Raw genomic sequence first — 272657 nt, forward strand, 5'->3', positions numbered from 1 at the left:
ATTTAAATTTAGTAAGCCACCGCAAAGAAGTACATAGTTTATAAAAATAACTGCTTGTTGTTGTAATACCAAAAAATATTTAGGTGGAACGCTGCTGAATGAATGCTGAAACGTGAAAAGAAAGACAACAGACGGGTAATGACACGGAAAACGTGGAGCTATTTTAATATAATAAGTTGACAGGAGCTGCACATAGTTAAAACAAATCTTATCTTGGTTTCTATTTTTTTGCATGTATTTATTTTTCATATTTTTCAAAGATCAAATACATTCAAAATAGTAAATTTGCATGTAAGACACAACAGTTCCAAATGACATTCAAAATGGGCGCATTAATACAAATTTGGAGGATTCCTTAAATAAACACTTGGTGATTTTCAACAATTAAATGCATGTTGGCATTGTCACGAGTAGGTATACGAGACGTGAGAATAATTTAAAAAATTTACTGAGATTTCCAGCAATTTTCCATTTACATATTTAATACATATAAGAAAAATATATCTTAGATATGCGCATATATGCGCACATATACATACATATATACTTATTATTTTTTGTTTTTTTTTTTCATGTTTGCTTATGCAGTGTACATTGTCGATTTTTTGGAATATGAAAGCACACTTATAAAACTGTGCGTAAGCGAAAATAGGATAATAGTCATATTGAAGAGTTTACTGCTTTGAACTATGCATATTCGAAATAGCTTTACACATATACATGTGTATATATATATTCCAATAGGCAGATACCTAGTTAACATCAAGCACAAAATTTTCCTCAATCTTCAGATATAAAAAAAATTAATTGTAGTTGTTACTCTTATACACATTTGTGAAATATATGCAAGCATGTGTTTGTATTGAATGAAGCGCTGATTTTGACATTTAGGAGGAGCGTTGTTCTCCAACGAGGGCGTATAATGCGTGCTTGTAGTGTCCCGATGTGTCACCCTATAAGGAGAGCAAATAAATTAATATTTACTTTGGTAAAAAAGAAAATTAAGCCAAATGGCTTCACACTACCTTGATCCAGCTTTTCAGACTCTTGCCATACATGCGCTCAAATTGTGCCTTAATATCAGCCATGTCAATCTGCCAATATGATGATATGTACATATATGTAAATATATTTGTGTGTAAATAAAGGGTGATTTTTTAGCTATTATCTTTTTAAATAGTTGTTTTAAACAGCTGACGCACGTTTCGTGATTTGTTTCACTGTCAAACATCTTCAGTTTGGTCTATAATTTAACCATGAATCGTCTTACAAACGAACAACGCTTGCAAATCATTAAATTTTATTATAAAAATGCTTGTTCTGTTAAGAAAGTTTAAGATCCACTTTTTTATCGAAAAATTGTGTTCAGCGACGAAGCTCATTTTTGGATCAACGGGTACGTAAATAAGCAGAATTGTCGATTTTGGAGTGAATGTCAGCCAGAAGAATAGCAAGAGCTACCAATGTATCCAGAAAAGGTTACAGTTTGGTGCGGTCTATGGGCTGGAAGTATCATTGGAATCGTAACGTAACTGTGAATGGTGAGCGCTACCGTGAAATGATATCCAACTTTTTTTTTGCCCAAAATGCTAGAGCTTGACTTGCATGGCATGTGGTTTCAGCAAGACGGTGCCACATGCTACACAGCACGCGTAACAATGGACTTGTTGAGAGGCGAGTTCGGTGAACATTTTATTTCATATTTGGGACCTGTTAATTGGCCTAGCTCCATTGTGGAGCTATGTTAAAGCTCATGTCTATTCAGACAAGCCTGCTTCAATTAACGCATTGGAAGACAACATTAAAGCATTCATATGTGAGATACCGGCCGATACATTGGAAAGAGTACGCCAAAATTGGACTAAGCGGATGGACCATTTGAAGCGCAGTCACAGTCAACATTTGCATGAAATAATCTTCAAGCATTAAATTATATGAACTGTACTATCGATTTAAATAAAAAATGCATGCATTTTTTTTGAATTTTACGTGTGTTTTTCTGAAAAAACTTTTCTATAGCTCTTAAAAAATCACCCGTTACATTGCGTTTTCTCAACTCACCTCCGAACGTGTGATTATGACACGTATCAACTGTTTATCATTCGTACCAATACCAGCCATACTCTTGTGCAGGCGCGATGCAAAGTATTCGGTCTTATTGGTGACGCACTTAAATATAGCAACCAGACCCTCCATTATGTCACCTGAAAATTCTTTGCGTATGGCTTTTTCCAATGTGTGACCAGTCATTTTTTCATACTCTTGGAAAATCTAAACAAAAGTAAAAGACATGAAATTAAAAATGCATAACAGCAACTAAAAACAAGTATTTTATATATTTTTATATTTCCACCCACCATTCGCAATTGTTGATAATTACGTTGGCACAAAATCATATTGAACATGCTCTCATCGGTGCCTACACGCAATTCGCCTGCCTTGAGCAGTTCACGAGCATCTGCTTGCGCTGCCGCTGGATCCACTTGACCACTCTCATCACGTGCTGCTGTACAGAGTGAGACTAACAGGCGCTTAAAGTTGCCGGAAGTCTCCGATTTCAATTCGGACTCCAAGTGGGCACCATACACTAAAAAAACAAAAAAAATTAATATAAAGTAATTATCTGGACAAATTAAACAAAAAATTTAGAAATAGCTAAAAAAATGGCACTTACAGCGCAAGTACTGATTCTTGATAGTGTGTATTTCCACGTTCGACAATGTGCATAGTATTTCGATCAGCACATCTTCATCCGTGCCGATTCCCGCCATAGCATCGTTCATCTCGGCGCAATAAAAGTCCACAATTGGACGCAAAAGACCGACAAGCAATTTTTCGAAATTGCCACTAGTCTCTGATTTAACATCCTCGATGAGGTCTTTGCCAAAATGTGTTTTGTATTGGCGTTGAATCTCCTACAAAGAGCAACAAAGGCAAAGAGAAAAGAGAGAATTTATTACACCAGTTATAATGTATGTATGTAAGTAAATATGTCGAAGTTTGCGAAATTTTAAAGCTAATTGGGTTGAAAAATTTGCACTGCATATGGACCCTAATATGGCGAGAAATTTTTTTTTAATTAAGATAAAAAATAGTTTTGAATTTGAGTGCATACAAATTATCTTAGTAACAAACTTTTTAATTTAGCCGAGTTCCAAACCTTCGTAATCACATTTCTTTAGCTTTACTAGCCAAGACAAGAGCCATGAATAATAGAACACAAAAAGTGTACACCGTAGACAAAAGCCATAACGGTATAAAAGCTTTCCTGCTGTTATTTTATTTGCTTGCTGCCACCTGTTTGAAATAATTCCCAAAAGATTTACAAAATGTAAGCTTTTCCCGTGGTTGATGTGGAATGCTTTTTCTGGCCTCTCAAAACACACCGCTGGAGTGAGTGATAATTTTAGTTTAATAGATATTTACAAGGTTTCTGAGATAAATTCTTTTTTCTAATATTGTTCTTTCTTTAATCAAAACTAAATTAATCACACTTTCAAACTTCACACAAGGTGGCGCAAAATCAATCAATCTCTCAGAAGAATTAAAACTTTTACATATTTAAGGAGGGAAACCGGTTTAGATCGATCAAAAAATCGATTTTTTTTATTGCATAAATCGTTAGTATAACTACTCAAGAATATGTGGTAAAATTTTTAAAGCGAAATTCGCATTATTCCCGATTCTATGAGCACTTAAGTGACTGCCCGTCGGTTCCGCACCGTAGCGCGCGTTAGTTTGCTAGCTTAAAAAGTTATTGACCAATCGTTCTAAAATTTTTCGGAATTTTTTCTTTAGTCAATTCTAATTTATATGAACCTTATTCTGGGATTATATTATTATTTAAAATAGGGTCTTTTAAGCAAAATAGATGAAAAAATATGGTATAACAAAACCACTTTGTGTTTAAGCGCCTCGAAAGCATGCAATTTTGAATATTTTTTTACCACAATTAGGTTCATATTCTTGCGAAATATGTTGCTAATAAAAAAAAATTGCCCTTGATTTCAGAGAAAATTCGCAACCCCAGGAATTCCCACCAACAAGACACTCCGATGGCGATCGTCCATCGACAGCACGCTCTCTCCCGCAGAAAAAGCTTCAAAAAAATTTAAAAGTGTACCTAAAAATATAAATAAAATATCCTCTAAACTTAAACAATTTCTGATCTTTTTTTCTTTGTTCAAAAAATTCTCAAAAAACACCAAAATTTTGGCCTCCTAAACCGGTTTCCCCCCTTAATACTTGTAAACTGTGATGAACTGATCGCGTATAAGTCAAAATAAAGATTTCCATCACTCAAAACTATTTTTGTTTTTTATTTAGTAAAAAAGTTATTTACAAACAAAACTGTAATGAGTAATGAGTAATTTTGTACCACCAAAATTCAGAGAAATGAAGCAGATTTTCATCTAAATTTTGAACTTTTTAATCTAAGTTTTAGGAAAATTTCGGGAATGCCTTCGAAAATGCCAGTTTAAACCGGCTAAGGAATTGAGATGATTTTAATAGAATTTCGTAACGGCCAATGTGATTTTTTTCATATAAAAAGCGCATTTTTTATAAAAACTGCATTTGATTCTTTTTCGTTTTTCGTTTTTGCAAACGATCTTGCGCATTCTTTTCCATAAGAAATACATTTTTATACGGAATAAAATGCAAAACTGCGCTCAAAAAAATTATTAAAAATACAAACGACTTTTTAGCCGCTTAAAACTTCCACTTTACTTAAATGTCATGAGCCATGTTAGGGCGTACCCAAAATTCGTTTTAAAAATTCGAATTAAAAGGTTCAAAATGTCAATGAAAACTTGTTAATGTTTTATATATTTTGTGTAACGTTTTAAAGTTTGATTAACATGGTTTCGATTAAAAATTCTAACTGGACAAACTTTAAAAGTATTAGAAATATCATCATACTCTTAGTTATGCTCTCCACTGTACATACCCTATGATCAGAAAGTACCGGGAATGTTTAATTTAAACGAACCGCGCACGTGGGAACCGGTCCATATTTATTCCTTATATTGGTAGAACTGTAAGACACACATCTGTCCCTTTTTAGGATCCCGCCATCGGATCATTAGTAACTGCCTGGCCGGCCGGAAATGTGGCAAACAATTCTTGGATTTTGAATGATGATAACGCACCATCACACCGAGCCCAAATTGTGCTGGATTATTTGACCAAACACCATCGTGCCAGTAAATACCATCGTGCAAGCACCGTATTCACCTGATATAGCTCCGTGCGACTTCTTTTTGGTTCCCAAGTTGAACTTACCACTTCGTGGAAGGAGATTTCAGTCGATAGAGGGGATCAAAGAGAATGCGACGAAAGAACTGAAGGTCATCCCTTCGCCGGCCTGCCAGGGGTATGTTGCTTCAGGCAGGTTATATTTTGAAGGAGATAAAATAAATTTGCCTGAAATTTTACTCTTTTTTGTTTTATTACAACATTCCCGGTACTTTCAGATCATAGGATATGTATTCAAGTCAGTATATGTCTTTTTTTATTGAATTCCTTTGTAAGGAGAATATTTTTGATTACTCATTACCTTTCTACAACTGAAAATACTCAGATTGATTACTAAAATTATAAATAGGTAATAGAATTATAATAGGAATAGAATTCGGCCACCGTAGCCAAATGGTTAGTGCGTGACTACCATTCGGAATGCAGAGAAAAAGTAGGTTTGAATCTCGGTGAAACTCCAAAATGAAGAAAACTTTTTTCTAATAGTGGTCGCCCCTCGGCAGGCAATGGCAACCCTCCGAGTGTATTTCTGCCATGAAAAAACTACTCATAAAAAATATCTGCCGTTCGGAGTCGGCTTGAAACTGTAGGTCCCTCCATCTGTGGAACAACATCAAGACGCACGCCACAAATAGGAAGAGGAGCTCGGCCAAACACCCAAAAAGGGTGTACGTGCCAATTATATATATATATATATATATATATATAATAGAATTAAAATATCGAAACTAAATATAATGAACCAATTAAAATACTCTTTTGTTCGGTAAAATAGAACAAATTTGGAAAGGACTTATAAAAAAATAGTTAATTACATTTTGGGTGAAATACTGCTATTATTAGTAACAATAAATTTCTCTTTCAAATAATTATGTGGCATATATAAAAATTTATATTTTACAAAATCATATTTGACGTAGAGTGCAAACAGTTGGAGAGGCAATGGCAAATTGAAGCAATTGTCGTCGTTGAGAAAACACTGGGTGATTCTCGCTTGGCTAAAAGTATTGCTTGTCAAAGCTGTTAAAATTCAAGAAAAATTGCTATCGTTTTGAAATAATTTTAGACGAATTGGGTCTGTTCAAAAAAAGGGAAAGATTAAGACTTAAGCGAAGCAGTTTACACTGCATTTGACATTTGAGGCCAAAAGCTCATTTACAGCGATTAAGATTCACAAATAGGATCTTGATGTTCTCAATTTTTAGTACAATTTGAGCTACTTTTATAGAATTAAGTAGCTAAGATACATTTGCAAGCAAAACAAAAACCTTTTGCTACCACAGCTATTTTATTTGATTCTATGTATTAAAATACCAATAAACTAATTAGCTGCTGTTTAAATAATTTTTTTTTCTAGTTACCTGACGCTGTTCATTGGAACGGCGACAAATGATGTTAATCAAAGCATCCTCATCAGTGCCAAAACCTTTCATTGCCTTGCGTAAGTCATGCGCATCCTTCACCGGGTCAAAATTTTGTGCGGGTAATACAGTTGGAGTACCCTGAAATAAATATCGAATTCATCGTTTAATTAATGGAAAATATATGGATGGAAAAAATAAATAATAATAGTTGAAGTTACTTGTTAAAGCAAACTTAAAGATTAACATGAAAAAAATATTGAAAAGTGCATATAAATGAGCCACAATGCAAACGAAAACAATTACAGGACAGTTTTGCAAATTATACTTAGGCTATTTTTTCTGGTGAATTTAATTACAAAATATTACTACTATCTCTGCGTTATTGTGGCGCTCTGGCAATACCAATATCATAAAATTCACCATACGGTGTGATAAAATTATTTACTCATACCTACAACAATAGCAGCCTCAGCTGCTGAGCTGTTCATAGATAATTTGATATGAAACACACTACTCACCAACGTAAACGTACGCCCGTATCAGCTGGTGCGATGAAACTAATAGAGCCCATGTAAATGAACTCTCAACACCGTTCCGTTCCGTTCCGCAGTATCGTAGTTGGTTCTTTCATCGTGACAGCTGTTACGGGCGTACTTTTTTACGTTGGCTAGTGTGAGCATCATTAGTGACGATCGCAGATATTTATAGACCTGTCACAATAGCTCCGTTACGTCCGTTACTGCAACGCATTTGATGGGCGTGGTATGTCAAATATACATTGGTGCCCCAAGGAGAGTATTGCCGTGTATAAACAAAAACAAAAAACAGAAGTTCTTGCCTTGAAAGCAAATATTAGATTTCGTTGTGTATAACGAAGTTTCTATTGGGCGTGAAATATATTACAAAATTAATGCTTATTGAAGAGAAACAAGTTTTAATAGAATTTATGGTAGTCGTAGAAGGTGGGTGCCGCCATAACTTCATGATTCGAGAATTTATACACAACGAAGTATAATATTTGTTTTCACGACAAGAATATCTGTTTTTTTTTTATATGCGGCAATATTTTCATTGTGGCGCAGCGCACTATTGTGACAGCCCTATAACCGCGATATACATAATTGCGGCATGGCTTCATAAGAGCATGACTCTGATTTTTTTGTGATTTTTCTAATTTAATGAAACGCGTAATCCGTATTTAAAATCTTTTTACGTGCTTTCGAATACGAACATTCCAAAACAGTTGCAAATTTTAAATACCTCATTTGATTATAATTTGTTTATACAAGGTGGCGCAAAAATAATCATCCAATTTTTTTTTTATCAATTTTTTTACTTAATAAAAAATAATATTTTGTCCTTTTCGCGCTCTATTTGCTTGCCTGTTTGTACCCTACGATCTGAAAGTACCGGGGATGTTTAAATAAAACAAAAGAGTTAAATTTTATCTCTTTCAAAGTATGACCCGTCTGAAGCAACACTCATGTGCCAACATTTAATCCAGTCCTCCATGCACCCCTGGTAAGCCGACGAAGGGATGGCCTTCAGCTCCTTCGTCGCATTCTCTTTGATCTCCTCCATCGACTGAAATCTCCTTCCGCGAAGTGGTAACTTCAACTTGAGAAACAAAAAGAAGTCGCACGGAGCTATATCAGGTGAATACGGTGCTTGCACGATGGTATTTACTGGCACGATGGTGTTTGGTCAAATAATCCAGCACAATTAGGGCTTGGTGCGATGGCGCGTTATCATCATAAAGAACTCAAGAATTGTTTGCCCACATTTCCTGCTGCTTGCGACGTACAACATCTCTCAAACGCTTCAAAACAGATAAATAATATTCTTTATTGACTGTCTAGCCCGATGGCAGGTACTCATTGTGCAATCGAAGAAAACAGTCAACATCACCTTGTCGGTACTTTTCGATCATAGGGTATACTATGAATCTTGCGATAGGGTGATCAGTTTTGCCTTGTATATGTAAGTGCACCGTTTTTGTGGCATGCGAAACGGTGCTATACAATTTAGCATGTGACTACTGGTAGCTTACATTTTACGCTCCAGCTGATTTACAAAAAAAGGAGATTATCTATGATAAGGATGTTGTATATTTCTTTGGATCACTATCTCGTTTTATTTCATGTCAAATATATAATTGTGAAATATTAAATATAAAATTTTATATTTAATGCTTGCTATTGACGATATAAAAATCCTTTTTATTCACGTAAATGCTAAATAAAATACATTTTCTAAAATAAAATAATTACAATTTTTTTCTATTCTGATTTCTATTATATTCTTCCTTATTTTGACACTCCACTTCTAAGTGGAAGAAGAACACTTCATCTGGAATTACATCACAAATTTACACTTATTTATTTACACTTATTACGCACTTACATTTATTACGCACTTACACTTATTACGCACTTCCTATCCTATCTTGGCAGCCGCCGTAGCCGAATGGGAATTCACAGAGAGATCGTTGGTTCGAATCTCAGTGAAACACCAAAATTAAGAAAAACATTTTTCTAATAGCGGTCGCCCCTCGGCAGGCAATGGCAAACCTACGAGTGTATTTCTGCCATGAAAAAGCTCCTCAAAAAAATATCTGTCGTTCGGAGTCGGCTTGAAACTGTAGGTCCCTCCAGTTGTGGAACAACATCAAGACGCACACCACAAATAGGAGGAGGAGCTCGGCCAAACACCCAAAAAGGGTGTACGCGCCAATTATATATAATATATATATAGTATATATCTGAGAGATTACACTTAAAAGTGGCATGTAAACCACTAACAGTTGAACCAACCTAGAACCGTATATGATTTTGACAATTTGAAAATTTCAATCGTGTTTCAATTAAATGATAATTTCCAGGCACTTTCGGAACAAATAACTACCCGAAAATTGTCATAGAAAAGATTAGTAAAGTAATTATCAGGTCTGTTCTGCATTAGGACTCAATTTGAAATGTAAAACGGCACACATTCCGACTTGCTTTCCCGAGTGAGATTGTAAAGTTTGCAATGGTTTTTTTTTCTAAATTCATAATCAGCTGGTTTCAATAATACATATTATAAACAGAATGAAATCGCTGAACAAACTTCGACGAACTGATATTTAAAACGCTGATAATTAGAATTAATAGAAAAATCTGGGGATTCAATTTTTTTTTTCTGATGCGGAGCGGTATGTTGCGACGAATATCACCCCGACGAAGTTTGTTGAGCGACTTGATTCTGTTTATAATAAGTTTCATACTATCGTGAGGGGTTGGCAATAGTATCAGATTATTTATACTAATTGAAAAAAAAAGTAAACATTTAGAAAAAAAAACTTAAATGAACAATAGCAAAGTATTTTTTTCTATACATTTTTGCAACTATTTTTATGGCTGAGTCTCAAATAAAACTACGACTAAAAGTTACGAGTCTAAAAATGTATGTTGGAATATTATTTGTAATGCCTACCAATATGAAACTTTTCGATAATTACTGCGCATGAGGCGGAATCAAGAACGTGTGGTTTCATTTCTATAAATTTAGCTTTACTTATGAGCGACTCCTTATCAGTGAGCCAAGAATTTTTAACGTGGTCTTACATTTTAGTGAAAATTTATTTATTTGTATGGTTGGATATAATAAGAACTTAAAAAGCACCAAACGCCTAACAGAAGTGTACGCGCCAATTATGTAAATATAAATTTTTTTTTTAACTTAAACAATAGCAATGTATTTTTTTCTATACATTTTTGCAACTATTTTTATGGCTGAGTCTCAAATAAAACTACGACTAAAAGTTACGAGTCTAAAAATGTATGTTGGAATATTATTTGTAATGCCTACCAATATGAAACTTTTCGATAATTACTGCGCATGAGGCGGAATCAAGAACGTGTGGTTTCATTTTGATAAATTTAGCTTTACTTATGAGCGACTCCTTATCAGTGAGCCAAGAATTTTTAACGTGGTCTTACATTTTTGTGAAAATTTGTTTATTTGTATGGTTGGATATAATAAGAAGTAAACTTAAAAAGCACCAAACGCCTAACAGAAGTGTACGCGCCAATTATGTAAATATAAATTTTTTTTTAACTTAAATTTCTTTTTAAAACATTAATAATTTTGAGTTTATTCCATGTTGAAAATATTGGTATAGTTTTTAAAGTGAAAAATATTCGAATGTTTTAACAGTCACATACACTTTTTCAACTTTTTATGATAAATCAAACCTTATAAACTAATTTATTTTTGTTTCTTTTTTTTTGTTTTTTATATATAAGATTTTTGAGTTGGAAAAAATTAAAAAAAACTAAGGTTAATAATTCCGATATTTTTACCATTCGAATAATTTGTTTTTTTTTTTTAATTTTTCAGCATAGAATAAACTTTTTAAACTTTTTTTTTAATGTATTATATCATTATATTTGGAATAAATCACCACGTAGTCTAAAAAATGAGTTTTTCAAAAAGAAAATTCTTTGGAGTTGTTTACCGTTATGTACATTTTTTTTAAATAATTTTTTAGGATGAAATAAACTTATTAAATAAATTTTGTTTCTCAAAATGTTTGCGAAATTTCTTTTATTTTTGTAATATTTGAAAAACACCTTCAACAGATTATATTTTTATTAATAGCTTAGACTATGCCCCAGTAATCAGTAATTCCGACAAGTTACACAATGCGATTCGCCTAACTTCTCCTCCATTAATATTCACATTCGTCCAGCGTAGAAGTGAAAAATCAGTGCAAAATATTGCTTTAGCGAACCGCTAATATTACTTTTCGGTTTACAAATCCATCAAAGAGTCGCTATCTACAGAGTAAGCAGATACAGTATTACAGTACAGCAAATTTGTACTTATTTGAATATAACTCGAAAAATTATAAAAAGCCACAATGAAACTTTCAGGTACTACTGAGCACTAAGGAAAGAGTACATCGTCTTCTTCATAGCGTCACAGTCCTTGGTGGGCCATTGCTTCCTTCACAGCTTTTCGATTTACAGCCACTTCCCTCAAACATTGCAAGCGCATTTTCCTAAAATCAGCTTCTACATCTTCTAACCACCTTTTCCTCGGGCGTCCCCTTTTTCTATCTCCAATTGGGCGAAGATCTAACGCCTTTCTCGTTGATCGCTCCCTTGCCGTTCTAGCCACATGTTCTAGCCATCTAAGTCGTTGAGACTTAATAAATCTTCTTATAGTTTCTTTCTTAACTATGCCTTCCAGTTCGGCATTGAGCCTCATGCGATAAGTGCCATCTGCCAGCATAAGCGGACCATAGATTTTTCGGAGCACTTTACTTTCAAAGGACATTAACTGTTTTGTCGCGTTAGCTTTCAGCGTCCATACTTCACAGCCATATGTAAGCACAGGTTGTATCAGTGCTTTATACATTCTTAATTTTTGATTTTTTTAAGAGTACATATTAAGGAAAATAGTATAAAAAAAAACTGAGAGGTGTTTTTCAAAAATAAAAAAATTAAAATTTTTTCATACTCTTTTAACAAAAAATTTAAGGTTTTCCCAACAAAATTTTTTCAAAAGCTTATTTTGTACTAAAAACTAAAAAAAAAACAACAAATTCCAAAACCATTGAAATTAACTACGGATATTTCACTTTAACAAACTCTATGCTAAAAATTTTCAAAATGGAAAAAACCTTAAAATTATTAAAAAATTAATCATTATTAAAATTATACTCGAGCCTACAAATAAAAAAATTTTCAGAAAAATCGCGGGCAATATTTAAAATACTTGGATCACTTCACATGGAATCTCTTCTTCGCTCTTATTCAAAGAAATTTTGAATAAAATTTGTAAGGAAAAGATTTATTAAACTACTTAAATACAGACTAGACGAATAATAGCTGAAATGTTTTCTCAACATTATGCAGATTAAAACGGAAAGTGTTGGCATACACACAACTTACATGCTAAGGTGTAATTTGCCTTTTACTACATTTCATTTCAAATATTAAGCAACACTTTTTAAATCGAACATTTTTTATCAAAATCGAAATGCAGAACAGGGCTGTAGTGTATCTTATTTCAACTATGTATATATGTATGTATTATGTATGTGTGTACTGTATAATTTGTATATTTCTAAGTAGATACACATGTATGCACGTATCCATGCATGAGCTTTATTTTACACAAACCTCTCTAGGGGCAAACGGTTGATGATGGTGCAGCACATGGCCCTGACGGTGGGCCAACTCTTGGAAACAGTGCGCTATATTGCCGGCTGGTGATTCATAGCCGACCGAAGTCGGTACAGGCGTATATCCATGCGTTGGAGCATAAGAAGGATGCGAAGCCGGATGCGTGTAATGAGCTGTGTGCGCTGGATAGGGCGTAGGCACTCCTACGCCGCCGCTACCCGTGCCATGGGTGGGCGTCCCCGATGCTGATGGGTAAGGTGCTTGCGCATGTTGGGGATTGTGTGGGTACGAGGAGCCTGGATAAGGTGCACTATGCGGTGAACCCATGGGGGGATAAGGCGCTTGATGTTGAAGATGATGCGACATATTGTTAGTAGAAGGATATGGTGTCTGATGGTGTGAGGGCAATGGTTGATAATGTAAACTATTTTGATGTGGCATATGTTGCGGAGAGGAATTGGTGTGATGTTGCGCAGGCGCTATCCAACCAGCGCCAAAGGGCACACCAACTGGTGCGCCCGGATTGGGATTGTTCTGATTGTTATATGGCGAATTGGATTGTGGCTGTGGCATGCCGGAACCCTACAAAAGATGCATGAATTATTTGAGAAGAAACAAACTGATGATGAAACAAAGTGATGGCTGCATAGAAAGCATTGAATAGCTCAATTTGGGTATGTTTTTTTGTTTTTTCGTCTTAGCTAAATTTTGATTACATTTGCGTTGTTCGCAATTTTACAGTGAATAGACAAGTGAACAATGGACAAGTTGAAAAATGTAATATATATTTGTAAGTATTTACATTTAATTTTAACAGCATTAAAAAAGTGTAGCAGGAAAGTGGCAAAGGAAATGGCCCATAAACCGGAAAGGTGTGATGATTGAGTGGGTGCGAAACTGACAATGGGAGCGAAACAAAATTGGGTGATCTCGTTTGTTGAACTTACAATCACATGTGAACAAATGAATCATTGAGGCAGATCTTTTGTTGATTGTTTAAGTTAAAAATAAAATTTTCTTCGTCATCATGTGAAACGTTTCTTTTTATTTTTGCTTTAACACAAAACGCACAATGTTTACTGGGAGGGCAAATATAAGTAACTTTTTCGAAATAAAATACTAGATGAAGTAAAAAGTTTCGAGCGCTTTAGTGAGTCATATCTCACGATGCATATATGTTGTTGTTGCATTAACATAAATATTATTTAATATTCCTTATAAGTATTTTTCAAATGTTTCTGTACTTGGCCGAATATAAATGCTAGTCATTCCGGTAACGTGGAAACACTTTGCATCGAGTCCTACTTTAGGGCGGTTTAAAGGTAGCATTAAAGCTCAAAAGAAAGTTATTTATGAGTTTTGTGCTTACTGAATTCAGCTGTGTATTATAGCGTTCCAAAATGGCGGTAAAACACGAAAAAATTCGACGCCTTCTTCAGTCGCACTTTGACGAAATGAAAGCGCAGAACAGGTGACCAAAGGAGCTGGTGTTTTTTGTGGGCTCAATGCAACATTAACGAGGTGGTTTCAACGATTTAGTCTGCTAATATGAACGCCGAAGATGAGGCACGCTTTAAAAGAGCCGATTTTTTGGGACCTTTTTGAAGGTTTCTCGCTCTACCTTGCGAATGTCTCTGACCATATTTGACTTAAGAATCATCATACTTTTTAGATTGTTCGTATAATATTGACCTTTAACAGCATTACTCAAAACAAGAATTAAATTGAAGTTGCGAGGCGAAAAATTGGCATCGCCAAAACCAAATCGACATGTTTAATGAACTTAGTGTGCAAAATATGGATTCAAAGATCAAACAAAAAAAAATTATAAGATTCTCTAGAGCTCACAGCCTTAATTTGAATCCACACAAAGTTGGTTGTGATCATTCTGCAACGGTGAGCGAACGGTCCGAAATCACAGTTCTAGCAGCACCTCAAAACAATTAGCCAATAATGTCACTACTCCGAAGTCCACATCGAACTACCAATCTCTGCGGATGCATTGGCTTTTCGTCAATCTCGTGCGGTTTTTCCGATACCAGTTACGAGTCAATATTCCTTAATTCAGTTGCACATACTCGGCCGCAGCAGGCACAATATTTCGTAGAACAACGGAAACGGTGTGTATTATTCACTGTCAAGTGAGTATATTAATTTTTTGTTTAGACTCGCATACAGCTCGTGCAGTGGTTGCTTCATTTCGATCAAATCTGCTGAACGCAGCTCTAGAGAAGAAGCGTTTGGTGTGGCCTATAGGCTGGAGGAATCATCGGCCCATATTTCTTCAAAGACGAGACTGGCGCCAATGTAACAGTGAATGGCGCACGCTATCGCGCCATGATAAACGAATTTTTTGATGACGGAAATTGAATCCCGTTATCTCCACAACATTTTGTTTCAACAAGACGGCGCTACTTGCCATACAGCCCTTAAAACAATGGATTTACAGCGTCGTCGGTTCGGTGAGCAATTTATCTCTCGCCTCGGACCAGTTGATTGGCCATTAAGATCGTTTGATATCACATCTTTGGACTTTTATTTATGGCGGAATGTAAAGTCTAAATGCTTTATGGATCAACCAGTTTCGATTGAGGAATTGGAAGCCAACATTTGTAAAGTTTTTCACGAGATACCGACCGAAATCCTCCAGCGAGTAATTTAAAATTGGTTTTTAAGGATGGCCGAATGCGGCGCATTTGTGGGATTATCTTTAAAAAATAAATATCATGAATGGTTGTAAACAAAAATAACAAAGATTGCCCAATTAATTTGAATTTTTGTCGTTTTATTTCAATTTAAAATCCGATAGCTCTAAATTGTACACGTTTTATAATAATTTCTTACATCGAGTTAAGAAGCTAACTCAAATTGAATGTACACATTTTTTCTGCACCGATAAAAATCTTAACTCGGGTCAAATTCGGGCATATACGATTTTCGAGTTACATTAGTAAATTGAAATAGCAAAAGTTTTTTTGTTGAAAATGAATAAAAAATAAACAAATATGCTTAACTCCATTTAGTTTTTAACTCGAGTTAAAAATTAACCGTTTATTCTTATTAGGTCTACAACTCGTGTTGAATGTCAGTGAGTAGATATGAAACCTAAAGAAAGTAAATGGTTCTATATATAAATATTTTGCACAGGAAGAGGCTGTTGATGTCAAAATGACCTGTAAACAAAAAACTTTCTTGTATTTGCACCACCGGGTATGTTAACATGAACCAAAGCAAGACCCACAATGCGCTTTCGAAAGTGCGTATTTTGTGGAAATGCGCTACTAAGTATTCAAATAAATACAATTCAGAATAATTTTTTGAAAATAGTTGAGCTGGATTTTTTATTACAATTGATTTTAGGTGTCATTAGGCAATACAGCTCCTTATGTAATATAATACATGGGTTAGGGGAGAAGGGAGGGGGTACCAAATGCCACTTACCAATCCACACCATTTTAACAAAAAATAAAATCAAGGTATTAAAAACACATTATCCAACTGTTCCAGCTATGCTTTTCACTGCATTCAGAGGAAATGTTTGCACCAAAGTGAGGATTTGTGTGTATCATTAGCTCGCCAAAATCGAATATTTTGTGGAAAATTATTTACAAAAGTATTTCTGCCAATTTAGAGTGTTAGTTTTTTCGTTTTTCGTTAAATTTAAAATATTTTTTTTTATAAAATATGCATTATGCAAAACATTCGATGCAAACATTCTTGTTAGTAAATATGTACATATGTATGTATAAATTAAATTTTGATTAAATATTACACACTTAAGATATTAATTTAGTAAGCGCATAATAATGTGAATTCAGGAAATAATAACTCACAATAAATTAGAAATTAAGCAACTTACAAATGGATACATTTTGATGTTTTTAGTTGTTTTGCTTCTCACGATTCAATCAAGTGGATAGCTGGAAAGAAATAAAAATAAATAATTATTTGCAACTCAACATATTAGTGTACACAAGTATGGTAAGTAAAGAGTTTTTAGATTTAATAGAGTTTAGATTAATAATATTTTTGGAAAACTACAAAAATATTCAAAATAATCGCCTTTTGTTTTAGTACAGACTCTTAAACAGGCCGGCCATTGCACTCAGGGCCAGTGGACTCAAGTGAGTGGCCAAAATGAGTAACTTTATAACCAATTTCAGCAGAAAATATATAACATTCTCTTATTTTGAATATTTTTCTGATTTATTTATTAATTAATTAGCAAATCCGGTCGCGCTTCATTGCGGCTCAATCGGATATGAAATAAGGGAAGAGTAAATAAAAACATTCTAGTACTTCGTTAAGAAAATGATCATTTTGACTGCCTGGAAACAAAATTTAATACTCCAATGGGTTATAGCAGCTGTGAGTGTCAGCATTTCTTTAAAGTTGGTCATTTCTGCGGAGCAAAACGATAATATCGCGAGGATGAAATCTTGTTCAACCATGACAATTGCTGTGCAAGATGAAGTCCAAAATAAACACGACTGAGGTAAAATAGAAACGACAGGAGCTTTATCCTGAAGTTTATTTCTTCAAAATAGTTCCCTCTGGTCTCGATACACTGTTTTGCGCGATCTAAAAGCTTTTAAGGTCATTGACCGGAATGTCCTTCAGGATGTTGGTACAAGCCTTTTGGATGGCCTCTACGGACGCAAAACACGTTCTTTTCATGGCCAAATGCAGTTTTCCAAATAGGTAGAAATCACAGAGAGCCAAGTCAGGCAAATGCGGTGATGGATTGATGGTTAAAATGCGAGTTATGGTTAAAAAATCAGTCACAAGAGTGGATCAATGCAATTAACGCCAGCTTCCTCCTTCGCGGTATTCAGGGCGAATTCGACGAATGCGATGCAATAAACGCTTTAAAACGCCAAGATAGAAAATTGCATTGACGGTTTGGCCCGTTGGCACGAAGTCTTTGAATCGTAAAAACAAATGAGCATCACCTTGATTTTTGACTTCCCCAAACGTAATATTTTGGATGGTGGCTTATCTGGGGCCTTCCATTCGACACTTTGACGCTTAGTTTCAGGTTTATGTTGCAAACACCACGTTTTATCACCAGTTGTTAAGGAAGTTCTCGTCTTTTCTCGCCTCTTTAATGAGGTCTGGTCTTTCGAAAGTTGAATTCTGAGCAATTTTTGGTCCTCAGTTAATTTGTGTGGAATGAAACGTGCACAGACCTTTTCGCATGCCCAAATGATCAGTTAAAATGCGATAAATCTATGTTTTGGAGATACTCAACTCTGATTCCACGAATTTCAACGATTATTTCGGTTCATTTTTGATAAATCTACGAACAATTTTCATGGAGTTTTCGGTGATGAATGTTTTTTGGCGGCCCGTATCTTCATTGTAATTTATGTCCTCACAATCATCTTTGAAACGTGTAAACCACTCATGAATTCTGGCATGAACTTTTTTCATTAATTCAAATGCTTCGGTAAAGGTTTTACCGATTTTAAAACAAAATTTTATATTAGTTCTTTGTTCGAAACTAATTTTTGTACCGATGACACAAACATACTGACACTTTAGACGGAATAACTTCGCTTCCACAGAACTGAATGTCACCAAGCTTTCACTGGAAGTCAGCTAGAAATGTAACTTCCAACGCACTAACTCATTAAAAAGATGGCGCCATCAAAAACATTTTTATGACACTAGTTTTGTTTATTTTGGACTTCAGCTTGTATATTCAAGTGCTGGAGTGTTATACGTATATTCTGCCCAGGGATTTAAATTGCTCTGCTATTTCCTAGTTCTCATTTTCACTCTCACTTCTACCCTTCATATCCACCCTATTGCCTAGACTTGACTCCCTCGGATCCTTTGGACTTTGGACTACTACAGAAGCGAGGGCAATAGCAGTAGCTGGAGCACACATGAATAATTTCGCTAATAGTACTCCGGCCGACTCCAAGTTTTTTGCCACTACTCCGACCACAGAGAGAACTTAACATTTTTCTTTAACTATTGCAAAAAAATAATTAATGCAAACTCTGGTTCTAGCATTTTCACCGGCTGGAGTTTTATCAGCGCAAATAACAATTTAATTTTTTTATTTCTGATAATGAGGTCAATGGAATTTTTGCAAATTCGAATTAAACGATTGTTGCCATGTAACATTTTTTGCAATAACTCAACAACATGCAGGCAATGGCAAACCTCCGAGTGTATTTCTGCCATGAAAAAGCTCCTCATAAAAATATCTACTGTTCGGAGTCGGCTTGAAACTGTGGGTCACTCCATTTGTGGAACAACATCAAGACGCACACCACAAATAGGAGGAGGAGCTCGGCCAAACACCCATAGAGGGTGTACGCGCCAATTATTCAATTGCTTAATTTCATCTCCGATGAAGTAGCTTTGGAAGAACTCTTGGTAACTGCTAGGAACAGAATGCAAAGAGCCCTGCGGCAAACTTGTACCTGAACTTTATGAGTTGGTATCAGGGTTGGTCACAGTGCACTAAATAATTATTGCAATAAGCGTATAGTTAAAGCAGATTTAGTGATAATGGAACCCTTATTTTAAATACCATTAAAATATTTATGCAATTTAGTGCTAGTGCAAAAGTTCCAACCCTGGGCATGGCTCACGGATTGACGTCATCTAGAAACAGGAATTGTAATTTGTGATATTCTTGAGCAAATGTTTTGAATCAATAGTAATTATTTCTAACAACAAGGGTACAAAGTTTGCCAGTGCACATGCGAAAATTTTGGAGATTATCATGGATTAATAGAGACATAAATCTGGAATACGTGCCCAGCACTCTCCCTTAAGGAAATACATGAAATTAAATCAAGTTGAGCTTATTTTGAAATAAGCATTTCTGGTGAAAAAAGTAAAAAAAAATAGTTAAAAAAAAACTAAAAAACACACTTTTAATGCTAATCGAACTAAAAAGTAGAAAATCAAATATAGCTTAAAAAACTAAAAAACACGCTTTTATTGCTAATCGAACTAAAAAGTAGAAAATAAATTTTAATGACAAAGGGACCTACAATGAAGTAATACCAAATCGAAGGATCAGTCATAGTCAACTACCTCAGAACAGAATTATAACAAAAATTAAGATACAAATAGAGTAATTCAAATTGGAGTTAAAAGCGTGGGATGCTTGATATAGTAAATATTACAATCATTCTATTGGCAACTACCTATGTACAGAAGGTTATGAAAGTGAAGCAAAATGCATGACCGTGTGACTTCTGGCTATTCCCAAAACTCAAGAGACCACTACCGGAAATGGACTATTTGGCATGTTTCGGGGATTGGAAAACTCGTGTATTTCATCGAGGGGGCATTATTTTGAAGGGGATGAAATTGATTTACAAGAATAAATGACGATTTTTCATTTTACAACCAAATTCACCTTACTTTTTGCCCACAGGTAAAAAAACAATGGAACATTTTTATCAAATTATTGCATTGTCATCGGTCCTTGATAGGTGTGCAAAATTTCAAGTCGATCAGATGTTTAGAAGCCAGTGAAAATTAAGCTCAAAGATTCCGTTACATACACACATACATACATACATACATACATATATACATACATACATACATACATACATACAACCCGTCCTAATAAAAGTGTGTTAAAAACAGCTGCTTTCGAATCACTAACCGCCCAGCGAGTATTGAAATAAAAAAATGTTTTGCGTCCAACGTTGCACATGATTTGGCAGCACTGCGTTATTTTTGTTTGAATATAAAACGACTCGCCTAAAAAATATAAAATATGCAAAACATAATCAAAAAATATCCTAAACTATACTTGGAAGCACTGATCAAAGGAAATCGCTTGTGAATTTAGCGGATATAAATAAAGTCGCTGCGGAATTTGAAAAGAGCAGAGAAGTTGCGAATCGAAAGCGACAAATGTTAGCATTTAATTTAAATTTTAATTGCTTTGAAAATCTTTGTAACTGAACTCATGACAGTACTGAGAGTATATGTTTGTATTGTATGTATGTAAGCTGAAGGCCTCAGTAATTAGTCATAATTCTGAATAAATGCGGGGTATAATTATGATATTTGTATTTATGATTATTACTATTGTAAATAAATAAATAAATAAGTAAACAAAATTTTAATATATGATAGTAGCTCTTAGTAGCTAAATTGCCACTATCACTGCTAATACAATAATGGGTTTTTAATGGTTTATTTGTCCACTTAAATTTATAGTCATCTCAGTTTGTAGTTGTGCAATTAGCGATGCGCCGATACAAGTAGGTAGTCGATACATTCATCTTGAAATGAAGTATGTACCTGTGGCAGCGACACTTTAGCCGCATATATAAAATAAGTATCGATGAATATTGCTTGGAAATATTTATGTTGAAATATCTTACATAGACACAGTCCAATAAATTACAAACGATAAGAAAATATCTCAAGGCCTAACTTCATCTAACTTCATAAAAACGAAAGTATTAGTTGTATGCTGGACATTTGTTTTTTTTTTTGGAATTTTTATCATCGATAGCACTTTTTTCAACTTTTTATCTTTTCTATAGGGTCCGGCACTCGAATTGTAGCCAATTAAAAGTTCATAAATTTTGTTTGGATAATTATTTTTTTGCAATTCAAAGTAGAAAATGTGTGAAAATGATACAGGGTGGGCCATATAGAGTTTGCTTTTTGAACCACCTCTTTTTTTGAGAATGGTAACACAAATGACATGTCAAATGTGTTCATAATTTACGAAATGGGACGCTATACGCTTGAACACAATTGGGAAATATTGAAAACCTATTTCCAAAGTGGTGAGTCTTCTTCTTCTTTTCTGATTTTCACATCGGTGGCTACGTCAATAAGCAAAATTGTCGGATTTGGGATCAGAAAATCCACACGTTACTGTAGAGAAACAAATGCATCCACAACGAGTCACTGTTTGGTGCGGTTTTTGGTCTGGCTGCATCATCAGGCCAAATAAACCCTATCGTTTTGGGAGTTTACGAATTTTCTGAAGTTGGTTACACTTCGAATGTCGGACACTGTAGTATAATACCCCTCCAGATATTATTGTATTAAATATTATAAACATCATTAACACACTTTCACAAATTTCAAAAATTATATAATTTTTTAGTTTTTCTATGGTCCACTGTTTTAAGGTATGCCTAACAATTTTCGATCTGGCTTAGATATTGGCAATGTCCCGATATACCTCAGCATATCTAAATTTACTTCGCTTAGGTTATTAATTGTTGCTTTGATTAAATTGCAAGGAGCCCCGTCTGCCATGTATTCGCTTCACGTTTATACCAACGCATTGTTCAACATCGAAATGGACTGTTCCGAATGCTTTGCTCATTGAACGAATTGTGCTCGCCCAGATCCTTAACTGAAATTAAAACTTAATCCAAATAATCAGTGAAGATGGATCTTGTTGCTGCTGTAGCAGTTCATCAAGTCCACCTTCGATAAATTCCACTGCGGGACCTAAATATATTACATCAGCTGGGGCAAACAGCCGCAACTGGTGAGGTAATAATCCGTGTCGCCGTGTCTTTTATTCACCCACTTCTCCAAGTTCGGGATAAACCTGTATGTCCCACGGTCTTGGGTTGGTGGTGGTTGGACTCTTCAGCGAAGGTGGACGTTTCACTTTTGCAAATACACAAGCAATAACCTTACCTAGTCTTCGTCGTACGAAATATGTCAGTGTCATTAAGTATGAACAATTTTTTAAGAAACTCTTATCACATGCGACAGATATAAAAATAGAAAGCAAAGGTTGCTTGAATTTGATTATTTTTAACACACTGCTCTTGAAACATAAAAGTTTGCTTTCTTTGCTGGCTATACATTTTCTGAGGTCATTGAAATAAAATTACGGGCATTAGAGTTCGACGCCATATTCAATGGCAAGGCATATTATACAGAGTTGGCCATTAAATTGGCAATAACGGGCGACCCTATAACATTTGGCAGCCATGTCAGAACAGTTAATGTCGCAGTGCGTTAGAAGCGTCAATCGAGCATTATAGACCTATGATAACACACTTTCTGATGTCCACTATAAAAAATAAAAATTTAAGAAATTAAGTGAGTATCGATCGAGCATAATTTTTTCCCCCAAGAAAAACACAACGCATCTGAGTAAAATTATCGATACTAGAAATATATCGGCACATCCCCAACAACCATCAGTGTAAATATATCGTGAAAATGCGGTTAAGTGATTAAACGACTGTGGAAATGGGCATTAAACCACACGAGCGATAGTCTTGCAAGCTTGAACAAGAATGTAACGCTTTTTGTTGTTATTTTTTTTTTTTTTTGTTAACCGTTAGCAACAACTCATAAAAGCGTCGTATTAGATTGTCGCTAAAGTCAATGCACCTTCAGTGGCTCTTTGTTAGTTGTCGGTCACTTCCACCAATCGGCTGCCTGTTGGTTTTTATCTTCTTTTGTTATGCATTTCATTCGTTTGTTTTGTTTAAAATATTCCACTGTATCTACATTATGACTAAGTGTGACGCCATAAAGTCCATCCCATACTTCAATACTATACTTATTATTATTTTCGATTGCTATTTGTTGAAGTGTGTAGAAGTGTGAAGTGAAGTGTGTATGTAGTTGTGAAGAAAATCAAAAGATTCATTACACTTGTCACTGTGGATGTTTATCTTGGAGGATAGATAAATGTTAATTGACTTTCATTTTTGTTTCATCCAAAGTGTACAATAAAAGTGAACGGTGAAACATATGGCAGCCTATAAACACTCGATGAAAGCCATTCACTCACAGTCAAAAATGTAAACAAACGGTTTATTTTCGTGGCATTCTCTAGCACCGCTAGTCAAATCTTTGCAAACTAAGTACTATTGTGAGAAAATTCCTGTGTTTTTGGTTTGCTTCAAGTTGCTTTCGTGGAAGTTGTATTAGGCAATGTCATTCAACTGGCAATTCAATGCCTGCGGGAGGATATAAGTACATATGTAGATATGTATGCTGAAAGCAAAAGTTGCCAGTGACAACTCTCACCCAGAATAAAGAGATAAAGATAAAGATAGGGAGTTGTTCTTTCATTCCTACTCCAACGATATATAAGTACATATGTATGTAGATGTGTATGCTGAAAGCAAAAGTTGCCAGTGACAACTCTCACCCAGAATAAAGAGATAAAACCACACAATTTCATAAAAAATTGTAAACAAACTTGGGCATTCTGGATGGCTTCAGTCTGAGTGATTCACTTTCCCTATCACTAAAAGTGCTACAGTGTAAAAGGTCGTTTATTATTAAAAAGTGGGTGTAGAAAATATCACTTTCGGAATGCTTATTCTCCATGTCGCATAAATGAGAAAGAAGTTAGGAAATATGTATTTATTGAAGCAAGCTATCCGCTGTTATTTATTATTAATCCACTCGTTGCTACCGTAATTTTAAACAGCAATAGTAATCATTGTAATTTTTGTCAAGAAATTTCATACTTAATCATTATTTTAAAATTTCCGATAATTATTTTAAAATTTCCGATCATGAATAAATTCGATAACACAAAAACATGTAGTAGTTATTCCTCATTTGTGCAAGTAGGCGTTCGTTAATGCCAAAAACTTATCCATCACTCAAAACTTGTGAGTGACAGTTCAATGCAGGTAGTTTTGTAGGTTAGATGGCAAGAGTACCACAGGTGCACCACAAGTAGCACTAGATTGGCATTTTGATACCATAATATGGACAACTACCTGCGAAAAATTGCAAAACATAAAGGCAGAAAACCCATATACAGCCATCCAGTGCTGTTGATGTAGTGGAGGAGAGAAAAGGGATCTAGACTGGAGAACTGCATTAGGCTATACACAAAAGCCACACTAAGGAATCTCAAGCGCCAAGCCGCCAGACCCAGACATTTGCAAAGAAAGTGTTAAACAGTCTCTTTTTCTGCAAGGGTTGCAGATAATTCCAAGCTTCTTCGCATGATCCCCATTGAATGGTGGGGATCCCCAGCACTTTAATCGTGAGTTCAATTCAAGAGAGTCGCTCACTTTCTGCAAGAAAAATTTGAACCATCTCAAAAACAGTGTATCATTGAACCTTTTTTTAAAATTCGAAATTTAGTATTTTGTGGACTTTTGCCCTTGCGCAGATTTGAAACTTGCAGTTCATAACCAGAATCCATAAAATGGAAAAATCACCAACAGAAAACGTGTTTATGGTAATTTTTTTGAACAGCACAAACATTTTTAAACAATCTCAGCTGATATCTCTCTTCCGCCGGTGTTTACTAGTAATGGCAAATTTTACGTTCGTTAACTTTTTATGCTCTTTGGGAGAGAATTTTAGCTTATACATTGTTTCTTTTTTTAAGTTTGCCAGCATTATAAGGCCTTTCACCAGAGAGCCCTCAAATGTCCTGTAAAAACAAAGTATCTAAATATAAATATTAAAAGAATAAATTTCAAATTACACATATTTACTTGAGAATGATATTAAATCTATGTACGTATGGATGCTCTCTCGAATAGAATAAAAAATTAGACGACTTGTAGTTATTAAGTATCCCCAAATACCAAATTCAATAAAAAATTAAGGAAACTATCACATAAAATATACAAGCCATTTGTTTTATTTCCCAAAGGGAACTTAGCAGTCTTTATGTGCATACATAAATAGATTTTAAAATACCATAAGTGCAGAATAGATTAGTTGTGACCAAAGAAATTAGCGGTACTTGAATATAATATAAACGCACAAAAACACTATAAAAATAATCTATTAGTTTTATTCCAAATTGGTCAAAATAAGCTCCATTCGAAGCAATACACATATGCCAACGATTAGTTCAGTCATCATAGCACCTTTTAAACGCGTTTGAAGAGATCTTCTTCAGCTCCTTCAGCGAATTCTCCTTTATGGCCTCTATCGAAAGCTTCTTGGCCTCTTATGAAAGAAATACTACTTAAGCCTACTCGTCATGAGGTGGTGAGAGTTAACACATAATGATTGAATAGAATAATTTTCAGAGTATTTGATTTTTTTTTTTGCAATTTTGAAATGGAGACATACTCGCAAAAATCAACAAAAGTCTACCGAAAATACTTCTACTGAAGGTCCTTTACTGAGGATCCCAATTCATTTCGCAAATAAAAAAAAACATTGCAGAAAAAAATTAAATGAAGTGAAATCAATTATCTGACGATCATCTGATAGACTCAGTGAGATCTAGAGGAATTGTAAACCGTAAGGCATATTGTGTTTACCCTTAGAACAAAATGAGAGTCAAAAACTTTACTCTGCTTGATCTATGCATTTGGCAAGTCACTGAAACTGGTAGTCATTTTGGACCTCGCTCTTCTTAAGCATGCCCTCTATGTAGGCAGTAAAGCTGTGATTATTGCCCTTAGGTCGATAACAACTAACTTGAAATGTGTTTAAAAATGTCGGAGATCTCAGATCGTGAAAGTTGCTAGCAAAAGAGGAAGTCGAGAGTTTCAGGACTCCAGGCGTTCAAGTGTGGAAATAGACTGAGACAGGACTCGGGAATAGAATCCAAACTTAAAATCACCTATTTCCTATTTTCCCACGTTGAGTATGAAGAGTAGCCCGTCCTCTTTCACAGCACTGGATGGAAAAATAACTGAGAACTTGCTGAGGAGCTCTCGGCCGAACTCTCGCTAAAACACCAAATGTTGTAGATTTTGAGAAAAAGGGAATAGAAATTCATTCAGCAATTCCTGAGCGAATGGTTTGCCCTTCGAAGAGTGCACCTCAGATTTATTGGAGAATCACTCCATTAAGAATCCAACAAGAATAACTTAGGTACAATCTCGCTAAAAGGACTTATTATATTCGACAAAAGATAGGAATAGATTAAGGAAATGTTAGCATAGAACTGGAGAAATTATATCGGAACTCTTTTACAAAGAAGCAGTCTAATCTAACCTTATCTGTTGTTGCCATTGGAACGGGATAGTTATAGTTAAAAATAAAACAATTGCCCTGCTGATTATAATAGATTTTATTTTTGTGCAACATAATTTTCCTATAAACTAAATTTTTATATAATTTTCCACATATATTTTTTTCTTCAAAAATCATAAAAAATAACGCCAATATTCAGGCAAAGTTGAACATCTTTTTAAGGGGATTAAAAAGGGGACATTTTCTAATTTTTTCGATATGAGTCAGCACCGCAGAGAGATGATTGCCGCAACCTAAAATATCACCACGTGAAGTCCACCAAAGGGTCACAATAGGAACCAATGGATACATATCCCTACAGGATACATACATACATAATTAATTAGATACGTATGTACATATGTATCTAATAAGGCACACTAAAAAATACTAATTTCATGCACACCCCACAGTGTAATGTCAGCGTGCAACAGGTTGTGAAAGCCACCGGCTAAGATTGCAGCCGATAGCCGTTTAAATGCTTAATTAAAAAGTTTCCGTAGGTAATTTCGAAATTGACATGCAAACTTCTAGAAGGAAAAAAATATATACCTATTATATGTAAATGCAATTGGTAAAGTGTGTTCGTATATTGCTTGTGTATAGTATGTGTGTATGTATGAAAATTGCTGCTGTTCGTCTGATAGTTTAAGCAAATCAGCCGCAGGGCGAAGCGAAAGCGAAATTATTGGCATATCGCCAGTTTGTATTCGCCGGTTGTCTGCCGCCATATCGTTGTGGGCCAATCGTAAATCGGAAATTTGCGTAGTGAGGGTTATTCAAAAATACGTACGTATATCGCACAATTGACTTGCAAAATTTTTTATTTATGTTAATTTTTTTTTAATTATAAACATTCTGATATTGGTTGATCACTGGGAGTCTAACTTTTACAGTTTAGTTAAAATTTGACTCTTATTTTTCGGTGGAAAATAGAAGCTAAATTTTATTGTTTCGATCGAAAATAAAAGTTAAAACTTCAATTGCAGTTTTCCTGTCAAAAATAAAAGTTAAAGGAATAATGCGTGAAATCCGTCAAAACTGGCCCAAAAGGGGATAATAACGCCAGAGAATGTTTTTTTTTGTTTATTAAAAAAATGAGCATTTTATTTGCTATTTTTGGTCGGAAAAATAAAATTAAAATTTTAACTGCTATTTTTGATCGAAAATGTAAAATTAAAAGTTTAATTGGTATTTTTAAGCAAAAAATAAATTTAAAATCTAAACTTCTATATTTAAAAAATTTTACGACTTAAAATAATACCACACACCTTGTGAAACACCTGAAACACCTACAAATTAAAAACAGTAAACAATTTAATGGAGTAAGTGTAAAGAAACTGATTCGTTTTTAACGAAAAGAAAAATTAATCAATAGCCTAAGATCTCATTTCCATTCACTTCTTAGCCGAAAAAAAACGTCACAATTTGAATTTCCCATATCCTTTACAGCGAAATGCACCCGAGCGGCCGTTTCTTGGTAAAAATGAATTACAGATTCCTTGCACACGGAAACCTCTAGAGAGTCTGTTTGATGTTCCAAAAATTTGCATTTAAATTAATTTTTATTAATTTACTTATATTTCATAAAAGATGACTTTCGACAGTGAAAAACCAAGATCGTCAAAAGTAGAGAATAAGTTGAATTCAGTAATAACTCTAGAAAGAGGAGAAATTCGAGTGTAATTTGTTTTATCATTGTCGCTATAAAATGTATAGGAAATTAAGAGTGCTCTTTGAGAAATGCAAGAAAATAATGCGTTCCTAAAGGTTAAAACAAACGGAGCGCAGAGCATATTTAAGGAAAGCCTTTCGAATGCGCCCAATCCTAGTTATCTTGAAATGATGCAACGGTCGCCAAATAACGGCAGCAAACTCCAAATAGGAGTGCACAAAAGAGGTCTGTAGCAATTTTAAGTTATAAGGATTAGAATACTCAGCAGTATTTCTCCTGACATAAAATCAATGTGGCTAAGCTATTAGTATACCACTTGTTTTGACCGGCTAACGAATGGTCAACATATTCGAAATTTTTATGATATACAATATTTTTTTTTCTTTAATCCAAAGCCGTTATTTGGCTATATTCCGAAAACTACATGTATACCAGAAACTGGACGGTCTTGTTATTGGAATCATTAACTATTTGTAAACCTATGTTATTAGATATATTTCTATCGGAAAGATCTTAAGATATGTACATATTTCTAAGAATATGTACTTTAAGGGGTTAGGGGTGGTCAGAGGCCCAAACAAATGATGATTTTTTTTGCTAGTCAATTGCTTTATTTTACAAAAATAAAATCATAACATTAATACATCATGTTTCGACTTGACTTTAACAAATTTTCAAAAAAAAAAATTAGTAATTGCAAAAGTTATCGCTGTTTGTGTGAAGCCCGTTTCTTCAGAAGCCCCTTGCGGTGATCATTACAAGTCCTTGGAGATTCATCTAAAATCAATCGGACAAGAAACATTAGTTTTATTAATAGATTATCTTGTGCCTGATCGAAGCATTTTTTTCCAAAATTAACAATATGCGGCCTCAGGAAATATATTTCAGATTTTCGAGAATAAAACCGACAATTAATTGTTTAAAGAAATTAAAATTTTTGAAAAACAGCAAAATCCTACGATCTAGCATGAGTTGTTTATGCTTTTTAAAAGCAGTATAAATTTTATTGAAATCTACCAAGCGGTTTTTAAGTTACAGTGATCACCTGTTCAAAAAACATAGTTTTGAGAAAAATGCATTTAAAGTTTAGCTGCTCCTGGCTACTTGCTCTTGAACGCTCCGGGACGCCCGAGCGTCCTTTGTTAATTGTTGAATAACTCGAAAAGTAGTTGTCGGATTCACTTAACATTTTCACAAAATATTTTTAAGATATTATACTTTAGGAAAATGCAAAAAAATTTTTTTTTTTTGAAAATTCTGACTACCCCTAACCCCTTAAAATTAGGCAAAATAATAAATAATAAATAATAATAATAATAAATTTTTTAAAAGTTTCAGGTTGGTCTTACTCCTTCAGTTCAACTTCCGTATTGTGTGTGAAACCTAACTTACAAGTTTTTTTTTGAACAACCCGCAAGCATGTGTGTATGCATAAATTGTTTATTTGCTATACATTTCAAGTATATAATTTCACATGTGTTTCCATTGTGTCTACATTTTGTAGCTTTTTTGCCGCATATATACATATGAACGCACACTTATACACACATACATATATTATATAGGTGTTTCACTCGCATGCAAAAAATTATAATGCTTGAACGAAGTCTTATACAGTAAAATCGTTTTTGCACTATGCGTATAAATTTCATGTTGATGAATCTGTTAAATTTAGCGCCATTACGAATTGCAAGCTACAAATGCATGTATGTATATACATATGTATGTACATATGTATGTATATTTGTTCATTAATAAGCTATGTATTTTGCAATGCGTAGCTGCGACAGAAGACACATTGCAAAAAAACAAAAAACTTTACAGCGCATGTGTCTGCTCGTGGCAGACACCTTCTCGCCACACCAAATTGACGTGGTTACGACCAACAACGGGCCAATTTATATTCTCTTTTAACGAGTATTTTTGCTAATAATATTTATGTATGTATTTTAGCCGGCAAGGCGTCTAAAGATGACGTGTCCGTACAACACATCGAAAACAAAAAAAATAAGAGCTTACAAAATGAATAGCTTATCATCCGAAAGTGAATGTAGTATCGCGTCAACGAATTAAAATTCAATGAATTGTCGTAATAATTTTTGAAATCCAAACAATTCACCAACGGTCATTTATAGTTGTTGTACTTTTGTTATTTTATTGTATATATATCAGTTCCAGTTGTTTCATATACACGTTTAGTGACGTCAGTCTCTTTTGTGACGATTAGCGGCCTCAAATGGGCGACGGATACGCGCATTGTTCATCTGGTCATTTATGTATGTATGTATGAACATTAGGGTGTCTCACCAAAAAAATGTTAGTTTTTCCACCGGAATTATACGATTTATTACATACATCTTAAGACTTGTGCCAAAATATTTTGGAAATATATTGTAATAGGATTAGCGAGAGTGAAACAATTTGAAAATATCTCAAAAAATCAAGCTTTTTATAAATAAAATTCAAAAATCACCTCAGAAGAAAATATAGTTAAAGTCTAAAGGGTATGAGTAAAGGTGTTTCCAAATTTTATCAACGAAATCAAAACAATAGAAGTTTAGAAATACTTTCAAATCGGTCCAGCTCAGTTAAATCGTAACATATTTTTCCGAAATATTTTGTCGCAAGTCTTAAACTAAAAGAAATTTTATAATGGATGGAAAAATAGTACCGTTTTGTTTTTATATGCAAAGTGACGCACCCTAGTGTGCATTAATAGATATTAAAATTTGTTAGTGTAATTACGAGCCTACGACAATAGAGATGAATCTGCATCTGAGTAATTCCCAGGTACTTATTTAGTGATTCAGTAACGAACATAATAATTTTCACTACTTGTGAAATTCTCGATCAGTATCTGTGTTGTAGGTGTAATTAACCGCAACGCCTCTGAGCAATTTTCACTTCCTCTAAAATGGCACATTAGCAAGGTTGGGTATAGAATTTTGCATATTCTATTTTTAATATGAATTGAAAATATTCAACTCAATCAGAGTTATTAGGAATTACAAGTATATACAATGTGCAATCGCAATGTAATTATGGAGTCTAAAAAATATATGTTCATACCTATACATACTTATATACGCACTATCGACACATTCACGTAAATAACTGGATACGTACGTATGTATATGGATATGAGCAAACCCAGTAGGAAAAGTGGATATGGAAGAAAATCCTCAAAAAAATAAATAATCATAGAAAACAAGAGTATAATGCAATACATGCACAGAGTGGCCCAAATACAAGATGGCTTTTAAAAATAAATACCCTGAACAAAATCTATTTGAATTCGGTATATTGTCTAATGTTTTTTGTTTTTTTTTTTTTGAGAAAAATTCCCATTAATTGTATAAAACTATTCCGTTCATGTGTCTGTTAGCGGCATCTCAGCAGTACAGCCTGTCAACACAAATCCGAGGCATTTGTGATGATTTCAACCTCTTTTTCTCAAGAATGCTTCTGACGCTATTTCTCTTAAGAGACCTTAACCATACCACATCGATATTTAATAAAACTCAAACAAAAATTGCAATGGGATCAAATCAAAATTACGATGATGCCGATTGGAATCGATAATACGGCAATAAGCTGCTACAACAACAACGCCTGATGGACTGGATTCTGCTGGGAACAAAAAGCTGAAAAGTTCATATCTTTAATCACAGTACGCAGACAGTCAATTATCGAGGCTCTAAGGCATCAAAAGACATTTCAACAGCAATCTAAGCCAAACTATTAACCTCCGCGGTTGATTTGACTTTTCGCCAAACCTATCTACTATAGGCTTTCGGAACCTCATATTTGGCAGTTTTCTTTGATAACAAAGCCGTAGAAATGAAAATGTGTCTCGCCCAAACCACAGTTTGGGCAACACAATACTCAGTTTGCGACTTATTTTGTTTCGCCGGGACTGACTTAAGTCATAGAATACATTCTGTCAAAAAAGTATTGTTCAGTAAAACGCCAAATAATTATTTAATCATCAACATTTATTTTGTAAATAGGCTCCATTCGAAGCAATACACATATGCCAACGATTAGTCCAGTCATCAAAGCACCTCTTAAACGCGTTTGAAGAGATCTTCTTCAGCTCCGCAGCGAATTCTCCTTAATGGCTTCTATGGACTCAAAGTGGCGACCGCGGAGTGGCAATTTCAGTTTTGGGAAAAGGAAAAAGTCACAGGGGGCTAAGAATGTATTAGGTTACTCAGATTTAAGTGGAAATACGAGCGTAATTTCACCGTACCGGAATTGCAGATGAGCTGTTTGAGGCGAGCAAGAAGATAATGACAAAATAATGAGTTTTTGTAAATAAAAACGAAAAGTAAGGTTAGGGTAATGTAAACAAGAAATAATATGAATAAATATATTGTTTATAAACAAAAAAAATTAAATGAAACTTAACAATTACGTCAACTGATTCTTATATTGAAAGATGAATAGTTTGGGTCTACCTCAGCACTGATAGTGACTCAAAGTAAAGCAATTATAAAAACAAGAACATGTTCCTTTCCATGACATCCGGTTCTACGTTATCGGAACGCACCTTATTTACATCCGGCCAAGGATTGTTACTCCAGTAGTAATGCTCTTATATAGGCAGGGATATGCAATCCCGCTCTCTTCGTCTAAAAAGGAAATTGACTTCTTGTCTTTTAAAATTCTTTGGTAAAGGTTTTCATGAGAAAAAGCTGTAAAATATAAGTATAGTATGTACATGCTACCGTTTTGCTACCGGAAAATCGTTCCAGATGCTTAAGGTCAAAGGTTAACCTTTTTCGAGATATTCAAATTTAAAGATTAGTTTAAAAATATTATATTGCTTTTTTTTTTGTTTGATTCTACATTCACTTTTTTAAATTATAGTCCAAGTGTGCGAACACTGGTAAATAGTTTCCTACTTTTCTTTTATTTTAAACAAACAATGCAACGCTTTTGAACTTGTCTGGATGACGTTGACCGTTGGAAAATTGGCTTAGTGCCAAAAACAGGGACTTTGTAACTTTTCAAGTTGTTGATGTATTTGGGGTTCTTGTAATAATGCGAAAATTTCTTCAGCAAGTTTTGTCTGTTTTGTTTGTTTTTGTTTCAGACTGTCTTTATAAAAACTAAAATTAATAAAAAATACACTCGGAGGTTTGCCATTGTTTGCCGAGGGGTCTCCTATTAAAAAACCCTTTTTCTTCAAAATTCGAACCTACGTTGAAAAAGACAGTCGTTAAAATTTCATGATATTCTGTTCATTAGTTCGTGAGTTATTTGTACTAAGAGTGGCGCTACTTTTGTTATTTTCAAAACAGTGGATCAGAAAGAATTTCATGTTTTAATTTTAATCTGCTTCTCGATGGGAAAAAATACCATTCAAGCGAAGAAGCAGGAACAACAATAAATCGATCGACTAGCAATGTGAGCTTCCGATCCAAAATCCTTGGTTCGAATCACAAGAAAAAAAATTTTTTTATACAGTTATTTTATTTTATTTTATGATATGTTTATGAAGAGCTTTTTTTCATGGCAGAAATACACTCGGTGTTTTGTCATTGCCTGCTGAGGGGTGAGCGCTATTAGAAAAATAGTTTTCCTTAATTTTGGTGTTTTCACCGAGATTCGAACTGACGTTCTCTCTGTGAATTCTGAATAGTAGTCACGCACCAACCCATTCGGCTACGGCGTTTGTTTAATTTTACTGATGCAAAAATGAGGGAAAATATTTGAATAAAGTTTGCTTACTGTTTACACATTTTCCAAAGGTGACGGAGAACCAAAAAAAAAAAGTCGATTTTCAAACAAATACGAGTGCATATGTGTAATTGTGTTAGAGTTTCGGTCACGCCCTAGCAAAACCTGCGTGCATATGTGTTTGTAACATTCAAAAAAATGTAATTGTGTTAGAGTTTCGGTCACGCAGGTTTTGCTGGGCACGCTCATAATAGCAACCGCGTGTGTATTTTTATATTCGTAAATATTTTCATTTTTAAATATTTACCGCAATTAAGCCGAAAAATAATGCAGAAAAGTGTTGTGAATATCGACAGAAAAAAAAAAATCAATAAATAGCATCACGGAATTCATTCACGAAAATTTAATAAAGTATACACCAGAAGTATCGCGGATATTTAGAAAAGATTACGATAAAGTTCCAATGATTTTAAGTGGCGATTTTAACGTAAATTTTGCATTGGACACAGCGGTTCCTTCAATTGACTTTCTCAATACAACATTCAATTTAAAAATGTGTAACAATCGCACTGAATCGACAACACGATCAAAAACAACAATTGACGCGGTATTTCAAAGATATGTTGACAACATCGAAACCAAAGCATTTGTATCATATTTTGGCTATCATAAGCCACTCGTATCATTTGTTGAAATTGAAAACATTGAGGATGAATAATAATAAAATGAAGAAAATAAAATATGAACTTTATAGCAATATTATAATGAACCTATAATTATCCCGCCCCTAATGCTGCTTTCGTCTCATTCTCTCTCAGTTTGTTTTACGGAAGGTTTCACTTCTATCGCGTCTAACCGTTAGACTGGTATTTTTTTCATGAGTTGGCAGCACTGTTAATAACATCTGGGCCAACTTTCATGTGAATGTCATTATCAATAATATATGTATTTACGCTTGTGTTTACCAAACGACCAAGAGTGCATTTTTCGATTTTTACAATGTCTGATTTGATTGAGCAGAGAAGTGCCATAAAAATTTTGTTTGCGGAATGAAATTTCGGCTGCGGAAACGTTTAGCATGTTGCAGAAGGCATTTGGTGATTCAACCATGTCGCAGAAAAATGTTTATAAGTGGTACAAAGACTTCAAAAAGGGTCGAGAACGTGTTGATGACTTGGAGCGCTCCGGACGGCCATCGACGTCAACAGATGACCCACACGTCAATAAAGTGAAGAAGTTAGTGCTCAAAAATCGTCGGTTGTCTGTTAAAGACCTTACTGATATGATAGGAATATCAGAAGGATCTGTGAAAACCATTTTGAAAGACCATTTGGGCCTACGAAAAGTCAAATCTCGTTTGGTACCGAAAACTCTCAATTTCTTGGAAAAAAGTCGTCGCGTTGATGTGTGTGAAACAATGCTTTCAGACTATCAGGACAAACTCAAATGCATCATTACGGGAGATGAGACTTGGATTTATGCTTACGACCCTGAAACAATCGACCAATCAAGCGAATATCGTGCTAAAGGCGAGGCCAGACCGAAAAGAGCACGTCAAAGTCGTTTAAAAATAAAGGTCATGATGACAGTTTTTTTCGATTTTCGTGGTGTGGTGCACTATGAATTCCTTCCACCTGGCCAAACTGTTAATAAGGAATATTATTTGAGCGTTATGCGTCGTTTACGTGAAGCAATTCGTCTAAAAAGACCAGAATTATGGGCCAGCAACTCTTGGTTTTTGCATCACGATAATGCACCGTCTCACACTGCACTCGTTCTTCGTGACCATTTCGCCAAAAATTCCACGCATATCGTTCCGCAACCACCGTATTCGCCTGATTTGGCTCCGTGTGACTTCTAGCTATTCCCAAAACTCAAGAGACCACTCCGGGGAACGCGTTTCGAGTCGATTGAGGAGATAAAACCTGAATCGAAGAAGGTGTTGATGGCTATACCGGAAATGAACTATTTGGCATGCTTCGGGGATTGGAAAAATCGTTGGCATAAGTATATTTCATCGAGAGGGCATTATTTTGAAGGGGATGAAATTGATTTACAAGAATAAATAAAGATTTTTCATTTTACAACCAAATTCACCTTACTTTTTGCCCACAGTAGTATATATTGCATGAATCTTTGACTATAAGAAAGCTGTGTTCAAAGTGGGTGCCACGTTTGCTCACTTGCCAGATTTGGCTCCCGGCGACTAATGGTTGTTCACGGACCTAAAAAATGCTCGCCGATTAGAAATTTTGCTGGAATGAAGAGGCTTTGGCTGAAAGTGAGGCCTATTTTGAGGCAAAAGAAGATAAACCTTTCTACACAAGTGGTATTGAAATGTTAGAGCGGCGCTGGAATGATTTCGTTGTTCTTGATGGAAACTACATTGATGAATAAAGCTAATTTTGAACAAAGAAACGTGTTTTCTTTGTTAGGCCCGGTGTTTTCAGCGCATATGTTAATACTACAGTAGGCTTTATAATATTCTCATTCGTTTTGTAATTTATTTTTCCAGTACTACGTAGTCCCGTACATATGTATACGCTCCTGTGATAGGAAAGTTGAGCGTTCATAAGTGTATATGATAATTATGCAAATGGATTAAGCAGTACGTTACTAAATAAATATCAATAAAATTCGAACCAAGCCCTGAACTGGCTGCTTAATAAAGTTTTGAATTTATGATTTTTCTTAAGTGCTTCCTAGTTCACATCATTAAAAAACATTGTTTTTATGTAAATTATTTAAACAAATAGTCGGTATTTTTAGCTTTATAAAAGGTATAATATTATACTTAAATTAACAAAAAAATGTAAAAGCTCTGATAGTTCTGATACAAATTCTCATTTCCTGTTCTTAAAAAGAGGACTAATTTTCCAATAACCCTGAAAACTGAGTTTCCCAAGTGTGTCCAATCATTAAATTTATGTAAAAAAAATTATTAATTATGTCAGTTACGTATTTATTAGTGATGTTTTAGGTATTATTTCTATCATGGAGTTAAAAGTGGTATGCCTTCCTCTGATTACATTCTACGACTCCGCTTCAGAAACTATGATACATCGGAAGGGTATATTCCACCATTTGCCGTTTATTTCGTTAAAACCGCGAATGATACGCTTCGATGGGAATGATTTGTCGGCATAGAAAATAACTTCGGTGTCTTGTCATCAAAATGTTTATATAAATCTGAGAACTGGTCTCTGATTTTCTTAATAACTTTTTATGATTTGTAATCATGTTTCTCAGTGTAACCGTCGCCTATGTTTTGCAAACTTCAGAAAAGTCACCAATATGAAAATTTAAATGTATTGAAAACCGGTTTATAAAGCGAATGCGTACCGCTTTCACGGAACGTGCATTGAATAATGAATGTATCGGTGCATTCCAATAGTGTTGTTACGTTACCTTTTGTAAGTACATACTGAAGCAATTATTTATTTATTAACGTATCGCTTATCCCTACATAGTTTTAAATAGTTACATATGCATATTTTCATTTTTAATTACTTTAGCTAAGTACACAGATGAATACCCACATATGTATGAAAAATAGTAAATGGAATTTTTGCGCACAAATGTGAGGATCTAAATGCAAAAGTGAACGGTGGGTGAGTGATACAAATATTTCACGCAATATTCCGTGTTTTTAAAAAAGATGTTTTGTGTCGTTCTGATAACAAATGACATGTTTACATAACGATACAGTGTTATTAAATTTTGCAACTAACGGGAGAGTCAATGTTGGGAGATCGCTAACTAAACAATTTTTTTGAAAATTTTCTGTTTAAGATTGTGCAGGGAGGTTTTCTAATGGTTGAAGTTTTTATCAAAAGATTATAGAGTATTCTCATAAATTTTTAGCTAATCCAATTTTTCAAATAATTTTTCTGAGATTTAGAGCAAAATTATTCGCCAGATCCAGACAATGTGGATACATATCCGCCTCCCAGCTAAGACCCGGGGACCTCTAGCGAATCACTAACAATACGTGTGACCTGATCTTGCAATGATAGAACACAATTCATCGCTTGAATGTTCCAGAAAAATTTGGCCCTTAACCTTAAAAAATTCAATTGGTGCAATAATTTAAATCATGCGACTTACGGTAACGTTGAAAATTCGTTAATTTCACCTAAGAAAATTTATATGGTTTTAGTGAAAAAGCCACATGCCACATACAGCCAGCGAAACAATCTCATGAAGAATAATTTCATAATATTCAACATGAATGCGATTTTTGTTGTTATTGTAGCAGTTCATTTGCAACAATGCGATCACCCAAATCACTCGATTTAATGCTTTCAAAAAATTTTCTGTCGAGCCACCTTGAAGTTAGTGCATATAAATAAACTATAAATATTTGAAGCTTTCAAAGAAATCATTCGGCATGAAATATCCAAGTTTTAAGAAGACTCCGAGCGGCAGATATTTTTTATGCAAAATATAACATGCACTGTATGCTTCAGTGTCCCATAAATTTGCAAATATGTTTTCTCTTAGAAGCACAGAGCTTGCCCACAAGGCCCAAATAAATAAAAGTTTATAATCTATACCTTTGGCCTTGAATAGATGGATTATCGACAGATTGTAAAAATAATAGTTGTGTTCAATAACACAAAAATGTGTAATCCTTTTTTATAATTTTTTTAATAATATTTTTGTGACACTCATTTTTTCACGTAGGCGTTCGATAACCCCAACGGATTATGCATCCCATAAAACTTGAAAAAGCAAAGTGACAGTTGAATGCTGGAAAGACGTGCATTTTGTGCTGGACAAATTTTAGGCAGCAAATATTATCCATCGCGCTAATATATGATCTTAAAGCATATGACCATTCTACAAAAATACAAGCAAAAACACTATTTTTCTTCATATTTTTTGACAGGCACCCTTGGCGTGAGTTTGACAGGCAGTCAAGTGTGCGATGGTGTGAGTGATTGGCTTTTTGCTTGAGGAGTTGCTATGACAAATTAGAATTTTTATGGTCACATTAGAAACAATAGAATATCAAATACAAAATAATATCAAAAAATACATAATAATATCGTTGACTTGGAAAATTTACAATAAAAAGATTTTGAATATATTTCTTAACTGTAATAAAGTTTTTTATTGAGAAATATCTAAATTTTTGGTAGGGTTTTATATGAAATTTAATCATTTTTTATGTAACATACAAAGAAGAGCGTTTTAGCTGATCTCAGTTATAGGCATTTTTTGACAACCAGCTGAGAGTGTTTCTACTTATGGCTCTGTACAATGCATATGACTGAACTTTTTGTAAACACACCAAGTTCATTTTTTGTAGAATTTGGTATTTTGTGCACCGGTTTGAGTATAAACTGACTCAAGTATATTAACGATACACATTTTGGACAAAATACAAATTTGTAAACAAACTCTGGAGATATGTCTTATTCTATCGGTTTTTGCAAGTAATGGCACATTTGGCTTTTTCTGCTTCTTAGGAGAATTTTCGCTTAGGCTTTTGATTTAGACGATGCCTGATGATGGCTAATTTTGTTATCGAACAAAACTAATACTTCGAAGAAAATTTTCGGTACTAGGGAGTTATCGCTACATGCTATCCACTACTTCAAACATTTGGAAGAATACTCGTATAGCTCTTAATGCATAATTTTGTTTGGTTTGAAAGTGGTGCGTACTTTTAAAAGGTGAGGTTCAGCACACTAGATCGGGTTAGTTTATTGAGGCGGTAGCTATAATATAAAACTGCATACAAACATTTTTTCTAGAAATTTTGCAAAATTTGTCTAATTTTTTTATAAAGTTTGAAACTGGGATTTATACGGTTTCCCTGCAAACCCGGGGCTTATACGGTTTTTATACAAAAAAAAAAAAATGACCATTCAAAAACAAAGAAGAAAAATAGTCAGTCAATAGTGCTCCAAACCATTTGCGGGATGTAAGTACGTAAATACGCGTTTATTTGATCAATATTTTTAAGGGCTAACATAACAGCCCTAGTAAACAAAAAAACTAAGAGAGTTAAGTTCAAAGAAAAAATTATGAGAAACACTGAAGCGCTTTGTACCAATTTTTAATTTCTTACTCCAACTGAATGACGAACGCGTATTTTTTTAATACAAAATACAATTTTTTGTGTAAAATCTTAACTTTGAATGCTTTTATTTCTTTACTAAAGCTGCCGTGAAAACTTTTTTAACAAAAAATATGCCTATTAAACCATAGGAAGGAGAAGTAGTTAGATTTTTCGTAAATCTTTGCTTTTGCTATTAAATGTTGATGTCATAATTCGAGTTATATTTATTCAAGTGTTCGCGCCGGCAAACAAGAGACAGCAGCTTCGGGGTTTTTTTCTCTGCTATGGCCATTTCAGCCGCGACGTTCTGTCGCCGTATTCTCTGCGAGTGTTGCGCAAACTGATTGTAAAATTATCCCGAAAGCAACATTTTTTTAATTTTAATCAGTAGTGAATCTTGTACACCCTTCTTTTCCTATACCTCTTTGTTTTGTTTGTATTAAAAAGGCTGTTGAAGTAAACTAGAAATTTTCAGAATTTTTATATAATTTTTTTATTATTTATTTTCCGAGTACAGTAATTGGAATTAATTTAGATTCGTTTATTTAAATATTTAACTATTGTATTATAATACGTAAACGTCTATTTAATTAAGAGAAGGAAAATGGTTCAATTCTACTAACACCTCTGCACAAATATACGTTAAAAAATGTCACCTCATTAGTTAAAGGTTAAGTTTTTTTATAGGGAAAAATTTATGTAGAAGCCAAATGAAATTGCAAAAATGATATCGAATGAATGCAGTCGCCCACATTTTCAGATTCAATTTAAACATAGTAGACGCTAGAATTTATTATTTCGTGTAAACTTGTAATTAAAAAATGTATCTTAATATCTCAGTCAAGAAATTAGACGAGATAGCGCAGTGAGCATGAGTATAAATGTACATACATATCTACATATGTAACGAGCACAAGCCAGACACTATTTTTGCATTTTCCAAGATACTCGTGTATGATCGCATATTTTTCTCCTCGGAATTTTTCAGTTTAATTGACTAAATATGATTAATTACATAAAGTTCAAATTTTATTTAAACAAATTTACAAGGTTGGCCATGTAGCGCTTAGAATTTAATTTAATTCGGTTACAAATAAAAAACGCATAAATATTTCTCGAGGATATTAGTTTTAATGGAAAGCGTAAACCTTCTGATTAAGCGTGGAACACACTTTACAACTTCCCCAGCTGGTTTCACAGTAGCTAATTTTTCAGCATATTTCGCGAGCTTCGGCACTTATCTCACCAAACAGTTTTGATTTCAGCTTTCCACTCTAAAATCCTACCTCAATGACCGCCGTAAATTTACTTTGAACGGCGTGTAACAAAAAATTAATTAAATTGCGGTGGCCAATTGAAATCACTAATTTCGGCGGATTGTTCAATTTTGTATTTCCCAACTTTGTTCGAGCGAAAAGCTACCCATTTTGTGAATTTTCGACCATAAACTAAATTTGATGTATCAGAATGTTATTTTAGCTGTCAACGTTAGACAATATTTGTAGTTCAAATACCAAACTCTATATGATGGAACACCCTGTATATGTATTTTCGTTCATTTGTGTTAATTATATGAAATTCTTCGTATTTGATACATAAATTGAACTGTACATTTTCTGCAGAAAACTAGTAATAGAAAAACCTCATTATTTATGCATAAAACTATTAACTCATAAAGCTTGTCTTTTAAGGGAGAACACCACTGTGACAACTTCAAAAAATCGATTTTTTGAAAACCATCTAGAAAAATCTAGAATACATTTAAGAATAGAATGCCGTTTGTCCCAGGTCGAAAAAATAATTATTTTCGGAGATATTAAATATTTTGTGGAGCGGTGCAGCGCAATTTATCGCATAACTTCAAACTTTGAACACGTTTTTCTCAAAACCACTTTTTTGAGTGCGGCACGCAGTAGAACTCGAGCAATTCTTATCCGATCGACTTCAAATTTGGACTGCATCGATAAAACTAGATTATCTAAAGAAGTACATAGGGTTTTTTCGATATCTAAAAAAAAAAAAAATTATAGCCTTTTTTCGAAGAGAAATTTTGCTCGAAAATCGACCTTAAATTTGAAAAGCGTTCCAATTTTTTAAAAATCCATATTTTTTCAAATCCCTATGTACTTCTCTTCAAAATATCATATTATTAACGAAAACACTCGGTATTTTTTTTCAGATCGACTTTGAAGACAGTTCTGCTGCGTGCCGCGGATCACTGCAGAAGCCACAGCACCTGACGCGGGAGCTTCCCCAGCGCCACCATCGGGGTTGAAAATTTTGAAAAAGTTTGTTATGTATCTTTAATAAACAACAAACAAAACAAAACAAAAAAATTTGAAATATTTTTTTTTTTTCCCACAAAAAAAATTCTTGAAAAACGGCATAAAAAACAGGGGGTCACAGTGGTGTTCTCCCTTAAGCGGTAAGATCACTTTGAAGATAAGAAAATTAAAATGGTTACAAGTAATTTTTTGTTGACGAAAATTTTATACGTTTAGTTCAGGAAATGAACTTCAAAGCATAAAAATAACATTTTTTTAAATTGCGGAATACACCTGTGTTCACAGTAATAACAGTGCAAAATAATGCAGATGCTTTCCATTTCAATTCGACCGGGCTATTCGGGTCATGTTCTTCGATTTCGATGGAACTTAAATATGTTGCTCTCTGGTCAAAATAATAAGACACGTATTTTTTTGTTCACCCGAAAAAAAATTTTTTCAAGAGTTATCGGCAATTTTGTTTTTCGGCTCAAATTCGATTTTTTTTAATTATATAAGAACATTTTTTTTTAAATGCCCATAACTTAGTCAAAAATGAACCGATTTTAATAATTCTGGGTTCAAAATGATCGTAATTACTTACACGAGCGACTTCATGTAGAAACAATAGCAAAAAAGTAGTAAAAAAAATTTATTTAGCAAAAAAGAAAAAAAAATTGAAATTTTTTCGAAATTCAATATTTCAAAAAGTGTATCTTTTTTTTTATAACTTTTTCCAAATCAAGAGGACACCTCAAACTTCAATTAAGCTGAATGCCCAGTAGCTAAAATGAGTTGTTTTTGAGTAATGAATTTTTGAGTAGAAAACCGTGTTTCGCACTTTTTGTTTTTTGCAAAATAAAAAAATTTCAACTACTTTTTTGCAACTGTTTCTATATGAAATCGCCAGTGTAAGTAATGACGATCATTTTCAACCCAAAATTATTAAAAGCGGTTCATTTTTGACTAAGTTATGGGCATTTAAAAAAAAAAATTTCTTATATAATTAAAAAAAAATCGATTTTGAGCCGAAAAACAAAATTGCCGATAAAGCTTGAAAAACAATTTTTTCGGGTGAACAAAAAAATACGTGTCTGATTATTTTGACCAGAGAGCAACATATTTCAGTTACATCGAAATCGAAGAACATGACCCGAATAAACCGGTTGAATTGAAATGGAAAGCATCTGCAAAGTTTTGACCCCTTATTATTTACTTAAAATTTTTTTATAAAAATACAGTTGATATCACAAAAACAGCCAAGTTTGAAACATTGTAAAAAATGTTTAAAAATTTAATAAATTTTCATCAAAATTTCCAACTTCTTAATTAACATTTTTCGAAAAATTTTTCGTACGCAGTTTTATAGCCTATTGAATTTTAGTACGAAATTGGGAAGGCCCTGTCGTCGCCGTATCGCAGCTCTCTTCTGGTGAACTCCTGTAAGGAGGAACTCAAACGTCTCGAACGTGCAGGAAACATTTCTGTTATCTGGGTTCCTGGGCATAGGAATATAGAGGGAAATGAAATTGCCGCAGAGCTTACCAGGAAGGGGTCCACAGAACAGGTTTCAGCTGTCCCCTTCTCAGACATCGGTGTCCCCTTGACCGTTGTTAAAGAGAAACTGCACAATTTCTTTCTAAAAAAGGAGCAGGATAGATGGAGGTCTGTCTCATCATGTGCTATTTCGAATACACTATGGCCTCAATACGATAGAAGCAGAACCCTTAAGGTGATGAGAATCCCCTGCCATTCAATTTTCAAACTCATTGCGGTGGTCAGTGGTCACTGTGTGATCGATACTCAGGCGGAGAAGCTTGGAATTCCGTACAACTCCTATTGCAGAAGCTGTGGGGATTCTGCAGAGAAAGAGACTGTTGAACACTTTCTCTTCAAATGTCCGGCTCTGGCGGCTAGGCGCTTGAGATTCTTTAGCGTACCCTTGGGGATGGCTTGAAGAAATTCTCCAGTCCAGATCCCTTTTCTCGAGCATTTGTTATACGAAAGAAAATCCATAACAACATCAGCAAAAACATTATCAAAATTAAACGAAAATTTCGAGCTTATTTATATAGGCACAATAATCGAATGAGCTACAAAACGAAATTTTTCTAAAAATTCTGACTAAAAAGTTTGAGATTTTATCGAATTTTTCCAAACTTTACTAGTTTCATGCAGATTTTTCCTGGGCACTCCTGGTGGCACAAGTTTTAGCAGATTGACCTAAAAATTTGTACACACTTCTTAAATACGCTTGATTGGTTTTGTAATTGTAAAATTCGTTCGCTAAAAAAAAAACCAAAACAAGAAATATTGAAAGTGCGCCTTAAAAATCGGTTTCTCATAACTGTCTACATCATTCTGTAAATTATTGATGAAACTTAAAGAAAAGTATTCATTTACCGGGTTCAGATAAAATTGCAATGCAAGTAAGGACTATTAATGTAATAGCACTCCACTAGAAAAGTAGAAAAACATGAGTTGCCTTAGAAATCTGAGCTGACTCAAGAATTATAGCATGCAAGATGTACTCATGAGAGAGACGTGACGTCACACTGGAGCAGTTGCGTCAGAGAAATGTGAAAATGTGAGCATGAATGCAAGAAGATGAAATTACACAAACAACACACAAATAAATTGCAACAAATGTCACGTCATACACACAGCGATTCTGTCAAATTAACTAAGAGCGGAGTAGAGGTACGGCATGGTTCCCAACTTTGTATTCCATACATCATGGAGCTGATCTATGTATGTACATATATATTTCTTTTCGAAAGTTTTCTCCCGTAATAAGATGCCTATGAAATTGCCAACAAATTTTAACCTAACAACGTATATTTTCATTATTAAAAAATAATTTAAATTTCCTTTTGTAATTAGCTGTCGTAATGCCAAAATTTCTTGTTATTCTTAAATCATTAAAAATATACACGTATTTTTGCAAGTCTATTTAGCTTAGTATATATGGATATAACTTTTATTTCTGCCGATTTTTGAATTCATGTTACTAACAATGCCATTTACCGGTTTTAAGTCATAGTCAGCATCATAAATAAACAAAAGGTGCTCTTAAGGCCGGCGGGCCAATTAGATGTCCTAAATTCAGTAGTTTTCGCGAAGCGTTGTAGGATGAGAAAAAAAACAATTAGCCAAATGAAGTTTTGGGGATAGTTTAATATATATTTGAACTAAAAAAAAAAAATTTGTACAACTCCAACAATATATTGTAAGCCGAGTTATCAATAGATTCCCAGAGCGCCTTGCCACTGAAGTATCCAACTTGTGTACAAGATACAACTTGCAATTTTCATCTTAAAACAAAAAAAAAAAAGATTATTAATTTTGATGTAATTATCTTCGATGTGAACTAAGAAAATTGGGAGAAACACGTAAAATTCGAATTTTTGGGGAAGGTAGAAAAAAAAGTGGTTTTTCAAGGAAAAAAAAAACTCTTCAACTGGGTAAAAGAGTCGCTTAAAAAAAGTTTTTGGATGTTTTTTTTTAGTTCACATAGAAGAGAAAACTATACTGAAGATAACGCATTTTGAATGAAATGGATAGCTCGTTTAGTTTTTTTGCAATCGTGTACATAAATTAGGTAAAATCGTGAAAATGAAAAGCCGAGAAAACGCGCTTCAAAGTTCAACAATAAGTGCACGGTTGCTCGACGCCGCATTACGCTCGACTCTGTAGCTCTGCAAATACTTGGAATTTAACTCTGAAAATTTGTGTCTCATGTTCTTGAATATCTAAGCTATTGATTTCAGGAAAAAAAAAAATCGATTTTTTTTGACCTTTTAATTGGCCCGCCGGCCTTAATAAATTTTGAATTTTATAAATTCGATAAACCAACGCCGACCAATACATTGCGGCGCAATTACTTTAAAGCTGATGTTATAAAGATAAACAAATATATTTATTTTGGGCTCTGTCGGAGATCCTACAACATCTTATGGTATTTTATGTCACAAATTGCTATCCACAATTTCTCGCTTGTCCCTCTACGAAATTTGAAATCTCATAACAAACCACTCTGATTTAAGTCAGGGCTTTGACATCTGAAAAATTTTAAAAATAAAGCATACAAGAAATTAAAAGGAACTAACAGCACAATCGACCAAGACAACTTACTTCGCTTGAAAAGATAATTCAATTTTTGTTGTTGTTATTTTGTAGCAGCAGAAACATTCCCCTTAAATATACGTACATAGAATGCTGCTTAAGGGGTTAGGCCACTCTAGGATTTTCAAAATATCGAAATTTTTTTTTTTGCTTAAAAGATGCTTTAAACTCTTTAGAATATAAAACAAAAAGTCCTATGCGTGCAAAAAATGTTTATCTCTAATATTTCGCACTTTTGCGCGAGCGCCTCTGACGTCTCTGACACGACTATTCAAATTTAAACCGTGTTTATCTCAAAACGTGATTTTTCAAAACTGCACGCAGCATAACACAAACAATTTTTAATATTTTCACTTGTAATTGTACAAGGATCTTTAGAACATTATTCCGCACTGAAATACGTACGGATTTTTCTATTAATTAATTAGAAAAATTTTTATAAACAATTAACGGTTCCATTTTAGATGAAAAATTCTACTTTTGACTTCAAACATCTGCAAAATACACAAATTTCAATATTTCTAAAATCCCGTACGTATTTCTACAGCTAATTATATTCACGTCGATTGAGAAGAATTTTTTTAATTTGGTTTAGGTGGACATTTACGTCAGTTGTACTGCGTGCCGTGAAGTGCCTTTTTCGCAGGGCGCGTTCAGAGATTCACTCCAAAGGCGCCATTTTGTAATATTTTTCAATAAAAATATTTGTAATTACACTTAAATACATGCTTAATAATATACTTAAAAAGTTTTTTCCTAGCACCTTTCTTTCAATGCAAAAAAAATCCTTAAAAAACTGCTTTTTTTACAGTAGCTAGAGTGGCGTAACCCCTTAAGTGACAGTCCTTGGCCGGATATAAATCCGGGTCGTTCCAGTTACGTAGAACCGACTGTCGTGGGAATTCAATTGTATTCACTTCTTGTTTGGACATTATTTGTTTACAACTGAATCAAATTTAAAATTAAGTCCCTCTAGCTTTTGGCGTTATCAGTATTAACAATAAACGGCATACCAAAACGAATACCCCACTTGTTTAAACTATGACGGCAATGTTTCGGACTCTTGAGACCTTTTTGCAAAAGTTTTCCAAAAGGTTTATGAAAAGTATGACATTTACATTAATGTTTGCTCTTCACTATCAAATGATGCTTTTACTCTTTCAATCAATAATGTTGTGCAAACAATTTCAGAACTGAAAAATAGCCCATTCGCCGATCATGAAGATTTCTGCCCCATATTTTTTAAACACATCTCCACTTCAATAGCGAAATCTATTGCAATTCTCTTCAAAAATGTCTATACAAATGGGTTTTTCTCGATGCTTGGAAAATATGCCCAACCACACCAACCTATAAATCAGGAAGCCGAAATAATCGGCAAGCAATAATCGCACTATTTCGAAATGATTTGATTCTATCCTTAAAGAAAAATGTTAAGTCGTATTACTGATCATATTTGCGAGTACCAACATGACTTTGTCCCATTTCAATCTACTCCTGCTAATTTAGCACTACACACAAACTGCTACGCTTATTACGCTTTTGCAAATCGTGCACAACAAGCAAGATGTAGTTTACACAGATTTCTCAAAGTTATTCAAAAATAAATGGTCGACATTTCATTCTCATCAAGAAGCTGAGTGCATGCGGTATTGAAGGAACACTTAAAATTATTTTTTTAACTACCTAACGGGAAGGAAGTTGTTTATAAAAATAGAATCCTCTAAATCTGCATTAGCACGTTGAGCCCGACCCCAGTCCCGACCGTCTTTCTGCTTTTCGCGGGACTGACTGTATTAAAGTTAAATCTTACCTGTATGGATGTAGTCAAATATACTTTTAATGAGCTTTATTGAAGCAAAAGCGGGGGCTGGGATTTAAACATGTAACAAAATGTTGAAACTTTTTTTGTTAAATTCTTGGATTTTTCAGATCCAAAAAATCTTTTCATCATAATAACCCGGACAGTATTTCCGAACTTTATGGATGTCTCCTTCTGTATTTGAAGAACAATTTTTCCTTCCTGAAGTGGAATTTTTTCATCTTATCGTTGTGTCAGTTCATTTACCAATTGTCTCACTCAAAGAGAAGGAACGAAACCTTTCCTCATCTCGAATATGACTGCAAAAGTGCGACGCCCTACTTGTTGAGAAGTCGCTGATAATATTACATTATCACATACTTAGAGAGCGACCGATTTCTGCCAGCCGTGGGAAAAGGTCAGAACAGCCCAAGCGGCTGACTGTGGGTCCCTTTTTTTTCATAAACGACTTCCCACAAATATTTAAAATTGTAAAATGTTTAATGTTTGCAGATAACGTTAAATTATTTTTACAAATAAACTGCACTGTAGATTTACCAATCTTTAAAAGGATTTTAAACATTTTCGAGAATGATGTACCTTGAGATCGGCACTTGAATTCCGACAAATATTGCGTGGTTTCATACAGGAAACAAGTGAATCCATTTATCTATGAATATATTTTGATCAATATTTCAACTTAGTCGCAAAGAGGAAATTAAAGACGTGGGCATAATCTTCGATTCAAGACTAACGTTCTCGAAAAATATTGACTACCTACAAAGCTTTTTCAATGATTGGATTTTTACCCCCCAATACGCCGTAATACGGAAGACTTTTCTAATAATTTGGCTTTGAAAGCACTCAACGTCTTCTTTGTGTAATCATTTTTGTCATTAATATGGAACACATTCCACCATTGCCATATAAATAAGATTGAAAGAGTTCAAAAAGTCTAACTCTAACATAAATAAATGTTGTATAAGCTGCGCTGACCCAAAGGTGCCCCTATTTATATAGGCAAACGCAAATTGATTGGACTGCAAAGCCTTGAAGATAGAAGAATCTACTTTTCGATTCTCCTCCTGAATAACCTTTCAAATTCCAATATAATCGCAGTGAGCTTTTGAATTTAATTAAACTTGAAATACAATAACAACAATCCTAACTTCAACTTTAGTCTAAGTTGTTATAATTTAAAGCAACAATTATATGTAAGATTTAACTGAATACTCAGAAACATTTTTAATATAGTCTGTAAGATTTATCTGTAGACTGAAAATAAATATAAAATAAAGTATTTTTTGAAATAATTTAATATTTTAAAGTTGTGGCAAATATTTATCAATAAATATGTGCATATATTTGTTTGTTTGTTTGTTAGTTTGCATATATAGAAATCATGCATACCCAACCAAATTTAAGCGGGGAGCCTGCTTTACAGGCTTAAAAAAATCGATTTTTTCGTGGATTTTTCTGGGAAGGAAAGAAATACTCGATTGAAACGAAACTTTCAGGTTTTATTTTTATATATTTCAACAGTCTTCTCAAATTTTTTCATTAAAATATATGTCATAGTAGGCCTGGTACAAGCATTTTGCCGAGGCGCCTCGAGTGTGCATGTGTCGTGCGGCGGGAAAGATGCAGGTTACAATTTTCATCAGAAACCAAAAACCCAAAAAAAAATTATTTTAGCATAGTATAGCTTCTAGTTAAACCAAGAAAATTAAGCAAAAAGTGAGAAATTCAACAATTTTTCGCTAAAAAAAAAAAATCATTTTTTTGGAAAAACAAATTCACTTTAGATTATTTAAAAAGTGGGTTAATCATAACTTTCTTAAGGTTTTTTAGGTTCAACTAGAAGAAAATTTAATTCCGAGTACAATCAATGTTATCTCGTTTCGATAGGACGTTTGACTTTTTCTCTATCTTTCCCGCCAATTAGGAAAAATCGTAAAAATAAAAAACCGAGAAATCGCACCTGCTCGACGCTTGCTCACAATTTCTTCTGTAACTCCGAAAATATTTTGAATTTGCTTCTGAAATTTTGAGGACACATTCTTGGATATTTTGGGAAGACATTTATGCAAAAAAAAAACAAACTCGATTTTTGAAGCTTCTCAAGCAGGCTCCACCCTAAAGAAAAATTTTATACGACTATATCTAGCAAACAAAAAATCCCGAGATGGATCCCGAAATATAAGAGTTAGCATTGACGGCTACTATTGGCATCAGCATTTAGTGGATTCATTGGCACATGTATATGAGAATTTTGTAAGCATGTTTTAGAGCAAAGCTAAGTAAACAAATGAAATTCAACAAAAGACCAGAAGAAATTTGTATGCAGGAATAATACTAACAAGCGAAAATGGAATGGAAAAGGTAAGGCAAAAGTAAACGCATCAAACTGAGGCGCAGACAAGAGTAAAAACCAGAAATTTGAGAAAAAATATATACATGAGTATACATATACATATGTACATACATACGAATAATCCAACTATAAGAAGTCAATTGATGCAAATGAGTCACGAGATGAATAGCTAAACTCAAGCTGATAAAAGTTTTGTTATATATAAATATGTATGTACATACACACATATATAAATAGCATATACGAAAAGATCCATTGAGTAGACTCGAGTAACTTCTAAATTCAGGGAGTTTAGGCCACTGAAGGTTGTATGGTCACCGTGTAGATACATACATGTATAAAAATAATTTGAAACTCAAATTTCAGGTTTCAAGCTCTTTTAACTTTGTATGTACTCGAGTATTTGCATACCACAACCACAGATAAGTCGCCCACCCGCACAACTCATAAGCGCACGATCAAGCACAATGGCTTTCAAACTCTGCGCAGTTTCACAGATGGAGCATTTCGCACGCGTCTCCTGCTGCACTTTCTGGCTTTCGCCTGACCTTGATACAATAAACGAGTTGTACTATTTATGGAGAAAATATTCACATAAATACTTGTCTGTTGGTATGCTAGTGAACAACTTACATTTCTAATTAGGCTTAGCAAAAAATGTTGCGTCGAAGTGAAAGTTTGAAAACTGCAGAAAGTGTTTGCTTGGTCCAATTTGTTTGTTGTTGGATATTCCAATTATGGACGTTCAGCTGTATTAATTGAATTCGTATTTGTGTTGCATTAAGATAAAAAAAGTGAATGGCAGTAATTCAGCAAAACACACTAGGCGTTGATATATATTTCAAAGAATTCACTCGACTCAAGTATAGTCGAATAATCGCTTTGCTTTATCTCTTCCACACTTTTCTTCACTTTTTCGTTTATCTCTTTAGCACTTTACAAGTGATCTGCGTTCTTTTACTTATATCGTATTCCACACACTCACACACAAATGCATAAATTATTTACTTCAGATGAAGAGACTTGCAGCCGGCCGAAATCGCAGTCTTACTACCCACAAGAAATTACTTTCAATTAAACAACAAAGCGGCAAAAAATAGTTTTTTTTTCTTACTTTTTTTAGCTACAAATTACGTAGCCCGACAACTCACTGGTTAAAATTGTGGAACTTACCGCGCAAGATTTGCTACAAAACTGAATGCAATCGGATTTTCTATTCGATTTTAGCTGAATATCCAACAAGTTTTTGTTGCTGTTCGAACAGAAGAGGGTTGCTAAAGCGACACATTGTAAAAGGTACTAGAATAAGCTTTATTGTGAAAAGCTTCGAGTTTCGAGCTTTAATGAGTGGATGTTGTGGTGTTGCCAGATAATATATTTCTGGTATAACAATATATTCCGCAATATTTGGAAAACAATGGTAGAGTGCTAGACTGCACCTTCTCAACTTGCGGTGACGTTAGTACTGCGATGAGACAAGCAACAAGAAGAGCAGTTTCTTGTTTGTCAAGAGGAAGAGTAAGCGATAGCAAACGGAAACTGCCAAATACAAGAAATTAAGCACACACATAAGTATACACTTTCTTTGCACGGCACTTTGGCAAAAACAGCAAACAAATTTTATTTGGAACTATTGGTACGTGTTTTACAACTGAACACGCAGCCCTTCATTGTTATTATACTATTTTGTTTAATCTAAAAATCACAACTCTTGAAACCACTATATTCACCAAGCCAGTCATTTTTTTGTGGTGTGGCCACTAAAACGATCCCTCCTCTCCTTCTGAGGATACACCCTTCCCGGAACTGCTTTCTATATTAGTTCGGGAGGGCCCAGAACGGCATCCATAAAGGACCAATTCTAGTCACCCACGTCTGGGTCCACCATATTTGTAGCCAGCTTTCATGCTATAGGCTCGTCTTCTTATGTCTCTATCTGTGCGGCTTCGCTTTGTTGCACTGTGTCGAGGTCAATCTTCCGTAGTACGTTCTCGATGTATTTCTTTACCGCGTTCCAGTTGTCCCTGCGTTCAAGCATTTTGCTGATTATGTTGCTCGGTGCGATGTCGCCGATCTGCTCCCTCCGAGCATTTCTTTCTGCGACCCATCTGTCACAACTAAAAAACGTGTGTTCAGCGTCATCCTCGGTGCTTCGCAGTATATGCACTTGGAATGGGATACCTTGCCCATTCGGTGTAGGTAACTCCAGAAGTATCCGTGGCCCGAGATGAACTGAGTTAAGAAGTAGTTCACTTCTCCGAAGTTCTTTTGGACCCATTTTTCAATTGATGGAATAAGTTTCGCCGTCCATTTGCCACTCGGTTCAGTGTCCCATCGGCTTTGCCACCGCAGCATGGTTCGGCGTCTCCGTTCTGGGAAGCTAGTGATGACGTGTTTCTTCTTGGAGCCCCACGCATCCATTCGTTCCCGGACCATGAGGTCGATGGGTATCTGACCGCTGATCACGAAAATTGCAGCGCCTGAGGCAGTGCGATAGGCTGAGGTAACTCTAAGTGCCGCTGTTCGTTGCACAGCCTCCAGTGCTTTACGCTTCGCTTTGCAATTTAGCAGAATTCCCCATACTTCGCTGCCATACAGGAGAATTGAGCTTGTGGCCGCCATAATTAGCTTTCTTTTACTCTGTGTTGGTCCACCGATGTTTGCCATTAATCTGATAAGTATTCCCGTGACCTTTGCTGCTTTGGTAGCCGCATGCCGTATCTGGGCCCAGAAAGTAAGCCTACAGTCAAGTTGAATACCTAAGTATTCACAAACAAGTAACAAAAGGAAGATGTTAGTTTATTCGCGGCGGTGGCGTCCGATTGTATTATTAGATAAATTTCTCAAGAATATAACTTTAAAATTTTAAATACATATCTCAATTTGTTCTTATTTCATTTATTGTTAGATTACGTAAGGTTAGCTTTAACGGGCTGCTTTTAAAAAGTTCAATCATTGGTTCCATAGTCCTATTGTGGTACCAAGGAACGACTACCCCGTTCCTATTATATTTCTACATGTCCTTAAACCAACTCGATCGTTTGGTAAATTTCATATGGGCTTCCAGCGTAACTGTGCCTAAATTGTTCGCTCTCCCAAAACACTTATCACCCAGAAATCTGAAGTGCAGTCTTCGTAGTGTGTGTAATTTGGCCAGAAAGTGTTAAATTGAATCTACGTGTCTTTTCATGTCTACAGCCCATATAAGTAAATATCGTTATGCGACCTCCGAACCTGTCGACCAAACGGACAATAGCACTACGCTCTGCTAGTTTTTTTTCTTAAGAAGCCGTACTTTTGTTTTTGAAAACCTCAGTAAGTTCTCTGTTCTTTATGCATCGATTACTACACGCGTGTTTATATTAGCCCATCTGATTGGGCTCACGTTTAAGAATATTTGCGAACACGTCTAGATTTCATATATTACAGGGTTTGATTGAAAAGTAATGAGCCTTATTTTTTAAGCAGTTGAAGGAGAAGGTCCAACGATCATTCTCCCTCACCAGCGCGGGAAGGTTCATTACTTTTCAATCAAACCCTGTGCCAACAACATCCAATTTCAGAAATGTTCTTTTCCCATGTAGGTAATATTTATATTGGCTAGTGAAATCTTGATTCCACTGCAACGTAGGGGAGTCATTTGAAAAATTTTGCTTTTCATATTTTTCATAATTTCATTTTCTTTTTTATTTGCAGCGGCATCGGCAAAATGTAAGAATATAGAATTGGTCGACAAACAAGTCACACTTTTTTCAATCTATAAAATCTTCTACAATTTACATGAAGGGCTTAGTGGCTAAAATTCGGGAACACATGGAAAAAACTGCTGCTCTCATTAGTACACATTGACAAAGGGCTTGCATGGCCTAAGGCAAATCCAGAACGGGATTGGACAAACGTAATATTCACGGATGAATCTTCCTTCTGGGCGAATAGTTGCATACGTCGGTCCTAGTGTTAACCTGATAATTTGTGTGGGGCTGCTTTTCTGAAAAGGGATTTGGTCGTTTATTTGTGTTCACCGCCAATTTGAATGCAGTTTGGTTGATTAAAATTTCATCAGCTGCGATGATATTTGGAAGAACTAACCAATCTTGAGTTTTACCAGAAGAAAGCGATCCCAAGTAACGAAGCCGAAGATATAAAGAGTGAAAAAAGCAAAATGGGATCGATATATTGGATTGGCATTCACAGGTGCCTGATGCTAACCCTACTAAAAATGTTTAGGCAAGAGTTAAGCAAACACTCAAAAGAAAGCAAATATGGACGCTCAAACAACTATCAAGACAAATTCGATTAATTTGGAGTCGATTACTTCCCCAACGCGCAAAGAAATTAACACAAAGTATGACTAAAAGATGTGCAGGCATTATAATTAATGGTGATGAATGTACATTTTATTGAATATATTGCGTACTATAAATGTAATATTATAAGTCCAAGAATGCAGTTGTTAGAATCGAATTGGACAAATAGTCTCCATGTTACGGCGGTCACGCTTCCATTATGCAGCCTGTGAGTATAATATGTAGGACTTACCAGACACCATCACGCCTTACTGAGAAGTCGAACGGTCAAGGTGTTTGCATTCAAAGATGGAATATTGTATGTCAGCTATTGCCAGTTGGGGTGTATTGGTGCAGAATCCTGTTGTAAAGCCTACTATATCTCTTGCCGAATTGCTTAGTTGTCCATAGCTTCAATGCAGACAAAAAAACCTTAACAGAATTGAGCGATCAACTGTTATCGTTGCATTACTTCCTGTGGCCAATCCAGTATCCTAACATTCATTTGACCTCGTTATTTATATGTTAAGCAATTTCACATATTTTTGGAATTTTGTAAATGAAAGTTTAACTTTTTTTTGCAAAATATTATATGTAACACATCACATAAGAAATTACATTTTTTCTTTTCAGCTTACTCCGTATATGGAAATAAACCTTTTTCCTTTAACTCGGTATTTAAATCCTGATTATTTTCAATGTATAATTTATTTATTAAACCATTATACAAATTTGGACTGCTAGATTTATTGAAATATCTTAGGGGTTTACGACCTGTAGCCAACGGTATCCGGGCACGAAAACCTTGCTGAAGAAGTTAAAGACAATTTAAAAAGACTTTGTACAATATTTTACAAAGAATTTTTATATTACCTGTCTACCCAACAACAGTGCAGTTCCACTCACAACTCGTCGTACTCGTCTAATACCAGGCAGACGTTTCAATACCAAATCGAATATCGGTCGAATCAGAAAAAAATAGCAAAACTCAGCAACCGACATTACTCCGAAGCCCACCATCAGGCTCATAATGCCACCAGTTTGTGCTGTTCGAAAATAAAGACATTTATATAATCAATAAATACTCATCACATACTCGTATTTATAGAGTTTGTAGTATACGCTCAGAAACTCACAGAGATAGTCCGTAAAGCTGGTATATGGCGATCTAACCATAGCCTTAAAGAAATCATCTTTGAAATATACTTGTACCAAGGCGAGATTGTCATGTATCTGTTGCAGTGTGAAATTCGTAAAGAACCCATTTTTATACACATCGCTATTATTCACCAGCGGTGCTCGATAAACTGTTGGGAAATATGTCAAATGGAAGCAGCCCGGTAGGCATTCACGTTTACAAGCCAAATGTTCGGTATTGTTGGTCTCTGCTTCGACCATAATTTCACAGTTGAAGTCCTTCACATGACACACACTCGCATTCGGATAGATGAGCGGCATGTTATATGGAATGCATTGACAGCGGCGTAGAAAGTACTTGGCATCACATTCCCTCTCACAATTCCGTCGAGTGTAATAGCGAAAATAATGCAATTTTAGTTCGTTGTTAAACAGGCACTGTCGGCGTTTAGGCGAAATACTGCGTGTCGAAGGTAAAGCCTTCGCACTGTCAACGTTAAAGCGAAGACGATATTGGTGACCCAGTTGGATAGCCAAGCCGGTTTCTTTAACATGAGGCGCATCAATGGGATTGTGCGTGACTATCTGATGGTGAAACGAGCTTTTATTAATGAGCTTGAACAAATCAGAAGATTAAGAAAATATAAAAAAACTATATAAACTGAAAATCTTGAGAGTAGCGCAAAGTGGTTACACTTTCATATTGGAAAAGCAAACCATTTCCTCAGATCGTTTACAATAAAGTTGTTTCATTTCTATGTGCAGCGAAATCGTGTAACTTGTCTTGGCGGATTGGCACCAGTAAGCGAATAATAAACAACGGATTTGATAGACGTCTGCCATCATCGACACGTCTTTACTAACCAAACTTATCCTTAGACATCCAAGCTACTTACAAGCAACTCTGTTGCGATTATTTTTTTACCGCAGATTCTTAGACGGAATAACAAATCAGATAGCTTTTCATCGGAAGTGTACTGTAATAAACCCAAAAATTCCAGGAAAGGGTACATCCGTATCGCTTTTGCCTGGAAGAGGTTATGCCCGTCACTCACCTTCTCCTTTTCTCATCTTTTGAGAATTTCTTCCTAAACAAAGAGGATACGAGGTAGAAACACGCCAGTAATTGTAATACAACCTAATTCATTCCCATAGTGGAACATGAAAAAATATCAAAAATATCTCATATTACATAGAAGATAACTCATTAGAAGGCACTCAGTAAGATTAGGCGTCCGGCACACGAAATTATTTTGAAGTTGCCAAGACGGAGAAGCAACAGAATTCATCATTTACAAACGTTGTATTTGCCTTGCACAAGATTTGCTCCGTGCCGTGCAGACCCTCAACCATTTCTATCACTTAAAACCGCATTGTGCAAATCTCGATTTTTTGAAGCTCTAATATTAAAGACCTGTTAGACTAAGAAATTATAATGCCTTCATTAGGTCGTCGGCTTTTCCAGCTCGACGATTTGTTTGTTAGACCAGCTTCATAATCATTTTTTTCTGCAAATTCAGAGCAAATTTGAGTTTATTATTTGTTGAGAGCATGCTGAGCTGGTTAATTCTCGTCAGGGCTGTTGAGACTGTTATTCATCTCGAGTGACAGTAATTTAGCGATATCATTCCCTTTATTTTCTGTATATATAGTTTTGCAACTAATGGAAATATATTTTGGTCGTAGTATCATTTTAAAAGAGATAGAAAAAGTACACACCACGCAGGCATAAGCGACTCAACGTCCAACTGCTGCGCGATCCCGCGACCAAAAAAGAAAAAACTAGTGCCTTTCTCGAGAAACTGCTCACCAACAACAACAACACCTACAAACGCCACGCTCAGGCAGATCGCTCAAGAAAAACCTGGCACAATAAATACCACAAACAGCAAACCATGGATCTCTGACACCACTTGGAGCATCAATAAGCGCAGAAATGAACTTAAAAGGCAACTTATCAGCGAAAGGTGGTCGACCAGAAATGATAGGAGAAAGTTCGTTGAAGACCTTGCTAGCGATGCTGAAGCGGCAGCAGGAGTAAACAACACGAGACAGCTGTACCGCATAGTGCGGTGCAAAAACAACAGCACAGAACCGTGTTCGATGGAAGATTCTTGTCGAGGCTCTATGCTCCCGAGAGGAGTGAACAAGGAAAAAAACTACATCATTTCAAAAATACTCTTAAAGGTTCTCCAAAACCTACCGCACAGTAACCTTATTAAAAAAACTGTTTGGTGTTATATGTACATCTTGCGCTACTGGCAACAGAGCCATAAAGAAGCAATTGAGAGGTATCGGAAGAGTTTTATTTTTTGTTTTACATGCGATAGCACTCTTACATATTGACCTGTTTTGATAATTTTTTTTTTAGAATTTTAAATATTTTTTTTTAAAGCTGTCATTCCTCATTGTCTAACAAAAACCATATGAATCCGTGCGACAAATTTTATACAAAAATAAGAAACATTCCACAAACTTTCTCTTCCAACTCCACGGTTTTTAATTATAATTTGTGGAAAGATTTTTGCTACACAGTTTATAGCTTACTAAGTTTTAATATTACAAAATGCAAGGTCAAAATGTCTCTAATTCTCACTAATTAAAAAAAAAAACAAAATCGCTGAGGTGCAGCGCATTTCCTTCCATTCAAAAAAGAAACAAAAATCGTGCAATTGTTATATGGGAAAAATGCGCTACACCATCAAGGAAAAAAATTATCCAAAATCAACGAGATTTTTGAGGAACCTCGAACGTAAATGAACTAAAATTACATAGGCTATAAAACTGCATACCAATAATTTTCATGGAAATTCTAAATAAAACCGTGGAATTGGACTGAATAGTTTGCAGTTCGGTAATTTTTGTATTGTATAAAGTTTGAAATTTGGAGTTATATGGCTTTTGTTAGGTACTGAACTATACTTTTATAAAAAAAAATATCTAACATTAAGAGGAAAAAAAATTCTTTAAACTGGTCGAAATGTTGACGTGCTATCGCTTTGTCGAGGATGCGGATCGTAACCAGTATCTGCTACTAGTATATTAAAAAATAAATGACCTATGCGACAATGACAAATGACCTATGGAATATAGATAATACTTTAATAAACAAAGTGTATTCTACTTTAGAGCAAACATATTTACCTTCAGGCCAGTACTAAAAGTTGAAGAGCAAGTGTATTCACTTATATTAGCATTAAGCACTAAAGTGAAGCCCAAGGAAACACCAGCGCCTTAAAAGGATATAATTTTTTTTTAATTTTGACAAATTCTAAAAATTCACTAACAGTCAATGATCTATGTTACCTATGGTTTTACGAGGATAGTAGTACAACGGCAAATTATCAGCATAACCATTTTCCACATTCCAGTCAACTGGTATGGTGCCAATGGATGATGTGAAATCACGTACAAATTGGTATCTAAAAGATCAGAAAATTTATTGGAATTAATATTACGAGTAATTACATACAATGCGTTAATAGATTTTCGCCACTTGCATAACTCACTTTCCTTTGTACAAATACGCTGGATGTAAAATATTGAAGGAGCAACAAATGCCCTCATTCGAAAGCACTTCTCTGAAGTAGTCACTACAACGAACCCGGTTTCTGCCATAGCGACAATAAACAACCATATTGTCACAAGTCTGCCCATTCTGCAGAAAAATGAAAATATTTTAAGATGTTAAATTCAAAGTGTAAAAAATGTATCTTCATTACGCGCGCAATGAAATTAGAGATGGTGTCATCCTTTGAGGCTGGCTTCAGGTCATCGAATTGACTAAAGTTAACTTTTTGATAGCACATTTTTTGAGTCATGGCATATTCGAGTGAATGGCTTTCATGTAAAATATAAAAAAAAATGGCGCTTTGCAATTATGCATGACCTCTCCGTGTACTCATACTTGTACTCACGTTGGAAAGTGTTCGGTTTTGCTGCGCAATGCCTGGTTCATATTACAGACTGTGATGGCTGGGAAAGGAGTGTTGTACACCGAGGTATAAGTAGCCTCTTGAGCGATTATGACGGGCATGCTTTCCCAATTTATATAAACATTTGTTGCAAAATTTACAGCCACACTTATAACAATACCAAAACAAATGAGAAAATAAGCTCTGTGTGAAACATAAATTCAAATTAGTGTTGACTGATTAACAATATTCGGATTTCAAATTTACCTCTCCCATAAAGACAGATGTGCGTGGCTAACATAGATTAGGCCTTGTAAGGTTGTATGTCTTAAAAATTGTGTTATGTAATCACCGATGATTTTAAGAAGCCTTTTGCATTTAGATGTTGGCTGCAACTTTTTTGCGCTTCCAATTGAGCCGCTATTCATATTTTGATATTCTTCTTTTCCGTTAGGTTGTTGTTACACAAATGTCCACTACATTTATGATGAAGTGTGAAATTCGAAAAACTTATGAAGTCTTTGCAATTTGAAGTTAATTGCTATTAACGCACTAGGGCGTGTCCGTAAGGCTTAATTACGGTAAAAGCTTTCCAAACAAGGCGAACTACAAAATAGTATAAAAATTCAAGTAGGCTCGTGCGTTGCAGAGAAAAGAAATGTTGAATTCAAATTGTGGGTAAACGGTTGTATTTCGTAGCTTCTTAATCATTAAGATAGAAGTATAGCATTTGAATGATTATTTTATGTGTAGCAGTAATCGATATCTAATTAATGATTTAGTGGAAGAGAAATCAAGAGTTCAAGAATTTGATTGCCAATTGGAATATATTAAGGCTCCAAATTCACATGCGAAGCATCCTTCTAGTATGAGTTAGTAGGGAGGGCGGAGCTAACTATTTCAACAGACACTGGGTAACGACACTTACTTACTCTGCAACTTAAAAGTACCTTATTAGTTAGGTCCATGGCTACAGGTTATCGGCACCACATCGTTTACCAATATACAAACAACGTATTCGTTATTTACTAGTAGAAGGCATATTTGCTATTTAGCCGGGCATAAACAATAGGTAGCACATTCGCACCCATTTGAAATGGAAAGACATATGATGCTTTCCATTTCAATTCAACCGGGCTATTCGGGACATGTTCTTCGATTTCGACGTAATTCAAATATGTTGCTCTCTGGTCAAGATAATGAGACACGTACTTTTTTGTTCGCCCGAAAAAAAATTTTTTTTCAAGATTTATCGGCAATTTTGTTCTTCGCCTCAAAATCGATTTTTTTTTCATTATATAAGAATTTTTTTTTGCTAAATAAAAAATTTTCAACTACTTTTTTGCAATTGTTTCTACATTAAGTCGCTCGTGTAAGTAATGATGATCATTTTAAGCCAAGAATTATTAAAATCGGTTCATTTTTGAGTAAGTTATGGGCATTTAAAAAAATATTTTTCTTTTATAATTAAAAAAAATCGATTTTGAGCCGAAAAACAAAATTGCCGATAACTCTTGAAAAAGATTTTTTTCGGGCTTACAAAAAAATACGTGTCCCATTATTTTGACCAGAGAGCAACATATTTGAGTTACATCCAAGGCGAATTTATTATAGGTGACAGCAACCACATATAAGTAAAACCCTACACGTATTTGTTGTTGCCTTTGGTCCAAGCATCAAGTCAAAATCAGCTGTTCATTTGCAGTGTGATTTGCTTGTGAAACGTACGCTGGAAATAGTCACAAAATAAAAAGTCGCCACATTTCTCACAATTCATTGAAGATTTCGTATGTAGCTTATGTGCAAGGTGGATTTATTATGTGTGAATTGTAAGTTCTTGTGGATATAAAAGAAATCATTTGAATTTGCGGTATTTTAATTATTAATACATACATATTTCAGAATTTGCCACGGGCATGCATAAGGTGAAATTGAATGTTGAGATTGAAGTTTGGACGCGGAAAAGTTTAAAATAGAGAAACATAACGCAAAAAAACTTCGAAACAATGGCAAAATTAAAGTCTCACTGCGTACAGAACGTAATGTATGTAATATTGAGCTCAATTGTATTTGTATCACATTTTTAATTTGCAATTTTTACATTTGTAATTCTATATCCTCATAGGATATTGATGGCTATCAGAAATCCACCTTGGCTGCTAATGACTATGATGACTTCATACTAAATACTGTTGAGATGCGCATACCATATTGCATACAAATATTTGCTTCATGTTTTTTGTGGAAAATCGATCGCTATGATTGACATCTAAAACTGAACACTTAAAAATTCTGGATAACAAAATTGTAACACGCTTGTGAATTCATTTTATATAATTCAACATAAGTTCATGATCATTGAAAAATTGATTAAAAATAAAGTATTTAATTTAATTAAATTTATATATAATAGTTTTATTTCATCTATTTGGATATTTTATTTGCTGTGCGCTGTGTGGTATCGTCCTCTAAATTTGTGAGCTCCTGTGATATAAAAAACAAGTTATTATTTATGCCTATTATTCAAATTATTATTATGCATACCTGCTTATACTCGATATCTGAAACTGAGTATTCGCTTCTAGCTTCCAACAGTGCATGTGGTAATTCGGCAGCTTCAATTAAGGGATTATGTCCCGAATAGCCCGGTTGAATTGAAATGGAAAGCATCATATGTCTTTCCATTTCAAATGGGTGCGAATGTGCTACCTATTGTTTATGCCCGGCTAAATAGCGAATATGCCTTCTACTAGTAAATAACGAATACGTTGTTTGTATATTGGTAAACGATGTGGTGCCGATAACCTGTAGCCATGGACCTAACTAATAAGGTACTTTTAAGTTGCAGAGTAAGTAAGTGTCGTTACCCAGTGTCTGCTGAAATAGTTAGCTCCGCCCTCCCTACTAACTCATACTAGAAGGATGCTTCGCATGTGAATTTGGAGCCTTAATATAATCCAATTGGCAATCAAATTCTTGAACTCTTGATTTCTCTTCCACTAAATCATTAATTAGATATCGATTACTGCTACACATAAAATAATCATTCAAATGCTATACTTCTATCTTAATGATTAAGAAGCTACGAAATACAACCGTTTACCCACAATTTGAATTCAACATTTCTTTTCTCTGCAACGCACGAGCCTACTTGAATTTTTATACTATTTTGTAGTTCGCCTTGTTTGGAAAGCTTTTACCGTAATTAAGCCTTACGGACACGCCCTAGTGCGTTAATAGCAATTAACTTCAAATTGCAAAGACTTCATAAGTTTTTCGAATTTCACACTTCATCATAAATGTAGTGGACATTTGTGTAACAACAACCTAACGGAAAAGAAGAATATCAAAATATGAATAGCGGCTCAATTGGAAGCGCAAAAAAGTTGCAGCCAACATCTAAATGCAAAAGGCTTCTTAAAATCATCGGTGATTACATAACACAATTTTTAAGACATACAACCTTACAAGGCCTAATCTATGTTAGCCACGCACATCTGTCTTTATGGGAGAGGTAAATTTGAAATCCGAATATTGTTAATCAGTCAACACTAATTTGAATTTATGTTTCACACAGAGCTTATTTTCTCATTTGTTTTGGTATTGTTATAAGTGTGGCTGTAAATTTTGCAACAAATGTTTATATAAAGTGGGATAGAATGCCCGTCATAATCGCTCAAGAGGCTACTTTTACCTCGGTGTACAACACTCCTTTCCCAGCCATCACAGTCTGTAATATGAACCAGGTATTGCGCAGCAAAACCGAACACTTTCCAACGTGAGTACAAGTATGAGTACACGGAGAGGTCATGCATAATTGCAAAGCGCCATTTTTTTTTATATTTTACATGAAAGCCATTCACTCGAATATGCCATGACTCAAAAAATGTGCTATCAAAAAGTTAACTTTAGTCAATTCGATGACCTGAAGCCAGCCTCAAAGGATGACACCATCTCTAATTTCATTGCGCGCGTAATGAAGATACATTTTTTACACTTTGAATTTAACATCTTAAAATATTTTCATTTCTCTGCAGAATGGGCAGACTTGTGACAATATGGTTGTTTATTGTCGCTATGGCAGAAACCGGGTTCGTTGTAGTGACTACTTCAGAGAAGTGCTTTCGAATGAGGGCATTTGTTGCGCCTTCAATATTTTACATCCAGCGTATTTGTACAAAGGAAAGTGAGTTATGCAAGTGGCGAAAATCTATTAACGCATTGTATGTAATTACTCGTAATATTAATTCCAATAAATTTTCTGATCTTTTAGATACCAATTTGTACGTGATTTCACATCATCCATTGGCACCATACCTGTTGACTGGAATTTGGAAAATGGTTATGCTGATAATTTGCCGTTGTACTACTATCCTCGTAAAACCATAGGTAACATAGATCATTGACTGTTAGTGAATTTTTATAATTTGTCAAAATTAAAAAGAAATTATATCCTTTTAAGGCGCTGGTGTTTCCTTGGGCTTCACTTTAGTGCTTAATGCTAATATAAGTGAATATATTTGCTCATCAACTTTTAGTACTGGCCTGAAGGTAAATATGTTTGCTCTAAAGTAGAATACACTTGTTTATTAAAGTATTATCTATATTCCATAGGTCATTTGTCATTGTCGCATAGGTCATTTATTTTTTTAATATACTAGTAGCAGATACTGGTTACGATCCGCATCCTCGACAAAGCGATAGCACGCCAACATTTCGACCAGTTTAAAGAATTTTTTTTCCCTCTTAATGTTAGATACGTTTTTTATAAAAGTATAGTTCAATACCTTACAAAAACTCCAAGTTTCAAACTTTATACAATACAAAAATTACCGAACTGCAAACTATTCAGTCCAATTCCACGGTTTCAATTAGTATTTCCATTAACAATTATTGGTATGCAGTTTTATAGCCTATGTAATTTTAGTACATTTACGTTCGAGGTTCCTCAAAAATCTCGTTGATTTTGGATAATTGTTTCCCTTGATAGTCTAGTGCATTTTTCCCATATAACAATTGCACGATTTTTGTTTCTTTTTTGAATGGAAGGAAATGCGCTGCACCTCAGCGATTTTTTTTTTTTAATTAGTGAGAATTAGAGACATTTTGACCTTGCACTTTGTAATATTAAAACTTAATAAGCTATAAACTGCGTACCAAAAATCTTTCTACAAATTATAATTAAAAACCGTGGAGTTGGAATATAAAGTTTGCGGAATGTTTCTTATTTTTGTATAAAATTTGTCCCACGGATTCATATGGTTTTTGTTAGACAATGAGGAATGACAGCTTTAAAAAAATATTTAAAATTCTAAAAAAAAAAATTATCAAAACAGGTCAATATGTAAGAGTGCTATCGCATGTAAAACAAAAAATAAAACTCTTCTGATACCTCTCAATTGCTTCATTATGGCTCTGTTGCCAGTAGCGCAAGATGTGCATATAACACCAAACAGTTTTTTTAATAAGGTTACTGTGCGGTAGGTTTTGGAGAACCTTTAAGAGTATTTCTGAAATGATGTAGTTTTTTTCCTTGTTCACTCCTCTCGGGAGCATAGAGCCTCGACAAGAATCTTCCATCGAACACAGTTATGTGCTATTGTTTTTGCAGCGTCTCATGAGATGTCGGCATCTGCTAGTTCGCGCAGCATCGACCTTATCCAAGTGTTTTTGGTCGACCGCGACCTCTGCTCCCTTGCGGGTTCCAACCCAGTGTTATTCTCGTGATGCTATATGGTGGTTTTCTCAATGTGTGACCTATACATCGCCGCTTTCTGCATTTGATTTGCCTAAGGATGGGTTCCTCGCCGCAGTGCGTCGTTACTGACGGTATTTGGCTAGAATATTCTTCAGATGATGCGGAGGTATTTGTTCATGGAGGGTTTTTAGCCTCTGTCTGATGGTGTTAGAGGAGCGAAGTCCAGGTCCTCAAGATGTTTGGTAAAACTCCATACATACAGGGGGCAGCCTTGCCTTACGCCTGCATTGGTGGTAAATGGATCGCTGATATCGCGTTTGTGAAGCACTGCCAGTTCAGAGTTCACGTAGAGGGCTTGCTCGTCTCGTAAGGAGCGTTCGATATCTTTGAGTCTGCTTTGTATGATTACGGCTACAAGTTTGTAGATGGTGTTAAGTAGGTTTATTCCTCGCCAGTTGTCGCAGTCACGCAAGTCGCTTTTCTTGGGTACCTTCACTATGATACCTTTTGTCCAGGATGGAGGCAGCTTTTCATTGCTCCAGACGGCGGTGATGACGAATTTCCGCTGATATTTGCGGCTTGGCTGTCATTAGTTCAAGCTGTATGCCATCTTCGCCCACCGCTTTGTTGAGCTTCATCTTCCTAATTGCCTAATTGCGTACTTTTTCTATCTCTTTTGAAATGATACTACGACCAAAATATATTTCCATTAGTTCCAAAACTATATATACAGAAAATAAAGGGAATGATATCGCTAATTTACTGTCACTCGAGATGAATAACAGCCTCAACAGCCCTGACGAGAATTAACCAGCTCAGCATGCTCCCAACAAATAATAAACTCAAATTTGCTCTGAATTTGCAGAAAAAAATGATTATGAAGCTGGTCTAACAAACAAATCATCGAGCTGGAAAAGCCGATGACCTAATGAAGGCATTATAATTTCTTACTTTAACAGGTCTTTAATATTAGAGCTTCAAAAAATCGAGATTTGCACAATGTGGTTTTAAGTGATAGAAGTGGTTGAGGGTCTGCACGGCACGGAGCAAATTTTGGAACCAAAGTAGTTTGCCTTTTCTTCATTGTGCAAGGCAAATACAAAGTTTGTAAATGATGAATTCTGTTGCTTCTCCGTCTTGGCAACTTCAAAATAATTTCGTGTGCCGGACGCCTAATCTTACTGAGTGCCTTCTAATGAGTTATCTTCTATGTAATATGAGATATTCTTGAGATTTCTTCATGTTCCACTATGGGAATGAATTAGGTTGTATTACAATTACTGGCGTGTTTCTACCTCGTATCCTCTTTGTTTAGGAAGAAATTCTCAAAAGATGAGAAAAGGAGAAGGTGAGTGACGTGCATAACCTCTTCCAGGTTGGCAAAAGCGATACGGATGTACCCTTTCCTGGAATTTTTGGGTTTATTACAGTACACTTCCGATGAAAAGCTATCTGATTTGTTATTCCGTCTAAGAATCTGCGGTAAAAAAATAATCGCAACAGAGTTGCTTGTAAGTAGCTTGGATGTCTAAGGATAAGTTTGGTTAGTAAAGACGTGTCGATGATGGCAGACGTCTATCAAATCCGTTGTTTATTATTCGCTTACTGATGCCAACCTGCCAAGACAAGTTACACGACTTCGCTGCACGTACAAATGAGACAACTTTATTATAAACGATTCGAAGAAATGGTTTGCTTTTCCAATATGAAAGTGTAAACACTTTGCGCTACTCTGAGGATTTTTAGTTTATGTAGTTTTTATGTATTTTCTTAATCTTCTGATTTCTCTAAGCTCATTAACAAAAGCTTGTCTCACCATCAGATAGTCACGCACAATCCCATTGATGCGCCTCATGTTAAAGAAACCGGCTTGGCTATCCAACTGGGCCACCAATATCGTCTTCGCTTTAACGTTGACAGTTCAAAGGCTTTACCTTCGACACGCAGTATTTCGGCTAAACGCCGACAGTGCCTGTTTAACAACGAACTAAAATTGCATTATTTTCGCTATTACACTCGACGGAATTGTGAGAGGGAATGTGATGCCAAGTACTTTCTACGCCGCTGTCAATGCATTCCATATAACATGCCGCTCATCTATCCGAATGCGAGTGTGTGTCATGTGAAGGACTTCAACTGTGAAATTATGGCCGAAGCAGAAACCAACAATACTGAACATTTGGCTTGTAAACGTGAATGCCTACCGGGCTGCTTCGATTTGACATATTTCCCAACAGTTTATCGAGCACCGCTGGTGAATAATAGCGATGTGTATAAAAATGGGTTCTTTACGAATTTCACACTGCAACAGATACATGACAATCTCGCCTTGGTACAAGTATATTTCAAAGATGATTTCTTTAAGGCTATTGTTAGATCGCCATATACCAGCTTTACGGACTATCTCTGTGAGTTTCTGAGCGTATACCACAAACTCTATAAATACGAGTATGTGATGAGTATTTATTGATTATATAAATGTCTTTATTTTCGAACAGCACAAACTGGTGGCATTATGAGCCTGATGGTGGGCTTCGGAGTAATGTCGGTTGCTGAGTTTTGCTATTTTTTTCTGATTCGACCGATATTCGATTTGGTATTGAAACGTCTGCCTGGTACTAGACGAGTACGACGAGTTGTGAGTGGAACTGCACTGTTGTTGGGTAGACAGGTAATATAAAAATGCTTTGTAAAATATTATACAAAGTCTTTTTAAATTGTCTTTAACTTCTTCAGCAAGGTTTTCGTGCCCGGATACCGTTGGCTTCAGGTCGTAAACCCCTAAGATATTTCAATAAATCTAGCAGTCCAAATTTGTATAATGGTTTAATAAATAAATTATACATTGAAAATAATCAGGATTTAAATACCGAGTTAAAGGAAAAAGGTTTATTTCCATATACGGAGTAAGCTGAAAAGAAAAAATGTAATTTCTTATGTGATGTGTTACATATAATATTTTGCAAAAAAAATAAACTTTCATTTACAGAATTCCAAAAATATGTGGAATTGCTTAACATATAAATACCGAGGTCAAATGAATGTTAGGATACTGGATTGGCCACAGGAAGTAATGCAACGATAACAGTTGATCGCCCAATTCTGTTAATGTTTTTTGTCTTCATTGAAGCTACGGACACCTTAAGAGATATTGGAGGCTTTGCAACAGGATTCTGCACCAATACACCCCAACTGGCAATAGCTGACATACAATATTCCATCTTTGAATGCAAACACCTTGACCGTTCGACTTCTCAGTAAGGCGTGATGGTGTCTGGTCCTACATATTATACTTACAGGCTGCCTAATGGAAGCGTGACCGCCGTAACATGGAGACTATTTGTCCAATTCGGTTCTAACAACTGCATTCTTGGACTTATAATATTACATTTATAGTACGCAATATATTCAATAAAATGTACATTCATCACCATTAACTATAATGCCCGCACATCTTTTAGTCATACTTTGTGTTAATTTCTTTGCGCGTTGGGGAAGTAATCGGCTCCAAATTAATCGAATTTGTCTTGATAGTTGTTTGAGCGTCCATATTTGCTTTCTTTTGAGTGTTTGCTTAACTCTTGCCTAAACATTTTTAGTAGGGTTAGCATCAGGCACCTGTGGATGCCAATCCAATATATCGATCCCATTTTGCTTTTTTCACTCTTTACATCTTCGGCTTCGTTATTTGGGATCGTTTTCTTCTGGTAAAACTCAAGATTGGTTAGTTCTTCCAAATATCATCGCAGCTGATGAAATTTTAATCAACCAAACTGCATTCAAATTGGTGGTGAACACAAATAAACGACCAAATCCCTTTTCAGAAAAGCAGCCCCACACAAATTATCAGGTTAACACTAGAACCGACGTATGCAACTATTCGCCCAGAAGGAAGATTCATCCGTGAATATTACGTTTGTCCAATCCCGTTCTGGATTTGCCTTAGGCCATGCAAGCCCTTTGTCAATGTGTACTAATGAGAGCAGCAGTTTTTTCCATGTGTTCCCGAATTTTAGCCACTAAGCCCTTCATGTGAATTGTAGAAGATTTTATAGATTGAAAAAAGTGTGACTTGTTTGTCGACCAATTCTATATTCTTACATTTTGCCGATGCCGCTGCAAATAAAAAAGAAAATGAAATTATGAAAAATATGAAAAGCTAAATTTTTCAAATGACTCCCCTACGTTGCAGTGGAATCAAGATTTCACTAGCCAATATAAATATTACCTACATGGGAAAAGAACATTTCTGAAATTCATCCGAGAAGGACCGAGGGCCACGTTGAAGCTCGTTGTGCTAAGTGTGGTGCCTTAACGTCAAAAGTCGAATATAATCTACGTCGAAAATCGTAATAAATCAACGCATGAAAATGTTCACGAATTAATACGATCTTTGAGGTGAGATGAATTTATCAACTCCCTGAAAAAATTTCAAATATTGGGTATGGGAATAAGTTTCCGTCCTTCTTAGCCAAAGGTACGAATTATTGAAACAATTAAATAATACATGATATTATGTGAAGTATGTGCCATTGGAAGCTACAGCTTTACTCCCCTTTTCGGGCAGCATACGGATTCCTCTGGTGAAAAATTCGAGTTCTTTTGACTTGATCCATTCATTGAACCAGTTTGCGATGCTCTCGTAAGAAGTGAACCGCCCCCCAATAAGGGCTGAATTGATCGGAATAGATGGTAATTCGAAGGTTCCTGGGGAATACGGCGGGTGGGGCAAGATTTCCCAATTCAGCCTCTATAAATATTTCTAGACCGAATTAGCAACGGTGGCCTAAGTTGTCACGCAGCATAATCAGTTTGTCATGTCTACCGTCCCATTCTGGCCGCTTTTCTATGAGAGCTCGATTCAAACGCATTAGCTGCAATCGGTAACTATCGCCAGTGATGGTTTCAGATGGTTTAAGCTGTCCATAATAGATGAAGGGTCCCTTTAGATGCACAACATAACCTTTTAAGCATGAAAACTTGTTTTCGCTGTCGATGGACCTAGTTCAGCTGGTAGGCTCAAACTTTTTCGATGCTTAAATTATGTATCATAATAGATACATTTTTCATCGCCAGTGGCGATGCGATGCAGAAATCCTTTGCCAAAACGTCCCTCTCCTTCAACTTATGTGGCACCCAGTTACTTGCTTTCTGGACCATTCCCATCGCGTGCAAACGTTTACCGACGGTTGATCTGTGACATCCAATTCTTTCAACATGCGTTTTCATCCAATAATTGTTGTAATTGAGTATATTCGAATTTTTTCGGTGTCCCTACGCGATCTTTATCACTCACGTCGAAGTTGCCACTTCGGAAGTGTCGAAACCGCTCTTTGCAAGTTGCATCATCTCACCTCAAAGATCGTATTAATTTGTGAAAATTTTCATGCGTTGATTTATTACGATTTTCGACGTAGATTATCGATACAGTAAAACATTGATTTACTTACTTCGAGGCACTACTAAGGCACCACACTTAGCACAACGAGCTTCAACGTGGCCATCGATCCTTCTCGGATGAATTTCGTGAATGCCGTCCAAAACAATTACTGTGCCAGAGACAATTGATGCTCGAAGATTGACATGTGACATATCGCCTATTCTTGGGCATTAGTTGGACCAGCATACATTCAATATTGGATGAGCATTTGGTCGTCAAGAGGATTTGTTCACGTTGTATTCCGCATAACTTGACAGTTGCTCAGAAATGGATTGGTAACGATTGGTGTAGAGAAATGTTGAAGAAAATCAGCCGCGGTGTTTCAAAGCACGCCTATGACATCATACTCGTCACAGGTAGCGAATCTTGGGCATGTGCATATTAGCCCGAAATAAAACAGCAATTGACTGTATGGATGCTCCAAAACGAGCCTAATCCAACAGAAATTATTCGCGGAGGAAGCATCTCAAAACAAATAAATAATGTTCGGCTGTTATTTCGATAAATATACTATTGTCGATACTGCCCCGCTAGAAAAGCTTAAAACAGTCAATTCTGACCGGTATACAACCATTGTTTTGCTAGAAGTTTTCGCAGAATTAAGTAACTCAAACCGACGAAAAGGCATCATTCTACAGCAAGACAATGCGAGTTCTTACGCAAGTGCTCACACAACAGAGTTGGGGGCACTCGCCTTATAGCAAAAAACCTTCTCTTCTATCAGAATATCGACTATAACGAAGCATAAATCGGCGATTTTATAGAATTACCTCATTTGGAATTGCTCACATATTGTTATTGAGAACCTGTGGTCGGTTATAGATTAAGAAATTCGAAAACATGAAGGTCGGAACCAATTCGATTTAGGTAATCGGTGCAAAGAGGTTCCAAACTGTATTAACAGAAGGGGATTCCTTACAAAATATTAATTTATATTACTATTTCCTTAAAATATTTATTACGTAATGTTATGGATATACAGTTTGTCAACAAAAAGTTTACATATTGAAAATAAATACAAACAACTAAAGGCTGGCCCCTGTCCGACGTTGGACAACAGAGTAGTTATGGACTTCGATCCAACGATCCTCGCCATGCCCCTTGACTCCATGCCATCCAGAGTCCTGCTTCACAAGAGATACAGTGTGGAGCCAAAGGCTCAACTGTGGTCAAACTCAGAAAATGAGTTCGGCAAACACTGTTTTCGCAATTTCACGAATGGCTCCATGTACGGCTTCGGCTCTGGGGTCTACTTGGAATCCAGCGGGACAAAACTGCACTTTGCTCTTGGAATGCATACATCTGTGTTTCAAGCGGAGATGTATGCTGTTCAAGAAGCGATGAGCTTTGTTGTGGAAAACAGATGGAGAGGCAGATCTATTTGTGTCTGCAGCGACAGCCAAGCTGCGCTCATGGCCTTAGACAGCTCCCCAACCACTTCAAGGGTGGTCGAGTCGCGTAAATGCAGGCTGAATTATGTCGGTAGACATAATAGTCTGATGCTAACATGGGTCCCGGGACACGTGGGTATCGCGGGTAGCGAGATCTCTGACTCTTTAGATAGAATGGGCTCTGAAGCCAACTTCCTTGGCCCGGAGCCCGTTTTGCCACTCCTTTCTGTAGCCATCAAAACCACGGGTTACTAACCCACAATCGAGCTTGGCAGGCTGAGAGTGGCTGCAGATGGACACAACTGATGTTACCTGTCATTTCCGACCGACTGTCGCAGTTCCTCCTGTCACTAAGCAGAGGGGACTGTAGGAGGCTGGTTGGACTGATGACGGGCCACTTTCGATGGGCAAATCACATGGAAAAGATGGGCATCTCAGACAATGCACTCTGCCCAACATGTGGAGAGGAGGAAGAGACGGCGGACCACTTTCTGTGCGAATTGTTTTCACAATTCCTCTTTTTTATTATTGCAGTAAATATTTAGGGAAGATCGGTATACCTTTTCTCCGTCAGAAAATTTATTTATTAGGTTAGGTTAGGTTGGTTAGGTTAGGTTGAAGCGGTTGTCCATTAGGATGTCCCGAAATATTTTTTTTAGTTTTTCTAAACGCAAGACCTCTTAAAATTTGTGTAATTAATTGCAGATTCCAAAAATAATTTTTAAATAAAAATGAAATTATATCTTCAGGTCTCTACCGATCTTCAAACTTTAGAATATTTTACCTTTTTTTGTAATTTTTCGCATTTTTTAATTTCGCTGAACTAAATTGAACAAGTTCCCAATCACTAAATCTTTGCTAGGTTTCAACCTGCAAATACCCTCAATTTTCAACATAATTCGAAGTGTTTCTTACCTTAACTAGGGAGTGTTTTCTTCAAAGCCACTCAGTTTCTTGTGTCGTTAAAGTGCAGTTGCGATTGTTTTATTTTTAAAAGTGGATTAAATAATGAGTTTGAGGCGTAGTGAAACTACTTGTGCTATATTGGGACCTTACGAAGAACTTGGCGATCGACAGCTACCAACCATAAAGGACGTCATTAAATATATTTTATTCGTAAAACACGATCTAAAATTGAAGTACAATGGAAAAGATCCATCAAATTCAGATACATTTGCGATTGTTTCTGAAAAAATATGCGATATTTGGACCAAAGCTTCGATTCCAATCGTAACAAAAGAACGAATTATTCAATTACAAAAACAACATTTCGAAAAATATCTCCATTTAAAAAGATACCCCAAAAACAAAAGAAGTGATAGCTATGAAAATAAACTGAAATGTTTCCCAGTGTTATCAGAAACACTCTTCGACGTTGCTGCTTGTAAATGCACTTCTTTCAAATTTTGTTCATGTTTAAAACCTAAAAAAGTTCCCATCAATGAAAGAAATTTTATGATGGATCAGAGAAATGACAGGAAAATGGCTATTGGCGGAATTGATAAGAAGGAAACGACAGCAGAGACAAATAGAAGAATCAACGAGGGCAACAAAAAAGTTCTGTTCTACTCAAGAAACCTATTCGGACTCAGCCTGTTATGAAGATGCGATGAGTGAATCTTGTCTGGAAATAAATCCGATATTAGAGGGATCATCGACCAGCATGCCCTCAGTAGAGGCGCCATCAACTTCAACGGCAAATCGTTGACAACTTCAACGTTGCCTACCGTGGCTAAGGTCTGTGACAGATACGGCTTATCGTTGCGATCTGCTGCGGCTGTAACTTCGGCGGTTTTGGCAGACGTTGGCTTGGTTTCTACCAAAAAGTTAACTCTGGTTATTGATAAAAACAAGATCCACAGAGCGGTATCTAAAGCCCGGACCGAAGCCTCAAAAGATATTGGAAGCACCGTTATAAAAAGCATTTACTTTGATGGACGTAAGGACAAGACTCTGATAAATGAGAAAATAGGGAATCGCTACCGTCGCAAAGAAGTTTTAGAAGAACACGTCTCAGTTTTGGCTGAACCTGGATCAATTTATTTAGGTCACACAACGCCGAATCGTGGGGCTGGGAAGGAAATGCAGATTTCGATCACAACTTTATTAGAAGGACAACGTTGGAAGTTAGATGACCTGATTTGCGTGGGATGTGACGGAACTGCAACTAATACCGTTTGGAAGGGTGGCGTGATTCAAAATTTAGAGCAATATTTAAAACGGCCACTCCAATGGTGTGTTTGTTTACTTCATGCTAAAATTACCGCTTCGTCATCTATTTTCTACTTTAGATGGTCCCACTTCTGGGCCTAAAGAATATTCTGGACCTATCGGAAAACAATTAGTTGGCTGTGAAACTAAAACCCCCGTGTCTTTCTGTGCGGTGGCTGGTAATTTGCCTGACTTGCCGAGAAATGTGATCGATGATCTTAGTACAGATCAAAAATACCTTTATCAGATGAGTAATGCTGTATCAACTGGTTTCTGTGCTCCTGAGCTGGCAAACCGTCAACCTGAAAAAATGGCGCACTCGAGATGGCTTACTACTGCTAATCGTATACTCAGACTTTATATAAGTACTCTTCATCCAACAGAAAATTTGAAACTGCTTGTCAATTATGTTGTTAAAGCATACGCCCCGATGTGGTTCCTTATCAAGCAACAAAGTTCTTTTAAGGATGGCGCGAAGCATACTTACCAATTGACTCAGTACTCTCGATTTCTGCCAGAAAATTTGAAATCTGTTGTGGATCCTGTTATCGAAAGAAACGCCTTTTATGCGCACCCAGAAAACCTACTTGTCAGTATGTTATTTGATGAGAGGGATCACATTCGGGAGCTGGCATTACAGAAAATAATAACAGCTAGAGAAAATGAATCTTCAACAAAACTTAGAATATTCAGGCCACCAAAACTTAACTTCTCGGCCCGAGATTACACTGAAATGATTCTATGGGACGAATGCCTAACTACAACACCCCCTGTTCTTCGTCACATTTCAGACGAGGAGCTAAAAAACATGGCAAAAGATAAGATCTTGGAAATCGATGACTTTCCTTGTCATACACAATCAGTGGAAAGGTGTGTAAAACTGGTAACAGAGGCCTCACAACGTGTAACTGCCGCAAGCTCTAGAGATGGTTTCATTAGAACCAGGCTACAATCTCGAGCAGAAATGCCAAATTTTGGGCACAAAAATCTTTTTAAATATTAAGATTCTTTTATTAATTGACCGCTTTACTTCGTTTATTTTATTTTATTGTTCTGTAGTTCACTAATTTGCATAATAAACCAGCTTATGAATTTAACTTTTGTTTTATTTTCGGCATATGGTTCATTCTTGTAAAAATGTAAGATTTAATAAACTTTAACGTTCTGTAGAGCCCTCAAGATAATATGTAATTCAAATTTTCTTATGATATTCGTAATCTGTGTAAAATTACGCAAATTTTGACAACTCTTGCGTTTGGATATCTTGAAAAATAAAAAATTTCATACATTGACGGGACACCCTATTGTCCATTGTAGGGCACACTCAGGCTCATGGCCCATTGTGATGCCGCGTGGGGAACTAGCCCCTATCCCTCCTGAAACCAATGTGTGCTATTCAAAAATTTCGCAAGATTCTTAATTTTGACATAGCCGAGGTCTTCTAATTCGTTGAAAAAATGTCCGCTCAAAATGGCAAGTCTATGTCTGGATAGAGCAGGACAGTGACACAGAAGGTGCGGGATCGTCTCTTCCTCGTCTAGACAACTTCTGCAGAAGTCATGTGTTTGCATACCCATTCTCTGGGCGTGCCTACCGATCAGGCAGTGCCCCGTAATAACTGAAATCAGTGTGTTAAGACTATGCTTATCTCTTCTTAGTAGATGTTCTGTGCGTTTAGCATTAAGAGTCGGCCACATTTGTCTGGCTATTTTGCAAGTGGCTTCATTATGCCATCTTTCATTCGCTACTCTTACAATTTCCTCACGGATACGTAGTCGACATGTTTGCAAGGGTATACCTATCATATATCATTGCCTATGTACTCATCAGTCAATTTGGTACCGATTTTCGACAGTTCATCGGCTCTGCAGTTCCCCTCAATGTCGCAATGCCCATTTTATTTGTTAATTAATGATTAATTTTTGCTTTATATGTAACAAATATTAAAATATACAGTGTTTTTAAAATGCCTGGGAAGAGATTACCATTTGAAGTGGGCGCTAGTTGAGAGTTTGAGGTGCGCTGTTATTGAGTTTAACACATTCTTCTTTTGATATTCAATAAATTTACTTTAATTATTAAACCATTGAAGTCTCGCATTTCATTATTTCGGCTATTCTGATAGTTTGCCACCTGAAAGGCAGGTCAGCAATTCAACTTATCTGAGCTTCCGCTGCATCGTTGAAGATGTATGCGGTTCTGTGTTGTTTAGATAGAAGGCAACCTTTTCTCTGCTCACCAATTCGGCCTGTTGTTCAAACCAAATGCAGTCCCGCTTCTAAGATTACTTTTCGCATTGCGTATTTATGTACATCGTTGGCTATTCCAAAATCCTTTAGAAGCTAATACAGAAGTGAGAATATCAACATCAAATGAGGAAACTTGTATTGTTTTTCGAAAAGCTTAAAATAGCTGTGAAGTGTGGTTTATTAGATCATTAAGAAATTTGAGCCCTCTGTGAAATTACAATCATAATACAGTCTGCTTTCTTTTTAATATTATATTATTGTTCTAGTAATTTAATAAAGAGTAATAAATTTTCGGCACAATTTTATTTTGATGTTTTTAACTTTAACTTTTTGTTGTTTTTTTGCTTAAATATGTACTTAGATAATTTTTTAATTAAATATTTATCACATAAAAATTTTAAATTTGCTATTTTTTTGGTTTATGATAACTTTGCATAAAGAAAGATACAATCTTTTTATTATTATACTTAAGTATAGGTTTCTTCTTCTGCTCTGTGCGCTTTTGGTAAGCAGTTATCCTTGATTCGATTGCTTCTAAGCCTTTTTTTACTCTCCTCTTTTTTTTAAATAAAAAGAATTATCGAATTCTCAACCCAAAATTTTTTTTTCACTTCGGCACTTTGCGAAACCACCTAGAAACCCATCACATCTCCTTCTTTCCGATAGTCAGCATTTCCATAAACTTTGCCTCGTACCCGTTCAATACCACAAACAGCAGATCCGCGCTCTCTGTAACGCTTCGTCTTATGCCCCTTAGTTTCCAAGGCATTTACAACTTCTTGCAATATACCAAACTCATATTCAAGTATATTTGGTTCCAATTGATGATGGAAACGTGGTGCATCAATAGCTTCTTTGATATTCTGCTCCAAATAAAGAATGCGCACCAGAATATGCACCAGCACAGAGATGATTTTAGTGCCACCAGCAGCGCCAGTCACCAAACGCACCTCACCATTCCGATCGGTAACTATAATAGGACTCATGGAAGACATGGGGGAGGCTCCGGGCTTAACACGATTCTTATAGGGCATATTAGGTAGATCGAAGTAATTTTGCAGGCCATCGATGGCGAAATCTGACAAGGCATTGTTGAAAAGAATGCCGGAGCGCGTGCCAATCTTGCCGCTGCCGAAGCTATAAGCACAAAAATATGTATCATAAATATTTAATAAAATTCAACGACAACCAAATGTTAACGCACTAAAAGTTGATGGAGCTTGTTGCGGCCACAGCATCACCGTTTGGCGCCAGCACCGATATATGCGCTGTACCATGGTCCGTGCGTGAGACTAAATGCTCACTTGCGCCATAGCTTGTCGCATCTTTGAAAGTGCGCACCTCGTCAATCAGATAGGCTAGATGACGCGTATAGGTCGCATTTGTTAGATTGGATAGTTCCTTGAAAATTCGAAAGAGATAGCGCACAATTAAAAAAATTAAAGAAAATATTCCACCGCAGAACAACGCACCTCTTCTGTCACCTCCACATCCAGTTTCCAACGTTCGACGAAACCAAATTTTAGCGCTTCGACTATGCGATGCAGTCCGTTGGCGTCAATGTCGTTTGCCGTAGCAAACTTTTTACTAAACTTTTGCAAAATGCTCATTACAAATGCAACAATATAACCACTACCGGGTGGCGGTGTGACGTGTAACGTGTATGGGCCCAAAGTCACATTGGGTGAAAATGCTAACTCAGCCGTCATATTCCGCATATCCAACTCATCAATGGGACTACCAAATTCACGCAAATCCTTTAAAACTCTTTCCATCAAATCACCATGATAAAAGTCTGCTGGTCCATCTCGTGCCAGCGCTTCGTATGTGCGACAAAGCACCTCTGGTGGCCGTACATGCGCTCCTGTTCTAAATACCTGACCGGTTTTCGGATCTATAAACATTTTGCGTAGGACGGCATTCTCTTTGAGCAACTTGCCATTAATATACACCGAATCACGTTGGTGTTTGGTAAGATAGTAACCTTGGCGACACAATTTCGTGGTGGGTTCCACCAGTTGGCGCCAGGGCAACTTGCCAAAATGTTGATACGCCAACGAGTAGCCAGCGATCTCTGCTGGCACTGCAATACCCAAAGCCGACTGAAAGATGGTGCTAATATTCCCTTCAGGCAGCTGGAATTGGAGTGGCGCTCGCTCTCTGCTCAATATGCTATAGGCTCGTTGCTCACTACTCGAGTAGATATTCATGATTACACCGCCGCCGAGTCCCATACTCTGCATAGCCAGCAGACCGTTGCAGAAGAGCGTGGCGATGGCAGCATCAACTGCACTGCCCGCTGATTTCTCCATTATATCCCTGAAGAAAGGAAAGGCACATACACGCAGGTATGTACATATGTATGTCAATCGAGTCTTGATCGATATGTATGCGTGTGCATTTACCTGCCAATCCTACTGCAGACATCGCTGTCAGAACACACCGCCCCGTTTTCATATTCGAGCAGTGGTGAAAATGAAGGCGGCTGCGGCGTTTCCGGATTGGGCGGACGTAATGCTTGAATATTTTGTAGCGCAGAATTTCGTTGTTTGGAGAGTTTGTAGAATAGAAATATTACAGCGCTGAGAATAATTACAATTCCGTGCATTAAATTCATCACTACAACGTGATTTCTAATTGTTGTGCAATAACTGGAAAATGACTCGCTCACATTGCTTATGTTGACATGGTTCAATAAGTGCCAAACGTCAAACTAGATAGAATATCCTTGCTTTTGTGACATGCGCAATGTAAAAGGATATTTTTCCGCAAAGGCAAACTGCTGGCTATGCTGATGGTCTACAATGGGCAAAGGAAAAATTTCTGTAAAGTCGCTTTATACACAATAAATATTGCAGCAGATATTATGCTACATTTTTTTACTATTCATATACAAAGAATGTGTCTGCAAATTTTGAACATTAGATTTTTTAAATTATCAGCTATTTTTGAATTTAGTTTACTTATGACAGATAGAAAAGTTAGGTGTGTTTTGGTGTAATCGACGGTTTTTGTTACGAAATTGCTAAATTTTTACCCCAAGGACCCTCACATGGCACCTCTCAAGAGATTGATGGCAAACTAGATTTACTCGAAAGGATAATAACTAGTGACAAAATATGTGAGTGTATGATTATTTCGTCAAAATAAAAGTCAAAACATGCCAACGGAAGCGGCCAGAAGAGAAAGCGATACCAATTACCAAAAAACGAGCGAAGTTCGGTCGAATGTAAACATTTTTCTTGCCATTTTCTTCTATTATAATGGCATAATGAGCTCTTGGAAGAGCGTCGTACGGTCTTTAAGAAAAATTACCTTAAAAGCTGGTTACGTGAAGCTATCGTGGAATAACAAGTAATGAATACTGCTCAACGGCAATGCGTGAACTTTCACGTCACTGCTTTTTCGTGATTTTTTCGGCTAGAAACAACAGCGAATTATGCTTCCGCAAACATATTCACTGGATTTGGTCCAGTACCACTTTTCGCTATCACCACAACTGAAATGTGCATGAAATGAGGCTCGAAGTCATACCAAAAAGCGCATATCAGAAGTAATAAATAAATACATTTTTTTTTTCAAGAAAAATAGTAGTTAATGTTGTTGTAGCAGTTCATCAAGATCTGTCAGTAAGGCGTAGTTATCGGCCGTCATCGTCTATCTCAGCTAAAGGTTAGCCCATGAAACATGCTGTTTCGACGGGTTGGGCCCAGAGAGAGAGGGGTTTTAGCTACGTGTGCATAAGAGAACACGTGAATAAGTGGTTAGCATCATGCGGAATACCAACATATTGGGTATGTTGCGGTCGATTGCGCTTAGTCTGCAAAGGGTGAGGGTTGACTCAGATGGCGGCATGCGATGGTCGGGAGTTTGGGAAGGCGGTAAGAAACCCTCAATTATTGTCGTTTAATGCCTGTCTGTAGACAGGTAGTTGTAGTTGTATTGAATCCTGGATCTTGTCAGCATAGTTGAAGAGATGGAGTAGTCTAATATATTCCTCCCTAAGGTTTTCCAATAATTTTGGAGCGAATATAAATATTATCTAAAATAACCAAATGATGCGTACGACTGTATTTTTGAAAGGTATTTTGGCAAAGCTTTTCCTTCAATTTATAATCTGGGTATTGATATTGTTTTGCGCCGATTGGCAAAAAATCCACCACAGGCCGCAAGAAATGCCTGCCAATGGAAAAGAAAACCCGAATACAACGACCATCTCGCCTACTTGTTGATATATTCTATAAGGCTATGGCTGAGCCACATCATAGCAATTATACTCATCAGCAACATATAGCAGCTGTGGAGGCTAAACATCATTTTTGTTTGGCTAAGAAGTCATTCAACTCATGGCGGAGAGTAAAATTCAAAAAAAATAAATAATTGGGGCGTACACTTCTGTTAGATGTTTGGCCGAGCTACTACCCTTTTGTGGTGCGCGCCCAGGTGTTGTGCCACAAATGAAGGAACCTACAGATTTAAGCCGAACTAAGCCCGGTTTTTTTTTCTGAGTAAAGCATCGGAGAAGATTTGACATTGCCTGCCGAGGGGTGACTGCTATCAGAAAAATCCTTTGAGAGTATATAAGAGTTTTAGATTTTCGTTCGCAAAAATTTTATTTTTCTTTATCTTTTTTGATTACATAAGCCTAACCAATCTTTCTATTTTCATTTCTATTTTCATTTACAAATCTTCGCTATTTTGACATTCTTCTTAGTTCCATCAGACGTCTTATCTGAAATTACGTCTACGCAAAGCTAGGCTTACTTCCTCAGTTCAATCTGCTTAATTTTGTTTTCTATCACTCTTATAATTTAATTCCATTTTCATTTATTAAGTCTTAGAATGCAAAAAATTACAGGCTAGAAGTACAAAATGATAAAAAATATAATAAAGGGTGTTTCCGTTAATAGTGGAAAATAACATCAGGCAAATTACCACCACGTCCACGCTTACAAAACAATATCCTTTTCATAAAATTTTCCATAACCGAATTGCAAAGTGGCTGCCCTATGTCCTCGATGGCCTCACGAATTCCATCTTTGAGAACTTGAATCGACCCTGGGCTGTTGGCGTAGACCTTTTCTTTCACGTGGCTCCAAAGACAAAAGTCACAAGGTGTTAAATCACAAGATCTCGGTGGCCAATTGTGATCACCTCTTCGAGAGATAACACGGTCCGGAAACTTTTCCCGTAAACGATCAATAGTTCCGTTGTTTGTGTAGCACGTAGCGCCGCCTTGTTGAAAATAAACGTTCTCCAGATCAATACCATCCAATTCCGGTCATAAAAAATCGTTAAAAATCTCTCGATAGTCCAATCCAATTCCAAATAACTCCTGTTATTGGAAAATCCTTTACTTAAAGATAAAACTTAAAAGTAATTTGATTTCAGCTCATAATGGGTGCGTAATTTAAAAAATCTGATTTTGATATTTTAACATGCAACGGGAAGTGAACTCGCAAAACTCTTTGAGGAATGTTGAAGCTAATACGCTCTAGTAGATCTGGAGAATCAATGATACTAGAGGCAAAATCCCATAAGATGGACGCGGCTTGTTAAAATAAAGAGATTACAGAACAAGCGGAACAAAGCTGCGGCGAACTCTTTCGATTCTTTAGGAGGAAATACTATTAATTGGATTACAAATTATTGAGGCGTTCCTCGCGTGGTAGATTCCGAGAATAGGGATGCCAAAGTCTCGTACATAACGTCACAGAATGCACAACCTAGAATAGGCCTTAGGAATAATGAAACTAATGTTATCAGCACAGAATAATCTTGAGTTATAAATAAATACCTAGATCCAAAAATTCAGTTACTGCGGAAAGACAAACATTAGAAATGACATACGTAAGTAAAGAAGGGTTTTATTTGCTGGAGGTAATATAGCTTATAAGATTTGACTTTTTCAATTTTTATTTAGCATTTGGGTTAAATGAAAGAAAGGAAAAACGTATGGTCATGCAAGCCTATTGTTGCGACGAACTCCGTTAACCTCGGGGAGGACTGACTACATCGTCCCGACGGCAACATTCAATAGGAATTTTGCCATTCTCTTTCCATCTGGGTTAGAATAGAATAAGGAATTCGCTCTAAACAACTTTAACAGATAATACAGATGGCAGTAAAATGAATTGGGGTGTTCGAGCGGGTATACATATATTCTCATAGACTTAAAATTGAAAAATCTGTACGTCTTCCTAATGCCCTCAGTGTCTTTCAGGCGGAAGTACTGTCCATTGGGGAGGCTTGTAGGTTACTAATCGCAGATTTCTCTTTTAAGGGCAATATCGCTATTCTTTCGGATAGCCAAGCTGCATTACAGGCACTGGATTCAGCTACAACAACCTCTAAAGTGGTGGAATACAGTAGGAATAGCTTTACTATCTTGAGTGAGAACCACAAAGTTACCTTAATCTGGGTTCCGGGACATCGGAACATTGAAGGTAACGAAAAAGCATATGAACTAGCAAGAGGGGGATCTGCCATGAATAACGCTCTTGCAGAATCGGTATTCACACCTTTAGGTGTAGTCAAGATTATAATTCACTTAAAATAAAGGGTTTTCCAATAACAGGTGTTATTGGATGGATTGAATGGATTGCACTATCGATAGATGATTAACGGTTTTTTATGGCCGGAATTGGATGGTATTGATCTGGACAACGTTTATATTCAACAAGACGGCTCTACGTACCACACAAACAACGAAACTATTGATCTTTTACGGGAAAAGTTTCCGTACCGTGTTATCTCTCGAAGAGGTGATCACAATTGCCCACCGAGATGTTGTGATTTAACACCTTGTGACTTTTTTCTTTGGGACCACGTGAAAGGGAAGGTCTACGCCAACAGCCCAGGGTCGATTCAAGACCTCAAATATGGAATTCGTGAGGCTATCGAGGACATAGGACAGCCACTTTACAATTTGTTTATCGAGAATTTCATGAAAAGGATATTGTCCTGTAAGCGTGGTCGTGGTGGTCATTTACCTGATGTTATTTTCCACTATTACGGCATACCTTCCTCTTTATAATGAAATAAACATCCCATCATTTATATTAAAAAATAGCGCTTTTCTTTGAATATCACCTCTGTTTGGAAAACCTATATCTAAGAATCGCGGATTGTAGATGGAAAAAACAGACGAAATGCAAAATTAGCAGAACATTATGGCCTACAACCTCAAGCAAGCGGAAGCGCTAGTTGGATTCTGAAAGGATCATCACTTTAACCATGCAATGTAATAACGGTTATTCCCGTAAATTAAATTTTATGAAATTACTAACATTTTCATTTTTTAGCGCCTTTGGATAGCTCTAAACATTGCATTTGTTGGAACAGAATCATTTCTTTCAAGAGCTTCTTGTAGTTCTGCAGTTTTCTCATACATATATAGTAATTCTTCCTCGATAGGAGCTCACAATATCCTGAAGCTAATAAAGTTAACCGTTTAATTATCCGGGAAACTGTAGCTATTTTCACATCAAATCAGTCAACAACTTCGCGAAAATACATGCTTCGTGACATTTATTATATATCAGTGACAAGTAGGCACAACCGCTACCAAGCAGTTTTTGACAAAATTTCCGATTATGCTATTTCTTTTAAGAGAATTACCTATTGATTTAAAATTGTATGTCAGTAATGGCAGAATACAAAATTGTGAAAGTGTGAAGAAATTACATCAATGTGATGACACACACACACAGCAACTCTGTCAAATTCACCGAGAGCGATATAGCGGTACGAGGTTAGCGCCACATTTGTATTCTGTACATCTTGACATCGTCCTCACCAGAATCACTATCAGTCTACTCACGAAGGGTAAATGCGGCTATGAGTAAGGGTGTGTGTTCGAGCTGTAATAATTGCAGCGATGTTTTTTTTTATGAGATAGCAACTCTTTCTTCTTTCACGTAATCTCTGCAACAATGCAAACGTCACACGTTGTGTTAGTGAAATGTTGACGAGAGGAAAAATAAGATTTTATTTAATAAGTATTACTCGGAAGTATAATATTGTTTGTTTATTGTTTTTAATGCAAAATTGAGTTCAAATTAAACAGACTTATTGCTCCATATTTTCAAACAAGTTCGGCGCGAAATAACTTTTGCAATATTGCGGCAGCTAATCTGCTGAGCATCAACAACATGCCATCAGAAAAGTAAAAAATCGCTAGATATTTAGACACTTATTTTTTGAGTTATTAAAAACAAGTTACACACACCATAATTGGCAATTCAATTCCATTTAGAAGTCATTTAATTTTCATTTTCATTTAGAAGTCAACTAAAGTGGTGTGTGTGTTTCTTCGCAAAAGGGGTTTGCTTTAAATAGAAACACTAATGTAACCACAGTATATAAATACACACATATTTCAAATGTACCCAGAATCACTACATTCAGCAATATTTGAACGCCTTTAAATATTAAAACAGAAATTAAAATTAACCTGCCAAATTTTTCCTTTTGCGTTTTGAGCAATTGCTACTTAAACATATGACTGCGAATTACTGCTGTCAGAAATATCGCCAACAGAAATTGCAACTCTCTCTCTTTTATGCTTTTTTTTGGCTCTCTTCTGAAAAATTTTTGTGTGAAGAAGCGCTTGGTTGCAGAATCCCGTAAAAAATTAAAATTATTCGATGTGAAACACAGCTGTGCTCTTTGCTTATTAAATGTACCATATATTTTCGCCTTATATTGGTAAGAAATCACTCTCAGCAACAGTTGATTGTGGTTCATTTACTTGTTATGTTAATAACATTGCCTCATAAACTTCTGGGTACAGTGCTTTCAAAATTTGGCAAAAATTCAGTGTCTCTTAAAAATAACCTTCAGAGATTCTCAACCAATGTAAGAAAAGGTGTTTTATTTTCTCATTATATGGCAAGATTACGAAAATATAGCCACACATTCTGCGAAAATCGTGTACATTTTATATGAGGAAAGAACCACAAAAATTCAACACTACCACACAAATTAGTTCTCTGCAAATTATATATTAAATATGATAACATCGAACGATTTCCTGGTTTGAATGCAACAATTTGAGAAAAGAACAGGAAAATTGTACAGCCCTGGCGCAAAGCAGAAAAAATGCGACCTTTTCATGAGTGGATAGCTGTATGCCTTTGCCCAGCATAATCAGGTACTAATTCTGTGGGTTCCAGGACACATAGGAAACACTGGGAACGAAATGGCAGATAAATGAGAAAGGAAAGGGGCGGACTCTTTATTTAAAGGCCTAGAGGCATTTCGTGACCTAGAAAGGGTATCTTCTTCTCTCTCGTTTACGAAGTAGAAGAAAGACAAAGGAGGTCATACTGAGACAATTCACCGGGCATAACGAAATCAAAATCAATGATTCCTAAAGAATTTGCAGAAACATGTGATGAGATCGTGCACAGTACTGATGCATAAGAGGGACAAGTACGTGGATAAACATATTTTAAAAGATAAAGAAAAAAACCTCAATAAAATAGCACAAATATTAAAATTAATGGAAGAAGTTGGGCTAAGAAAAATACTCTAATTCTATGAAGGGCATAAAATAAATTTTTCATGTGGCAATAATAACAATACAAAACAAAGTGAGTGTAGCATAACAGAAGTGAAAATTTCAAGGCGGACAAAGAAAGAGGGAGAGACCCGAGAGAGAATGAAAGAGAGAGAGATAGAAAGAATATATATCTAAATAAATTTACACATTTGCAGAGAATACAAATAGACAAAATTTACAAAACACGGAGAAGGATCGACCGGTGAAGGTAAACGCCGGAAACAAACCGTGGCAACAACGCGCACTACTCCGAGCGTTTATCACCCGCACAAACGCAGCGATTCCAGCACCGTAGCAATGGCACAAATTACTGCAAGGCATGACCAATAAAACCGATGCCGGAATGGATAGCACTTTATAGTACGCACAAGCACTAGCCAGGAAACGGAAATAAGCGCCAAAAAGCAGGCACAAAAAAAAAACGCCAAAAAAATTGGGACCGAAAATCGCCCCAATTAGTAGGCACCAAGGAAATATAACGCCAAAAAGTAGGCACCAAAAATATATATCCTACAAGTTTGCACCAACAAACAAGAGCCAAAAAGTAGGCAGTGTTATTTCTCACAAAGTGTATCTAAGATATACATACCTACAAATGACAAGTAGCGATTGGCATTCATTCATGTGTCGTATACCTACGAATAATACGAATAACACACAAACATGTAGAAATCTGCGTAGCATTCGATTGGTGCATTAGTGTATGTCCACTGCACGCGAGCGCTGTTCGTTCAAAATCATTAAGTGAGATTTTTTGGAGAGACTTTGTGCAAAATTCCAAAAACAAAACTTTTACTTACGCAAACGAGTTCCTGGGCGCGCTCCCACATAAGATAAGAGAGGTTCCCCTCTTCTCATCTATTGCAAGAGATTGCGCGCTACACAGGGGTTTAATAAATAGAATTGCAAATGCGCTCACCTGAAGCTCAGATTAGCGCACCGCACATCTCATTAGCAACTGCCCAGCAAATGAAAAACTGCACAACAAATGCAATAAATATTCTCTAAAGTGTGTTTGATTTTGGTTTAAAGCTTTCGTCAGTTTCCTTTATTAAAATTTTTGAAAAAAAAAACGCATTTAATCAGGTGGTTTACAGCTACACTTTTTCAGTACCTATTTGGACTTCAATACTGATTGTTGCGTTAAACAATTGTTTGTATGTGATTGGAATTCAGCAATATTTCGGTGTTCGTGTATACATATATTTATTATGCAATAGATTGGTATGTATTTGGGTATGTATGCTCATGATATGAAATAACTCTAAGAATACATAATACTTAAAAAATTACAAATTACAAATTACAAATACAAATAGAATACTACAATTTACAAGTTGTCAAAAAATGTACAAAAGTCAGTTTGAGTTCTACATTTGGAGTTTCTGCTTGCTGCTGAGAATTGCTGTATTCATGCATACAATACATACACACGTAAATACTATAATTTACAGCTTAAAAAATTGTTTCCTTCGTTTCGAATTTTCCACGGTTCTTTTATCGTACAATTTACTTTTTTTATTATATTATATTTAAATACATAGCATAAAAGCATTATAATTCTTTCCATTGACTTTGTTGCATGTAGATCTTAAATAATCTCGCATTTTGTTTGTATATTGGACTTAGCGCACACTTATGTATACATATGTACTATAAAAAGTTTGAGAATGAACTTTTGTGCTTTTAAAAACCAGCTACGCCGCCACGTTTTCTATAGTCTGCATTCGCATATATCGCTGTGTCGTTTCGCGCGATGGCGCACACCACCGAACCAATATCCCTAAACGGTTGCAACTTGTGACCTTTCGCCTGCAGCAGTTTCAAGACCTCCTACGAATTTGTGACAGTTAATTTTTGATAATTTTAAATTTGGTTTTTTTTTGGATTTTTTTTTTTATGGATATCTCACTTACCTCACTAAATTTGCCAAATTCGTATTGTAATACATTTGGCACAAGCTGATGATGTATGCGGGGTGCATCAATCGCTGACTTGATATCTTGACCGAACCACAAATAGCGCGCCGCTACTTCTACAATGCCTGATATGATTTTCGAGCCACCTGCAGCGCCCATTGCCAAGCGCACGTTACCTTTCTGATCGGCCAAAATCATTGGCGACATCGACGACATGGGACGCTTGCGGGCATCAATGAAATTGGTGGGTGCCGGCGGTAGACCGAAGGCATTTGAACTGCCAGCTACAGAGAAATCATTCATGCCACTGTTAAACACGATGCCTGTACGGCGACCTGCCTGGCTGGCACCAAAGCTGTGGAAGAAATTATTGATTGATTGCTTGATTGATTGATTGAAATTGTGTTTTTAAATATCCGGTATGTGGTGGTAATATACTTGTCCTAACCAGGACTAATTCGTACCCCGACGATTTTTCTCGAACGTCAATCATATTTGGCTTGTGAACTAGACAGCTGCAGTATACATTGGAGCGCGTAAAGGTCAAAATAAAAATTTTTCTTTCTTCTTTTTTTTTGTTTTATTTATTAAAAAAATCATTCAAAAACCAAATTGGATGATTAATTTTGCGCCGCTTTATACCACATATACCTTATTGCGAAATTATAAATACTAGTTTGGTCAATAGGTTTTGCGGTTCGATAAGAAGACGATCCCCGTCAGGGCGTCCAAAAACAGCAACAACACCAGAAATGTAAGAAAAATACAGGATATCGTATTGAAAAATCGTCGAGTGACTGAAACGGATTTATTAAAAGCCCTAGGCATCTCATTGGGCAGTATAAGCAATATTTTGACTGAAGTATTGGATTACAGAAAGCTGTAGGCACAATAGGTGCCGCCTTCGCTAACAATGGAAAGAAAACACATTCGAATGCGACTTTTTCAATAAAATTTAAAACGTTTTCGAAAGGGTAAAGTGGATTTTGTGCGTCGTTTCATGACTATGAATGAGACTTGGGTCTATCACCATGATTATAAATCAAAATAAAATACTAAATATTGGTGTGAACCTGATTCTTGGGCTCCGAAACGAGTTCGTGTCCAGAAATCGGTCAAGTTAGCATCTGGTTTTTGGGATACAAAGGAATTTTGTTTGTGGATTTAAACAATTCCTGAAATTCCTAAATTCTGATTATTATTGTAAAGGGTTTTCCAATAAGAGGTGTTATTTTCATATTCAAAGAAAACTGATATTTTTTAATATAAAATATCGGATGTTTATTTCATTATAAAGAGGAAGGAAGTGGAAAATAACATAAGACAAATTACCACCACGACCATGCTTACAGGACAATATCCTTTTCATAAAATTTTCCATAACCGAATTGTAAAGTGGCGCCCTATGTCCTCGATAGCCTACGAATTCCATTTTTGAGGTCTTGAGTCGACCTGGGCTGTTGGCGTAAACCTTCTCTTTCACGTGGCCTCAAGGAAAAAAGTCACAAGGTGTTAAATCACAAGATTTCGGTGGGCAATTGTGATCACCTCTTCGAGAGATAACACGGTCCGGAAACTTTTCCCGTAAAAGATCAATAGTTTCGATGATTGTGTGGCACATAGCGCCGCCTTGTTGAAAATAAACGTTGTCTAGATCAATACCCTCCAATTCCGGCCAAAAAAATCGTTAATCATTTTTCGATAGCGATAGATAACGCCTGTTATTGGAAAACCCTTTATAATTTCAGATCAAGTGAAGGAATAAACTCGTGAAAAAAGGTTCAGTTTGCAAAATAAACAAACAATTTTTCATCAGAACAATGCACCGTGTCACAAGATCATTTTGACAATGGCTAAAATCCATGAATTAAAGTTTGAATTATTGGAACATCAACCATATTCACCAGATTTGATCCCTAGCGACTACCATCGGTTTTATAGACCTGATGCGTGGAAAGCGTTTTCCATCCAAATGAGGTGAAAACAGCTGTGAAAGCGTATTTTGCAGCCCTTCTAGATTCTCACTTGAGAGAGAGAATTCTCATATTGGAATTTCGTTGGAACAAGTGTATTGATGTTCAGGGAGACTATACTGAATAATAAAGTGTATTTCAAACCATAAAATTGTGTTTTTCTTATCGAACCGCAAATGTTATTGAACAACTTAGTACGAGTATATCACTTTTTCTTTTCTTAAATATATTATAGTTCATACTACAACAAAATCTATATAACGCAAAGTTTCAAACTTTGTACAAAATTTCATTAAAACTTTGAACATTTTAACCAGAATTTATAAAATTTTTCTCGGTATGTAATTTTATGTTCCATTGAGTTATGGTATAGGCTGATGTGTCTTGCCTTTTCTTCCATAAAAAGTACATAGTCGATTTTTTTATGTGGAAGAAAAAGCCTAGCACCATCAACAAAAAAATGTCCTTCCAAAATTGGTGGTCACTTGAAACTAGCACTTTGTTATACCCAAATTCAATGGACTATAAAACAGCATACCAGAAATTTTACTGGATATTCTGGTTAAAAAGTTGAAAGTTATATGGTTTTTGCTGTAGTGTGAATTATATTTTTATAAAAAAATAGTGACGTGTTTACAATTTTTCAATGCGATGTATGTATGTGAGAAGAAATCGTAGGTGTACGAACTGATAGTGGTATACTTGCCCATTATACCCCATTTTATACTCACTATTCGTTGACGGAACTCGTCACGGAAACCGCATCCCCGTTGGGTGCCAAAACGACTATTTGTGAGGTGCCCGCATCATCTTCACCCATAAATTGTGCGCCATAATCGAAGATTTCCTTGTGAACTTTGTCAACGTTGATCTTTTCACGTATACTTATGCTATACTCGGGATTTGTCAACCTGCTGACGAGCTGTTTATGGTTGTGAGATAGGAGTTAGTTTATCGTATAAATATTGAATAATCTGCCAGCAACTTACTTCACGAACATCATTGAACCGCAAATCACCCAACTCCCAGCGCTTTGCAAAGCCGAACTTTAGTGCCTCCGCAATGCGGTGGAGCGTGTCCGCTTCGTTTTGTGCGCCATACAAATCGGCTTTGGTAAAATTGAAACCTTCCAAAATGCTGAGTATATTAGCCACAACAGTACCGCTACTCACTGGCGGCACAGCATAGAGTATATCATCGCCCAATTGCATGGTTATAGAACTGACCATGTCGGCGGAGTAAGACTCCAAGTCGTAAGCAGTCACTGTGCTACCGAGATCCTTAAGATCCTCTACAACCATGTGCGCCAATGTGCCATTGTAGAAGTCAAGCGGTCCATTTTCAGCCAAAAGTTCATAAGTTTCACAAAGCACTTTTTGTGGTTTGATTTTGGTGCCGACCGGATACAGCTGACCAGTGGTGGCATTGACGAAAACATCGCTGCCGAATTTGCAAATCGTAAGTGAAATGTTTTATATATTAGTAGGCTTCTTACTTACGTCAACACAGTGTTGTTCTTCATGTGATGCCAACGATAGTTCAAAGCATTCCATTGATGATGTGTCAGATAGAAACCTTCATGGCACAATTCAATCGAAGGTTCGACGAGCGTCTTCCATTGCAACTTGCCGAAACGTTCGTGCGCGCGATGATAGCCCATCAGTTCACCCGGCACCGCAATCGAAAGTCCACCATTCAACGACAATTCCAGTTTGCCATCGAACATCTCTTGGAATGCGGCGAACGGTGCAACTTCACGTGCGTCGATCGAGTAGGCGTGCTTATTTTCCTTCAAGTAGATATTCATTAGCATGCCTCCACCAATACCCATGCTATGCATGGTGAGGATACCATTGCACAGGAGTGTGGCAATAGCGGCGTCAACGGCACTGCCCTTCAGATCCAGCATGTGACTGTGGGAATGAGAAGATATCGAAGAGTTAAAGGACCAAAAAATTTGATGACAAAATATAATATATAAATGCAAGATATACTATATAGCAGTGGAAAACTTGTGGGCGCGCAAACTTTATAACCATGACTGGAGTACTGTTGAAAAACGTGTCTTAAAAACCCTTTCGTAGGAAGCTGGTGTAAGATTATAAGGTAGTCCAGTAAATACGATTTTGTTATAGGTTTATTATTATTAGAATATATATTAAAGAACCGGCCTTCGTCGGTTAGGGCGCCCCGACGCAAGCCTAGTTAATAAAGTTGCAAAACTGCTACCACCAGTTCCGCGAGATATGTACCACGTTCACCCAAGATTTAGGGATATTCCACAAAATATGGCAAAAGCAGCACCTTGCAATTAGCAAAGAGAGCTGAACCTATTGTATCATCAGCATATCGATCATCGTGCTTGCTTGATATAACAGATAAGCACCTGGAAACATTACTCAAAACTTAACTGGTCGCCATGATAAATCATGCAAGATATTAAGGCAACACAGCTCTAAAATAAAAGCAATCGAAAATATTACAACCAGCGCAGTAAGGCGGTACACAACACAGGTGAGTAGTTCTTTTTTTTCCTCCTAAGATGGTAGAAATTCAGTCCACAGTTCAAGATGAGAGGACCTATTAAAAACCTTAGACTAAACTTTTCAAATTCCAATAAATTTACAGTCTGTCATGGCAAGCCACAGTGAGATCGCAACTTTATGTATCAAATTTAGAGCATCCGCAATATATAAACGCCATGTCTGGAGCAGCTCGAGGCTGAATTCTTGGTTCTGACTTGCAAGGCATTATACGGAGATCATCATCATCATTCGGCACTACAGCTTTGTGTAAGATTTGGCCTGCTGAACAAAATGTCTCCATTTTATCCAATCCTGGCTGATTCCTTAAAGTTGTTGACTTTGAGTTTCCTCATGCGGCTTTTTTCCTTGCAAATGTTTTAGGGTCGTTGAGCTCTATGGGGTCCATCCTCATAGTATGGACTGGCCACCTTAGTCTTTGAGCTATGATTTCTTCGACCCATCTAATACACCATTGGCCGTTGTCTTTGCCTGCACCGAAGATTTACCTCAAAATTTTACGGAGATACTCAATATAAAAATGTTCGGCAGCACTTACTTTTCCAGACGTTTCTGCAGAAAATTTTGCATCAGTCAATGCATCACGAAATTCAGAAAAATCTGGCCATGACAACGTGGGTAGACTCACGTGGTCTCAAATTGGACACGTAGAAAGTAGAGTTAATACCCTTAAATAAGAAGCACATCCCATCAAAAATCAGAACGAAAACTTTTCTAAAAAAAAAGAAAGCTTAAAAAAATAAATTATTGATGATCAACAGGTTCTCCGTTCGTCGAGTCAAATCTCATCTAATCTTACGTTGGAGAGAGGGGGGGTCTCGGCAAATATCACGCAATTTTTTTTCTGACTGAAACAAAAAAAATTATACTATTTTGGTCCATTATCCAGATTGAACATGCTTAAGATTTAATCTTAAGCGTAATCGTAGTATGATTAAGATCATTCACTAATTCGTTCGAAAGAAAATAATTTCATTCATACTTCGACGTTATATGTACATTACTACTGTCACACCACCATATTTGTTTTATACCAAATAGCTCAATTTAATCTGAATTTACAGTACAGTGTAGCCCGTCGTTTGTTTTCGTGGCACTATCAGCCGAACGCGCGACTCAATGAACAAGAGCGTACGAGCTGAGTGGCAGCGACACACGGACAGGTTCCAACCTTCTTTGTTTATTCTTGTAAATGTTTTACTCGACTCAGTTCATGCTCTTACTAATTTAAAATGAGTTATCCAGATTTTTATAACGCATACGTCAAAAGATACGTCTATAAGGCGAAGAAGTCCTGCCACGACGATGTGATAAAATTATGAAATACCTCGAAGCAAAAATTCCCGAAGAAAGAAGAGTTAATACATCACATTAAACATGAGATTGAACGGCTTCTCAGGGGATCCACTGAGAGAAGAGTTCGGTCTACTTTAGCATTCCTTCAAAAGATAGGTTAAATATATATGTTTTTAAGAAAACGCTTTTTTCATATAAAGTTTATTGTTACAATTAATAGCAAAAAAAAAAACTGAAACAGTGAAATTCTTGATAAAATATGCTAAAATCATAACTACAAAATATTAGCGCGGTCATTTCCTTCACTGTTTTCACATAATTCAAAATCAGCTTCTTGTGATCAGCGATGATGTGCTATGTTGAACACTACATCATCTAACGTACGTCCCACTCCAGCACAAGATACTATGAAGAAACAGATTGCTAAGCTGCATATGGAGCTTGACCTAAGTGCTGCAGCGCACGCCGGAGTGATCTGCATATGATTCTTCACGACCGTTTTCTGCCACCTCAATACCCTATCACTCAGGTTGATGGACGTTTGACAATTTCGGACTTTAAAGAACATGACGGAAAGTCATTCGCTCCATTTCGAATACGCTTACCGATTCAACCGCTGAATGCCTTCATCAGCACGCCTATGATCTCTATTGCCCAAATATACGAGATAATTTAGAGAAAAGATGCTGCAGTACATGCGGTATTTACTTCGCATCTATCACAAGAGCTGCAGAGCACAGGCGAGCAGCTCACATTGCACCAGCTAAGCAAGCGCGTATGTTCCGCAAAGTGCGACGCTCACGTATTGTCACAAGACGAGCTAATGAGTTACTGTGCGCAAACGTCGACGGCTTAGAGTGGCTAGATCAGAACGAAGTTGAAGGAGCAGATGATTTTACTGAAAATCATATGGACATGTTGGTCCCAATAGTCTCTCTTGAAACCGCGCATGATTCTCCCTGGACTGAATTAGAGTAGATATTCTTTTTTTAATCGCAGTAGTTACGATTTAAGTCTTCTATTGTTAAATTTTTATTGCACTTATAACTCTCAGCAATATTGATTACTAGTCTTAAATAGTCGTAAATAAAAGCACGGAGCAAATTTTTTTTTCTTTTTACAATAACAATCCAACGCGTTTACACAAGAAACCCACATTTTGAAAAATCTCACGTGAGATTGGGGGATGGGGGAGGGGGTTGAATAAAATCTCACGACATCTCACCAGGGCGGGGAGGGAGGTACAGAAAATAAAAAAAAACACCTCACGTAATTTATGGACGCCCCCTTGGCGAAATTAGCCGCCATCTTAAACTTCCATGGACCAGAGCTCTTTAGTGGTCTTACGAAAGCTCAAGTAAAGCAATGTATCAAAGACTGGAGAACAGGGAATTTACACGACACTGGATGTATATACATTGCAGGACAGACACAGGCTGAACTATTTATACTTCCTTCCAGTGGAACATCAAAAAGGCTTCCAAATCTTGAGAGAGCTTGCTTACGAACTCTCACTGGATAATACACGGGACATTATAGTCCTCACTATCAATTCAGGAAACTAGAATTAGTAAAAACAAGGATCTGCCGTTTTCATAAACTATATGATGAAACTTTAGAGCACATTTTCAGTAAATGTGCAGCTTTGCCAAGCCCCTTACGCGTACGTGATGCGACTCTAAATGCGTTATACATTAGTGATATGGAACAAAAAGCCTGAGGAAGTACTCAACTTTATCAGAAGTCTCAAATTGTAGGCTTGCTGTAAGGCACAAAAAACTACATCAGGGATTGAAGTCCATTATATATATGTATATACATATATGGATGTTTGGCCGAGCTCCTCCTCGTATTTTTGGCGTGCGTCTTGATGTTGTTCCACAAATGGAGTGACCTACAGTTTCAAGCCGACTCCGAACGGTAGATATTTCTATGAAAAGCTGTTTTTTCATGGCAGAAATACACTCGGAGGTTTGCCATTGCCTGCGGAGGGGTGACAGCTATTAGAAAAACTTTTTCTTCATTTGGGTGTTTCACCGAGATTCGGACCTACATTCTCGCTGAATTTCGAATGGTAGTCACGCACCAACCTATTCGGCTACGGCGACCGCCCATTCGGTCCATTATAGTCTAATAGTAATAATAAGACTGTGGTAAGACTATTGGAAAAGCAACACAATTGGCAGATGGCCAGCTAGGCTTATAAAAGATGTTGATGTATGGTACAACAGGAATTTCGGCGAATTAAATTATTACATAACCTAAATGCTTACTGTACGTGACTATTTCTAGAAGCAGTTGGTCATAATTGGGGAAACCGAACACTCAAAATTCAAGTGAGCTGAAACGAACGAAGGTGACGCTGAAAGCACATTTTTTAAATGCTCACAAATGACAAGCTCATGAGCAGAAAAAACAAATTCGGAGAACAACAGTAGATATGCGAAATGTGTTCTTTGAACGAAAAAACGAATTCAGATGTACAGATAGGAATCAAGGCGAATTCACACGGGGTTACTTCGCTATGGCATTGGTGTTTTGGATATGATACTACATAGTTTCTTGTGCGCTAACCACAATTCTACGGCCCAAAAGTACTCATAATTCCGCTCATATTCCGAACATCTGGGGATCTCTTTTATCTTTCGACTTCCCGGCTATTAGGGTACACTTTAGCATGGTAATGTTTGATGCGAAAATGAAGATGAGATTTACATTTTCATTGACAGCCAGGTGCCGATAAAATCCCTCACAAAGCAATCAACAACCTCCATGGTAATTTTGAATGTCTCTTAACGATATGACTGAGCAATTTCGCCGAAGTGTAACATGGGTTCTTGGCTTTGCGATATCAAGGGGAGTTGTAAGGCAAACAAATATGTAATCTACTTATTTGTGAGAAATTTGTAAGAATACCGACACAATGAAGACGTAACGAATTCACTTGCAGAATCACTCGATCATTGCGGCCGGCCCTCAATGCAAAACGCACAGAACCTCCGCTGAGCCAAAATATCAAAATATGTGAGCATAATCTTAGCACACTAAATTCCGTTATAATGGGCTATAATGGCTAATAGTCAGCCACGCCTAGAAAATAGGCGCACCCAAACATAACTTCTGCAGACGCTGTCTATATAAAGAAGAGGAAGAGTCGATTTTCTTTGCCATTGTCCAGTTTTATCCAGATGTAGATTTACCATTTCAGGTAGACAATTCTTCAATGAATTAGAAGACCTCATCACGGGAGAAATCAGGGATCTTCTAAAGTTCCTAAGCAGTTCATATTGATTTTAGGAGAGATAATGGCAAGTACTCCATGCAGTATCACAATGGGCTACGAGGCTGAGTATATCCCAAAGTGAACAACCGCTTCATCCTAACCTAATTTGTTATTACCACAATTTTCACTACTAAGATAATAATCATTATTTCTTTTTAATTTATCGCACTCACAAAGCGATTAAAAAATAGTTGCTCTCATACCTAAACAACTTTTGCTTTATCAACAATTTAAAAAAAAAATACATTTTTAGTGAACCTTACGCCCTACCTCAATTAAAATCGAGTTACGCCTTTTCTAATCAAATATACCGCTTTCGGTAGCTCATTAAATGTTCCAACGAGATTTGATACACAAGAATATAATTCAATCCCTCAGCCACTCCTTTCTTTTTTCAGTGTCAAATTTTAGAACAAATTAACAAGCCTCTTTCGATTGTTGATTTGTGGTGGACTATCGCATTGCATGTCCGCAGCTCGTAAACTTTACTAGAATTTAGAAATTTCAATCCAAAATACCTCTACGCAATTCGCTATCATAATTCTCCATCACTGGATTGAGCATTCAATTAAATTACTCGAAATCAAATAAATTGCAAATAAATTGCGCACCAATGTATGCCTTTTAATTCATTTCCTTTCTTCTCTTTCCATTACCATACCTCTAACTAACCTTATTCCCCTTTACCCACACTCACCTGCCAATTTCGCTGCAAACTTCGCGATCTGAACACACAGCCGCCTGTTCATAAACGCCCAATTTCGATTCGAATTTCTCTTTTATCAATGGTGGCGTGTCCTTAAGCACCAGCGCTTTCCTCGTTGGTTTTGCTAGGCTGGGGGCGATTGTTGCCAATGTGGTGGGCACATTGCTGGTGGTTGTAATTATTGGCGCCGTGGCTGGCACAGCAGTGGTGGTTACGGTGAATGGGCTGGTGGGCTGTGTCGCTGATTCACTGAAGCCGGCTGTTGCGATGCTGGCGGCCACAGTAGTGGCGAGAGTGGCTAGTGGACTGCCATCACTGTCACTTGTTGAATTTGACGCTAGAGCGCCGCTTTTGCTATCATCATCTGGCGAGAGAGAAGAATTAGAGGTGGAAGGAAGAGTGAAGGATGTATCATTGTTGATGATTGTGTTGTTGCTTTGTGCATTTGACGTCTTAGACCAATCTGTAGAGTGGTTGTGGAGGTGGTGGTGGGGGTGATGGTGGTGTTCGTGACGTTGATATTTTTTGTTGGTTTTGTGCATTTTCGTTGTTTTGAAAGTGAAAGAGTTGGGGGGAATGAAAGAGAAAAAATATGGAATGCAAATTATCAGTAAACAGGGTAGGTGTTAATTTGTACAGTGCAAATGGGCGTAGATATAATTTTTCTTTCATTCAAATATCTGCCGCTCATGCAATTTTGCATATAAATAGTAGTAGCTTAATATATGTATATGTATATGTACATACATAAAGCAAAGTGAGTTGAAAGAGAAGCGAATAGAATTCAAAATTTTCAAAGTGCATTTACTTACCGCTAAAGCAGAGACTGATAATGACGTAGGTGATGAGTGCCACGCCGATAAAGCAGATTAGTACTATCGTTAATTTTTTCATCCATTTGAGGATGTTGGCGCGCCTGAAAGTACATACAAAATGCAAGTGAAATTTACTAGAAAAAATGATAAGTATAAAAAAGAAATTATTAATTATAAAAAACCTTGGATGTGTGTGTGTATGTCCTATAAAATCCGAAATTACTGAGCCGATTTGGACTAAATTTGGATGAGTTGTGACGAGTTTGAACGTAAAGGTTTTTATGTTGGGTTATTGCTTAAATATATAATAAAGGGGTTTCCAAAAAGAGGTGTTATTTTGATATTCAAAGGAAAATGCTATTTTTTTAATATAAATGATCGGATGTGTATTTCACTATAAAGAGGAAGGTATACCGTTAATAGTGGAAAATAACATCAGGAAAATTACCACCATGTCCACGCTTACAGGACAATATCATTTTCATGAAATTTTCCATAACCGAATTGCAAAGTGGCTGCCCTATGTCCTCGATGGCCTCACGAATTCCATTTTTGAGGTCTTGAGTCGACCCTGGGCTGTTGGCATAGACCTTCTCTTTCATGTGGCCTCAAAGAAAAAAGTCACAAGATCTCTTAGGTTGGGGAATAAGTTCGTACAGTTTTTATATTTTCTTTTATTTAATTTTTTATTAGTTTTGAGGCTTAGAAATGGAATACCAAGGAGGCAAAAATCAATATTTTCGACACCTGATCTTCTTTGCTTTTTATCGAGATCAAAAAGCTTCCGAGACATTTGCGATGTGTATGTAGAAGGTGCCATAGGCAAGTTTACAGCACGGAAATGGTTTGCAGAGTTCAAATATGGCGACTTCGATGTCGATGACACGACCCGCAGCGGAAGGCCTTCTGAATTCGAATTCTTCATACAAAGAAGAGTGTTTGGTGGGACTGGGAGAGCATGGCGCACTGGGAAATGCTTGAAAAGAGTGCCGCGGTCAACAAAGAGCTCTACATTACCCAGCTACACCGCGTGAATGAGGCTTTTCGTATACCATGAGAAAAGCAGAACTTCGATGGCGGCATAAAACTGCAGATCCTCCATTTGTCGAAAATCATCAAGAAGCACACCACAAATAAAAGGAAGAAATCGGCCAAACAACCAACAAAGGATGTAAGCACCAATTTTATATACCTATGTATTTATAAGTAGACATCTTCTCATCTCTTAAAGGTGGCCGCCGTAGCCGAATGGGTTGGAGCGCGTCTGATCTGAGTTTTATTTCTTAGAGTACATAGAAACTCAAAGCGAGTGTGAGTTTCCGTCTTCAGTAAGGTAGTAAAATTTGCTTAAGTTAAGCTAGCATAATCTTCATCATCTCAATACAGGCGGTGAAAACATTCATCCCTCTTTTTATTTTTTATTTTTTCTTGGATGTGGATGAGGACGAACATTAACTGAATTACGGTTGTGTCAACCGCTTCATGCTGCTGATGAAATTTATTAGGTGGCTAATATCAAGGTCAGCCATAGCAGGCGTAGTAAGGAAGTAACTGCCAAGACGCCTCAATCTTAACCTCGCTAGAGCAGAATAGCTAAGGAGAATGATTTCTACTCAACGACTATACAGCTGCACCAAAAAGGACCCGAAGTACTGCTGAGTTTTACCTAATGCATAACTTGCGGACAAAGCCCTGTAAGAATATCCATAAAATTCGTAAGCTGAGACTCTGTTAATCTTCGACGCTCTTTCGAGCACCTCCCATCCAACTGTGGCCAGAAAATTCTCCCCTATTTACAAGTTTGTGTACTTGCTCGCGAAACCTACTTTTCCGGGGGCAGGCCACAGGAAGTCAAGGTTACAATCCTTTCATTTCGCAAGGAAACTACTCCATGGGTTCCCTGTCTACCTAGTTCATCGGGTTAGCAGTTTTCTGTAATGCCCCTGTAACGAGGAACCCAAATGAGCCTAAAAAGAAATCAGACATTTGTCGATTAGTTTCGAATTCACCATCATCGAGCCCGCGTCATTGAGTGCAGCGGCAGTTATGCTTACGATGTCCATAGGTACCACATTTGATATTGCTAGAGTAGAAGCGGATCGATGCGTTCGAATGATTCCAATGAGGGTAGGTAATATTACTACAAAACCAAAATACAACTCTAGGCAAGAGATCTGTCAAGGATTCAACCTTAGTACCTTATCAGAAAACACCAACATAATGCCCCTCATTGCGAGGATTTGAGCTATGGATATTATATCTTTCCTCGTGAATAGGGTAAGGCTCCGACAACTGCGTTTAGGTAACCTTGAATTCACTCATAAATATTATCCAAAATCCCTATAACAATTAATGTCATGGCATCTGCGTAAGAAATCACCCTGCAGCCCCGTTTCACCTGCTCCTCAAACAAGTTATTGACAATGATAACCCAGATAGTCTTACGCTGGACTGTCATCGTTCTCTACAGTAAAAGTTACATTATATCGTATCTCGAAAAAAAAACATGCCTGAGATGGAATTGGAGCCAACGTGAAATGCTTGTTGTCCGAGAAGAGGTTTTTAGAGGGGAAAGATAGGCTTGCCTTTTCGAGGTAGGAATAATTTCTCATTTTCTCCGCACATCGTATAGAATTATGTTTTGTTATATGGGTATCCCTGTCTGCGATACCCTACATATATCAGGTGACATAGATTGAGGCAATTATTCTGTTTCGTTCAGCAAGGGAACTAGCTAGGGTGGCATAGGTGTGACTCTGACATCGGTGGCAGCCTCTTCTGCCTAATCTAAACCTCTGAGCCACATTTGTTTTACTACCCATTTTCTATCCTAGGCAACGCAAAGTGTAGAACGAATGATTTTATATCGGGTGTTTTAAATAAAGAATATAAAATATTTTGTCAGCAGAGTTTTGGCGCTCAGAGGCGTACAATGCATAAGAAAGTACAATTACCGTTGTAGGAAGTGAAACGATTGGTTCTAGTGAGGAAACACTAGTATAAAATATCCGACTCGGGGCTCCTACGTCCCTTTTGGAAAAATCATAAATGTCGCTGTTAAAATCAGCGTTGAAGTCCATTAAGCTGCAATTGGCGGTGCCGTAGCCGCAACATTACAGCATGTATCGATTAGTCATGCCATAACCATAAACAGCTGATATTGAAGCAAAATTAATGACAAAACTTGTATTATGTCATAAAAACACGAATAATTTCCCACTAAGTAAATTAATTTTTCGTCGTTTATTTCTAATATTAAAATTTGTATCGCAAATATTAAAACCAATGTCATGTATTTCACAGCTGCTTACGGTTACGGGGAAAACCCAAAACTCAATAGATACACACGGCTCCGGTTAAGGCTATGGTGTTATGGTGCGGCACCTATTATCGTGCACAGTGATGCTGAATAGCTGATTGATACATATGTTTACGGGTATGGCAAAGGTACGGCACCACTATTTGTAAAGTCTCCCTTCTAAACTTAATAGGCTTTTGGTAAGTAAAGTCCTCTTTGAGAAACAAGAGAATATATGGATAAGCAACCTAGCCCCTTTCTAGTACTCGAAGTGTCACTTGTGCATGTATCGACCCATTTAATTGTTTTTCATTATTGATTATGAGTTCGTATACGTACCGCCTTGTTTGCTTTTAGCTAATGGTTTATTTTACCACATCTCTAATTAAAAATTATGAGTTTTCTTTAAGTTTTATAAGTATCTTATAAGACAAGGAATCCAGCAATGTTATAAATGTATAAGTATAATAAAAGTCAATAAAGAAGCAGTTTTTTCTAATAGCGGTCGCCCCTCGGCAGGCTATGGCAAATCTCTGAGTGTATTTCTGCCATGAAAAAAAGCTTCTCATAAAAACATCTGCCGTTCGTAGTCGGGGTAAAACTGTAGGTCTCTTCATTTGAGGAACAACATCAAGACGTACACCACAAATAGGAGAAGGAGCTCTGTCAAATACCCAACAAAAGTGTACACGCCAATTATTTATTTATATCATTTATTTTTTTATAGTAAAAGTCAATAATGATCCTAAAATTTATTTAATGCACAAACAGTGCGTTTATTGAAAAAAAGTCAAACGCTTTTTCCTGGCGAAGAGCATTTTCATCTAGACGCCTATGTTAACAAGAAAAAGTCCTACACCTGGGCATCGAAAAACCCGATCGTAATCGTCTACAAACCAGTACAACATCAGAGTGTGACAGTTTGGTGCAAATTGTGGAACATTTTTCTTTGAAAATGCTTCTAGAAACCTCATTCTGGTCAACGGTGAGGGTTACTGAGGCATAATAAATGATTTTTGATGACCGATTATTGAATACATGGACTTGATCGATCTTTGGTTTCAATAAGATGCTGGGCCATGCCACACAACCCATGCCAGTTTCGAACTTTCACGAGCCCAGCTGGGTAAGCGTGTTATCTGCTGACTCGCCGATGTCAATGGGCACCTTGGTGCTGGGATTTTTTGTTTTTGTGGGGTATCCAGAGTGACGGATATACTGGGAATAATCCATTAACGATTAATTTCTTAAGGTGAATATCAAGCAAGCTATTCATGAGATAGCACCAAAAAGCGTCGCAAATGTCTTGAAAAATTAAGTTAACAGAATGCGTTACTGCGAAGCCAACCGCTATGAATGAAGTCATGTTCCATAAGTAATGGGAATGTGTGTTTTTTCGAATAAACAAATAATATAATAAAAAAAATCCTTGTTAATTCTGTAAAATCTGTAAAAATAAACCACTATATGGGCCACCATTTAGTAAGTAGCATATATGACAAGGAAAATGCTCAGCAAGCAGTTCCTGCTTAGGTATTACCACAGAAATACCACTGCAGCCTACTTCGCAGGGGATTCTGGAGGATCTGTTCGACAACGCCAATGAGATTCAAAACCAAACACCACCGCAACTACTGGCTCGGACCTTATATAGACAGACATTAAACGATATTTATCAGGAGACTTTCACCATCTTGCTAAACTCACGACGCCCAAATGCCGTTATCGGAGTCCAACCATCACCCATTACAGACAAAGATCTTCAGCAGCCTCGTCAGCGATGACGATCGGTGACTACACCGCTGTGGTAGGGCCTAGTGAACTGCTACATCAACAGCAAAAAGGAAATCCGGTAATTTAACAAATTTATGGGAAAAGAAAGTAATGAGTTACGAAATTGTTTAAGTGCCGCTGATGGCTAACAGTCTATAAATTACTGAGTATTAGCACCTTTAGTGTTGGCTGCATTTCACTTCACGCACTTTCAACATGGAAACTCACCGGCCGTATATATTTAATTCCATTAAATTTACGCGCGTATTAAAGGTGTAGGTGTGGATGCTTGTACATTACTTAAATGTAATCATAGTTGTGTTTATTTTACAAATATGAAATATTTGTAAAATTAGTTCAGATATTTTGTACTTACATTTGTTCGCGCCTCGCCTCCTCCGCTGCTGCTGTATCACTTGTGAATTCTCCACCATTTTTCTCTTCATCATCCAAACCGCTAGCCGATTTCAGTGGAATTTTATTGAGGGCATCTTCATTGGAGTGTACCATTTTTAATCCATCAGTTCTGGGAAAATGATTTTTAATTAAACCTTACAGTTTATTTATAAAGATGCACTGGATAATCATATGTATGTATGCACTCGATTCACACGCAAACACAACACGTTCTCTACACGTCGCGAGTCTAAATCCAACTGATTGCCATGCTGACCATAATAAAGTGTTAAGCTTTCGCAAACATACACGTATTCACACACACACACAATCACTGTCCTCTCTCTTTCTTTCGTGCTCTCCATCTGTCTGTCTGTGCCTTTGAAATATTTCAAAAACACTACAATTTTTGTTACAGTCATATGTTGTTATCCTTGTTGGCGCGTCGTTTTAGTGACGACAAGTAGAGCACATCCAGCCGCTTACCATCGTTGTGGCTCTAAGTAAGGGAAAGCAGATACAGAAATGCCCAGAGTAGAGCGCGAAATGCGAACGAGTGCGCATGAGAGTGGGCAGGATGTGAAAATAAGTCAACAGGCAAGAGCGACGCTAAGTAAGTTAACTCCACCTTCACGTACCTATGCATGTATCCTCGTGTACTTCGCTTCCTCAATTATACATACGCAGATATTTGCAGATACACTCACATAAGTTCGCATGTCTACTAAAGGGAACACATGTATGTACTTATGTCTATATTTTAATAATTTCTGACGAACATCCGCGTGCACATCCGTTATTGCAATTATGTGCGACCGGCAATCATGTTGCCCGAGTGGTGCATGCCATTTAGTTTAGTTTCTGTGCCACAGTACGCCACAGTGGATCCATTCAAACTGCGTGAGTGGTCAGCAGCAGGTCAATAGACCCAACCCACAGAAACTCTTCGAAAAACAACATGAAATTTATTGAAGTGGGTCACGTCGTGTATTTGGGTCACGTGTTTTTAAGCGCGTTCCAATTGCACACGCCGCCTTTCCCTTACTAGGACAATTTGTTTTACCAACAGCAACGATAACAACAAAACCGGTAGCACTTAGTTACTCCTACTTTCTGCTACACTACGAAGTGCTTTGTTGTGTTTTGTGCCATTGGTAAAGTGCAAGGACCTGCAGTGTACATACATATGTATGCGCGTGTATACACAGTACAGTTGCAATGCAGTGTATCGTACTTCCATTACAAATGGTAGCAATTAAGTTGGGAAATCGTAATTGACACAGTATTCGTTGCGATTTGTAGGTGCGAATAGTTAGCTGGAAATGGCGAGTTACAGATTTCATTTAATAGATTGCGAATGAGGTTGCCGCCTGCTTGGCAAGTGGGTCAAATTTCAAAGAAAGTGCTTCTGAATATTTATGCACACATGTACATACATTTGTGTGTAGAGATTTGCGAAGAGTTGCTTGCATGTCGATGAACGGAAGCAATTTATTGATTGGTTTAAAGATATACAAAAAAACTAAAATTAGACTCACATAGGGCTGAAGTTGCAATGCAGAAACGGAAAAGGAATAACTTGATAGTGTTAGTGCCTGCTTGAAAGTGAAATGGCATATTTGCATTGCTGGAGTGATGGTCCTTTAAAGAGCACCATGAATTGAATGTGAAAATGTGAAGAATATAACACGCAATTAAAAAAAAAAATGAATTGTAACTAAACTAAATGAATAAAAGCCCTGAGAAATGTGAAATAAACCAAAAATGGGTATTCTTTCAAACCTTTATTGAATTTGTGACTTGCAAAATGAATGGAAATTCAGAAAGTTTAGATAAGCATAAATAAATAGAGACATTTGAACAATAAGACTATTTTCAAAATTACTTTAAAAGCTCAATTAGCCTAAAATTTATTTAAGTAAATTAACTTACGAAATCGGCAATAATTACGTGACAAGTGAATGTTTTGTGTTTGTATGTTCTACTACGTCTGCCTAGCAGTTCGCTAAAGAATCAAAAATCTACCGCTAACACAGGTTTCTATAGTAGATTTCAGGGTAAGAAAAATGTTGAGTTTAATTAAGTTAAGTTACGTAAATTGCGAGGCTTTTTGTTGCGTTAGTTACATTAATCTATTTGGTTTCTGACAGGGAATAGGAATAACGCTTTCTTACTGCTTGGAGCGTCATCTGTGTCTGAAATTTTTCTGCCAGGAGGATCGCACAGATGACTGAGGACTTCGATAAGGATTTTGAGTTTCCCCAGACATCTTGAGGATCTGGACTTCCCCGATGACGTCTACCTCCTTTCTCACAAACTCTCTGACATGCAAGCGAAGGCGGACAAACTAGTTGCGCTGGCACGCACTGTCGGACTGGAGGTCAACATCGCCAAGACCAAGGCCATGGGAGTTAACCACAAAAAACGCAAAGCTTCTGCTACCTCGGCTGCATCATCACGACAGATGGTGGAGCAGATTTCAACTGCAGGTTAAACAAAGCAAGGGCGGCATTCGGGTGAATGCATACAATATAGGAGAGTCCGCAAATCTTCAGGCGCACTAAACTAAAAATATTCGGCTCCTGCGTGAAGTCCGTATTGTTGTACGGAAGAGAAACATGGCTGGGCTCTAACACCATCACACAGAGGCTACAATCCTTCACCAATAAATTCCATCCATTATTCCATCCACCATTAGTAACAACGCACTGTGGAGATTAACGAACGAGGAACCCATCCTCAGGCAAATCAAAGGCAGAAAGTGGCGATGGATAGGCCATACATTGAGAAAAACACCAGATTGCATCACGAGGGACTGGAACCCGCAAGGGAGCAGATGTTGCGATCGACCAAAAAATACTTGGAGAAGGTCTATGCTGCGCGAATTAGCTGATGCCGACATCTTATGGGACGGTGCAAAAATAACAGCACAGAACCGTGTACGATCGGAGAGTCTTGTCGAGGCCCTATGGTCCCGAGAGGAGTGAACAAGGAAAACAAAATTTTAGTAATACAGTGCAAATATCTACATACGAGTATAACAAGTCTTGACTAAGTGAGCTCAAATTTATGCCTTAAAGCGTATAAGTTGAGTTGAGTTAGTCTAGACTAACTGAGCTCTAATTTATGCCTTCGAGCTATTACCAACATATGGGCAAAATATTTAAGATAAGCTAGGTTTATACTTACTGAGTTTAAGTTAATGCCACACAGCGCTTATATACCTATATACAGCAAAAATATTGGTTTAAGTTATGTTAAGTCTAGAATTAAAAAAAATCGATTTGTTGTTTTTTCGATATTTCGAAAGTATAGTACCTTAAGAATATAAGCCCATTAACTAGGTAGAGAGCGGTCCGCGCGTTCCTTTATCTTAAACTTTAAATTCAAAAACATTTTTTTCAGCCTAGTGTTGTCAAAAAAAAGAAAACTATTCAACCGAAACGCCTGAAATTTTAATATATTGGCTATCCAACATCAATGGCTATCCACCGTGCTAGAATCATATTAATATTTCGTTTTTCTTTTATTAAAAAACTGAAAAAACTCTATTTTTAGAATATCAAATTCAAAACCGCTCCAGTTTGTAAATTTTTTATTCAAGTACGTGACATATCTACACTTGTACTAATTAACATTTTTTTTGGTTTTTGTGTTTCAGATAAATAGAAGAGCCAAAAGGACAACACCGTCCAGGTCCAATTAGTCGAGAGTATCAACTTCAGCGCTCAGCGGTTTTCAAATTATTACAATTTGTATGTAAAAAAAGTTAAATAAAAATCCAAAAAAAAATTTAAATATCGTTTTTCATTTTTGTATTGTAAAAAAAATTCCTAAGAATTCTCTTTATTTTCGAGCTCTAGACAACCGGGAGGGGGAGTTATTTAAATTAAGTCTGGACTAAATGAGCACTAATTTATGCCATACAGCGCTTATACCTACATATACCTGTACATGTATTAATTCCATATCGATACACCATACACTCTTAAATATTTACTAATACCGTTTTAAAAACTCATAAAACAGCTACAGCCGACTCTAAATACAAGACAAATTTTAATTGAATCCTACACAATTTTTTCGATCCGTCACTGACGTGTCAGTGTATTTTTTTTTACAATAAAAAGAAGGGAATATCGTGCAGGGACTCATTTTTTTGGTTTTGGATAGTTTATCACCAAAAGGAATTATGAAAAGGTAAAGAAATCTTGACTTTAATTTAATAATTTAAACCTGTTGGAACAACTATTCAAGACTAATCCCAAATCTTTCAGCAGGTGTATGATATTGCTTGCATCTTAGATCAACGGGTACTTCATAGTTTACATGAAAAATTATAAATTGAAAAGCTGTTCGAGAAGTTAACTAGCGCTTCATTCGTTAAACATTCGAGAAAAAGTGTGAGCAGTATTATAATCTAAATAATATTAAAATATTAGAATTTCCTCATATCACAAAAAGTGTGAATACTTACTCTGTAACACTGAAGTGGGAGCTATTCCTCTCTATACTCTGTCTTTGAGTATTATTTCATTCAATCTATGGCACATGCTCTGGCTAATCAGAGTGAACTCAAGAAATGGATCGACGAAGAGTTCTTCCGTTGCGGTATTCGAAAAATTGGGAAAAGTAGTGGCACTCGAGGGACAGTCAACATAATAAGTAAATATTTGATAACTTTTTGAAAATAGCGCCTTAAATTTGTAGGAAAAATTGTTTGAAAAAAGGTTGTTGGCCTAATACAAAAAAACACATATAAATAAAGGATAGCTAGCTTTGCTCATCGGCATTACCAGATGGTTGAACAAAATAGGAAACTTTTACTGCCTTGACGAAATTTCGGAGCGCGTAACGCTTTCTTTGTTAGGCAGTTGAGAAAACAGAAAGAGTTAAAGGGCCCTTTAAAGTTACAAATAGTTTATCAGCTCACTTAGTTAAGCTCATTTTATGAGTCATATTAGAAAATTGGACAAAAGATTTCATTTGGAAAATATTAAATGGAGTTTAATGATACCCTGCTACCCTCAAACTTCACATATTGAAATTCTGATAAACAATAGAGGTTTTCCGGTTCAGGCAAGTGCGTACGTAAATCGTCACAGTTTGTGTTTTCTAGGCAGAAATGTTCATATAAGTGATATTATGTGGATAATAAATAAGAATACAGACGAAGAAGAAGTACCCTTGAGCCAGTGGCCATGAGCTGTTAGCACGAAAACTTCTATCGCTTCTGTATACATTCATTCGTGGCTACTGGCTGCATATTTTTGATTTTAATAAAACTTGTGGAATTGCCCCTGGTGCTTTCCATTTCAATTCAAGCGGGCTATTCGGGTCATGTTCTTCGATTTCGATGTAACTCAAATATGTTGCTCTCTGGTCAAAGTAATGAGACACGTATTTTTTTGTTCGCCCGAAAAAATTTTTTTTCAAGATTTATCGGCAATTTTGTTTTTCGGCTCAAAATCGATTTTTTTTAATTATATAAGAAAAGTTTTTTTTTTTAAATGCTCATAACTTAGTCAAAAATGCACCGATTTTAATGATTTTGGGCTCAAAATGATCGTCATTACTTGCACGAGTGACTTCATGTAGAAACAATTGGAAAACAGTAGTTGAAAATTTAATTGCTCATAACTTAGTCAAAAATAAGCCGATTTGAATGATTCTGGGTTCAAAATAATCGTAATTACTTACGCAAGCGACTTCATGCAGAAAGAATTGCAAAAAAGTAGTTGAATATTTTTTATTTTGCAAAAAACAAAAAGTGCGAAACAGGTTTTTACTCAAAAATTCATTACTCAAAAATAACTCATTTTAGCTACTGGGCATTCAGCTCAATTAAAGTTTGAGATGTCCGTTTGGTATGGAAAAAGTTTAAAAAAAAATACACATTTTGAAATATTGAATTTCGAAAAGATTTCAATTTTGTTTTTTTTTTGCAAAATAAAAAATTTTCAACTACTGTTTTGCAATTGTTTCTACATGAAGTCACTCGTGCAAGTAATGACGATCATTTTGAGCCCAAAATCATTAAAATCGGTTATGAGCATTTAAAAAAAAAAATTTCTTATATAATTAAAAAAAATCGTTTTTGAGCCGAAAAACAAAATTGCCGATAAATCTTGAAAAAAAATCTTTTCGGGCGAAAAAAAAATACGTGTCTCATTATTTTGACCAGAGAGCAACATATAATATTTGAGTTATATCGAAATCGAAGAACATGACCCGAATAGCCCGGTTGAATTGAAATGGAAAGCATCCCCTGTATTCAAAATATACGCACACATTACATTTATTCGACAAGCATAGCTGCGCAAATACTTAGTTTTCCATGCATGAGTAAGAAAAACTACAGTAGGTAAAAATTCTGTGCAGTGCAAATATTTAGCGATCTTAAAATTTAATAGATTTATGCGAATTTGCTTGCGGAATTTATTACATCATTTAATTTTAAGTATCTGTCGAGACGCCACAATGCAATTTGTTTATGGTATGTTACATACACTATTTTTCATTTCAAATTTCTCATAGGTGGGCTTGATTTACTTATGAATAATGATAATGATGAATAAAGAGAACTGACGCTCATCACCTCCTCTAACGCTACAATATTCTCAGGTAGTTACAAATAATGGAAACATTCAGAAACCTTCTACTGTATTCTATTTGAAGACCGATACCACTTTCTCAATAACAGACCCAACATACTCAAATCTTGCCCCTTTAAATGCATATATCATCGCAGGACACAAATACAAGTTACACGACTAGACCTGGGATGCTGTGTGAATAGTGCTTGAGTAAAAATCAAAAATCTGAGTGTCAGTATTACCAGGTTCAATAACGAACTTTTAGTGTATTGTACGTAAGAAAACCGTAAAGAATTGATACAATCAATAGTTTTACGGTATTAAGCGGGGGTTAAACTATAAATCAAAATTATATATCATAAGCAGTGTTTACTTTCAATTTGTCATTTGCCATAAGCTCTTCGAGAGAAGCAGTGGTCTGCTCGGAACATGGAATGATAATAAAAAGTTTAACTGCTGCGTACAGGCAATAAGAAAATATAGCGCATCTGTTTCAGAGGAAATGCTGCGTTTGGTTTGAAACTTCTTCACTTGCAATGCAGATTGAGTTGTGCTCCCACACTTCGTGTCGTTCTTTCCTAATTCTCTAACGGAGTTCATTAAAAATGCGAATGATTATTGATTTGAACTTTAAGAACATAGGGAAGTTGCCAAATCCATAATAACTTTTTCGATATTATTATATTCGATATTGTCGCATATTTTTCTGAAAATTGGTTTATTTGTATGGTTGAGTATAGACTTAATCTTAAATAATACATATAAAAATGAATTGCAATCGTAACAATTTTCTTTTTTTAAAATGATCCTGGAAATCCAAGGATGGTTTGTGCGGCTATAAAAATTTGAATAATTTCGGGAAAACCCTAAAATAGCTCTTTTCTTTTTCCCATACAAATATTGCGCGTTCGTGTGTGTGCGTGTTCATGTTGGAGGATCTAATGCGTTCACACAAAAGTGATAATATTCTTTCTTTTGTTCTAATTTCAGAAGGAGTTAAGGAATGATTTCGTTCACATATAATAAATAAAAATAATTAAGTAAATTCTAAGAATAATCATGCAGTGCTGAACAAATCCAAACATATTTTGAGAATAACAACAGATAAACATATTTTAAGAAGAACAAAAGACAAACATATGTCAGGAACAACAAAAGGCAAACATATTTTAAGAAGAACGGAAGACAAACATATGCTAAGAATAACAAAAGACAAACATTATTAACTAATCTAGAAAACCCATGTTTCTCACATGGTCAATTGTATGTTGCCTGTTCCCGCTTTGGAAAACCATCAGGTTTCTTTGTATATTCACCAGGTAATCAAACAAAAAACATTGTATGTATATCACAAAGCACTACAATAAAAATAAAACAAATTTTTGTTAATAATTATGATTCACTTGATTTACATTAACTGAAAATACTTAGACACGTTTTATTTCATTATTCTTTATTATATCGGTTATTAACCCTATGTTAATATTAATAATAATAAATAATTAATTTTCTCTTTGTTTTGTCATTGAAGCACCCACTTTATAAATATTTGTCACCTTTAGGTGCCCACTTTCCCTTTACATTATTTTTCAATCAGGTTTGAACCTTTAGTTCCCCTCTTAGTTTGAAGCCCAAAGTTCGTGGAAGCGAAGATACTTAGGTCACCCCAGCTGACCCTTTTCTTTAATTCTCCTGAACAGAACGGTCACCATGATGATAGGGCGGTGTGTGAGGGTCAGTAGAGTAAAAACATCTTAAGGTCGAAGTATAAACTGCCACATTCAAAATCTATTTGACAGAACGAAGTCTGTCGGGTCCGCTAGCAAGAAATAAAAGTCTTAAGGTTTGAAAAAAAAAAAACAATCTGAGATTTATTCGATGTGGACAATTTTGATATAAAGTTTTTGAAGTAAAATATCTTCAGTTCTTTTTAACTTTTAAACATTTTTGTTTTTAAATTTTTTATATAAAATATACTTTCTGAAAAATATAAACAAAAAAATGGTATTTTGTTCATAGTTTTTGGAGAAATATATTTGTTTGTTATTTTTGAAAAACTCCTCCCTCAGACTTTTACCTTATTTTTTCCATACCTAGTTAAGACCGCTTTTCCATAACTAGCGGCCGCCATAGCCGAATGGGTTGGGGCGTGACTACCATTCGAAATTCACAGAGAGAACGTTGGTTCGAATCTCGGCGAAACACCAAAATTAAAAAAAATATTTTTCTAATAACGGTCACGCCTCGGCAGTCAATGGCAAGCCCCGAGTCTACTTCTGCCATGAAAAAGCTCCTCATAAAAATATATGCCGTTCGGAGTCGGCTTAAAACTGAAGGTCCCTCCATTTGTGGAACAACATCAAGACGCACACCACAAATAGGAAGAGGAGCTCAGCCAAACACCCAAAACGGGCTAAGACTGTGCTCAGTAATCCCTGAAAGTTTCATAGTGGCGTTTCCACAACTTTTTTAATTATATTTAAATCCCTACTGCGGTGCAATGAAAGATATCGGGTATCTGCTTCTCTCATTTTTTTTTTCACTTTATACTAAAATTTCCAGCAATTAATAAATCTCAAAATTATTAATTTTCTTCAGTTTACTCCTTTTTATACTCAAGCCTGCAAATAAACCTATTTTTAGAAAAACTTACGGAAACTCTTGGCACGGAATTGCCCAGTTTGCCGGTCGCATAAGGTTTGCGCATACGCGTACGTACTCTTCATTTAGCTGTATTTGTATTGATGTTTAATAGCCACAACTCGTATTTAGATGGTTAATATTTACTTTTTGTACACCATCAAATTTGATTTGCCTTTTCATAAAATAGTTTGAATAAATGGAAAAAATGTAAAGAAAATTTAGCGGCCTGTTGAAAAAAATTTATAAAGAATCCCATGATTTATAGAAACTGATATCGATATTTTCGGCAATAAGATCAAAAAATCGCGGAAACCTCGGAATTTCGGGGTTGGCACTACATATGTTTACATATGTACATGTTTATTGTTAAGAGCGCAGGTAATTAAAGTGGTCGATCACTATGCTAATTTGGCTTATAAAAGGAAGAATATCAAACTGTATGTTTTCTTAAATCAGTGACATTTTGACACTCACAATTCAAAAAAGGGATACAAACTCGATGTTTTCGCAATACAAAATGGTTTATGGTTGAACAACATTAGACTTTCTTTAGGTGCATTGTCGTTGACGCCAATAAGAAAATTCGAAAATTTTAATTTTTTTCTTGCTTAAAAGTGTGCTTATGTTTAATCATAAGCGATCTTATAAACAAAACCATCTATTTGTTAAAAATGTGTATCTTAATAAAATTTTAATTACGTGGAAAAATGTTTATTTTATTTCATTTTTTTTTAATTTGCAAAAATATTAAATAATAATTAATTTATTAAAAACTTTTTAATTTAATAACAACTTGTTAATTTATTACAAAACTTTTGCAACCGCGCTTCTATTTTTTTAAGTTTTCTTAAATTTCTTAGACATTAAAATTAACTTTTTTTATAGTTTTTATAACAAAATGTTTCATTTCTTCCAAAAAGTGGAGAGGATAGCAAAAGTCATTAAAATAAATAAAGGGTTTAATTAAAAATTTTTTCTTTCGTATATTTTAAAGAATATTTTGATTTTTTCAATTTTTTTAACCACGTAATCTATAGAATTTACTCAAAATTTTTTGATGAGTATATTGGCACTACCTCATCTGAGTTTTAACTCTCTTTGCGAGTTTTAACTCCTTCTTTTGGTTTTAAAAATTGTTTTCGCTTACTCTTATTACAGTCCTGAATATCAGCAAAAGAGTCAAAATTAAAAATAATTCGTGAAAATTTTAGCAAACTATCTAGTAGTAATTAAAAAAAAAAATTTCAAAGAAGTTGAAACAAATATGTTAATAGTAAATTCTCAGTTGATTTTTTAAAAGCCATTTCTTCCCAATAACAACGTTTTATCTCTCTAAAATATTTTATACGTTCGAAAACAGTTTTTCGCGTTTTAACATTTCCAAAATAAATTTTTATGCATCTGTAACTACTGGAATTTTCAACTTAGCATGTCCTTCTTCATTTCTCTATACGAATACAATTAAAAAAAAAAAAACATTTCTCAAAAGATCAAATTTCTATTTGTCCAAACTGACGTCTTCTACTTTCTTTTATATGACTTGTAATATTAATTATATATTGAAAACTGATTTCTATTTGATACTAATTAGGATTTTTTAATATTGTAATAGGACTATGTTTAAGTTCGTGCGGTTTTTTTTCGAAATTTGAAACTTTATTGACGTAAAATGGTTACAAATTTAATATTCAAAGTATTGTCCATCGCTTACTACTACTTTTTCCCATCTTTCTGGCAATTCACGGATTCCCTTTGTGAAAAATTCGGTCAGTTTTGCCGCAATCCACGAATCGATCCATTTTTTGACTTCATCGTAATTACGGAAGTGCTGGTCAGCCAGGCCATGTTGCATCGATCGGAAGAGATAGTAATCGGATGGCGCAAGGTCTGGACTATACGGCGGGTGGGGTAGGACATCCCATTTGAGCGTTTCTAAGTATGTTTTGACCACTTGTGCAACATGTGGCCGAGCATTGTCATGTTGCAAAATAACTTTGTCGTGTCTATCGGCGTATTGCGGCCGTTTTTCTAGCAGTGCTCGGCTCAAACGCATCAATTGTCGTCGGTAGACATCCCCCGTAATCGTTTCATTCGGTTTCAGTAGCTCATAATACACAACACCCAGCTGGTCCCACCAGATACACAGCATAACCTTCAGGCCATGAATATTCTGCGCCGACGTCGATGTTGAAGCATGGCCAGGGTATCCATACGTTGCCCGACGTTTTGGATTGTCGTAATGGACCCACTTTTCATCGCCAGTCACAATTCGATGCAAAAAACCCTTTCTTTTGAGCCGTTGAAGCAGTTGTTCGCATGCCATAAAACGGCGTTCAACGTCTCTTGGCTTCAATTCATACGGCACCCAATGGCCTACCTTTCGGATCATTCCCATGGCTTTTAAACGTTTGGAAATGGTTGAGTGATCAACTCCCAAAGTTTTTGCAACCTCTTCTTGCGTTTGAGCCGGATCTTGATCGAGCAATTCCTCCAATTCGGTATCCATGAACTTTGGCGGCGCACCCTCGCGTTCTTCGTCTTCCAAGCCAAAATCACCACTTTTAAAGCGTGCAAACCACTTCTGGCACGTTCGCTCAGCTAGAGCATGCTCACCATAAACTTCCACCAAGATACGATGACTTTCGGCTGCTTTTTTCTTCATATTAAAATAATGAAGAAGAATTCCCCGCAAAAACACATTATTTGGCACGAAATTCGACATTTTCAAGTGTGGTAAAAATATTGTTGTTTACGCTTCAAATAAAAAACTTCTACTGACGTTTGTGCCTTACGACAGTAGCTCTCCAATGAATGTTTGGAAATGTGGATCGATGGAATAATAATCAAGTTACGCCATCTGTTATAAAACCGCACGAACTTAAACATAGTCCTATTATAGTAAAATTGTTACTAAAAACTTTCCGTCGATATTTCTCGTTTTTTTAATTTTGTTTTTTTTTTTTCATTCTAAAATGCGCCACTTTTGAAAACATCTCTTTAAAAAACCATATTCTAAATTGAAAAGAAAAATGTTTGGTTTATTATTTTATTTTTGAAAATGTTGGGATTACAGATTCGGTCAGGTAGTTATAGGATAAAAGACGACGCTGAAAAAATTCTAGGATTTTGTTTCCTTTGCAATTAAAAACAATTTTTCATTCACTCGAAGAAGATGTCTTAGCCATCAAAGATGTTGCGTCTTCATTATTATTTATTGAGTATGAGGAATGAGTACAAAACGGGACTACTCTGAACGAGTTACCCACACTTGTGGCAATCCTCCCGCTGGTTCTCCAGCGGCTTGGGCATCGGAAGTGCAGGCCCAAAACTCATTCACCACTAATACGACCAGGGCTGGAAATCAGGGCCGTGGAGGAAGCAAGCTTCTGGTTGAGGATGGGCACCTATTGGACGGTGCATGCTCGTCAAGCTCTCTACGTAGCTCTATAGAGAGCCTGTTACTGGCGAAAATGAGTTTGGCTTAGTAGAACCAGCGAAAGCAAAGGAGATACAGGCGACCTCTGCAAACCCTTTAGCTGATCCTGGGGAGGCTACGCTAACTCATTTACGCCTCAGTGCTCTGACGCTTTCCTCTGCGGACGGAAGTAATGTGGTTAATTTTAATGCAAATCCGAAAAGTACCACTGCTCTAAGGGCTATAAATAAAGCGCCTGACGTTCTTTGTATAAGGGTCCCTAAAACCTTTTTGATATATACGCAGAAAGGCTAAATTACTAGCATAGCCCTTCGGAAGCAAATAACAAAGATGTTTCACAAAAGTAAAACAATGATCAATGGCAACTTCCAGTAAGTTAATAAAATCTTTAACTGTGTTGAGCTGGTTATACCTATATACAAAATCTTGTAGAACTAAGGAGTACTTAAATTTGTTCATATGGCTGCATTTTTTTTTTAATTTAAAGCTAATTTGTTACTATGACTCTACCTAACGAGATAGTTTAAGTCATACTGCAAGTAGACGATTTCCTACGCTCACATTATCCTGCGAATAATTTTAATGACTTGCAATAAGAAATTGGAAAAATCGAAGCAAGTATATACCAACATAATTTTTAAATAGAACAAACTGAAAGGGGCAAAGGATGTGTCTCTATGGAATCAAATAGTGTAGGCTTATAGTATTTAATTCCAACAAATAAAATTGTATAAGAGCGATTAAATTTTAACCAAGATAGAAAAACTGACTGAAAACCAATATTCTTTCAATATTTATTGAGGAAATACCTGAATCTCATTTATGATCTCAAGCGCATAATGACGTGCTGACATCACTTCTTAGTTTCATACATTCAGCAGACGTATACACATGTGCAAATACAGACCTGGGTTAAGCCCATAATTATTGCCTTCATGTGAACATATGCATGTATTAATGATGTTAATCCCGAGCAAATACGTAATAAGTTGTTGACAAATACTTTCGAGAATTTCGGGACTTATAATTTCTTACGAAGCTTATGATATGGATACAGAAAAATAACCTTTTATAGCAAAAAAGGAATATTGACTTTAATTTTTTAGCAAATTGTGATATGCTAGAACATTTGTTTTGTTTTGGTTTATTTTTTACTATAAAACCCAGTAAATTTACATTGGTCTACTTGATTGATTAACTTGTAAAAAGTTATATTAACATTCTTGATTTTTTAGTTTTGTTTTCAGAATTTTATTTATCAGTATATATTTAAAAACAATTTTTGGCCATACGAGGTTCGTTCGAAAAGTTGTCGGCCTTCAAAAAAAGGTCTTCCAAACAAAGGTATATCACTGGCGACACGGATTCCGGGTCACACAGGTGTCTGAAATCAAAAAGACAAAATGGTTCTTATTCAGTATAAATGTCGTTATCGTGTGAACAAAATGGCGAACGTTCAAAGATGAAAAACCATTTTTTGACACTTTTTTGTATTTCAAAGGTCCGAAAAAAATATATTACTAAAAAACTTTTTTTTCCAAATGATTATAGTTCACACGATAAATTCTACGCCAACTAAATTTTATTTCATCAGTTCAGTAGAACCGGCTATAACTGTGTCCTTTGTCCATAAGAAAACCATTTTTTGAAGGCCGACAACGTTTTGAACGAACCTCATATGGCCAAAAACATTTTCAATTTCAAATTTCGAAAAATAAAATACTCAAAACAAAAATAAAAAATCTTTTTCGTTTCCATTTTACACGCTTTTATAAAAACATCCAAAAAACAGCATTTCAAATGAGGCGAGAGCCTTAATAAAGCGTTGAAAAAGGAAAAGCGTTTCATAGTGGAAATAGCTTTATTTAATTATCAATAAGACTTGTTAAAAGAAAAATAATCAAATAGTTTTATATTTCGGTTTTTCCTCCCGAAACAATATATAGAAACCGGTTGTTAAGTATAGAAAACATTTGAAAAGCGGAAAAGTTATTATTCGAGTAGGAAGATGAGTATATTGACTCCATGTGAATATTTTTTTTTTTCAAAACGGCCTTACGTTTTACGCTGTTACCGTTCCTTGAAAATGAATCCCTCGCAATTCAATTCTGCCTTTTCACCCATTTACATAAAAGTGAGGTTATTTCGAAAGGTCATAAAATCATGGACAAGTTTTTTGTGTTTTATTATTGCTATATAAATGTATATTTGAGGGATTAAAATAGTTTGAATTATTTTTTAATATTTAATTTGGAAATCAAAACTGTAATTCCATATATAAGTTCATCGCATATAAACGGCTAAACGCATTTATTTTTTATTAAACAAAACCCATTTATATTTTATTATATTTATTGTACTGTGGGAGGCTTCTCAATCAATATTGATAAACATTTTTTCGAGTTAAGTTGTAGCAAAATAATGAGTATCTGAGTCCCGAAATTAATCCCGGTTTTTCCGGGATAGTAAAATCGAAATATTTACACCCTTAGTAAGTATGCATCGATACAACAAATTCCATTTGTAATTTCTTAAAGCAAATTGATTCATCTGCTTATTTAATTGCAGTAGACGATTTTTTCCAATATTTATTTTTGAACTAAGCAGCTATGATGGAACTTTTGTGTTAGTTCTCACGTAATGTGTGCACTTTTCCAATCACATTCATGGTACGTTAAGTAAAATAAGTGGCACATATGGGATGTTGACGTCATAGCGAAAACATCAGTGTATTCATGGACAGCTATGTACATAGTTTTAGTGCCTATGCGTAGATATATGTTTATATTTATGTATATGTATTGGTGCACATAGTTACAAAAATATGGTTTTGGTAAATCACGCACATAGAATAATTGCACATCGATTTTGATTTCATTTAAAGGAGTGGCGATGGAAAGTAGGTTAATAAAACAGCAGCAATTTAAAGTATATCAGTATATCAGTATAAGCAACCATTACGGGCATAACTTAACAACCTTTTGCTTGTTGCCATTTCGCCTTACTGGAAACGATTGAAATTAAAATGCTTTTCTTTTTTCAGATCCAATCACACACACGTTCGCCGAACGGGTCTAATACGCCACTTCCCTTTTCTACTGTTTTGTTTTTCTGCTTTTCAGCTTTTCTCCTTCTAATGCCGTCCTTTTGCTTAATAGTCGATCGCATGTCAACCGCTACCTAAGCCAGTTGGCGCCCATCAACGGGTTAAAAAACAATTGCAGTAGTCAACACAGCACTCTGGCGCACGACTTGACTGTCAAGTGCGCATACATATATACACTTTATGTTCTTATGCTTTTACAAAATAAAGCATAAAAAAAAAAATTGAAAAACTCAAATAAAGCAGTAACAACATGCAGAGCCATAATGCCCTTGCCACAATTATGGCAGCTATTTGAAATTTTAAATTGGCAAAGTCCATAACCGCCCACAGTAGCAACTGTGAAGTGTGTTTTAATTGTGCTATACTCGTTCGGCGTAGCAGTGGCGTCTTGCATGTCAATAATGAGCGCATTCAATACACTTTAAGCGCTTAAAAGTGCGCTATATGGCAGCTTACAATTCACCACTTACTCTTGCTGGCGTCGTCAGTTGATGTGTTGCAAGCACTGTACTACACGGCCCTAACAGTTGTTTTCGATTGGCTCATTCAACAAGCATTTTTCCAGCTCGTACAAATAAGGTTGCGTATGCATTTATTATTTTAGCAAAGTTTCACCTGCTCCTTCTTTCCGTTTTTTTTGGAATTTTTTTCGCGCTCCCTATACGGTGGAAATGCAATAAAAATTCAAATTTCTAAACAAATTGTTCGCGCACCATTTGTGTCGCATAATATGCAAATAAAGTGCCAACAATTGAGCTGATATTACTTGCGACATTTTATTATTTTCTTTCAAATTATAATATTATATTTATTTATGTGCTGTGCCTAGTAAACGTGATAAGTGGCTCGCCGCCGTTGGCCAGCTAATGTTGGTAAATAATTTACATTGTAAAAACAGTTGAGGCATTATACTGATATGTAACTTTAGTGATTTATTTCCTTTGTGCAAGCCCATAAATTATTTTAGTTTTTTGTTTTTAATTCAAATCATTGAAAGATGCCAATAAACTTTTAATCGTTAGACGGTGCGTATTTGGTCAGCTAACTTCGAACTTAGTTTTCACTCAAGAAATAAAGTCACTTATACGCCCAAGTGGCAGTCAATACTTTCGGTGACATCCTGACAATGCTCTATGCACAAGCACGTAAGTGCCAAAATTTGATTGGTCGTTAAAGTTGTTTTTAATAGTGATGATGTCATGTGAAATGTGCGTAGATATGGATGTGGCTATTGAAATAGGTGAACTTATTTACAAATGAATTTTTCGCGCGATTTGTCAAAGATTTATTCGAGCATGAAAAATCGATTTATTTGCAGCTCCAATAATAATTTAGGGCCTTCAAAATAATATGAACTTGGTGTGTATTATAGTGGAAATAATGAAAAATTCAATTTCCGATTTAGTCACGACGCACAGGGTGAATATACATCAACATTTGGTTCAAAACTCCCAAGCTTACTCAAGTTTAGAGTTAAATAGCTCTGGTAATGTTTATGGTTGTACGGGTTAGGCTAAGACCTTTATGCACTGCGACCAGATTGATCTATTGTGAGCCCCTAATTACTTAATTATAAATATTTAGTACACCGAGGAATCGAACCAGCTCCTTAGGAGGGAGCAATTGTAGGTCTTCCTCCTCTAGTAGGTACGCACCAAAGATTCTGTGTCTTCTGTGGCCCAATGCCTCACAGTTGGTGATTAAGTGTTCAATATACTCCTCTTCACCACAGCAGCACCTGCATAATCTTGTACTAGATAATCCTATTGTGTTAAAGTGTTTATTATAGGCAAAGTTACCTGTAAGTGCTCCACAGAGTAATCTTTATCGCGCAGATTTTGCTTCGTTAGCATTGAAGTTCAAAAACTTTTTGGAGTTATTAAAGTCGCTTGTGCCGTTCCAGTGTTCACTTATTTTAGTTTCGTTTCTTGTTTTCTATAATTTTTGTTAAAGCCGAAAAATAGGATTAGCCCAATAAATAGCCCTTCCGTCCCTTTTTGGGCATAAAAGTCTGCCTCCTCATTTCTTTGGTGTCCCTCTTGTCCTGTTACCCAAATCAGTCAGATCTGATTATGAGTGGCCAGTTTTTTGAGTGCACTGTTACACTCTATTAGGCCATTTGACTTGAATGTGAAGCTATTCAAGGCTTTGAGAACCGATTGCCTGTCCGAAAGTATTTTAATTTTTACTTTCTCGAACCCTCTTTTGGATACGATTTTCAAAGAAGAGCTCCGCATGCAAAATTGTGGTATCTGTACTTAATGTTAGGGATTTATGTGCTCTAGGCCCACCTGTTCCTCCTCCTACTCCTTGGAGCGTTTTGGAACCATCGGTGTACCATTTTTGATAGCTATAGCACTAATACTTTTTGACACATTTTTATAATTCCTTTGATTTCTATTACATTTTAATAATTTTTTTTATAAAAATATGGTTTGTTCTCCTATAAAAACTTTATCAATCCAGGTTTCAAATTTTGTTCAAACCAAAGAAAACTTCAACAAAATTTGCATTGAAATCTTTTCAAAGCACTGGCCGTCTTCAGCTTATCAACAACACAACTGCTTGCAATTCAATTTTTTCCTGTTGTCCGTATTAGTTCGTTAAGGAAGTATGTAGGTGTAAGTGATGTCAAGCTAACACTTATGAGCAGTTCATCGACTGATTTTTTTATTATAGATAGATCTGAAAAAAATACACTTTAGAAGTATTGAAGCCTTAATTTTAAGCTAATTCAGGATTGCTGGCATAATTAGCCTCCATCAAATCTTACACAAAACAACGACGTATCCGTGAATTGTGGAATTAAAGGGTCTTGTTCACCGCGCCAATCATGCTTTGAATGAATGAGCACGAAGAAGGATCCAGTTGGGACTCAGGTAGGAATGAATTCAAACTTGGCACAACTGCTTTTATTAATCTACCCGAATTAGGTTGAACAGACCAATTTTGGGACACAAGCCATAGGAAAAGGTAAATGACAATTTTTTTTCAAATAATATAACAGAGTTTGTTTTTTTTATTCAGCAGTTCTTTGTTTATGAGCCACTTTGTTCATTGCTATTGTTAAACAGCAAACAAATGTGCAGCATAAGGAAAAGTCCGTAGTAAGAATACAATTTATAATAAAAAGCAATTTGAGTAAAATAAGAGATTTTGGGTGCAAATTAATATTTTTAAAGCCTGTAATATCCTTAAAACTCCCGGAAAAGTTTGAAGGGCGCTTTAAAATTTTGAAAGATCACCAAAAGTTTGCAAACGTACAGATAAAATCAAAATAAAATTTAGAAACTAAATTTTTTTGATACAATTTTTTTTCAATTCAATTCATGAAATAATATATAATTATTTTTATAATAAGTACAAGATATGTTTCAAATAAATTAGTTTGCTAAATAATGGCTGCAACGCTCTATTAACCAACCCTTTGTTCTTCGATGAGTGAACGAAAAGAGCAGCATAGACAAAAATAACTAAAAGAACGAAACTGAAAGAACGAAGCAACCCACATCCTTACGCCTGGAACTCAACTGCAGTTAAGAGCATTATTAAGTCATCAATCGAGTTAACAAAAATAGCTGATTTTTCTATACATTTCACATTTGGTCACAATACAGTTTCCTGCATTTTTATTATAAAATAAAGTTTCAAATATTTGTGCGCATGTGCGCTAATAACTATTCACAGAATGCTGCGTTTAGTGCAGAGGTTTTTTGTATTTGTAAATTAATCTTTCCTGAAATGTCTCTCTGGACAAAAGTGGCATAATCTTGCAAAAGAGACGTGTCTGTGAGCCAACATTTATTCAAAAATCATAAAATTATAATAATTTTCGAACTTTGAAATGTTTATTACAACTCTGCATTCAAGAAATTTATCAATTATGTCTTATCACTATTGAAATTTCGATAAGAGAAGGATCTGTTTTTTTTTAAATTGCACTGTTGGGTATTTTGGCTGTATGCCCAGAGCATTTTCTGCGGGCAAAGTTAAATTGAGAAATGTTTACTCTCTGATTTCTTATTGCCTTGCTCACTAGTCTTTCGTAAATATATACTTTATACTCGTACACTTTGCTTTAATGGCAGAGCAGCCTATGCTGGGTTTTTGGTAGTTTTTATATTTATAAAGAAGTCCGATTGCGATTTTAATTTTTTTGGTTTGCTTGACAAGATCTGGCATGTTATCTTACATCTCCACAGTCAAAATAATGAGAATGAGGAATTCTTTTAAACAAATTTTAAGAAAAACAGCTTCTGAAAAATCGCACAATTCTCATTTGACTAGAACTCGATAGAGAATGGAAAAAAATTTCGAAAGATAAAATTATAAAAAATAAAAAGAGCTCTTTTAAAACATTAAAAAAGTATGACAAAACTCCACAAAGCTGAAAGAAATCACTAACCAAGGGCTATTTTACTAAGGACTAAGAAATTTATTACGGCGGCCGCTGTAGCCGAATAAGTTAGTGCGTGACTACCATTCAGAAGTGGAGTCGTTCGAAACCCCGGGCACGAAGCACTAATTATAGATTGTTTTAATAGCGGCCGCCCCTCGCAAGACAATGGAAAACCTCCAAGTGTATTTTTGCTTGAAAAAACTTCTCATTAAAAAACTATCTGCCATTTGGAGTTGGCTTGAAATAACTGTAGGCCACTCCATTTGTTGAAAAAATGAAGACACCCACTACAAATGTGAGGAGGAGCTCGGCCAAGCGGCCACAAAACCCCTGACTACACATATACGAGTATATATTGAATGAATTAATATATTTCTAAGCTTAAGATTAAATTGTTGTTATTTAATAAAAAATTATCATCATGTATAAAAGCTCAATAAAAGCCTGAATTTATCGTTAAAACGCATTAACACTGATTTTTTGAGCTTCAATGAATGTAATAGCTTGGCTAGCTTCAGTAAATCCGATTTTAGCTACGTTTAAAGCCCTAAAGTAAAGGGTGATCAGTTTGCAGATACATTTTCCAATAGGGGTTTTTTAACACATCACGCATGACTACTGTCAACCTAAATACATAATTTCTGTTAGTCCAGCAAAGTGAATTAAAGCGCTGTAATACAACATTTCCACAGTAAGTTTCTAATATAGGGAAATGCGAGGTTCAAATGTATTTAAGCGCCAGATGTGGGTCAGGATCGGTGAAAATGCATATTAACTATTACAATTTAACTTCTATAGTTTAAGTACACATATGGATTCAATTATCTATTTCTATGAAGTAGAAACATTTCTATGAAGTAGAAACTAAAAAGAGAAGTGCTCCAGAAATATGGCCTACCCTAATATGGCATATATAATGTTTTTTATTATTGCAGTTTTTCCCCCCAAAACAGATGTAATTTCATTTCCCACCAGTAATTTTCCGCATAAATCATCAGCCCGCTTGCACTTGATTTCGAGCAATTAAAACAATTAATCCATCAGTACAACTGCTCAACTGTCCTACCTCAATTCACAATTTGTAACTCGATAATAAAACGCCGCACAGCTCAACAAGTTCAATGACGAGAGCGGCACATTTCAGCGGTAAAAGATATGTAGATGCATATGGGGATATGCATTCACTTGATCGCTGACATGCAATCACAATTTAACAACTCTTAGCAATATTTACACTATGCAATTGGCAGTTGCGTTTTCCTAGAAATTTTAAAATTTATACTTTTAATAAATATAATATTATTGGTATTATCAAATGTGATTTGCGAATTATATGATGACATGCAACATTTACGATTTTCAAGTGGCAGTTCTTTCTTGTTTTGTTTTTTGTTCTCTGCATTAAACAAGCGACAATTAAATGCAATTTTTATTATTAAACTCAATTTTAGCACACACAAAAACATAAAATATACATGAGTATATCACAAGCACACGTATATATTCATATATACAAATACACTCTTAAAAATGAGAATTTTTGTATAAATTTGTTGTGAAAGAATTCCAATGGTTTGCGCTTATACTGCCATCGTTTTTATGGCTAGCCGCTCTGGCTTTTGTCTAAACTTTTGCGATGTGAACTTTTAAGACACTCCATTAATTGGGTTGCACTTCTAAGCGCTTAACCGTTACATATTGTATATGCCTGTGTGTATTCATATGTGTGTATTAAATATGCGCCTTACTTACACTAATGCATTTGCATTGCAAATGCACGTCAAAGAACGAATTGCAGTTTGCTGTGAAAATGTATGTGCGAATATCACAAAACCCCACGCCCGTCACACAATGAGGTCAAAGTTTTTAGAAACGTCCAACTTAAATATCTTTGAAAAGATAAACAATTCTGCGTTCAGATTAAATTACAATAAAACGGAAATTATTTGGGTTAAAATTTATAAATTACTTTTTGCCAAATTGAGATATAATATTTTGTGCAAAATCTATGATTTGCATTAATCTTTGGTTTTTATCAGCACTAATTTTTACTTTTTCTTTTGAAAGCTCAAATCATTTGACACATCTGAAGGTCAAAAAATTAACATTTTTCCTGTGCTTTTGTGTATGTATACGAGTATATATACGAATAGATATATACAGTAAGCATACGTACATACATATATTCGCGCATTTGAGTATGAAGACTGGAATAATGAGCTGTGAGTAGCCACTGCCAATTCTAAAATTACAGAGCGAGTGCCGACAGCAGTTTACACCCAAAGAAATGGCTTGATAAAAAAGATACGAGTATTTTGAATGCGCGCTGATTGGGTTATAGCAAGCCAGTTGTATAATGAATTCGAATGGATTCGAGCACCTACCTGTAATAATATTAGTTCAGATTTATTTTTGTATATTCTTTGCCTTCATTTATTGAATACAGGCTGACGAATTGGTTTAACAAGCCTTCGATTACCCTTTTTAGACTTACATATAACTTCAAAGTGGCCATCTCCATCACGCCTTACAGTCCTACTGAGCTCACTATTTTTATTAATTTTCATCATTTTCAAAGTTCGATTCAGCCATTTAAACAAAATCAATTCAAGTTTCTCTTTATATCCTCCTCATGTTCGACATCGTTTACTAAACAAGGCTCCGGGAGAGCTGAGGGCGGTGATGTAATTTGTGAGCTTCTTAATCGGAAAAAGAGGCCAGGCTACTTCATATTTAATGATAATGACTGTAGTATGACAATTAACCTTTTCGATTCTCTTTACGATACACCTTCTCACTTTCGCCTACATAGTAAAGTGGTTTTAGTAGGGAGATAACAGAACCCAATCGGAGAAGCTCAAACGCTTCATATTAAAATGGCGTTTTTTTTTAGGTTTATTTAGTATGGGGAGGATGTTGATGTGAAATTTTCTCATTCCTGTGAACAGCGTGGAAATGAAAACTCATATCGTCCATTGTTAACTGAAAAAGCGATATTTTCCGTATTTCAACCTGTATTTTATGATAACACAACATTTTCCTATGTCACACGCATAGCCTTCTTTAATTGTTGTCAAAAAACAAGATCATAAAAACTTAAGTTTTTGTATTTAAATAAAAAATAGTTATGACTCTACAAAAAGAAATAATAATGGAATAAGTTGTAACAGCCTAAAATATTCAACATGCATTTTTTTGGAAATGTTGCTGAAGTGACAGTCCTTAACCAGACATGCATACATCTGAGTCATTCTGGAAACATTTGACCGACTGTCATGAGAGTGTGAGAGAGTTGCCTTTAGCTTCATCCTAAAGAAGCACATTTTTGCTAAAAACCCTACCCTACTACACTTGGAAACAGCGATTGAGAGTCGCTTTGAAACTTTCTCCTTATAGAAAATCTCATCGGCAGCTGTAAGGTGCATAAAGTTCGTAGTTGAAAGTGACGCAAAATTAATCACCTAATTTTGTTTAACTTTTTTACTAAAACACAAAATGTTTTTGAGTGATGGAAATCTTTATTTTGATCTTTACGCTTTCTATTGCTGGTCGTTTGTATACTTCAGCTGTATATTTCACAAGTGTCAAATATGAGTGACGTACGACGTCATTTGCAGAAATTAGAAATCTTCCGATGGGTTGATTAATTTTGCGCCACCTTGCATAATGGAGCCAGCCGTATTCCAATAGTTGCTGCGTGACTACCGTTTGGTTCAAAACTCACTGTGGGCACGTATCACTGAAGTGGTAGAAACATGTTTTTCTAATAACGGCCGCCTCTTAGCAGGTAATGACAAACTTCCCAGCGTATGTCTGCCATGAAAAAGTTCCGTAGAAAACCATCTGCTGTTTGGAGGCGGTATAAAACCACTGGTCCCACCAATTGTGGAACACATTAAGAGCCACACCACAAGTATGTGAAAGTGCTGAATAAAGCAAAATTTCTGATTCTAGTAGACATTTTTTTTTGGATGAGTACTCGGTTTTCGAACATTCGAATATTTGGCAATCTCGCCCAATTGGAGGGATGAAAGAAAGGCGTCTAAATTTCGGGAACATGTTGATGTGTATGACAGATGTTATAATATTTTAGCAATCAAAAAATCAATTTTTTGAATTCCATTTACTTTGCAGATGACCAATCACAACATTGTCAATGGTTCTCATGTCGTGTGTTTTCAAATTTAAAAATTACTATTTTGAAAATTTCTCCTTTTTACTCGAAACAATGTAACAGAAAAATTATCTATCAAACGTCAAGACGAAGGTTAGAGTTACTGGTAAGTGGGGGAAAACAAAATACCAGAAATTTTAAAATAATAATTTTTTTCACGGGGAAATGAGTCAGTTGAAAAGCAGTAGAAAAGTCGGTAAAAGAAAAGTGAAAGAAAAAGTGATTTTAAAAGTTGCATAGTTGGATAGGTCGATATACTTGTACTACGGCAAAGTTGAATAACTTGGGCTATAGATTGTCACATAGATTTCAGGTAGACCACAGCTGATCATTGTGTTTTTAAACGGTTATATGGAGGCATAGGCTTCAGCACCTACTCTTGATGCTATGCTTCACGAGTTTTAGTAAACTGACGACAGTCTGACCTGTAATATATTTCAATCAGTGGATGCACTATGTGCCAAAGCAGCTTAGTTGCAATCAGCAGAATGCTGGATAAGAGCACAAAAGGTGCTCCTATGTACATTTAGTATAACATTTCCTGACGTGGTATGCACTTTACATTAGTGCCAAGGCAGAGCCTCGTAAATATTGCAACTACATGCACCAAAAACAAAAAAATACGCACCTCTTGCGATTATAAATTTTGGTATTTAATTTTTTTAAATTTAATTTTATATAAAAATTTAGTTCATTCTTTAACATAGCCTGTATATATCAAGGTTCCAGATTTTGTACAAAATTTAAAATTTCTTCAGAGTTTTAATAAAGTTTTTAGCTTTTAATCCGATTTTTGTATTAAAAATTTTGAGTACACTAAATATTTTATAGCTTATTCAATTCTAGTGGAATAGAGTGTAGGTGTGAAGTTTTTAAAATTTGTCTTGATTTTTAACATTTCATATTTTGTGAAGGTACTATGATTTTTTTCCATACAAGAAAATAAGATTTTTTTGTTGACGGTATTAAGATTTTTTTCCATGGCTTTTGTTAAGGAATGAACTAAAATAGTAATAAATAAAACTATTTAAAATTTAATAAAAAAATTGTATGTCAAAATGTATAGCCGCGAGTACTGGGGAGTTTTTTCGACGGGTTTAAATAGTTGTTGAACTTTGTTTCGTATGAGTGAATCTTGATTTATGCCCACTGGATGCATCAGTAAAGGAATTCACCTGCGCTATCATTACTAAGAATATGTTTAGCTCAGTTCTAAAGTGGCTAAGGGCAGAGGAAATGTTTAACTAACTATTTAAATATAATTTATAGTAATAAATTCATGCATTAAGCGATTTTCAATTTCAGTAAAGTTTTTTTGTAAATTATTGAATTCTTTTTGCCTATTTTAATCTAATGATTGGTACATTTCTCAAACTTCAAATCACTACTTAATAGAATTAACTTCATAAGCCGTACCTGAAAATTGAAGTGCACTGGCACTTATATGTACACAATATGAATATTGCGAAATCTTCAAAAAATTTTAAATGTCATTAAACGATATTTGCTTTTCCGAACCAATTTCTTTGAGCGTAAAAAAATCATAGCCAATTGCTGATTTAATTCAGCAGATTATTTCAGTTTATTATGGGTATCATAAAAACGCCATTTCGTCCGTATCCAATCAAGTCTAGGGGGAATGAAAAAGGGGTACAAGTGACGGACGCTATCTGCAGTACTGCGGTAAATTTTTACACAGGAATAAAAATAAAGATGTGAGAGATAAAAGGTAAATACATTTTTTGTTATTCTCATGAGTTTGCATGTTTGCTTTCAAGAAACCCTCTTGTCATTCCTTGCTCTTTATGATAGTATTGTATAATTCTTCAAAAATGTGTTATTCTTCACAAGAAATCTTGTGTTTTATATGTGGTAAATGGACTGTGTTTAAGAATTAAATATTTACATAAACATCAATATTTTTTTAATTTTTGTATTTAAGTATCTGCTCACTTTATTTCTTTAATATTTAATTGACTGATACCCAGATTAGCATGAGTAAGAAATAACTCTATTGACCTCCATAAACCACCTTGGATAAACCAACCTTGAATCGCAAATATAATAAATGTTAAAAAAAAATTTTTTGCTTGTTTTTGTTTTCAATACTGATAGATGCTATCATTCTGGCTCGTCATAAATTGAGCACAGGTATTATAGGGTTAAGGGCTTTTGGGTTTCAAATTTTGGGATTTTGCGGTTTAAGGTTATGGGGTTATGCCCTTGATGAGTTACACGATAATGTCGTTTCGTTCGAGTTTTTATTATTTTATAATTTTTAGCCTATTTTTAGTTAAATTTTCAGCATTTTTCTAATGTGGAGAAAAGTCGCAAAATTATAAGTTGCGCTTCAAACGTGCACTCCATGAATTTAATAAACTATAGAAATTAAATTTTTTCTAGAATTTCTAATCAAAAACCGTGAAATTATGAAGAGTTGGGTTTTTTCAAATTTTGGGATTTTTTCAAATTTTTAATATAGCTTAAAACATGGATTTACATATATGGTTTTTGTTATACAATGGGCTATATTTTTATGCAAACATCATGAACATTACAAAGCAAATTCTCAAACCTGATCAAATACATATGAATCATTTGTCGCGGCTATGTAAATTAGGTCCAAATGCTAAATGTCATGAACGATGGAAATGAAATAGCTTTAGGGCAAGAAGAAGTAAAAACTACTTGGGAAAATATGTGAAGGGTTTATTTAATGATGAATCCAGGCAAGACTTCGGTTTGAAGATTCAAAATGATATATTGTCGGGGCAATAAGGTGTTAACAAAAGAAGAGGTGTTAAAAGCAATAAATTCTGCAAAAAATAAAAAATCCCTAGGACCGGTTTAAAATCCAGCTGAATTATATCAACTCGTAGATGAAGAAAATAGAGGAAGTATGGTTCATTTTAATAAAATCTACGATTATGGTGTATATCCAAAGGAGTGGCTGCAGCCGCCCTTCGTGTCGTTGCCTAAAAAATCCAGAGTTAACAATATGTCAGTCATGGCTTGAAAATATTCCTTAAAATCCTTCACAACCGTTTATTTACAAAATGCGAACAATCAATGGGTCGTACACAATTTGGATTCAAAGAAGCTATGGGAACGCGTTAAGCATTGTTCAACCTTCAAGTCCTAGTACAAAACTGTAAAGGCGTCCAGAAAGATATTTTTATATGTTTCATCGACTATGAAAAGGCTTTTGATAAGGTACTACACACAAAACTATTTCACATTTTAAGGCAAATGGACATTAATGAAAAAGAAATAAGTTGTAATAAGGGCCAAACTGCGAACGTGAGACTACAAAATAATGTAACGAGTGATTTTTCAATCAAAAGAGGAGTTCACCAAGGATGTGTTTCATCACCAATGCTCTTCAATTTATCCTCGGAATATATATTTCAAGAAGCTTTGGCATCAGCCAACTTAAGAATAAAAACCAACGGTGAAGTAATAAATAACATACGATTTGCCGATGACACCACAATATTGGCTGACAAAATTAATGAGCTGCAATATTTCCTTAAAGAAGTCAGCGAAAAAATTCTGCAATACTGCCTAATTATTAACACCCAAAATACAAAATTCATAGTAGTTTCAAAAAGCTCTCAACAAATCATCAATTCAAACATGTATGTATATTACAATCAGATACAAAGAGAATCCCGATTTAAGTACCTAGGATGTTGGCTCAGCGAAACATGGACAAAGAGGGACATGGACATGGAGGGAAGCTTTTGAACATGGTCAGTTTTGTTGTAAGGTGTGGAGGCATGGACACTAAAGGTTACGAGTATGAATAAATTAGAGCCATTTGAGATGTGGTGCTATCGGCGAATGATGAATATTTTCAGACAGACAAAGTTAATAACAAAGAAGTCTTAACGAAACTTGGAAAGGGATTGAGAGCTGTTATTAAAGATAAAGTGCCGTAGAACCGCATATTTTGGTCATATTATGCGTGGTCCTAAATATGAATTGTTGCAACTGATTGTTGGAAGGAAGCAAATGTCTTGGCTACGAAACATAAGAGAGTGGACGGGATAAAGGACTATTGGGCAGTTGGTTGAAGCAGCCCGAAGCAGAGACAATTACCATAATATTATATCTAATATTTTATAGTTTTTTTGAATGTAAAAAAGAAGAAAGAATTATTTATCTGTATTTATTTATTTGTGATAAAGATAATGACCAATTTATTACTGGGATCGCTTACCTTTTGTATTAAGAATTTGAAAATAAAATAGAAGTTAAAATTAATTTATTTACTTTACTTCACTTTACTTAAAATTAATTATATTACTTGGATTTGCATATCAATAAAATTTCCTACTTTATGAAATAACAGAAAAGGTCTATAGACAAAAAGAAAGAAAGAACAACATTTCATAAAGTACAAGAAGAAGGAATAACATTCAGAGTTTTTAATAAGTAAAATTCCTTGAAGCATTTTTTTTTTTCGTGTAACTGTATAATATTAATAACAAAAAATATGATATTTTTTGAATGGAACTCGGCTCGACGTCAATCCAGAATAAAAACATTGGACGACAAAACCAGATTTTGAGTCATAAGTAAAAAAAAAAAAAAATTTTCCGTTTTCTGAAGTTAGCCTCTTAAAATGAAATATTCGAGTTCACCTTCGGAATCAAAAATTTTAATCTTTGGAAAAAACTAATTTTTAAATCTATAAAAATATTTGTGTTTCAGCAAGACTCGAACCTACGTTATCTCTGAACTCCGAATGGTAGTCACGCACCAATCCATTCGGCTACGGCGGCCACCCATGATCCGCCTTTTCCTCTTATTTACGGTATTATTAATGGTATATAATATATTTTTTTTTTGCGTTAACTTATATTACAGATGTTATAAGGGGTCAAAGGACCTAAATACAAATTTGATAAATATATATAAAGTTTCCAACTTTTTGAAAATTTTACTTTTTGCTCAGGACGCAATCTCTTTAAAAATATTGTTTCGGGCCAATACCTAGCTGGGTGCTGTGCAATGTAGTAAATGTGAAGAGTAAATATATCAATTTTACAGGTAGATGTCTACAATTCAATAAGTCAGGATAGACTGAAACCGACTAATGGTTTTTTTAATAAACTATCTCAAATAAATCGAAATGCAGACTATAGCAAATGATACAAAAGTGTACCTGTATTTCTAAGTGCCTGACTGTCATGAAAACGCTCATCATGAAAAATTATCGGTCGCTCGAAGTCGGCTTAAAACTTTAGATCCCACCACTTGTGGAACAACATCATAACCTACGCCATAAATAGGATGAGGAACTCTGAAAAATACTCGGAAAAATACCCAATTAAGGGTGAAAGTGCCAATTATGAAATAAAAAAATACATTTTATATTAAGTCCGCATCTATAGCAAAAATAACCCTGTTCAGTTTCCTTTTTGTGATGCCAACTGTGATGCTTGATTTTCAATGTGAGATGGAGTAGGATTGTGAAAGTCTCTGTCACTTTGTGTTGTTTCTGTCTGACACCACTAAATACTTATAAAATGCCAACATGTTGACATTTCATGTGAAATGTTGTCGTAAAAAAAAATTATATAATTAAAACCAGGCAAGTATTGCTTAATAGTGGGCATTGCATTTGTCACTGTAATGCTGGCAGTAACCTTGCATATACTTGTATACACTCAAATCAAAAATATAAAATTGTACGATTTTTGGTTTCAGCAGTATGTCACACCCAGTCACACTCTTTCATCCAATCCATAAAACAATGAGAATTGTATGTACTAAATTTGTTAATTGTTCCAGCAATTATCGTCGTCATTTCCATGGGTTGCTCCGGAGCTGTGATTTGCGTTCTAATGGGGAAGATCGATGTTATGCGGATAATATAAAAACTATCCAGAATATTTAGACGTATTCGTTATTCGTCAGTTCAAGCATGATATGCTCAACAAGATTGTGAAAAATTGGGTTGACCGGATGTGGTACTGCGATGCCAGGAGAGGCTGCTACATGCATGAAATGGTACTCCGTAAATAACGACAATGTTTGTTCTCTCTAATGAAGTCAAAATATACCAGAAATGGTTGAGTTTTTGTTTCCTTTCTTTTCCCACATTCACATGCATTTCGCCCAATTACTTCAATAGCGCCAAGAAAAAAAAAATTATAGATAAGTATTCAGAAATTACCACAAGCTTTTCTTTTATGCTTTGTAAACAATTCATGGCGATATCTATTATTTAACAGTATCTCATTAGATGAATACTTAATTGAAAATTTTGTCGTCTTTTTTCAACACTTTAGTTTCTTGGATTATCACAAGCTTGCAGTAAATGAGCGATATATTATCCACTCTTCATATTTCAACATATCCTTTCGTCAGCATAAACACTATTGAGTGTCATTCATGCATTTACTTGATCCAGGCGAATTAGGACACATCTTAGTGGCTTTACAATTCTCGCGCCGCAAAAATAATCATAAATGCAGCTATCAGTCAGTAATTGCACATACATATGTATGTATAATTATGCTTTTATGCATACTACATGCATTAAGTAATGGTACATACATATGTAGATATGTTTGTTTTGTGAATACTGCATAAGATTATTTTTATGGTGGGCGAACATGTCCCAACCGAGATAGTGTCGATTCCATAGACATTGTCTACATGCATACACATATATATGTATGTTTTGTATAGGTAGGTAGTTCTCGGGCACCACAGCTATGCTCGTTCAAAAGAATATTGTTTTATGTCTATAATCTGATGATGTTACACGGCCAAGTACCTTTCAAGTATTTGCACTAACATTACCACAAACAGAAAGAAAACACATTTTCCTAAATAATCACACCAGCACATACATATAATATAATATTATATATATAATGGTTTAGATGAAAACACGCACAAACACTATGTAAATAAATGTAGAAGCATCCGCTGGAACTGCAAATCCGCACCTGTATATGTGTATGTGTGACCGCGTATAAATTTGCAGAGGTGTATGACGCCTGCGTTATGTCTACGTACGTGCGTGCGCGCGACTAGCTAACCGGCTTATTGACTTGCCAGACGCCGAATTGAACGACTGTTAAGCAGACAGAAGTTTTCGACCGAATTGGTTTAATTTATATTGAATGAATTTGTTTGATTTCGTTCGCTTGGTTAGTTGGAATCGCTCGCGTCTGTCACCAGTGCTGGTTGATGGTCAACTAAATTAAGTATGGGACGACACAGTGCTGCAGACTCGACGGTTGTCAGCGCCATACCCACTCCCACACAAATACACATAAATAATAATATAGATATATGTTTATGCAAAGTATGAGTAGTGCTGATCTGCAGCCCCAGTGTGCACGCGTGCCACTTGTTTGCATGGGCTTACATTGTGTGTGTTGCGTGTGCGGAAATCGCAAAATAGGCGCAACTCAGCTGACACTGGCGCGTCGCTAGGTTGCGGTCGTGGGGCAATCAAATGGCGCGCTAACAGACCAAATGGACGATAGACAGCAGGGCAGGCCAACAGTTTTTATCACTTATAGATACTTTTTTTCGGCCGTTGTTCCTGCTGTCGCTGTCCGTAGTCTCACATAAAATATGTACTTACGCCATATGCATACAGACATGTATGCATGTAGCTGTGCTGGATTTGTGGGTGGGGGTGCATTAAAGTGATACGACTTGCCGATGACAGTGACACAATTATCAAAATTGCCCACAAAACACCACTAACTTACATACGCGCACATACTAATATATATAAAATAAACTAAAAATACATACCCAGTACATACACACAAGTACAGTGCGCCCTCGATTTTTGCAACCAATTAAAAAATAAAATAATACTAGCGGAGAACAATTTTTTTCAATCGATCTAATGAAAATACAATAAACAAGTCACAGAAAACTTATTATTTTGTATATATTTATCTAAATAGTACAATAGTTAAAAATTTGTAAAAATACTAATTAATTTGAAGAAAAAAAAATAAATTTTAAATTAAGCAACTTTTAGGCAAATTGTTTCCAAGATTTATGTACATATAGTATAGTATACATGTTACAGTGAAACACCGAAATCTGAAGAATGTCGACTTTCACCGGTGAATGTCAAAATTCACATAGTCGCTTGGTCTATGTTCGAAATATTTGCTAAATACTCTTATTTCTGACACCGGTAAATGTTGACATTCACCATACACTAATGGTGAATGTTGAACATGTTGGAGATTTATATTTTCTTCTCCGTAGTTGAGTCGCTATAAAACGCCACAAGGATAACGTAACTTTTTCGCCTCTCTTTCTGAAAGGAATGACCAAGAATTTAAAATACACGGTACATTCTATATGAGAAAAGAAAATAAAAGTAATAAAAAAAATACTTACTTAAGTGATTGAAATCTTTTTTATTGCAACAACTTAAACTATTATGACACTTTTAATTGCACAAGAGTCCCTTGCATTTACAACTGCATTTATTTGTACAGGGTGGGCCATATAGAGTTTGTTTTTTGAACCACCTATTTTTTTGAGAATGGTAACACAAATGACATGTCAAATGTGTTCGTAATTTACTTAAAGGTTTGACACTTACGAAATGGGACGCTATACGCTTGAACAAAATTGGGAAATATTGAAAACCTATTTCCAGAGTGGTGAGTCTTCTTCTTCTTTTCTGGTTTTCACATCGGTGGCTACGTCAATAAGCAAAATTGTCGGATTTGGGGCTCAGAAAATCCACACGTTACTGTAGAGGAGCAAATGCATCCACAACGAGTCACTGCTTGGTGCGGTTTTTGGTCTGCCGGCATCATCGGGCAATTTTTTTTCGAAAATGAGCGAGGAGCCGCGCTTACAGTAAATGGCGAGCGTTACCGTGACATGCTCAACGAGTTGTTTCCAAAAATTGAAGAGAATGACATGGACGACATTTGTTTCAACAGGATGGTGCAACTTGTCACACTGCCAAGGTTACACTCGGACTTTTGGCCACCGTTTTTAAAAACCGAATAATCGGCCGAAATTCCGATATCAATTGGCCGCCTCGGAGCTGTGATTTAAGCTCGTTGGACTATTTTTTGTGGGGAGCCGTTAAGGACAAATGCTATGCCAACCATCCAGAGACGACTGATGCTTTAAAACATGAAATCGAAGTTTCCATTCATGAAATTGGAGTCCAAACAATCGAAAATGTGCTTAAAAATTGGGTTGATCGAATGGCCTACTGTAAAGCCAGTCGTGGCAGTCATTTGAACGATATTATTTTTTATTCATAAATGACAATGTTTAATCTTCAAAATAAAAGCAAAAGTTTAAAAAAATATTGATTAGTTTTTTTCTATAGCCGATTCAAAAAGCAAATTTTACATGGCCCACCCTATATTATTGAAAGGAATAAGAAAAAAGACCTGACGAGGAGTGTTTCTAAGAAACCTCAAAAATGCATTTTTTTCAAAAATTTTGACCAAAGAAGTAAACATTTTTTCCACCAAATTTTGCAAAACTTCTTTCCAATAAATTTCTTTAAAATATATTTTTTCCTAAAAGCAAAAATGTATAAAATATTAGAAAAAAACGCATTTTAAAAACTATATTTTTATTATTTTAAAATTAGTTTGCAGAAAAGTTAACGACAAAATCCGAAATACTTGGACCACTTGACGCTTGCATATAAAGTACACAAATAAAAGTACACATACAAATTAATCTGCACGCCTCGCCAAAGGACGGTTAGATTGTTGCTATGAGCTTCAAAAGGTTTCAACAATTAAGAGTGGCCCGAAAAAGAAAATCTCAATGAATGTGCATCTACGGCCAAGGGGTCCAACGGTGTTTTAGTGCTTGTAAGGGAAGAAGAAGCAGAAAAACGTCGGATATTTTTGAAAGTGAGATGAATTTTATTGTGAGTTTTAGTATTGTATAAAATGAATACTTTACTATTTTTAATAAGTATTTTTCACTATTCGATTTCTCTTTGAATAAATTCATTACATTTTGTTTCATAAGTGTGGCATTTCACTTTAAAATGCATAATTGGGGTAAAATGAGAATATTTTTGGCCTTAAATTTTAACATCAAAAGTGAACCCGCTTGATTTTAATCAGTTCATATATTCGTGCGCATACTGTACATGTGTACAAGTTTGTATGTGATGGATATTCCTCATACAAAAATTCTAGGATTTTCAAATGCGTAATTTAAATAAAAAATAATCCACTGGCACTCATCATTCGCATATCAAAGAAATTTCTTAGTAACTGCTGCTCAACTGTATGCATGCGATAGTATACTTGTATATGTGCATATATAATATATGTACATATACAGTATTCTGTTTTTATGCGTTTTTTTATGCGGTTTTGAAATAGTGCGGTTTTTAAAAAATATAAAAAATGCATGTCGACCTATCGGGAATTGTACATATAAACAAGATTCTAAACCAGCTAAGCAAAAACTCATCACAGATTACATCAAAAATGCTAACCCTTCAAGTATGGAACCGCCTGCATCACCATCCAGATAAGACGTGTACATTTCCTTAAGTGACGGAAGTGATTTTACGCCAAATCCTAAACGAATGCGCAACATGCGGGTATTGTCTGATTCTATTTCTGACGATGCAAATTTATTTTTCGATTCTAACGTTTCTTAAATAAAGATATAATTTCCAAAAATATAATTTTTTGTTTATGCGATTTAATTATTTCAGATTCATGCGGTCTATGGAACGTATCTATAGTTATAATATGGGACTAGTACCCTTTTTTTTGTGCGATTTTATTACATTATTTTAGATTTATACGGTTCTTAGCACTTTTGAAACGTACCTATAGTTTTACTATAGAACTGGTAGCTTTTTTATGCTGTTTCTTGTGGAACGTATATACTGCATAAAAACAGAATCTACTGTATACATACATATATGCACTAGGGCGGTCGACTTAAAAATCGCTCATTGCTCTGTGGGCGTATTCTAGGGCGATTTTTTTGCCTCCCCATTTTTTTGCCGACCCGGCTTAATATGCATGTATATTGAGAATGCGTGTATGAATGTTGACTCTAGCTGTAATCAATTCCAAGGAAAAAGCTAAAAAAATCAATAAAAATATTTTTAAAAAGTGTTAAAAGTACCAACGTCTACAGTGCATTTATGAATAATTTTTCTGTAGATGTAGATGAGTATACTCATACAATTCATGTACATACAATCAAAATTAAGAAATTAATCAACGTAATATGAATTTTAAAGTAAAGAAAAACGTTACGCTTTGACTGATTAATTCTACTCACAAGCTATGAGAACTGATTACTCGTATTTACTCTGATTGTCAATCTGCAATCAAATCAACAGACCGTTGTAAAATATTTTTAACTGACGCTGCTATAAAAGAAATATATATAGTATGTACCAAACGCCAGCGATTTAGCGCCATCTATTTAGTGAAAGACGTTTTTTATCGATTGCAGTACTTCCTGCTTCGGTAAGGAACGGCCAAGTGATCTATAGCAGTTTATGGCATTAGTAAGATCGATGCTGTTGTAACAGTATAAACATTCCCCACGTACAAGGTGGCGCAAAATTAATCACTCTATCACGCAAACAAATAATGGAGTGTGTAAAGGTCAAAATAAAGATTTCCCTCACCCAAATTAATTTTTTTTAGTAAAAACGATATTCAAAAACATATTTGGAGGATTAATTTTAATGTATGATGGTGATGCCTTTGATAATATGTTAGTCATTGGCGATAGCAATGTAATGCTATTTGTAAAAATTTCAGTGTACTTGTCCCAAACCGTGCGGGACGAGTTAAGCTTCAGCCCCAAAATTATGAATAGTTGCGGAAACCACCAAAGAAGTGAGAGTTTAGACAGTAACGTAGCGGCAGTGGCAGAGCAAGGTGCAATACACTCCAGTTCCTACATTTTTCTTAACTATTTCGATGTTCTCATCACTCGCATAGTTCAGTTGGTCGAAAAAATTAGGTAAATCATCCGCCAAGGCGCTGCCCGCTTTAAACTCTTATACCACTTGCATGTTTATCTTTTCTACAATATAATATACCAATATTGTATAAATGAGAAATTAGAATTATATGAGTCGAAAGCTCTGACACCTAGCACTCCATTAGTTATTAAGTATTGGGTATGGGAATAAGTTTCCGCCCTTTTTTAGCCAAAGTTACAAATTATTGAAACAATTAAATAATACATGATTTTATGTGAAGTATGTGCAATTCGAAGCTACAATTTTACTCCATCTCTCAGGATGTATACGGACTCCTCTGATGAAAACTTCGAGTTCTTTTGACTTGATCCATTCATTGAGCCAGTTTACGATGCTTTCGTAAGAAGTGAACCGCTCTCCCATAAGGGTTGACCGCATTGATCGGAACAGATGGTAATCCGAAGGTGCATTGTCTGGGGAATACGGCGGGTGGGGCAAGATTTCCCAATTCAATCCCTCTAAATATTTCTAGACCGATTTAGCAACGTGTGGCCTGGAGTTCATGCAGCTAAATCAGTTTGTCATGTCCACCGTCCCATTCCGGCCGCTTTTCTTTGATGGCCGCCAGTGATGGTTTCAGATGGTTTAAGGAGTTCATAGAAGATGACAACCTTCTGATCCCACCAGACAGCACAACATAACCTTTGGAGCACTAATATTTTTTTTTCGCTGTCGATGGATCTGGCAGCGATTCACCGCTTAGAGTTATCTTTTTTCATCACCAGTGACGATGCAATGCAGAAAACCTTTTCTTTTCTGCCGTTCAGGAAGCATCTCACACGTCACCAAACTTCTATCGACATCCCTCTCCTTCAATTGAAGTGGCACTCAGTTACCTGCTCTATGGACCACTCCCATCGTGTGCAAACGTTTACCGACGGTAGATCTATCAACATACAAGGCTTTAGACATATCACCAAGGGTTCGACATGCATCTTCATTCAATAATTGTTGTAGTTGAGTATCTTCGAATTTTTCCGGTGCGCCTTCGCGATCTTTATCACTCACGTAGAAATTGCCACTTTGGAAGCGTCGAAACCACTCCTCCACAAATTGTACTTGATGGTAAATATTGATCAATATTCGACACGTTTCAGCTGCACTTTTCTTTAAAAGGTAATGATGAAGCATGACTTGCCGAAAATGTTGTTTTTTCGGGACAAACGAAGACATCTTTGATGTCAGATCAAAACGGATCTTTACGCTTCAAACGAGTGTCAACCACTGCGATCGAGACCTTACATATGCACCTTCAAATCACCAGTATATTACTAGAGCGAACACAACAATAGCACTCTTTTACGAGGACGGAAACTTATTCCCATTCCCAAAAAAAAAAAAATAATTTTTCAAAATGACACAAAATTAATTATCCAATTTTGTTTTTGACTAATTTGTTTACTGAATAAACAAAAATTTATTTTAAGTGATAAAAGTATTTATTTTGACCTTTACGCAGTCCATTATATCTGCTTGTATACTGCAGGCGTCTAGTTCACAAGTGTCAAATATGATTGACGTACGACGCCATTTCCAAAAATTATAAATCTTCTGATGGAGTGATTAATGTTGTGTCTCCTTGTATTACTTATTATATCTAAATATAATAAATAAAAGAAATGAACAACAACAGCTGTTGATCAAATCCCGAAATAAATATCTCAACCACAAATACATATTTGTGAAAATATTTGCCAAATATTTTTTCCTATGACATTAAAAATTACTTTCTAACTCAAGTGTTTGCGTGTACCTTAACCTTTTACCTGCTATTTTTAATAATTTTTTTACACATAGTTTACTACTAGTACTAGAACTAGCTAACCTCTAATAGTATCTAGTGGCTTTTGTCTGAATACCAGCATAAATCTAAATTTAACTACATGTGAGTTTCATATTTTATTTTTCCTAAGCTTATTTGTTGTTGGCTGAGTAAATCAGCAGACGCAGTGACATATGGAAATACAAAGTGATCGCAATTCGCGCGACACTCTCAGTGGACGCTGACCGCGATGGAATTTTTCGTTAATCTCCTGCTGTGTAGGCTGTCTACAATATGCGCTATATAAATATGTTAATTATATTATATTATAAATAATAAAAATATGTATGTGTATGTGTGATACACATACAGATGCATTCATAGGTGCAAAGTAAAAACAAAAACAAAAATAAAATTTTAAAGAGTAGAGATTTTTGTTAATAGATTTTGGCAAGAATGTGTTGTATGTTATTGGCATAAATAAACCAAATATATTATGTGGAATTATTAGGTCCACTTAATTTCTTTAAAAAAATCAAAAATTTGCAAATATATTATAATTTTGTACATAGACAAAAATTGGAAGATAATTGAGCATAAAAAATGCAATTACAAAGAAAAATAAACAACAATTTCCGTTGATGTGCAAAAATACATAGACAGTCGGTTTTTTGTAACGACGGACACTGTAGCCTCAGTAGCGATCGCCCCTCGGCAAGCAATGGCAAACCTCCGGGTGTATTTTTGCCATGAAAAAGCTCCTCATAAAAAAATATCTGCCGTTCGGAGGCGGCATACAACGTTAAGAGGAAAAACATCGAGAAGCGATTTTCCCAGGACCTCCTTTTTCTTTTGTAAGGCTGCAAAAATGACGCCTTGCCCAAGCCGCAAAAAAGATCTGAACCTATGTATAAATGTAGTCGATGCTTCCTGCTTCCCTGTTTGCGAATTTTTCAGCAATCCCATTTCCTTTAATACTAATCTTACCTACTATCAGATATTTTTTAAGAGCTTGAAATGAGAATACCAAACAGAACTTTTTTTATTATAATCTGGTTAGATATCTCTTTATCTCTTTAGTTAAAGATATCTCTTTATGACATTTGTTTTTTGGATATGATATACGGCATATGTCCGCTGCGGCCACGAGATACATGGTCCATTCGATCAGTCCATTTGTTTATTACCTTTGGCAATAAGTCTGGCTATAACTATCGAAATCGATAGTTCTCATGCATCTAAAAGATAGTGCGTTTTTAAGGATCCAAATTTGATCGGTCATGGCAAGTGTGTCAGGCCTTCTGAGACCCTCCATCACCAGCTTAGATTCTTACCTCTAGCACTTAAAGTTTGTAAATACCATAATTTGCAATCGAATTATAATATTCAATTTGAGTAAATTATATATATGACTTGGCGATTTTCTAAATATTTTATTGTTCGGTTTATATGTAGTATTCCCATATAAAATACAACTTTTTTTAATTACTACGTCAGTAGTAGTCCTTTCTCAAACTTCTTTAATTTTATATCACTATGCTAATATTTTCTTCAATTAGTTTTCTAAGCAAATGCGTTTCGCAATATGCATTGCTTTTACAAAATGAGTTCCGCGCGTAAAAAACGTAGTGTTCCTATGTACACACTCTTCGGTACATATGTACATTTGCAGCAAAATATTTGAAGAAGTCGAAGACGTTGATAATTGGGTGCAATGATATACGGAAGTTAAAAACGTTGGAGACATCTCCGGACGAGGCAAAAAAAAAACAAATATCTCTGCGAAGCAATATCAGAAGATCATTGATTTGTTTTTGACAAAGTCGAGTTTATTGTTGCGTGCAACAAAAGCAGTTTTAGGGAAAGTGGTGCCAGTGTATCTAAAGACACGTTTCGAGAACGTTTACTTTCAGAAGACTTTCATGGGCTAAAGCAAATTCAGAACTAAATTGGGCAACCGAAGTATGCGAGACGCTCTGCAATACCACTAAACCGGGAGTGAAAAGTTTGAGCAAGTGACCGAACGAATCTGTGTTGTTTGTGGATCTAATAACACACAGTAACTCCAACGATTCCTTTCTGGTAATTCGGACGTTGAATATATGGGACGCTCTGGTAGGGCAAAAATCCGAAATATGGAAGTCATCGAGTTGAACCGGAATTTGAGCAGGAACTGAAAAACAGGAATCGTTTGCATATTGCTGATCTCATGAATAAGCTCTATGTATGGTGTTGGATTAATGCCTGCGATTGACACCCTTTTTCAGCGAATGGTAACGGGCGATAAAATTTTTCCCACAGACGAGAACAACAGCCAAAATAGATTGTAATCAAAGCATTGTAGCTCGGAAGTTTAGGAAGCGGAGTTCTAACGCATCTATCGTACAGTCTACCCCCGTACCCATCCCGTGGTGCTCACTTTGTAAACATTTGCAACATATTCTTGATGATATAAAATTAGTTCAAAAGGTTTGAAAACAGGAAATAGTGAAATATGCAAGATGTTCTGGATGATGGGATCGATGGAGAATTGCTCTTGCATAACAAATCTACATAATAGGCACCGCTGATTCTTTTCCCCTTTTCGAAGTAAATTGGTGCGAATGACAATGCGCTCATTTAAAAAAACTGTTGACATGAGCGTGTTGGCCGACAGGGCCACCTAGAAATACTTCCGATTCATGAGAAGAAGTTGAGTGTATCGTCCGTTTACTCACAATAATAGCAAACCGACATATTGCAAAGTTTTGACTATTCTTGTATTTTTTACTTAATTTTTATTTAAAAATGTAGTTCAAACTACAACGGAAATCATATAACTTATAGTTTGAGGCTTTGCATAAAATATAAAAACATCCAAAAATTTTAGTACAACTTTCAAATCTGATAAAATTTTGTAGCCCGTTCAATTTTGGTATAATATTGTGCCAGTTTGAGGTGGAAAAAATTTGCACTGATATTTGATATTATATATTTTTATTTGTGCTTAAACTCACATATGTATGTATGCACATCAATTTCGCAGTTTGAATTCGATAATGTTCCAATTATTAAGTTCTTATTTGAACTTCAATAGTTTTTTTGTTTGTATTCCATAATCAAAAGTTTATGCCAAGAATATTAAAATTCAATTTATGGCACACGTAGGCATGTGCGTGACCTCAAACAACTATAAATACAGCAAGGCAGCAAGAATTGGTAACCAAACACCCACAGCGCCGAAAAGTATTTATGAAAGCATGCCAGTACATATATGAACACATACATATGCATACATGGCAACATAGAAATAAAAAAATATATTTGAATCATAAGAAACTGGAAATTAGTAATGCGCTGCGTCCATATGTTTCTTCTTGCCAATACTCGTATTTGTTTAATTGTTTGTACTGACAGGCACTTATGGCAATTCGCTATATTTCTTTCTAATATACTTATTTACATATGAACATATGAACATATGTACATATGTAAGAGGTTGCATATAAATTTAGTTTTCCGAATTCAATTAATTATATAAAGGGTGTTTTTGGTGGTATTTTTTCAAATATTTTATTATTGCTCATTGAATAAAAACTGCTTTGGGTTTTGAAAATCTACTAGTGAACATAAGCTTAAATTCGCATAACTTTTTGTGCTCTTCAATAAAAACAATAACGATAATAACGATAGAGCGGAAAAGTTTTGACGCTTCATCTTAGCAAGATGCTTAATTTCTCTGGATTATTTAGTTCAAGGCTATGAGGTTATAGGCTAAGATCTTTGCGCAAAATTCAACAATGTGATTTGAGGGATTTTCAGTTCCTGTGATTGCTTGATATTTGACTATTTTGAATACTTACGGCGGCGATATTTCGGTACTTTGATCAATGCATATCTCATTACTGAATAGTTTTGACTGGATATCATTCATTATAGCACGCACAGCCACGCTTATTATCCGAATTGCACAAATGCTCTTCAAGTTTTGACCACCGGGAATTTGGGAATTCTAGAGAAGGCAATTGTTTACCGATTTTAATAATTTTTTTCTTAAAATGGTCGTAAATGATTTTGTAAGAAAATTTCAATTTTTTTTTATTATATCAAAACATACCCTTGCTCCTATTTATTTTCATGTAAAATTCCGAGAAACTTCAAAAAATATGTATTCAAATGCAGGTTGGCATTTTTTTAATTGTAAATAGTTCTAATCAATGGTAATACATCACGGCAATTACGCAAATTTCCAATCCTCCTTAAGGTTCACCCCTTGCCCTAAATAGAAAAATTTATTAAAATTGGTAAAAATTTGATCCTGTAGCCATTTTTGAACAAGATCCTCATTGCGCTGTGGTCAAAGCGCTTTTTCGATACTTTGCGCAAAAAAACACGTATAAGATTGTTCCGGTCTTGTCTTCAATACGGGCAGCAAATTTTGTTTTACACATTCAATAGACTTCAAACGAGTACCCCAGAGAAGTAATTCCGGTTTTCATTCATAGAACGCAATTCCGATAAATTTGGTATTATTTACCCTAAATTTATTGAAAAACTAACTGAGTGCCCTGAAGACTTATACTCTGTAGAACTACTACGATCCGGTGTATCCATATTTGAATATAGTTAGAAAAATTATAGGAGTCTCACTATGGAAAATTTAGGGATTACTAAACATAGTCTCAACGATTAAGAAAACAAAAAAGTCTGAGGGATATTTTCCAAAATTACAACAAAAAAAATGTTCCGAGAAATTTTGACCCATAAATATATTTTTTTCTTAAAAAAAAATTACAAAAACAAAATTTTTGTATTATAGTTTTACTCTTTAAATTGTCAAAAAAAAATAATATGAAACAAAGTGGCAACCCTACTCAAAATGTATGCTAATCTAAGTTATTCCTGAATATGTTTTGTTTTAGAAATCTTTAAGATAATGCCCAAAATACTTGGATCACTTTTCATGACATATAGTTTCTAACTATATATCGAATTCCGTGTAGAAGTTTAACTTGGCCATGGTCGTGAATTCTTATATTCCATTTCAATTCAAAGTTCATTTTATTATGTATGTATGTATTGTATGTATGTCAACACACATAATTTTGCACACATACTCATGTGATAATATAATAGACGTATTTAATGACGTGAAAAACTGTTGTCAGCCAACTAGAAAGTGGCAAGAAGGTTATTAACCCTTTTGAGTGAGTGAACGCCTTCGTTTATTTGCCTCAAATCGCCACGATTAGTGGGCACTTCAGTTGACGCTGTGTTGGACGGGATGCAAAGATTGAATTATTGTATTAAAAAGTAACAACAAATTTACCTGCCACGCGCCAAAAAACGAAAAAAAAACAACAAAAACAAATTTATAGCCAACATTTTGTCTACCAACTATTAAATTCAATATTATGCATAAACTGCTTATATGGATATGTATGTACATATATAAATGCGTATGTATATATGTAAATAGTGTATGTGCAAACACGTTCGATTGGGCAGTCAGCCAGTACAGTCATTCATGAATTTATTTCTTCGATAACTAACCACAGTCGAGACAGAAGACCAACAAAATGTAATTTTTGCAATTTTCATTCACAAATCGACAGAGTGGAAAATAGCGAGTGGAACGTTGCTTACTTGTTTGCTTATTCAAATATGTATGCACATATGTATGTATGTGTGTACATATGTATATAAATTTATATATGGATATATCTACATTGCGTGCAGTAAAATTCCTCATTACGAACAGTCCTTGTACGAGTGATCGTACAGCTTCAATGGCTAGACAAATTTCGCGCATACTGATTTTTCATTAATTCTTCCAAATATTATGCCAATAATCGCACGTGGACACTATGCTTCAAAGCATTTTGAACAAAAAGTCTGGCGAAATTTAAAAATAATCGTAAGCAAGAAAAATTAAAGCCCAGTAACGAAAACTAGCATCTCAGCTAAGGGAATTAAAGTTAACTAAATTAAATATAATTTTTTGCCTCCAAACGGCCGTATGTCAACACTTTGATCTAGTTCTAATGCAATATTTAGAACTTTTTTTATAGAAGCTACTTTTAAAACACTTTGCGCCCTAAAATTGTCACTGCAAGCTAAGCCTCAGAACTGTTCAAAGCTATTACTTGCAGCTGTGCATTTCATCAAAATAGAATCAACAACAATCCAAATCTGCTTCCGTAACATAGGATTTTCAGAAACAGAGAGAGTTTTCCCTCGAAGGTAACTTTGTACTGCCAATCTATGCAAATGTCAAAAGGATGGTTTTCTGTAAATCGATAGAAATATCTGCATTGAAGACAGCAATTTAAAAAATAAAGCGATATTATGGACAAAAGTGATTCAGAAGAAAAATCTAATGAAGAAATAAGAGAGCCTGTAACAACATACGCTGTGTCGTTAAAACTTGCTGCGCGTTTGAAACAATTTACCAAAAAGGGCTCTGTAGCTTTTGAGCACATCAAAAATATCTAGAATCATATTGAAAATAAAAACTTCAAATTAAAACAATTGAAGTTGAACAGTTGAAGCAACTTTTCTAAAATTTTTCAACTTTTACTAAATGTGTTAAAAGTGGTATTTTACAATGTCTATAAACACTGCCTCAAATAACTATAGCACAGGGTCTTGCTGAAAATTTGTAACGATTTCTTTGTTTCTCATTTTATCCTAAATTTTTTTAATCACACTAATTTAATCACACTTTTTATTCAAAGTTTCAAAAACTTTCGAGTATGCAGATTTGTAACTCAATCTATTTTGGTATAAAAAATGGAAGGTGGGTAGTCTCTCAAAAATCGTGTTAATTTAATTATTTTTGTGTTTGCAGATGAGTGATTTCTTCGATTATAAAAAATGTGGAGCACTCGTTGTATGCAGAAATGCACGAGGGCGTCATCCAAAAAAAAAAAGTAAAAACATGTAAAAAATCAAAGCATGTCACTCGAAACTTACACTTTATTGCACCAATCGAAATTTTCTAAAAATTTGGATAAAACAGTTTGAAATTTTCATGAATTTGTTTTCTAATTTTTCTAAATTTGCAGATTGAAGCTTGAATTTACTTATATGGGTTTTCTAGGATTGGGTATTCCATTTCTAAGTCTCAAAACCAATAAAAAATTAAATAACTCAAAAATACAATTAACATAGTTTTGTAGAGCAGAAAGAGTTCTATCGAATGAATACTAACCCTTGGCAAACAGCAAACAAATCGTTGTAAGAGAAAAGAAAATATTCAAACTTATGAACTTATTCACCAACCCCATAATATTAATATGTATGTATCTGTGCATATGTGGTATGCATTATTAACTATATATAAATTTATAAATAAATAAACGGCAATTTTCAATCAATTTGAATGTAATTTTATGAGCATCCAGTTATGAGAAATTTCACTGTACTCAGAGATATGTACGAGTAGGTTACATATTGATGTGTAGAATTAGAATTAAATACTAGTTGCCAACACAACTCAATCGCACAAGCAACAAACAACTCTGTAGCACTGAATTTCTGGCTGAAAGATTTTTCGATTTAATTATTGGTGTTTCATTTATAATATATCTGCTCTTTTATGTTTTTTTTGGGTATGTAAACGAAGTGTGAATTTTCATTCGTTCGCATTGCAACTTTACTAGCACCGTGTAACGATTTCTGCTAATTCTAGTTTGATCCCAACAAGCAAAAACATATTTCTATTTTCTTTAAAGAAGAAATTTACAATTCTTATGTTGATAAAGATAATTTTTATTCCAACTGATGGATTTGCACGTTGAGAAGTAGTTGAGAATAATTATTTTTTCCAATGTTCCTGCATGCTTGTACTTATATTTTTTGTACAATTTGTCATACTTTCAACCAATCATTAAGTTATTTCTTGAGAAATATTCCCATATTCTGCCAATAACATCCAGATCAAATACATAGTATTGTGTGCAAGGTCAAGAACCAGACTACATTTTTTCGAAGATTTTTGAAGTAAACCCCCGATTTGTGGCTGAAATTTTAAAAGGAGGTCATAAGAGGTCAAATGTCTGTCAATACTATACAACTCTTCTTCATCCAAATCTATTTTGAAACGTAAAAAAATCTTTATTCACCCCTGAAGTGTCTTTCATGGAATTTACAGCATTTTACGAATTCGTCTATATGCGAAAACTAAGTATATAAGTAAGTAGAACCAGATAAAGTTTCGTGAATAGAGAAGAGTGTAATTACAAATATCTCTATTTTGAGTATTGATTTTTCGGTGTTGCTGATAAGAAATTTGAGATTCAAAAATTCAAAATAGCGGATGCAATATGGTATACTTCACTAACATCGCTTGAGTATTTTTGCTTGTGTTTTTTGTGGGTTACTTTATACGATGCCAGAACCACCTGTATATAAACTTTTTTAAAGTTACTCAAACAGAGGTTTTTGAGCCAAGTGCTCCAAGCATATAATTTATCTACGTTTCAACGTACTCAGGCGAATTCAGAGTGACAAGATGAGTACTTGGCTTTCCTAACTTCATTATTCTAAACAACTCAAACAAATTAACTGAAGTTCTAAAAAAGCCATCCACCAATATTAGATCCATTGTTTGGAATCTTTCGACTAATTAGGCAAATTAAATGAAATACTCAACATGTAGGTATGTATATTTTTTATATTATTCTCTTTACTCTTCTCCGTACTCAGAACAATTCTTTCGAATCTTACAATAGTTCACCAGATGATTTATTTATTGGTATTAAAAAAAAATTGGGCGGGGTCTTATATCCACTAAGTTTGATTTAAAATATTCATAAATGTTTGATAATTTGTTTGTCCGTCGGTGTTGAGCACATTTGATTATCTTTAACTGCTTCAAACTTGCTTTCTATTATACTGAATTTTACTAAGCTATAAAACTGCGAACACTAGATTTTTTTTATTGTAATTAAACAATATGAAATTTGTTAATTTTTTTAAATCTTGTACAATGTTTGAAAGATTCATATAAATGATATTTGTTGCGGCATAAACTATATTTTTGTAAAAAAATAATTAAAATTAAATAAACAAGCGAAAAGTAAACCAAACTAGTCAAAATACACCAAGCTGTAGGTCTAGTTTAGTGAGAAAAAAACTGCGTATTCGGAATTTTGAATTGAAAAAACTGAATTGAAACGGACTTGATTTGTGAAGGTTGGCTAGTTTATATGTCATTCAAGAGAGAAAATATCGCTGCTTGCAATGATATATAGGAGTAAGTAAAAAATGTTAAAAAAAAAAATTTTCTCATAGAATATTAATATAATCCTTTAAGAATATGCAAAAAAAAATTTAGAACGTAAATTTAAGTATTTCTTATATTATAGATCGTCAATCGTGACGTCTCTATTCTTTGCGTTCGAACGCTGGGAGAGGTATAGTTACGTTGTATTCAAACTTTAGACGCGTTTTTCTCAAAACTATATTTTTCAAATTGGCGTACACGACAACTCAAAAAGTTATTGACCGATCTCTCTGAAATTTTGCACACACCTTTTTTATGATATTACTTTCTATGTGAACTTAAAGTTTTCGAAAATTTTTCGAAAAAATAATTTTTTCGAAGAAAAAATTGTAGGAAAAATCGACCCACAATTCATTTTTTTAAGCATTTTATTCCGCGATATGTTGACTTCTTTATTTTAAATAATTTTAATGAAAATCAGGGAAAATATGGCCGTTTACAGGTATCTGTCCCCTTAATATAACCTAAGGAAAGCTGGAAAGCGAGAAAGTAAAATAAACGGCTGATTTTAGATTTTTGTACATTTTTCTCATTTTGGGCTATGTTTTAAACGACTATTGGTAAACAATGTTTATATGCGATTTTCAGGGTATCCGAATAAACTACCTTCAAAGCCTTTGGAAACGGAGACTGCCTTCGACTTGAGACTTTCAACTTTAAAAGCTGCAGCTTTGGTAAGAAAAACGGCAGCCACATATTCAAAAAGATAAAATTCTTATGACAAGCAGGCATCTGAGAACAAGCGGTTGAAACCATCTTCAAGCTTACACTCACCGCTAGAGCTACAAGTAGCCATTATCTCCGTGGTTAGGCGGGCGGTAAAATCAGAAACATGAAGTGGCTATATGTAGAAGAGAAAATATTGAGATTTATTCTTACAGAGATCAAACACGGCTCCAATAAAAACGGAGTCCTATTTGATGGTGTCAAATGACACAAGGGAGTCACATGAGAGGATGTAACTTTTCCAATGACTACGGGGGTGGAGATGAAGAGAAGGACGAAACCACCCTCTCTCTGATGAAATATCAAAACGAAGAGGTGCATCCCGACGATTGAACCGCAGTGAGAGGCCGTGCAAGAGATAAAGGAAACGACAGAGATGTTTGAATGAGCATCAGTCACCAATCTGGACAAATCCTCAAAGCACGGTCAATCGAGATAGGGCCCCTAAAGGTTGTCTTACCCGAAGAAAATAATAAGAGCAGAAATGAGACCACAGCCACTAAAGGTGGTCAAAATTAATTTGTAATTTGTAATTTGTAAGCAGCAACGGATGACTTGCTACCTTTACGGAGGAGGAGAGAGTGGGGGTGGCGCTAGTACAAAAACCATAGCTCGTGCAGGGCAAAGTCGCTCTTGGGAGAATTTCATTCTGAGCAAATTGATTTTTGAATATACCTATACTTTGTCACACAGTGCATTTTAAAATGAATTTGATTTGCTAATTTATTCAATTTTTATGAGAAAAATTAAGAGAAAATCCAGCAAATTTAAGTTGAAACTACTGAAGTTTCACACTTGAGATAAAGTTGAGAAACACAGTTTTTTTCTAAATAAAAAGCCTTTTCATGAGTATGCGTTATGAGGATTTGAGAAATACCTTAATTCTCAACTCAACTTGAAGTTGATATCAAGGCTAAGTGCTTATTGGGGTAAAGTAGAAAATGCATTAATGTTTTTTCATATCTGGCAGAACTTCCCTGAGCATACGACAATTCTGTTTCAACATATTAAACGAGTAGCTTAACTAATACCCAATTTATTTATGCTAATGTATGACATCAACTCTTGCTAATAAAAAAAAGCAACAACATAGTCTTAAAGCTATAAACAAATGACGCTGCAAATAGTTCAAGACAGCTCGCTTCCTGATCATGCAGTTATTTAGCAAAAAAAAAAACAAAAATGTTACTAATTTAATGATTGCAAAAGTGATTAAAAATTATTAATAACTTTTTTAATTTATATGGGGTAAATGTAGAAATATGAAATATTTCCTCAGTAATGGATCTCATCTAGCATGTCATCATCACCTACAGAGGTAGCGATTACTGCATTTTCATCTCGGAAATTATGAGCCAATTATACATAGTTATTGAAAGATGAAGACCATGAATTTGTAAACGAATTCAGAAAAAAATTATATCAAGTCACTTGGTGTAAATTTTTGTTGGCGGCTTGTTTGCTAGAAGAAATTTTTGCAGCGTAAATATAATTACGTATACATTTATAAAGTAGAGGGGAAGGTGGCGCAAAATTAAGAAGATTTATAATCTTTGCAAATATATTAGCTTTGTATAGTATGTACATCATATTTGGCCCTTGCGAACCAGAGAGCTGCAGCATACAAGCAAACAAGAAATCGAGCATGTAAATGTCAAAATGAAGATTTCCATTACCCTAAATAATGTTTTATGTAGTAATATTTCTTTTATTTAGTAAAAAAGTTATTCAAAAACAAAATTGGATGACTATTTATGTACCGCCTTGTGTAATTCAGCATAAATATCTAGCCAATGTTTATAAATTTTATACGAATTTAAATAAGTTGTGAAAATAAGTGATGCCACTCTTAGAAATTATTCATTCTTTCTGTTCCACAATTAGAGCAAAATAGACGAATAAGTTAATGTCACTAACTGAGGAAATCAAAAAAACAAGTCTTTGAACTACACTACTACAAATGGATATAAAGTAGACTTCAGTTAGTTAGTTTTTTGTTCTAAATTTTTTCTGTTGCCCCGTTTTTGCTATACAATCTTGTGTCGCGACTGGGGAAAACTATGTTGTTGCATTAAAATCTGAAAAACTTTATTAGACTTTTATTTCTTTCTATAGAGTCAATATCGGAAACGAGGGCATTCGACCCGACTTTGCAATGCCATGCAACTTTAAATGCGATGCCTCAAAATCAGTAAAAAAAATTATTTTATATAAATTAAATAATAAAAATTAAATTATATATTAATTCGTATTAGTGAAGCAAAATTATTTATAGTGCTAAAAATGATGACTGAGCGTCCAAACACATAATAGTTTTAAAAACATTAACAAAGAAAGGCACAGGGTAAGTACACTTACTGAACAAGTAACCAATGATTTCATAGTTTTACGGATCAAATCAAAAATTGAAGCGAATTTTTAACCATTTAAAACTGGCACAATTTTATCCCGAAATTGAATGAGCTAAAAAATCACGTACCATAAGTAAAAGCTTGAAATTTCGGTGCAAATGAAGGGTTGTCCAATAAGAGGTGTTATTTTGATATTTTATTTTTTAGTATAAATGATCGGATGTGTACATATTTTATTATAAAGAGGAAGGCATGCCGTTAATTGTGGAAAATAACATCAGGCAAATGACCTCCACGACCACGCTTACAGGACAATATCATTTTCATGAAATTCTCCATAAGCAAATTGCAAAATAGCTGTCCTATGTCCTCAATAGCCTCACGAATTCCATCTTTGAGGTCTTGAATTGACCCTGGGCTGTTGGCGTAGACCTTCTCTTTCACGTGAACCCAAAGAAAAAAGTCACAAGGTTTTAAATCACAAGATCTAGGTGGACAATTGTGATCACCTCTTCGAGAGATAACACTGTCCGGAAACTTTACCCGTAAAAGTTTAATAGTTTCGTAGCTTGTGTGACACGTAGCGCCGTCCAGTTGAAAATAAACGTTGTCCAGATCAATACCATCCAATCCCGGCCATAAAAAATCGTTTTTTTTTTTCATTAAATGCTAATATAATCGTTTAAGAATATGTCAAAAAAATTTTAGAATATAAATTTAAGTATAATATTTATTATATTATAGATTGTCAATCGAGACGACTCTATTCTTTGCGTTCGTGCACTGGGAGAGGTATAGTTACGGTGTATTCAAACTTTAGACGCGTTTTTCTCAAAACTATATTTTTCGAATTGGCGTACACGATAACTCAAAAAGTTATTGACCGATCTCCCGGAAATTTTGCACACATCTTTTTTATGATATTACTTTTTATGTGAATTTAGAAGCTTTCGAAAGTTTTTCGAAAAAAATAATTTTTTCAAAGCAAAAGTAATAAGAAAATTCGCCCCAAAATTCATTTTTTTTTTTGCAGCTTTTTATTTTGCGATTTTTTTTTCATTTGTTTTTAATTCATATAGTATTTATGACATTAATAAACACACAAATTTTTAGTTTTTAGTATTCAGGGCACTGACGCCGATGCTACAATGCCCGCCGATTGAGAAGCCCCGCAGCGACCTTCCTGGAAGAATTGAATGTACCTCCGCCATTTTAAATTATTAAAATAAAAATAAAGTATTTTATGTTAAAATAAAAAAGTGTTTTTATTATTTTAAAGTATAAATAAACTCTATGCCAATTTTGAAAAAAATATATTGACTTCTTCATTTTAAATAATTTTAATGAAAATCAGGAAAAATATGGCCGTTTACAGGTATCTGTCCCCTTAAATTAATAAAAAATTAAAGAAAAAATAAATTAATAGTCTAAATTGTCCCATATAACGCGCTACTAATATTATGAACATAACTGTATGCATAGATAAAATCCATTATGATGGTAAAATAAATAAGTGCATCTTCATTATGCTAATATGAAGTCAGTAGTCAGTATAGTAAATTAAACGCCTACGTACACAAATTAATGTGAGTATCATCTTGAGTTTTTTTTTTACTTTTTTGTGTGCAAGAAATGTAAGCAAAGGCAAGTAATGTGCCTATGTACGAACATCAGTGGGTGTGAAGGTGTAAATGGCGCCGCTGATATTGTTTTATAAACACATTATATATGTATATAAATTTAATTGTGGTAGCTAAAAATATTCATTAACTTTTTCCTATTCTACCTCTTATATGGCCGAGGTGCGGCATGAAAAGAAAATTGTGGGCGTTTGATCGACTAATACCACACTTACAGCGCTCGAAAGACAAAATGACACGGGCAATGCAGAAGATGAATGCTGTATTGAATTTGATCACATACACACAAATATATGTATGTAAGTAAGCATTTCAAGGCCAAGAATCGTGGTGTTTAATCTTCTTACTTTTTGATGGATGTGTATATGTGATATTGAAGGTTGTTCACCATATGGCATGCCATTATGCAATATGATCTTTGGACTTAAGTTGCCTGCCAAAAACAAAAATTCAATAAGAGCAAAAGAGCAAATAATAAAAAAAATATTTAAATACATTAACACTTAATTGGGGTCGCAGGCGAAGCAATTGATCTTGTCATTGAACTAATTTATTTGAGACGTTCAACTGACAGCGCGAAGAAATGCGACTTCATTATGATTAACTTATGAGCTTCCAAAAATTAAACAAAGCGAATGAAAAAACATACACACACACGCAGAAAAATGGATGCAGGCCATATGTAGATAAATAAATAAGAAAACTATAAAGAGTCTGGTAGTAAAAGTCTTTGCCTAAAAGCGCAAGAATATAAAGTAGACGAAAAGCACGCTATGAACTTCCCGCTGGTGGAATCGGTTTTTATTTTTTTGGCGCATCCAGTAGACAGTAAACAGATGGTTGTGGGAACGCATACACGTACAAAACATATGGTTATGTGTGTGTAAGTATATAAATCATGTGGACGCAAGTAGCTGCATACATATGCACTTGTACGTACAAACACACACATCTTGCTCTTCGCATTTTTTTAAAACGTCCAGTTGAACACAGAAATACGAAACTCATTACAGTTTAATTTATGTGCCTATTTTCAGTAGATTGCTCCACTTTTCAGCGTCGTCTCAAAAAAAGTTCTACAAATGTGTACATGTGTATGTATGTATGTATGTGTTTTTATGTAAGATGAATGAAAAGAATCCATGAAAACAAACCGGTGGAAAAAAAAACACATTTCAACTACTTAAACCAATGAGTACTTCCAAAGCGCACTTGCTATAAACCGACATACTTCCATAAATAAATATCTTTCTTTAACTAAACAAGACGACAAGTGCGGAGCCACTTACGAAAATAGGTTCATAGATGCACAATTCACTTTGCACTTTGCTTCTATCCATTCTATGTACCTATGTTAGTAGGCTTACAATAACATCGCATAGTGGATACGCAATTATGCCCTATAGGAAATACTTGAATTATACAATATGAGTTCATTGAATTGCAGTTTTTCTTTACTTGCAATGTAAAATAAAATTAAGAGCAAATTCTTATCAAAATAAAGAAAGAAAGAAGGAAGAAAAGAGGTAAAAAATTAATACAAAACCTGTCATACATACACATCCCATCTTTGCTTTTTCACGGGATACTCCTTTTTTAGCTTCCCAAAACCTAATCCGCGAAAATGATATAAATACATATGTATGTAGCGCGTTTTATCGCAATTGATAGTTTTAAAAGCAAAATTCCTATCCTAGAAAATGGATGTATGATCCATGTGTGTACCGTTTGTCCCACTAAATGCATTGCTGCAGATAAAAATGAAATAAAGAGAGAAACTTGTTTTTGTGCAAGTTTAATATAATATATTAAAATTACTTTTAATGTACTAGACCAGTTAAATTATTACATTCATTGTAAACATGTTTATCAAAATTTAAAATATATCTTGAAGTAAATTTTATCGTCGACTGTATGTCTGTCTAATGGAAGCGTGACCGCTGTAACTTAGAAACGATCGACCAACTCAGTTCTCACAAAATGCATTATATGAGCTTATAATATCTTCGAGTCATACTTTGTGTTAATTTCGGCGCAAGTTGTGGAGGTAATCGACTCCAAATCAATCGAATTGACCGTCCATATTTGATTTCCTTTGAGTTTTTGCTTAACTATTGTCCAAACATTTTCAACAGGGAACTGTGAAGATCATCAAGCAAATGTGGATATCAATCCAACATTTCAATCCCATTTTGCTGTTTCTATTCTACGCATCTTCGGCTTCGATGCTTGGGATCGTTGCCTTCTTGTAAAATCCAAGGTTGGATAGTTCTTCCATCCATCTTTGCAGCTGACGGTAATAAGACTTTTTGGTAAATTTTATTAAGCAAACTGTATTCAAATTGGAGTGAAATACAAATAAATGGGCGGCCGCCATAGCCGAATGGGTTGGTGCGTGATTACCATTCGGAATTCACAGAGAGAACGTAGGGCCGAATCTCGGTTAAACACCAAAATTAAGAAAAAGTTTCTTCTAATAGCGGTCGCCCCTCGGCAGGCAATGGCAAACCTCCAAGAGTATTTCTGGCATTAAAAAGCTCCTCAAAAAAAGATCTGCCGTTCGGCGTCGGCTTGAAACTGTAGGTCCCTCCATTTGTGGAACAACATCAAGGAAGAGCAGCTCGGCGAAACACCCAAAAAGAGTGTACGCGCCAATTAAATATATATATAAGGTTGTCAAAAAAGTCTTGCGGTATTTCCGCAAGCTTGTCTTTGCAAGCGCGTAGTTCTAGTTGTATTCGTCGCATCGGTTCACGCTAGAGCTTTTTGGAAAGCTCTTTTCACGTGCTAACACGTGTTTGATTAATTGTTGTTTGCTTTTAGTCGTTCGTGAGTTATAGAGCCGCAAACATGGAGCAAAATAAAGAGAAAATACGGAATATTTTACAGTACTACTACGATAAAGGCAAAAATGCATCTCATGCTACCAATAAAATTTGTGCAGTTTATGGACCCGATACAGTTTCCATTTCCACCGCACAACGATGGTTTCAACGTTTTCGTTCTGGTGCAGAGGTGATCGAAGATGCGCCACGGTCCGGAAGGCCTGTCGTCGAAAATTGCGATAAAATCGCTGAACTGATCGAAAGAGACCGGCATAGTAGCAGCCGTAGCATCGGCCAAGAGCTGGGCATGAGCCATCAAACCGTTATAAACCATTTGAAGAAGCTTGGATTCAAAAAGAAGCTTGATGTATGGGTGCCACACGACTTGACGCAAAAGAACATTTTTGCCCGTATGGATGCATGCGAATCGCTTCTGAATCGCAAAAAAAATCGACCCGGATGGTGACTGGCGATGAAAAGTGGGTCACTTTCGACAACGTGAAGCGCAAACGGTCGTGGCCGAAAAGCGGTGAAGCTGCCCAGACAGTGGGCAAGCCTGGATTGACGGCCAGGAAGGTTCTTCTGTGTGTTTGGAGGGATTGGCAGGGAATCATCCACTATGAGCTGCTCCCCTATGGACAAACGCGCAATCGGACCTGTACTGCCAACAACTGGACCGCTTGAATGCAGCACTCATGCAGAAGAGGCCATCTTTGATCAACAGAGGCCGAATTGTCTTCCATCAGGACAACGCCAGGCCACACACATCTTTGGTGACGCGCCAGAAGCTCCGGGAGCTCGGATGGGAGGTTCTTTTGCATCCACCGTATAGTCCGGATCTCGCACCAAGTGATTACCACCTATTTCTGTCCATGGCGAACGAGCTTGGTAGTCGGAAGTTGTCCACAAGAGAGTCCTATGAAAATTGGCTCTCCGAGTTTTTTGACAATAGGGAAGCGAGCTTCTATAAGAGGGGCATTATGAAGTTGGCATCTCGTTGGGAACTCGTCATCGAACAAATCGGCGCATATTTGACTTAAATCGCATTATTATAACCAATTTTATGAACAATTGAAAATTCAATAAAAATACCGCAAGACTTTTTTGACAACCTTATATATACAATGAACTTTAAGGTAAAATATGAAATGATATTTATTTATGGGCTTAGGGGAAGGCAAGCAAAACATGTATAAAAGATTTTTCAGTGCCATTGACACACAATACAATAGAAACGAGTTTATCGACGAAGCTTTTCGCCTCCTTGTAGACCAAGACGACAATCTATCGTCGCTGTGAGTGTATCGGCTCCGGCTGGTTGGTTAACTGCAATATTCCCAGGTATAGTAATTATGAATTGGGCAATTACTGCTGGATTACTCACACGACTTTCGATTTTTGCAAGGACCAATGTGGACCAAAATCGTCAAAAAATTTCGTCTCGGATCGCTTTTTCTGAACTCATCAACTTCCTTGTAAAACCAAAACTTCCAACGTGTTGCAAAAGAAAGCAAAGGTTCATCGGCTTGTCGGCTGTTTTTATGTGAAATGTGTGACCATTTGATCCATGCAATCGACGCCAGCTTTGTGGGCATTATATAGGGTCCGGCAAAAAGGCCTTAAATTTAGTTTGGAAAATTACTTTTATTCAATTCAAAGTAGAAAATATGTGAAATAATACAAAATTAAGAATCAATTTACTTTTGCTCGATATGACCACCTTTTGCCGTGACTATGGCCTTAAGACGGTGCAGAAACGAATCGCAAGCTGCCCAAATGTCACTTGCAGGTATTTTGGCCCACTCGTGGAAAATGGCTTTTTTCAACGCTTTCAGACTGGTGAATCTTTTAGTTCGGACCTTGACCTCCAAAATGGCCCAAAGAGAATAATCCGTCGAAATCGCGTCTGGTGAATTTGAGAGTCATTGTGTGCACGTTATGAAGTTCGGACCGTTATTTTTTTGCCATTTTTGGCTCGCTCGAGCTTTGTGAAACGGTTCCGAGTCCTGTTGAAACGTCCATGGTCTGCCCCCGAAATGTTTGTCTGCCACGGCTTCAAAGCAACCTCCAGAATAATTTCCCGATAATACGAGTATTTCGCATTGACCTTGACACCAGGCTTGATGAAAACGATTGGAGAGCACCCATCTGCGATTACAGCGGCCCAATTTGCGGGTGCTACCTCCTGGTGGCTAATCGATGGCTCAAATTCAGGTATGAACGGTCGGTCAAATAAATCTTTTCCTTTTGGGAGTTTACGAATTAGTCAATTTGAAATATTTGCTCGTGCATCAGCTGCACGAGCGGTCTGAAGTTGGTTACACTTCGAGTGCCGGACCCTGTAATAAATAATGGGCGATGGTTTTTTTGCTTCACCTGTACAATATTTGGTATAACGACCGGTGGAAAGTAAATTAATCATTCTATTCTTTTTTGGTACATAGCTGCTGATTGTAACAAGGATTTGATGAAAACCAAACAACTAACATCTATTTTATGCTAGAAAAAATACCATTAATAATCACTGCTGCTCAAACTACTTTGAAATAGTATTTCCAGAGTAATTATTGAACACAAAATGGGGAATATGTAGTAAGTCATTGTCCTGTTTTTATTATTTAAAATATAGTCATTGTGTGAAGGTTAAATTTCTACAAAAAAATTCTTCTTCCATCCTTTGATCCTTGCCTTTACTCCGGTACCAACACCATACCAATTCAATTCCACATTGACGAGATGGGAGTTAAAACGGATCCGCAGGGGCGCTCTAGTTCGCCCTGTTAGAGATGAATTCGAAATTTCTAAGAAGCTTATAGAGCACATAATTGAAAATCACTTATACTTGTACAGGAAATATCTCAGAATACTTCACTCTTGGAGCATTGGGTTTTCCTACAGGGTGTATTTATACTCTCTTAAAATAACAAAATGTATTTACAGTCGTTTCGCTTTTTCTTTATGACTTACTTGGCATCACGTCACCACCACTTGACTGCACGATGCCACATGCACCCACGCTAGTACCGACAAACTTACAAGCGAATAGTGACTGATAGCCAACGCACTGGCGGATGAGTGTCTCTGCTAAACTTGAGATTATTCATCATCAATTGAATTGTTACAATTTGCACTCTATTCCCACTTATCGCTTATCGTGGTGGCTGCACACTCGCTATCAGCTACTTGTAAGTTGAGAATGAATTTGTTTTTTTTTTTTCTTTTATAGCGATTTCATACAAAGTCCATCGGTTGACGTTTGTGGAGAATCTGTAGAGCAGCATGGAAGAAACATGAATATGAATACTAAATAAGTACATAAATATGTATATGGAGCAATTCACATACGTGCATTGTGGCAAAAAAGTATATCACAGAGACTTATTGACAAGTTTTGACATTTATTTACTTCTCATTTAAATTTAATACTTTGTTTATATTTTATGAAAATATACCCTATGTTCAGAAAGTACCGGGAATGTTTAAATAAAACAAAACAGAGTTAAATTTCAGGCAAATTTATTTTATCTCCTTCAAAATATGAACGTGTGCCAACGTTTAACCCAGTCCTCCGCTGACGGAGCACTGACGAAGCCAAAAGGAAGGTAAATCAGGAAGGTAATCAGATGATCCGAGTTAAGACATGGCTAGAGGACCATGGATTAAGGCTGGCCACAGAGAAAACTGAGCTAATCCTTCTAACCAACAGACGTATCCCATTAGAAGCAGATATTCAAGTACTCGATACCACTTTATCGACAAAAAGAGTGGTCAAATACATACCTAGGAGTGCAATTAGACACAAGGCTAACTTACTGGGCGCACATAAATCATGCTGCCCCAAGAGCTGCCAAAGTAAACGATATGTTGAGTAAGCTCATGGCAAACCTTGGAGGCCCAACACAGAACAAGCGAAAACTTTTAATGGACACAAGGAACTCGATTCTCTTATACGGATGCGAAATATGGGCAGATTCGCTAAAAGTGCTATGCCGGCGGAAAACTCTGCAATCTTCTTCATACAGAACAGTATCTAAAGCAGCGGTGTTAGTTATCAGCGGAACCATCCCTATATGTAGATATGGGAAGCAAAAATCACAGCAATCCCAGTACCTCGCTTTTCCGATATTAGAATCCAAACGCTCACACTTTAGCAGGCAAGATGGAACACTGAACGGTATGGTAGATAGACAGCGTGACTAACACCCGATCTAAAAAAGTGGATAGAAAGAAAGCACGGTGAGGTTAACTATTACCTCACAGTTTTTGTCCGGACATGGGTCCTTTCGCAAGTACTTGTGGCGAATGGGAAAAGTGAGCCTACCAATCTGCACATATGGAGATACTGAGTATGATGATGCGGAGTACACCTTCTTTAAATGCGAGAGGTGGAACATAGAGAGAACAGCTCTGCAACGAGCTATTGGTGTATTTACACCTGACGAAGTGATCGAGAAAAAGATGATAAGCGAAGAAAAATGGAAATCCGTCGCAAATTTTGTGGAGGATATTATCCGAAAAAAGAAGCGTGAAATGGAAACTTATGTTGAATAACATTGAGCATAGGTTTCTCAAAACAGGGTGAGTAAGTAAGTGTCCTTCTTAGGACGCCGTCTTGGCCCTCTACCTCAAAGCAATGCGGAAGCAGTCACGAGGTGGAGAGAAAAATCCAAGAGAAAAGGAGGGATATTTTTAGTGGAATCACCAGCACAAAAACAAAAACCCATTCCCCCATGCACCCCTAAGCCGATGAAGGGATGGCCTTCAGTTCCTTCGTCGCATTCTCTTTGATCTCCTTACAAGAATTGGTAATTGCAACTTGGGAAACAAAAAGAAGTCGCTCGGGGCCATATCAGGTGAATCCGATGCTTGCACGATGGTGTGTACTTGGCGTTTGGTCAAATAATCCAGCACGATTTGTGCTCAGTGCAAGAATTGTTTGCCCACATTCCCGGCCGTTTGGGACTTACAACATGTCTCAAATGCTTCAAAACGGATAAATAACGTTCCTTATTGACTCTCTGGCCCGAAAACTTAAGAAGAACATATGGGCCGGTTCCTACGTGCGCGGTTCGTTTAAATTAAACATTCCTGGTACTTTTTGATCATAGGGTATTTTATTCTCCTAAAAAGGTTAAAAAAGAATTCAAAACAAATTCATGATTTCAAATTTCACAGTTTTCGGAAAAATTTCGGGTATTTAGTTTATAGCCCATACAATTTTGGTATATTAAAGTGCAAGTTTATAATAGCTCAAATATGCGTAGATTTTTAACAATTTTTTTTGCTGGCTATGTTGGGTGTTTTCTTCCATTAAAAAAAATAATTTCGTGTATTCGTTATGTGGGACATTTTTTAAAATTCTGATTAATAAGTGGGAGATGTAAAATTTGTCGAATTTTTTCTAAACTTGCTTAAATATTTAAAACTCGAAATTATGTGGTTTTTGTACAAGAATTAACTATATTTTCATAAAAAATGACTAAAATTAAATAAGAAATAAATGTATTGTCTAAATTTTTTAATAAATCCTAATTCTTTAGTTATTTAACGCAGTTGACGCATGGTAGATATGTAGGTATACTATATATCATGCTTGCATTCACACGTACGCTTTCTATATGTAACTTGATGGCTTTATGACCCTTTTCATTTGCTTTCCTTTTTAACTTTGATTGGATCGTAAATTTTTCGCCACACCGCGAAATACACATGTAAATACGAAAGGAAAATAAACAAAAATAACTTTATTAACATACGCAGTGAAGGAAGAAATAAAATTTGGCACAAGATACATCAATGACGACGGTACTGATGGCTACATTTCGGAAATATTTTATATAACCTAGATCAGTTTACAACTGTGCCAGGACGAGTGCTATAAAACGATTACTTTTCTCAACATATTTGATTTTTTATACTGTCAATGTCAAGCATGACTTTATTGAAAAATTGAAGAATTTATTACACCTTAGGTAGAATATGGTCTCTTTATAGCCTTTTCTTAATGGACTAATACATGATTTCAGCAATTTGAGGTCAAATATGCTTGTATTGGGCAAAGTTTTAAGTAGCTCGAATAATAGATCATTTTTTAAATTTTTTATCAAAACTACAAATATTTTTCATAAGAACAGCATATTCCACCATGCGACCAAAATCAACTTTTTTTTCATGTACATGTGAAACTATAGATTTTATATGTGTAGTAGTGTAGCATTATTCAGTTTTTCATATTTTTTATCAATTGAATGAAATAAATAAATATAATAACGAAATAAATAACATTTAAAGGACTTTCAAAAAACTAAATTTTCAAAAAAATTGTTTTAAGTACTTAAACTCGCTCTTCTAACCCCGTTCGGTTCTTCTCCTTCTGTTTTCCACAGTATGGTATCACAATGGACGAATTTGATTCTTTGTCCAAGTGGGCTCTCAATTTCAGCTACTATAATTGCTCGTTCCAACAAAACAAATTTAGCGAAGAGTAAGGATATTTTGAAAATATAGTCGTAAATATTCTACCGAAGGCGCTACAGTGCCAAACATTTTTTTGTACATTTTGTGAAAATTTTTCAGTCTTGAGTTACGAGAGTGCAAATTCGTGTGAGAGATAACTCTATTTTATTCAGTACTATTGAGCTCTATTTTTTAGTTTTGTTAGATGTAATTTGGTAATTTAATTATGTATATATTTTAATTATTCTTTAGTTTTAGTAGTCAGTTTGAAATCATATTTTCTTGACTTCTTGAAATAAATAAAATAAATTTGGAAGGAAATGCCGCAAAGTTCATGCTCAATAAAAAATAAATTGTGTCAGTATTGTTGTACAGAAGCGAAACATGGCTGGTATCTGACACCATCACACAGAGGCTACAATCCTTCATCAACAAATACCTCCGCATCATCTGCAGAATATTCTGGCCAAACACCATCAGAAACAACGGACTGTGGAGATTAACCAACGAGGAACCCATCCTTAGGCAAATCAAACGCAGAAATTGACGATGGATAGGTCACATACTGAGAAAACCACCAGACAACATCACGAGAATGACACTGAACTGGAACCCGCAAGGGAGAAGATGTCGCGGTCGACCAAACAAAACTTAGAGAAGGTCGATGCTGCGCGAACTAGCAAATCCCGACATCTCATCAATAGACTCCAACATATTGCTTCAAGTTTCCAAACATCGAATCACCTGTTAAAGTAACCGGTATTGCCGAGACCAAGACCAAAGAGAGTTTTAGATAGTGCATGGCATAAGCGATAGCAAATTATGCATGGCAAATCGAGTTTAGTTGAATATGCAGGTGTGTATATAGAAAAATGCTTGTATGGAAAAATATGTTCGTACGTTACTGCTCAGATTAAATTTAGTTCTTACGATTCGTGACATAAAATCATACTTACATACATACATACATGCATACCTAATTCCAGCGTTATTAATTATTAAAGTTCAAGTTTCTGCCATATATGACGTGTTTGACAGTTCAAAATTGTTAACACCCACGCGACATCGGTGCCGGTACAAATCTCTGGCGCAAATTACATCATCGGGTCTAACTGAAGCAACTCCATAATAACAAGCTTACACAGTGAGAAATGACGAATTTGAGATATTTTTAATGAAGAAAGCTAGAATTTTCACATAAATGCAAGACAGTGGAGTAGACTAATGTTGATAAAAGTTACTACCATAAAAAACATATTCTTATTTTACTTCCTCTTCTGGTGTTACTAATAGGGATGTTAATCAGGCGATCCCAGTATTCCTCTCTTCTTTGAGATGCATATTAATATTAAAGAGTGGGTATAAGTATTTAAAACAATTTTGTGAAAAATCTTTGAAATATTAAATTGATTAGAAAATGGAAATTTAAATATTCAGTATTCCCATATAAAATTTAAAGTTCCATGTGCATGTAACATTTTTCCTGTATAAAGAAAAAAGGTGATTTTTGTCAACCGGTGTTATTTATATTACTATATGGTAGAAAAGCTTCTCAAACAATATTGATGCAATATTTTTCGAGCAAAGATGTTGAAATATAGTGAATATCTAAATTCCGAGACACCGGGATTATAAGAACGGCATCTCGAAAATCTGGAGATCGTAGAAATCGATAAAATTTACATCCCTACTTCTTATACAACCGCTTGCTTGTTTGGGGAGAATTAAAAAAAATGTTCCCCCTTTTTTGTGAAGTTGCGCCAGTTATGCCTACCATGTGTAACATGTGTAACATATATGGGTCCATCCATTGCGTTTACTACCAGAGCTTCGTCTGCGGTACCTGACCTGGCTCATTTTAATGTTACGTTGAAATCTTGGAAAACCATTGAATAAGTGATGTGTAGATCTCCGAAATAGTAGCTATAAATTATGCCACTGTGATTACACTATGCAATATTATTTTTTTAAGACAGTGATTCCAAGTCAAGTTTTCTAAGCATTGGTCTTATCCATGGTCTTACATTTTTTGAGAACTGATACAATTTTAAAAAAATATTTATTAATTTTCAGATTTATTCCATGTTTAAAATTTGCAGTTTTATATTGCAGTTTTCTATGCAGAACAAAATAAACTTTTCAAAAAGCATTATTTTAAAAGCAAAATTTATTTTTGTGTTCAAAAGAAAAAAAGTTTTCCGAATTTTGAACTAAAACATTAAATAATTATTCAAAAAAAAACATTTTTGCATATATATTTTTATCCTTAAAAATTACAAAAATACTGTGAAAATGTCAATAAAAACCATTTTTTAAGAAAACTCTATCTAAGCTCTATTTTAGCAATTTGCTTTTTACAGTCAAGCCTACAAATAAACCAATGTTTAGGTGAATTGATGTCAATATCCAAAATATAGTACCAAGAACACTTGGATCAGTTGGAATCACACTACCTTCAGACAGTTCTCCAGCTTGGCGTTTGCCAAAAATAAAATTTGGGTTCTTTGATTTATTGCCTGAAAAACCCCTGTCCAGTGGTATACTACAAAGTTTAAGCTTTATTTTCGCTATTCTGTAGAGTTCTCAGCACGTCAGATTCGGACGGTGCACATTTTCATAAATGCCTAAAAACCTGACTGTTACGTTTTTCAATCCCCATTTTCCCAAAACTCAGAAGTGATATACTTTTATTTACTACGAGTATTGTCAGATGCGGGTTACACGTGCCAAAGTCTACAGAAACGGACGGAAAGGGACAAACCAAAACTTCAGCACTGTATAATCTAAAGGTACAGATTAGTTCGTTATTTGAGTCGTGAGTTAAGTTGATCTTTAAAAAGTGTAGGATAATGTCTATACGCAAAATTCTTTGATCAATTTCCAATTCTTGTAAGCAGCTTGAAGTCACCTAATTTGGCTTATTTTAAACTGAAGCACTTGCGTCTGCGATATTTTCGGTACTCAGATTCTTTAATTGTTCAACGCGTTGTACTCAAAATACCTTGCGTCCAAAATACCTTGTGTTGGCACGGCTTTTACTGTTTGTTCTAATGAAAAAATTGTTAGAGGATTACGAAAATTATTTTTTCCCCCAGATTTTAACAAAAAAATAATTTATTGCGGATTATTCCGTTCTTGGTGATAAAAGAGAGTTTTTGTTCACGGATTATTCCATCGAATGATGCAAAAGGGTTAATAGAGGATGTGTTGATTAAAGTGTATTTGAATAACGAACTGTCTGGTGGTATGATTAATTTGACCAAAATTGGAAAAAGCGTGACCATCGACTCAGAACTCTAGCGCTTCCATGACAGTCGATTCTGCAGTACCAAAAAAACCTGATGCTGTTTCAACAGCAACAACTCAGAATTTCGGTATTAACATTTACAAATTTCCTAAGTTGCTTATTTGTGAACTTCTTTATAAAAAATGTAAGCCTGGAATGGTCGGACATTTCAAGATGGCAAACAAATGTTTATGGTCTCGTTTGCTTTGAATTACTAAACTGTTTTGCACCTATTGAAAAACTCTTTACAAAGATTTTTGTTTTAAAATATTTTTTCCAATGGTAGATCACTTTCATTCACTTCCATGCAATTATGCACACACACACGCTTATCAAACTCATTATGCCAACTTACGAGTTGAGCGATGCATTTGTGGAGTTCGTTGAATTTAAAGCTGAAGCGCTACATGCCGTGGAATGCATCTTGGAGCTTTACTATTTCCTTTTAGCGCGTGAAAAAACTAGCTGACTTCAGCAAAGAAACCAAGAATTTCCGCTTGCAATGAAGACTTTACACAAATTCGCACAATAATATTTTATTTTTGCAAATATAAAATATTTAGTTTTAAATAAAAGGTAACACTTTCCACGTTCTTTCAACAAAAAAGTCCGAATACGTGATTTCAATTAATGAGTACACACAGGGATGGTAATTTGTTTTCTTTTTGCACGCGAGTGTTAGAATATAATAGAGTTAAACGATTTTCATTAAATACATAAACAAATATTTACATAAATTTGTATGTTTTTACAGTAGTGTGCAAGACGGCAGCGATGTGAGTCGTCGGATCAATAAGTATGTAATAAGTGTCATATTTTTATTCTACACTATTATACATATACATATATTTGAATGCATACAGGCACGTGTTTGTTGTTATAATGCGCGTTCACACTGCTTAGACACGTTTAGACAAGTAATGCATGCAACTTTATTCGAGTTGTATTGTAACTTTTGTCAATTTTTACATAAAATTTGTAAATTTTCACCAATTATTGTCGCGCTTCTTTTTACACCTTATGTATGTATGTAAATATGTAAGTATTTTGCATTATCTTCTGCTATATATTTTTCATCCCGCGCACGAACAATAGTCAATAGCCGCAACAGTTAGCGCTCTACACCGCACGCGTTCACAACGAAACTGAAAGTGAGCTGCTAAGGCGAAGATTTTCCACTGTAAAGCCCCAAAAATGTAGCAACAAATCGCGTAACTTGAATAAGCAACAGGCCGAAAACGAACAGCTCCAGCATTCAATTTGGGATGATCAATCTGACAGTGAGCAATAAGAAGCTACAAATACATACAATTAGATTTGTACATACATACATACGCGAATATATGTAGACATACTTATTTGCTTATGTGGTTTTGTGTATTTCTACTTTGGTTATTTTTTTTTTTTGCCACTGCTCACACCTTTTGCGCCAGTTCACCACTGCCAATTGTTGCTCAGTAGCAGTCGTAATTTTTTGTTAATATAAGTTTATATCTTTAACCCTTACAGACCTTGATGCAACAATTGTGCGAGTTGATTGAAATTGCTGTCCAAATACTTTTTCATGAATCTTTTGTGATTTATCTCCACTTCTCTAGACATTATTTCGAGCATTAAAGTATCGCTACCTCTCAATTTCTGTCACTGTTATGGTCCTTTTACCATTTCCGAATGAGTTAAGCAAGTAAATTTTGATATTCATCTCTATATCGTATAAAATAAAGTCTTAAAACATGTATGTGTTCCAAATACCCGAGTATGGAACAATGCGACTAGCTCAATACTCGCTCTAAACTGGTTCATTGGTCAACTGCTCAAATGCTTGTTTGAAATTTCGAGCTTTTGAACAATTCGAGCTGCTAAACAAAAATTTTAATTTTTATTTATCAGCAATTCTTTAGTTTTTTTTAAGCACCAGTGCAAAGTGTATGAACAATTGGTGTAACTTAGTACCTTAGAGAAAGTGCTAAGCAAAAAGTAAAAGTAATCAAAAATACTGCTCGAATATTCGAAAAAACTTGACATGTAATGCATGGTTAAGTTTCAAGGACCGGTGTTGATTTTTATTCAATAGAATTTTTTTTGGAAAATTATTGTCATTTCTCTTTATTATGATAATATTGGTATGGCTCAATTAGGTATGGAACAAAATATTGGCCAAATGGCTGAGGCATAATTGAGGTTCCGTTAATGTGCCGAATTATCTCATCCCTTAGCTTTTGAATTTTTGCCGACTTATCGACGTACATCTTTTCTTTTAAATAACCCCAAAGAAAGAAGTCAGACCTTGAAATTTAACCACCCTTTATATGCGCATAGCCCCATACTCGAAACAGGTATACTAGTAACACACAGTTAAACACATCCCAAGTGACGTGGACTCCAAAGTTCCCCTCAACATATTTTTTCACCATACCTACCAAGCAAACCTTGAAATCTATCATTCTTAGGTCTGCTACGTAGTACACCTTTAAAAATTCTTTCACCCTGCCAGTAATTTGACATTGGGCGAGCAAAATTCAGAGCTCCGATTTGCTCAGATTTTTAGTATTTATAAGCGAATATCTTCTTATATATATTGAAATTGTGAAAGCAAAAGGAACATTTTTCCACTCTACAAAGGCAGATCTGTTAAAACAAGCCAACAAAAGTTAGCAACGAAAAGAGTTTATTTCACCAGACGAAAACGGCTAACTAAAAGTATCCGAATTTGTTAGGGAATAGAAAAAAATAAACTGATGTGAGCGACGAGTTGGAACCCTATTTTCGTTAATTTTGCGACTACAACTGCTAAGGCGAGAGCTGGTGCGTTGTCGTGACTTTTGTTGCAGTCTGATGTAACTTTGCTTGTGTTTATAAATTTATGACACAGTACACGCTTAAGTCACAGTTTTGGATATGATGAATCATTGATTGGTGATAAATATAAATAATATTCAGAAAAAGATTGAAATTAATTTATTATAATATGCTTTATAATAACTCATCAATGTTCTCATGCTTTATTCGTATATAATTTGTTTTCTCTGTACATCTAATCGATCAATGTCATTAGCTATTATCAGATGTTATAGAAGTTATTGAACATATATTTACTATACATTTATTACTATTTGAGTGCCTATTTTTTATTTTTTTGAACTCTGAGGAGCTTTTCATGGCAGAAATACACTCGGAGGTTTGCCATTACCTGCCGAGGGGCGACCGCTATTAGAAAAATGTTTTTCTTAATTTTGCTGTTTCACCGAGATTCGAACCAACGTTCTATCTGTGAATTCCGAATGGTAGTCACGCACCAACCCATTCGGCTACGGCGGCCGCACAAGAAAAAAAAAATGTGGCAATATCACTCAAATTGTTGGTTTCCTTTAATTTTTGAATTTTAATGATACCCTCTTTAATACACTTTAGTTTTGAAAATAAGTTTTTTTTCTATTAAAATGAGAGAACTTTTTCTATTAAAATTGAGAATTTGCATAAAAATCCGATCTCTTATTATAACTATGTTGTATGTCTGCTAGCTCCTGAAAGTTATGGACACCTTCTGGCATAAGAACTTTGAATGATTGACTAAAAGTCGTAAAAGTTTCTCAAGTACATACGTCACAGCCGTGGGTCTGAGAGGGTTAATCTAACGTTGGCTGCGTTGGCTGCTTGGTAACGGTCGGTGGTGGTGTCGGCGTTATTCATCACACCTCAACGTTGTTGGCATACTGAGCGGCTGCCGGTTGGCGCGAATGTTTGTTTGCGTTGTACGGATGGCTAAAGTTTTGTGTATTTTCTCTTGGTTTGTTGTTACAGATTTTGCAGTATTCATACACTGCCGGTATACATCTAAAGGGTTTTTCAATTGGCGCGGGTCGATTTTGGCGCCCTGTGGCAGCCATTTTGTTTTGGTGACATCTGTCAAATCTTTTGTTTATTATTCAGTTGCTTTTGCCAAATCATCATGGCAAGTTACACGATTGAACAGCACGTTCAAATGACAAAACTTTATTATCAAAATGAGTGTTCATTAACGCAAACGTTGCGCGCATTGCGCCCATTTTTCGGTAGACGTGGTGGCCCTTCCAATTTCTTATGGCCCATATTGAACCATATGGACCTAGACGACATGTGGTTCCAGCACGACGGCGCTACGTGCCACACAGCAAACGCCATTTTATTCCATTTCAACATCTACCCGCCCTTATTGAAAAACCCTTTATATCGTTAGAACGAATTGATAATGTGCAAAACAAAAATAGCAAACGAAGAATGATGGAGAAATTTGTACATATAAAGCTAAAGCCTACGAGTCCACGTACATATATGGGCTTAATTCAAACAATCGGTAGAATTACGAAGAATACAGAGTGTGGACCATTTCCTGAGGAATGAGATATGTATGTATGTATATTATATAGTAGGTATATTTGTTTGCAATACGTAAGAAAATATTTTTGTTGTATTCTGATTCTATCTTAACTTTGACGATATTATTTATTTTATAAGCTGCCCAAATCAAGATTTTATTTGATTTTGAATTTTTAATGTGCAAAATTTATCATCTGATGTTCTTTTGGAATAACTTTTTTACTAAATAAAAAAATAGTTTTGAGTTGCTCAGAACATTTTAACCCTCTAATTGTTATTTTAAAAAATTTTTGTAAAATTTATTTTAGAAATTACACTGGTTTACAGCCAAAATGCACCAGAGACGCCGTTATGAAATTCCTATGTAAAATCACCGTCTGATTCCGAAAATCAAGGTTATTTTTTATTCTATGGTAACGTTTTCGAGATATTTACGAATTACCGTTATTTCAAAAAAAAAAAAATCGGCCCACTTAATCATATATATCTCGAAAACGAATTGAGGGATTCCAAAACCGTTTAAAGCCTTTAAAAGGTAATAAAATTTGCTATAAACTGTGTGTAAAACACTTTTTGCTAGGCCCTGCAGATTCAAAGATAACGAACTATCATAACGGATTTTTTAAATTTTTTTTGTAAAAATATAAAAAAAATTGTACTTTGAGAGAAAGGATCTTTAAAACTTTTTATTTTTTCGTATATTTTTTGTTTTCACTCTAAGCTCTGTTTTATTACAAAAAAAATAAACTTTGATTCAACAAAATCGATGAACTAATACAAAAGTTACAAGCATCCATTTGTGGAACAACATCAAAACGCACGCCACAAATAGGAGGATGAGCTCCTCGATATAACTCGATATTTTTAGCATAAAATCACATATAACGTTTTCACTTACGAGCTTTATTTATTCTTTTTTCAGTAAGTTAAAAGGTTCATCTTCCCCAAAAGATGGAATTAGCTCGTGAAAACCTTCTTGTGATTATTTATTATGATTTTCGGCATGGATTATCGAGTCGGGGGTGAATTGATCAACTTACTTCGTTTTTTGACGTTGAAGCTTCCCACTTAGCCAAACTTAGACAATCGCTCATACAACGAGTTCCAAAGTGGCCGGCGATCCTTGCAGCGCGAATTTCGTGTAGGCCGACCCACTAGACAAACCTAAAACATTCAATTCTTAGTGGTTCCCAACCATTTGAAAACCACCACGGAAAACCAACCGCCGAATACGAATCATCCTTCACGAAGGCAATACGAACTCTCACATATCGACATACACAAAAAAGTTTTTAAGCACTCAAAAGATTGAATTAATGGGTCATCCGCCTTTCAGCCCTGATTTGGTGACACCTTATCTTTTATCTTTTTGTTCCCGAACATCAAAAATAAATGCATGGTCAATGCTTAAAGAAGCTGTTGAAGCCTTTATACAGCTTATTTTGGTGGTATCCATTTCTAAGTGGCAAAAGTGCTTTAAAAATTGGTTAAAGCGAATGCAGAAATGTATTGATTTACAAGGATAATATTTTATTATTTTACCGTGTTTTCATTATAAAAGGCAACTCTCGTAATATTGTATTTGTTCACTTGATTTGTCAATGAACCTCAAAATTAGCACTAGTGGTTGCAATTTTAGCGTCTTGTGATCTGTGATACGTGCTTGAGAAATTCTGTAGTTGATTGATAAGGTCTTGTTACAGATCGGGCTTATCTGTTGCTTCTGATCTAGTTTGCATTTCTCCTTTAACTGAATTTTGGCTGAGGATTGTTCGATAAAGCCTCCAATGTTGCTTCTTGTGCATTGAGATGAGCATATTTGCCATTATAATTGCTCGTTGGGTGGGAGCGCGGCAAGTCTTTTATATACACTTTCCAACAACTGGATCTTCGCAACCAAAACTCATTGCAATAAAGCCATCGAATTCGGCTACCTCATGTATAATGGAAGAGTGCACCTCCAGCGGTTAGAACTCAATGTACGGACGATGTTCTTTGATCAATTTTGTTTGTTACTCTTCGAATTGATGGCAAATAAAACTTCTCATCATAAACATTCTCATTTACTGGCCCCTAAATGCAAAGCGAATGGGAGAAGAAGAAATCAGTTGTTTTAATAACACTACCTTGTATATGTACGCCTTGGTTCTTATGGTTGTTGTAGCTGTTGCAGCACACAGTGCGGCCGATTCCCGAAACGCTGGCCAAAACTCAAAAAATTAAGTAATTGATTCAAATTTTTTTACTCGGGGGTTGTCGGGGTCGCTGATTACGAATTCGATCTTAAAATTTTGAAAATCCACCCCCTTCCACCCCTATTGGCCACCCCCTCACGTGAAATAGCGTATATTCTAGAACATAATCAAGATGCATGTTAATTTATATGTTTTCGGGGTCGCTGATTACGAATTTGATCTTAAAATTTTGAAAATGCACCCTCTTCCACCCCTATTGGTCACCCCATATTTATTTCTTGTGCACAAAAAATAGCATAAAAGCCAAGATAGCAAGTGGTAGCAGCTGAATCTTATTTTATTCAGTAACCATTACTTTTTTGAGTAACATTTAATAGGTTTCAAAGCAGCATATGACGGCGTTGTATTACTATACAGTTTGAAAACTCAAATTTAAAAAAAAATTGCAAAAAATGTATCTACGTATTGCTGCAGCTAAAAATTTTGTGTCGAGGTATTGATATGTACTAAAGATTTCTCGTATTTTACTAACCTTCCGAAGATGATTCCATTTGGTTTTGTTCAATTTACTCCATTACAAAATCTTTCAAATGTGTACAACTTTCACTATTCATCGACAGTAATACGATGCTCAAACGAAGGCCACGTTGCGACTGAAAGTACTTAGGGTACAGGACGTTGCTATGAACGGTTTTCACTACTCAAGGCATTACTGTATCCAACCCAAAGACAAAAAAACTCTATCTAGAAACTTTTTTTTCGACTTTTGGCCAGCTTTTTGGGAATCGGCCGCACTGTGCAGCAGCATAAACATTCTCCGTACATGTATGAGGAATGATATTAATCCGTGTCGTTCCGATAACGAAGAATCGACTGACGTGGGCACGAGATTAGTGTGGTCAACGTGTTCTCTTGGTATGTTGAATGTACGGTGATCGCAGTCCTACGTCGCATTTGTTATCCGAGTTAGTTTGGTTATCTACTTTTCCAAGTGTCTGCTATTATGTCCGTTTGTCACATCCGTGATTTGCAAAACGTATTTGTGCATTTACGAAATTATAAATACTTCGATATAAGGATGATAAATTACAAGGTTTGCCAATTCGAAGCAAAATTTTGAGAGTAACTTCTCGTTCATTTCACACGTATTACTACATTCGTCCAATCAGTTGTTGCTAAGACGGTAACGAAGTACCTGCACAATGGATGCGTTGAATTTCTCCTTATATTACTAACACAGTCCCAGTATTATCGTAAACAAACGGCTGTTACATCTCTGGTTACGTTAGCCAATCAGCCGATACCTTCAAATTAGCTGAGCGCCGATTAACGATCTGATGTTGGCCACACCTTCTGAATGCTTTTCACGATGAGTTTAATACTAAGGTGAATTCGCACATGTAAATTAGGCCGGGTCGATTTGTGGGGAGGCAAAAAAATCGCCCATTGCTCTATGAAAATCATATTCTAGGGATCAAAATAAGAAACTTTGCCGAAGGAACTATACCTCTAAAACGAATTCTGATGTCCCCCAATTTGGGTCGAAATTTTTAGCTTCTTTTCTCATGTAAAGGCCAAAAATGTTGATATTTTGAAATGATTGTATGGGGAACCCCCCAGGGGAGTTCCAGGGGGTGTGCCACTGGGATGGGTGGATCGGCCGTCCAAAGTTAGTGGGGGCCGGTCATACATTTGGACTCGATTGGAGCACTCTAAATGGGTCAAAGTGGGATTTTTCGTTCGACCCAAATTGGGGGACATCAGAATTCGTTTTAGAGGTATGGTTCCTTCGGCAAAGTTTCTTATTTTGATCCCTAGAATACGATTTTCACAGAGCAATGAGCGATTTTTAAATCGACCCGCCCTAATGTAAATATATTGTATCTGTAGTTTGGTGGTTTAAAATCAGCAGATTACTTTCCAGAAGTTTTCTCCATCAAATAAAAATGAAACATATTTTGTCTTCGAATAAGTTGTTTACTAAATAAAAAAATATATTTTTTTAGTAATGGAAATCTTTATTTTGACCTTTACATACTCCATTGCTTGTCTATTTGCACTATCTACTGCAGCTTTAGCAAGTGTGAAATATGTTTCAGGTACGACGCCTTTTGCAAAAATTATAAATCTTCCGAGAGAATGATTAATTTTGCTCAACTTTATAGTTTTTTTATGACTTGATTTATTTATAATACTTTTACGCCTATACAAGTCACAGCAGCTTCCACCATCGGAAGCATTCTTCAGCATAAAAACGCACAATTTATATACATATGTATGTATGTGTGTATAGGAGTTTTTCAAAAGTTCTATCTACCCCTTGCAAAATACCCCTTGTGGCAAAAAAAATTTTGAGTTTATAAATTGTAGATTTATTCTGATTTTCGTTTGCTGCTTTTGGGCGCATTCCTTCCGTTAGTTTGTTGATTTTGCTACAGCTCTGGTATGTTATTTGTTTCTGAGCTTTTGTTGTTGTTCCCTTTTTTTGCTTTTACTTGGTAACGCATTTCAGCTACGAGTACGTTTGTGGTAAGGCGTCATGTGAGATTTTCCATATGGCGTTGATCTTTTACTATATCCCTTCTGCCTCCTTACTCTTCGGCCGCTGCTGATGCTGCTTCACGCACGTTTCCTACGGAATTCAAATATCTTCCACTTGACGTTTCGCTTTGTTATTTTTTGTGTTGTTCTTTCACTGTTCTTATGAAGTGTTGCCGATTGAATTGTAGCCTACGCACTTTAATTGCTAACCCAACACAATTGTTGGGGAGGAAGAGTTAGGCGGCCAAGCTTAAGCGGTTCAAGTTGCAAAGCATTCACAAACATAGATACATATTTGAATATATGTATGTATCCATATGCATAAGTGTGTGTACATATGTAATTTTATACGATGACCCATTTGACATTCGCACAAGTGGTCTTGTTTAATGGAGTATCAAATTGCCCTCTGCGGAACCGACTGGCCGCTGACGGCTGCTTAACTTCAATCCCTACACTTGTGCTCATAGTGAAACTAACATACATATGTTATGTGTAAATTTGCATGTGTGTAGATAGACAAATTTTTGTGCTGTAGTGCCAGTTGAATTAGACAATTTGATTGTTGTGACAAGCCCGGAATTTATGGCACAGTTTGATGTCTGCATTAGGTGCTCGTGTTTCCTGCCTTTTTATTTCGGATTTATTCCGGGCATTTACGCACACTCGTTATGTGTGTATGTTATATAGTATGTATGTATGTATGTTTATGTGTCTAATATGTATTGAAGCAGCAGCGCCAATCCAATTAAAAAGGCATATAATTTCACATTATTAATTTTAAAGCACTCACTCAATCAATAAATTAAATTAGTCTTAAATTAATGAAAATTAAATTCATTAATGTTTAATCTGACACAGCCGTAGACATAAAATCTCTTATATATAAAGCTAAAATTGTATATGTATGTAAGTATTTTAATTGCAGCAATAAAATAACTGGGTCAATTTGGGTGCCAAATTCGTTAATATGCCTGTAAATTACATCATTAGTATTCAAAATTATGATATACTTTTATTAATCTTTTTTCCTATAGCTCAGGCTTTAGTATTTGATTAAAATTAGACAAAATCAATATTATATGTCATTCAAGCAATAGTCAGAAAAATTTAAAAATAATCAAAAAAAATTAAATTTTCTCAAAAGTAGAAATATCCTATGGATGTGAACTTTTTCCATTTTTACACTCACGGGATTTTCCAGATCTCTTTATTGCACTCCCTGGATCCCGAGGTTAGGTATTTAGACATTCACAATTTTCAACAACTTGACCAAAGGCGGTAAGCTTAGGATTCTAGGTAAATAATCGCAGAATTCTCGGGACTTAAAAATACCGAAATCTCTACACCTCGGGCTACCGAATTTGACATCCCTAATATATACTGATTGATTATTTCTCATTATATTTTGTTCTAATTTTTGTTCAATTCAACAGCAAATACTCATACTTTAGCATTCTGTTCTAACTTGTTTGTTTGGGCCGAATAAACTATACAGAATATCAAATTAACAACCGTAGGTTGCAACCATTTTATAATAAAGCATACAGCTCCTGTTGACACTCAAGCATGCATATCCAGCAGCTTATATGTACTAAATAAAAGAGATAGTATGAAAAATTATCAAAATATTAAGAATTAAGAATAAGTAAATAATTATGATATTTATAACCAACCTACACATTAGAATTTAAGACACAATACAAAAGTACTCCATAACACAGTTTAAGCGTAAGGCCTCGACGCTATCGCTTTATGTTACAATTAGCTTATACGATTTACTCTTTAAGTCAATTTTTTTAAAATAAATAAATTATGATATTTTCTGCTTGTAACAGGTTTATAAAAATTGTAATTAAAAACAGAGACTTTTTGGTGCCCTGGCATTAGGATCGAGATACCTCAACTCAAAATGATCAAAATAGCCAACATTTGAGTTTTTCGAAAATATGTACCATGGACAGGAAACTTTTCTAGATAAAATCGTTTGAACTTCCATTTTCGAATAAAATTCAAACTTCCACATTTATATCACAGAATTGTAAAATATTTTATTGGCCATTCTTTTCTCTATAGTCTCAAAACTGAGAAGTTTTTAACAGGATTTTAATAGAAATGATTAGAACTTCATCTGCATGTTTTGCCATTAATATGGTACAAAAAGATGAAGACCAATCCTAAATGAAGATTTGAAATGGACGTTCGTCCATCGGGGTGAACGTCAAGGCTCAGCGGCAGAGTTTCTTTTTCACCACAAGACCGACACCGAATTTGCCCTTCGTTACAAGACAGCTGTATTAAACGACATAATGCGTATGCTCTTCGTTCCATTTCCCGTGATGCCAGCCTTAGTCTTCCCGAAAACATCAACTAGACGAGCAGAGACATCTTCTCAATAAAAAGTTCAGACATTCTAGATACATGTCCATAGTACATAGCCTTCAAATCATTTGCCGTGGTCATCATTAAAACGCGGAACTCTCATGCGAGACATTTTTGTTCTATTCATTCTGAGTTTTTCATTTACAATCATAGATCCTGAAAAACTTGGCATTCTCACATTAGCTTTCTCCAAAATGGAGTTCCGGTGCTAACCACAACATATTTGGGCGTACTCGGAAGTTGTGAGCTGTTTGAGCCGATATGGAGAGGAATCATCCTTTCCACTATCAAGTGAATGACGATCAGAAACTTTTGCCACTTGCATAAAATTAAACACCCGGAACCAAACACCTGTTAGGTTAAGTTAGGTCCTAACCTGTCCACCTGTTACATCACTTCAAAAAATGATCATCTCTCGAATTGCCCATTTTATACTTGTTTACCTTGGAGAAAATACTTTTTGTATATTCGGTTTCAATAGAGAACAAAAATTTTCAAGAGCTTCTTTTGCGATAGAATTTTTGATCAAATGGTCTTCTTTCCAGTTTATCGAAGGAATTGAAGACTTGAGCTCATTTCTTAGCAGCATTGTTTAAAATGTATGACACGGTAGATGAGCCATAACTATGGTCCGTCTACCTGGCGTAATTTTCTTTTTAAATACCACAATAAGATGGTACGAAGATAATAGTCCGATCTTATTCTATTCCTATATTTCTTCACTGGAAAACGATCAAATCTAGACAGAACACTACTGCAACCATAATCACAAATAAGTTTGGGGAATTATGGAAATCGAGTTATAGAGTTAGGCATGTTGCATGCGGCATTCATTCGGGGAAACTCAAACGAACAACTCGATGGATAGCTCACATTCTAATATCCGTTTAAAAATATATTTTCAAAAAAATCATGGTTATACTAATTTCTATTATATGCAGTCCCTTTCGGTACGAGCTGTATGAAGCAAATTCCTCAATAGATATTGGTATAGAGATTCCCATACCATCTATCTATGTAAAGGGTTTTTCAATAAGGGCGGGTAGATGTGCAGAATGTCAATCGTGGCGTTTGCTGTGTGGCACGTAGCGCCGTCCTGCTGCTCGCTGTTGACGGTGACCGCCTCACCAACGTTGTTTTCAAAAAAGTACGGACCAATGACGCCGCCGGCCCAAAATCCACACCAACGGTAACTTTTTGAGGATGCATTATCACCTGGTGTACCTCGTGTGGGTTGGTGTCGTCCCATAAATAGCAATTTTGTTTGTTAACACAGCCATTCATCCAAAAATGCGCCTCGTCACTAAAGATGATTTTTCGCCCAAAACTGGGGTTCTCTTCCAAGCGATTCGAAGCCCAGTCAGCGAACAAACGGCGTTGTCTATGGTCATCAACTTTGAGCTCCTCGGTCAATTTCACGGACCGCGGCAATGTTCTCGGCTGATCTTGCGTTCATTGAACGTACGGCCGTCCTAAATTTGGCCTCCAAACGTTGAAGAGTCGACTTTGAAGGGCTACCACGTCTACCGAGAAATGGGCGCAATGCGCGCAACGTTTGCGTTAATGAACACTCATTTTGATAATAAAGTTTTATCATTTGAACGTGCTGTTCAATCGTGTAACTTACCATGATGATTTGGCATAAACAACTGAATAATAAACAAAAGATTTGACAGATGCCACCAAAACAAAATGGCTGCCACAGGGCGCCAAAATCGACCCGCGCCAATTGAAAAACCCTTAAGGATAAGAAAAAAAATCTTTGACAAAATGGCGCGGTTTTGAATTTGACAATATAAAAATCCTTTTTTTCAGTTTTTTAATAAAAAAATGCGAAATAATTGAAATAACAGTATGATACGAGTACTAGTACGGGCGGTAGCCATTGATGTTGTGAACAACATATTAAAATTTCAAACGATTCGGTTGAACAGTTTTGTTTTTTTTGACAACACCAGGCCGCGAAAAGTCGTTTTGAGATAATTGTGTTTAAAGTTTTGAGAGTGCATATTTTCCATTGATGCCACCACTGTCTCTACCTGCTAAAACAGCTGTAGAATCGAAAATACTGCGAAAATCCTTCCAAAAATGTTACAGTTATTTTTAAAAGCCGAAATATCAAAAGATCTAGACGTCTGAAATTAGTCTATTGAATTCCATTCAAATGAAAATTTTAAATTATCGGACCCCTTAAGTCAGAAATCTATGGGTAAAGTAGTACAGAGACTTTCCTAAGTTTTAACTATGTATTTATTCTTTGTTTAATTTTGTTATAAAATGTTAGTTGCTTTAACAAAAACGGAATATGCTCGGTCGGTCTAATAAAAGCGTGACCGCCATAACTTAGAAAGTATTTGACCAATTCGATTTTATCAAACTGCATTAAATACTTACATATGAGCTTATAATATTTATTATACGCAATATATACATTAAAATGTATGGTCACCACCGTTAGCTTTAAAGCTTCGTTTCTTCGAGCCATACTTTGTGTTAATTTCTGTTGTGGAGGTAAGCGGCTCCAAATCAGCCAAATTTGCCTTGACAATTGTTTAACCACCCATATTTGATTGCCTTTAAGTTTATGCTTAGCTATTGCCCAAACTGTGAAGGCCACTCTACGCACCTCCTGCTTCGATGTTTGGGATCGTTGTAAAATCCGTGGTTGTCTAGTTCTACCAAACACCTTCGCAGCTTACGGTAATATTGCTTTTGGATACATTTTATTTATCAAATTTGTATTCAAAGACAAAAGTAAAAAAGACAAATAAATGGCCTTAAACTTTTTTCACAGAAACAGTCCCAAACAAAAACCATAGCTGGATGTTTAACAGTTATTGACGTATGAAACTATGCGTTCAAAAGGAAGATTCATCCGTGAATATTACGTTTCCATAAATCCATTCTGAATTTGCCTTAGCCCATACAAGTCTTCTTTCAATATCTGATAATGAGAATAGCCGTTTTTTCAATGTGCTTCGGCTCATCCTCGAATACATTAACACCAGTTTTCCCTACAACTGTTTCAGCTTCACGCAATGGAAATTTCGCCTTTGGCACAAACAAATCAATGGTCATACTTCGGAGAGGTTTTTTTTCGGTTTCGCCCGGAGAAATCGTTAACGTCGCAGATGCATGTGACAAATTTGGACCTTTAGGGTGTGTGCATTGGAACACTGCTTCAAATCGTTTCTCATATGTGGAACTGATTTTCTAAAAACAACGTACGCTTTCTAAATTTTGCTCAAAACTATCATCGTATTAGGCCTATTTAGCAGCATTTAATTTTTTTTATAATAGAACTCTAGTGTGGATTGTGCCAGTCATGCTTATACTAAACATACTGTAACTCAAGGTTTCAAACTTTGAATAGATTAAAAAAAAATCAAAATATTGCCATAAAAATTTCAAATTTATTTTGCAGCTTTACAGCATATTCAATTTTATTATATTAGGTGCTCCAGCAGTGTGCGCTAGTCGATTCTAACATTACCTAAACGTCATAAACCAAGCTTAGACATATGGTAAACAAACTGCTTCGACACATTAGTGATTATGTTTTGGCATCATATACTTTTTGTTTTTTGAAAATGTCTTATTTTGTGCCGAATAATCGTCATTTGCGGGAAGTTTAGATTTTCGTCTTTCATTCGAAAAAACGGCGTCTGAAGCGCATTGAGAGCTACAAAAAGTTTATGGAGATGCTGCTTTAAGTGAAACAAAGTGCCGAGATTGGTTCTGTCGCTTCAAAGACGGTGATTTTAATGTTGACCACAGGAAGGAAGGCCAAAAACCTTCGAAGACGCTGAATTGGAGACATTGCTCACTGAGGATCCGTGTCAAATGCAAGAAGAGCTTGCTTCAGTATTAGGAGCAATCCATTTCCAAGCGATTTTATGCTTTGGAAATGATTCAGAAACAGGGGACTTGGGTTCCTTATGAGTTAAAAGCAAGGGATGTTGAATCTCATTTTTTCGCCTGTGAACAACTGCTCCACCGTCAAAAAAGGAAGGGTTTTCTTCATCGCATCGTGACGGCTGATGAAAAATATATTCATTACAACAACAATATTATGCTATGTATTTGGTGGGACCAAGCTGGTGTTATTTATTAGGAACTGTTGAAACCAAGCGAAACCATCACTGAGGATCGGTATCGACTTCAATTGATGCGATTGAGCCGATAACTGCGCGAGAAGCGGCCGCAATACGCGGAGAAAAAGTGATTCTACAGCATGACAACGCTCGGCCCCACGTTGCCAAACCTATTGAAACCTATGTACCTGGAAACACTTAAATGGGAAATCTACCCCACTCGCCATATTCTTCGGATATTGCGCCGTCCGATTATTACCTGTTCTGATCGATGGCACATGGTCTAGCTAAGCAGCAGTTCCATTCATATGAAGACATCAAAAAATGGCTTGATCCGTGGATAGCCTCAAAAGATGAACAGTTTTACCGCGACGGTATACGAGATCTACCAGAAAGATGGGGAAAAAGTAGTAGCCAGCGATGGCCAATACTTTCAATGATTAACTTTTAACCATTTTTTCAGAATAAAGTTGTATTTTCATCAAAAAAACAGCGAGAACTTAGTTGCGCACCTAATAACATTGTGCTAGTTAAAGTGGCCCAAAATTCGAGTTTATTTTTGATAACTTTTTGTTGACGTTTTCATGCATTTTCCTCCATTTTACGAATGCTCCAAATTATTTTTATGTGGAGAAAATGCACAATACGGCAAAAAAATTGTACTTTTTATATGAAAATTTCATGGGGTATAAAACTACACATAGTACTAAACAATTTTTCAAAAGATTCTACCTAAAAATTTGAAACTATGATGAAAGTTTTTGGAATTTTTTCAAATTTTTGACAAAGTTTGAAACTTTAAATTATATGGTGAAGCATTTATATTATATATTTGTATAGTATATTTGTATAAAAAGTAAAAATAATTAAATAAAAAATAAATAAATTGGCAAAGTTTTGAAATATATCGCGCTGCTTTAAACGCAGTTGCAGGTGTAACTATAGTACATATGTATATGAGTATTTCAGTACGTCCCCTCTTCATGTGCATGATCGCAGATATAATAAAAAGACCCTGTGATGAGAATATTTTTTTTTTATTTCCAAGAATTATTTCGAGTGAAATTTCGGAAAATGATTATGTAATCTTTGAAATTTATTTACAAATTCATATTATTGGGCATCTTATAAGCCAATGTGCCTTTTTTCAAATTTTGTATACAACTTACTAGAATCAGGCGCAAGTTTTTAAGACTTCCATAATAGCTAAAAATATAGTTTTAAAATCGTAAAAGATTTCAAGGCAATCAACGTAAAATATATCAAATTTTCGTTTTTCGCAAATAAGCTTTACAACGCATCGTATATGTGTAGAATGGAAGCTCTGGACCAAAAAATGTGTTTACAGAAGGAGCTAAGAAAAATTAAATTCAAGCATTTTGGCCTATAAAAATACATATAAATATGTATGCATGTGTATATGCTACCAAAATGCCAAATATTGCCGAGAAAATAACAGCCTATTGATACGAAAAAGTCAGCTATGTACACTTGAGCAGCGACATAGAAAACGAATTTTTTAGCGTTAAAAGGAAAGCAAAAGCAAATCAAAGCAGAATATTTCCAGCGTTTGATTACACGATACACACGTATGAAGGTGCGTGTATAGTTTTGTTTACATTTGGAATAGCCGTCCACCTGCTGAGTATTTCAGAAAGGTGTACTCATCTGTACTTGTAGTCTATGCATGAGCGGATGAGTATGTATGCATGTGCAAATATATACACATGTAAAGCTGATATATATCCATGTAATAGTCGAAGTATAAACCACCCACTTGCATATGTGTGCGAGAAAGCTGTATAAAAAATAACTAAAAATAGTTGCTACGAAATTACTTAGTTATTTGGGATAAATGAAATAAAATTAAGAAGAATTAAAAAACGCGCAAGATGAATAATTGTACTTATAGGAGTTGTTATGAATGCATTAAAAATAGCGAAATTTTTAATTTTGAAACCAATAACTTAAGACATGAACATTTATGCATATATCTAAATATGTAAATACTATATGTATAAAAGAATGCGTACTCATAAATGAGTGTACAGATTTACAGATACGAAGGTCGAATAATGTGGGAAATAAATCCGTTCTGTGCTTCTGTACAATTATTTTCTTACAACTTAATTTCAGTTTTTAAATGAATAGAAGTTTATTCAGAAAATATGTACATACAGACGTGCCCATAATAATAGCAGTGCGTTCTATGAAGTTGCAAAACCTGCCTTCAACCATAAACTCAAAAAAATTTTAACAGTTTCTTACATGTTAATTGCATAATGAATGCTACTATAATTAAAAAAAAAAAATATTTTTTTAAGAATTCTTTTATTTATTTATTCATTAACTAGTTGTACCCGATGCGCGTTGCTACGCCAACAACTAAAATAAATTTAAGAAAAATAACTCCAAAGAAAAATCAGTACACAAATATTCAATTCATTCTAAACCATTTTGTTGATTTTGTTTATTTCGAAAAAATTGTGACATTACAAAGTTTTGTTTGAATTCGATGTTTATTGAAGTGCTGTGAGATACACAATATTTCTTGTTTTTCCATCTCGTGCGTAGACGAATAGATCAGAAGGTTTTCCGACACGTGAGCAAGCCACGTAGAGCTGTCCATGTGAGAAGCACGATTGTGTGCTTTGTTAATGACTATAGTCATTGAGAAAGCGAGTCGCACGGGGAACTGTAAACGTTTGAATTCGAATGGCATATCTGTCGGGATTATTGGGATACGTGACAACAGTACGTCTTCACCTTTGAATTTTCCAGTCAAAATTGTTGCCTCGATAACATTGTTCATCATTTTATTGACTGAGAGTCTGGTTGGTTGGTTGGTTAGAGTGGTGATTCATCCAGAATCCAACTAGCGCTTCCGCACCATTTTGTTGCCACATCCTCGTTACCAAATTGTTTAACAGTTATTTGCAGCAGGACTATATCCAGTCTGTGCGGTTTAGGAACCTTATTAGGTTGTTGACGTCTAAGCCAGACAGCTGCTCGAGACTCTCGAACAGCGGTTTGCCCAGGGTTGACATTCTGTCCTTCCATAGGGCAGGGCATTCACAGAGAAAATGGAAGATTGTTTCTTTTTTCTCCGGTTGTTTACAACTATGACAGTATGTGTTGTGAGGGATGCCCATTTTGGCGGTTTGTTCTCCGATAGACCAGAAGCCAGTTATGACTGCCGTAAGTCTACAGGTGTCCCGTCGTTTCATGTTTATTAATGTCGACGATTGCTTGAGGTTGTAGGTGGGCCATAACGTTCTGCTGATTTTGCATTTCGTCTGGTCTCTCCATCTACACTCTGCAATTCGAAGGTATTTTAAGGAAATTGCACTCTTGACCGCACCTAGTGGAGTGAATACTGGTACTGCAAGAGCGCTATTCATGGCAGATCCCCCTCTTGCCAGTTCATCAGCTTTTTCGTTACCTTCTATGTTCCGGTGTCCCGGGACCAAAATTAAGGTTACTCCATGGTTTTCACTCAAGTTGGTGAGGCTATTCCTACTTTGCTCCACCACTTTAGAGGTTGTTATAGTAGCATCCAGCGCCTGGATTGCAGCTTGGCTATCCGAAAGAATAGCGATATTGCCCTTAAAAGAGAAATCTGCGATTAGTAACCTACAGGCTTCCCCAATTGCTAGTACTTCCGCTTGGAAGACGCTACTGGTATTAGGGAGACGCACAGATTTTTCAATTCCAAGTCTCTGAGAATATATACCAGCTCCGACACCACAATCCATTTTACTGCCATCTGTATAGACTGTGGTATCGAAGTTGTTTAGAGATAATCCCTTATTCCATTCTTTTTTAGATGGAAATAGTGTGGCAAAATTCCTATTGAACGTTACCATCGGGACGATGTAGTCAGTCCTCACCGAGGTTAACTGAGTTTGTCGCAATAATAGACTAGCGTGACCATAAGTTTTTTCTTCCCAGCGACCCGCTTCATTTAACCTAAATGCACTCATGGTTGCCATCTTCTTTATATGTAGGTCTATTGGAATAACGTGTGTCAGTGCATTGAGAGCCTCTCTAGGACATGATCTGATTGCACCGACCGTTATTGCACAGGCTGATCTTTGTATTCTGCCGAGTAATTTGGTATTGTACTCTCTCTCTAGAGCTTTCCACCAAACTACCGAGCCATACGTTAAAATTGGTCATATAACCGCCTTATACAGCCATAATGTATGCTTAGGTTGAAGACCCCATCCTCTGAGACTGAGAGTCTGGTTCCGTTGCAAAGTCGTTGTGGATTCATGTCTCGAAGAATAATGATGGGTACACCAATTTTCAATGTAAGAACGTGCGGTGGCATGCCTGGCAAATCAAGCGAATTCAAGAATTCAGTTGGATAGTTGACAACCTCGTCTTGATTCTCCATAGTATCGATGTACTTACATATATGTTGTCGTTTCACTGGGTATTCCATGATGAATGGTGAAGTTGATGGTATTGACTTCGATGTTTTTGGCTGCTAACATAGCACGCGTACTGAGCCACTGATGGTGTTTGTAGTTTTGTGCAATGTTTGGAAAACTTTTTGCACCAATTCGTCGATGCGTTCTGTGATCTTACAGAAGTTTGCTGGCAGGGTGATACATTGTGTAGACTCAACAATTTCCGTTCGCCCATTTCCAATATCCAAAATTGTTTTGCAAAATTTCCAGTCGATTCATCCCGTTGTAGTTGTACACGCATGTTACCTTTCAAAGTCAATTTCTGTAAATGACGCCATAGAATTGATGATTTAAGACATGCATTAAGTTCATCAGCGGGTGTTGAACATATCATATTCGTTTCCTCTGTGTAAAAATACATGGTCATACTTTTTTTATGACAATCGGTTTAACGGGGCAGAAGTTGCTACTCTGCAGTGCCTCCTGGTGGTGCATGGGGCATAAATCAGCATATTCTACAAACCTTCTCCGTGGAAAAATACATATACATACATATGTACCAATTTTTATAACAATCGGTCCAGTAGTTTTTGAGTTAATCGATGACATACAGACAAACATTCATTTTTATATATAAAGTAGTAGTTGATCTGCCAGGCATAAAGCTCCATGTTGGTTGGGAAAAATTAAGCTTTCGACTACAAAAAAAAAAAAGATTTCAAACAACTTAGAGGTAGCTCTATACGAGGGCGGTTCAATAAGTGTGTTTGATGACAGTGGGGGTTGCTGAGGGAAGTTGGTATTAGCATCGTGGGCTGGCATGTATCAAACGACGGAAAAACAAATTTCAGACTGATTGATAGATTAGTTTGGATTTGGGAGCTATTCGAGTAAGAGATGTTACGTGATTTTCGCTAAGATGGAAAAAGAGCAGTATCGTTCGATAATTCGCTTTTTGTTTTTGGATAGGAAAAAATGCGAAGAGATAAAAGCAAAGTTGGATGCCGTATATGGGGAGGCTTCGCCATCTATGACCACAGTTAGATATTAGTTCAACGAATTTAAACGTGGGCGAACATCCGTTTTTGATGAGGAGCGACCAGGACGCCCGGCAGACGTGGTTACCGACGAAATCGTTCTATTCGGGGCAGTGTTTGGAGTAATTTAGGCGAGATCCGATGGAATTTTCGCGTTGAGTTATCACCGTTCACCATTACACACTTTGAACTAAGCAATAATCAAGACAATGAATTTCTCCCGGTGAATCTGCTCCAAAGAAGTCGAAGACAGTCTCATCGGCCGGAAAGGTCATGACGACGACTTTTTGGGATGCGAACGGCGCCATCCTCGTGGATGTTTTAAAGAAAGGAAGAACGATCACTGGGCAATACTACAGTAATCTATTGGACCGCTTTCACAAACAAATTGAAGGAAACACGGCCACATTTGGCGAAAAATAAGGTGCTGTTTCACCACGATAACGCACCAGCACATTCATCCGGAGTTGTTGCCGTCAAACTGTATGAATTACGTTATGGATTGCAGCTGATCTGGCTCGCTGTGGCATTTTCTTGTTACCTAACAATGAAGAAATGGCTCGCGGGAAAAATTTAGTTTAAGCGAGGAATTCATCACCGAGAGAGGTGTATTTTGGAGAGTTCGACAAATCCTATTTTTTGAAGGTGTTAAAAAATGGCCTGAGCGTTGGGAGAAGTGTATCTTTCTAAAAGGGAACTATGTTGATAAGTGAAAATTTTTTGAAAAAATTTTGTTTTCATTTCTAACACAGGTACTTAGTGCAATAAAATCAAATTTCCACTCATCAATAAAATTACCTGTAGATAAGGATTTCCTGAAGATCAACTGGAGAGAATAGAAAGCGAAATATAACTTTTAAACAGAACAGCAGAAAGACCATCTACTAGTTCGTTAAGAGTTTTTTGGCTTAGCAAAACGTTTGACAACATCATCCAAAGATAACAAGATAGAGCCAAAGTCAGCAGTCGAATTCGCATCACTCTTTCTCAAACTTACAATCGCCAACAAACGGAAGAATAAAACTGGATTTAAAAAAATCGGCGAAAAGGTTAGCCGCTTCCTTTTTCTTGCACTTTCTTCGAATAAAACGTAAAAATAATCACAGGTGGACAAAAAATTCTGTTGACAAAGGAGTTAAAACGAAAATGATATAAAACTCAATATGTTCAAAATAATACAAAAGTAATTTTTAAATCATTTTGCTATAAGAGAGGCAAATGTATGCATCGGATGTTTGGAAGAGATTTTGCTAAGTTTCGATGAGATTAATCCAAGTGATTCTAAAGAAGTTTATGACGTATGTAAATAAATACTGAAGAGTTATGATTGAACTTCAGCCAGATGACGAAATAATTATTGATCAGAAAAAACATAATAAACCAACAGGTTTATTAGAAAATGTGAGCCTACTTAACGATATTGTTAGTGACGATAATTTAAAGCAGGAAAATGAAATATTACCTGAGCAAGCTTTTATATTGAGAGCAAAAGTAGAAATTAAATGAAGGCAAAGGAAGCTTGCTGGATTTGGCCAGATTTTCGACTAGCTTCAAACATTTTAGAGCCCTACCAATACTTTGAGCAATTCTTTCCCGAAGAACTTTTTGATAAAATTTCATTATATGTATAGTACACTAACTTTTACCCTGTCCAAAATCAATTACTATGTTGTAAAACAAATCAAATTTGCGAAATTAGAATCTTAATTAGATTACAAATAGCCATGGGTTGCATGTGGTATGGAAGGGTGACCACATTTTGGGACACTACGCTTAATTTTCGTAAATCTTCTAAATGGATACTTCGAGCTGGTTGATCTTAATTTAGTAGTCATTATAAAAGTATTTTATTGAATTTGTAATAAAATTCATGCATGTCAGCAGAAGTTACACAGAAGCATGCGCTAATCTAACACTGATGGTTCAAAGTTAATGTAAAAATAGAACAATTTTCCAATTTCAAATACCTTGGATGCTGATTGAATGAAAATTGAGGTACAACAGCCGAAATAAAAACCAGAATAGAAATGGCTAGATCTATATTTTGGAAATTTAGAAAGATCTTAAGCTGCTTGACTTCGATATGAATCTTAAAATTTCTTTTGTGAAGTGTTATGTGTGGTCAGTGCTCTTATATGGCATTGAATGTTGGACACTCAAAGTTGCTGGCATGAACAGACTCGAGGTCTTCCAAATGTGAACTTTTGTGAAGCACTTCATCTAATTTGTGGTGTGCGTCTTGATAACTAATTGAGTGGCCTACAATTTTATTGCCCCTCGTAACGACAAATGGTTGCTTATAAGAACGATTTTAGAAGGCAAAAATACTCTCGACGGTTTGCCATCTACCGAGGCGCAAATGAAAAACAATTTTTGAAGTGAAAACTTCTTTAGAATCGTTGGGAGTGATTTGAGAAAAAGTGAAACGAAAAAAGCGACACTCTTGGCTACGAATATTACATATACACGTAGCGACGAACTAAATAACTTTTAGGCCAGCGCCGACAGCATGGCGCGATAGCCGAGCGAGCAATGTGAGCTTCCGATCCAAAAATTTTTTTATACAGTTATTTTATTTTATTTTATGATATGTTTATGAGGAGCTTTTTTTCATGGCAGAAATACACCCGGTGTTTTGCCATTGCCTGCTGAGGGGTGAGCGCTATTAGAAAAATAGTTTTCCTTAATTTTGGTGTTTTCACCGAGATTCGAACTGACGTTCTCTCTGTGAATTCTGAATAGTAGTCACGCACCAACCCATTCGGCTACGGCGTTTGTTTAATTTTACTGATGCAAAAATGAGGGAAAATATATGAATAAAGTTTGCTTACTGTTTACACATTTTCCAAAGGTGACGGAGAACCAAAAAAAAAGTCGATTTTCAAACAAATACGAGTGCATATGTGTAATTGTGTTAGAGTTTCGGTCACGCCCCAGCAAAACCTGCGTGCATATGTGTTTGTAACATTCAAAAAAATGTAATTGTGTTAGAGTTTCGGTCACGCAGGTTTTGCTGGGGACGCTCATAATAGCAACCGCGTGTGTATTTTTATATTCGTAAATATTTTCATTTTTAAATATTTACCGCAATTATGCCGAAAAATAATGCAGAAAAGTGTCGTGAATATCGACAGAAAAAAAATCAATAAATAGCATCACGGAATTCATTCACGAAAATTTAATAAAGTATACACCAGAAGTATCACGGATACTTAGAAAAGATTACAATAAAGTTCCAATGATTTTAAGTGGCGATTTTAACGTAAATTTTACATTGGACACAGCGGTTCCTTTAATTGACGTTCTCAATACAACATTCAATTTAAAAATGTGTAACAATCGCACTGAATCGACAACACGATCAAAAACAACCATTGACGCGGTATTTCAAAGATATGTTAACAACATCGAAACCAAAGCATTTGTATCATATTTTATCTATCATAAGCCACTCGTATCATTTGTTGAAATTGAAAACATTGAGGATGAATAATAATAAAATGAAGAAAATAAAATATGAACTTTATAGCAATATTATAATGAACCTATAATTATCTTGCTCCTAATGCTGCTTTCGTCTTATTCTCTCTCAGTTTGTTTTACGGAAGGTTTCACTTCTATCGCGTCTAACCGTTAGACTGGTGTTTTTTTATCATTTGTTGTTTCGCGCACGACGTTTTGAACACTCGCACTTTGGAATGGTAGTCGCGCACCAAACCATTCGGGTCAAAGCGACTGTGAAACTTAATATAATTTTTTTTTTAATATTTTTACTTTTTATGATTATTTAGGAAAAAAAGATATCAGCCAATTCAATTGAATTCCACTTATGAAAGCAGAGGGTTAAGATTGATTTTTTGCCTTTTCACCAAACAAAGCTGCCAAAAATTTTTGTGATGGCCGAAAACAGGAATTTTCCCACCGTTCAACTATAGATTGACGCATACCTCAAATACTGATGTGGGAAATGTTGTGTTTCACTTTCCGACCCTTAATTTACTTGCCCCGATTTAGATTTTGCCCAAAAATTCTTAAAACTCATAACAAGGAAATATTTTTAACTAGGAGCACAAATGCATTAGTGTAAAATATTTGTAAATAAACTTTTTGTAAAATTTATTTTTAAAAAGCATATAGCAATAATTCTTCTTATTTTACATTTATTGCTTTTATTTAGCTACCCACGAATAAAATGAAAGAAATTCACTGCATTTTAAATTTAGCCTAAGGCAACTTGAGTTCGCAATAGTTAATAGATGTAATAAATTATTTCAAGCATAAATTATACCCAAGCAAAAATTTCAAAATTTCCTACGACATATTATTGCGCTCTCCATTCTACATTTACGGTTAATGGCATACGTGATGAGCATTCGATATAAGTAGCGGCATTTTTCACAGAGATTTCGCTGATTTGATAAAGTCAACATGGCGCACAACAGCTTATCCAAATACAATAATATAAGTATGATTTAATATGCATAAGTATGGTTGTAAGCCACCTTGGATTCCTAGGCGTTTGGGCTTTCGCTCGCTAATCACCTTCGTCTGTATCTATACTAGCACTTATGTATGTATATAGTGATTACTTTCTATTCACCGCCGTGTAACTATCACATGACGCACTCACTAATTGGGTGTCAATTTCGATTTGACAAGCGATAATGTCATTGGTACATTGTTTTGACTAGTACGGTCAGCGCCATGACCGAAAAGGTGTAATAAAGTTACCAAATTTTACACTCGAACACACGGTTACTCGTGTCCCAGCCGGAAAATGCATTTCAACTGTAGGACTCTCGGATTTGGCGTATCTCTTGGAGCCACCCACTCCTTTCTTTGCTTCATATTGATGTGTGGGAACAAAAAGTGCTGTTTATGACCGCGCGTTACTCGATGGAGGGCAAGATGCTGAGAAGCAATTTGATGGCCACTTTCTTTGTTCTTTTCGTTGAGTTCGTAAGACACCCCGGCTCCCAATTTTTCAGTAAGTCCCATTGAATGAAGGTGATTGGGAATCATTTTATTATCGCGCTTCATTTTTTCCACCAATTCACGTCTCGTTTGGCGTCCGTTCCGCCTCTAAAGTAATTTGAAACGTTTTTCATCACATCGCTACTAGACGTGTCATCGAAGTCAAAGTCGTCATTTTTGAACTTTGCAAAACATTTCCGTGCTGTAGACTCGCCTCTGACACCTTCTCCATACACATCGCAAATATCTCAGTTTTTTGACCTCGATGAAAAGCAAAGAAGAGCAGGTGACGATCTTGATTTTTGCCTCCTGGGTATTCCATTTCTAAGCCTCAAAGCTAATAGAAAATTAAATAACTTCAAAATACAATTAACATAGTTTTCTTGAGCATCAAATGAACCCTTACCCTTTGCCAAACAGCAAACAAATCATTGATAAATAAAAAAAAATATAAAAACGCTATGAACTTATTCCCCAACCTAATACAGGGTGGCTGATGAAAGCCGCTACCAAAAAAAAATTGAATAACTTTTTTCTTTTTAAGTTATCTGTTCCATTTTTGTTTTAATTTGCAGATTGATCTTTAAAATTTATTAAAATGGATAACTGGGACACGCAAACAAGAATTTGGATAGTCCGCCGCTATCACGCACTGGAGTCCGTAGTTTTGGTACAGAGAGAGTACAGGCGGATGTTTGGCGGCGATCCCCCGAGCAGATGGACCATAATGAGGCTGGTGAATAATTTTGCTGAGCAAGAAACAGTCGCAAGAAGGCCTTATCATCGAAACCCACCAGTTCGGACGGAGGAAACGATCGCTGCTGTAGCTGCAGCTATACAAAGCAATCCAAGGGTTTCAACAAGAAGCTTATCAGCTCAACTTGGTGTCAGCCGACAGTCTTTGCAAACAATATTGCACAAAGATTTAGACTTATTTCCCTACAAAATTCAAATGGTTAACAAACTGAATGCAGCAGACTTGCTGATTCGCTTGGAATTTTGCCAGAAGATCCTGCAAATGGTGGAAGAAGACCAAAACATGTTAAACTGCCTTTTCATGTCTGATGAGGCCCATTTCGATTTAAATGGCAATGTGAACAAACAAAATTGTCGAATATGGAGTACTTCTAACCCACAGATACTCCACGAGACGGAATTGCATCCTCTTCGCGTGACAGTGTGGTGTGCGGTTTCTTCACGCTGTATTGTCGGGCCATATTTTTTTGAAGAAAATGGTCACACCGTTACGGTTACTGGAGACCGTTATTTGAAAATGCTGAAAGAATTTTTCTATCCAGAACTACGCCGAAAGAGAATTCCTTTCAACTCTGTGTGGTTTCAACAAGATGGGGCAACGTCTCACATAGCCCAGACTGTTATGACAGAGTTGCGACGAAAATTTCCCAATAAACTGATTTCAAGAAACTCCGAATTTCGTTGGCCCCCCAGGTCGGCTGACTTTACTGCACCTGACTTTTTCTTGTGGGGTTTATGGAAAGAAGAAGTTTATAAAACAAAGCCAACAAATTTGGATGAACTAAAACAATCCATTCGGGCAACAATTGCGGCTATTCCTGTCGCAACTCTCAAAGCAGCAATGAACAACTTTTTACTAAGATGCCGCACTTGTGTCAACGAGCATGGGGGGCATTTAAATTCAATTATTTTTAAAACTAGTTAAGCTAGATTTAATAAACTTTAATGACCTTTAACTTGAAAAAAAAAAAAAGTTATTTGAGTTTCTTAATGTAGCAAAATTCATCAGCCACCCTGTATTTTAATTTACCTAAAATATTTTATATTTTCTGGGTTATATTCGTATGTATATGATTTGAAATATTTTATATAAAACTAAATGTTCCTTTCCGCTGGAGCTAACAAAAATATTCCTTACATTCTAAACAACATGAACTCAACACTTGGTCTTCTATGGTCTGGGTAAATATGAGTATACTTTCTTAGCTGATTGAATACTGGATTTCTGAAGAAAAATATATTAAATTTAATTTTAATGTGAAAGCATAAAAAATCAGTATGAGAACTAAAATGCGATTCCCTTATATATATGTAAGTAAATGTTTATTACTTTTGGAATTAAATTTGCATACAAAGCAAGAACTTATTACAGAATTTCAATTATTGTATAAATATTCCGGGAAGCCTGTTTAAATGCCTCTCTTTTCAATTCACAATCGTATCCAATTGCAAACGATGTCGAAAGAATATTAAAGTTTTCCTAGTGATATCCGGAACAAACAAAGAAACCTGCGCTTAGACAAAGCGGAGTATTAATATAATTTCAATGAATATCCCTAACAGGCTATGATTTTGGTGGCAGCGAATTTTACTGGCGCGTATTCTCTAACTTTGCTAAATTTTTGTAACGCACGCATTGTGTCTGGTGCGGTCGATGTAACGAATGAAACGAACTGAAGCGAACCTTTTGCATTTGAATTGAATTTATATTTAGTATAGTATACTGAATTCATTGAATTCACAGAGAGAACCTAGGTTCGAATCTCGGAGAAACACCAAATTAAGAAAGAGATTTTTCTAATAGCAGTCGCCCGTCGGCAGGCAATGGCAAACCTCCGAGTGTATTTCCGCCATGAAAAAGCTCCTCATAAAAAATATCTGCCGTTCGGAGTCGGTTTGAAACTGTAGGTCCCTCCATTTGTGGAACAACAACAAGGAGGAGGAGCTCAGCCAAACACCCAAAAGAGTCGAAAAATTTTACATCTGGCAGTTCATCGGATCACTTAAAAAAGTGTGCATTTTTTGAGCAAATGACTTTTCTGCGATTTTTCCGAACATTTTGTCGTCGTGGTGCCTAGCGAGCCCATCTCTTCCAAAAACCTTTCTTTTGAGTATTTAGTGGATCCAGTTTTTCTAAAAACCTTTCTCTTTTGGTAGCGAAGTATGAACAAAATCTGATAACCAATACGACTTTTAAAATATTTCTTCGCAGCTCCAACTTTCGGTTCCCAGCAAAATCGTACATCTTCCCAAGCATGTGCGCGAGAACTCATCAAAGTTTGACCACAAGCGGATTAACGGTAAAAAAACGAGTTTATAAACTGCAAAGGAATACAATTTCAAATTTATGTAAGGCAAAGAACTTAGCAAGGTTTTTACTCGCCTGCTTAAGAAAAATTTGTATTTTTGAGTTATATTTAAGGTCTGACCAGCCTATTGAATAATTTTAAATGACCGCAGTATTTTAATTGTACAAAGGTGGAATGCGAGTAGTCGAACTCTTTTCAGCATTACACATATAAGTAGAAATCGGAAAGAACACATTTTTTTTTTTTTTTTTTTTTTTGCTTTGTCCGAATATTCCCGCTTAACCCAGTTAGAGGAGTTTGACACACAACGAACACGTACACAAACAGCAAATTTTAATGGTACTGTGAAATAATTGATACATTTTATTAATGCAGAGTGCTAGTAGGTATTTCAAGGTTTTAAAGGAAAAAGAAGTTTGAAATGTATACAACAGTGGTCTATACACCAGGGGAATCAAAAACGAAGCTTGTGAGACACATTTAATATTGAACTTTAAATACAGTTGTTGTGTCATTTCTACTTTACATTTTACCTCTCATTACAAAAGTTCTTAAATTCAAATTCGTTTCACTGATAGTTTAAATTTCTCTACAGGGAACTTGGAGCAAACACGAAAGTGCATACATCCATACTCGTATGTAGGCTTCAAATTGAAATTTCAATTTCCGAAACTTCTTCGCTCATAATGGCTTTTCTTTGTGATTTACTTTTTTATTTTGTTTATGTCTGTATATGCGCGGATGCATTTACCAACCCTGCAGGGAAACGCTTTAGTTCCGAGCTGGTGAATTTACAACCCAGACTAGTTCACGTTCCTTTTCTGTTCTTTACGCAGTAATTACAGAGTCAGACACAAATTTTCAACCAAATATCAGACTACATTTTTTCAAAGGTTATTGACGTGCTGTACAGGCCCAGAACTTTTTTTATCCTTTTATTCCTGTAGCGGCAGGCTAATCACCCACACTATCAGAAATCAAATAGATTAACGAAACCAACGCAAGGCAAGTCTTGTTAAGGACCTATGCTCCCGAGAGGAGTGAACAAGAAAAAAAAAATACTATATGAAACATAGGGCCTCAACAAATTGTTTCCACTGATCCCGATCCATGTTTTGTTCTTCTTTTCCATCTCCGTCTCCATAATCCCTCTCCAAGTTTTAGACGGAATATCTTGAAATATGTCAAGTGGAGTCACTCTAAGATCTTCATCGAATTCATCACAACAAAGACCGTTGGAAAAGCAGAGACTGGTTTTTTGTACTGAAGGTCGTTCAAATTTTGCCAGTCTATGTTAAATACGACGATGTCCTAGAAAGTCTCAATCGATCCCGCTTACATCTATATATCGGCGCTAGTATTAATTTAGCAAGATGAAAACTTGTGCACCTTCTATTGCTCTGTCGACAGTTCGACGAGGGTAGAACGTTGGCGTACCATTAAGAACACACATACATACGTTTATCTCATAGCCCGACTCGAAACAGCATTTAGATTCATCGTTTCAGTCCGGACAACTTTTTATTGGTTCTTTTTCCACTTTGTCTCACTCAGAGCGCTATAAAGATTAATACGAAATATTTTTCAGATTTTCGAGAAAAAAACCGACAATTAATTGTTTAAAAAAACAACTTTTTTGAAAAAAAAAACAAATTTTGAAAAAAAAAAAAATCCTTCGATCAGGTACGAGCTTTTTATGTTTTTCCAAAGCAGTATATATTTTGTTGGTTTTTAAGTTACAGTGATCATCAGTTCAAAAAACATACAATAATTTTGAGAAGAACGCATTAAAAGTTTTGCGAATGCTCCGGAGCGCTCGAACGCCCGTTGTTAATTGTTGAATAACTCGAAAAGTATTTGTCGGATTCCCTTCACACAATATTTTTAAGGTATTATATAATACTTTCAGAAAATGCAAAAAAAAAATACAATTTTTCGAAAATTCTGCTTACCCTTAACCCCTTACACATTTTTTGACCGAATCAAATTATTTTGATTTTCTGTCCGAACGGCTTGAGTAGAATTGTCACTATTTCCTTTTCTATACGTTCGGTAGTGATTCACATCAAATTCAAAAATTTCAATGTCTGCTCAATTCAAAAGAAAATAAAATGTACCGAACTGAACGGCACTACCGCACGCTCTCCGATCACAATTTATTGCCAGCAAATAAAAAGCTGCCCAGACTGGAATATTAAATCTGCCTTTACTGTATAGCAAGCCATAATCACCATACGATACCACGGTCGTAAAATGCGAGATTAGTAATTGTTTCTTAAAATATTTCTGCACTAACCCTATCATATCGTGAAGATAGATGTCGCTACTGCCTACATACATAATGCCGAATTCCTCCGCTATTGGGCGAAATTATACTATGTAGTTCTGAAGAAGAAATGTGTTTTCCAACAATAAATTTTCCTTGCAGGTGTTGTATAAAGTGTTTTTTGGTTTTTGTTTTGACTTCTTTGCACCCAAACAGTAATTGCATGTGTGGAATTTAAATCATACTTTACATATTTCAGCCAATTTTGGTTGCTTGGTATTTCACCGAAACCCCTTTTAAGAAATCAATTAATCATATCATTTTAAAATTAAGACTTGAAAACCAAAAAATTTTAATAGTCACCTCGAGCATTTTTGAGTGCATAAAATTTCCTTTTACGATAATTAGTAGTCTAGATTTGTGCTTAACTTATGGTGAGCCATGCTAAAATAAATATTTTCAAGCAACACTTTTTTGTACGCCAATAGTTTGTCTTTGATTATTAAATTCTGAAGTTGAACTGAATTATTAGTGCATTTATCAGCAGAATTTGAAAAATCAGCTTTAAATTATAACAAATGTTTCAGGAACAGTTCCTTCGAAGTAAATCGTCAATCGTTCGGCCTTGTAATAAATTTGCTTTGGTAGAGTTGTGGTCTTCTTACAGGCACGTTAGTTCTCTTAAATTTTCTGATTTGATCTCTCTTTATAAATCCTTATAAATTATGTCTCCTGCCTGATGGAAAGATAAGATGGCGCCTATCAAGGTACCGTTCCTTTGCTCTCAGAAAATTTGACAATGAGTGACATCGTTTAGCACCAGTATGGCCAGATTACCATTTTCGTAACTTGATTTAGCATTTTTTTTTTTGTTATTTAGTCTCGGAGTTTCAGTTCTTTCTTCATTACATATTTCTCTATTCTGTTCTAATTAAAAGTAATGCTTATAATTTTGTAAAATATACATTTTTTAAAAATTAGTTCAATAATTCACTCAGTTTTATTTAGCTTTACTTTTTTTAACATCTGCTCACATTGCCCGCGATTGTGGTTATTGTTGTTGTTCTTCTGCTTTCAGCAGACAAATCTCTCTCTCTCACTACTGCAGTGTTGCCTAACTTTGGATATAAAAACGCACTAAAATGCCCATTTAAAGAAAATAAAATACCAAATTTTTATTTAATAACTTAAAGAACTTTGTATGCGGGAAAAATGGTCTTTAAAATGTGCGTTTTTTAAGTAAATCTGTTATGGTTATGTACAGTTTAATTTATGAGTTTTTTGTTAAGAGAAATTCTTTTGTTAAGGGAATGACTCTTTTGCTACCTTTGAAGTTATGTAACAAGATAAGTTACTATTTTTGTAAAAATGTCGTTATGCTTTCCTCAGTATTTTCTGGTATTTTTTTTTCTTTATTTTTACTATGAATACATCTTTTGATGCCCTATGTCCCACTAAGAATTGAGGACCGGAAGAAACGATTACGGCTCTTATTTCGCATTCAGTAAATTCAAAGGCTTTTTAAAATGTGTAAAAAGGTTTCCAATGTAAGAAAAGTTAAGGGAAGAAGATTTAATATTCTTGCATAACCTTAAAAGTAGCAAAAAATTAAATTTACACTTTCAAAATATAAAATTTTCTAAGAATCAACAAATTTTCATTAGCACTAAAATCTTCTCAGAGTTAACTTTTTTAACCTTCTTTTGTTTAATACAGTTTCGGTAGCTTTAAATTAAAAATAAGAATCAAACACTAAACTTAAAAACTTTCACAATTTGATATATTATATATAAAATTTATTGCGAAGAGCTAATGGTTAGCAACACTGCACAATGTGACATCACGCACACTCTGATGGGCGCAATCTTGTTTCTATCATTCTAGCGTCTCCTGTTAATTAAGCTAAAGTTTCTTAAGAGCAGAAACAGTATTCTCTCTTTCTCTTTTGTGTTTGGCAGAACAAATGGTGACAGTCACAAAATGGCTCCTCGATTAGCAGGTCGCGTAGACCTATCGGGTACATTAAAAATAAACAACTACATACATATAATCTATACACATACAAGCCAATCTATCTAAAGAAACAAATGGAATTAAAAAAAATAAAATAACAAGGAAATTAAATTACTATTGTTTATTAATTAAAAATTAATATTATTTATTTAGAAATGCAGTAAATGCAAAAATAAATAAAATTTACTTATGCAATTTTAATCAAAAAATGTAAAATATCTTATTAAAGGGAAAGAATATTAGAAAATATTTAAAATCTAGTTCAACAATTCATTTAGTAACATTTTGAAGTAGTACTTTGTGGAAGAAAAATCTAGACTAATATGATTTGAACGCGAATTAAATTCTCTTAAAGTTTTAGAAAACCGAGCATTGGAAGCATACTTAATTCGAACTATTCCTAAACAAAAGTATCATGCTTTCGTAAGCATCCCTGATGAATATTGAAAGTAAAAGGAGTAGCGATGGGTCATTCGCCTGACTTATCAAATCGAAAACGAAAGTGAGGGAGAATAATCCATCTGCTATCTAGTGATTTTAGGTCAATGAGCAAGCACCGACTTTCATAGCATGAAACTGGATCAATGAAATTCAAAGAACACGTAGCATAACGAACAAAAACTTTCTGGACACGTTCAAGCCTACTACTTAATGACAAGCATAATAGAATTTCTAAATAAAGGTGGCGTATTCCAACTTCGAACGCACAAGAGAGGGGCAAAAAGTAAGGTGAATTTATTTGTCAAACTTCGCGGGATTAAAATTTCGCTCTAGTTATTTTTTTCATGAATTGGCAGCACTGTTAATAACATCTGGGCCAACTTTCATGTGAATGTCATTATCAGTAATATATTTACGCTTGTGCTTACCAAACGACCAAGAGTGCATTTTTCGATTTTTACAATGTCTGATTTGATTGAGCAGAGAAGTGCCATCAAATTTTGTTTGCGGAATGAAATTTCGGCTGCGGAAACGTTTAGCATGTTGCAGAAGGCATTTGGTGATTCGACCATGTCGCAGAAAAATGTTTATAAGTGGTACAAAGACTTCAAAGAGGGTTGAGAACGTGTTGATGACTTGGAGCGCTCCGGATGACCATCGACGTCAACAGATGACCAACACGTCAATAAAGTGAAGGAGTTAGTGCTCAAAAATCGTCGGTTGACTGTTAAAGCCCTTACTGATATGATCGGAATATCAGAAGGATCTGTGAAAACCATTTTGAAAGACCATTTGGGCCTACGAGAAGTCTAATCTCGTTTGGTACCGAAAACTCTCAATTTCTTGGAAAAAAGTCGTCGCGTTGATGTGTGTGAAACAATGCTTTCAGACTATCAGGACAAACTCAAATGCATCATTACGGGAGATGAGACTTGCATTTATGCTTACGACCCTGAAACAACCGACCAATCTAGCGAATATCGTGCTAAAGGCGAGGCCAGACCGAAAAGAGCACGTCAAAGTCGTTCAAAAATAAAGGTCATGATGACAGTTTTTTTCGATTTTCGTGGTGTGGTGCACTATGAATTCTTTCCACCTGGCCAAACTGTTAATAAGGAATATTATTTGAGCGTTATGCGTCGTTTACGTGAAGAAATTCGTCTAAAAAGACCAGAATTATGGGCCAACAACAACTTTTGGTTTTTGTATCACGATAATGCACCGTCTCACACTGCACTCGTTCTTCGTGACCATTTCGCCAAAAATTCCACGCATATCGTTCCGCAACCACTGTATTCGCCTGATTTGGCTCCGTGTGACTTCTGGCTATTCCCAAAACTCAAGAGATCACTCCGGGGAACGCGTTTCGAGTCGATTGAGGAGATAAAAGCTGAATCGAAGAAGGTGCTGATGGCTATACCGGAAATGGACTATTTGGCATCTTTCGGGGATTGGAAAAATCGTTGGCATAAGTGTATTTCATCGAGAGGGGATTATTTTGAAGGGGATGAAATTGATTTACAAGAATAAATAAAAATTTTTCCTTTTACAACCAAATTCACCTTACTTTTTGCCCACAGTAGTATATAAGTAAAATAGCTTTAAAGTATTTGGATCAACAAGGCCCAAGGTATAACTTCGAATAAAAGCAAGAACAGAATTGGATTTTGCAATGGTGTAATGGTGTAAATGTCTTTGAAAAGATCAATAATTTCACTTCGATTGAATAATCTAGAGCCACCAATATGGGAAGGAATAGTTGTTAGAGAACAACACTTGCTTTATTTAAATTTAACTTCTTTCTTTTACACCAAGCAGCGGTATTATTGAAATCGGATTGAAGATTTATTTTAAGACCTCTGAAGTATCTGTTTAACAACAAAGTATTTGGTAATAGTCCTGAACATTTAAATTTTATGAAAGTCTACGTTGAACATAAGATAACAAAAGTCTGTGTCTCTCTTTGAATATTTCTTATAATTTTGTTATATTTAAAGCCACTTGTTGATTTAAAAAAAGTTATAGTTGGTGTGACTTTGAATGGTTCTATGATTTGAATGAAGGGAGCAAACATTTGTGGTACCAAAATTAACTAAATTAATTAAAAAATTAACCAGGAAGGTTTGAAGTCCTGCAAATTATAGAAAAAAAATTATCAAAAAACTTACTTCGAAATTTCCAACTTTCTTTTTAGAAAAAATTTCGAAGATACAGTTTATTGGATGCTAAATATAGATCAAATAAAATGCAAGTTTGAAGTGGCTTAAAAATCGCTTTTTTTCAAATTTTTTGCTAATGGTGTTGGGTATTTTCTTCCGTATAAAAAAAAATCGAGCATTCATCACATAGTGAAAATGCACAAAGCCGTCAAAGACCAACATTTAATAGGCAATGAAACTGTATACTTCAAACTTTGGTTTTTATAAGGAGCCTTTTCTTGGCAGAAATACCCTCGATGGTTTGCCATCGCCTGCCGAAGGTTGGCCCCGTCAGAAAAAAAATATATGTACAGTGTACTCTCTCTTAAGTGGACACCTAAGGGACTGACAAATTTGTCCGCTTATGAGAAAAATATAAAAAGAGTTCATAAAAATGTGGAATATGTTTAAAAAGTTTTATTTCCAAAACAAGAATATTAATACATACATACATGTAAGAAAGAAAGGATTTCCGTCAAAACTTTTCCAAGAACTAAAAAACAAAATTTATTATTCAAGATATTCAAATTGATTTAAAAAAGTCAGAAATTTTAGCTTGACGAGTTTTTTCTTTAATTTAAATACCTTGAAGATGTATTTGAAGATCAGTAAGCCGTTCAATACACTTAAGGTCGTTGAGGTTTAGAGAAAAAGCTTTTAGTTTTCTTGTAGCTAAATAAGTCTCTTTATAGCAAGTAAACTTGTCAATCTCATTTTCTATTTCATCTTTAGACGATATGGCCAACGATTCTTGGGAAACAGTTAACACTTCAGTATTGATATTTTCAAATTTTAATCATTAATGATTTTTTTAGTACTAAGAAAACTGTCCGTTTATGGGAGGTATCCGTTAGAAGAGCGTACACTGAGTATTTTTATATAATTGGCCTTTTCACCATTTATTGGTTTTTGGAGTTCATTTGAAGTCTCATGCCCGCACTGAGTTTTTAACTGGGTTCATTTCAAATGATAGTCATGTACAAATCTATTCGGCTACGGCGGAGGCAGAGCTGTAGATACTGGCCTGCGAGTGACATTGTCAAGGCAAAAGGTCATATCGAGCAAACGTAAATTGATTCTTAGTTTTGTATTATTTTCACACATCTTTTATTTTGAGTTGAATAAAAGTAATTTTCCAACTAAATTTATGGCCTTTTTATTGGTTACACTTCGAGTAACGGACCCTGTAATAAATATAATTTGCAGTGTAGATTATTTTTTGTTTTAATGATGTGAAGTATTAAACATTTAGTGAAAAATCGTAAACACGAAATTTTATCACGCAGCCATTTTAAACTGTGAGGGCTTGGTGCAAATTTTATTTATGATTTTCATTAATTGAATAATAAAAAAATTCCTACGTTGAACTATTATTTAAATAACAGTGAACATATAAGCAAAAGAATTTTTGACGTGATAACATCTTATAATTCGATGTAGCCCGCTGCACGCACCAAAAAATGCGTCATTCCCTTGCTTGAACTGCAAGCGAGAACCCGGAGCGAACGACAAAGAGGCACAATCGGCCCCCGCGTTCGGCAACGTTCGACATCTGGTTCTCTCCTACTTGAGTGAGCATATATAGGTATGTATGTATATGTGCATTTGTATATAAATTCACATATTTGTATGTGTGCATGGTAATGAACCATTTCTCTGTTGAGAATAGGACGATGATAGAAAAAGTATAAAATGAAAGGGAGTGTTTCGAGTGTAAAGTGTCTTGAAAAAGGTAAATCGATGATGGTGCCTCTTAGTGTTGTTGACTTATTAACGTCTGATGCACAATCGAAATTGAACATATCTTTCATGAATTTGATAAATGTTTCGTAATTGTTCACGTTTGTGTAAATGTAACTTGATCAATTCCATTGCGATTCCATTTACCTCCTTCTCTATATCCATACAAAATATCTATCAAACAAATAAAATTAAAATTTTCTTTTGAAAAATGCAACTATTCCATCAATATTTTCTTATGACGTTGTCACGTTAAACTATCGTCAGTAAACCGACTTTACAGACAACCTCTTTTTTTCAAATAATTTGTAAAATCGAAAATATCGAAAATGCTTAAGTTCTTGGCATCAATAATAAATAATAATGTCCTTAAGTATCTAAGTCAACATCTAGGGCATAATAATATACATGCCGAATTTTATACGTTCTGAACTCTTTAAGCCTTACAACAACAATTTGCTTCGTGCCAGAATTTTTTTGTCCGCAATAAATATTTATATTTATAAATACAAAAACATTAATTGTTTAATGGTGCAGAAAACTGTGAGCATAATTTATTTAATTTTTATTAAGTACAAAGCATTGCAGAGGAGGATGGTTCCATGTGTAGAAGTCCACGCAAGTGGGGAAAGTTACTGATCGCCATTCACTTGGGAGTGGCCAGGACGATTCTTCTACATATGGTTCAAGCAGCTCACAACGTCCGGGATTAGCCCACGTATCCTCTGGTTAGCTTTCGAACACCCGTTCGGGAGTGAGCTAACGTGAGAAGGCGAAGCATCCCAGCATAGCTGGTTGTGCGCTGGGTTTGGGACCCGCCACTTAAAAATCCCCCCCAATGAAAACAGCAACAAAGCCTCGGATGAGAACTTCCAACACTGATGACGACCCCTGCAAACGAAATAAGGAATACGATTTGAGGGCATGCACCTGGAATGTCCGGTCCCTTAATGGGGAAGGTGCCTCTGCCCGGCTGGTTGATGTCCTCGTAAGAGCAAAGGCTGACATCACTGCCATCCAAGAGATGCGATGGACGGGGCAAGGCGAGAAAACCATAGGACCTTGCGACGTCTACTACAGCTGCCATGTAAAGGAGCGCAAATTCGGTGTCGGATTTGTTGTGGGAGAGAGACTTCGTCGCCAAGTACTGTCGTTCACTCCGGTGGACGAGCGTCTCGCAATAATCCGCATCAAAGCACGTTTTTTTAACATATCGCTAATTTGCGCCCACGCCCCGACGGAAGAGAAGGACGATGCGACCAAAGATTCCTTCTATGAGCGCTTGGAGCGTTCGTATGAGCACTGCCCCCGCCACGACACAAAAATCGTGATTGGCGACTTCAACGCCAGGGTGGGCAAGGAAGGAATTTTTGGTCCCACAGTCGGAAAATTCAGCCTGCACAACGAAACATCCGGTAACGGACAGAGGCTGATCGACTTCGCCGGGGCCCGAAACATGGTAGTATGCAGCACCAGATTCCAGCATAAAAAAATCCACCAAGCTACCTGGCTGTCCCCTGATCGAAAAACGCGAAACCAGATCGATCATGTTGTGATAGATGGAAGACACGCTTCTAGTGTATTAGATGTACGCACGATCCGAGGACCCAACATCGACTCGGATCATTACCTTGTTGCAGCCAAGCTGCGCACACGCCTCTGTGCAGCAAAAAACGTACATCTACCTACGGAAAGAATGTTCGACATCGAAAAGCTGCAATCACAACAGACAGCCAGAAGATTCGCCACTCGACTCTCACTCCTGCTCTCAGAGAGCACTTCCCAACAAACCGGCATGCACGAGCAATGGAGCAACATTTCTCGTTCCCTACGTACCGCCGCCGAAGAAGAAATCGGATTCCGGCGAGCCCGAAAAAACAATTGGTACGACGAGGAATGTCATGCTGCCGCAGAAAGAAAGGATGCCGCCTATAGAGCTACGCTGCGATCGGGCGCAACGCGAGCCATGTGGGATCGCTACAGAGAGCTGAAAAAGGAAGAGAGACGTATTATCCGACAGAAGAAACGAGAGGCCGAAATACGTGAGTGCGAGGAGCTTGAGATGCTGGCCAACAGGAACAACGCCCGAAAATTCTACCAGAAAGTTCGGCGGCTTACAGAAGGTTTTAAGACCGGGGCGTTTTCCTGTAAGAACAAAGACGGCGATCTGGTGACTGACGTACAGAGCAATCTTAAATTATGGAGGGAACACTTCTCGAACCTGTTAAACAGTGACAGCTGCGCATGTCGTAGAGAATGTGAAGATCCCGATACCCCAATCGATGACGACGGAATTGTAGTTCCACTACCCGATCATGACGAGGTGAGAATAGCGATAATGCGGCTAAAAAACAACAAAGCCGCGGGCGCCGACGGACTACCGGGTGAGCTATTCAAACATGGCGGCGAGGAGCTGGTAAGGTGCATGCATCAGCTCCTATGCAAAATATGGTCGGATGAAAGCATGCCTGCCGATTGGAATTTAAGTGTGCTCTGCCCAATCCATAAGAAGGGCGACCCTGCAATTTGTGCCAATTACCGCGGGATTAGTCTTCTAAATATCGCCTATAAGGTTCTAGCGAGCGTATTGTGTGAAAGGCTGAAGCCCACCGTCAACCAACTGATTGGACCTTATCAGTGTGGCTTCAGACCTGGAAAGTCTACCATCGACCAAATATTCTCAATACGCCAAATCTTGGAAAAGACCCATGAAAGGAGAATCGACACACACCACCTTTTCGTCGACTTCAAAGCTGCATTCGACAGTACGGAAAGGAGTTACCTGTATGCCGCGATGTCTGAATTTGGTATCCCCGCAAAACTAATACGGCTATGTAAGATGACGTTGCTCAACACCAGCAGCGCCGTCAGAATTGGGAAGGACCTCTCCGAGCCGTTTGATACCAAACGAGGTTTCAGACAGGGTGACTCGCTGTCGTGTGACTTCTTTAACCTGATGTTGGAGAGCATCGTACGAGCCGCAGAACTTAATCGCTCAGGCACAATATTTTATAAGAGCGTACAATTGTTGGCGTATGCCGATGATATCGATATCATCGGCCTTAACAACCGCGCTGTTAGTTCTGCCTTCTCCAAGCTGGATAAAGAGGCAAAGCGAATGGGTTTGGTGGTGAACGAGGACAAAACGAAGTACCTCCTGTCTTCAAACAAACAGTCGGCGCACTCGCGTATCGGCACCCACGTCACTGTAGACAGTTATAAATTCGAGGTTGTAAAGGACTTCGTTTATTTAGGAACCAGCATTAACACCGATAACAATGTCAGCCTTGAAATCCAACGTAGAATCTCTCTTGCCAACAAGTGCTACTTTGGACTAAGTAGGCAATTGAGCAGTAAAGTCCTCTCTCGACGAACAAAACTAACACTCTACAAGACTCTCATCATGCCCGTCCTGACGTATGGCGCAGAAGCTTGGACGATGTCAACATCCGATGAAGCGACGCTTGGAGTGTTCGAGAGAAAGATTCTGCGTAAGATTTTTGGACCTTTGCACTTTGGCAACGGCGAATATCGCAGACGATGGAACGATGAGCTGTATGAGCTTTACGACGACATAGACATAGCGCAGCGAATAAAGATCCAGCGGCTACGTTGGCTGGGTCATGTCGTCCGAATGGATACAAACGCTCCGGCTTTGAAAGTATTCGATGCGGTACCAGCTGGTGGTAGTAGAGGAAGAGGAAGGCCTCCTCTGCGTTGGAAAGATCAGGTGGAGAAGGACTTGGCTTCACTTGGTGTGTCCAATTGGCGCCGGTTAGCACGAGAAAGAAACGACTGGCGCGCTTTGTTAAACTCGGCCAAAATCGCGTAAGCGGTTATCGCGCCAATTAAGAAGAAGAAGAAGAACAAAGCATTGCAATAAGTAACATACATACGCACATGGGTATGACATCAGTGAATAAATTACTCTGGTGCACGGACATTTTTTTTGTTTTTTAAGTTTAAGTAGCATCCAAATTTGTATTTCATGTTTTTGTAATTTCGCCTTCAATCCAAATAGGGATACAGTTGTGTGCCATCATTATTAAGCTGGTTATGTTTGTGATGCAATAAGATATGGTTTAAATTATTTCGATAATTTTTATTATTGAAGACCTTCTTTTGTTGCGACTCATTCAACCAGAACCTTGAGTTGCCATCATATTTCCTTGGCTTCACTCTGCACCGAATTGTTCGCTCACACTGAAATGATAAATTATATCATTAATCAAGCAAATACGCGCAACACTTAAAATAAAGTATTAATATTTTTTGTTTTACTTTCATGCGCCCATGACGGCGACGGCGTGACAGTTGCATGGTGCGATTAGCGCAATATGGACGCAAAGTAACGTAATAAAAAATTTCAATAATTGAGAAAACGCTGAAGCCCATGAATAAACCTAACAGTCCACCGGTGTTGGCTATGTTAGAGAAAAGAAAATATTTTAGTACAATTTAATAAACTTAGTAAATTATAGCTTACAAAGAAACTCAGTCAATCCGAACATTTCCGATTTGGTAGTGGTGCGTAGTATATTCGATAGATAGTAAAAATTCACTATAGATATCTCTCTGTAGTTGGTGGCATCGTTGAATAGACTAGGCGGTAATTCATCAAAAGTAAAGAACTGACCAGCAGAGATTGTCGTCGAAGTGATCATTGCTTTGTAGCTTAATTCAAAACATGCCGGCCAGCAATTGGAACATGTCAGCTTCTTATCTGGCGATTCGATTCTTGTCTGCACTTCGTTGGTGCAAGTATTGTCATTGGGCCCACAAATACGTGCCGAGTTATTAATACGGGGCAAATAGTAGAGTACGCAACCACATTTGTCAATCAAAATTTTCGCCTCGCACTCAATTTCGCAATTCCTGCGCGAATAGGTACGATAATAGGTTAAATCACCTTCATCGGAAAAGAGACATCGACGTCTATCCTTATGAATGGATCGTATAGAAGGCACGGCATTCTCATAGATGGGTTCGATGGGTACACGCGCTTCACGTCCGGCTGTGACTAAGAAACCATAGTTGGTAACTTTCGGTAGTTCGGCGGGATTATGCACCAGCACCTTTTATGAATTGATGTGTGAAAGGAAATATGGACATTTTTTTTGCTTTTTTTAACATTTACCTTAAATCCGATGCTTTTAGACTTCGTGCAGTAATATTCTGAGGCGGAGGAATTCAAAACGACAGTCAGACCTAGCCGACTCCCCGTGCCGCCCGGTACACGTGGATAGTAGTTTTTGGGCAAATCACGATTGTAACCACTTTCCGGCGTCCAGTCCATGGGTACGAAATGGTTAGCCGTTTTATTCGAGATGCCATCTTCATCACTTAAGTAAAAAATGATAAATATATTTTAAAATATTATACAATTGTACTAAGAACTAAGAAATGAGCAGAGCAGTTCTATAGCACTCCGATCGGGGGGCGGGTTCACCATTCTATGGCTACACACCTTCCATGGTATTCCTTTGAGCGTTATTTTTTGCTGGTCGTCTCACAAATTATCGTCGTTTGAACCGAATAGCTGTGGGGCCCCTCTACATCCATATAGAAAGTGGCAACCACTTAGCCGAATACCTGAAACTTTGTTTTATCAGGCTAATGGACGTCGATGACTGTGTAGTTTTTATGGTTTTTAGCCTAATTTTTTTTCTTCTAACTGCGGAAAACGCTATTTTCAAAGCACTTCTTCTATTCAAGTTGGCTGCAACACGGAGTGAGGATAGTCTGAATTTTAAATTATGTATGTCTCTTATTTAATTTTTCTAAAATGTTCTCCCAACACATTAAGTCAATCGAATGATTAAGTTTTGTTTTCAGGCAGTTAGTGAGATCTCTCGGATAATTGAGGGCCCAGACGAAAGCTTTAAATGCGCTTTTCTTGAGACTATCTTGACTATATTTCCGGATTTGGTAATCAATGCAATTCAAGAACTACTCGATGGCTTTGAATGAAATTTTAGTATGAGATGTGAATTTTTATTTTGAAAACTTAATTTGTTTTGATGGCTACAACTTTGTTCTAATTAGTTTTTTCAGTCCTAATTCAAATTTTTTTTTTGTTTGGGAATTTGGAGAATTTGAAAAAGCACTACAGTTTTTTTTTTTTTTTTGCTATATTTTTGATTGTAAATTTTATGTTTTCATTTTTTTTCATGAAAACGAGAAAATTATATGGGCTGAGTGGCCGCCGCCAGAATCGATGACCACAAGACATTTTATCGTTTTTGACTGTATCTGATATCTTAAACAGTTAGAGGTTTACTGACATAGACTCATGACTTCTTAAACCTCATAGAAACAAATTTGAAACTGTTAAATGAGTTTTCCCTGCTAGTCAATGTAAATTGCCAAAGCAAGAGATTAATTGACCAGGAAATACAACCTTCAGAATTTTGTTTGACACCTGTATTAGCCGTTGTTCCATTCTATCGGAACCACATATTTCCAGTCCCAGTTCATTCAATTGAGGAAGGAGAAAGCCATTGAGTATGGCTCCCAGTAGTTGTTTGGACTGCAGCGTTTTCGGACAAAAAAGACCGGCGCGAAATTTTGGTACACCAGAAGTAATAATTTTACGTATTTACATATAAACAGAGACCGTATTTACATATCAATGAACCTCATGGATTTCGATGAAAAGTTGTCTTTCTCGTGGTCGAGATTCAGGATAGTCTTAGTGCAGGTTTCACGCCTTTGGTAGTCAACAGCTAACAGCAGCTGCTCTGCCTGCACTTTGTTACGGAGCATCTTCAAGTCTCTCTTATTCTCCAGTGAGGGGGATACCGACGACCGGGCGGGAGACCTTTGAAACCAATTCAGTCGACCCTTTTCTAGCAAGATCATCAGCAATTTCATTTCATTCTATGTTTCAGATCAGAAAAATATGAAATCCAGATCAGAAAAATATTACCTGCCCACCCTAGAGATTTGGTCTCCTCTTTGCAGGACTTGACCAGTTAAAATATGCATCATGACATCATCGTAAACTTGATCGCAGCTTGACTATCGGGAAAAATGCCTTCTTAGATCCTGTATTGTCTTACAGAAATTCTTACAGACATTATAGGTTGAACTATCATTGGGAATTTTTTTCTATGAATTATGCAGATTTTGTAGAGCAGCGAACGACGCTCGAAGTCGCATGCCTGAGAAGTGCCCTCTACGGATGCACAAATACGAAAGAACCTGAGGCATATTTTATATTATATTTTTTTCCTTTAACTCCTATTGGAGCATCGGACGTCCGTGCGTAGTTGCTTTAGGGGCCTTTAGGGGCCCACTAGATCTTAAAGTCATTGTGATCTTTCTCTAGCAATAAAAATAACAGCGTATTGAAGGGTGCACAAATACTTATGGACGGTAGTGTATATGTAACTCGCCCATATACAAACACATTTTTGTCATCTCGATAGATTTAATATTTCGGTATGTAAAATAAATGTCGAAGGAAGAAACTGGATTGGGACTCATTAATTTTTTCAACCCACGGTGGATTAGGGAAACTCGTGAGCCCAATTTATTTTACGCATGAACAGAAAATTATTTGCTTTCTATTATTCTATATAATTATTATTTACCTATAATTACGCAGCATAAACATTGGATCCAAAGCGTTAAACGTGCAACACAAGCCATCATCGGTTAATGCAGGATTGAATATCACCGAGCAATTTTCTTCCTTAGAGCCGAAGCTGCAGTATAAGAGCATTTCGTCGCAAGGTTGAGCAACCTAAGCGTCGTATGTAAAAAAAATCATTTAAGTTAATGTTTTAAATTTTGCATCCATTCCAAATTACCGCAGTTAGTATAGTTCTGAAATTTCTCCAGGTACCGCGAATATTATAAAATTCACCCATCTGATTTTGACCGCAGAGGCTCATGAGTAAAGAAAAATTTAGATTTTTCCTGAAACAAAGTAAATAAAATATGAAAAGAAATCTGCATACATACATACATCTATATGTGTACTATATTATTAGATCTGACATACATATATATTTATGAATGTTATGTTATATATGAATATGTATATATAAATTCTTACTCAAGTATGCCTTGAACTTTACTCTTCGATGCCTGATTAAGATTGCAAATTGTTATGGCCGGAAATGGAACATCACTCACAAAGGTTTGCTTTGCACTAGTCGAAATTATTATCGGCGTTTCAGACCATTTCACGTAGATATTGGAAATGAAATATGCTGACAATATAAGTACTCCAACAAACGATAAGCCGAAAAATGTTCTGGAATTGAAAAAAATCAAATATATTTATTTATTGAAAAAAAAGGATATAATGTCGGGTAATTTTATGGAAAATCTTGATAGCACTGGTATACAAAAAAAAATGTATATTTGGCGCAGAGTTCTGAATATATTTTCTAGGGTATTTTGGGGTCGATGATTCCGGAAATAACATTCATTTGTTCCATTTTGAAGATATTGGATTTTTTTTCCTGTGAGTGGTTGATGGAAAACATTACCTACGATTGCGGTACACGCCGACAAATTATAAAAAATAACTGTTCGTTACCATTTTTATCAAAAAGAAAAAAAAATAGTTTAATAAAAAACATGGGTTTTTAAGTGATTCCCATCATTCTGTGAAATGCAATCATCAGAAACATGAACAGTTTTGATCGAAAATGGAAGAAATTTCCTGCTAATGTGTTTTTGGAATGCGCTTCAAAAATACTAATATATCTTAATTTGAGCACAGAGTCAAAAATGTCATTCCCAGTAGAGTAAGATTTCACTCAATATTCATCAAGCTTTTTGTTCAAATATCACTTCGTCATTTTTAATCTCGGTTAAAAACTTTTTGTATTTGCCAAAAGTTTCATCCATTATTTTTCTGCTATTTTTTTATTTTACAGACAAAAAAAACGTCATGACGTCAAAACATAAACAGCACAAAAATTACCCAAATTTGACATTTTGGGGAGTACCCTTTGTCCCAAAATAGGCGAAGTATATCCATGGCAATAAGAGAAGCATATTTCAATTATTTTGGTATTCCTCTCAAATGGGATCCGAATGAAATTTGCAAAAGGTGTTAAGGGCATTTGCAACAATGGACAAATGGATATAGAAAATCCCTGAAATTTGGTACTCCCATGATTTGGAAAGATTCAAAGAATCAAGAAATCAGAATTACTTTTGCGTCCTCAAACAGAAAAATAAATGCTCATGAACATATCCCGAAAGTACATCAGCTTGATGACTACTTCTACACTCAGAGGATAATCCTGTACCAGACATGCTGAAACCAACGCTTTGGAATAGAACTCACACCAATGAATCTAATGCACCCAGTGTTTCCAGCTTTCTCTTAAAAACGAGTGAGGCTGATATTGATTTTCTTGGAACTACCGCAGGGCCTGAACTTTTTGATTAAAGTAATTTAAATAACTAGCCTTCTGAGAGGCCGAGGTCACAATTTTAAATCGACTCCGAACGGTAAATGACTTTTATGAGGAGCTTTTCCATGGCAGAAATTCTCTCGTAGGTTTGCCATTGCTTGCTGATGGGCGGCCGCTATTAGAAAAAAAACTTTATTTGCTGTTCATGTAGAAAACCTAGCAACCTAGGCACACCCGAATGGTACTCACGCACCAGCCCACTCGGGTACGGTGGCCACATTAACAAAGTATTTATTGTTCACTGGATGTATACTGACTCGATATGACATGATTTTCGGATTCAGCACACCCAAATTACTCAGATAACATACTTAGGCACTTGCAGCAAACTTACTCATTTCCTGATAAAAAAATAAAAACAGATGTTCAATGGATTGAGGTGGGTTAATTTTTAGTCTATTAACAATTTTTTATTTTTAGTTTTTTGAAAAAGTGAACCATGGAACCAAGGAAAGTGAACCATTTTGAATATACCTAAATAGATGAAACTACAATAAAAAGTAAATGCTTTTCTCTGCATTTTTTTCAATTTTTTCCGATTTTCCCATTATCTTTACGGTGTTGTTCTATTTTGCAACACAAAACGACCAAGGCGAAAAGCTAAATCAAAAATAATTATGGACTTGGTACTGTATCGCGTGCAAGAACAGAGCAGTTCTGCTAATATATGGACGTCAAAGGTTAGGCACACTCTGGTAGCTCAATCGTTGTTAATGCCGATGAATTGATGGAAAAGTGACCACTTATTCTATTTTCCAAGAACTGAAATTAGCCAAAGTTTATCTAAATGGAATAAACCGAATTACCTATATCTTAATTTCATAGCCGAAATAGCGCTCAGAACTTTTTACTTTGAATTAAGGTTTATATATATTAGTTTGAGGAAAAGAAATCCATCTTTTTGCGTAAAATTTTCGCAAAAAATGGTTTAATACTGTTTTATGGTCGATCTTTACCTCCTGGGCGATGCTACTTTATTATTTCTATGATTTTATCAACATTTTCGACATTACCGACATTTCCTTTAACATCAAAAATGCCTAAATGGAATCGACGAAAACAAAATTGCAAGTATTGGCACCATAATCAAATTTCAGTGGCCTGGCTTGCATTTTCGCCTTTATCAAAGAGAAACTGTAAAATGTACCGAATTTTCTCTTTATCGGCTTCCATTGTTAATACCCTGCAACGTATACCTGAATGCAACAAACAAAAAATAGCAAAACAACTTTTTTAGTGTGAAATGCCACCTTGACAACGAGCATAAACTTTAAATTATTTGATCGATACTTTGCAAGATATCGATCACTACAGCCATCTACGAAGAAAATAATGGATTTAATTTTCCCTAATATTGGTTCTACTAATAGTAATGTTAAAATATTTCACAGTATTCTAAAAATAAACAATAATAATAATAAAATGTCTCATAGCTTTCAATTAGTTAGAATACTCACCTTTCTGGCAATGTTAGTTTATCCTCGGCAATATATTTTAACCCATGCAAGGTTGTATTTAGTAAATAAGATTTAAGACTTTTCTTTGCGGCCTCCTTGGAGCAGAGATTTTCAAAATCGTTTTCCTCGCTGGAACAGTCGCTGCTTTTATGTTTAGGACGAGCTAAACAAAATATTAAAGGACTGTAGAATGTAAAGAAAATTAGCACTTTCCATTTTTCTGTTACTTACCAAAAGGCTTAGGCTTTTCGGCTGTGAATTTTGGTTTGAGCTGCACAAAACGATCTTCAGAATAAACCTGCATGTTGCGCCAAAAGCCATCACTTTCCAACTGTAATTAAGTGTTTTGCCGTTGTTATGTTTTAAGTGCTTTTCGCATGCGGATATGTGAGTGCCCATGTCAGAAGGCATTGCAAAATTTGAAATATCCGCTAAAGCATCACAAATCATATTGACTAAGAGCAAATACTAAATCAGATATGTACAAAATGTTTACGGACGTGCTATTGTACTCTTATACGGCTGAAATTCACGAATATATTCGCATACTTTTACATATATATAAGTATATTAATATATATTTATAAAGGTGTATGTGCCAATTGCAGTTAAAATTTGATGAAACTCCACTTGTTGGTTCACCTGCGCGCCTCCGCCACTGCAATGTCAAGTGTAGTTTAATTTTTTTGCTTTGTAAATATTATAGTGTGACAAACAAACGCGTTGATATCAATAAGAGGTGGCAGTTGCTGCAAATATCCATATGGGTGCATTTGTCAATTACTGTGTGTTCGCTTTTCACTAAGTACATACTCGATATACCCTGTATTTGGCCGGGTACAAGGATACTCGTGCCATGATTAGTGCCGCTAAGTGATTACTGGTGAGTTAGTGCGGTAGTTATTACTCTAGTTTGTACTTAGATACACATGCACATACATATCCCACTTTACTCCTACCACCTTTCCTCCTCCTTTCTGGCTGAAGCACCAACGCCCTTGTTGTACCACATCTTTTGTAGCCGCGTGAAATTTTTGTGTGATTTTAATGTGTGTGTTGAATTTTTATAAGGATTTACGAATCGTGCTTTTGATCGGTTGGCTAATCGGAGACATGGTTTCCGCGCAGAATTATCATTCTTCTCACTATAATTTAAGAATGTTGATCGCAAGGGTCGTATGCATATGTAGTAGATAATTTCGACCAACGAAATAAAACTGAAACCGAAGAAAACGCTAATGAGGCCACCAATACTGGCTAGAAAGACAAACATAAAACGAAAATTATAAGCATTGTGGCCGTACATTAATGTGACGTTTAATTGTAACTTCTTATTTTACATTCAAACTAAAGATTTTCACCATCGATAAACTATTGATAGCATTGAGGAAAGAAAAAGAAAGTGATTGATCGACCAAAGAGATATATGTAGCGACTCAACCCGCTTTCAATAGGGTGATGATAACGTTAAAGTCTTCTCTCGACGAACAAAATTAATACTCTACAAGGCATGATGAGAGCCTAACGATGACAATATTCGATGATACGTCAGTTGGAGTGTTTGAGAGAAAGATTCTGTGGAAGACTTTTGAACCTTTGCACGCTGGCGACGGCGAATATTGCAAGCATGGGCATAGCGCAGCGAATAAAGGTCCAGCGGCTTCGTTAGCTGGGTCATGTCATCCGAATGGATACAAACGCTTCGGCTTTGAAAGTATTCGATTCCGTACCAGCTGGTGGTAGCAGAGGAAGAGGAAGGGCTCCTCCACGTTGAAAAGATCAGGTGGAGAAGAAACTGTTCAGTTGGCGCCGGTTAGCACGAGAAAGAAACGACTGGCGCGCAAATAGCTGTCGCTATGGCCACAAGAATGCGACTCCTCACTTGTTTTATACCCACGTATTAATTATTATTGCGGCCGCCGTAGCCGAATGGGTTGGTGCGTGATTACCATTCGGAAGCCACAGAGAGGTTGTTGGTTCGAATCTCGGTGAAAGCCAAATTAATAAAAAAACATTTTTCTAATAGCGATCGCCCCTCGGCAATCCTCCGAGTGTATTTCTGCCATGAAAAAGCTCCTCAGAAAAATATCTGCCTTTCGGAGTCGGCTTGAAACTGTAGGTCCCTCCATTTGTGTAACAACATCAAGACGCACACCACAAATAGGAGGAGGAGCTCGGCCGAACACCTAACAGAAGTGTACGCGCCAATTATTTATTTTTATTTTTATTAATTATAATTTTGATCAAATAACGGTATGTGACAACATAAAGGAATGAAAATAGCATATCAAGGGTCTGTCAAAAAACGCGCCTAGATGTTGTTTTAAAACAGAAAAATTTAAGTTCTTTCAAGTTTCAGAAATTTTTTAAATACGGCTCTTAATAAATATATGTGGAAAACTATATCATTTAAATGACCACCATGAGCAGTCTACAGGTAAAATCCGCCAAACAGTCGATTCATGAATGTCTAATTGTTAAGGATGGCCAGATATCGATGCTGAAGTTTGTTCAGCAACACTTTGCACTACAACAGCAATATTCTCAACAGAACGTCCAGTTTTTAGTTTGCCTGCCAGTTCTTTTTCTATGCTCAACAGACCCAGTTTCTTGAAATCTTTTCACCAACCTCGGAATTGTCGACCCATTCGGACGATTATTTCCACAAAAAAATCACGAATTTTGCGACACGTTTTTCTTAAAGATCAACCATTTTCATAATAAGTTGCAATAATTTTTCAGGTATTGTTTTGGGAGATCATCAGGCCCCTTTTGGCTTATGGAGCTCTCGTGTGGTGGGAGATGGTGCTGACGCTATCCTACCTAAACAATCTCATAAAAGTCCAACGATTGGCTTGCGTAAGAATAACAGGTGCGCTCCGATCGATGCCTCAGACTGCGCTGGAAGTGATACTACATATTCCACCTATTGCTATGAAGTATATGGGAAAGAGATAGCGGCCACATCTGAATACAAGTTTAAAGCAGCAGGTATGCTAAAAGAAAACACACATGGTCATGCACCAGTTCTACTATCTGTGGAACACTTGCGAAACGCATCGAAAACAGACTATCTGCTTCCCAAAGTAGATCTATGAAATACGAATACCCGACAGAAAGGATTGGCAGACCTGAGTCAAATCAGATGATAGTGGTCACCATATTTATGCTGACGGTCAATGGTGGACAATGGCACTATTATCCTTAAATTGTTCCTTTTGGCTGCCAAATCGGTGTAACAGCAAAAACGATAAGACCATCCTACGGCAAAATTTCACCATTGTCAAGCAGGGATCAAGACACTGTCCTCAGCGCGCATCAATTCAAGATGAGTTAAAAAATGCAGGAGGTCGCTATCGCTTATCCAACAACACAACACACACGGGTTGGATCGCGGGCTACTCTGGAGTGGAGGGAAATGAAAGAGCGGATGAATGTGCAAGGAAAGGAGCTTGACTTTCAGCAAGTGCTAGAGCACATAAGCATTCCTCTAAACGAACTGTATACTGTGACTTGAGCGTAATCGCTGAAACCAATAGCAGGTGGTCTTTGACTACTAACTGCGCTCTTACCAAAATTGAATCTTAAAAGAACAAAAGGTCTGCTAGGATTCAATATATCAACTACCAGCGTTCTCACAGGTATTATAACGGGTAACTGCATTATTCGCAGTAGAATGGATGTACCTCACAATGACTTTTGCGGGAGTTGTGGAGATGAAGAAGAAATTAAGTCGGTAGAAGAACAAACCTCCTCTGTGAATGTCCTGCATTTCAAAGACGCCGTGACAAATAGTTTGCCGATTATTTTTTGAAGGCTTGGGAAATTTGCCAAATTTTTCACTGGAGAGACTAGTCGCGTTCCTAAAAAGGTCTAAGTGGTTTAAGCAACTTAGGGGATGCAAATCAAAAGCAGGTATCACAATGGGCCTAAGGGCCACCGAGTGTCTTGTCTTAGACAAGCAACTTGATTAACCTAACGCATTGCTCTGTCATGTAAAATTGTACATATGTGTACGTTACAAGTGTCAAAGATGACATAAAAAACGTACCGTCTAGGAATTATTCACTACTAAAATCTAGGCGTCATAAAATATTTGTTCTTGGTATTAGGATTACTGACATAAAATAAAACAAACGCTATCGCGTTGCTTGGGTCTTTTCGTACTCATTTAGAGAAGGCGCGGTTTCACTGTTTGGGGTTCTTTAACAGTGTTTTTTCAATACCCACTGTGACTCAAACGGCTAATACTGGCTCAATTACTAATTGTAGTGTAAATACCAATAATGAGCCTACTTGGATCGAATGTAACAAATTTTGTTAAGTGGAAAAGTGAGCACCCATAGCCTTCCTAGGTAAAATCAAATACTGATGAATACATAATATATAGGTCTATGGATAAGTTCGTGCGGTTTTACAACAGATGGCGTAACTTGATTATTATTCCATCGATCCACATTTCCAAACATTCATTGGAGAGCTACTGTCGTAAGGCACAAACGTCAGTATAAGTTTTTTATTTGAAGCGTAAACAACAATATTTTTACCACACTTGAAAATGTCGAATTTCGTGCCAAATAATGTGTTTTTGCGGGGAATTCTTTAATATGAAGAAAAAAGCAGCCGAAAGTCATCGTATCTTGGTGGAAGTTTATGGTGAGCATGCTCTAGCTGAGCGAACGTGCCAGAAGTGGTTTGCACGCTTTAAAAGTGGTGATTTTGGCCGCGCCGCCAAAGTTCATGGATACCGAATTGGAGGAATTGCTCGATCAAGATCCGGCTCAAACGCAAGAAGAGGTTGCAAAAACTTTGGGAGTTGATCAATCAACCATTTCCAAACGTTTAAAAGCCATGGGAATGATCCGAAATTCAAATTTCGAAAAAAACCGCACGAACTTATTCATAGACCATATATATTTTGTTAAGTGGAAAAGTGAGCACCCATAGCCTTCCTAGGTAAAATCAAATACTGATGAATACATAATATATATATATATAACAAAATTTGTTTCACTCGACCCATGTAGACTCATCACAATACAGTTATTGTTTATTACACTACAATTAGTAATATTAGCCTAGTACAGTATTAGCCGTTTGAGGGACAGTGGGTATTGAAAAAACACTGTTAAAGAACCCCAAACAGTGAAACCGCGCCTTCTCTAAATGAGTACGAAAAGACCCAAGCAACGCGATAGCGTTTGAGTTATTTTATGTCAGTAATCCCAATACCAAGAACAAATATTTTATGATGCCTAGATTTTAGTATATATATATATATATATATATATATATTATATATATATGTTGTTATTGTTATTGATTAGTTGATTTGTGTACCACATATTATATAAAAAAATAATTCTTATAAATTTATTATTAACATATAATAATACAAGTATTAATTTTTGCTCCTCAGTGTGCATGTATTTTTTAATTCCACTTACACAAAGCATCGGTCGACCCGATATACGACGTCCGTAAAGTGCCCATATAGGTGTATTTGTGCAGATAAAACTTCACAATAGCAATATTATTTTCCACATAAGCCTCACTCATGTTACGAAATTTTGGTTTATTCATATCTACTCCTGTGTTGACGAGCTTTGCTGAAAATATATTCACTTTGTAACGTTTTATAAAGCATTCGGGCCAACATTGCTGCGAACATTCACGTTCACTATTTTCTAGTACACATTCTAATTTTTTTAAGCTACATGTTGTTAAATTCGTCCTTGGTGAAAAGAGGAAAGGGGTTTTACAGTTACACCTTTCGCGTATCATTGTTGCTCTACAATCATGCATACAATTAGCAAAGGAATAGTGCGAAAACGTTGTTAGGTTGTATTCATTTTCAAAAACACAATTTCTACTTTTCATATCCATATTTCGCAAACTTCCATCTGTCTCCATTTTACTCGGAGTGATGCGTACATAAGACTCATCACCTGGCGAAATGAGTAAACCAGTTTCGTGTACGCTCGGCTCTTCATTTGGATTATGTATTATCATTTTGAACCCAATACTATTTCCTGATGAGCAATAATACTCATCGGTCTCTGCATTTAAAACAAGATTCAAACCGAGTGATTGTCCTGCACCCACGGCCTTAGCGGGTGAATAATACTTTGGTAAGGGAGACTGATAACCAGTTTCTATACTCCAATCGACTGGTTTTACGTTTGGCGGATATCTGCCACTGAAATTATGCACTGATGGGCTGTAAATATGAAAACGAAAATATTTATCTAGATCTGTTAAACAAAAAACGGAACAATTTATTACTGCAGCACAACCATTGTTTTTCAATGCTGAAATAGTAGAGTGTTATAACCGTTAACTGAACTCACCCGCTAATAAACTTAAAGGCTGGATCCAACGTATTAAATGCACAGCAAATTCCTTCTTCCGTTAGAAGGGGATGAAAAATATCTTTACAATTATGTTGAACGCCACCGAAAGTGCAATGGAGCAACATTCGTTCACATGGTTGAGAGATCTGTAAATATATTGCACTTTTTTGGTGGATAGTTGTAAGAAAATAACAATAGTTTACAGTGATTTTGGCCTGGGGCATTTGACTAACATTTTTGCGAGGACGAAATGATGGGTGATTTTTCTTGATTTCTCATTCAAGAAATAGATAATAAACAAAAAAACAGAAAACCCAAAATTTGAGCCATAAGCCATCAACATATCGTTAAAACAAGGTGGCGTAAAATTAATTATGGAATTATGTTTTTGTATAATTTTTTTACTAAATAAAACAGAAATGATTTTGAGTGGTGGAACGTGCTTCATTGGTTGACTGTTTGTATAGTCAGCTGTCTAGTTCCGATAAAATGAATATTTTTGCGCCACCTCATGTATCAAAAAAATCGGGTAAAAACTCAGTGTAAAACTCGGTTAAAAACTCAGTAAAAATTGTATTTTGCATATTTTCAAAGCAATTTACGGATTCCTTTTTAACTGATATCGTCCTTTACACTGAGTTTTACCAGACAAGAACTCCATTCAACAAATTTGGCTTTATAATTATGCTTTATAGCCAAAAAGTTACTTTAGGCGAGAGGCCCCTACATGCATACAAGGCGATTATTCCCTTCCTAATTCTCTCCTCAATGTTGGGCTTGTAAAGATGTTTTTCGATTTACTTGAGCGACAGTATGACAAACACAAATTTTCACGTTCTGCTATACAGAATCTGGATTTATATTTACCTAATATTAATAATTTTTTTTTCAAATAGTCAACCAAGAAGGTCATTAATTAAAATTAAAAAAATATATAAATAAATTCGTTGACTTATTATTAACTCTTACAATTGTTTTTGGTGATTTTATTATTACGCAACCTTTTTTCTTTTCATCAATTTTTAAGGTGATTTCAGTTTTTCTGTATTATCAGACGAAAACGATTATATTAGGGTATATTTTGCAATAAAATGTAAAGATAATTCAATATCTGTTAGAAAGAAAAAACAAGATCGCTTTCTCATTACGATTATTTTGGCAGAAATTAATATCAAGGTAAAATGGTGCCCACAATACCCGACTTTACTCTACAACCCTGTGTGCTGTGTAATAGATCATTATTTTTACGAGCGTAAAGAAAAACGTCAAAGTAAAAACTAAATCAAATGGATGCCGGCAAAGAAACAAGTTTGTAGACATAATTCTAATAAAAGGTTTGTTAAGTATTATTAGCTATGCATTTATATAACACAAAAAAAGCGTGTGTCCATAAACTTGTGTCCTTTTAAACCTTTCACAATAGTATTGACAGCTGATTGTCAATTTTGCAGGTAATCTGCCATATGTGAACGGGGAGATTACTTTTGTGGATTTATTGGTAATTAATGCATATGTGAACGTAGTATTACTTATATTATTGTATATTCTATAAATTAATAACGTATTTATTTCTAAATGGCAACACCTTCTACTTGTTAAGATTTAATTTAAAGTTTTTCTTATATGGCTATGCCCTAAAATTGTAATAACTACTAGATGTCTTTTTTCAACTTCTAAATTTAAATTTTATAACAGAATTGCCTTTGCCTATAAAAAGCCTGCGCTCTCTTGGAAAGAAAACATTCCATTTGGTAATCGGCGGTGAGCAGAGGTGCATGCCAGTCATGATGGAAAGAATAATGAGATGGCGCCTATCGTGGTGCCGTTACCTTGCGCTCAGCGAATTCGACAATGAGTTACGTAGTTTTAGCTCCAGTATGGCCAGATTACCATTTTCGTAACTTGATTTAGCAGTCAAATCTCTCTCTCGCTGTTGCAGTGTTGCCTAGCTTTGGATAAAAAAAAACGCACCAAAATGCCCATTTAAAGACAATAAAACACCAAATTTTTATTGAATTACTTAAAGAACATTGTATGCGTGAAAAATTGTGTTTAGAATGTGCGTTTTTTTTTTAATAAATGTGTTATGCTTATGTGCAATTTAATTTATGAGATTTTTTGATAAAAGAAGCTTTTTTGTTAAGGGAATGACTTTTTTGCTATATTTGAGGTTATGTAACTAGATAAGGTACTCTTTTTGTAAAAATGTCAGTATGGTTTCTTTAGTATTTTATAGTATTTAGTGGCTTATTTTTATAATGAATACACCTCTTAATGCCCTATGTCTATATGTGTATATATGTATCTATACTAAGGATTGATGTCCGGAAGAAACGATTACATCTCTATGGTTTTAATTCGCATTCAGTTCAAATGGTTTTTAAAATAAGTAAAAAGGTTTTCAATCTTAAGAAGAGTTGAGAAAAGAAGATTTAATATTCTTATATAACCTTAAATGGAGCCAAAAATGAAATTTGCACTTTCAAATTATCAAATTTTATAAGAGTCAAAAAATTTTCATTAGCACTAAAATCTTCCCACAGTGACCTTTTGTAACCTGTTTTTGTTAAATAAAATAGTTTTTTTTAACTAAAAGTTTCTGTAGCTTTAAACTTAAAAAAGAGAAACACACACGAAATTTCAAAATTTTCGCATTTTGGGTATAAAAAAGCACTAAATTTATTGTGAAGAGCAAATGGTTGGCAACGCTGCACAACTCGGAAAAACGTGACGTCACGAACTCTTGATGGGCGCAATCTTTTTCTATCATTCTTGCTTGCCAACAACTCCTTTTTTTAATTTGGACAGCATTGGCTGGCCGCTTCAGGGTGTTTGTTGCTATCACATCTGTACTTGCTGTGTGGACAGTGTTGACTGGCCGCTGCAAAACAATTGTTGTTCACGCTCGCGCAGCTTGCTAAACGCATTTGTTCTTTTTAGTTTTCCGAGGTTTTTCTTACCATTTATGATAAGTTTTAAATAAATATAAGTCTACAACATACAAAAGTTATATTTATTTTAAAATAAATACAACACTACAAAATGAAATTTAGACATATACGCAAAGATAAAGGCAGTTTAATGAACTGAGTTTTTTCCCAAATGAAATATTTATTTATTTTTTATAAAAAAAAAATATATATGCTTTTTAAAACACAAATGTTTGTTAAAAATTTTGTGAAATATTTTTTTTTGGTCAACCACTAACAAAAAATATAATTTTTCCTCAAAATAAAAACTTTATTATAACATTGAATAAATTTCATAATTGCTCAATTTTCTTCTTATTATACTCAAGCCAGCCAATTTTTAAAAGAATTGACGACCATGTCCAAAATACTTGGCACACTTGTCATCGAATCGCTTACGACTTGTAGACTTTACTTAAAAACTGATAGTCAAATGATGTAGGTTGAACTTTGTTTTTTGAATTTGTTAACTTATGTACCAGGTAATCGAGAAAGTACCCAATGCTCAACTTTGAATTTCTATATCCTAAATGTCAAGTGTTCTCTATGTTAGCCGCCACGCTGATGTATGGACAATGAAATGCAGACATCAGAAAGGAAAGCTTAGCATCCTCACCGAGTAGTACCGCAACTACTGGCATTTAAAAAAATCCCTGGAACTTTCTCGGTCACCTGATACATTTTATTTTAGCAACTTACATTATAAAGAAAGGGTTTAAGTACATTCCAATCCTCAAAAGAATCAATTACTGTGGTATTAGTCTTTTGATTGCAGAGTAGCTGCAGCACTGCGTACTCTTTCGAATGTCTGTTACAAAAAGTAAGAAAAGATATATATAGATATACATATAGGTATGTACTTACAAATATTACATATAGTCAACGAAGAAATTATGTTCGAAAATGTCTTCAATGAAAATTATAGTCACCAATTTTCTCAGTGTAATTTGGTGCACACTAAAGCAGATTTTGTGTATTGTTTAAGAATAAGAGATGTGACTAGTAATCGCGATTATAAACTGAAGCAAGAACGTTTACAGTGGACTAAAGCAGGTTGTTCAACCCCAAAACAAATGAAGTCCAAACGATCTGCCAAAAAGGTTATGGCATCAGTTTTTTTGCGATGCAAAAGGCATTTTGTGAAATAATTAATTGAGGTAGCTAAAACGATTAACTAACTCTGAGTTCGATTCCAACTTTTTAGATTAGCTGAATGAAAAAATTCGTGACAGAGGAAAAAATATAAATTTATGTATCTTTAGTACAATGCAAGTGCTTTTAAGGTGCCTAAATTAATAGAATTATAGTAAGTATTGCTCGATCAGCAGAGTGAAACTTGAACAATTTCTTTACGGGAACCGTTTTTCGTTGAATACAGCTTTTGCTCAGCTTCCGGAAAATAAAAAATGTCCACAATTATATTTTTAATTTTAACACTTTTTAATTTTCGACTTATCGCACTAGACCTATGAAACTTGCTCCGCTAGCCAGTACCTACTCGACAGACGAGTCAATCAAGCTAAAGATTTCGGCGAAATGCGTGACCACAAAACATTTTTCGCTGAGAAGGCTACTAATTTTACTTAAAAAGGTTTAGTATTCTTATATGCTACAACTCATTCACAATACATTTTTCAGGTTATAAACTTACTTAGAAAAGTGTGTCACTCTGCTCTTGAGCGCCTGGTTCATATTGCAAATAGTTAAGGCAGGAAATGGGTCATCGGTGATGGTGTGGGATCTGGGATTGATGCTTACCAAAGTCGGTGAACTCAACCATTTTTGAGTTACCAGTGCTACGAAATATATACTCGATACCACTACAATCACAAAAGCTACAATAAAGTACAACCTGAAAGTATTTAAATATTTATATAGCATATAGGTGTATGTACATATATATGAAAGTATTGCAATTATTAAAATTGTTATATCAGTAGTAGTAGTAGTATAACAAAAGCTGAAAAGGAAGTACTGCAAACATTAAGTCTTATGCTTAATTGAAGTTTGTGAGCTAGAAAACTGTGTCTGTCTGTTTATCTGTTTAACACATTGACTGCCACGTCGGCCATATATGTGTGACACTGTACTATGCGGTTTACGTCACGTCGGACACATATGTCCGACACGACTATTATTCTCTCTCGCCATGTCACACAGCAACGATTGACGATAAATATGATTTTATTGCAATAATAAAATATATGGCTTCCCATGAAATTTCTGTTATAGTGGCTTCGGCTTCAAAAAACAATTGGAAAAAATTGGTTTTGAAAAAAAAATTAAATTCATTTTATTGCAGTAATTACAAACAAGACTCTCCAACACAACAAACGACTGCTTAAAACTTGGCTTACAAGTTAATATAAAGAAGACCAAGTCTATGAGAATTAACGTAATCAACAACACAGAGTTTAAAATAGACGGAGGACAAGTTGACGATGTAAACAAATTTGAGTATCTAGGTAGCATCCTAACCCCCGATGGTGGTACAACGGCTGACATTCAGCGTAGGATATCCATAGCGACGAACACGTTTGCGGGGATGTCACGAGTGTGGTCTAACAAAGCGCTTAAAAGAGACACTAAAATCGGTATATTTAATGCTTGCGTAAAATCTGTGTTACTGTATGGTAGCGAAACGTGGCACATGAAACAAGACTCAACGAGAAAACTACAGGCATTCGTAAACAGATGCTTGCGACGCATTATCGGTACCTGGTGGCCACGTACTATATCTAACCCTCGCCTGTGGCAACTGACGAACCAAAAACCTATTGAAAAGGAAATAATGCACAGAAAGTACAAATGGATCGGGCACACCTCCGAAAACAACCCGAGGAAATAGTCTACTCAGCCTTACAATGGAACCCGCAAGGCACTAGAAACAGAGGGCGTCCCAAAATGACTTGGCGTAGATGCGTTAACCAGGAATCCAAAAAGTCATTCAATGAATTAAAATTCCTAGCCAGCAATCGGAATATGTGGAAATCTTTTGTAGATAGACTAAGTTCTTAGTACATATACCTATATGTATTGTATATTAATACCTGAACATGTCAATAATAATAATAATAATATTGCAGTAATAAACAAATTTTTACATATTATTTTTACAAAGTAGTTATACAAATGAACCCATTAAACTTGTTTGTGGTGATTCCAATTGTTTTGTTTTTGCAAAACGAAGTAGAGCTTGTATGACAACGATGTATTTTGATGTTTAGCCAATGTTTTTGTCGTGCATATATGTCCGCCATGGCCCTGAGTTAAAAAAAGTCGGTAGACGCCACGTCGAACATATGTGTGTGACATACTAATTAGTTAAAAACTGCCTGTTTCTAAGCAGAAAATATTACCGGCACTACCCTAAATTCTTATTTTGACGTCTCTGATGAGATTTAAAAAAAAAATGCCAAATGACATCCAAATATTTCTTAAGTTCCTTTTTATGGTCCGATTCAATTTATATTCAAAATATTGTATTGATTAAGGGAAGAAAACATCACCCACGAAACGACTTTTCGCCATTTTTGTCGTTCTCTTCTTACTCTGTCATTGGCCTCGACTGTTTTGCGTTTCGCACTCGTTTCTTTCTACAGACATTCTCCTTCTTTAGACAAACAGCCACCGTACCTATCATCTCCAAGTAAACAATGCTGAGTGATATACCATTATATTCTGAACCTGAACTAAAACATCATTTTCCGACCTGAAAGATCAACTATTGTCCAACTATTCAGCCTAAAACAAGCAATAAAAAAATCGTATGGGTACAATATGGGTCTACACTAACTATTTATTGATTTTAAATCTCCTACTTTTTTACCTCCTATTAAGTGATGGTGTTCCAGAAGAAATAACTAGACTGGTGATGATGATGTTGAAGAGATGTTGTGCTGAATTAATATCCAATATGAGACATCCGAAGAATTTGCAGTCAAGACGGTAGTGAAACAATGATATTGGCTGCCATTGAAACTGTTTGACCTAATGTTTGCGCAGTGTAGTAAGCGAGTTAGATATAAATTTTGTCTGCAGAAATCTACGACTACTGGCAGAGTATCGTAATATTATTTACGCAGCTGCAAGCAAGATTAGTCTAAGAATTAACCAACGGAAGACGAAATTCAGGGTACTATCAAGATCCGACAGCAGAAAACAAATAACCCGTTTTGACGACAACGACTTCGAGGTTGGTTGGTTGGTTAAAGTGGAGATTCTTCCAGAATCCAACTAGCGCTTCCGCACCATTTTGTTGCCACATCCTCGTTACCAACTTGTTTAACGGTTATTTACAGCATAACTATATCCAGTCTGTGCGGTTAAGGAACCTTATTAGGTTATTAACGTCTAAGCCAGATAGTTGTTCGAGATTACCGAACAGCGGTTGGCCCAGGGTTAACATTCTGTCCTTCCATAGGGCAGGGCATTCACAGAGGATATGGAAGATTGTCTCCTTTTTCTCCGGTTGTTTGCAACTGTGACAGTATGTATTGTGAGGGATACCCATTTTGGCTGCTTATTCTCCGATAGACCACAAGCCAGTTATGACTGCCGTTAGTCTCCGGGCGTCCCGTCGTTTCATTCTTATTAATGCCGACGATTGCTTGAGGTTGTAGGTGGGCCATAACGTTCTGACTTCGAGGGAGTTGTGACTTTTATTATCTGAGAGTAACTTTATGTAAAGGGCGGTCACCGAATGAGTGGGTGTGTGACTATCATTGGAAAGTGCACAGATTCGAGACCTCGGGTACGAAAAACCAATTGATTTAGAAAGATTTTCGGATAGCGGTCGCTCCTCGGCGGGCAATGGCAAACCTGCAAGGGTAGTTCTGCAATAAAAAAGCTCCTCATAAAAAAAAAACCATTTGCGACGTAAAACTGTAGATCCCTCCATTTGGGGAAAACATCAAGACGCATACGTCAAATTAGTTTTGCTTTCCACTAATTTTCTGCCTATGATTATTAAGCTCGTTAAGATGAGTCCGCTGCGTAAAAAAATAATGGAAGGTATTTAACCTTTAAAACATCTATACCAAAACTTCCAAAATTTGCTTAAATTTTTTTCAAAATTTTTTCTCTTACTTCTTATATTCATCAAGTTCAAGCCAAGCCAAGTTTAAGTCAAATTAATTTTTCAAAGAACAGACGACAATGTTCAAATCTAAGAAAAATGGGATGAGCGAGTTTGTGTTTATTAAGCATATCGTGAATAACAGGAATATATCAAAAATCCATTCAATATGATAACGTCCTTTAAATACTCGGAGAGATCGCACATAAATAAGATTGAGGTCCGGTTCAGCGGAAGGGAACTCATGTTAGGTTAATTTAGTTTGACCTAGCTGAAAGGCATCATATGGACCTATTGGTCCTTAGTTGTACCAGATGGAGCTAGAGCTTTACGTTTATCAGTAGCAGATATCTTTTAATAGGTATGTGTCTTTTGCGAATCTAAGTAAACTCTGAAGCTCTAACCCCGAGCTCGAACCCCGAGAACTAGAAAAACGTTCATTTTAATTCACATATGATTTCTTCCGCATTGGATCAAGCTCTTTCCACACGGTTTTCTTTTCAAAAATCACAATGAAACGTTAAATTTTTTTAGAAAGAAAATATTTTGTCCAAAAAATTTAAAAATGTTAATAAACACTGGACACCAGCAGCTCCTTCCGAATTGAGGAGGACCTCTCCGAACCGTTTGATACCGAACGAGGTTTTAGACATTGTGACTCGCTGTCGTGTGTCTTCTTTAACATGATGTTGGAGAGGATCGTACGAGCCGCAGAACTTTTATCGCTCAGGCCTTAACAACCACGCTGTTAGTTCTGGCTTCTCCAAGCGAATGGCTCTGGTGGTGAACGAAGACAAAACGAAGTTCACCACCAGAGCCATTCGCGAGGACAAAACGAAGTCGGCGCACTTGCGTATCGGCACCCACGTCACTGTTGACAGCACTATTGTCAGCTTTAAAATCCGACGAAGAATCTCTCTTGGCAACAAGTGATACTTTGGACTAAGTAAGCAACTGAGTAGAAATGTTCTCTCTCTCGACGAACAAACCTAACACTCTACAAGGCTCTCATCATGCCCGTCCTAACGTAAGGCGCAGAAGCGTGGGCGATGACAACATCCGATGAAGCGATGCTTGGAGTGTTTGAGAGAAAGATTCTGTGGAAGATGAACTTTTGCACGTTGGCGACGGCGAATATCGCAGACGTATGAACGTATGACGATGAACTGTATAAGCTTTACGACAACATAGACATAGCGCAACGAATAAAGATCCTGCGGTCATGTCGTCCGAATGGATATAAACGCTCCGGCTCTGAAAGTATTCGATGCGGTACCAGCTGTGGTAGCAGAGGAAGAAAAAGGTCTCCTCTACGTTGGAAAGATTAGGGGAAGAAGGACTTGGCTTGGAGTTGGTGTGTCCAACTGGCGCCGGTTAGCACAAGAGAGAAACAACTGGCTCGTTTTTTTAAACTCGACCAAAATCGAGTAATTGAAAGGATGAAAAAGTAAAAGCACTGGAAATATCACAGTATAAAGATTTTCAACATTGACTAAATCTCAAAGTTATTAAATTTTTTCAATTTTTTTTTCAGTTTAATTCTTATTATATTCGAACCTACTACTAAACCAATTTTTAAAGAACAGTCGACAACATCTAAAATAATTGGATCATTTGACATGGATCAAAAATGTTCATATTTATACAAAATTCTATCAAATGATCTTAAATTAAAGTTGATTAGTACGATTATTTTATAACTATAAAAAAGACATTTCACTAAAATATGCACCGGTTATATAAATATGGGTTTGTCCTTTGACACTTTTCATTTGTCTCCACAGAATTTATTTTACTATTTAATTTTTATTGCCTTACCTTTCGCCCAAATTCAAATGCTGTTGATTGAAGTAGCGTAATCCATGAATCTCCGAATTTTCTAGAAATGCATTAATATTTTGCTTATAAGCTGCTTTTAATTTTTGAAAATATTTGTAAAACACCGCTAAAGAGTACTTCCGTTCCCTCAAAGCCATTTTAATAGTCTGCGCGTTTTTGGTAATTCTCAGGAAATATTTTCTTGTATTAATGATGGAAGTTTAATAATACTCAGTTACTGACTTTGTAGCGTTATTACTGTTGTTGTTGTAATAATACCGTTATAAATATACGTTGGACGCCGAAATTGCACTTTGATTGCTTAAATGAACTCAAGGCCGTGTGCTAATACGAGCACAAATAAGCACACCTACCCTTTATTGTTAAAAAGCAAATTACTTACTTATGGGCCTTGGCTGCCTCCAAAAAACAACTGTAGGTGCATAAGAAAATTAAACTTGAATCAATCCGGCAGTAAAAAGTTTTGTAGATGCCACATGTTTGTACTTATATATATGTAATAATACGTTTATGAGGTAGATGATAATATTGGTCAAGTAAAAGTTCTGAGTATTTTCGATTGTAGAAAGTTTTTGTTTCTACCGGTAAAAAAACTTCACCGTCTTATTTTCACAAGGCTCTACTGGGTCAGTGCAGTACCGTCAAGAAAGTTTGAAAAAACTTCAAAGGGTGATAATCGCTTTATGTGAAGCACGCTGGACTACGGCGGCAGATTGTGTGTTAGTTGTGCTGATAATAATTTTTTCGATTTTCGACATTCCGTTATAACAATCCCGAAGTTAAAGACAATGCAGCGGTTTTTTCTATAAAAAAGGACTTTTATGCCTCCATTCCGTAAGGTTTTTAAAAATTACTAATTTCGAAAGTTCTATATTATTTTCCTACAATCGCCGGATCATCCGATATATTGGATATATTATATATGTTTAGTCGGATCGATACGAAGTTTAAAAGCTATTACTGCGTATCATTTTGTTCATAAATTATTAGAAAGATCCTCTGCAGATCACATAATTTTCACCGTTATAACTGAAATCAGAGTGCTAAGACTGTGTTTATTTTGACTTAGCACAGATTCTGTCCGATTAGCATTGAGAATCGGCGACAATTGTCGACCGATTCTGGAGGTGATTTCATTACACTGCTCTTACAATTTTCTCAAAGATAAGTTGCTTGCATGTCTGTAAAGACGTACTCTTGTACTCTTTGTACTCTGTACTAATCAGTCAACTTGGTGCCAAGTCTGGCTAGTTCATCGAAGCTTTTTAACGAAGTTTAAAAGCAATCAAAAGCCTCTGTCAGTGAGGCTTTAGACTTTAAAGCCACTAAAAGCACCTCTAGTCCCACGGGTATCCTATAGGAATACCGTTTTGGTAATTACGCCTGGAGGTCGTCGTGAGCAATAAGCTCAATCGTCAGTTACGTTCGTCTGCTGTTCGTCTTGCTGTATTGTATCAGTCAGTTGTTGTTGCTGCCGCGTTCGTCTCACCTACAATCAATGTTGCGAAGTTCCAAGAAAGCTGGTGTTGCAAAAGCTTTTACCGCCATCCATTTTTCATTCGACTCAAACATTTTTGGAACTGGGTTATTGGGCGTCAGAAGCACACCAGTTTTTCTTGCTAGATCATCGCTTTTCTTAGCGAACCTGCTGCAATAAAAAGCCACCTGTTCGACCGTCTCATCTTCGTCCAAGCATTCTGGACAATAAGGACTACCAGCCAAGCCTAGACGATGCAGATATTATTGGAAGCATACGTGTCCGCTCAGGCCTGTGCGCACGGAGGAATTTGCAGGGTTCAATTAGTCTATTAACAATTTTTTTATAAATCTAAGCAGTTTATCGAGGGAAAGAGAATGTAACTTGTCCATTCTCTACACACCCGCCCCAAAAATATACCATCCACTCTGGTGAAAGCCGGACAGCGGCTAAGAAACTACTCTGTATTATATTCATCCTGCAAAAAAGATGCCCACCGTGGATCGTCGATGATTCCTTTGGTGGGCATGTGTACATAATTAGTATACGTAGCTTCTAACCCTTCCTCTGGCTTAGAAGAAATTTCGCTATCACCGCTAGAACATATCAGGTTAGACTTGATTATTGTGCAAGTGTCAGTACTGCACCAAGGGTCCTCATGGGATTTATTACTGAGGGTTTTTATGCACCTGACTGTTTCTGCCATACTTGATATTAAAGTTGGTTTCGGTTCAATTGGCCATTCCAAGGAATCGCAGTTTGCCATTTCTTTAATCAATTTATTGCCTTGAACACCACAGTGTCCCGGCATACAAATATGTTTAACCTCATTCTGCTTGGCGCTTACACTCTGTTTGAGTGTTTGTGCGAGCTCCTCCTCCTCATTGTGGCGTGTATCTTGAAGTTTTTCTACAAATGGAGGGACCTGCAGTTATAAGCCGACTCCGAACGGCAAATGATTTTTTATGAGGAGCTTTTTCACTGCAGCAATACACTTCTTTAAGTTTCTGAAGTTACTATCCAAATGTTTTTCCGCTGCAGTACCATCTTCAGCCTTGAAGCTATCGGTTAGAGGGTTAAAGGGTTAGGTTTAGTTATCCCACAATTACAGGGTGAACTATATGAAGCGTTACCTATTCAAAACACCATAACTTTTTTGTGTGAAATTAGTTTTTATTGATTTCTAAGACAAAATTGTTGAAAAATGATTACAATTTTAACATATATTCACTTTAGCTCGATATGACCACCTTTTGCCTTGGGAATTGGGAATTTTTTTTCATCAGAAAACACAATGTTACGAAATTCGCCACGATCGTGCAAGCCCAACAACTCTTTTGCTCTGTCGCACCGAACTTTTTTTTGCTGGGGTGAAAGATCGTGTGCGTTTTGGAACTTGTAAGCCTTGACCTTGAGCTCATTTTTCAATATGCGCCGTATGCTGCCTTGCGATATTTTCAGTTCTTTGGCCATTTTTCTTTCACTTCGACGTGGATTTCGTTCAAGTCGAGCCTTCACTTTCCGAACCATTTCTGGCTTTGTTGCTGTTTTTTTTGGTCCACCTCCATAGCGTTTTGCAATGCTACCAGTATCATTGTAACGTTTCATAGTGCGATACACAAACATTTTATTCACTGTGAGGTGACTGAGCTCACGAACAATGGCTGTTTGTGATTTTCCAGCCAAATATAACGCAATCACACTATTACGTTTGAGTTCCATTACAGAAAAAAAAATTCAACAAAACTGAGAGGCAAATGCTTTTGATGGCTTATAAACAATATTTTGAACTCTCATTAGAACAATTTTGACGTTGATGTCATGAGCTGTTTTACAGATACAAGCAGTGTGAAGTTGGTAACACTTCATATCGTTCACCCTGCATACATAATATAAGAGTGTATATATATATAATAGTTTGGGGAAAATAAATTCAGTTTTTTCCCGGAAAATTTTTACGCAGATGTATTAATACTATTTTATGGTCGATTTGTAGCTCCTGGGCGATACTACGACTACTAAAATGCCGGTCAACTTTATCGGCATTATCGACATTTTCCTAACGACACAACAAAATTGCAAGTATCGGCACCATAATCTGCATTCAAATTTCAGTGGCCTGGCTTGCATTTTCGCCTTTATCAAAGAGAAACTGTAAAATGTACCGAATTTTCTCTTTATCGGCTTCCATTGTTAACACCCTGCAACACATACCTGAATGCAACAAACAGAAAATAGCAAAACAATTTTTTTAGTGTGAAATGCCACCTTGACAACGAGCATAAACTTTAAATTATTTGATCGATACTTTGCAAAATATCGATCACTACAGCCATCTACGAAGAAAATAATGGATTTATTTTTCCCTTGGTTCTACTAATAGTAATATTAAAATATTTCATAGTATTCTAAAAATAAACAATAATAATAATAAAATGTCCCATAGCTTTCAATTAGTTAGAATACTCACCTTTCTGGCAATGTTAGTTTATCCTCGGCAATATATTTTAACCCATGCAAGGTTGTATTTAGTAAATAAGATTTAAGACTTTTCTTTGCGGCCTCCTTGGAGCAGAGATTTTCAAAATCGTTTTCCTCGCTGGAACAGTCGCTGCTTTTATGTTTAGGACGAGCTAAACAAAATATTAAAGCACTGTAGAATGTAAAGAAAATTAGCACTTTCCATTTTTCTGTTACTTACCAAAAGGCTTAGGCTTTTCGGCTGTGAATTTTGGTTTGAGCTGCACTAAACGATCTTCAGAATAAACCTGCATGTTGCGACAAAAGCCACCACTTTCCAACTGTAATTAAGTGTTTTGCCGTTGTTATATTTTGCGGATATGTGAGTGCCCATGTCAGAAGGCATTGCAAAATTTGAAATATCCGCTAAAGCATCACAAATCATATTGACTAAGGCAAATACTAAATCAGATAAGTACAAAATGTTTACGGACGTGCTATTGTACTCTTATACGGCTGAAATTCACGAATATATTCGCATAATTTTACGTATATTATATATAAGTATATAAATACATATTTATAAAGGTGTATGTGCCAATTGCAGTTAAAATTTGATGAAACTCCAGTTGTTGGTTTACCTGCGCGCCTCCGCCACTGCAATGTCAAGTGTAGTTTAATTTTTTTGCTTTGTAAATATTATAGTGTGACAAACAAACGCGTTGATATCAATAAGAGGTGGCAGTTGCTGCAAATATCCATATGGGTGCATTTGTCAATTACTGTGTGTTCGCTTTTCACTAAGTACATACTAGATATACCCTGTATTTGGCCGGGTACAAGGATACTCGTGCCATGATTAGTGCCGCTAAGTAATTACTGGTGAGTTAGTGCGGTAGTTATTACTCTAGTTAGTACTTAGATACATATCCCACTTTGCTCCTACCACCTTTCCTCTTCCTTTCTGGCTGAAGCACCAACGCCCTTGTTGTACCACATCTTTTGTGGCCCCGTGAAATTTTTGTGTGATTTTAATGTGTGTGTTGGATTTTTATAAGGATTCACGAATCGTGCTTTTGATCGGTTGGCTAATCGGATACATGGTTTTCGCGCAGAATTATCATTCTTCTCGCTATAATTTAAGAATGTTGATCGCAAGGGTCGTATGCATATGTAGTAGATAATTTCGACCAACGAAATAAAACTGAAACCGAAGAAAACGCTAATGAGGCCACCAATACTGGCTAGAAAGACAAAAATAAAACGAAAATTATAAGCATTGTGGCCGTACATTAATATGACGATTAATTGTAACTTCTTATTTTACATTACAACTAAAGATTTTCACCATCGATAAACTATTGATAGTATTGAGAAAAAAAAAGAAAGTGCTTGATGGACCAAAGAGATATATGTAGCGACTCAACCCGCTTTCAATAGTGTGATGATAACGTTAAAGTCTTCTCTCGACGAACAAAATTAACACTCTACAAGGCATGATGAGAGCCTAACGATGACAATATTCGATGAGACGTCAGTTGGAGTATTTAAGAGAAAGATTCTGTGGGAGATTTTTGAACCTTTGCACGCTGGCGACGACGAATATTGCAAGCGATGGAACGATGAACTGTATGAGCTTTACAACGGCATAGACATAGCGCAGCGAATAAAGGTCCAGCGGCTTCGTTGGCTGGGTCATGTCATCCGAATGGATACAAACGCTTCGGCTTTGAAAGTATTCGATTCCGTACCAGCTGGTGGTAGCAGAGGAAGAGGAAGGGCTCCTCCACGTTGAGAAGATCAGGTGGAGAAGAAACTGTTCAGTTGGCGCCGGTTAGCACGAGAAAGAAACGACTGGCGCGCAAATAGCTGTCGCTATGGCCACAAGAATGCGACTCCTCACTTGTTTTATACCCACGTATTAATTATAATTTTGATTGAATAACGGTATGTGACAACATAAGGGAATGAAAATGGCATATCAAGGGTCTTTAAAAAAACGCGCCTTGATGTTGTTTTAAAACAGAAAAATTTAAGTTCTTTCAAGTTTCAGAAATTTTTTAAATACGGCTCTTAATAAATATATGTGGAGAACTATATCATTTAAATGCCCACCATAAGCAGTCTACAGGTAAAATCCGCCAAACAGTCGATTCATGAATGTCTAATTGTTAAGGATGGCCAGATATCGATGCTGAAGTTTGTTCAGCAACACTTTGCACTACAACAGCAATATTCTCAACAGAACGTCCAGTTTTTAGTTTGCCTGCCAGTTCTTTTTCTATGCTCAACAGACCCAGTTTCTTGAAATCTTTTCACCAACCTCGGAATTGTCGACCCATTCGGACGATTATTTCCACAAAAAAATCACGAATTTTGCGACACGTTTTTCTTAAAGATCAACCATTTTCATAATAAGTTGCAATAATTTTTCAGGTATTGTTTTGGGAGATCATCAGGCCCCTTTTGGCTTATGGAGCTCTCGTGTGGTGGGAGATGGTGCTGACGCTATCCTACCTAAACAATCTCATAAAAGTCCAACGATTGGCTTGCGTAAGAATAACAGGTGCGCTCCGATCGATGCCTCAGACTGCGCTGGAAGTGATACTACATATTCCACCTATTGCTATGAAGTATATGGGAAAGAGATAGCGGCCACATCTGAATACAAGTTTAAAGCAGCAGGTATGCTAAAAGAAAACACACATGGTCATGCACCAGTTCTACTATCTGTGGAACACTTGCGAAACGCATCGAAAACAGACTATCTGCTTCCCAAAGTAGATCTATGAAATACGAATACCCGACAGAAAGGATTGGCAGACCTGAGTCAAATCAGATGATAGTGGTCACCATATTTATGCTGACGGTCAATGGTGGACAATGGCACTATTATCCTTAAATTGTTCCTTTTGGCTGCCAAATCGGTGTAACAGCAAAAACGATAAGACCATCCTACGGCAAAATTTCACCATTGTCAAGCAGGGATCAAGACACTGTCCTCAGCGCGCATCAATTCAAGATGAGTTAAAAAATGCAGGAGGTCGCTATCGCTTATCCAACAACACAACACACACGGGTTGGATCGCGGGCTACTCTGGAGTGGAGGGAAATGAAAGAGCGGATGAATGTGCAAGGAAAGGAGCTTGACTTTCAGCAAGTGCTAGAGCACATAAGCATTCCTCTAAACGAACTGTATACTGTGACTTGAGCGTAATCGCTGAAACCAATAGCAGGTGGTCTTTGACTACTAACTGCGCTCTTACCAAAATTGAATCTTAAAAGAACAAAAGGTCTGCTAGGATTCAATATATCAACTACCAGCGTTCTCACAGGTATTATAACGGGTAACTGCATTATTCGCAGTAGAATGGATGTACCTCACAATGACTTTTGCGGGAGTTGTGGAGATGAAGAAGAAATTAAGTCGGTAGAAGAACAAACCTCCTCTGTGAATGTCCTGCATTTCAAAGACGCCGTGACAAATAGTTTGCCGATTATTTTTTGAAGGCTTGGGAAAGGGCCACCGAGTGTCTTGTCTTAGACAAGCAACTTGATTAACCTAACGCATTGCTCTGTCATGTAAAATTGTACATATGTGTACGTTACAAGTGTCAAAGATGACATAAAAAACGTACCGTCTAGGAATTATTCACTACTAAAATCTAGGCGTCATAAAATATTTGTTCTTGGTATTAGGATTACTGACATAAAATAAAACAAACGCTATCGCGTTGCTTGGGTCTTTTCGTACTCATTTAGAGAAGGCGCGGTTTCACTGTTTGGGGTTCTTTAACAGTGTTTTTTCAATACCCACTGTGACTCAAACGGCTAATACTGGCTCAATTACTAATTGTAGTGTAAATACCAATAATGAGCCTACTTGGATCGAATGTAACAAATTTTGTTAAGTGGAAAAGTGAGCACCCATAGCCTTCCTAGGTAAAATCAAATACTGATGAATACATAATATATAGGTCTATGGATAAGTTCGTGCGGTTTTACAACAGATGGCGTAACTTGATTATTATTCCATCGATCCACATTTCCAAACATTCATTGGAGAGCTACTGTCGTAAGGCACAAACGTCAGTATAAGTTTTTTATTTGAAGCGTAAACAACAATATTTTTACCACACTTGAAAATGTCGAATTTCGTGCCAAATAATGTGTTTTTGCGGGGAATTCTTTAATATGAAGAAAAAAGCAGCCGAAAGTCATCGTATCTTGGTGGAAGTTTATGGTGAGCATGCTCTAGCTGAGCGAACGTGCCAGAAGTGGTTTGCACGCTTTAAAAGTGGTGATTTTGGCCGCGCCGCCAAAGTTCATGGATACCGAATTGGAGGAATTGCTCGATCAAGATCCGGCTCAAACGCAAGAAGAGGTTGCAAAAACTTTGGGAGTTGATCAATCAACCATTTCCAAACGTTTAAAAGCCATGGGAATGATCCGAAATTCAAATTTCGAAAAAAACCGCACGAACTTATTCACAGACCATATATATTTTGTTAAGTGGAAAAGTGAGCACCCATAGCCTTCCTAGGTAAAATCAAATACTGATGAATACATAATATATATATATATAACAAAATTTGTTTCACTCGACCCATGTAGACTCATCACAATACAGTTATTGTTTATTACACTACAATTAGTAATATTAGCCTAGTACAGTATTAGCCGTTTGAGGGACAGTGGGTATTGAAAAAACACTGTTAAAGAACCCCAAACAGTGAAACCGCGCCTTCTCTAAATGAGTACGAAAAGACCCAAGCAACGCGATAGCGTTTGAGTTATTTTATGTCAGTAATCCCAATACCAAGAACAAATATTTTATGATGCCTAGATTTTAGTATATATATATATATATATATATATATTATATATATATGTTGTTATTGTTATTGATTAGTTGATTTGTGTACCACATATTATATAAAAAAATAATTCTTATAAATTTATTATTAACATATAATAATACAAGTATTAATTTTTGCTCCTCAGTGTGCATGTATTTTTTAATTCCACTTACACAAAGCATCGGTCGACCCGATATACGACGTCCGTAAAGTGCCCATATAGGTGTATTTGTGCAGATAAAACTTCACAATAGCAATATTATTTTCCACATAAGCCTCACTCATGTTACGAAATTTTGGTTTATTCATATCTACTCCTGTGTTGACGAGCTTTGCTGAAAATATATTCACTTTGTAACGTTTTATAAAGCATTCGGGCCAACATTGCTGCGAACATTCACGTTCACTATTTTCTAGTACACATTCTAATTTTTTTAAGCTACATGTTGTTAAATTCGTCCTTGGTGAAAAGAGGAAAGGGGTTTTACAGTTACACCTTTCGCGTATCATTGTTGCTCTACAATCATGCATACAATTAGCAAAGGAATAGTGCGAAAACGTTGTTAGGTTGTATTCATTTTCAAAAACACAATTTCTACTTTTCATATCCATATTTCGCAAACTTCCATCTGTCTCCATTTTACTCGGAGTGATGCGTACATAAGACTCATCACCTGGCGAAATGAGTAAACCAGTTTCGTGTACGCTCGGCTCTTCATTTGGATTATGTATTATCATTTTGAACCCAATACTATTTCCTGATGAGCAATAATACTCATCGGTCTCTGCATTTAAAACAAGATTCAAACCGAGTGATTGTCCTGCACCCACGGCCTTAGCGGGTGAATAATACTTTGGTAAGGGAGACTGATAACCAGTTTCTATACTCCAATCGACTGGTTTTACGTTTGGCGGATATCTGCCACTGAAATTATGCACTGATGGGCTGTAAATATGAAAACGAAAATATTTATTTAGATCTGTTAAACAAAAAACGGAACAATTTATTACTGCAGCACAACCATTGTTTTTCAATGCTGAAATAGTAGAGTGTTATAACCGTTAACTGAACTCACCCGCTAATAAACTTAAAGGCTGGATCCAACGTATTAAATGCACAGCAAATTCCTTCTTCCGTTAGAAGGGGATGAAAAATATCTTTACAATTATGTTGAACGCCACCGAAAGTGCAATGGAGCAACATTCGTTCACATGGTTGAGAGATCTGTAAATATATTGCACTTTTTTGGTGGATAGTTGTAAGAAAATAACAATAGTTTACAGTGATTTTGGCCTGGGGCATTTGACTAACATTTTTGCGAGGACGAAATGATGGGTGATTTTTCTTGATTTCTCATTCAAGAAATAGATAATAAACAAAAAAACAGAAAACCCAAAATTTGAGCCATAAGCCATCAACATATCGTTAAAACAAGGTGGCGTAAAATTAATTATGGAATTATGTTTTTGTATAATTTTTTTACTAAATAAAACAGAAATGATTTTGAGTGGTGGAACGTGCTTCATTGGTTGACTGTTTGTATAGTCAGCTGTCTAGTTCCGATAAAATGAATATTTTTGCGCCACCTCATGTATCAAAAAAATCGGGTAAAAACTCAGTGTAAAACTCGGTTAAAAACTCAGTAAAAATTGTATTTTGCATATTTTCAAAGCAATTTACGGATTCCTTTTTAACTGATATCGTCCTTTACACTGAGTTTTACCAGACAAGAACTCCATTCAACAAATTTGGCTTTATAATTATGCTTTATAGCCAAAAAGTTACTTTAGGCGAGAGGCCCCTACATGCATACAAGGCGATTATTCCCTTCCTAATTCTCTCCTCAATGTTGGGCTTGTAAAGATGTTTTTCGATTTACTTGAGCGACAGTATGACAAACACAAATTTCCACGTTCTGCTATACAGAATCTGGATTTATATTTACCTAATATTAATAATTTTTTTTTCAAATAGTCAACCAAGAAGGTCATTAATTAAAATTAAAAAAATATATAAATAAATTCGTTGACTTATTATTAACTCTTACAATTGTTTTTGGTGATTTTATTATTACGCAACCTTTTTTCTTTTCATCAATTTTTAAGGTGATTTCAGTTTTTCTGTATTATCAGACGAAAACGATTATATTAGGGTATATTTTGCAATAAAATGTAAAGATAATTCAATATCTGTTAGAAAGAAAAAACAAGATCGCTTTCTCATTACGATTATTTTGGCAGAAATTAATATCAAGGTAAAATGGTGCCCACAATACCCGACTTTACTCTACAACCCTGTGTGCTGTGTAATAGATCATTATTTTTACGAGCGTAAAGAAAAACGTCAAAGTAAAAACTAAATCAAATGGATGCCGGCAAAGAAACAAGTTTGTAGACATAATTCTAATAAAAGGTTTGTTAAGTATTATTAGCTATGCATTTATATAACACAAAAAAAGCGTGTGTCCATAAACTTGTGTCCTTTTAAACCTTTCACAATAGTATTGACAGCTGATTGTCAATTTTGCAGGTAATCTGCCATATGTGAACGGGGAGATTACTTTTGTGGATTTATTGGTAATTAATGCATATGTGAACGTAGTATTACTTATATTATTGTATATTCTATAAATTAATAACGTATTTATTTCTAAATGGCAACACCTTCTACTTGTTAAGATTTAATTTAAAGTTTTTCTTATATGGCTATGCCCTAAAATTGTAATAACTACTAGATGTCTTTTTTCAACTTCTAAATTTAAATTTTATAACAGAATTGCCTTTGCCTATAAAAAGCCTGCGCTCTCTTGGAAAGAAAACATTCCATTTGGTAATCGGCGGTGAGCAGAGGTGCATGCCAGTCATGATGGAAAGAATAATGAGATGGCGCCTATCGTGGTGCCGTTACCTTGCGCTCAGCGAATTCGACAATGAGTTACGTAGTTTTAGCTCCAGTATGGCCAGATTACCATTTTCGTAACTTGATTTAGCAGTCAAATCTCTCTCTCGCTGTTGCAGTGTTGCCTAGCTTTGGATAAAAAAAAACGCACCAAAATGCCCATTTAAAGACAATAAAACACCAAATTTTTATTGAATTACTTAAAGAACATTGTATGCGTGAAAAATTGTGTTTAGAATGTGCGTTTTTTTTTTAATAAATGTGTTATGCTTATGTGCAATTTAATTTATGAGATTTTTTGATAAAAGAAGCTTTTTTGTTAAGGGAATGACTTTTTTGCTATATTTGAGGTTATGTAACTAGATAAGGTACTCTTTTTGTAAAAATGTCAGTATGGTTTCTTTAGTATTTTATAGTATTTAGTGGCTTATTTTTATAATGAATACACCTCTTAATGCCCTATGTCTATATGTGTATATATGTATCTATACTAAGGATTGATGTCCGGAAGAAACGATTACATCTCTATGGTTTTAATTCGCATTCAGTTCAAATGGTTTTTAAAATAAGTAAAAAGGTTTTCAATCTTAAGAAGAGTTGAGAAAAGAAGATTTAATATTCTTATATAACCTTAAATGGAGCCAAAAATGAAATTTGCACTTTCAAATTATCAAATTTTATAAGAGTCAAAAAATTTTCATTAGCACTAAAATCTTCCCACAGTGACCTTTTGTAACCTGTTTTTGTTAAATAAAATAGTTTTTTTTAACTAAAAGTTTCTGTAGCTTTAAACTTAAAAAAGAGAAACACACACGAAATTTCAAAATTTTCGCATTTTGGGTATAAAAAAGCACTAAATTTATTGTGAAGAGCAAATGGTTGGCAACGCTGCACAACTCGGAAAAACGTGACGTCACGAACTCTTGATGGGCGCAATCTTTTTCTATCATTCTTGCTTGCCAACAACTCCTTTTTTTAATTTGGACAGCATTGGCTGGCCGCTTCAGGGTGTTTGTTGCTATCACATCTGTACTTGCTGTGTGGACAGTGTTGACTGGCCGCTGCAAAACAATTGTTGTTCACGCTCGCGCAGCTTGCTAAACGCATTTGTTCTTTTTAGTTTTCCGAGGTTTTTCTTACCATTTATGATAAGTTTTAAATAAATATAAGTCTACAACATACAAAAGTTATATTTATTTTAAAATAAATACAACACTACAAAATGAAATTTAGACATATACGCAAAGATAAAGGCAGTTTAATGAACTGAGTTTTTTCCCAAATGAAATATTTATTTATTTTTTATAAAAAAAAAATATATATGCTTTTTAAAACACAAATGTTTGTTAAAAATTTTGTGAAATATTTTTTTTTGGTCAACCACTAACAAAAAATATAATTTTTCCTCAAAATAAAAACTTTATTATAACATTGAAAAAATTTCATAATTGCTCAATTTTCTTCTTATTATACTCAAGCCAGCCAATTTTTAAAAGAATTGACGACCATGTCCAAAATACTTGGCACACTTGTCATCGAATCGCTTACGACTTGTAGACTTTACTTAAAAACTGATAGTCAAATGATGTAGGTTGAACTTTGTTTTTTGAATTTGTTAACTTATGTACCAGGTAATCGAGAAAGTACCCAATGCTCAACTTTGAATTTCTATATCCTAAATGTCAAGTGTTCTCTATGTTAGCCGCCACGCTGATGTATGGACAATGAAATGCAGACATCAGAAAGGAAAGCTTAGCATCCTCACCGAGTAGTACCGCAACTACTGGCATTTAAAAAAATCCCTGGAACTTTCTCGGTCACCTGATACATTTTATTTTAGCAACTTACATTATAAAGAAAGGGTTTAAGTACATTCCAATCCTCAAAAGAATCAATTACTGTGGTATTAGTCTTTTGATTGCAGAGTAGCTGCAGCACTGCGTACTCTTTCGAATGTCTGTTACAAAAAGTAAGAAAAGATATATATAGATATACATATAGGTATGTACTTACAAATATTACATATAGTCAACGAAGAAATTATGTTCGAAAATGTCTTCAATGAAAATTATAGTCACCAATTTTCTCAGTGTAATTTGGTGCACACTAAAGCAGATTTTGTGTATTGTTTAAGAATAAGAGATGTGACTAGTAATCGCGATTATAAACTGAAGCAAGAACGTTTACAGTGGACTAAAGCAGGTTGTTCAACCCCAAAACAAATGAAGTCCAAACGATCTGCCAAAAAGGTTATGGCATCAGTTTTTTTGCGATGCAAAAGGCATTTTGTGAAATAATTAATTGAGGTAGCTAAAACGATTAACTAACTCTGAGTTCGATTCCAACTTTTTAGATTAGCTGAATGAAAAAATTCGTGACAGAGGAAAAAATATAAATTTATGTATCTTTAGTACAATGCAAGTGCTTTTAAGGTGCCTAAATTAATAGAATTATAGTAAGTATTGCTCGATCAGCAGAGTGAAACTTGAACAATTTCTTTACGGGAACCGTTTTTCGTTGAATACAGCTTTTGCTCAGCTTCCGGAAAATAAAAAATGTCCACAATTATATTTTTAATTTTAACACTTTTTAATTTTCGACTTATCGCACTAGACCTATGAAACTTGCTCCGCTAGCCAGTACCTACTCGACAGACGAGTCAATCAAGCTAAAGATTTCGGCGAAATGCGTGACCACAAAACATTTTTCGCTGAGAAGGCTACTAATTTTACTTAAAAAGGTTTAGTATTCTTATATGCTACAACTCATTCACAATACATTTTTCAGGTTATAAACTTACTTAGAAAAGTGTGTCACTCTGCTCTTGAGCGCCTGGTTCATATTGCAAATAGTTAAGGCAGGAAATGGGTCATCGGTGATGGTGTGGGATCTGGGATTGATGCTTACCAAAGTCGGTGAACTCAACCATTTTTGAGTTACCAGTGCTACGAAATATATACTCGATACCACTACAATCACAAAAGCTACAATAAAGTACAACCTGAAAGTATTTAAATATTTATATAGCATATAGGTGTATGTACATATATATGAAAGTATTGCAATTATTAAAATTGTTATATCAGTAGTAGTAGTAGTATAACAAAAGCTGAAAAGGAAGTACTGCAAACATTAAGTCTTATGCTTAATTGAAGTTTGTGAGCTAGAAAACTGTGTCTGTCTGTTTATCTGTTTAACACATTGACTGCCACGTCGGCCATATATGTGTGACACTGTACTATGCGGTTTACGTCACGTCGGACACATATGTCCGACACGACTATTATTCTCTCTCGCCATGTCACACAGCAACGATTGACGATAAATATGATTTTATTGCAATAATAAAATATATGGCTTCCCATGAAATTTCTGTTATAGTGGCTTCGGCTTCAAAAAACAATTGGAAAAAATTGGTTTTGAAAAAAAAATTAAATTCATTTTATTGCAGTAATTACAAACAAGACTCTCCAACACAACAAACGACTGCTTAAAACTTGGCTTACAAGTTAATATAAAGAAGACCAAGTCTATGAGAATTAACGTAATCAACAACACAGAGTTTAAAATAGACGGAGGACAAGTTGACGATGTAAACAAATTTGAGTATCTAGGTAGCATCCTAACCCCCGATGGTGGTACAACGGCTGACATTCAGCGTAGGATATCCATAGCGACGAACACGTTTGCGGGGATGTCACGAGTGTGGTCTAACAAAGCGCTTAAAAGAGACACTAAAATCGGTATATTTAATGCTTGCGTAAAATCTGTGTTACTGTATGGTAGCGAAACGTGGCACATGAAACAAGACTCAACGAGAAAACTACAGGCATTCGTAAACAGATGCTTGCGACGCATTATCGGTACCTGGTGGCCACGTACTATATCTAACCCTCGCCTGTGGCAACTGACGAACCAAAAACCTATTGAAAAGGAAATAATGCACAGAAAGTACAAATGGATCGGGCACACCTCCGAAAACAACCCGAGGAAATAGTCTACTCAGCCTTACAATGGAACCCGCAAGGCACTAGAAACAGAGGGCGTCCCAAAATGACTTGGCGTAGATGCGTTAACCAGGAATCCAAAAAGTCATTCAATGAATTAAAATTCCTAGCCAGCAATCGGAATATGTGGAAATCTTTTGTAGATAGACTAAGTTCTTAGTACATATACCTATATGTATTGTATATTAATACCTGAACATGTCAATAATAATAATAATAATATTGCAGTAATAAACAAATTTTTACATATTATTTTTACAAAGTAGTTATACAAATGAACCCATTAAACTTGTTTGTGGTGATTCCAATTGTTTTGTTTTTGCAAAACGAAGTAGAGCTTGTATGACAACGATGTATTTTGATGTTTAGCCAATGTTTTTGTCGTGCATATATGTCCGCCATGGCCCTGAGTTAAAAAAAGTCGGTAGACGCCACGTCGAACATATGTGTGTGACATACTAATAGTTAAAAACTGCCTGTTTCTAAGCAGAAAATATTACCGGCACTACCCTAAATTCCTATTTTGACGTCTCTGATGAGATTTAAAAAAAAAATGCCAAATGACATCCAAATATTTCTTAAGTTCCTTTTTATGGTCCGATTCAATTTATATTCAAAATATTGTATTGATTAAGGGAAGAAAACATCACCCACGAAACGACTTTTCGCCATTTTTGTCGTTCTCTTCTTACTCTGTCATTGGCCTCGACTGTTTTGCGTTTCGCACTCGTTTCTTTCTACAGACATTCTCCTTCTTTAGACAAACAGCCACCGTACCTATCATCTCCAAGTAAACAATGCTGAGTGATATACCATTATATTCTGAACCTGAACTAAAACATCATTTTCCGACCTGAAAGATCAACTATTGTCCAACTATTCAGCCTAAAACAAGCAATAAAAAAATCGTATGGGTACAATATGGGTCTACACTAACTATTTATTGATTTTAAATCTCCTACTTTTTTACCTCCTATTAAGTGATGGTGTTCCAGAAGAAATAACTAGACTGGTGATGATGATGTTGAAGAGATGTTGTGCTGAATTAATATCCAATATGAGACATCCGAAGAATTTGCAGTCAAGACGGTAGTGAAACAATGATATTGGCTGCCATTGAAACTGTTTGACCTAATGTTTGTGCAGTGTAGTAAGCGAGTTAGATATAAATTTTGTCTGCAGAAATCTACGACTACTGGCAGAGTATCGTAATATTATTTACGCAGCTGCAAGCAAGATTAGTCTAAGAATTAACCAACGGAAGACGAAATTCAGGGTACTATCAAGATCCGACAGCAGAAAACAAATAACCCGTTTTGACGACAACGACTTCGAGGTTGGTTGGTTGGTTAAAGTGGAGATTCTTCCAGAATCCAACTAGCGCTTCCGCACCATTTTGTTGCCACATCCTCGTTACCAACTTGTTTAACGGTTATTTACAGGATAACTATATCCAGTCTGTGCGGTTAAGGAACCTTATTAGATTGTTAACGTCTAAGCCAGATAGTTGTTCGAGATTACCGAACAGCGGTTGGCCCAGGGTTAACATTCTGTCCTTCCATAGGGCAGGGCATTCACAGAGGATATGGAAGATTGTCTCGTTTTTCTCCGGTTGTTTGCAACTGTGACAGTATGTATTGTGAGGGATACCCATTTTGGCTGCTTATTCTCCGATAGACCACAAGCCAGTTATGACTGCCGTTAGTCTCCGGGCGTCCCGTCGTTTCATTCTTATTAATGCCGACGATTGCTTGAGGTTGTAGGTGGGCCATAACGTTCTGACTTCGAGGGAGTTGTGACTTTTATTATCTGAGAGTAACTTTATGTAAAGGGCGGTCACCGAATGAGTGGGTGTGTGACTATCATTGGAAAGTGCACAGATTCGAGACCTCGGGTACGAAAAACCAATTGATTTAGAAAGATTTTCGGATAGCGGTCGCTCCTCGGCGGGCAATGGCAAACCTGCAAGGGTAGTTCTGCAATAAAAAAGCTCCTCATAAAAAAAAAACCATTTGCGACGTAAAACTGTAGATCCCTCCATTTGGGGAAAACATCAAGACGCATACGTCAAATTAGTTTTGCTTTCCACTAATTTTCTGCCTATGATTATTAAGCTCGTTAAGATGAGTCCGCTGCGTAAAAAAATAATGGAAGGTATTTAACCTTTAAAACATCTATACCAAAACTTCCAAAATTTGCTTAAATTTTTTTCAAAATTTTTTCTCTTACTTCTTATATTCATCAAGTTCAAGCCAAGCCAAGTTTAAGTCAAATTAATTTTTCAAAGAACAGACGACAATGTTCAAATCTAAGAAAAATGGGATGAGCGAGTTTGTGTTTATTAAGCATATCGTGAATAACAGGAATATATCAAAAATCCATTCAATATGATAACGTCCTTTAAATACTCGGAGAGATCGCACATAAATAAGATTGAGGTCCGGTTCAGCGGAAGGGAACTCATGTTAGGTTAATTTAGTTTGACCTATCTGAAAGGCATCATATGGACCTATTGGTCCTTAGTTGTACCAGATGGAGCTAGAGCTTTACGTTTATCAGTAGCAGATATCTTTTAATAGGTATGTGTCTTTTGCGAATCTAAGTAAACTCTGAAGCTCTAACCCCGAGCTCGAACCCCGAGAACTAGAAAAACGTTCATTTTAATTCACATATGATTTCTTCCGCATTGGATCAAGCTCTTTCCACACGGTTTTCTTTTCAAAAATCACAATGAAACGTTAAATTTTTTTAGAAAGAAAATATTTTGTCCAAAAAATTTAAAAATGTTAATAAACACTGGACACCAGCAGCTCCTTCCGAATTGAGGAGGACCTCTCCGAACCGTTTGATACCGAACGAGGTTTTAGACATTGTGACTCGCTGTCGTGTGTCTTCTTTAACATGATGTTGGAGAGGATCGTACGAGCCGCAGAACTTTTATCGCTCAGGCCTTAACAACCACGCTGTTAGTTCTGGCTTCTCCAAGCGAATGGCTCTGGTGGTGAACGAAGACAAAACGAAGTTCACCACCAGAGCCATTCGCGAGGACAAAACGAAGTCGGCGCACTTGCGTATCGGCACCCACGTCACTGTTGACAGCACTATTGTCAGCTTTAAAATCCGACGAAGAATCTCTCTTGGCAACAAGTGATACTTTGGACTAAGTAAGCAACTGAGTAGAAATGTTCTCTCTCTCGACGAACAAACCTAACACTCTACAAGGCTCTCATCATGCCCGTCCTAACGTAAGGCGCAGAAGCGTGGGCGATGACAACATCCGATGAAGCGATGCTTGGAGTGTTTGAGAGAAAGATTCTGTGGAAGATGAACTTTTGCACGTTGGCGACGGCGAATATCGCAGACGTATGAACGTATGACGATGAACTGTATAAGCTTTACGACAACATAGACATAGCGCAACGAATAAAGATCCTGCGGTCATGTCGTCCGAATGGATATAAACGCTCCGGCTCTGAAAGTATTCGATGCGGTACCAGCTGTGGTAGCAGAGGAAGAAAAAGGTCTCCTCTACGTTGGAAAGATTAGGGGAAGAAGGACTTGGCTTGGAGTTGGTGTGTCCAACTGGCGCCGGTTAGCACAAGAGAGAAACAACTGGCTCGTTTTTTTAAACTCGACCAAAATCGAGTAATTGAAAGGATGAAAAAGTAAAAGCACTGGAAATATCACAGTATAAAGATTTTCAACATTGACTAAATCTCAAAGTTATTAAATTTTTTCAATTTTTTTTTCAGTTTAATTCTTATTATATTCGAACCTACTACTAAACCAATTTTTAAAGAACAGTCGACAACATCTAAAATAATTGGATCATTTGACATGGATCAAAAATGTTCATATTTATACAAAATTCTATCAAATGATCTTAAATTAAAGTTGATTAGTACGATTATTTTATAACTATAAAAAAGACATTTCACTAAAATATGCACCGGTTATATAAATATGGGTTTGTCCTTTGATACTTTTCATTTGTCTCCACAGAATTTATTTTACTATTTAATTTTTATTGCCTTACCTTTCGCCCAAATTCAAATGCTGTTGATTGAAGTAGCGTAATCCATGAATCTCCGAATTTTCTAGAAATGCATTAATATTTTGCTTATAAGCTGCTTTTAATTTTTGAAAATATTTGTAAAACACCGCTAAAGAGTACTTCCGTTCCCTCAAAGCCATTTTAATAGTCTGCGCGTTTTTGGTAATTCTCAGGAAATATTTTCTTGTATTAATGATGGAAGTTTAATAATACTCAGTTACTGACTTTGTAGCGTTATTACTGTTGTTGTTGTAATAATACCGTTATAAATATACGTTGGACGCCGAAATTGCACTTTGATTGCTTAAATGAACTCAAGGCCGTGTGCTAATACGAGCACAAATAAGCACACCTACCCTTTATTGTTAAAAAGCAAATTACTTACTTATGGGCCTTGGCTGCCTCCAAAAAACAACTGTAGGTGCATAAGAAAATTAAACTTGAATCAATCCGGCAGTAAAAAGTTTTGTAGATGCCACATGTTTGTACTTATATATATGTAATAATACGTTTATGAGGTAGATGATAATATTGGTCAAGTAAAAGTTCTGAGTATTTTCGATTGTAGAAAGTTTTTGTTTCTACCGGTAAAAAAACTTCACCGTCTTATTTTCACAAGGCTCTACTGGGTCAGTGCAGTACCGTCAAGAAAGTTTGAAAAAACTTCAAAGGGTGATAATCGCTTTATGTGAAGCACGCTGGACTACGGCGGCAGATTGTGTGTTAGTTGTGCTGATAATAATTTTTTCGATTTTCGACATTCCGTTATAACAATCCCGAAGTTAAAGACAATGCAGCGGTTTTTTCTATAAAAAAGGACTTTTATGCCTCCATTCCGTAAGGTTTTTAAAAATTACTAATTTCGAAAGTTCTATATTATTTTCCTACAATCGCCGGATCATCCGATATATTGGATATATTATATATGTTTAGTCGGATCGATACGAAGTTTAAAAGCTATTACTGCGTATCATTTTGTTCATAAATTATTAGAAAGATCCTCTGCAGATCACATAATTTTCACCGTTATAACTGAAATCAGAGTGCTAAGACTGTGTTTATTTTGACTTAGCACAGATTCTGTCCGATTAGCATTGAGAATCGGCGACAATTGTCGACCGATTCTGGAGGTGATTTCATTACACTGCTCTTACAATTTTCTCAAAGATAAGTTGCTTGCATGTCTGTAAAGACGTACTCTTGTACTCTTTGTACTCTGTACTAATCAGTCAACTTGGTGCCAAGTCTGGCTAGTTCATCGAAGCTTTTTAACGAAGTTTAAAAGCAATCAAAAGCCTCTGTCAGTGAGGCTTTAGACTTTAAAGCCACTAAAAGCACCTCTAGTCCCACGGGTATCCTATAGGAATATCGTTTTGGTAATTACGCCTGGAGGTCGTCGTGAGCAATAAGCTCAATCGTCAGTTACGTTCGTCTGCTGTTCGTCTTGCTGTATTGTATCAGTCAGTTGTTGTTGCTGCCGCGTTCGGCTCACCTACAATCAATGTTGCGAAGTTCCAAGAAAGCTGGTGTTGCAAAAGCTTTTACCGCCATCCATTTTTCATTCGACTCAAACATTTTTGGAACTGGGTTATTGGGCGTCAGAAGCACACCAGTTTTTCTTGCTAGATCATCGCTTTTCTTAGCGAACCTGCTGCAATAAAAAGCCACCTGTTCGACCGTCTCATCTTCGTCCAAGCATTCTGGACAATAAGGACTACCAGCCAAGCCTAGACGATGCAGATATTATTGGAAGCATACGTGTCCGCTCAGGCCTGTGCGCACGGAGGAATTTGCAGGGTTCGATTAGTCTATTAAAAATTTTTTTTATAAATCTAAGCAGTTTATCGAGGGAAAGAGAATGTAACTTGTACATTCTCTACACACCCGACCCAAAAATATACCATCCACTCTGGTGAAAGCCGAACAGCGGCTAAGAAACTACTCTGTATTATATTCATCCTGCAAAAAAGATGCCCACCGTGGATCGTCGATGATTCCTTTGGTGGGCATGTGTACATAATTAGTATACGTAGCTTCTAACCCTTCCTCTGGCTTAGAAGAAATTTCGCTATCACCGCTACAACATATCAGGTTAGACTTGATTACTGTGCAAGTGTCAGTACTGCACCAAGGGTCCTCATGGGATTTATTACTGAGGGTTTTTATGCACCTGACTGTTTCTGCCATACTTGATATTAAAGTTGGTTTCGGTTCAATTGGCCATTCCAAGGAATCGCAGTTTGCCATTTCTTTAATCAATTTATTGCCTTGAACACCACAGTGTCCCGGCATACAAATATGTTTAAGCTGATTCTGCTTGGCGCTTACACTCTGTTTGAGTGTTTGTGCGAGCTCCTCCTCCTCATTGTGGCGCGTATCTTGAAGTTTTTCTACAAATGGAGGGACCTGCAGTTATAAGCCGACTCCGAACGGCAAATGATTTTTTATGAGGAGCTTTTTCACTGCAGCAATACACTTCTTTAAGTTTCTGAAGTTACTATCCAAATGTTTTTCCGCTGCAGTACCATCTTCAGCCTTGAAGCTATCGGTTAGAGGGTTAAAGGGTTAGGTTTAGTTATCCCACAATTACAGGGTGAACGATATGAAGCGTTACCTATTCAAAACACCATAACTTTTTTGTGTGAAATTAGTTTTTATTGATTTCTAAGACAAAATTGTTGAAAAATGATTACAATTTTAACATATATTCACTTTAGCTCGATATGACCACCTTTTGCCTTGGGAATTGGGAATTTTTTTTCATCAGAAAACACAATGTTACGAAATTCGCCACGATCGTGCAAGCCCAACAACTCTTTTGCTCTGTCGCACCGAACTTTTTTTTGCTGGGGTGAAAGATCGTGTGCGTTTTGGAACTTGTAAGCCTTGACCTTGAGCTCATTTTTCAATATGCGCCGTATGCTGCCTTGCGATATTTTCAGTTCTTTGGCCATTTTTCTTTCACTTCGACGTGGATTTCGTTCAAGTCGAGCCTTCACTTTCCGAACCATTTCTGGCTTTGTTGCTGTTTTTTTTGGTCCACCTCCATAGCGTTTTGCAATGCTACCAGTATCATTGTAACGTTTCATAGTGCGATACACAAACATTTTATTCACTGTGAGGTGACTGAGCTCACGAACAATGGCTGTTTGTGATTTTCCAGCCAAATATAACGCAATCACACTATTACGTTTGAGTTCCATTACAGAAAAAAAAATTCAACAAAACTGAGAGGCAAATGCTTTTGATGGCTTATAAACAATATTTTGAACTCTCATTAGAACAATTTTGACGTTGATGTCATGAGCTGTTTTACAGATACAAGCAGTGTGAAGTTGGTAACACTTCATATCGTTCACCCTGCATACATAATATAAGAGTGTATATATATATAATAGTTTGGGGAAAATAAATTCAGTTTTTTCCCGGAAAATTTTTACGCAGATGTATTAATACTATTTTATGGTCGATTTGTAGCTCCTGGGCGATACTACGACTACTAAAATGCCGGTCAACTTTATCGGCATTATCGACATTTTCCTAACGACACAACAAAATTGCAAGTATCGGCACCATAATCTGCATTCAAATTTCAGTGGCCTGGCTTGCATTTTCGCCTTTATCAAAGAGAAACTGTAAAATGTACCGAATTTTCTCTTTATCGGCTTCCATTGTTAACACCCTGCAACACATACCTGAATGCAACAAACAGAAAATAGCAAAACAATTTTTTTAGTGTGAAATGCCACCTTGACAACGAGCATAAACTTTAAATTATTTGATCGATACTTTGCAAAATATCGATCACTACAGCCATCTACGAAGAAAATAATGGATTTATTTTTCCCTTGGTTCTACTAATAGTAATATTAAAATATTTCATAGTATTCTAAAAATAAACAATAATAATAATAAAATGTCCCATAGCTTTCAATTAGTTAGAATACTCACCTTTCTGGCAATGTTAGTTTATCCTCGGCAATATATTTTAACCCATGCAAGGTTGTATTTAGTAAATAAGATTTAAGACTTTTCTTTGCGGCCTCCTTGGAGCAGAGATTTTCAAAATCGTTTTCCTCGCTGGAACAGTCGCTGCTTTTATGTTTAGGACGAGCTAAACAAAATATTAAAGCACTGTAGAATGTAAAGAAAATTAGCACTTTCCATTTTTCTGTTACTTACCAAAAGGCTTAGGCTTTTCGGCTGTGAATTTTGGTTTGAGCTGCACTAAACGATCTTCAGAATAAACCTGCATGTTGCGACAAAAGCCACCACTTTCCAACTGTAATTAAGTGTTTTGCCGTTGTTATATTTTGCGGATATGTGAGTGCCCATGTCAGAAGGCATTGCAAAATTTGAAATATCCGCTAAAGCATCACAAATCATATTGACTAAGGCAAATACTAAATCAGATAAGTACAAAATGTTTACGGACGTGCTATTGTACTCTTATACGGCTGAAATTCACGAATATATTCGCATAATTTTACGTATATTATATATAAGTATATAAATACATATTTATAAAGGTGTATGTGCCAATTGCAGTTAAAATTTGATGAAACTCCAGTTGTTGGTTTACCTGCGCGCCTCCGCCACTGCAATGTCAAGTGTAGTTTAATTTTTTTGCTTTGTAAATATTATAGTGTGACAAACAAACGCGTTGATATCAATAAGAGGTGGCAGTTGCTGCAAATATCCATATGGGTGCATTTGTCAATTACTGTGTGTTCGCTTTTCACTAAGTACATACTAGATATACCCTGTATTTGGCCGGGTACAAGGATACTCGTGCCATGATTAGTGCCGCTAAGTAATTACTGGTGAGTTAGTGCGGTAGTTATTACTCTAGTTAGTACTTAGATACATATCCCACTTTGCTCCTACCACCTTTCCTCTTCCTTTCTGGCTGAAGCACCAACGCCCTTGTTGTACCACATCTTTTGTGGCCCCGTGAAATTTTTGTGTGATTTTAATGTGTGTGTTGGATTTTTATAAGGATTCACGAATCGTGCTTTTGATCGGTTGGCTAATCGGATACATGGTTTTCGCGCAGAATTATCATTCTTCTCGCTATAATTTAAGAATGTTGATCGCAAGGGTCGTATGCATATGTAGTAGATAATTTCGACCAACGAAATAAAACTGAAACCGAAGAAAACGCTAATGAGGCCACCAATACTGGCTAGAAAGACAAAAATAAAACGAAAATTATAAGCATTGTGGCCGTACATTAATATGACGATTAATTGTAACTTCTTATTTTACATTACAACTAAAGATTTTAACCATCGATAAACTATTGATAGTATTGAGAAAAAAAAAAGAAAGTGCTTGATGGACCAAAGAGATATATGTAGCGACTCAACCCGTTTTCAATAGTGTGATGATAACGTTAAAGTCTTCTCTCGACGAACAAAATTAACACTCTACAAGGCATGATGAGAGCCTAACGATGACAATATTCGATGAGACGTCAGTTGGAGTGTTTGAGAGAAAGATTCTGTGGAAGATTTTTGAACCTTTGCACGCTGGCGACGGCGAATATTGCAAGCGATGGAACGATGAACTGTATGAGTTTTACAACAGCATGGACATAGCGCAGCGAATAAAGGTCCAGCGGCTTCGTTGGCTGGGTCATGTCATCCGAATGGATACAAACGCTTCGGCTTTGAAAGTATTCGATTCCGTACCAGCTGGTGGTAGCAGAGGAAGAGGAAGGGCTCCTCCACGTTGAAAAGATCAGGTGGAGAAGAAACTGTTCAGTTGGCGCCGGTTAGCACGAGAAAGAAACGACTGGCGCGCAAATAGCTGTCGCTATGGCCACAAGAATGCGACTCCTCACTTGTTTTATACCCACGTATTAATTATAATTTTGATTGAATAACGGTATGTGACAACATAAAGGAATGAAAATAGCATATCAAGGGTCTTTAAAAAAACGCGCCTAGATGTTGTTTTAAAACAGAAAAATTTAAGTTCTTTCAAGTTTCAGAAATTTTTTAAATACGGCTCTTAACAAATATATGTGGCAAACTATATCATTAAATATCCACCATAAGCAGTCTACAGGTAAAATCCGCCAAACAGTCGATTCATGAATGTCTAATTGTTAAGGATGGCCAGATATCGATGCTGAAGTTTGTTCAGCAACACTTTGCACTACAACAGCAATATTCTCAACAGAACGTCCAGTTTTTAGTTTGCCTGCCAGTTCTTTTTCTATGCTCAACAGACCCAGTTTCTTCAAATTTTTCACCAACCTGTGAATTGTCGACCCATTCGGACGATTATTTCCACCAAAAATATCACGAATTTTGCGACACGTTATTCTTAAAGATCGACCATTTTCATAACAAGATTAAATAATTTTTCACGTATTGCTTTGGGCGACCACTAGGCCCCTTTTGGCTTATGGAGCTCTCGTGTGGTGGGAGATGGTGCTGACACTATCCTACCTAAAGAGTCTCATAAAAGTCCAACGATTGGTTTGGGTAAGAATAACAGATGCGTTCCGATCGATGCCTCATGCTGCGCTTGAAGTGATACTACATATTCTATCTATTGCTATGAAGTATATGGGAAAGAGATAGCGGCCACATCTGAATACAAGTGTAAAGCAGCAGGTATGCTAAAAGAAAACACACATGGTCATGCACCAGTTCTACTAACTGTGGAACACTTGCGAAACGCATCGAAAACAGACTATTTACTTCCCAAGGTAGATCTATAAAATACGAATACCCGACAGAAAGGATTGGCGGAATTGAGCCAAATCAGATGGTAGTGGACACCATATTTATGCTGACGGTCAATGGTGGACAATGGCACTATTATCCTTAAATTGTTCCGTTAGGCTGCCAAATCGGTGTAACAGCAAAAACGATAAGAGCATCCTACGGCAAAATTTCACCATTGTCAAGCAGGGATCAAGACACTGTCCTCAGCGCGCATCAATTCAAGATGAGTTAAAAAATGCAGGAGGTCGCTATCGCTTATCCAACAACACAACACACACGGGTTGGATCGCGGGCTACTCTGGAGTGGAGGGAAATGAAAGAGCGGATGAATGTGCAAGGAAAGGAGCTTGACTTTCAGCAAGTGCTAGAGCACATAAGCATTCCTCTAAACGAACTGTATACTGTGACTTGAGCGTAATCGCTGAAACCAATAGCAGGTGGTCTTTGACTACTAACTGCGCTCTTACCAAAATTGAATCTTAAAAGAACAAAAGGTCTGCTAGGATTCAATATATCAACTACCAGCGTTCTCACAGGTATTATAACGGGTAACTGCATTATTCGCAGTAGAATGGATGTACCTCACAATGACTTTTGCGGGAGTTGTGGAGATGAAGAAGAAATTAAGTCGGTAGAAGAACAAACCTCCTCTGTGAATGTCCTGCATTTCAAAGACGCCGTGACAAATAGTTTGCCGATTATTTTTTGAAGGCTTGGGAAATTTGCCAAATTTTTCACTGGAGAGACTAGTCGCGTTCCTAAAAAGGTCTAAGTGGTTTAAGCAACTTAGGGGATGCAAATCAAAAGCAGGTATCACAATGGGCCTAAGGGCCACCGAGTGTCTTGTCTTAGACAAGCAACTTGATTAACCTAACGCATTGCTCTGTCATGTAAAATTGTACATATGTGTACGTTACAAGTGTCAAAGATGACATAAAAAACGTACCGTCTAGGAATTATTCACTACTAAAATCTAGGCGTCATAAAATATTTGTTCTTGGTATTAGGATTACTGACATAAAATAAAACAAACGCTATCGCGTTGCTTGGGTCTTTTCGTACTCATTTAGAGAAGGCGCGGTTTCACTGTTTGGGGCTCTTTAACAGTGTTTTTTCAATACCCACTGTGACTCAAACGGCTAATACTGGCTCAATTACTAATTGTAGTGTAAATACCAATAATGAGCCTACTTGGATCGAATGTAACAAATTTTGTTAAGTAGAAAAGTGAGCACCCATAGGCTTCTTTAGGTAAATTCAAATACTGCTGAATATATATAATATATGTATATGTTGTTTTTGCTGTACAATATATGTTGTTTACAAATATAAGACAACGGTTCATACATGACACAAAAAACAAAAATTATTATTCATTTATTATTAATATAATATACTCGTAAGTATTAATTTTTGCTCCTCAGTGTGCATGTATTTTTTAATTCCACTTACACAAAGCATCGGTCGACCCGATATACGACGTCCGTAAAGTGCCCATATAGGTGTATTTGTTCAGATAAAACTTCACAATAGCAATATTATTTTCCACATAAGCCTCACTCATGTTACGAAAATTCGGTTTATTCATATCTACTCCTGTGTTGACAAGCTTTGCTGAAAATATATTCACTTTGTAACGTTTTATAAAGCATTCGGGCCAACATTGCTGCGAACATTCACGTTCACTATTTTCTAGTACACATTCTAATTTTTTTAAGCTACATGTTGTTAAATTCGTCCTTGGTGAAAAGAGGAAAGGGGTTTTACAGTTACACCTTTCGCGTATCATTGTTGCTCTACAATCATGCATACAATTAGCAAAGGAATAGTGGGAAAACGTTGTTAGGTTGTATTCATTTTCAAAAACACAATTTCTACTTTTCATATCCATATGTCGCAAACTTCTATCTGTCTCCATTTTACTCGGAGTGATGCGTACATAAGACTCATCACCTGGCGAAATGAGTAAGCCAGTTTCGTGTACGCTCGGCTCTTCATTTGGATTATGTATTATCATTTTGAATCCAATACTATTTGCTGACGAGCAATAATACTCATCGGTCTCTGCATTTAAAACAAGATTCAAACCAAGTGATTGTCCTGCACCCACGGCCTTAGCGGGTGAATAATACTTTGGTAAGGGAGACTGATAACCAGTTTCTATACTCCAATCGACTGGTTTTACGTTTGGCGGATATATGCCACTGGAATCATGCATTGATGGGCTGTAAAAATGAAAACGAAAATATTTATCTAGATCTGTTAAACAAAAAACGCAACAATTTATTACTGCAGCACAACCATTGTTTTTCAATGCTGAAATAGTAGAGTGTTATAAGCGTTAGCTGAACTCACCTGCTAATAAACTTAAAGGCTGGATCCAACGTATTAAATGCACAGCAAATTCCTTCATCCGTTAGAAGGGGATGAAAAATATCTTTACAATTATGTTGAACGCCACCGAAAGTGCAATGGAGCAACATTCGTTCACATGGTTGAGAGATCTGTAAATATATTGCACTTTTTTGGTGGATAGTTGTAAGGAAATAAAAATAGTTTACAGTGATTTTGGCCTGGGGCATTTGACTAACATTTTTGCGAGGACGAAATGATGGGTGATTTTTCTTGATTTCTCATTCAAGAAATAGATAATAAACAAAAAAACAGAAAACCCAAAATTTGAGCCATAAGCCATCAACATATCGTTAAAACAAGGTGGCGTAAAATTAATTATGGAATTATGTTTTTGTATAATTTTTTTACTAAATAAAACAGAAATGATTTTGAGTGGTGGAACGTGCTTCATTGGTTGACTGTTTGTATAGTCAGCTGTCTAGTTCCGATAAAATGAATATTTTTGCGCCACCTCATGTATCAAAAAAATCGGGTAAAAACTCAGTGTAAAACTCGGTTAAAAACTCAGTAAAAATTGTATTTTGCATATTTTCAAAGCAATTTACGGATTCCTTTTTAACTGATATCGTCCTTTACACTGAGTTTTACCAGACAAGAACTCCATTCAACAAATTTGGCTTTATAATTATGCTTTATAGCCAAAAAGTTACTTTAGGCGAGAGGCCCCTACATGCATACAAGGCGATTATTCCCTTCCTAATTCTCTCCTCAATGTTGGGCTTGTAAAGATGTTTTTCGATTTACTTGAGCGACAGTATGACAAACACAAATTTCCACGTTCTGCTATACAGAATCTGGATTTATATTTACCTAATATTAATAATTTTTTTTTCAAATAGTCAACCAAGAAGGTCATTAATTAAAATTAAAAAAATATATAAATAAATTCGTTGACTTATTATTAACTCTTACAATTGTTTTTGGTGATTTTATTATTACGCAACCTTTTTTCTTTTCATCAATTTTTAAGGTGATTTCAGTTTTTCTGTATTATCAGACGAAAACGATTATATTAGGGTATATTTTGCAATAAAATGTAAAGATAATTCAATATCTGTTAGAAAGAAAAAACAAGATCGCTTTCTCATTACGATTATTTTGGCAGAAATTAATATCAAGGTAAAATGGTGCCCACAATACCCGACTTTACTCTACAACCCTGTGTGCTGTGTAATAGATCATTATTTTTACGAGCGTAAAGAAAAACGTCAAAGTAAAAACTAAATCAAATGGATGCCGGCAAAGAAACAAGTTTGTAGACATAATTCTAATAAAAGGTTTGTTAAGTATTATTAGCTATGCATTTATATAACACAAAAAAAGCGTGTGTCCATAAACTTGTGTCCTTTTAAACCTTTCACAATAGTATTGACAGCTGATTGTCAATTTTGCAGGTAATCTGCCATATGTGAACGGGGAGATTACTTTTGTGGATTTATTGGTAATTAATGCATATGTGAACGTAGTATTACTTATATTATTGTATATTCTATAAATTAATAACGTATTTATTTCTAAATGGCAACACCTTCTACTTGTTAAGATTTAATTTAAAGTTTTTCTTATATGGCTATGCCCTAAAATTGTAATAACTACTAGATGTCTTTTTTCAACTTCTAAATTTAAATTTTATAACAGAATTGCCTTTGCCTATAAAAAGCCTGCGCTCTCTTGGAAAGAAAACATTCCATTTGGTAATCGGCGGTGAGCAGAGGTGCATGCCAGTCATGATGGAAAGAATAATGAGATGGCGCCTATCGTGGTGCAGTTACCTTGCGCTCAGCGAATTCGACAATGAGTTACGTAGTTTTAGCTCCAGTATGGCCAGATTACCATTTTCGTAACTTGATTTAGCAGTCAAATCTCTCTCTCGCTGTTGCAGTGTTGCCTAGCTTTGGATAAAAAAAAACGCACCAAAATGCCCATTTAAAGACAATAAAACACCAAATTTTTATTGAATTACTTAAAGAACATTGTATGCGTGAAAAATTGTGTTTAGAATGTGCGTTTTTTTTTTAATAAATGTGTTATGCTTATGTGCAATTTAATTTATGAGATTTTTTGATAAAAGAAGCTTTTTTGTTAAGGGAATGACTTTTTTGCTATATTTGAGGTTATGTAACTAGATAAGGTACTCTTTTTGTAAAAATGTCAGTATGGTTTCTTTAGTATTTTATAGTATTTAGTGGCTTATTTTTATAATGAATACACCTCTTAATGCCCTATGTCTATATGTGTATATATGTATCTATACTAAGGATTGATGTCCGGAAGAAACGATTACATCTCTATGGTTTTAATTCGCATTCAGTTCAAATGGTTTTTAAAATAAGTAAAAAGGTTTTCAATCTTAAGAAGAGTTGAGAAAAGAAAATTTAATATTCTTGTATAACCTTAAATGGAGCCAAAAATGAAATTTGCACTTTCAAATTATCAAATTTTATAAGAGTAAAAAAATTTTCATTAGCACTAAAATCATCCCACAGTGACCTTTTGTAACCTGTTTTTGTTAAATAAAATAGTTTTTTTTAACTAAAAGTTTCTGTAGCTTTAAACTTAAAAAAGAGAAACACACACGAAATTTAAAAATTTTCGCATTTTGGGCATAAAAAAGCACTAAATTTATTGTGAAGAGCAAATGGTTGGCAACGCTGCACAACTCGGAAAAAACGTGACGTCACGAACTCTTGATGGGCGCAATCTTTTTCTATCATTCTTGCTTGCCAACAACTCCTTTTTTTAATTTGGACAGCATTGGCTGGCCGCTTCAGGGTGTTTGTTGCTATCACATCTGTACTTGCTGTGTGGACAGTGTTGACTGGCCGCTGCAAAACAATTGTTGTTTACGCTCGCGCAGCTTGCTAAACGCATTTGTTCTTTTTAGTTTTCCGAGGTTTTTCTTACCATTTATGATAAGTTTTAAATAAATACAAGTCTACAACATACAAAAGTTATATTTATTTTAAAATATTGTAAATACAACACTACAAAATGAAATTTAGACATATACGCAAAGATAAAGGCAGTTTAATGAACTGAGTTTTTTCCCAAATGAAATATTTATTTATTTTTTATAAAAAAAATATATATATGCTTTTTAAAACACAAATGTTTGTTAAAAATTTTGTGAAATATTTTTTTTTGGTCAACCGCTAACAAAAAATATAATTTTTCCTCAAAATAAAAACTTTATTATAACATTGAATAAATTTCATAATTGCTCAATTTTCTTCTTATTATACTCAAGCCAGCCAATTTTTAAAAGAATTGACGACCATGTCCAAAATACTTGGCACACTTGTCATCGAATCGCTTACGACTTGTAGACTTTACTTAAAAACTGATAGTCAAATGATGTAGGTTGAACTTTGTTTTTTGAATTTGTTAACTTATGTACCAGGTAATCGAGAAAGTACCCAATGCTCAACTTTGAATTTCTATATCCTAAATGTCAAGTGTTCTCTATGTTAGCCGCCACGCTGATGTATGGACAATGAAATGCAGACATCAGAAAGGAAAGCTTAGCATCCTCACCGAGTAGTACCGCAACTACTGGCATTTAAAAAAATCCCTGGAACTTTCTCGGTCACCTGATACATTTTATTTTAGCAACTTACATTATAAAGAAAGGGTTTAAGTACATTCCAATCCTCAAAAGAATCAATTACTGTGGTATTAGTCTTTTGATTGCAGAGTATCTGCAGCACTGCGTACTCTTTCGAATGTCTGTTACAAAAAGTAAGAAAATATATATATAGATATACATATAGGTATGTACTTACAAATATTACAAATAGTCAACGAAGTAATTTTGTTCGAAAATGTCTTCAATGAAAATTATAGTCACCAAGTTTCTCAGTGTAATTTGGTGCACACTAAAGCAGATTTTGTGTATTGTTTAAGAATAAGAGATGTGACTAGTAATCGCGATTATAAACTGAAGCAAGAACGTTTACAGTGGACTAAAGCAGGTTGTTCAACCCCAAAACAAATAAAGTCCAAACGATCTGCCAAAAAGGTTATGGCATCAGTCTTTTTGGGATGCAAAAGGCATTTTGTGAAATAATTAATTGAGGTAGCTAAAACGATTAACTAACTCTGAGTTCGATTCCAACTTTTTAGATTAGCTGAATGAAAAAATTCGTGAGAGAGGAAAAAAATATAAATTTATGTATCTTCAGTACAATGCAAGTGCTTTTAAGGTGCCTAAATTAATAGAATTACAGTAAGTATTGCAGTAGTATTGCTTTTGCTGAGCTTCCGGAAAATAAAAAATGTCCACAATTATACTTTTAATTTTAATACTTTTTAATTTTCGACTTATCGCACTAGACCTATGAAACTTGCTCCGCTAGCCAGTACCTACTCGACAGACGAGTCAATCAAGCTAAAGATTTCGGCGAAATGCGTGACCACAAAACATTTTTCGCTGAGAAGGCTACTAATTTTACTTAAAAAGGTTTTGTATTATTCTTATATCCTACAACTCATTCACAATACATTTTTCAGGTTATAAACTTACTTAGAAAAGTGTGTCACTCTGCTCTTGAGCGCCTGGTTCATATTGCAAATAGTTAAGGCAGGAAATGGGTCATCGGTGATGGTGTGGGATCTGGGATTGATGCTTACCAAAGTCGGTGAACTCAACCATTTTTGAGTTACCAGTGTTACGAAATATATACTCGATACCACTACAATCACAAAAGCTACAATAAAGTACAACCTGAAAGTATTTAAATATTTATATAGTATATATATGTAGGTATATATGAAAGTATTGCAATTATTAAAATTGTTATATCAGTAGTAGTAGTAGTATAACAAAAGCTGAAAAGGAAGTACTGCAAACATTAAGTCTTATGTTGAATTGAAGTTTGTGAGCTAAAAAACTGTGTCTGTCTGTTTATCTGTTTAAACGCATTAATCTCCTGAACTAATGTATGAAATTTCACTGATAAGTGAAGGAATCTTTTAGACAGGATATAGAATAACATTTTGCTTAAAGTTTTACTCTCTGACATCCAAATATTTCTTAAGTTCCTTTTTATGGTCCGATTCAATTTATATTCAAAATATTGTATTGATTAAGGGAAGAAAACATCACCCATGAAACGACTTTTCGCCATTTTTGTCGTTCTCTTCTTACTCTGTCATTGGCCTCGACTGCTTTACGTTTCGCACTCGTTTCTTTCTACAGACACTCTCCTTCTTTAGACAAACAGCCACCGTACCTATCATCTCCAAGTAAACAACGCTGAGTGATATACCATTATATTCTGAACCTGAACTAAAACATCATTTTCCGACCTGAAAGATCAACTATTGTCCAACTATTCAGCCTAAAACAAGCAATAAAAAAATCGTATGGGTACAATATGGGCCTACACTTGCTATTTATTAATTTTAAATCTCCTACTTTTTTACCTCCTATTAAGTGATGGTGTTCCAGAAGAAATAACTAGACTGGTGATGATGATGTTGAAGAGATGTTGTGTTGAATTAATATCCAGTATGAGACATCCGAAGAATTTGCAGTCAAGACGGTAGTGAAACTATGATATTTGCTTTCATTGAAACTGTTTGACCTAATATTATGCAGTGTAGTAAGCGAGCTAGATATAAATTTTGTCTGCAGAAATCTACGACTACTGGCAGAGTATCGTAATATTATTTACGCAGCTGCAAGCAAGATTAGTCTAAGAATTAACCAACGGAAGACGAAATTCAGGGTTCTATCAAGATCCGACAGCAGAAAACAAATAACCCGTTTTGACGACAACGACTTCGAGGTTGGTTGGTTGGTTGGTTGGTTGGTTAAAGTGGAGATTCTTCCAGAATCCAACTAGCGCTTCCGCACCATTTTGTTGCCACATCCTCGTTACCAACTTGTTTAACGGTTATTTACAGCATAACTATATCCAGTCTGTGCGGTTAAGGAACCTTATTAGGTTATTAACGTCTAAGCCAGATAGTTGTTCGAGATTACCGAACAGCGGTTGGCCCAGGGTTAACATTCTGTCCTTCCATAGGGCAGGGCATTCACAGAGGATATGGAAGATTGTCTCGTTTTTCTCCGGTTGTTTGTAACTATGACAGTATGTGTTGTGAGGGATGCCCATTTTGGCTGCTTGTTCTCTGATAGATCAAAAGCCAGTTATGACTGCCGTTAGTCTCCGGGCGTCCCGTCGTTTCATTCTTATTAATGCCGACGATTGCTTGAGGTTGTAGGTGGGCCATAACGTTCTGACTTCGAGGGAGTTGTGACTTTTATTATCTGGGAGTAACTTTATGTAAAGGGCGGTCAACGAATGAGTGGGTGTGTGACTATCATTGGAAAGTGCACAGATTCGAGACCTCGGGTACGAAACATCAATTGATTTAGAAAGATTTTCGGATAGCGGTCGTTCCTCGGCGGACAATGGCAAACCTCCAAGGGTAGTTCTGTAATGAAAAAGCTCCTCCATTTGTGGAAAACATCAACTTTCCACTCATTTTCTGCCTATGATTATTAAGCTCGTTAAGATGAGTCCGTTATTTAACCTTAAAAACATCTATACCAAAACTTCCAAAATTTGCTTAAATTTTTTTCAAAATTTTTTTCTCTTACTTCTTATATTCACCAAGTTCAAGCTAAGCCAAGTTTAAGTCAAATTAATTTTTCAAAGAACAGACGACAATGTCCAAAATACTTGGATCACTTGGCATGGAATCGCTCAATAGGAGCTTACATAGCACAACGATTAACATTTCTACCAAGTTTTTCTAACCCTAACCATATTCAGCGCTTGTTGCTACGGCCTAAATTTCTTGCTGATGAATAACACGTTGGCCCTGCTTCTAACAAAAATGGGATGAGCGAGTTTGTGTTTATGACGCATATCGTGAATAATAGGAATATATCAAAAATTCATACTATATGATAACGTCCTTTAAATACTCGGAGAGATCGCACATGAAAAGGATTGAGGTTCGGTTCAGCGGAAGGGAACTCATGTTAGGTTAAGTTAGTTTGACCTGGCAGAAAGGCATCATATGGACCTATTGGTCCTTAGTTGTACCAGATGGAGCTAGAGCTTTACGTTTATGTGTAGCAGACATCTTTTAATAGGTATGTGACTTTTGCGAATCTAAGTAAACTCTGAAGCTCTAAGCCCGCGCTCGAACCCCGGAAACTAGAAAAACTTTCATTTTAATTCACATATGAGTGATTTCTTCCGCATTGGATCAAGCTCTTTCCTCACGGTTTTCTTTTCAAAAATGACAATGAAACGTTAAATTTTTTTAGAAAGAAAATATTTTGTCCAAAAAATTAAAAAATGTTAATAAACACTGGACACCAGCAGCTCCATCCGAATTGAGAAGGACCTCTCCGAACCGTTTGATACTAAATGAGGTTTTTGACATTGTGACTCGCTGTCGTGTGTCTTCTTTAACATGATGTTGGAGAGGATCGTACGAGCCGCAGAACTTTTATCGCTCAGGCCTTAACAAACGCGCTGTTAGTTCTGGTTTCTCCAAGCGAATGGCTCTGGTAGTGAACGAAGACAAAACGAAGTTCACCACCAGAGCCATTCGCGAGGACAAAACGAAGTCGGCGCACTTGCGTATCGGCACCCACGTCACTGTTGACAGCACTATTGTCAGCTTTAAAATCCGACGAAGAATATCTCTTGGCAACAAGTGATACTTTGGACTAAGTAAGCAACTGAGTAGAAATGTTCTCTCTCTCGACGAACAAACCTAACACTCTACAAGGCTCTCATCATGCCCGTCCTAACGTAAGGCGCAGAAGCGTGGGCGATGACAACATCCGACGAAGCGATGCTGGGAGTGTTTGAGAGAAAGATTCTGTGGAACATGTTTGGACTTTTGCACGTTTGCGACGGCGAATATCGCAGACGTATGAACGTCTGACGATGAACTGTATAAGCTTTACGACGACATAGACATAAAAACGCTCCGGCTCTGAAAGTATTCGATGCGGTACCAGCTGTGGTAGCAGAGGAAGAAAAAGGTGTCCTCTACGTTGGAAAGATTAGGGGAAGAAGGACTTGGCTTGGAGTTGGTGTGTCCAACTGGCGCCGCTTAGCACGAGAGAGAAACAACTGGCTCGTTTTTTTAAACTCGGCCAAAATCGAGTAATTGAAAGGATGAAAAAGTAAAAGCACTGGAAATATCACAGCATAAAAATTTTCAACATTGACTAAATCTCAAAGTTATTAAATTTTTTCAATTTTTTTTTCAGTTTAATTCTTTTTATAGTCGAACCTACTACTAAACCAGTTTTTAAAGAACAGTCGACGATGTCTAAAATAATTGGATCACTTGACATGGATCAAAAATGTGCACATTTATACAAAATTCTATCAAATGATCTTAAATTAAAGTTGATTAGTACGATTATTTTATAACTATAAAAAAGGCATTTCACTAAAATACGCACCAGTTAATATATATAAAAATGGTTTTGTCCTTTGCCACTTTTCATTTGTCTCCACAGAATTTATTTTACTAATTTTTATTGCCTTACCTTTCGCCCAAATTCAAATGCTGTTGATTGAAGTAGCGTAATCCATGAATCGTCGAATTTTCTAGAAATGCATTAATATTTTGCTTATAAGCTGCTTTTAATTTTTGAAAATATTTGTAAAACACCGCCAAAGAGTACTTCCGTTCCCTCAAAGCCATTTTAATAGTCTGCGCGTTTTTGGTAATTCTCAGGAAATATTTTCTTGTATTAATGATGGAAGTTTAATAATACTCACTTACTGACTTTGTAGCGCTATTACTGTTGTTGTTGTAATAATACCGTTATAAATATATGTTGGACGGCGAAATTGCACTTTGATTGCTTAAATGAACTCAAGGCCGTGTGCTAATACGAGCACAAATAAGCACACCTACCCTTTATTGTTAAAAAGCAAATTACTTACTTATGGCCCTTGGCTGCCTCCAAAAAACAACTGTAGGTGCATAAGAAAATTAAACTTGAATCAATCCGGCAGTAAAAAGTTTTGTAGATGCCACATGTTTGTACTTATATATATGTAATAATACGTTTATGAGGTAGATGATAATATTGGTCAAGTAAAAGTTCTGAGTATTTTCGATTGTAGAAAGTTTTTGTTTCTACCGGTAAAAAAACTTCACCGTCTTATTTTCACAAGGCTCTACTGGGTCAGTGCAGTACCGTCAAGAAAGTTTGAAAAAACTTCAAAGGGTGATAATCGCTTTATGTGAAGCACGCTGGACTACGGCGGCAGATTGTGTGTTAGTTGTGCTGATAATAATTTTTTCGATTTTCGACATTCCGTTATAACAATCCCGAAGTTAAAGACAATGCAGCGGTTTTTTCTATAAAAAAGGACTTTTATGCCTCCATTCCGTAAGGTTTTTAAAAATTACTAATTTCGAAAGTTCTATATTATTTTCCTACAATCGCCGGATCATCCGATATATTGGATATATTATATATGTTTAGTCGGATCGATACGAAGTTTAAAAGCTATTACTGCGTATCATTTTGTTCATAAATTATTAGAAAGATCCTCTGCAGATCACATAATTTTCACCGTTATAACTGAAATCAGAGTGC

The 272657-nt window shown here is 35.8% G+C and overlaps 6 protein-coding genes and 1 long non-coding RNA gene across 17 annotated transcripts; 2 read left to right on the forward strand and 5 right to left on the reverse strand.

Moving 5' to 3' along the window:
* Nucleotides 1–216: 216 nt before the first annotated feature.
* Nucleotides 217–51933, reverse strand: LOC129237720 (annexin B11). 5 transcript variants are annotated; one of them, XM_054872625.1, is made up of 9 exons: nucleotides 51731–51933; nucleotides 16653–16713; nucleotides 12791–13375; nucleotides 6618–6758; nucleotides 2675–2915; nucleotides 2358–2587; nucleotides 2062–2271; nucleotides 1026–1094; nucleotides 217–953 (listed from the first exon to the last, which is right to left on the reverse strand). In XM_054872625.1, the coding sequence occupies exons 2-9, from the start codon at nucleotides 16662–16664 to the stop codon at nucleotides 888–890; spliced, it is 1554 nt and encodes a 517-aa protein (XP_054728600.1). In that variant the 5' UTR covers nucleotides 16665–16713; nucleotides 51731–51933; the 3' UTR covers nucleotides 217–887. The 5 variants fall into 5 exon arrangements, with proteins under 5 accessions (XP_054728600.1, XP_054728599.1, XP_054728601.1 ...); XM_054872624.1 differs by having other exon boundaries at nucleotides 51356–51933; XM_054872626.1 differs by having other exon boundaries at nucleotides 51896–51914.
* A 3164-nt stretch (nucleotides 51934–55097) lies between these two features.
* On the reverse strand, nucleotides 55098–60487 carry LOC129238220 (pickpocket protein 28-like). The gene is made up of 9 exons (XM_054873261.1): nucleotides 60327–60487; nucleotides 60063–60263; nucleotides 59868–59985; nucleotides 59655–59803; nucleotides 59452–59567; nucleotides 59290–59378; nucleotides 56145–56730; nucleotides 55882–56054; nucleotides 55098–55816 (listed from the first exon to the last, which is right to left on the reverse strand). Exons 1-9 carry the CDS (start codon nucleotides 60485–60487, stop codon nucleotides 55643–55645), a joined length of 1767 nt encoding a protein of 588 aa, XP_054729236.1. The 3' UTR covers nucleotides 55098–55642.
* A 1240-nt stretch (nucleotides 60488–61727) lies between these two features.
* Nucleotides 61728–62462, forward strand: LOC129239380 (uncharacterized). Its single transcript, XR_008581836.1, has 3 exons — nucleotides 61728–61888; nucleotides 61962–62103; nucleotides 62185–62462. It is a non-coding gene; the product is annotated as an uncharacterized LOC129239380 (long non-coding RNA).
* Nucleotides 62463–63529: 1067 nt separating this feature from the next.
* On the forward strand, nucleotides 63530–69030 carry LOC129238718 (pickpocket protein 28-like). 3 transcript variants are annotated; one of them, XR_008581803.1, is made up of 10 exons: nucleotides 63530–63837; nucleotides 63915–64032; nucleotides 64097–64245; nucleotides 64333–64448; nucleotides 64522–64610; nucleotides 67580–68165; nucleotides 68256–68428; nucleotides 68494–68683; nucleotides 68747–68827; nucleotides 68888–69030. XR_008581803.1 is itself a non-coding variant. In XM_054873851.1 (9 exons), the coding sequence occupies exons 1-8, from the start codon at nucleotides 63719–63721 to the stop codon at nucleotides 68665–68667; spliced, it is 1524 nt and encodes a 507-aa protein (XP_054729826.1). In that variant the 5' UTR covers nucleotides 63530–63718; the 3' UTR covers nucleotides 68668–68683; nucleotides 68747–69030. The 3 variants fall into 3 exon arrangements, 2 of the variants coding, with proteins under 2 accessions (XP_054729826.1, XP_054729825.1); XM_054873851.1 differs by having other exon boundaries at nucleotides 68747–69030; XM_054873850.1 differs by having other exon boundaries at nucleotides 68494–68663; nucleotides 68747–69030.
* An 8199-nt stretch (nucleotides 69031–77229) lies between these two features.
* LOC129238719 (glutathione hydrolase 1 proenzyme) lies at nucleotides 77230–85708 on the reverse strand. 2 transcript variants are annotated; one of them, XM_054873852.1, is made up of 5 exons: nucleotides 85504–85708; nucleotides 79454–79847; nucleotides 78521–79367; nucleotides 78253–78449; nucleotides 77230–78185 (listed from the first exon to the last, which is right to left on the reverse strand). In XM_054873852.1, the coding sequence occupies exons 2-5, from the start codon at nucleotides 79663–79665 to the stop codon at nucleotides 77681–77683; spliced, it is 1761 nt and encodes a 586-aa protein (XP_054729827.1). In that variant the 5' UTR covers nucleotides 79666–79847; nucleotides 85504–85708; the 3' UTR covers nucleotides 77230–77680. The 2 variants fall into 2 exon arrangements, with proteins under 2 accessions (XP_054729827.1, XP_054729828.1); XM_054873853.1 differs by lacking the exon at nucleotides 85504–85708 and adding an exon at nucleotides 84669–84726.
* Nucleotides 85709–87623: 1915 nt separating this feature from the next.
* Nucleotides 87624–170431, reverse strand: LOC129237813 (scoloptoxin SSD14). Of its 4 annotated transcripts, none has more exons than XM_054872757.1 (9): nucleotides 169655–170431; nucleotides 104596–104745; nucleotides 99146–99249; nucleotides 98325–98697; nucleotides 92005–92418; nucleotides 91495–91945; nucleotides 91237–91427; nucleotides 88530–88887; nucleotides 87624–88446 (listed from the first exon to the last, which is right to left on the reverse strand). In XM_054872757.1, exons 1-9 carry the CDS (start codon nucleotides 169720–169722, stop codon nucleotides 88300–88302), a joined length of 2256 nt encoding a protein of 751 aa, XP_054728732.1. In that variant the 5' UTR covers nucleotides 169723–170431; the 3' UTR covers nucleotides 87624–88299. The 4 variants fall into 4 exon arrangements, with proteins under 4 accessions (XP_054728732.1, XP_054728729.1, XP_054728731.1 ...); XM_054872754.1 differs by having other exon boundaries at nucleotides 98325–98796; XM_054872756.1 differs by lacking the exon at nucleotides 169655–170431 and adding an exon at nucleotides 135935–136169 and having other exon boundaries at nucleotides 98325–98796.
* Nucleotides 170432–211024: 40593 nt separating this feature from the next.
* On the reverse strand, nucleotides 211025–238402 carry LOC129238221 (pickpocket protein 28). The gene is made up of 12 exons (XM_054873262.1): nucleotides 238330–238402; nucleotides 238099–238261; nucleotides 223848–224133; nucleotides 218145–218244; nucleotides 217914–218076; nucleotides 215079–215279; nucleotides 214831–214939; nucleotides 214612–214763; nucleotides 212154–212358; nucleotides 211503–212091; nucleotides 211298–211440; nucleotides 211025–211219 (listed from the first exon to the last, which is right to left on the reverse strand). The coding sequence occupies exons 1-12, from the start codon at nucleotides 238400–238402 to the stop codon at nucleotides 211025–211027; spliced, it is 2379 nt and encodes a 792-aa protein (XP_054729237.1).
* Nucleotides 238403–272657: the final 34255 nt, after the last annotated feature.

The sequence above is a fragment of the Anastrepha obliqua genome, chromosome 2, assembly GCF_027943255.1.
Source record: "Anastrepha obliqua isolate idAnaObli1 chromosome 2, idAnaObli1_1.0, whole genome shotgun sequence".
In the NCBI taxonomy this organism is placed as follows: Eukaryota; Metazoa; Arthropoda; class Insecta; order Diptera; family Tephritidae; genus Anastrepha; species Anastrepha obliqua.

Excerpts from the sequence above, each read along its gene's own strand:
- LOC129238220 (XM_054873261.1), bottom strand. The coding sequence starts at position 60,487 with ATGAATAGCGGCTCAATTGGAAGCGCAAAAAAGTTGCAGCCAACATCT. Across the intron at positions 59,986-60,062 it reads AAAACCGAACACTTTCCAAC|CCATTCACTCGAATATGCCA; the intron begins GTGAGTACAAGT and ends TTTACATGAAAG. Across the intron at positions 59,568-59,654 it reads GCGTATTTGTACAAAGGAAA|ATACCAATTTGTACGTGATT; the intron begins GTGAGTTATGCA and ends CTGATCTTTTAG.
- LOC129237720 (XM_054872625.1), bottom strand. Across the intron at positions 2,272-2,357 it reads ATTATCAACAATTGCGAATG|ATTTTCCAAGAGTATGAAAA; the intron begins GTGGGTGGAAAT and ends ACTTTTGTTTAG. Across the intron at positions 954-1,025 it reads GTCTGAAAAGCTGGATCAAG|GGTGACACATCGGGACACTA; the intron begins GTAGTGTGAAGC and ends CTCTCCTTATAG.
- LOC129238221 (XM_054873262.1), bottom strand. The coding sequence starts at position 238,402 with ATGCAGGTTTATTCTGAAGATCGTTTAGTGCAGCTCAAACCAAAATTC. Across the intron at positions 218,077-218,144 it reads CGAAAAGCCTAAGCCTTTTG|CTCGTCCTAAACATAAAAGC; the intron begins GTAAGTAACAGA and ends TATTTTGTTTAG. Across the intron at positions 214,940-215,078 it reads AAAGTTCAAGGCATACTTGA|GAAAAATCTAAATTTTTCTT; the intron begins GTAAGAATTTAT and ends ACTTTGTTTCAG.
- LOC129238718 (XM_054873850.1), top strand. The coding sequence starts at position 63,719 with ATGCCCGTCATAATCGCTCAAGAGGCTACTTTTACCTCGGTGTACAAC. Across the intron at positions 64,033-64,096 it reads TCTCTAATTTCATTGCGCGC|AATGGGCAGACTTGTGACAA; the intron begins GTAATGAAGATA and ends ATTTCTCTGCAG. Across the intron at positions 64,246-64,332 it reads GCGTATTTGTACAAAGGAAA|ATACCAATTTGTACGTGATT; the intron begins GTGAGTTATGCA and ends CTGATCTTTTAG.
- LOC129238719 (XM_054873852.1), bottom strand. The coding sequence starts at position 79,665 with ATGAATTTAATGCACGGAATTGTAATTATTCTCAGCGCTGTAATATTT. Across the intron at positions 79,368-79,453 it reads GTCTGCAGTAGGATTGGCAG|GGATATAATGGAGAAATCAG; the intron begins GTAAATGCACAC and ends TCCTTTCTTCAG. Across the intron at positions 78,450-78,520 it reads ATGTGGAGGTGACAGAAGAG|GAACTATCCAATCTAACAAA; the intron begins GTGCGTTGTTCT and ends CGAATTTTCAAG.
- LOC129237813 (XM_054872754.1), bottom strand. The coding sequence starts at position 169,722 with ATGCATTCCACGGCATGTAGCGCTTCAGCTTTAAATTCAACGAACTCC. Across the intron at positions 99,250-104,595 it reads GAGGCGAGGCGCGAACAAAT|GCGCGCCAACATCCTCAAAT; the intron begins GTAAGTACAAAA and ends ATGTACTTTCAG. Across the intron at positions 91,946-92,004 it reads AAGAACAACACTGTGTTGAC|CGATGTTTTCGTCAATGCCA; the intron begins GTAAGTAAGAAG and ends CAAATTCGGCAG.